The sequence below is a fragment of the Neovison vison genome, chromosome 7, assembly GCF_020171115.1.
Source record: "Neovison vison isolate M4711 chromosome 7, ASM_NN_V1, whole genome shotgun sequence".
Classification (NCBI taxonomy): Eukaryota; Metazoa; Chordata; class Mammalia; order Carnivora; family Mustelidae; genus Neogale; species Neogale vison.
Window position 1 is genome coordinate 7,020,767 of NC_058097.1, and position 288,358 is coordinate 7,309,124.

At 43.0% G+C, this 288,358-nt stretch overlaps 2 protein-coding genes across 2 annotated transcripts; one reads left to right on the forward strand and one right to left on the reverse strand.

Annotated features, from left to right (window-relative positions):
- The first annotated feature begins 41,852 nt into the window (after positions 1-41,852).
- Positions 41,853-204,662, forward strand: CDYL2 (chromodomain Y like 2). The gene is made up of 7 exons (XM_044255678.1): positions 41,853-42,050; positions 153,434-154,022; positions 181,271-181,488; positions 189,619-189,791; positions 196,387-196,597; positions 201,106-201,249; positions 203,873-204,662. Exons 1-7 carry the CDS (start codon positions 42,027-42,029, stop codon positions 204,029-204,031), a joined length of 1,518 nt encoding a protein of 505 aa, XP_044111613.1. The 5' UTR covers positions 41,853-42,026; the 3' UTR covers positions 204,032-204,662.
- A 39,001-nt stretch (positions 204,663-243,663) lies between these two features.
- On the reverse strand, positions 243,664-252,901 carry DYNLRB2 (dynein light chain roadblock-type 2). The gene is made up of 4 exons (XM_044260374.1): positions 252,825-252,901; positions 250,588-250,663; positions 244,765-244,932; positions 243,664-243,907 (listed from the first exon to the last, which is right to left on the reverse strand). The coding sequence occupies exons 1-4, from the start codon at positions 252,825-252,827 to the stop codon at positions 243,864-243,866; spliced, it is 291 nt and encodes a 96-aa protein (XP_044116309.1). The 5' UTR covers positions 252,828-252,901; the 3' UTR covers positions 243,664-243,863.
- Between the last annotated feature and the right edge of the window lie 35,457 nt (positions 252,902-288,358).

A 288,358-nucleotide genomic window follows, 5' to 3' on the forward strand; every position in this document is an offset into this window, starting at 1 on the left:
ACTTTAAGGATGGATAAAAGGTAGAATCAGAAAAGGAGAATGAGTAAAAATACTTCAGAATGATGGGGAAGGAAACTTCAAAAGCTTGATACCTTTAAAACCAAGGAAAAAGATTTTTCTCAAAAAGAGTAGATGGTGTCCAATGTTGCAGACAAGTCGAACAAGATGAGAGTTGTAAAGTGTCCTTTGGATTTAGTTACCAAAAAGCATCAATTTTTCTTGGTGAGAGCAGTTTCTTGGTGACAAAGTGGAGCAGGTGGAAGTCAGAATAAGTTGGTTCAGGACTGTGTTGGAGATAAGGTCATGAGAATAGACTGCTCTTTCGGGAAGTTTGACTATTACCCTGATTTCTGGATTGCCTAATCCAAAGTCTACTTCCAGTTCTTTATTTTTCTTTGAAAACTTGACCATTATGTGTCCTGGGAAGGCTGTTTATTTGTCAATTTTGTCTGAAATATAGTTGGTTATCTCATTCTCTAAAGTTAAATTTTCTCTTAACCATACTTCTGAATATTTCTTTGATCTACTTGCTCCTTCTCTGCCCAAAGGTCCACTCATTAGTTGACTCTTTGTAATCTATCCACTTTATCTGCCAAGTTTGCTAATATTTTCATTTTCATTCAATGTTGCCTTCATGGTTGATTTTTTTTAAAATGCTGTGTTTCTCAAATTTATCTTCTGCATGATTTAATCAAGCTTTGAAAGCACTGAGTTTTGTTTTTCATATTTTAATCACAGTCTTTTAAATTGATTGTTGGTTTATGTCAGATGGTTCTTAGCTCATAGAAAATGTATCCCTTGTATCTTACCAAAATAAGAGATGGGGCTTCTTTGAACTATTATTTCATGAAGTTTACTATAAGATCATTTGTCCAGGAGTATAAACATAAGACTGTATGATGAAATTATTTTATGCTTGCTCTATCTTTATCTATTTTTTAAAATTTCTTTTCAGTGTAACAGAATTCATTGTTTATGCACCACACCCAGTGCCCCATGCAATACGTGCCCTCCGTAACACCCACCACCAGGCTCACCCAACCTCCTACCCTCTGCCCCTCCAAAACCCTCAGATTGTTTTTCAGGGTCCACAGTCTCTCATGGTTCATCTTCCCCACCAATATCCTTGTATTTTCAAAAGAAAAACCATTGCCTGCTTTTAAAAATCATTTATTATAATAACTGAAGAATGATTTTCTGATGATGGCGAGCTCCACTGAGCTGGGTCTGTGATGGTAAGAGTAGTATTGGACGGATGAAGAATACCTTTATCTGATGCTATTTTATGCTGTGAAAAGCTCATAAATTTCATGGGACCAGTGTCGTTTATTACTGAGCAGGAAATGGCTCACATGTAGAGGCTGAAAGAGAAACCCAAAAAAGAAAAGCAGAGGAAGTGAAAGCAGATGATGGATCTTTTCATCAATGCTGTACCACTGTTCCATTCTTCAGCTTCTGTGCTGCTGCTGTGACATCAAATCCTGCTGAGAAGGGACACTCGTACATCCCGCTCTTCAGATTAACAAGGATTTCCTGGAAAATGAAAACGTCATTAAAAAAAGAAATTAATGATTTTTACATATGTGTCAGTTTTTTAAGGAAATGAGTGCAAAGCAAATTCCGTATATGACAATTGATCAGTAAAATGTATTTGTTGTTTCCATCATTAGATATTTAGATCTATGTTTTTTTTTTTCCATCTTCCTGGCACAGAAGTTAATCCAGCTACTTCTCATGGGTGCAAAATGGTAACTTGGTTCAACACATTCTTCAATTACTTTGCATGAAGCATTCATATTAGATAAGACTGTTCCCGGATACACATCTCTTTAAAACTAATTTATTTTTTCTATGCCTTAGGTCCCACATAATATTCTAAAGTGCCTTTAAAAAAAACCCCTGTGCTTGCTTGAAGCTAAGATATCTAAATCTGGAAATACCACTTTATTCTGTAACAGGTCAAATCATGGACATGCTGGCCCAATGATCTTCTTTTATAAAACCATTTTACAGAAAAATCTTCTTTGAACCTTTCTTGAACTTTACTACTTTCTGTTGAGCTTCAGAACATTTTATGATCCCCCTTGACTTGTATCCTCTCCAGGTGGACTATGCTATTTTTGGTGTGGCAAGGGACAGGAAGAGCAACTGATTGCGGCCACAAAAGCTAGCATCACCAGTCAACATTCAAAAATTGTCAGACAAGTAATTTAATCATATTATTATCCTTTTTTTTTTTTGCTCCCAGCACAGCTTTTAAGCCAGAGAGGTGAGTCAGTGTAGCTGGTTTCATGCTTGCAGTGTTGCAAGCATAAAGATGGAGAAGGATGGCAGGATGATACCATACTAAGATGCTCTCAAGCATATAGGTTCAATATATCTGTTTTACTCAACCAAAAAGTTCATTTTCTGTCAGCTGCAAACATGCTTCTCCAAGTACATCCTACTTCTCTCCACCTCTGTCTATCATTTACACTGATATTCTTCATCAGGTGCACAGGGTCAGGGCTTCTTGGAGGCATGATTTTTTTTTTTAAAACTGAGATGTTTGTTTAATTATGATCAGTAAATCCTGTTCAGTTATTACAACATTACATTCTAAGTAATCCCCGCATTTACCATGCACATACCATGACCACTCTCTAGATGTGATGTTTAATCAGATTCAAATGTCTTCATATTTAACGTACTGCTTCTTCTGTCTTGATCCTTATGACCCATCAGACTCTACATTGATTTCTATTTTCTGTCTGTTCCTTGAAGGTGTGGTAACAGTTCAATAATCAGTATTGGAGAATAATTAGTATCGTTCTCAATCCTCTCAACCATAAGGGATATGGATGTTGATTGATACTCTCTCCCATACCTGAGGTTGACAGTTGTTTTCTGTGTTACTTGTGCATAGTAGAAGTTTAATAAAATTTTCCAAACATCTGAACAATCTAGGTGAGATTAAAGACCTTTGTAAGAAATGGAATGTGTTTCAGGAAAAGGAAGAACTGTGAGACCAGTGGATTTTGAAGATCTGATTGTGAGATTATGGAGGCCCTAGATCAAAGAGGGTGGAAGGAAATAACAGATGAGAGAATTCTCCCCCTTTGCTTGTTTTAGTGCCAACTAAGACATGGCCATGGATATTATTGCTGCCATCAAAGATGGTGGAATGACTAGAGTCATTATTTTGCAGGCATGACAGATTGTCTATAATGTGCTAGTTCCTGTACACAGCAGGAGTGACCCCACATGCACACTGCCCATGGGAATTTTACTCCTTGGTGAGTGAGTGGGGGATGGGGCAAAGAACAGACATGCCAACAAGTGATTATGGTGCAGAGTAATAAAATCTGTCCTCTAGGTTTTTATAAAATGCTATGAGATATACAGATGTTCCTACTAGCATTATTTATGACAGTCAAAAAGTGGAAACAACCCAAATGTCCATCAACTGATGAGTGGAACAAAACAGAGATTATTTGGTGACGAAAAACAACTAGTAGTTACTAGTTGTTACTTAGAGTTACTAATTCATGCTACAACATGGATGAACCTTGAAAACATTATGCCAAGTGAAAGAAGTCAGACACAAAGGACCACATAGTGTATGGCTCCATTTATATGAAATGTTTAGAGTTGACAAATTTATAGAGGCAGAAAGCAAATTAGTGGTTGTCTTGTGCTGGGATGGGGAAGGATGGAGGAATGATGGCTAAGGGGAGAAGATTTCTTTTTTTCTTTTTTAAGCTTTTATTTGTTTATTTATCAGAGAGAGTAGACAGCAAGCACAAACAGGGGAAGCAGCAGGCAGGGGAAGAAGGCTCCTCCCGAGCAAGGAGCCCAATGTGAGACTCAGTCCTAGGACCCTGGGATCATGACCCAAGCCAAAGGCAGATGCTTAACCAACTGAGCTACCCAGGTGTCCCAGGAAGCAGGTTTCTTTTTGGAGTTAAAAAGTGTTCTTATGTCAACTGTGGTGATGGGTGCACAACTCTCAGTATGCCAAAAGTCATTGAGTTATACACCTTAAATAGGTGAATTATATGGTACATCAATGATGTCTCAATAAAGATGTTAGAAAATGGTGTAAGAGGAGCACCTGGGTGGTTCAGTCATTAAGTGTCTGACTTTAGCTCAGGTCATGATCCTGAGGTCCTGGGATGGAGCCCTGCATTGGGCTCCTCAGTCAGTGAGGAGCCTGCTTCTCCCTCTCCCTCTAACTGCTCCCCCTACTTTTGCTCTCTCTATGTCAAATAAATAAATAAAATCTTAAAAAAAAAAAAAGAAAATGGCATAGGAGCAGGAGTGCCTTGGTGGCTCAGTTGGTTAAGCATCTGACTTTTGGTTTTGGTTTAGGGTCCTGAGATTGAGCCCCAAGTTGGGCTTCCTACTCAGTGGGGAGACTGCTTGAGATTCTCTCTTTTCCTCTTCCTCTGGCCCTACCCGTATGCTCTGTCTCTCAAACAAATAAGTAAGTTAAAAAAAGAAAATGGTATAGAGCAAAGAAAATACATGGATTGCTGCCAATGTCATGAGGATGGGAACTAGCATTTATAGGGTGCATAATCCTCATGATAGCCTGGAGGGGGGTGAGCACCATCATCTCCATTTACATCAGAGATGGATGTAACTTGTCCTTGGTTACAGAGCAGAGCCAGGACTTGGTCCCCAGTCTGTAGGTCTCTAGTCAGCACTGTTTCTTATTTACTTCAGAGATGATACCTACTTTCCTCCAAAAAGTACCAGCAGGAGCCCATGAGGCAGAGACAACCTGAGAGGGGCATTCAGGTGGAGAGAAGTATTTGGTCAGGGTCCTGGGAGGAAACAGATGGCACATGCAATGTGGATAATTTGAAGCAAGATCAGTATAGTGACTACTTCGGGTATGGGCAGAGTTTAAGAGAATCAAACTGTGGATAGTGATAGCCCAAAGCATTACGATCCCAGGCCTGAAGAGGCAAGGGAGGGAAGCCATGATGAGAACACAGTTGGGTAGGTGTGTACATGGGGCTGCCTTCTGTAGGGAAGCACAACAGAGCAACCTGGCATGGGAGGAGCCCAGGGACTAACTTCCCCATTCTCCTTCCCTCTGATCTCTTCTGGTCTTTATCACTGGCTGCACCTAAAAAAAAGCCAGATGGCGAGAGAACCCATTGATGTAATCCACACAGGCCTTCCTTGTGGTGACAGAGAAAGGCATGCAAGGTAAACCTGAAGGATAACGCAGGTATGGAGAGTAACATTAATGGCATGTTGTAGGAATGGTAATTACTTCAAAATTATTTATTTTAATCGTTTAATCATTAATTCCTTATAATTCCCTTTATTTTGGCTGATTCCATCAGATTGTTAATCGTTCTATTTTTTTTTCATTCTGTTTTCTTCTCCTTGTGAATTTGAATGTTCTATTGAACTTTTCAGTTTCATTCTGTTTCCTTTTCTTGAGTTCATAAGACATCTACTTTTAGATTCCAACTATTTTCTCAGGAAAGGCATACCCTTTTCCCAATATGGTGTTCTGCTTCCTGCACATCCCAATCCTGAAGGATATGAAACCTCTAGAATGTTCCCTTTTCCCCTCTCCTTCTCATCACCGCTTCCCACTCCCTGAGGTGAGATCTTTGGGACATCTCACCTCCTTTCTCCTTCTCCATTTCTAACTCCTAAGTTTGCTTGAGATTATCTTGGACTTTAGTACTGGTTATTATGAGAATCTCCTTTGTCATATGTCCCTTCTGTTTCCAAAGGACTGAAGTAGCATTTACATTGTACAGTGCCCAATAGTCCATTAATATCCACTTACCTTTACCTGTCTATATTGGGTTCTCTGTTCATCACTGTTTTCTCTCTTCTCCATCTTCCTGTATTTTAAAGTCTCTAATAAATTCTTTCCTTTTTTTTCCTTTAAAGATTTTATTTGTTTTTTGAGAGAGAGAGAGAGAACAAGTGGTGTGGAGGGGCAGAGGGAGAGGGACAAGCAGACTCCCCCATTGGCAGGGAGGGCACTGCAGGGCTCAATTCTAGGACCCTGGGATCATGATCTGAGTGGAAGGAAGACACTTAATTGACTGAGCCACCCTGGCAGCCCTCAAAGTCTTTCCTTTTGAAGCCTTAGATTACTTTCCTCAGATGGGAGTTATAGGTGGTGTAATCTCCAAATTCTTACATGTCCGCAAGTCTCCGTTCACCTTAGCTGGTGAATGCCGTCTTGACTGGGCAAAGGATTCCCCCAGTTGATTTTAGTTGGTCATTGGCAACTGTTATTCCATCGTCTTCTAGCCTCCAGTGTTAGTGGTAATAAGTCAGAGAAAAATTGCATGCTTTCCCATTCACAGGTAATTTGTTCTTCCTATCCAGGAGCTTGTCAGATTTTTGCTTTTTAATTTCATTCAGGAATTTTACCAAGACATACCCACATGGATGTTTTTCTTCATCAGTCAAGTTTAGAACTCCGGGAGTCCTTTCAGTCTCCAGAATCTGGAGTCTCTTCAGCCTAGTAAGGATTTTCTTCTATTACGTACTTTTATTTATTATTTTTTAAATTTTTTATTCAAGTATAATTAACACACAGTGTTATATTACTTTCAGGTCTACAGTGTAATGATTCAACAATTCTATGCATTACTTAGTGTTCATCATGATAAGTGTACTCTTAATCCTCCCATCCCCCCACTACCTTCCCTCTGGTAACCACCACTTTGTTCTCTGTATTTAAGAGTCTGGGTTTTTTTGTTTGTCTCTTTTTAAAATTTTCTTTTCTTTTTTTTTATTATTTTATTTCAACTCCCAGATAGTTAACATACAGTGTTATATTAGTTTCAGGTTTACAATCTAGTGATTCAACAATTCCATACATCACCCATCGCTCATCACAAGGGCCCTACTTAATTCTCCTCTTCTTTTTTTTTAATTTTAAAAAGATTTTATTTATTTATTTGTCAGAGAGAGAGAAAGAGAGAGAGAGAGAGCCCTGGCAGATGGAGGCAGAGGGAGAAGCAGGCTCCCTGCAGAGCAAGGAGCCTGATGTGGGACTCGATCCCAGGATGCTGGGATCATGACCTGAGCCGAAGGCAGCTGCTTAACCAACTGAGCCACCCAAGCATTCCAATCCTCATCTATTTTACCCATCCCTCCACCTCTCCTCTAGTAACCACAGTTTGTTCTCTATAGTTAAGAATCTTTTTCTTGATTTGTATCTCTCTCACTTTTTTTTCACCTTTGCTCATTTGTTTTGCTTCTTAAATTCCACATTTGAGTAAAATCATATGGTATTTATCTTTCTCTGACTGACTTGTTTCACTTAGCGTAATATTCTCTATCTCTATCCATGTTGTTGCAAATGGCAAGATTTCATTCTTTGTAGGATGAATAATATTCCATTGCATAAATATATCACATTTTCTTTAACCATTCATCTACTGATAGACATTTGAGCTGCTTCTTTATGTTGGCTATTGTAAATAATGTTGCAACAAACTTAGGGGCATATATATCTTTTATCACACACTTTAAAATTACTGCCTTTTGTTCTTGGAATTCATATTATTACTTATAGTATGTCTGCTAGACCCAGCTCAAGGTCTCACCCTTTCTTTCATTTGCCCACCTCTTTGCTTTCTCTGTGCAGTGCAAGTTTTTTCCATGTGTTTTTTAGTCATCAGTTCATGTCACTTCAATGACTAACCTCTCTTCAATTCAGCCACTGAGTTGTTCAATGATAGCACTGCCAGATAAAATACAGAATATATAGTTAAATTTGATTTCAGAATGAATTTTTTTTAGTGTAGCATGGGAAGAATATACTAAAATTATTTATTGTTTATGTGAAATTCTGATTTAATGGAGTATCCTGAAGTTCTTCTTATATATGCAAAATCTAGAAGCCCCATTCAGTGGAGAAGTCATTTTTTTCTGAGGCCTGGGCATTCTTTTTGTGCACTGCATTTGAATCTCCTAACTGCTCTTGTTATTTGTTTGTCCAGGTTTCCCTCTGTTGTTTCTAAAAGCTTCATTTCACTGGCTAAATGTTTTGTTTGCTCAGATTGGTCTTCCTTTCTATAGCTGCTGAGTTTCCTTTAATGCATTATTTTAAAAACAGTCACAGATCTGTATGTTACAGCTCTCCAGATAGAGGCTGTTCTCTGACTGGTGGAAGATAAAGGGATTTCTATTCCAGTGTGGGTATGCTGTGTGTGGTCAAAAGAAGGGGCAGTAGTCCCTTGCTGGGGTCCTGGGAAGGAGCATCTCAGTGACAAGGTGTTTGTACTCTTCTAGCTTCAAAAATGCAGAGGATTAAGACCACCTGTTCAGTATCCCTATGGCTTTTCAAGGGCCATGGATACCAGATATAATCATATAGGATTAATGCTGTCTCTCACCTCAGAAGTCATTGTATCCCCATGCACCATACTCTTTCTGGGATCTGCCATTTATAATCCCTGCCTCAGGGTTCTCAGATGCTGGCTTCATGGCTCTTGCTCTGTTCAGAATGAGGAAACTCTATGGAACCTCTGCCCACTAGAACCCATTCCTTCTCCCCCCCATTCCGAACACACAAGAAGCTGACCATCTCAAGAGCGGAACCAAATGGGAGTGGAAAGAGGAGATGGGCGTTGAACGCATCAAAAGACTTAAAAGATGCAAATTGCTAGAGAAAATAACTATTAGACTGGGAATGAGTAAAAGACTTTAATTTTTTTAAAATATTAACATTTAAAAGGATTCTCTTCTCAGGATGTGTCACAATTGTCTTTAAGTTTTCAGTCCATTGGAAAGAAACCCAGACTGAAAATCAGAGAGGAAGCCTAGGGGTGTGGTTTATGCAGGAAAGATAATAGAGGACTCTTACCCCGTGCTGTCAAGCATGGCCACATCTGTAGCTGGACCCACCGGTGGCTAGTGATGACTGCACTAGAAAGGCATAGAGCATTTCTGTCATCTCTGAGTGTTCTCATTCTGCACACTGGCATATCCTTAGTACCTAGAACATAACAGGACATCAGTAAATTTTACTTGAATGGAAGATTAAAGCAACAAAAAGTTAAGAGCCTGATATCACAGGTGGGCATTGAATGGGTTTTATTCCTTCAAGGAAGGAGAGATTATCCCCTAGGGACAAGAGCATATTTCATGCACATGTATGCATTTGACCCCAAAAATGTCACCAGATTTTACAACTCATTTACAATGGTGTTTGGGAAAGACGACAGACTCATAAATAACCAGCCATGTTACGGATAAAGAAGAGGAACAGTCGAAGAATCTGTTGCTTGTTTTAAAAACTCATTTCATGATGCATTTTTTTCTTTTTTTTTAAATTTATTTTTTATTTATTTTCAGCATAATAGTATTCATTATTTTTGCACCACACCCAGTGCTCCATGCATTTCTTTTTCTTATCAAAGAGGAGTAAATCTCAATAGTTATAAATCTTTAAGGTAAGTATCCCTCTCCCAAATGAGGACAAGTTCTTAAACCTCTCTGTTAACCAATCTCTTCTTGAAACTTTATGATATATTGGGAATAGTGTGTGCTAATTTAAGTGGGATGCACAGGGAAGGAAGAGCACTGTGGAAAGGAAAAAAAAAACCTCAATTTTACTTTATCTCAAAAACTAACCAATAATTACACAAGAAATGTTAAGGATCTTCAAAAATATAAGTGGTCTTTTACATTTCCATTTAAGCTTAAATGTGTCCCCTAGCAATCAGAAAAAGGTATAAAGTTCATTTTCAAGGACTTGGGGAAAAAAAGGCAAATTGCAAAGCATATGCCAAGACAGGCAGCTGTGAATAACATTTTATCCCAGATTTCTCAATGCCTTTGTGAAATAAATATCAATAAGGAAACGTTTTCTTACATAAAGAAACTGAAGGAAATATCTTGATTTGTAGAACTGATAGGATTTCAAAATAGGAAAGACCCCCCAAAGCAGATGCAATTAAAAAAAAAACACAAAATATTTCTTCCTAAGGCAGCATTCATTCTCTAGAAATAAGTGGGCAATGTCTTTGTTGACCTTTCCCCTTGTTCTGAAGGCTTTAATGGTGACTTAGGTGCCACTTTTTTTTCCCCATCCTGTTCTTGAGTGAAATGTCAGTCCCTAAATAAAACTATATTCTTTACAAATTGTCCATCTTGAGAATGGAATGTGCATCTAAATTACAAGAAGAAATGGCCATGACAGCTTTGCATTTTTCTAATTTATGGAGATGAAGGAATCTTTATGACACCAACTATAGGTTTCCTCTGCAAAACCCTTGTAATTCCTCTGCTATATACTATCTCCTTTCCAGAATCTTCGGGCCTCTGAAAGACTCAAAGCAATGTAAATGCTACATACTAGTTGTTGGAAACAGAGTGGATCCTTGCCTTCTTTCCCTTATCTTCTCACTGTTGGGTTGAGAGTATTTGTAAACTTGGCCATCTTAAAACAGATGTGGAGTGGAAACAATTACAGTGCAGCAGTGAAGCCAGCTTTGCACAGGACCACATTCTCCTGGACCCACTTTTCTTGACCTTCTTGGCTTTGGCTTATTTCCTTTGACACAGCTGAGGGGCACCTTAATCCCTCTTCCTGATGGAGAAAAGCCTGTACAAGAGTGTTGGAGGTGCTTTCAGTGGTCATCCTTTTGGGTCCTCAAGTAGGATTCCTTTGAGATCCTGGTGCAGGGGCAAAATTCCTGAGGGGAGGAGTGGTTGATTATACAGTAATCTCCGAGAAGCAGAGTGCTTTGTCTAGGAAGGCTTCCTTCTTCTTCCTCTCTTGTAGTAGGGTTAACCATTCTCTTTTGTGTGGCGTCACTGTACTCCATGAGAGTTCTGCACCAGCACCCACTACTTGGCTGCAGTTAACTGTTTTCCTGATCTCCCCTCCCCTGACACATACTTAGTTGATTTTGAGCTTCCTGAGAATAGTGGTAAGAAATATTATCAGCATCAGCATGTCTAATATTTACAGATCTTTGACTATGATCTGTACATAGGCCAAAGCCTGTGATAAGTGTATTATATCATTCTCTCGTTTAAATTTTTTTTTTAAAGATTTTATTTATATAATACTTTTACAGAAGAGTAAACTGAGGCCCAGGAAAGATGAATGACTTCTGCGTGTGGGTGAGTGGTAGAGCACAGAGATATTCGATTCTATGACCTGAGTTCAGCGCGATGTTATGCTTTGTCAAGGCTTATTCACACTGAGATCTCTAGTCACTGATAAAGATCATAGCCTGAAGCAGTCCTTGGCCAATGTTTATTGAATGGATGAGTGAATGAGAGTGTGGCAAATTAGAAGAAGCAGTGCAGGCAACAGAATAAACAGAAACAGGGCTGCTTTTGGCCAACCAGGGAAGGAGGCCAAAGTTTTCCTTGCCACTCCCCTCCCCACTCCCGCCCTCTGCCTTAAAGGAGGTCTCCTCTTATTCTAGTGGGCTACCATAGTCTTTCCCTTTTCCCTTCTAGCCAAGCTAGAGGATATACATTTTTCAGTATGGTCAAGATCCAGGAGTAGTGGCATTGAAATGGAATATCAAATTTAAAGGAGACCTGAGAATAAAAACCTAGCTTGTGCAACCCTGTTAGACTCATCTCTAGGGAAGGTCATGGGGTTTTATGACCTGCAAAGCTACTCAATATAGATAGTAAACAGTGTAGTTTCTCCTAATTGTGCTTCTTTTCAACTGTTTCCTCTTGGTACTACTGGTTTGCCAGTGAATGGGCTAGGTGAAAGCACCCAAATATGAGTGAAAGATGAAAAATTGATCTAATTATGGGGACTTGTTAGCAAACTAAAATTGGCTAAATTAATGTTCTACCAGATGTTTTGGCTTTGGCCAGCCAGACAAAGCCAAATGCTGTATTTGAACCATTTAGGAATCTTCTTCATGAGGTCCTGAGGAAGGCCTTCATCATAGAAGGCCAAAGATACAGCCAACAGCCTATCCCTTCTGGTTCCTCTTGGAGGTCTGAAGCTGTTGTGAGGTGGTGTTTCATGGCACCCAGGAGCTAATGGGACCAAATGGCAAGTGAAAATCATGTTCAGTAGATCAGTGGTTGCTAAGTGAGGGCCATTTGGCCTCAGGGGATATTTGCAATGTTGGAGGGTAATTTTGGTTGTTACAACCCGGGAGAGGTCCTACTGGCATCTAGTGGGAGCAGTTAAGTTCCAGTAATATGATGGGAGGAAGCATCATAGCATCTTAGGTAAAATAGTGGGAAGAAGCCAGGGAAGCTCCTAAGCATCCTACAGTGCCCAGGACAGCCCCTCATAACAAATAATTATCTACACCCAGGATCAATAGGGCTAAGATGGAGGAGCCATGCAGTAGTGAAGTCTCAACCAGGAAGCAAAAATCTGCTAATGATGAAAAGGGATGAGTAAGGGGGATTAGAGTAAGAAGCAAAGTTAGAAAGAATACAGGAGGTTCTGAAGTATTGGAAGTGAGAGTCAAAAAATAGGAGCAAAGTGAGAGAAGACAAGACAATTGTAATGAGCTATTTTGCAGTCCCCAAAGTTCCTTGAATTTGTACTGGGGGACTGACTGGGCTTGCCTGAATTCTAGGCATGGGGATGGAGCTCCTGCATCAGTGATAGCGGATGAGCACTGCTCCCAGAATGCCGTTGACCCCTGGATGGGCTCTAGCTAGCCTAGTGGTCTGGAAGGATTTGTGTGAGGCATGAGCCACAACAGTTGTTAATTTGTGATAGAACTGAGTGTAGGACATCACCATATGTTGACACCACACGGTTTCACCAATTCACCAATTCAAAGCATTTGAATGGCCTGATTTAATTTCTGTTTTCTTTTCTTCTTCTTTAAAACATCATTCCAACGGACTATAAAGTGAATTCATTGATGGTGTTTGTTTCCATATATTTTGATAGGATCATGATGCAGTATGTCAGAAAGAAAAAAAATTCTGTCAAAAAGTTATAGGGCGCCTGGGTGGCTCAGTTAGTTAAATGTCTGACTTCAGCTCCAGTCAGGATCTCAGGGGTCTGGGATCGAGGCCCACATCAGCCTCTCTGTTCAGTGAGGAGTCTGCTTCTCCCTCTCATTTCCCCTTTGTGCTTTCTCTCTTTCAAATAAATAAAACCATTAAAAAAATAAAAAATATATACATATCAGGTTTCTGCCATTGGGGGGAAGAACGGTATGCATATCAGAGGTGACTGGCTCTCTGATGGAGCAAAAAACTTTGTTGGGACTGTGTGGTTCAGAAAGATAAGCCTCTGTCTTGGTCTTTGGCCAACCAAGTTCCATGCAAAGCCTAGACTTGTGAGGGGGAGTTGAAGGAACTTAACTGCTCCCACTAAGAAAGTAAGGATTCTGGTGTTGGCGGGTAACACATGAAAGAGGGCTTTAGGGGCCCAGCCTTTGAGGAAAGGGCCCCAGTAATATAAGGGGAGGAAGCATCTTAGGTAAAATGGTGGCAGGGCGAAACTGCCTGTAGAGGAAGAACTATGGGGAACAAAACAAAAATGATGCAGTTTTCGCTTAGGTGCTGTTGTGAAGTGGTTTTCAAGAGGCCGCTTCTGTCATCCCTAAAAGCCCCAGTCGAAGTTAACCACACACAATAACCTTGGATAATGTTGTTTGGAGGAAAGAGGAGGGAAGAAGGGTGTTGTCAGAGGAAGCGAGATGACCAGTGGAAATGTACGCCTTACTCCATTTTCTCCTCCTCCACATTCCTTCTCTCTCAGACACAAGAAGAGTCCTAGGACTTCTGTTAGTTATGACATGGTGACTTGAGGCATGTTATTTGGGTAATACAAGAAAATGTGCCCTCAGCAAGCCAGAGTGCCGGGAACATCTGGTTTACAGAGCTGAGTCAATGACAACTGTCAGGCAGTGATGACGAAGTGAGTCCGGCCTTTGCATGAGTCTCCTCTGGCAACTGTTTACTGCATGAATCTCTAGAAACTTTCTCGTGGCTTTCTCAAGGTCTTTTGGTGACATGTGCAGCCTGAAGCTTTTCCCAGGAGATGGAGTGTAATCCTTTCTTGTCTAATCTGGCTGCATGAAGTAGAGGAAGGGAGATGTGGTAGGATAGGACTCTGAGACGGGATGGCCTGGGGTTGCATGGGTTGGGGCCCAGACTCTCTGCTGGTGTTGCTTTCTCTAGAAGATGGGATGAATTCCATGTCATCTTCCTGTCCCCTGGAGATCTCCTGGTTTTGCTGCATTGCAAGGATCATATCACTGCTGTGTGTCTTCATTTTTCTGGGAGTGCCCAGCTGCCAAACCCAGTGCAAGGGACTGTTGGAGAGGCTGTTTGCCAAAGATGAAGAGTTGGAGATGCCAAGGCTTTGCTGCAGTCACTTTTCTTGCCCAATCTTTGTCATCTTCCATTAGTCAGGACTGCTAATGAACTGTCACAGAGTGTCCAAATGGTAGTGATTCACCTTTCCCCAGTCCTACCAAGGCTGTTTAAATGTAGCTGTGGAAATCATAATGTTTGTGCAGGATTGCTGTGCTCTAGTTCCCATAAACTTCTCTTTCTCCTGGGTTTTTACTCCTTCAATTAAATCTAACACTTTCATCTCCTCTCTCTCCCTGCCTTCTACCTACTGTTTTGTCTTTCCACTGGACCTTGCTCCTAGATCTTCACTCATTTGATACCTCCTTATTGCTCAGGTCTTCATTCAAATGTTACCTCTTTGGAGATACCTTCACTGACTTCCTAGTCTAGAGCATTGCTCCCCCGTCTCCCTGCCATTCTGTAGTCATTTGCATTGACTTGTTTAATCCCTTGTTAGTTATTTTATTTCTCCTTCTACTGGAATATAAGCTTAGTGAAGACCAGGATCTCATCTAACACATTCACCCTTATATCCCCCACTGTCTTCCACTGTGCCCTACATATCATAGATTTTCAATAAATATCCATTTTGCAAATGAACAAATGAGTGAATGAGTGAAACTACTCAATGTAATGAGTAACTTTATAGTCTTTTCTTAGTTCTCATGCTTTTCAGTGTTCCTGGTGGTTTCCCACCACATTCAGAGTTACTGTTTATATTTTCATGCATACAAAGCATGGTCTACTCTTACGTCTCCAGCCCCTCTACCTTGCTCCAATTGCACAGCTATTCCTGTTAGTTGAGCAGGAAAATTCTTGAAGGTCAAGAGCACAGATTCTGGACTTGGCTAAATCTGGGTTTGACCACAGCTCTGTTTACTGCTAGCCTGGTGGTACTGAGAAAATTCTCTACCTTGTTTAACCCTCATTTCCCTCAACTATAAAATGGAAGTAATGATTGCCCCTACTTCATAGGTGGTAAGCACATGGGGCCACATACTTGGAGAATTAAGGAAGTCTTTGTGGATGTTAACTCTTATGAACATAGCATGGTTGGGTTGGGATTGCAGATAGCATTTGCAAGTCTTTTTTATGGAAATAAAAGGTTAGTCATGGCTGTGGCTGAGCTCTCTAGTAGGACAAGCACAGAGCAAGGATGTGAAGGGTCACAGATCAAGCTGTGTGTTGTGTCCATCACAAGATGGAAGAGCCTTTGAGAGAAGGCATCCGAGAGGATAGGGAGCAGACCAGTGCAGTGGTGTGAGATGCTGGGAGCAGCCTGGGTAGCTGGAGTGCCGCTGAAGAAGATGAGGTCAGAGGAATGGGATGGTGGCAGAGTCTTAAGGCCCTGGAATGTCATCGAGGACATCCTGCAGTGTCTACTCCGAAGCTTGTGATGCCATTTTTTCCTTAACCACTTAGGGTCATGGATTCCCTAGGAGGTTGAATAGTGCCATCCAAAATTAGTGTTCACTCCAAACCTCTGTGACTTTGTATAGAATAGGGTCTTTGCAGATACAATTAAGGTCAGGATCAAGATGAGACCATGCTGGATTGGGGAGGACCCTAAATCCAGTAAATGTCTCTCTATAAGAGACAGAAAAGGACACAGAGTCACAGGGAAGAAGGCTTTGTGAAGACAGGTGTGAATGATGTGGCCACCAGGAAAGGAGTACCAGGAGCCCCACTAGGGGCTGGAAAAGATAAGGAGGGATCCTCCCCTAGAGCCTTTGGAGAGAATGTGGTTCTGTGAACTTCTTGATATCAGACTTCTGGCCTCCAGAACTGTGTGGGAATGAATTTCTCTTGTTTTAAGCCACCAAGTTTTAAGAAATTTGTTATGGCTGCTTTAGGAAACTAATCCAATCTCTTAGGGAATTTGATGAAATCTATGGATCCTCTCTCCAGAAAAAGACATGCATGTATGCACAGACACGTACAATTTTGCTTTCAATTTAATGGATGTTCTGAAGCTCATCCTTGGGGCCCAAGGGTAAGCACTCTTCCTCTAGATAATGGGGCATCATTAAGCCGATTGGGTCTGAATTTCAGAACAGTAATCATGGAAGCCACATAGTGATGAATAGGAACTAGGAGATTTTAAATACTGAGGATTAGTGCAATCACTTTCCTTTTCACACTTTTGCAAAACACTGCATTATTTTTTTTCTGGAAACATTTAAATACAAAAGAAAATTAATAAGGTTGTTTATCATGTGTCCCAAGGCAGGATTTTTAATAAAACAAAAAGGAACAATGATTTTAATTTCTGCAGTGTGCTTGAAAATGATGGTACTGCTGCAAGGAGGAGAAACACCCAGGAGTAAGTACTGTCTTGTCTTGATTCTCTGGAATTAGGTGGAGAGGTCAAGGAAACATAGGGGTGGGAATGTTGAATTTTGTGACTTCTGGGGCCAGAGATGAGGCTGGTACTGAAATTCCAATATCTGGGGCAAGGCAGGTGCCTGATGATGTTGGTGGCCATGACCGAGGAGCTCTGATGGAGGCAGGAAGAGCCTTGCTAGCCCTGATCTCTGGAGAAGGGACAGTGCATTGAATGGGGCTTTCACCTCTTGGGATCCCACCCTCCCTCCCAGCTCTGTGGCAGTGGCCACTTCGCCTTTACAAATTGAGACAAAGGTAAAGATACTGCTTCTTGGAAAATTCCTATATGTTTAGGAAGTAGCTATACTGGGATGCTGGAATATATTTTCTTAGCATGAGTGGTATATTTTTACTACCACTGCATGGTCATGGAGAGAGGAAGAGCAATAAGTTCACATCCAAATTTAGCCTTGTGTGCATTTGGATAAGTCATGTGTGAGCCTCAGTTTCCCTATTAGAGTAAATAAAAGTTGTTGTTAGTGTAAAATGAAGAAATGTCTTTCTGGTGGACATTGTCTGTCACTGACTTTTACCCCTCCCATACTTTCCCCCCTTCTTTTTCTAACAGAATCCCAGTTTATTCAAGATAATAGAATCTATCTCATCCTGGTGGCCTATGTCCTAGATCTGGATGAGGAGATAAAAGGGGAAGTTTGCCAAAGAAGGCCAATATTCCAAATAAAAAGACAAAGTCTCCCAGGAATATAACATTTGCCTCTTCTTCATTCTGCTTTGAATGTTTGATGTGATGTCTGGGGCTGCAGCAGCCATCTTGTAACCACAAGGATGTAGACAGTTTGCAGATGAAGGCAGTAAGAGAAAGAGCCCAGGTTCTGACAGTATCATTGAGAAGTTGAACCAAAGGCAGCAATCACTAACTTCTGGGATTTTTGTTACATAGTTAAATAAACTTCTGTTTTCTGTTGCAGACAAATGCAGTCCTAACTGTGAATCCTAAATGTGAAACCATATGTACTCATCCCAGTACTTGGCAATAGTGAGAGTCAAAGAATGTCAAGGACTTTCCCTTCCTTCCTTTCTTCTGGTTTGGTTTACATTTTGCTTTTTCTGTGTTATTTCCCAAGGACCCTGTTTCTTTGTTTTGTGCATACCTTCATTACACATTTAATTTTATTCAATAGCATCTTATTTGACCAACTGTCACTTACGAACCAAATTTACCTTTCTTCAACATAGCGGAGAATCTTGGAAAAGAAAAAAAAATTAGGGACAATTGTGCAGAAAATGAGATGCAAAAACCTTCGTACTCTACAAGTACTATGAATCTAAAAGTAGCTAGAACCTAAGCAGAGAACCTCAGTTCTTACCCATAGCTTATGTATTCTTACTTTAGATACATTTTTTTATCAGAACTTGGCTAAATGACTGGAAGGATGCTCAAAGCGTGCAAGTTATGACAACACAGAAAGGAACTAAGAGACCTATAAAAAGCAAAAATGTGAAGTGAGCATTATAGTAGCTCTAAGTCATTTAGTGTAGCTGCAGGCACCTTCTACACTTGAAAATTCCCGAGGGGATCCCTATATTACAACACAGTTGAAAGTTGACATTCCTAATTATCTGGAGATATACAGAAATGGTTAATCTATGCTCCTTATATTCTGCCTAAGGCAGGGAAAGGTTTTTGCTTCTTTTGAATCATTTCTATGTTTTTTAAAGCTTTTGGTTGAAAACAGGAAGCTTCTGATATCTGCAACATTGCACTTCAAATATTTGGATAAACATTTTATCTTGGTTGCCTGGCTATCTCTCATGTTTAGAGATTATCATCCTCAATTCTTAACTTGTATCTCTGCTAGTATCTGCTGTGGAGCTAAGCCATTATGGACCTATTGATTTGACTTTCCTTTACTTATACAGGGTGTTGGGCATTATAACGTTATTCATTTAATCTTTCTGCTTTTACTTTCATGAGTTTGTGTCACATGTAGATTTCAAGGGGCAGAAGTGGTTCTGGTTGGGTGGGTGGTCTCAGGCTCTCAGGAGCCTTTGGAATGCTGTGTCTATAAGGGAAATATGTATATTTTCAGAGCCCTGTGTTAACAAAATGTTAACTGGCTAGATAATGATCCGTGGGGTTAATGCTGCTTCCCCTCCAGCATGGGAGGAGGTAAATGGTTCTTTAGTCTGGACCTCAGCCAGCAGAGCCCTTCAAATGGGGGAGGAACACAGACCCTCCTTCACTCCATCTTATTAGAAAATAAGATGCTAAGAGACCAGAACAGGCAAAGTAGACATAGATGCAGGACAAAATTCTGGTGAGTTAACAAACTTGGGAATAAGGTCAGACCAGACCAGAGCAGAACACATTTCTCCATTTCTCTTGGCTGTAATGCATTCCTTCAGAGGGACAACCAGTCGGATCAGAGACCCTATGTATATACTTCCTGGTATATTAGTGTTTCTAATGATGGAGGACAAATGATAAAATCCTCATGACAGACCTTGGAATCATTCATTCTCAAAACATGCTTTGTCAACTTAATAAAACACTAACTTAAACAACCTCCAGTCTTGTTCATTATAGATATTTGGACTGAGTGAATCCAAGGTTATGACATCTAGAGTAGACGAATCAGGTGTACAATACTTCTGTGTCAAGGACTCTTTATTTAGATGTCCATGGATTTATATTCAAGAGGAGTAAGTCACTGGAAATCCATACAAAATTCTCTGTCTAGCTGTACATGTGCATTTCCAAGGCCAGTCAATCAATATGGCTTTCCATATATTCTTAGAGCTCTGTGACCCTAATTAGATTGAGGAAACATAGCCCTTTAAGAAACTCTTAAAAAATGTATTATTTTTTAAATACATAGATAACACCTTGTAGTTTAAAAAATGTGTATGAGCAAAAAGGAAAGAATACACCAAAGACTATTTACTATGTCTCCAATCTTAGACATTAAAAAAATTCTGTGTATATATAAATATGCACAGAATACACATATGTATGTATTATTTATGAAGTATGTATTAAGAATAAAGTAGATATAACCAAATACTTGTAAATTGTTTTTTTCTTTTTAAATCATGAATGTCTTTCCTTGAAAATATACACTTACATAATCATCTATAATGGCTTCATAATATTCCATTGTATAACTGTATCATAAATTACTTAACCATTTAAAACTTTTGATGATATTTCCCTATCATAAATGAACACTGGGTTATATATACATTTTTGCCCATTTGTCCACTTATTTTTAAGGATAAGTTCCAGAATGGAGACTTTCTGAGTCACTTTTTAAGTGTTTGTAACTTTGCCAAATTGCTTTCCAAAAAAAAAACAAATTACACTCTTAAAAGAAGTATAGGAGAGTGCCACTTTCCCTATTCCTTTGTCAACACCAGACAAGATCATGCTTTTTATCTCTGCTAATAAGATACTCAAAAAAGAAATCTCAGTATTTATTGACATTTATTTGGTGATTATTGAAGTTAAGTGTATTTTAACAATTTCTGTGGTTAGTCTTACCCTTTCTTTTGAGAATTAACTTTTATTAATGTCCTTGGCCCCTTAGAAGACTATTTTTTTCCATGAACTTTTTACTTATAAATCCAATGGCATATATGTTGCATATAAAATTTCTGTTTGTTGACTGAATATTTTGTAGAAAAGAAATTTTAACCCTTGATGTAGCCAAAGCTCTTGTTTCATTTAAATGTTGTCTTCCTGCATTATATTTAAATAGATATAAGATTATATAAATGTTTATCAATAGCTTCTTCTAGAGTCTTCATAGATTTTTTTTTACTTCATCTTTCTATTTCTTTCTTTCATGGTTAGAGATTTACTCATTTTAGAAAGAGAGAAAGAACATGTGAACGGGAGATGGTTGGGGAGAGATAGAGAGACAGGGAGAGAGAGAAACCCAAGTGGACTCCTCACTGATCATGGAGCATGAGGCAGGGATCCATCTCATGACCTTGAGATCATGACCTGAGCTGAAATGAAGAGTGGGATTCTTAAGCAACTGAGTCACCCAGGCACCCCTCCTCTTTTTCTCCTATCACTTAACTTTTCTTGAGGCTGTTCATGGTAACAAATGATCCCCAAATTTCAATGACTCGTAATAATATGTATTTATTTCTCACTCATTTTATATATTGGCTGGCAGACAACTTTGGTGCTTTTCCAGGTGTGCCTTTTTATGGGACCCACTGTAAAGTAGCAGCCTCCATCCATTTCTCCTGCCCATGAGACAAAGGGTGATGGTGGAACCAGTGAGTGGCACCATGAACTTGTACTAGAATGTACCATGTCTCTTCTGTTCACATTTTATTGGCAAAATCAAGTCACATGGCTAAGTCTATGTCAGTAGGAGATGGAAGTATATATAGTCTCACAAGAGGGAGAGTAGACAGTTTTAGAACTAAGTACAATCTATCATATGCGTATTTGGAGTCAGGTTTATCTTTTTATTTTTCCAAGTGTTCAGCCAATTGTTCAAATACAATTTATTAATAATCTTATCTTCCACACTGCTCTGTGATGCTATTTTTATAGATCCTTTCTTACAAATCATTCTCTTAGTTCCTGGACATTGGTTTGGGTTTTATTGATTTTTCTAGTCCTGCACCAAGACTAGTAGTACTTTTAAAATCATCCCAGAAAGGACTCACTTACTTTTTTTCCCTTCATTAAAAAAAAGTCTTAAATATTCTCTGTGTTGATTAGTCTTGCTGAATTTTTGAAAAGCCTGTATTCATTTCCAAAAAGAAGTCCTATTGTGATATTGGTTCGATTGTATCTTATGTTTGGATTAGTTTAGAGAACTGAAGTCTTCTCATTCATGGACATAGTATGGTCACACTTTTAATTTTTTTTAGAGTTTTGTAGATTTAAAGAGCATGTCTTAAACTTAAAATTTATTTCATGAAATTCCATAGCTTTTGATACTTTTGTGAAATAATTTTCTCCCATGATATTTTTAAAGAATTATAATAGTATGTGGGAAATCTATTGTCTTGTTTCACAAATATTTAGAAAATAAATTAGAACTCTGAACTCCTTTATTAAAATTATTAAAGTTTTTAAATTAAATTCAGTAGAGTTAATACAGTGATATATTAGTTTCAGGTATACAATATGGCGATTCAACAATTCCGTACATTACTCAGTGGTCATCAGGACAAGTGTAGTCCTTAATCCCCATCACCCATTTCATTAATCCCCTAATCCACCTCCCCCTTGGTAACCAGTAGGTTGCTCTCCATAGTTAAGAAAGAGTCTATTTCTTGCTTTGTCTCTCTCTCTTTTTCCCCTTTGTTTATTTACTTGTTTTTAGTTGATTCTTTTGGTTCCTTGAAAACAAATAATTATATATACATTGTAATTTACATTTTATTTCTTTTTCTGACTGATTGTGGTGGCCAAAAATTCCAAGACAATATTGAATAACAGTGGTTATTTTGGGCATTGTTTTCTTACTCTTGATTTTAGGAGAGGAAATCTTATTGATACTTATGAAGTATTCTTCTCACCTAATGCAGTAGCATTGTTTAACCAGGCATGCATTGGATGTTATCAAAGTGTTTTCTTTTTATCCTTCAGGATGTTCACAAGTCTTTTTTGTTTGGATCTATTACCATGGTGAATCAGATTGATGATTTCATAATATTGAACTATCCTTGCACATCTGGAATTAATGCTCCCTGGACACATTGTATTATTCTTTGAATATATGGTTTTAGTTAACTTGCTATAATATTTTATATTACTTTTGCTTCCATATTTGATATTGTAATTTGTCTTCAAATTTTCTTTTTTGAGGGTATTTTTGTCAGATTTTTTAAATGGTATCAGAATTATACTGATTTTTATGAAATTAAGTAGAGGACCTCCCTCTTTTTCCATGTTTTGGAACAGTTTCAGGAGTATAGAATTAATTCTTTTCTTAAAAGTACTCACCTGTCTGGTTCTAACAAAAATCGTTTTGACTTCTTACATTAGCATTTGTGTTTCTGAATTTTCTACCTCCTCTTAAGTCAATTTTGACTATTTATGATCTCCAGCACATTTTCAATTTCATCAAGATTCTAAAATCAACATAGCATCTAAAGTATCTTGTACCATTTAAAATATTCATAAAACCATTTTGAAATTTCCATTTACAAGATTCTTAGATGTGAACAAAGCCATAGCAAAGGTGTCAACCCTGTCTTCCACCAACAGATGGCGATAACAGTCACTATAGATTGTTAATTTTAATTTCAGAACAAATGGGCTTTGAGTCTTCCCAAACCTGATCACCATGCTTAGCATTATATAATTGTGCTCTGTGCATTCCCTTACCTCCCTGCTTAGTTCATTTCTTTCTTTTTTTTCCTCATTTCTTTCGTCCCCCCCCCCTCTTTTTTCCCCCTCTGTCCCTCCTTTCTCTTGCTTAGTCTTGGAATGTGTTGATCTTTTCAAAGAATCAAAACTTAGATTTATTCCTCAACTTCCATTTGTATTCTTGTTAATCCTTTGTTTTTAAAATTTCGTATCTTTTTCCAGTCTTTTAAAAAAATTAAGGGTTTGGTTTATTAATTTTCAATGTTATTTAATAATGAAAGCATTTAACTCCATAAATTTCCCCCCTAGTAACACCTTGACTGTATTCTAGCAGTTTTGATATCACCTGTTTTTGTTGTGATTAACTTCTAAATAACCTGTCAGTGCAATTTTGGTATCTTCTTCTACATAATTAAGTAGGACAGAAGGAGAGACTTCAGTATCTAAGTCCCTACAATTATGAAGTTGTAGAGGAGAGCAAAACTGTCATAAAGGTGAAATGTTCACGCACGAATTAATCACTTATGAAACTGATCTCATCACTAGTGAGACCAGAGTCTACCTTTCTGACTGGTGGGATCTCTTTGCCTGGTCACCTCTACCTGATTTGATTTTTGGATGTTTTCCTGACAAAACAAAGCAAGCACATTATCTTTGATTAAAAACAGAGCCTGTAGAATTTTGTTTTGAAGATTTTATTTATTTATTTGACAGAGATGCAGCAAGAGAGGAAACACAAGTATTTGCTTTTTTAAATTCCTGAATAAGCAGGGGGAGTGGGAGAGGGAGAAGCAGTCTCCCCTCAGAGCAGGGAGCCTGATGTGGGGCTCCATCCCAGGACCATAACCTGAGCTGAAGGCAGACGCTTAAAGACTGAGCCACCCAGGCGCCCCAAGATGGCAGAATTTTGTAAGGTTGAAGGTGATGTTGGAGAGCTGCTGGAATTACCCATAGTTCTTTGACAACTAAGCATGGGGTTGAAGGCAAGAAACGGAAGAGGAAACTCTTCAAGGTGATGACATGATAGCTTCAGAGGAGAAACATCTAAATAGAAAAGCACTGAATGGACCCTTGGAAGACTGATAAAGCTTGGATCTTTCTTTTCAGAAAAGCCATTCTTTTTATTGTTCAACCATGAAGGATGTTATATCATGAGATCCCAAATTTTGTCTGAACAAATATGTCTAAATCAATATTTTTGTTCTTTAATTTCATTAAATACACAATAAAATAAACTTACCTTGGCAATTTTATTTCATTTTTCAAGATTAGGTTCCACTCCAACTTTTCTTCAGTGCTCCTTGTGAAATTTTGAACTTCCTTTTAAAGGGATTTACTGTAAAAGGATTATTCTCAGGATGAATTATCCTCAGGAGTATTGAATTTTGCATTTAGTTTTTTTGTGTTCTATGTTTATCAGTTTTATAATTGCCAAGAAAATGTACTCTCTCCTCGCCCCATTAAAAAAATTGAACTTACTAATTTTATGATTTAGATTCTTTATATCTTTATTTTTTGTCTGATTTATCTTCTGGTAACAATAATGGTAGGTTGACATTTCACAAAGTAACAGTATTTATGTCAGTTTTTCTTTGTATTTCTAAAAAGTTTTTCTTTATATATTTAAATGGAATATTGTAAGGCACAGAACAACTCAAAAAGTGATATATGTTATTTTAAATTTAAGTAGTATTGGGCATTCAGTGTTTCACATGCATTTTTTCAAAATTCCTGAACAGCTGTGGGAATTGATAAGTACTTGCTAACTATTTCAGCATATCTTCTTCATTTGGAATGATGTCCATCACTATGATAAAGGGTCCCACCCACTAAATTGTCCCATTTAGTTTTCTTGCCTAGATTTATTTCCCCTCTAGTATTCATTTTTCATTTTTCTATCTTCTTGTATTCCCTTATTTTAAAAACCTGTGATACCACTTTTGTATACACACACACATTTTATGAAAAAGATGGTTTTTTTGGCTTAACATGTTTTGAGGGCCTGATTTAAGAGTCTTAGCTACTCTTATAGCATTAATCCCCTTTTCTTTGGCCATTATAATAAATGTTACTACTGTAACCTTAACTCATATGTTTTGTCTTTTGCCCTTCCTTGGTATCTCTTTTATTTTCTGTCTTATGTTGTATGGATTATATTGAGTTTGCTTTTGTGTTGTCTGTGTTTTAGAAGCTAATAGATCATGTGAGCTCTATTGTGGTTATCTTCAGTGTTTCAAATTTCTCATATAATTGCAGGGTCAGAACCAAAGCAGTATCTTTGGGCTTCCCAACCTCCAGCTCCCATTTGAGACAAAGTATTTAGTACTATTTACTTCCCCTTTCTTCACAGGTTTTAGTACAAGATATTATTACATTGTGACTTTTACATTCACTTTCAGTTTTAAACCTACATTTAAAACAGCTACTTAGACTTAACTATGTTGAACAATTTCAGTTTTTATTGCTGGTCTCTTTATGGTTGTTTTACTCCTGAGGCTTTCACTTTATTTTGTATATAATTAGGTACTTTTTTTCAACAAAAGTATGTTTTCTGAGTTCTTGTTTATATGAGAATGTTATTGCATTACCTTTCCATGTAAATGACTACTTTTTTTCTGTAAAATGGTTAACATGTTAGATGTCTGTAAAGTGGTAAGTCTTAAGATCACTGTTTTCTTCTATCATATCTCTAGATTTCCTTCTCTTCTAGTTTTTCAGTTCTTCGCTTGCACTTTTTAAACATCATCTTTGTTCTCCATTCTCCCTTGATTATCATATTTTCTCTTTTCATCTTAATCCTTTGTCTTTTTCTTTTAGATTCTGAGAAATATCTTAAGTTTACTGTATTGTCTCTATTTTTTTTGTTGGTCCTTTATTGTCCATCGTTTTCTCAATCTGATAAATTTTAAGTTTCCTTCAAATCTTCTGTATCATTCATCTTCCTTTTTCTCTTTTCCCTTTGCCTGTTCATCTTGATCTTTTCTTATGATATGCTGAATATTCATAGACCCTTTTTTTTTTTTTTGGTCCTTTTTTTGAGAGTCCCAAGCAGGTTCTTAATCATTTCTTCTGGATTTTGGAGTAGCTTATCTTCAGAGGCAGGTTCTTCTCTAGCTTCTTCCTCTTAAAATGTTTCTTGTTGTTTAGTTATGCCTTTCCCTAAGATAAATTCAGTCTTCCCTGGTGATAAAGAAGAGTGAAATCATTGCCTTATGGACATCGATATGTTCAGGAAAATGTAATATTTCACTCTTCCTTAATGAAGAGAAAAATATTCCTCTTCTTAGTGTATATTTTTAACTATGTGTTAATTGAAATTATTACAATATTTTCTACATAAAAAACTTGGCTTTAATGGCCTCCTACCTATCTTGCAGAAATAATTCTTAAAAATGCTTTTGTTGTATTTTGTGACAGAACCATGCTTTAAAAAAACAAAAACCTTGCTTTATTTCTTAGGATAGTTTACATTAACAGAAAACTTATAAAGATAGTACAGAGGGTTTCCATGTACTTCTCACCCAGATCCCCCTATTATTAACACCTTACATTAGTATGGTGCACTTATCACAATTAGTGATCAACACTGATACATTCTTATTAACTAAAGGCCATATTTTATTTACATTACCTTAATTTATACCTAATATTATTTCTACCATTCCAAGGTCCCTTCCAATATACCACATTACACTTAGTCATCAAGTCTTCTTAGATTCCTTTTGGCTGTGACATTTTTTCAGACTTTTAAAATTTTTGATGAGTTTTTGAGGAGTTTTTGAGAGGGATATTTTGTAGAATGTCCCTCAGGTGGGATTTGTCTTATGCTATTCTCTTGAGTAGACTGGCGTCATGAGATTTTGACAAGTCACAAGGCTAACATACTATTTTCATCCCATCATATCCAAGGGTGCATACTGTCAGAATAACTTTTCACTGTTGATCTTGGTCTTGATTACCTGGATGAGGTTGTGTTTGTCAGGTTTCTCCACTGTAAAATTACTCTCCCCTCCTGCTTTTTACACTGTGCTCTTTAGAAGGAACTCACTACGTGTAGCCCCATAGCTAAGGAGTGGGGAGTAATGCTTCACCTCTTTGAGTGTAGCATATCTACATAAATTATTTGGAACACTTCTGCAATGGAGATTTGTCTCTTCTCCCCCATTTATATATCCAATAATTAATTTATACCAGTACTGACTCAAGAATATTTACTTTATACTTTGGATATAATCCAATGCCATTTCATTCATTGCTCAGATTGTCCAGCCTCATCACTGGGAACTTTTTTGATTGGCTTCTTTGACATGTCCTCATTACCATGGGCTTATTTACTCATTTTGAGCACTTCCTTATTTACTGGTACTATAAGATATTCCAGGCTCATTTTATATATTTCCTGCCTTAGTTCTAGATCAGCAATTCCTCTAAAGAGCCCTGTTCTTTTTATTGGGGAATGGTATTAGAAACCAAGATCTGGAAATTAGGTGAGCTCAGTGCTACTGAGGTGTCATTACTTCTAGGCCCTCTCAGCTGACAAAGCAAGGAGATATATGTCTGTATACTAACCTGCGTATATACACACATCTGTAAATATCTCTTTATGTAGCTAATTGTATCTATACCAAGCTAAACATGAGGTTTCACTGATGTTTCACACTTCAACTCATTACTAGATGAATCATTCTAGTCTCTCCCCCCCCTTGCTGCTTTGTAAACTCCCACTCCAGAACCTTGATTTACTCTTAAAATAACATTTTCTTTTTAAAAAGTCCCAGTTCTATAAATATGCCTGTTTGTGTGTGTGTACATTTTAAATACTCATTGTCAAATATTTAGAAAATTCAACAATGTCTATGAAAGAAAGCCAAAATCTCTTCTAGTCAATAGCTGTTAACATTTTACCCCTCCCCCCAATTTTATGAACAAAATCTTAATCACACTAGATACACTATTTTGTGATCTGCCTTTTCCACTCAACCATATATAAGGAGCTTTTCTTCCATGTCATAACTATTCTCAAAAGTCATAATTTTAGTTACCTATAGAATATTAGGCTTTTAGACATTTACATTTTAATAATTTTTGGTGTTATAAATAATGGTAATAAATACTCCAAAAGATAAGGAGTCATTATGCACATACCTGATTTTTATTTAGAATATTTTATGGAAGTGAGCCTTAGAGTCTGACCATTTTAAGGAGAATGATGAACAATGAAAAATTTTCTTCCAGGAATGACAGCAGCAATTTAGCTTCCTGTTATCATTGTATATGAGTCATTTTATCTATATCCTTAGGAATATGGGGTATTGGAATAATTTTTAAAAATCATCATTCAATTAATTAAAATGGCATTTTGCTGGTGTTTTTTGTTTTTTGTTTTTTGTTGGTTTTTTTTTTTTTACATTGAACGTCGTTTATCACGAGTGTTTTGGGGTAATCTTTTCCTAAGTTAGTTGGCCATTATATTTATTTGTTTCTCTATTGCCTATTAATACCCTTGCTTATTTTTTTTGTTAGGTATTTTTATTGTTTTATTGTTTCAAAATAATATTATAATTTCAAAGCAAGTGTATATTCAATATAAAAAACTTTATTTATTTATCTATTTTATTTTTTTAAAGATTTTATTTACCAATTTTCTAGAGAAAGAGAGAGCACAAGCAGGGGGAGCAGCAGGCAGAGGCAGAGGGAGAAGCACGCTCCCTGCTAAGCAAGGAGACCAATGCAGGTCTTGTTCCCAGGACCCTGGTACCATGACCTGAGCCAAAGGCAGCTGCCCACCCAACTGAACCACCCAGGCATCCCCAATATAGAAAACTTAAAAACAAAGAAAAATACAAAGAAAAAAATTATCCATGATCTCATCACTAATTCTGGTTTCATTGCTATTATTTTCATTTTGGTTTATTTATTTACATACCAGAAATCAATATTTTACATTTTATATATAGCTAATTAGAAAAATGGTACACTGAGTCCTTCTTTTGTAGTCTGATTATTAATCACTTAGTGTTATATCATTACTATTTCCTCATCCAACACACAATGTCCTTTTCTACCTAAAAGCAAAGACCTCTTGGGAATGAGTGTCCATGCATCTATATTTCCTTCCTTCTTTCTTTCCTTCCTCCCTTCCTCCCTTCCTTTGTGAGAGAGAGAGAGAGAGAGAGAGAACGAGAGAGAGAACAAGAGTGCACAAGTAGGGGGAGCGGCAGGCAGAGGGAGAAGGAGAAGCAGGGAGCTGGATGTGGGGCTCCATCCCAGGACCTTGGGATAAGGACCTGAGCCCAAGGCAGACGCTGAACTGACTGAGCCACCAGGTGGTCCTAATTATCTTTTCTGTAGTCTTTCTTCATCAAGAAGTCTGACTCCATTCAACAGATTGATATATATCCAAATCTGGACCATCTCCTATTTCCATGGCTCTATTCTCCATGCCACAGGATTTCTACAGGATTAGTACTCACCTTACTTCCTGGAATTGTGAGTCACTGTATTCCCTTGCAATGCCTCTGCCGCTGCCGCCACTCTTTTAGCCTTGGGGCAAAGAATAGGAAGTATGGCTACCTTCTGCATTATCACTGCATTCCAATCATGTATTACAGGTTTGTCTCTGAATTTTCCATAGCACAACTAAGATATTGTTATAACATTTCACAAAGCCTGGGTAAAGACCTTACAATCAAAGAAGATAAACTGAACAAAGAGAAAGTTAAAATCAATTAATGGATTATTCCCTGAGACCACATATCCAGGTTCCTTCATCTGAGTCCCCAGCTGGCACTACCAGGGCCACTTCCTAGACTGGGCAATTCTGGTAGTGGGTCACCTCATTTGCCTCCATTCTCAATGGCTTCCTGTAATGCCTTTCTCTTTCATGGAGCCTCAAGTTCCCACCCCACTGAAAGTACTCATTTATCATCTGTAGATTGGTTCCCTGCCATGATGATTGACAGTTGCAGCAGCCACTCTTCTCAGAAATAGAAATAAACCTAGTGTTCTGCCTATAGGGGTGGAGCTTGTTTTTGGACACCCTCTCTCCCAACATAATCTCTACTCATAATGATTAGTACCTTTTTTGAAGTCAGATTATTAAGTATAAAATTGAAGTCTCCTTATAGGCTAGCAGAAAATTGAAAATATACAGGCATAAAGCTAAGCATTATAGTATAATTAATAACTGCAAAAGGCTGTCCATCAACAGGATGAACAACTAAGGTACTGACATATCATGAAGTATTACGCAACTATAAAAAGAATAATTCCAAATAATGCTAAAGAATGATATTCAAGATGTAATGTTTAGTGAGAAGACCAAGGTAGAGAAAAATGTGCATAGTATACTGATATACTATGTATAGGAAATGAGGGTATATGAATATATGTGCATATTTGTTTATATTAAAAATTCAACAATAATCCATGAAATAATAAAAATTCAACAATAATCCATGAAATAATATTGTTATCTACAAGGGGAGAGAGGGAACAGAGTGGAGTAAAAATGGCAGAAGCTAGACGTCCCTAAATATACCTTGTTTGTAGATTTAATTTTGGAGCCATGCAAATATTTGCATAATTAAAAATGAAGTAAAAATAAAAACATTATCCCTAAAAATTAAAATCAAAATAGAGACAAATTAATTTAAATGTGTAGTGAGTTGGTGACTTAACCAAGCATGGAGAAGTTATTTGAAGGTACTCTAAACCAAAGTAAGGTGTCTGGACACCCCTTGTGGCATATAGCCTAAGGGCTTAAAGATCTACAAAAAATTGTCTAGTTTTGTCCATTGAAAAATCCTAAAAACAATGACTAGTCTATAGCCACAAGCTGGTGTTCACTTTATGGTATCTTAATGCCATTCCTTAGTAAAATGAACCAGGGATCATTGGTGAAATGGTGGATTCCAGGTCTGGTACAAGAAGTGGTTAAGATATCTGAGCGTCTTTTCAAACCAGAAAGCAAGGATGTGTTTAAAGTCTCAAGAACCAGCTGAAAGTGGCTCCTCTTGACCAAAACAGGAGCAATTTGAACAATAAGAAGAGGAACAATGGTTATGGGGTAAAACATATTAAACATGTTAAAATTCATGGATTCATAATGGCACTTAATTAAATACATCATGATCCTTTGGAGATGTTAGAGAACTGATAAATAAAAGGAAAGAATGAAACATTTAGCCAGCTTTTCCTGTACAAATGCATCTTAGGACAAAGAGTTGATCAGGAAAGATTTCATAGAACTATCCAGCTGATAAAGAAGAAATGATAGATAATCACCATTTTGCATGCTAATGAAATGGATCTAGTCAACTAAAGATCTAGATCTAGATCTTTAGTAGCTGCTATAATCACAAAAGGAAAGATAAGCAGACTATGTGCCTTATGGTGGGAGTGCATACCACCAGCTATGAAGCACTGGAGACAAATCCAAACTAGATGTAGCTAATGTGCAGAAAATACTGGGGACAGAAGCACATGCTAAATGACACTACTGGCAAATGATCTAGTTTCTCTAACAACAACAACAACAACAACAAAAAGACAAAGAGGAAAAAAGGAAGGAGATACCTAAAGGTTAAAAATTTAAGAGTCATAACAAACAAATGTACATATGAATGTTTGGATCCTGATTTATACAAACTAATTGTCAAAAAGTATTTATGAGGTGATTGGGGGAAATTTGGACATCAACTGACTATTTGATGATATCAAGGAATTAGTGTTAATTTAGGTGTGGTGGTGGTATTGTGGTTACATTTAAGAGAACAACCCTTATGTTTTAGAGATACATATTGACACATTTTCAGAAGAAATTTATGATTGCTTTAAAATCTAACATGTGGGGTGAGGAAATTGGGCAATAGAGATGAAAGAAGAATGGACTTGGACTGTTTTCTTCCCCCCAAGATTTATGTATTTACTTGAGAGACAGAGAGATGGCACAGGGGGAAGGGGCATAGGGAGAAGGAGAGAGCGAATCTCAAACAGACTTCCCACAGAGCACAGAGCCTTATGGGGGGCTCAATCCCATAACCCTGAGATCATGATCCTAAGATCATGACCTGAGCCCAAACCAAGAGTCAGTTGTTCAACTGACTGACTCACCCAGGTGCCCCTTGGACTGTTGATTTTGTACCTGGATAAGAGGTACATGTGGGATCACATTATTGTTCTCTCTCTCGTGTATATTTAGAATTTTCATGTTATAAAAAAGGTTAAAAAAAAAGAAGAAGAAAAAGGAGAAGGAGGAGAAAGGAAGGAAGGGGAGGAGAAAACTTAATGTAGGATTTTACGAGTACATTTAGTAGTGTTTTCTTGGGGTTCCATCAGAAGCTTGTGGTGAAGAAAGGCATACTCAGATCCTGTGCAGGGGCCTTGGGGCCTCTATTCTGATCTTCTTTGGTGGAACTTTGTGAATGAGAACATGTACACTCACCTCCCAAAATACAAGAACAATGCAGCCTAAGTTTATTTTAGTGAAAAAAAAAATTCCATATAACCTTCAAAGATGTAACTTTACATATAAAAAAGATAATTTTTTATAGGATTCTGCAAAACTAGAATTCTCAAAGTGTGATCAAGACCACCCCAGGGCCCCTGAAGTCATTTTAGGAATCCATAAGGTCAAACTATTTTTATAATAACATTGAGGTATGTTTGCCTTTCTCACTCAATCTTTCACAGGGTAGTGGAGGCTTTTCTAGAAGGTACATGATTCTAGATAACTTGATTGCTCTGGCAGCTAACAGAGTGTGAGCTTGTGTGTTATTTTTATGTGGTTGAGTTCCTGCATTTAAAAATTTTTTCAGTATAACAGGTCCAAATTCCTTCTTTTTTTTCCAATTTATTTATTTTCAGAAAAACAGTATTCACCATTTTTTCACCACACCCAGTGCTCCATGCAAGCCGTGCCCTCTACAATACCCACCACCTGGTACCCCAACCTCCCACCCCCCCGCCACTTCAAACCCCCCAGACTGTTTTTCAGAGTCCATAGTCTCTTATGGTTCACCTCCCCTTCCAATTTACCCAAATTCCCTACTCCTCTCTAACGCCCCTTGTCCTCCGTGCTATTGGTTATGCTCCACAAATAAGTGAAACCATATGATAGTTGACTCTCTCCGCCTGACTTATTTCACTCTTTTTACAAAACACAGACACACAGATGCACACAAATTGATATTATTTGCTTTCCAGAATCCACTTACCTCCTACCCCAAGATTTCAGTCATAGGATAAATTCTTAATTAAAGCTCAAGGTCAAACACTTGGGTGTTCTTTTTCCCCTGATGGTCTCTGCAAAAAATAACTTCTCCACAAATACATAGACCACAAGGTGTCTGGACAACTTTAGGCCACAGAAGCTCTATCTGCCCCTTCCAGGACATGTTCCTGGGTCATGGACCTTTCTTTTTGCATCTGTAAAATAGAGGACAATTGTTTTTACCTTGTTGAATTGAAGAAATGATACAACATGCATGTAATAACTGGGTTCTGCCTATAGTGACTAGAAGGAATGGCTGGTTCACTCCATTATCCAAAATCACTGGAGATCATGAATGGCTCAAAACATTACTTTTCCCTTCCTTAAGGTCATTCAAAGAATACCTTGTTTGGGTTTCTGGAAGGTTCCCCTCCCCCCACTTCCTTCATTCTTCAGCCCCTCTCCCAATCCCAATTTCTGTGGTCTTTTTCACCCTTCAGCCCTCACCCCAGATTCATCCACTATTCTTAATGTCTTCAAGGTTCTGAACATTGATCCTGTTGCCATCCTGTTGGGACAACAGCAAGTCCTTACAGTGTGAGTAGGAGAAGCAAGAAAGAGGTGAAGAAAACAGCATGGTCATGTAGCCCAAGTTGTTGCTCATGAGGTTAGCTTTCCTTATTGACTGCCCCATTAGAGTCCTTGCTCCATCAATTTTCCAATCCAATGAGCAACACCTTTGTTTTTATCACCTTAACCTAGCCCTTCTGTTATCACACCCACCATTCTGTTATTATGATCTCTTCCTTATGTATATAGTCTTAACTCTCTTTCCACTCTCTCCTTCCATTCAACACACATGGCTAACCCCACTAATTCCACCCTTGGTTAAACCCAACACTCAGCTTGCCCTGAACAACAGAATGTGACTGGATAAATCAACTCCATGCTTACTGGTCTGATCAACTTACAAATATAAATATCCAGTGAGCCTCAGTACCTCCCAGCAATGCCACTCTATTTTCCCAGTCACTCCACTCTTCTAACTTGACTTCTCATATTTTAAAATCTGTCCTCAAACATCAAACACTAAAAAAACCATACATTTGTGGTCTAAATCTGGGTGTTCTTGGGAGTAAAATGTGGTGCTATTAATAGATTTGGGAGACAATAGACCAAAGCAGTGTTGTTCCAGGCAAATCACATTCCCCTGATAGTTTCCTTTCTCCTCACTTTCATCTGGGGATTCCATGGCTTATCTATCTCATGGAGAATAGAGAAATAAAGAAGTGAGTTTCAGACCTGCCAACAACTTCATCTGCCGCTGTGTGCTTGGCCTTCCTTGTTCTTCCAGGGGACGGTGTATTAGTTTCCTGTGGCTTCCATAATAACTTATTATAAACCTGGTGGCTAAAAATGACAAAAATGTATTCTCTCACAGTTCTGGACGCTAGAAGTCTGAAATCAAGGTGTTGGCAAGACCACACTCCCTCTAACAGCTCTGAGGAAGAATTCTTTCTTCCCGTTTTCTGATGGTTGCTGGCAGTCCTTGGCATTCCTTAGCTATAGACACATTGCTCCAATCTCTGTTCTCATCATCACGTGGCATTCTCCTGATGTGTCCTTGTCTCTATTTTCTCTTCTTATAAGGATACCAGTTATTGGATTAGGGACAAGCTTTATCCTGTATGATCTCATCTTAACTGACTACATCTACAAGTAAGGTCACATTCATGGGTTCCAGGTAGATATGAATTTTAGGGGGACACTATTCAACCCCATATAGATGGACTCCCAAGTCCAACCCCTCTACTTTGGCTGTCTGCATCCCTTCCCCATGGGCCTTTTCAAAAACTCTGTTCCTGCAGTTCTCTCTTCTCTCTGTTGCATGACCATTTCCTCCTCTTCAGTGTGTCATTCCTATCATGGCACAGACATGCTTTCATATTGTCTATATTAAAAATCCTTCCCACATGCAGGGCTCCCCTCCATCTACTGACCCACTTTATAGCAAAAGGCCTTGAATGAGTCACCTGTGCTTACCATCTGCACTTTCTCTCTGCCCAAATTCTCTTTCATTCACTTTGGTCTAGGTTTTAACTTTACTGCTTCTCTGCAACGAATCCTATCAGGATAACCAGAGATTTCCACGTTGCAGATTCCACGATCAGTCCTCTTCTTGCCCAACCTCTCAGTGATATTTAATGATCAGTCTTGTCTCTCACTTGGATTTGGAACACAACGCTTTCTTGGTTACCTCCTATTTCAACCCTCCATTCTCAGACTCCTTTGCTGGCTCCCCATCTTTTTTTTTTATTTTTTTATTTTTTATTTATTTATTTTTTTTTTTAAAGATTTTATTTATTTATTTGAGAGAGAGAGACAGTGAGAGAGAGCATGAGCGAGGAGAAGGTCAGAGAGCGAAGCAGACTCCCCATGGAGCTGGGAGCCTGATGTGGGACTCGATCCCGGGACTCCAGGATCACGCCCTGTGGCTCCCCATCTTCTTCATGACCTCTAAATGCCAAATGGCTCTAGGCTCTCTTCTCTTTTGGGTCTGTGCCCACTCTACCAGTGACCACCACTAGTCCTTTGTTGCCATTGGTGTGCTGATCACTCTGACCACATGTCCAGTCTGAGTTCCTGACCACATATTGAATACCCCTTCATTTTCACTTGCACATCTAATACACATCTTAAAATTAGCATGTCCTAGAACTGAACCATCAATTTCCCCCCACCCAGCATTTATGCCACCTACAAAATGTACCATCCCCCATTTGCCCCACCTCAGTATGTGGAACCTCCATTATTCTAGACTCTCAGACCAAAAATTAAGGGTTCTACTGCTTCTACACATATCTTCCAGTGTTCCTTCAGTCCCAACCACTCGCCTTCATCTTGATGCCATCCTTCTTAGGCCTCATCACTAGGATCTTCTACCTGGGTTTCTGTAATGGTGGCCAGCATCCCTCTTGTCCCTCCCCATTCCATTCTCTACCCAGCAGCCAATTCAATCGTGTCATTCTCTTGTTCAAAGCTTCCCCACTGACCTCTTATCTCATATCACTTAGAGTGGAATCCAAATTCTTTGCCTTTCTACAAGTCCCAACATACACCTGGACCTTGGTTAGCTCTATGACTTCCCTCTTCCTATGTTCCCTCAGCTTTACCTGTACTAGCTTAATTGTGGGACCTTGATCATACCAAGTTCTTCAGCCTCAGGGCTTTGCCTTTGCTGTTTTCTCCTGCTGACATACTCTGCCCTCTGATTTGGTTTGTGTTCTTTCTCATTTTGTTCAGGTTTTAGCTCAGATGTCACCACCTTAGTGAGGTCTTGCCTAACCACCATATCTAAACCAATTCCCCCTCCTGGCCCCTGTGTACCCACTTCCTGTCTTCTTACCTAGCTTCACTTTTCTTCGTACTCTTTGTCAATACCTGAAATAATACTATATATACATTTTGTTTTCTTGTCCCTTTCCTCCACTGTACTGTAAACTTGGTGAGGTCGAGGCATTATTTGTTGTGTTCAGTGAGAATAATACTTAGCATGTTGTACTGAATAGGTACATTATTAATATTGTTACTGAAATAAAGTATTTTTAAGTTAATACTGAAAGTTTAATTACTAACAAGTTTCTGTATAGCTTGAGAAAAATATTCATTTTGTAGATTTAATTTGATTTACTGGCTTTCTATGGGAATCTTGAACATTCAAGGATATTAGTGATACATATCAAGTTTGAAGCTGGTTTTAGTAGTTTTAATAGTAATTTTAACAAATACCATTATTTAGCCCTTATTACAGTGACAGGTGCTTTGTTTGGATTATCTTATCTAATTCTTAAAACAATTCTATGGGGGTATTTATCACCTCAATTCACAACTGTGGTGTGGTAGTTTAAAATATGACCACAAATTCTTTGATATCCCTCCTTTAAAAGGTGGGAGCTGGAGCACCTGGGTGACTCAGATGGTTAAGGGTCTGCCTTCAGCTCAGGTCATGATCTCCAGGTCCTGGGATCGAGCCCCATTTCTTGGGATTGAACCCCATTGTCGGGCTCCCAACCCTGCAAGGAGTCTGCTTCTCTGTCTCCCTTAACCTCTCCCATTTGTGCTCTCTCTGACTCTCTCTCTCTCTCTCTCTCTCAAATGAGTAAATAAGAGGAGGCTAATTTGCCTCCTCTTGAGTGGGGGCTAGGCTTAGTGGCTCAATTCTAAAGAATAGAAGATAGAAGTGGCAGTGCTTGGTTTCTAAGATTAGATGGTCAAAGCCATTGTGACTTCCTCCTTATTCTTTCTCTTGGATCACCCAACCTAGGTCTTAGTTTTCTCATCCTCAACATGAAGGGCATGGACCTGACATCCCTAGTCACCCAGTCCGATATGTTGTAAATTGCCTCTGTATCAAATAGCTTTAGCATGGACCAACACATCAGAATAATTAGGGACTCTATGCTGGAAAGAGCTGAAGCTTTGATGGTTTTGCTCTATTTTGTTGGATTTGGGGAACTATATGAGAAAAAGCATGAAGTCACTCAGGCAAACCTAAGAAGAGATCTGCATGGCTAAGAGATGAAGCCTCCTGCCAGTCAGCCATGTGTCGGCACCGTCTTGGAGGTAGAACCTCCAGACTTGGTGAAACCTTCAAATAACTGCTGTCCTAGGCAACATTTTGACTGCCACCCCATAAGAGACTCTAAGTCAGAACCACTAAGATGCTCCTGGATCTCCAATACAGAGATACTATGAGTTAAGAAATATCTTTTGTTTTAAGCCACTAAGTTTTGGGGATAGTTGATTGTGTGGCAAAAAATAAATACATTTGTAAATGGAAGGACAGCATGGTTAAGTCAAGGACCTCACAGCATATAGCTAGTAGTGATGATCCAAGTATTGGAACCCAGGCGTTCTGATTCTATAGTCCACATGTTCAACCACCATGCTATAAAGGAGGTCAAGATCCTGTCTCAAGTAATTGCCACATTCTAATTCACTGTCAGCATAGTGAGTACAATCTGTCCTTGGCTATTAAACGGGCTGGTCTTGCTCCATCACAAGGTCATGTTCTAGGCAGCCACTGACCTTGTTTTTAAGTCCTTATTCTGCCCCAGGTTTGTTCCACCATAGAGTGGATATCTATCTTACCAGTATGTCTTTTCCCATTCCTTTGGGCTTCTGCTCATTCCCATTTCCAATCATGTAATTCTGATAAAGTTGCCAATTATTGTACTCTTCTTGCCCCATAGGTCGGTATGTAAATTAACCTGGCCAATCATAGAGTACTATCACTGACTGACTACTGTAATTGGGCCAAAATTAGAGCATATGATCTACAATCAGCCAAGCAGAGCCTTTCCCTGTGATTTATATTATATTATGTTATAATATAATATATTATATTGTATTTTATATGTCCTTTGAGAGCTTGGATCTAGCCAACCCTGAGAGCAATTCCATCCTTTTCTAATCTATGTGAGTGAATAAATTTTTTGTTTTAAATCAGTTTGAGTTGAGTTTTATCACTCGCCCTTAAGTTATGACTAGTATGAAGAGTCTGTTCTAGCTTTTGGAATATGGTAGATCTCTCCCATTCTCCATAAGCAACAGTGGTTCTATGTCATTTGGAGAATCTGGAACAGAACTGTCCATTGGTTGGGTCAACCTTCCCACAGAGGATGAAGAACCTTCCCTTCATCCTTCAGGAAGCATCTGGCTTTTCTGAAAGCCAGTGATGGTCTGGAGGCAAGCTCAAAATAGAACAATGTTATGACGGATGGGTAGCTCAGTCACTCAGTTTAAAACCTTAGTCATGTCTGTATCCTTTCTTTCCTTAGTTGCTCACCCTCCCCCAACTCTTAACACACACACACACACACACACACACACACACACACACATATCCTGTTAGTCATCAAGTCCTGTTGATTTGGATCAAATGCTTAATGGAACTAAGTGGAGTGACCATAAAGAAAGTTGGTGGCTGGCGGGGTTCTTCCTTGCAAATCCAGTTTTTCTTCTTCATTTCTACTGCCACCTCGATGGACTATAGCAGTTCGTCTCCCTACCTCTAACCTCAACCCCTAAAGTCCATTTCTCCTATCTCTTCTAGAATTTGTTTTCTAAAGCACACTTTTGATTGGTACGTGCTTTTGATGGATTTAAAAGTCTTCTCCAGTTTTTCACTACTGGCTTGTTAAATTGCAAACCATTCCAGACTCTCCATAAATTGACCCACATTTGCTATCCAATGCCCTATGATCTTGATGGATAAGTCTTCTAGTCTTCCAATACCCCTCCAATTGCAGCAGCACCTACCACCTACTCTTACCTCTTTCTCTAAATAAAATACTATCCTTCCTTTCCAATAAGTCTTCAAGATCCATTTCAGTTCTATCTCCTTCATAAAATAATCCCTGAGCATGTCACTCCACAGTGAATACCCTCTTCTGTGAACTCTGGAACAATTGTTGTCTAGACAAGTTTTTTTTTCCCCCTAAGTGTGCTCACATTCCCAAGGAGAATTTGGCCAGTACAAGTCAAATTTTTGGTGTTTTTATAAAACTACTGATTATATATTCAAATTTGTCTGAGCAGATTATTTCCAAACCCAGTTTCTTTCTTGTCTTCTACTTCCAAATTACATCCTCATGCTTTGGTGGCGCGTTTGTTCCAAAGTACAAATTAAGGATCATTAAGATTTGTTTTGTGACCTACAGATTAAGAACTGTTTATTATTAATGTTATTATTTAAAACTATAACCATTGGGAAAGTAGTATGAAAAGGGGAGAGGACTGCTATAACAATTTCTACAGTTTTTAAATGAACTATATTTTGTTATTTCTACACACTCACTCTTCCCCTTCCCCTCATTATTTTAATATGGGATTTTAACTAGAAATTGTATAAAATCTGTTGTATTGGCATAGCCTGACAAACATTCATTGTGTACTCACTCTCTGCCAGGAATAGTGATAGATGCTTGCGATACAAAGATAAACAAGCCCCTGCAGGAAGCAGAAGAGTTTTCCAGATGGAGTCCATGTGGAAGGACATTCTAGGCAGAGGGAACAGCATATGCAAACTCATGTGTCCTAGGAGACAGACATGAAAACTCTGTGGTTCAGATTCTGAGCAATTTTTTTTTTTTGAAAAATTTGGTGACTTTTAAAAGTCTGATAGCCACTAGATTAAACCCTCCCTGTCATACACTCTTCTCCACCGTCTTTCTCTCCACAAGGGCAGTTCAGGGTCCAGATTCAGACACTATCTTTATTGGGTTCCACTGCTATAGGCCACTTCATATATACATCTGTTTAATTCTTATTTCACTTTAGGTGGTTGTCACTATCCTCAATTTAGAGATGAGTAAAGTGACTTGTCTAAAGTCTCACAATTAGGAAAAGGAGGAAGGATGTGAATTATGTCCACTTCTCATCTGGAGAAAGTGACCAACTGGGCATTTTTCGTGCTGGGATGAGAAAGAACTTACTTCCAAGTTCAGAACAGCCTGTCTCCCCAGATTCTGAATTAACCGTATCACTTGTAGAGAGAAGCCTTTAAAAGGAAGGGTGACCATTTATCCAGGGTGTTGGTAGGAAGAGATTTTGAGGAGTTTGTACTTGAGAATGCTTCTCCAGTTCTGTGAGCTCTGGAGCTTGGTGCATAGTAGGAACTCCTATTTGTTGAATGACTGAAGCCTGTTCACATGCCTGTGGCTAGTTTCTCCTCTTGGATTCAAAGCCCTTCGTGGGCAGGGTCTCGGTTGTGCCTGTCTAGGGACACTGTGTAGTTGAGTAGGCTTTGGAAAATGTTTTGAGTACTGGGTGAGTGAATGAATGGAGTACGGGGTGGGGGGCGGCTGTTGATGGGAGGCCACGGCTGGCTCTGAAGACTTCCCAGGGTTTAATAGGGTGCCGCGATGGGGCCTCTGTATGGGCCATGTCTTTCCTCCTCCCCCGGGCCTCCACGTCTTACAAACCAGACTGGAGGGAGGGGCTATGCAGACAGGGAGGGGCTGCGCAGCCCCGAGGGGCCAGGTCTTCTAGTGCGGCGCCCACTCCCTCCACGGGTTGGGTGGGGTGGGGGGGAACTGGAAGAGGTGAGGCCCCGGGCCGGCTGAGCCCAGCTGGGGCCCCTTCCCCGAGACCTGCCACCGCAGCTTCTACCTGCCTCCCCAGCCGCCCCTTCGCTGCCCCGGACCGGGTGCGCCCGGCGGGCACCTGGTCTGCCACCCCGGGGGGCCCCCGCCGCCGCCTCCGGAGCCGGCCCGGGGCGGCGGGGCGGGCCCGAGCGCTCCGCGGCTCCGGGACCGGTCCCCCGGGGCGCGGCCGGGCAGCCGCCCCCGCCCCCCCTCCCCGGGGGCCGGGCCGGGCTCCCGGGGGGCGGGGACTCGCCCAGTGGCAGCAGCGTCCGGGCCGGCGGCGGGCGCGGGGCGGCTTCCTGCAGGCGGCGCCGGGGCGAGCCGTTGCCCGCTGCAGCCACCGCCGCCGGGTCGCCGGGTCGCGGGGGCCGCGGCGCTCGGGCCGCGTCTGTGCCTCCCGGGCGCGCTGCGCGGCCGTCGCTGCTGCCCGCGCTCGTGCCGCCGCCGCCGCCGCCGCCGCTGCCGGTTACGCCAGCCCCGCCGCCGCCCGCTCTGATTCTGCGCATAGGCAGCCCCCAAGCCTGTCATTCTGCAAAAACACAGTTTACTCAACACACCACACACACACTCACACACACACGCGCGCACACACACACGCGCACACTGGCCCCCTCGCGCACACGCACGGAGGGCGCGAGCGAGCAGACGCGCACACCCGGCGAGCCAAGTTCCGCAGCCTGGCATGGCTTCTGGGGACCTTTACGAGGTACGGGGACGCGGGGGCGCGGCCGGCCCCGGCCCGCGGGCGGCGGGCGGCGGCGGGCGGCGGGCGGCGGGGACCGGGCCGGGGCCGGGGCCGGGCGCGAGCCGGAGTTGCCGAGCCCGCGGCGGCGGCGGCGGCGGCGGCGGCCGGAGGGTGGCGGGGGCCGGGCGCGCCTCCCGCCCGCCGCCCGCCCGCCCTCCCGCGGCGCCCGCGCCCGCTCCCTCTTTCTCTTTCTCTCGCACACACACTCTCTTACTCCATCTACTTTGCGGCCTTGGAGGGGAAGGAGGAAGCCGGGCGGAGCCGGGGCGGGGGAGGTAGCGGTCCCGGGGAGGTGTTTCTCGCCCGACGAGCCGCCTCGAGTGCAGAAAGTACAGGTAAAAGTCGGCGCCGGACGTGCCGGGAATGCGGGGGGCCGCGCGGCGGCCGGCGGGGGTGCGGGGCAGGGGGTGCGCGGCCCGGGCTGGGCCGGGGGGCGCAGGAGAAGAGGGGGGCGGGCGTGGGAGCCGAGCCCAGCCCCGGCGAGGCGGGGTCCGGGGCGGTGGAGGGAGTCTGCGAGGGGGGCATCCGGGTTGGGGTTAGGGAGACACCCGCCACGCCGATCCCCAGGGCCACCGGGCCGCCGGGCCGCCGCCTCCCTCCCCCCACCTGCTGCCCCCGCCACCGGCTCGGAAGCCCTCCAGGCCGGGGCGTGGGGGCGGTCCTTGCGGGTGTCGTGCTCTCTGGGGGCGAGAGGGGGCGCTGCAGAGGGCCCTGTGTGGAAGGAAGGAGAACATGGAAGTCGGAGGTGGGTGGTAACATGTTGCTGGAGGACCTGGGATGTGAGCCCTGCTCCCGACACTCTGCGTCACCCTCAGTGGATACCTGTCTCCAGGTCCACCCAGGTAGTGGCCAGCCTCGGAGACTTTGAGAGCGTCTTAAAAGTGGTCAAGGAAGATGTTAGTCTGGCATCTGTGAAACAATGGAGGAATAGCTGTGGCCTCCGGGAGCTGGGTTGTAGCTAGCTCTGGACACATCTGTTCCAGCTTTTGGGTTCCCAACAAGTGGACAAAATGAGAAACAAGCCCCACTCCCTGGGGAGAATGCCTCCAAAACGGTGGTAGTCCCAAGATGAGGTTCAGAGTAAGGAAGCTAAGAGACCGGCCATCTTCAACCAGAAGGCCCACTGATCCTCCAAGAAACCAGCATCAGCGCTCGGCCTGGACCTGTACTCCCTAAATAAATAAGACTGTGAACACTAGCCCTGCTTCCCAAGGCTCCTGACTAAATTGAGATGAGCACCCCCAAAGGGTGAAATTAACCTAATGGGTAAGAAAATGTAGGGGTGATTCACCCGCAGGAGACTATAGGGGTGATTCACCTACCATGAGCTTTTCCCTGTGGGCCTATGGGCGGCTGAAACTTTTCAGATGGTAGATTTGCTGGCTGTTGTGAGAGGAGAATGGAGAAAGGCAAATTAGCCTCTTGGCGTCTGGGGTCTTTTGGATGATGCTGGACTTGGGGAGACCCAGTCATGGACTGCTACCAACCAGTGGGCTCAGATGGGACAGATGGGTGTTCTCAGCACTCCCTGAAAGAATGCTGCAAACCGACCTCTTCTGCCTTCCTCATCCTTATGCTAATAAAGAAGGTGAAGTTTGGTAGGAATCTGGTGAAGAACTTTGACAGATCATGGCCAATGCGTCATGCAGGCACTTTGGTCTGTCTCAAGATGGCGGAGCAATGTCTGAAACCCAAAGTTGAAGCACAGTAAATTGTGAGGTCTGATTGAGCTTTTACAAGTAGAACCAGCACTATTAGGATATTGGTCAAGAGTAGATACTCTTCAGGGGCAAATTTCATTTCCTGAGAGGTGTGGATTTTTCTACCCATTGATACTGAGTCAAGCTAGAGCTGCCAGCATTGTCTAGGTGCATTGTGAAGGCGTTAAGAGGCTGTATCAGGAGGCACTTGAAGTTTGGAACTTTTGAACCTTCTGGGGCTAATTTCTTGTTTAATGTTCACCTGAAACTATCCTCCTTAACATTGGTAATTATAATCTGTTAAGGGGAATTTTCACACTGGCCTTGAAACTATCTTAGCACCTCAAGAGTTTTTACTGGAGTTCGATGAACAGGACAATAATAATAGTTACTTATGTAATAGTAGGTAATTGTACTAGGTGTAAAATAGTTTTCCCATAGCTGATTATTTGCATCATCATTACTAAAAGGGCTAACTTGCGTTATGAGAATGTAACCAATGTTAACATTTTTATGGCCTGTGTCTACATTATATAACATACACTGAAGAATTTAATTTGTTGTTCAAGTTCAGCTTTAAAAACAATTATGTGCTGAGAACTGTACATTAGCATATATATTTCTCACTTTAAAATTGTTGTGTGAGTAAAAAAATAGGATGTTGATTTAAGGAAAGATCTTGGAATATCTAGTTATGTTGACCTTGAAAGACCAAAAGAAAAAAAAAACTGATCATATTCTTAATTATGGTATTACACTACTTAACTATCATATTCAAGTTTATATAAGATGACTTCTTATAACCTCTAATCAAGAAACCATACCTTGATTGGGTTAAGATCAATTATATTTGTAACTGATCTATTTTGTGTCTGTGTGTCTACTGACATTATCCTTGACCCTTTATAGCGAAGATACGATTTGAATTATAGAGATTCTTCATATTCTCTTTGGTGCTTCAGATAATTAAATTGTAGAGCACAAACCTCTGTCAGATAGTATTTTCTTTTTAAGGAATAGGTTCTGATTTTAAAAATGTCAGAAAATAAAAACTTTATGTAATGGCACTCCTCAATCATAATGAGAAATAAGGAATCAAGCTCCCTTTCCAAAATTTTGGATCTTGATAGGTGATTCTACTTTGTTCCCCTGTAGAAGAGTTCTTCTCATCATCTTCTGGTGTATTATAGTTGTCACCTATAGAAGGGTGATCTTAAATATTGGCTGATTGTGTCCAGGTATCTGGATACAATATGAAATTCTTATCCAGATGCTCTGGTCTACATTCTGCTAGACATAAGGGTCATGAAGTGGCCGTCTGTGAGCGGGTCTGGGCTGTCTATTTATTTTGCTTTGTCTCCATGCTAGATAAGAAAAGTGGACTTGAGTATCTTTTAGATGGTACATGAGATCTCTGGTTTGTGCTTGTTCTAGTGCTCCCTATTACCATGTGCCCATTCTTAACATTACTTATCTGGCTTCAGCAAGCGTTAGAGTTTGCAACCCCAGGAATAGAGTTGATCATTCACTAAGATGTTTGGGTTTCAGAAAGACAGAATCAGGGAATAAGGAGCCCCATCCTCTTGTCTCGTCCCTCTGTGTCCCTACCTCCTTGCACATTCAAATACTTGTTGACAGAATCAGTGAACAGAAGACTGAATTAGGCATATATGAAGTGCCATGGCTGACCTTTGTTATCCTGGTACTGAGTGTTACCTCCTGTTCTCTTTTCCTCCTCAGCTTGTGATCACTCAGTGGTGGTAACACCATGTGTATGGGTGGCTCTCATTTCTCTTCTGAAAGGAAGTGTGGCCGAGTGCCTTTCCAGAGAGCCAGACTGTTACTCATTAGAACCACTGAATGCAACTAAGCTCCAACCATGTGGCTTTCCATGTGGCTGTTGCGTTGTATTGTACACCCCCTCCCTTGTGATTAGCTGACAGTTGTGGAGGAGGTCTCTCTCTCTCTCTCCTTTGGCAGAATTGTTCAAAGAGAATGCTGTATGTCTGTAGACAAAGTCAGTATTAGTCGAGATGGACTTGACAGTAGTAGTTCCTTGTGTGTTTCTCAACAGTTTTTATGTACACCCCAGAGTTCTTTCTTACAAGGATGAAATGTGCCAATGTGTCTTTTTTGGGGAAGGGGGTTGATAAGCTTGCATACATCCATATCTAATATATATGTGTTTGTGATTATGTGTATGTGTGTGTGTACTTCTGAAAATATTGCCTTCCTTTCATTCCCAGTAAGATAAGTAACAATAATAATAGGATAATTTTAGTTTTGTTGAAAGAAATTTATTTTCGTTAAAAATCGACTCTGCTACAATGGTAAACATAGGCATTTCCACCCTTGTATTCTGCAAAATCATTCACTAAAAATATTGGAAAATATGGACTTATGGGAAAAATGGGATTGAGGCAGAATGTTGAAAACTTACAGAATTTTGTGAGGGTGAATTTTGGGCTTATGCGCCCTCTCTGTAGATTGAAGGGGGGCATTTGTTTCTAATAGACATGATTTTCATCAAAATTACATCTGGTCTGGGGCATAGGCATCTTCGTTCATCTTTATTGGGAGAAATGTTTTCATAGTTCTTCATCTGCAACTTGTAGGTTCGCCAGGCAGGTTAGCCTAGTAGAGAGTGTAGTGATTCTCGAAGGTACAGCCTGCCACTCCTTTTGTTAAAGGAAGGCACTGGAGTGCATTTCCAGCTTTGTTCAAGGTCCTCATGCATCACTAAACCTTTCTGTTCCTTTGTGGGGATGCATTGCTAGATTGCTTCAGAATATTAACAAGCTAGGAAAAATAACATAAGAATCAACATAACTTACTTCTTATACTAACATCATTTCCCTATTTACCAGTAACACCTGAGGTTAATTCCCATCCAACATGTAGTAGCCGAGTAGATGGTCAGTGATAGAACTTTTCCGTACCAGTATTTGAAGAAATAGAGATCTTCAAAGAGAATATATCGGTTGAGTTGAATTGACTCTTTGGTACATAGTAGGCACCTGGTGAATATTGAATGGGAACTATGATTCTCCTGTCTTTTGAAAGTTATTTTAAATTATCCCCTGGGAGTAGATATCAGCTTATTTTTGGATAGACTTTTATGCTAAGTCACACTCTTCATTGGATAAGATCATTTCTTCAGGGGTTTCAACTGTCCTTGAAAGAAGTTTATACAGCTCCTTGTAATCTGGCCAATTGCTAAGGCATGGTTCAGGCATGGTGATTATCCAAGATCTTAAGTATTGGAGACACACATTTTGATTCCAAAGTTATAGGTCTTTCTGTGTCTCTTGGATGGTGAGGAAGGGTATAGATGTGGCTGCATTCACAGCACCATCTTTGATTTGTTCATTGTATCTTACTAGAACACCAAACATATGCCAGTCATTCAGGAAATGATTGTTTTCTGTAAGTCCATAGTCTAGTGGAGATATAGTTAAGAAAATATGCAGTTTACAGTGCAACGGGAAAAGTTTCAATACAGGGGAAGATGGGGCTCTCTTGGGAGGATGGGAGGAATCCAGCCTTGGGGAAGTAGAAGGCTTCTTAGGAGAGGTGGTGGCCACTGAGGAGCGTAAGGAGATGATCTGTACCCGCCCCTCATCCCCTCGAATTGAGAGAAAGGCAGGGGATAGCTCTTTGGTTTTTGTTTTGGTCCATTAGGTAAATAGTGGAGCTAGTCATGGAGAGAGGGAGCCTAGGAAGAAGCATTAATTGAAAGCAGTGGGGTGGTGGCAAGGACAGTGAGTTCAGAGTGTTTCTGGAACATCTGGGTATAGAGGTCCACAGCAGTAGTCAGGGGAGCCTGAAACTCAGAAGGAGCACCTCCCGTGGGATTTTGGGAGTTATTAGTGTGTAGACCATCATTAAAGCCAAAGGACGCTGTGTAAACACGAGGTGGGTCCAGTGATGGAATACTGGAGAAAACAGACATTTAAGGGACAGAGGAGGAGAAAGAAGTGATACCAGATTTACAAGGAATAGCAAGAGAGGTAGAAGGCAAAACAAGAGGCTTTGCTTTTATGGAAGGCAGTGGGAAACTGTATTTCAAGGAAGAAGGTATGGTTTGCAGTGTCCTTTGGATTTAATAAGCAGAAAGTCATTGGTAACCTTAGGGAGCACCTTAGGGAGCACCCCCATAGATGTGTTGGCGGGTGAGGGAGGGCCTGGTTCAAGTGTGATGATGAGCAAGGGGGTGTGGGGAGTGTGGGTTCAGAGCCATCATGTGTAGGCGACACTTTTTTTTTTTTTAAAGCTTTTATTTATTTATGTGTCAGAGAGAGAGAGCAAGCGAGCACAAGCAGGGGGAGCAGGCAGAGGGAGAAGCGGCTTCCCACTGAGCAAGGAGCTCGATGCAGGACTTGACCCCAGGTCCTTGAGATCATCACCTGAGCTGAAGGCAACCACTTAACCAACTGAGCCACCTGCGCGTCCCTGTAGGCAACACTTTTAAGAATCTTGGGTGTGATTGTGTGGAGAGAGTGAATGTGATATCCGGGGGCGAAGTGGGAGAATGGGTCAGCCGTCTCCATTCCACTGGTTCCCACAGGGCTCTGCTACTTTGGATGACTTGGATATCAACTGTCATGTAGACAGTGGGTTATCGGACTTGCATTCATGGAAGAAGGGATTTTCCATAAACCCTACAAGCACCTCTCCCGCTTACCTATGGCAGTGGGGTCTGGCATCTTCAGTAATTTTAGCTGGAGAAAAAAGTAGAACTTATATAACGTAGTGATACCGAGCCTTTCAACAGATCATGGTCAAGGAAAAGATCTTGCTAAATTGAGGACAAAGAGATAAAGTTCTTCATTAAGTGTTTGTCATAATAGCATTTTTCTGAGAGGAGAGGGATGGTAGATCACCAAGGTGCTAGAGGTCAATGGGCGTGTAGAGTTTTAGGGGTCAGCCCACCTGGCTCCAGACCCCAGTTATTCTGTCAAATGCCAATGTAGCTCTTGCCGTGAGGCTATTTTGTAAATGTGATTGAAGTCCCTAATCAGTTGAATTTAAGGGAGATTATTCTAGATCATCTTGGTGGGCCTGATTCAACCAGAACTGAAGCCTACCTGAAGAAGAAAAAGTCCCACCCCTGGATAGCAGCTGCAGTTGGGAAGAGTTCCAGCTTGCCCTCCCTAATGGCCTGTGCTGTGGACTTCGGATGGGCCTGGCCCCCTGTACCCTCCACCCTCACTGCCACCACATAAGCCAGTTCCTTGCCATCTATCTCTTAATGTATAAACCCTAGTGGTTCTGCTTTCTTGACTGAATCCTGATCGATACAGCCAGGTTTCTGGTCCACACGCTGCCACCAGGTAACAGGGTGCTCCTAGATGTGCCCTTCAGGTTTTTTCAAACTGGATGGTTTCTGCTCTACAGGGAGGTCTCCTCTGTTTTGGAAATCTCCTCCTGATTGTGCCTGTTACTTCACATAAACCACACTTACTAAGGAGTGTCATCATCTTACTTGTCTCCATGTGGAAAGAGCTACAGGAACCCTGCCAGGCCTTGGTGTTTGGGCCCGTGGGGGTTGTTCCTGAGCATGGCACACACTGCCATGCCAGGAATTCCCCAACCAAGGGGCCACCATCCTATTCACAGTTTCTTGACCAGGGAATTTTCCTCTCTGATTTTCATTTCCTGGTCTTCTAGTCCAGAGTTTTAAAAATTACGTTTCAACGGGTCTTGCTAACAGGCCATGGAGCTTATACAAGTTCTGGATTTGAAATTTATTTAAAAATAGTCCTTTGTTTAATAATCCACCAATCAAGTATTTATTATTTGTCAACAGTGTGCCTAGAAACATGCCAGGTGTTGGAGCTGCAGCCACAAGTGTCTTTTAAGCTGTTGTTCAGAGTGTGATAAAGGCCTCACACTCACATATGGTTATATACCACACTTTTAACACATTGGAGTGTTCAGTACATTAAAACGAGCAGCCAGGTCAACTATTTTTGTGTGAGTAGACCTCAGAATACAGCTTTTCCTGCGGTCTCTGGACATGTATTTGAACTTCTGGTAAATGCACTGTTTTAGGAATGTTGTAGGTCAGCAATGTTCTTGAAAAAAAATTCGGGCCTGTTCATATCTCCTCACATACAATTACACAGGCAAATACGCTTTACAGCACAGTGTACCCCACTCACTTAAAAACCACTTAAGGTTCAAATAATTGTGGTTGGTGAATGTTCTAGTCATGGTGTAATAATCATTGTATGATAACTGACCATCTAATGCTCTACCCCATTATATTATGTAAAAGAGAGTGTTGGGGACTTAAAGAGTTCTACGTCATTCTGCCCTGACTTTTTAATTTGAGAGAAGGAACGTGAGTAATTGTTATGTGTTAGAGGGTCAGCCACAAAGCAAACATTTCCTTTGTTTCTTCTTTCAGGCTTCAGGATCTGTTAGAATGCAGAATACCCTGAGATTAAAATATAAGATCATAAAAACAAAGCAAGACAAACCTGATACCACTTACAACCACTTTTCTTAGCAAGTCAAAGATTGTTTTCCTATTTACAAGCAAACCAAGTGCAGAAGTTGTTGGGGCTGTAACAGGAAAATAGCAAACAGTCTTCGACCTCATTGAAAAGTTGCATTATTAATCAAAATAGGCATTTTTGTTCTCATGGGTTAGTTCAGCAATAAGAAAGTGGTGTAAGTCAAATTTACAAAAGATATCTACACTAAGAAATTTTTGCACCTATCTGATTTTATGTGTTAGGTTTCCTGGAACTGTCTTTGTTCAGGAAAGGGTTCCCTAGCGGAGTTCTAGTGTTTTCCGCAAGGCACTAAGCTCTGTGAGGGCTAGACCATGTCTGTATTGGTCATGATGGCATTCCCAGCCTGTGGCCCTTTACTGGTTACATGGTAGTTCCTCAGTAAATATTTGGTGAATGAATGATTGGGAATGTTGGAAACCTATGCTCTTTGGCCCCTTGCCTTTCTCTTGAGTGAGCTTTCTTAACTGCTTGCTGTAGGATTTTCCTCTAAGATGATTCCTACAGATTGCCCTTGACATTCAAGATTCCATTTTTGCCTTCCACCACATCTTGTGTAGATTTATTAGGTAACAAAAGTCCCTTAAAGGACACTGGAACATTCAAGGCATTGTCCCTCATGATGAGTGATGACTGGATTGTGAGTGGCCATTCTCTGATGGGGCGTGTGACAGAGCCACTTTCACACCGACACACACAAAACTGTGGTTCGCAGCTGCCTCTGCTCCTTGCAGTGCTGCCTCCTGGCCCTGCTCCAGCCTCGTGGCTTGGCCTACTTTGATATACACCGTCCGTTTGAGGTTGAGCCGCCTGGCCCCAAACTCAGAAACAGAGACTTGTATCCAGAGGGTGTCCTGAAGAAGGCTCTCAGGAGAAACACATGGAAGGAAGTGTGGAAGGGAAGATGGGACAGCTGGACAAGCTGACCTGCAGTGAGGTCACAACCGAGGTCTCACCTGATACTGTGGAAGGCTCTTCTTCAGAAATGTCCTACATGGGGGGCAGGGAACTGGGCCCTCATCATCCAGTCGCTGCTAGCCAGCTGTCCCACGGTGGGGTGGGGACGGGTGGGGAGTGTTTTCTTGCGCTGGGCAGTTCCCTGTGGCAGAGGGCAGTTCCCTTCTAGGGACACATCTGTGAACCTTCTGCAGCAGAGATATCTAGATGAGCATCCCACGTGTTTCCCCAATCTGGAAGCTGTGGGGATGGGCACCGAGACCCTGACAAGGGGACCTGGGTGTAGTGGACGTGATCCCCTGCACCCTCAATTATCGCCATCCAGTGACTGGTGAGTCCTGCTCAGAGTACTCCAGAATACACATTAGTCACCTTGCTTGTCTTTTAGGTTTTTGGTGCCTTGCTTGAAGACCTCATTTGTCATTTGCCAGCTTCTTGGGGCAGCCCAGGTCTTGAGTACCAACAGACTGGCTATGTATTGCAATCGTCCTAGTGATTCCTTTGTTTTTCCATTGGGCATGTACCAGAGGGTCGCATGCGGGGAAGCACTTCAGATGCCATCCTTTCTGTTGGCTCTCCATCCCTTTCTCCTGGAACATTTTCCTTGACTGATTCTCCCATTCCTGAGTTTCCTCTGTGTCCTCATCTTCTGCTGCCTGTTTCTTCAACTTTGGAGATTCTTAGAGTTTTGATCCGAGGTTCTTCTCTCCTTGTGATGCAGTGACTGAATGGATGATTTCTAAGTCTCTGACACTTGCCTGGGTTTTCCCTCTCAACTCCAGAGCTACCCGTCTTACTCCATGGGGACTCTTTACACTCAAAATATCCAAACTTGAGCTAACATCTTCCTATGTAAATCTTGCTTCACCTTCTAGGTTCCTAGCCTCAGTAGAACCTCTGTCCATCATCTGTCCATCAGTCAGTGGGATAGAAAGATGGCCTCCCTTGTGCTGCCCAGACATCCTGTATGTTCTTTTGGATCAGCATCCTGTGTGTTTCCCAAATCTAACCTTTTCCCTTCATATTCTCTGTCTTCCTTGAATTCAGGAGGCAACTCCCACAACTCAGATCACTCCCAAACCTCTTAGCTCTTATTGGTGCCTCTAGCCAAATTTTTCTCCATACTGTACCTATCAGGAACTTTCTTAAATACCAGTGTTGTCATGTCTCACCTTCTGCTGGTTCTCCTCATACAGCTGTACTCTGTCCATAGATTTGTTCTTGGTTCCTGGAATGTTCCATGGGCTCTCCTTTATTTGTACCATTTCAAATGACTGGGGTGCTCTCTTAATACCAACCGTGCCACCTTTTTGCTTGCTTAAATCCTGCTAATCCTTTATGTCTCAGTTAGATCTTAACTCTTGGCAACCCTTCCATAGCTCATCAGGGGTTTTCTTTGGGCTCCTGTAGGATCTCGTTCTTCCCTCATTATAGCACTTACTTCACTGTGTTATAATTTATCATTTTATTTTCTAAGTCTCCTACCAGGTTGTAAGTTTTGTGGGGGGTGGGCAGGGATTCTCTCTGTTTTGTTCTAGCTTTAGCACTCAGCCCAGTACAGGATGCAAAAAGCTATCTGTGTAATCACGGAATGACTATATTCAGAACTTTCATTTACATGAAAGTTGACACTGCACTTGACAGTCTGTTTTGTATGAAGTTTGAAGGACTGACAGTCTGTCGGTTTTCCTAAGGGCATAAAACTCTCAAGTCTGTTTTCTATGTCTTTCATTGATCAATTGATCAGTGGACATTGGTTTCTTATAAGCAAAACTCATGGACAGTGTTTGGCTTTGTATTATTAGCAAAGCTAATGCAGTTTTGTAGTCGAGGGGTTGCTGAATTTTGGGATTTGGTGGAAGTTTTTAAGTCATCTGCTTAGTCTTTCCCCAACATCTCTGAGAACAAATCAAAAGTGAGGGTCTCTTTTACTCTATTGAAGGAGACGAGTCCTTGAAAGGCTAAAACTGGCTATTTGCCTTCACTGAAATCAGAGTGTATCATACATGAGGATAGAGAGTGTCTTGCTGGACTCTTCTGGAGAGCTGCCTTGAAAATCTCAACGTCATTTTTTCTTTCTTATGCAAGGATTCCTAAAGGAGGCCAGTGAGGCTCAACACAGCCTTGAGTCTCGTTTCATTCTCTTGTTGATGAAGAATGGGGTTAGGACCCACTTCACCAGCTGATATCACAGGCATTGACATTATGGGAAACACTTGATATCTAAACTTTGCCTGGAAACCCAAATTTATTTGTGAACTTCTACTGGTTGAAAGGTGAGTGGGTAAGATTTTAGTTCTTGATGTTTACATTGCTGTATTTGCTTGTCTGTGTTGCTACCTAAAACCACATTCACTTTGAAGACTATGGTACATGGAGATCTGTGAAACAGACTTTTGTAAGGGTCCTATAGTTAATAGGAAGAGGAAAGGAACCACGCAGTGGATTTCTCAGGGATGCAAACACATATGGATCTTCTTCAAATGATAGAGCTAATTTTCTCTCTGAATTGATGCGTATTTTGGTACTATGTAGAAAGTCATAGATTGTTTTCTTACCTTGGTCATCACATGTGGAAGAGATGGCAAAGTCTTAGATATCATGAGGCCTTTCTGTTTTATTACCCCCGAGCCTCCCACTCTTGTGTGGCTATGTCTGTGGTATTATGGAATTTCAGGGAACCTGGTGCAAATCCCATTTGCTTTTGATGTCATGAATTGGTATGTCTTTTGAAGAAATACTAATCTCTGATCCTAGCTGAAGCATAAAAAAGTTATTGAAGTGTACCTTCCTATGATGCTTGTATAAAATAATCTTAAGCGTGAAAACAGTAATAATAGCCATCAGTGAATGTTTACTATATGTCAGACACTGTCTAAATTCTTGGCATTATCTCCTTCAGTTCTTCTTATGGGATGGGTATTAGCCCCGTTATTATCCCTGTTAGTGATTCGGAAACGGAGGCTCACAGCTACCAGATGGTAGAACCAAGATTTAAACTAGGTCCTCTGGAGGACCAGTACTTATCTCTTGTTAAATTATAAAATGCCCGTGGTTTCCCTTCCATCTTCTCTCCTTTTCTTACTCAGTGGTACTCCTGCCCTAGCTTCTCAGGTACGGTGCTTGGCACAGAACCCCAGGCATGGGTGGGTTCTCAGTGCCTTGAGAAAAACACAAGGAACCAGAAAATAATCCTGCTTGTAGTGGTTCCATGCTGGTGTTGCTAGATCATTGCTGTACTTAAATGTAGACCTATCAACTGACCTTGAAAAAACCAATTTTAGAATTTTTACCAAGAATTCACAGAAAGCATCTAGGTTAGAAGTTTGTAGAACAGGAAAATCAGGGTCATGTTTCTTTTCTGCATGCAATTCTTATTTTTCAGGATTAGAAAAAATTGCCAATCATACTTCTAACAGCCTTCCTTAGAGGATTTTCAGGTCCTTAGATTATAATAAGTTTCTGCCTGGAGGTTTGAAGTCAGCTACAGTAATAGGTCCTCATATGTCTTCTTCTCAACTTTTTTTTTTTTTAAGATTTTTCTTTATTTATTTGACAGACAGAGATCACAAGTAGGCAGAGAGTCAGGCAGAGAGAGAGAGAGGGAAGCAGGCTCCCCGTTGTGCAGAGAGCCCGATGCGGGACTCGATCCCAGGACCCTGAGATCATGACCTGAGCCGAAGGCAGTGGCTTAACCCACTGAGCCACCCAGGAACCCCTTCTTCTCAACTCTCTTAATGCTGTTCCTCCTCCCCGTTACATGTTTTCTTAATACATTTAAAAATAAGATTATAATACCCACCACCTGGTATTTCTGAGAGAGGCATGTTAAGATCTCCAACGATTAGTGTATTCATATCAATATGACTCTATCTTGATAAACAGTTTTCTTATGTAATTGGCTGCTCCCATATTGGGTGGGTATTATAGAGGGCATGGATTGCATGGAGCACTGGGTGTGGTGAAAAAATAATGACACTGTTATGCTGAAAATAAATAAATGAAAAAAAAAAGATTATAAAGCAAATACATACTCACTGTCCAAAAGTTTTAAAAAATAGAAAAAGCGGAAAAGAAAGAATAACTCACAATTCTTTTATTTAGCAGCGCAATATTAACACTTGTATATCCTTCTGATCTTTTTCTGCTTACATAAGGAATATCCAAGTTCCTTATGATATATCCAATATATGAGAACTACAAAATATAAAATTGTGGCCATACTATACAAAGCATTATGCAGCTCTTTTAGACAATAGTAGTATTTCTTTTATTTAGTAGTGTCCTATAACATAATGTCAATATGCTATACCATGTAATTGATCACCTTGTAGTCTGTTTGATTCTATACATAGCTTGTTTTAAAATTTTCAGTATTTTTTTTTCTTTTTCCCAATAGCTTTACTGAGGTATATTTTACACATCACAAAATTCACCCACTTCAAGTGTGCAATTCAATGACTTTTAGTAGATTTCCTGAGTGATACAACAATCACCATAAATCAGTTTTAGAACATTTTCATCCCCACAGTAAGATCCCCCATGCCCATTTTAAAATTTTCAGTATTTTAAGTCAAAATCTTTGTATATGGTGCTGATACTTCCTTATGATAAATTTCTAGATACTTCCTTATGATAAATTTCTAAATATATTTCAATGAGCATGCTTTCTATAAAGACTGTTGCTAATACTGCCCACTGCTCTCCAGAAAGGATACGCTTGCCATCCAGAAAAGATATTTCCAGCAATAACTGTCATGTTTATTTTGCTGGGCTCTTAGCGTGACTGGCATTATTGTTAAAAAATGCAATTTGAGAGGTGTTTTTAATTTCTTCTTGATATATAAAGATTTAAAAAATAATCTAATCATTGTCTATAACATATATTAAAAATATTTTTTCCTTTCTGGTTAGTTGTTATTTTGCCTGTTACCATTTTTTATAAGGAGAGTAACTTGAACATTCATACTAGATTAAATACACGTGTATTTAAGATTCCTTCTTGTCTCTATCCTTCTAACATCCCTCCTTCCTTCTTTACTTCCTCCTTTCCTTCCTTGAAATAGGGAGGTCTTCCTTGTGCCAAAGCATATAACCACTGATCTGTAATCTCTTATGTTTCTTTTATGGCATAATTATTGTCCATTTTATATAACTAATTTATTTTGCTGTGTGGCGTGAAGTAGGGATATGTTCACTACCATGACTAATCTGTTGTTTCAACACTATTTATGGAACAATTCATTATTCTCCCTCTGATTTGAAATGACACGTTTATCTTTGATGAAATTATTGCAGATAGTAAGTAATATGAACTTATTTATGGCCATTCTCTTGCATACAGTTTTAGTTATTGTGCTTTTAGGAAACATTTTATTGTTTAGTAATTTGAGTCTACTTTCATAATTCTTTTCTCAAAATATTTTTATGATCATAGTTGATAAATTCTCAATCAAAATCCAGATCAGCTTCTTCCTTTAATTGCACTAGATGTACGGGTTGCTTTGCGGAGAATTGACATCTTTGTGAGTTTGAGTCTTCTCATTCAAGAACTTACTTCTCTCCATTTATTAAACCTCTTCTCGTTTTCTTGATACCAATCCTAAGTTTATTATTAGGTCGTTTAAATTGCTATTGCTTTTACGAATAGGGTTTTATATATAATTTATTGTTGTTTATGTATTAGAAGCCCAATTTTTTAGGGTATTTTTTTAACTATAAACATTCTGAATTCTTATTGATCTAATAACATATTTTGTTCAGTTCTTTCTGGAATTCTGGTCACATCATTCTCAAATTATCTTACTTTTTTTTTTAAGGTTTTATTTTATTTGAGAGAGCGAGCAAGCATGAGCGAGTGTGCCAGAGAAAAGGAGAGAGAGAAGCAGACTCCCCGTTGAGCAAGGAGCCTGACAGGGGGCTCCATCCCTTGACCCCCAGATCACAACCTGAGTGGAAGGCAGATGCTTAAACAACTCAGCCACCCAAATGCCCCTCTTACCTGTTCTTACTGTTAGTCAGACACTGAGGTATTTTTCTGCTCTCACTTTGTTGCCAGAATTTTCAGAAAGCACTATATAGTGGTGCAGTAGTTAGGATTTGTGTCTTGTTTCTTCCTTCTGGTTTAGTAAAACTGCCCTTCATTTCACCATTAATTAAGGCAGTGCCTGTTGATAAAAGGGGGATAGTGTGTTTGCTGTTAATTAAAGTTCCTATACCTTGTTCACTGTTTTCTTTTCTTTTAACAAGGAATGGTTGTTTTACCTTATTAGGTGCTTTTTTCATACTTGCTGAGGGCACCATATAATCTTTCTCTTTAGCATAAACTTGCTGTAATCTAGTTAACTGTAGTTTCCTAAGGCTAACTTTCCATATTTTGAGAGAAACACACTTGGCACCAATGCATTTTTAAATTTTAATATTTTGAGAAGTTGGGCCAGCTGCTATGTGTGTTTAGAATTTTGGTATTGATATTCAGAAACGTGGTGGTCTTTGGTTTCCTTTTGTGTGTGTACCAATTTCGTCTAATTTTAATGTCAAGATAATGCTGGTTTCAGGAAAGTCATTGATTAACATTTTATTTTTTCCTCTGTTTTCAAGAATAGTTTATACAACATGCCAATTAATCTTTCTCTTAAGTGTTTTTTGAAAGAAATAAGTTGGTTATGGTATTTTCTGTGTCTGGAATTTTTTGGAGACAATTTTTGATAGCATTTTCCATTGTTGATTTTTTTTCTTATGTGCTCTTATTGAGTAATTTTTGGTAATTTATATTTAGTAAGGATACCAGTCCTTATTGTCTCTATTTTAACATTTATTTGAAGAGGTGTACATAGTTTTAACTTTTCAAAATATCTCTTTCATATACTTGGTGATGGTCTTCTCTTCCTAAGGTTGTAATTTCATGTTTTCCCACTTTTTCCTATTTTTGAGGTTGCCAGCAATTTGTCTCTTCTATTGAAATTTTTCCATAAAGTCAACCATTAATTAAGCTTTATTTTTCCCATTTCACTATTTTCTGCTTTATATTAGTCAGCTTCTGGTTTGTCATTATTCATTCCTCCATCTATTTACCTTTTCTACTTTTATTTATGAATTACAGTATGCAAACAAAATGTACATAGTGTATATGTATAATTTAATAATGGATAGTAATGAGTGTACTAACCACATACTTTTAAAAATAGAATATATTCTCAGCCCTTTTGGTGCTCCTTTCCCAGTGTATGCCCATCCCTTTCTCCAAGAAGCAACTCTTCTTCTGAATTTGTGATTATTTCCTTTATTTCCTCTATGTTGCTTGAATTTCCCTGGTTTTGAATTTTATAGAGCTGGAATAAAATTGTATGAATTCTTATGCCTCTTGATTTTTGCTCAGTATTACGCTTTTGAGATTTATCCATGTTAATGCATTCCATTTTTTATTGGAATATATTTCTCTGTATAAGAATTGATGAATATATATGTTTACATATGTAAATCCAGAAATATATTAAAATATAATACATAGTATGTAATATATAAATATAAGATATGCAAATGTATGACTTCATTTATTCTTTTATGGGTGGACATTTGAGCTTACTTCAATTTCTTATTTTATTTTCATGCTTTGCTATTACAACAGTGTTGTGGTAAGTATATTTGGTAGTTGTCTCTTGGTCCACCCATACCAGAATTATCCATGGCAAATACTTTGATGCAGAATTCTTGAGTCCTATTGTACTCAAATGTTCAGCTTTACTAGATCATACTAAATCATTTCCAAAATATTTATGTTTTCTTTAGGCTTCATTTGTTCCTAATTTTCTAGCCTTGAGTTGAATATTTAACTTTTATTTTCACATTTGATATTAAAAAATAAGAAACAAAAGCATTTATAGCTATGAATTTTTTTTCCAGAGTCTGGTCTTAACTACAGAAGGCTTATTATGTCTTCTAACTGATATATTTTTTTCTAAATACAATGTATTTTCAGTTGCTGTTTGCTCTTTTACAAAGAGTTATTTAGGAGAGTGTTTTACAATTTCCGTATAGTCAAATTAATATTATCCTTTTGATTCCCTTTTTGTTGTTTTTAACTTCAACTTTGTATGCATTATGGTTGGAGGTTAAGATAAATATTTCACTTCTTTTTGCAGTGAAATTGAATTTTTTGTGACTTAATATGTTGATCAATATTTTATTGATATTGGAAAAATGTGTAGTTTTTGGAGAGCACAAAATTTGATATCTATATTACACAAATACATATGTATCGATAGTTAAGATATATACATAGTAAATAAAGCTGATTAATTATAACAAGTAGATTGCTTAGAACCTTACTGATTTTGTCATGAGATATACCTTGAACTCTCAAAAAAATATTTTATATTTTCTGTTTATCATGATTTTTTGTTTTCTTTTTCTTGGGATTGATTAATTGATTATTTTGTGACACTTCTTTCTTTTTTCTTTTTTCAAGACTTAGTTTTTATTTATTTTAGAGAGAGAGAGAGTGTACAAGTGCAAGTAGGGACAGGTACAGAGGGAGAGGACGTTGAGCAAACTTCCATGCTGAGGGCAGACTCTGTCTCAGGGCTTGTTCTTTGGACCTTGAAGTCATGATTTGAGCTGAAATAAAACACTGGTTCCTTAACTTAACTGAGCCACCAAAATGCCCCATCTTTTTTTTTTCTTTTAGTGTTCTGGTAGTCATATATATGCTTCTTAACTTTGTAGTAATAGTTGTCTTTAAACATATTTGAAACTACTTTTTCTAGTAGTGTCTAGGAGTAAACAATTGTTATAACCTTCCTCTTGAGTGAGGTAAGCAACTTAGCCACTCTTTCTTATCTCTCTACTTGACCCCTCTTCTATCTTTTAATTTATTTTAATTTTATATACAGACTATTGTTACTGTTGTGTTTATTATACTGCACCTACTTTCTTAGCATTGCATCTTTAACATTTCCTTAAGTATAAAGTTAAATTATCAACAACTATTTAGATTTAAATATAAATTTACTTATCTTATCACTTATCACCTTTTTATATAGTTCATAATTTTCTTTTTTCTTGGACTTGTGTTTCATGATGTTGGAGTATTTTCTCAGGTATCTCTTTCAGATGGGAAGAATGCATGGAAAAGTCTTTTGAATCCTTGACCATATTATAATTTTCTAATGTAGCAAGGTTTCCTTTCTATTTAACTAAATCTTTCTCTTTTGAGCACTTGATATAATTTACAACAAATATCTTTTTTTAAAAAAAAAAGATTTTATTTATTAGAGAGAGAGAGAGCATGCACATGGGCAGGGAGGGGAGGGAGAAGCAGGCTCCCTGCTTATGAGGGAACCCAATATGGGGCTGGATTCCAGGACCCTGAGATCATGACCAGAGCCATTCTAACAGGTATAAGGTATTATCTTATTGTAGTTTTGATTTGCATTTCCCTGATGAGTGAGCATCTTTTCATTTATCTATTGGCCATTTGTATGTCTCCCTGGGACAAATGTCTGTTCTGCCCATTTTTAATAGGATTATTTGTGTTTTGGGGTGTTGAGTTGTTTAAGTTTTTTTTTTTTTAAGATTTTATTTATTTATTTATTTGACAGACAGAGATCACAAGTAGACAGAGAGGCAGACATAGAGAGAGAGGGGGAAGCAGGCTCCCCGCTGAGTAGAGAACCCAATGTGGGGCTTGATCCCAGGACCCTGAGATCATGACCTGAGCTGAAGGCAGAGGCTTAACCCATTGGGCCACTCAGGTACCCCTTGAGTTGTATAGGTTCTTTATATGTTTTGGATACTAACACTTTATCAGATATGTCATTTGCAATTAATCCTCTCCCATTCGGTAGGTTGTCTTTTAGTTTTGTAGATTTTTTCCAATTGAATGATGTTTTCATATTTTAATGTTGACACTTGCCTTATTCATCTAGTATGTGGCTACTCTTTCTGGTTTGTGTGCGTGAAAGCAGTTATATTCTGCGGTTTTGGGGGTACAGCATTCTATTTATGTCCTTTGTGTCAATATTATTAATTGTATATTCAAATATTTAGCCTTGTTGAATTTTTGGTCTGCTTGTTCTATCAGTTATTGAGAGGAGTATATGAAAATTTCTGTTCTGATTGTAGATATGTCTATTTCTCCTTGTAATTTTGTTGCATTTATATTTTGATACAGATTTGTCAATTTTTACATTATATATTTCTAATTTACAAGACTAGGTGCATACGGATTTATAATATTTATATAGTCCTGGGAAATTATCTTTTTTACCATTAAAAAAGAATCCCCCCTTAACTCTAGCAAAGCTTTCTGTTTTAAAGAATACCTTGTCTGATATTAGTAGGAATAAAGTATGTTCTTTCAATAATGGTGGCATCTTTTCCCATCATTTTACTTGTAGCTTTTCTGTATTCAGATGTTTTAGATACATCTTTGTATATGGGATGTAGTTAGGATTAAGACAAGATTAAGAAAAAACCCAACTAGATAACCTTTAATGGGAATATTTAAACCATTTATATTTAATATAATTATGCATATATCTGGGTTTAAGACTACCATTTACTGGGCTTGCTCTTTGTCCTATTTATTCTACATTCCTTTTTATTTTCCTTCTTGTCTTTTTGTTGATTAAGAAAATTTTATTATTCCATTTCCCTCTATTATTTTTCCTTTTCTTTAAGTAGTTACTTTAGAAATTACAACATACATGTTTGACATAAATTCTAATGTTAATTGGAAGTTACTTAGAAATCTTTATGTTTCAATATGTACTCTTATGTCTTAGATGCTGTTGTGTTCCCAACCTGACTTGTTTAGGGAAGGGTTTTAACCAATCTGAAGAAAACTTGTAGGCCTTAAGAGAGATTAGTTCAGTTTTTTTTTTTTTAAAGAAATGGAACAAAAGGAAGTCCTTGTACTACTGTCTGGCAGTTTAAAGTCATCTTCATCATACCTGATGCCTGTCTTCCATCTCTGGTCTAGAGAAAGTAAAATCATTCCAGGCCTCAGTTTAGTTCTGCAAACATTTTTTTCCCCAAATACAATTCCAAGAACATAATCAAAGATAAACAGACACAAGAGGAGAGAAGACAACAGTGATGAGAACTGACAGGAATACTAGACAGTACAAGCCGAATTACAGGAGCTGAAGATGTTGAAATGTCAGACAAACACTTTAAAATAACTGCACTTAGTATGTTCAAGGAGCTAAAAGACATCACTGAAAATTTCAACAAATAAATGGAAACTAAAAAACAGCATCTCTCTAGAATTTAAAAATATAGTACCCAAAATTAAGGCTTTGATGGAGGAATTTTAAGACAAATTAGACACAGATGATTAAATAATTAGTGGATTTGAAGGTGATTTGGAATATAACAAAAAAGAAACAGAAAAAAAGGATTAAGAGACAAAAAAGTAAGTACCATGAAGAGGTTTAACATGAATTCAGATGGAATGCCAGAAGGAAGAGGAGAGCAGCGAGTGAGAGAGATGGATTGGGCATTCCCCTAGAAAGATGAAAAAATATCAACTTCATAAGTTCAGGTATCCCAATAAGCACTGTGCCAGCCAGAAGACAATGGAATGGCATCTTTAATCTGCTGAAGGACTCACTGCAACCTGAGAATTCTCCACTCGATAGAAAAAAATCCTGCAAGAATCAATTGGAAATAAAGATTTTTCAGATGATCAAAAAGAAGGATAATTTGTTATTATCAGCTTCTCCCTAAAGGAAATAATAAAGAGTATTCTTTAGGAAATAATTTCAGATGAAATGTTGGAGATGCCCAGATTCTTGGACTTCCTTCTAAATATTTTTTGTGCATTTATTTATTTATTTATTTGAAAACTGTATTCTTTTTGTTTAGGTAAAACATGCTTATGGTACAAAATTCAAAAGGAGCAAAATTACAAATACAGAAAGCAGTTTTAAATTATTTGTTTCCTCTGTTTTGTCAAGAATGAAAGAGTTTAAAAATTTTTAAGAAGATTTTATTTGTTTATTCATTGATTAGTTGATTTATTGATTTATTTTTATTTAAAGAGGGTATGAGCATGGGAAGGAGTGGTGGGAGAGGGAGAGAGAGAATATTAAGCAGGTTCCATGCCAAACACAGAGTCTGGTGCGACTTGATTCCCTGACCCAGAGATCATGACCTGAGCCAAAAATCAAGAGTTGACTGCTTAACTGACTAAGCCACCCAGGTACCCCATGAAACATAATTTATATTGGTTGTCTTATCTGTAAACTTTCAACCACTTTTTGTTGGAGTAACAAAGGGCTTTATATCTGTTCTTATAGATTTTTAAATATTGTATCTTATTTAAGGAGCTATTAGCTTTTATTGATAATTAATAAGAATTAGATAGACATCAGTAGACATTTTATCTTTTTGCCCATCTTAAATTATTTGATGGCATCTCAGTCTCACTTTTAAATTTGTTTTGATTCACTTTTTGGTCAACATACATACATACATATATTTTCCTCAGGAAGAACAGGGGTATGGGTAGCATACTTTCTGTGTGCTTGCAGATCTAAAAATAGAAAATGTGAATGATATTTATCTTGGCTGCTTTTGAAGATTCTTTTGCACATTTGTTTCTTTGAAAACCATGGTGTGGAGGAGAAGTCTGATGCCAACATGATTAAAAAATTAATAAACTTTCTTTCTGGTTCTTCTAAGACTTGTTCTTTTGCCTTTAAATTAATTAATTTGAGGAGTATAAGTATATTCTATGCAGTTTATATCTATGTGCAGTTTTCATTAGTATAGGTTATTACTTAGTCTTTAGATCTGTAGTGAAGTCCTTCAGAATTATGTCATTGGATATTACTTTCTTCCTTAAAACATATTATACTTATTAATATACTATAGTTTTCCTGGATATACCCTCAATATTTTAATCATTTTGCTCATCATTTTTTTCCTCCTTAAATCTCAGAGAATTTTTTAGCTGGTCTTTTAATTCTCTCATTAGATTTTTGCAGTGACCATTGTTAACTGGCTCCATTTGTTTTGTAAAATAGTTTATTTTGATAAAACCTGGTACTTTGTAATACAAGCAATACAGAAACATCCACTTTATTTAGTACTTCTGTAGTTACTTTATTCTCAAGCCTTTCTTTCAGGGTATTGCATTTTCAGTATCATTGAGAATGCACAATGTGTAATGAATTTTCTTTTTTTTTTCCAATTTATTTATTTTCAGAAAAACAGTATTCATTATTTTTTCACCACACCCAGTGCTCCATGCAAGCCGTGTCCTCTATAATACCCACCACCTGGTACCCCAACCTCCCACCCCCCCGCCACTTCAAACCCCTCAGACTGTTTTTCAGAGTCCATATCTCATTACTCTTGGATTGGGAAATGAACAACCTGATTCCTCAGTCGTCTTCCTAATTTGATCTATGCAAATATGTTTGAATTTTTTTTCAGTGTCCTTATCTGTTTATTTGTCCAGTGTTAGGAATTTAGCTAAGGTTCTACCAGTAAAAGCAGTGGTCTGTGTTCAGTTTTCAGGCTGAGATGAAGGGACCCAGGAGAAGTTAATATTTCCTGCAAGAAGGAAATGTAGCCAGAGTGTTGATGTGACCAGAAGCTTCCTGTCCCTGCTGAAGGATTCCTTCTTAGGTTCATGGTGACAGCTTCATATCAGCAGGCACAGGGTCCCTTCTCTAACCAATGAGGCTGTTCTCATTAGCTGCCAGCCACAGAGTGACTCTTCTTTTACTTAGCATGCCAAAACTAAGGGATAATTATGGCATCTACTTTTTAGAGTAAAAGAGACAATGAGGTAATGCTTGTTAAGCTTCAGTACAGTTACATGCACGTAGTTAATGCCCAATAGATGCTGACCTCCCCCATCACCTCCCTCAGCGTGTGCTTGGGCTAATGTTCTTCTAGTCCTACAGCTTTTGACCCATCATCTCAATCACATGATGACTTAATATATTGCAACTGATGAGAATGTGACCATATACCCAAATACACACGACCTTTAGCACCTGAAACACTTCCATTTCTTCCATTTACTCATGAAGTGTGGAGCCATTGGCTCTGGGTGTGGCTGAAGCACATGCGTTGAAGTTGTGGGAGGTGATACTGGTGTTTGGTGCCTGCTTCATGTAGGCTTTCAGATGTCATGCTAAGAAGTTAGGACTTTAATCATAGGTATTATGGAGCTCTTGAAGGTTTTTTAAGTAGGGGACTGGTGGTTAGAACTGTTCTTTGGATGGTGCAGATTTTATGAGTCATAGAACCACATTAGTAACAACCGCTGGCATGTATGAGTACTTTTACACCATTTGCTTATCTGAAGTGCTTTATCATTATGTTGTTTAATCCTCAAGTGCTTTTTTTTTTCCTTTTAAATATACATGCAAACTGAGGTACCAGGGGGATGTAATACTCAGTTATGAAGCTAGTAGATGGAGGCAGCAGGGTTTGAACCTGAGCTATTGTGCTGCCTCTCAAGCAGGAGCCCTGGAGGTGTGGACTGCATTCACTGCAGGCGAGAGATGCTTGAGGCATTGACCTTGAGGTTAATAACAAGGACAGGGAGCAAAGGACTGACCTTTCCACAAAGAACGTGGTACCATTTCGTGACAACTTTAACTGTAGCTCTTTTCCTGCATATTAAGAAAGCTGGAGATCCTATAGTGCCTGACATTAGAGTAGGCACTAAGTAAATACTGGTAGACTGAATTCTTTGGCACCAGCCAGCATCTCCCTCCAGCGTCCTGTGACTCTGTAGATGTGAGCTTTGGCATCTCATATCTCATGCCTCAACTACCATGTTTATTATTTGCAGTCTTTGGGGATGTCTTGGGCAAGAAAGAAATGATTAGAAACCAAATTATTTCCCATGAGATGTTCAACTCTTATGACCTTCTGATGGTTTTTCATTTAGATGGTTCATTTTCTGTAAGCGCAGTTGAATAGTGGAATCTGAGCACAGTGGAAACCCCATGCCAGAATAAAGGGTCATAGGTTTTCCCCTTTGTATTAAACACCCGTCAAAAGTAAAAAATGAAGTTCTCCTTCCCTGAGAAATGCACCATGGTATATTTAGTCTCTCCAAAGCAGAATATGCTCAGAGAGTTCTTTGAAAAATGCAGTGCAAATAAGTACTTGGGGCTATTTCTTGATATAGTTTGGCAATTGGGGAACAAAAGAAAAGATCCATTTATGTAGTTGTTATATAGTTGAGTAAAAGTTCTTTCATTTTGAAGACTCATTGTCTTCTATTTCTCTGCTTTTGGGGAGAGTGCAAGAGTTGGGGGTATGTATGGGTGCAGGGGCCACATAGGTAGACTCAGAACCCAGCCTTGCCACTAAGTAGCAGAGTATCCACTGGAAAATTTTCTAAGCCACTTTGTGCCTTAGTTTACTCATCTGCAAAATAGGAGTAATAATAGGCTTCATAGGATGGCTGTGAGGTGTTGAATGAGCTCATATATTTATAAAGAACAATGCCCGTGTATAGTAAGCCCTTAGTAAATGTTTTACTGTGATTTTCACCTGCAGCGGTTGTGTGACCGTTACTTCTTCTTTTTTTCCCCACTGAGGTTTTAAATGTGGATCTCTGTTTTGTGGTGTTGCTTTTTATACTTCTGTTTGGAAAGGCTGTTTTGCCTCGTGTTCTAGAGCTCAGAATCTGTAGTCAGTTATGTGATGTACAAGGAGTCTACTCCATGAGTTACTAGTTGTGTCATCTTGGACAATTTCTGCACCTCTTCGAACCCCCAATTTTCCCATCTGTAAAAGAGGTTAAATAAGAGTAGTACCTACCTTGCCGGGTTGTTTTAAGATTGGGTTATTTTTTTAAAGCTTTGATACTTACTACTATCCTTTTTTTTTTTTTCTAGAAAATTTATACTGGTTTTAACTTTCTTACCAGTTAGAGAATGCTATATTCATTAAACACTGGCTAACACTATTACTATTAAAAAGCCATCAGTAAATTTATAGTTGAAAAATGGATTTTTGCTTCATAGTCATTCTTCTTTGATAATAAGAGGTTATACTTTCCCCTCTGTGTTTTGTTGGCCATTTGGATGTCCTCCTTTGCGAATTTCCTCTCCTTGTCATTTGCCAGTAACAGTTATGTTAGGAGATGATTCACATGATGTACAATTCACTCCTTTAAAATATGCCATTCCATGGTTTTTAATGTATTTACAGAGTTGTGCAACCATCACCCCTCCAAAAAAAAAAAACCCGCACCTGTTAGTTGTCACTCTCTATATGACCCCCCTCCCCCAACCTTCAGCAGTGGTTTTATCAACCACGGTGTATCTGCCTAATCTGGCCATTTCCTGAACTCGAATTGAACACTTTGTGGTCCTTGTGTTTGGTTTTTTCCCTTTAGCAGTGTTTCCAAGGTTTATCTTGCAGAATTGTGAGTCCTTCGTTCCTCTTTGTTGCTGATTACTGTTCCACTGTGCATGCCACGTTTGGCATATCCATTCACCCAGTGATAGACATCTGGATGGTTTCCACTTTTTGCCTAGCATCCATGTACAAGTCTTTATGTGCAGGTAGGGTTTCATTTCCCTTGGGTATTAGTGAGTCATATCATAAGTCCATGTTCAACTTTTTCAGGAATTGCCAAACTGTTTTCCACAGCATCCCTACTATTTTTTCTTTAAGTTATTATTTAAATTCCATTTAGTTAACATACAGTGTAATATTAGTTTCAGGGGTACAATATAGGGATTCAACCCTTTCATACATCACCCGGTGCTCATCACGGGTGTGTTCCTTAGTCCCCATCCCCTCTTTCGCCCATCCCCCCACCCATCTCCCCCTCTACTAACCATCAGTTTGTTCTCTAGAGTTAAGAGTCTGTTTCTTGGTTGGCCTCTCCACTCTCTCTCTTTTCTTCCTGTTGCTCATGTATTTCGTTTCTTAAATTCCACATGAGTGAAATCATATGGTATTTGTCTTTCTCTGACTTATTTTGCTTAGCATGATACTCTCTAGCTCCATCCCTGTTGTTGAAAATAGTAAGATTTTATTCTTTTCGATGGCTGAGTAATATTCCATTGTATGTATATATACCACATCCTTTTCATCAGTTGGTAGCATTTGGGCCTTTTCCATAATTTGGCTATTGTAGGTAATGCTGCTTTAAACACCCAGGTGCAGGTACCCCCTTGAATTAGTATTTTTGTATTCTGTGGGTAAATACTTAGTAGTGTGATTACTGGATTTTTGGGTAGTTCTGTTTTTAACTTTTTGTGGCATCTCTATACTGTTTTCCACAGTGTCTGCACTGGTTTGCATTCCCACCAGCCATGCATGAGGCTTCCCTTTTCTCTACAGCCTCACCAGCTCCTGTTGTTTCTTATGTTGTTGATTTTAGCCATTCTGAGTTAATGTGTGTGAGGTCATATGTCATTGTAGTTTTGATTTGCATTTCCCTCACCTATTATTATTTTTTATTGGGGTAGAAGTATTTTTCTTATAAGGCATTTTTGTTTGTTTGTTTGTTTTTGTTTTCTGTTTGTTTATTTATTTATTTATTTTGGTTCTTTTATGTTCAGGATTTCAGATCTTTGTCAGATTTGTTAAAAGCATTTAATCTGTTTTTAAGTAAAAAAAATTTTTTTTACCATTTTTCTGTCATTAAATCTGTTATTTGCATCTTTTATAATTTCTTCCATCACTTTAAAACTTAGAAACCTTCTTCCACTAGGGATTAGACACACGTTAGATGGGCATCTTGGTTCTTTCCATAGTTTGGCGACTGTGGCCATTGCTGCTATAAACATTGGGGTACAGATGGCCCTTCTTTTCACGACATCTGTATCTTTGGGGTAAATACCCAGGAGTGCAATTGCAGGGTCGTAGGGAAGCTCTATTTTTTTTTTTTTTTTTTTTTTTTTTCCCAATTTATTTATTTTCAGAAAAACAGTATTCATTATTTTTTCACCACACCCAGTGCTCCATGCAAGCTGTGCCCTCTATAATACCCACCACCTGGTACCCCAACCTCCCACCCCCCCGCCACTTCAAACCCCTCAGACTGTTTTTCAGAGTCCATAGTCTCTCATGGTTCACCTCCCCTTCCAATTTACCCAAATTCCCTACTACTCTCTAACGCCCCTTGTCCTCCATGCTATTGGTTATGCTCCACAAATGAGTGAAACCATATGATAATTGACTCTCTCTGCTTGACTGATTTCACTCAGCATAATCTCTTCCAGTCCCGTCCATGTTGCTACAAAAGTTGGATATTCGTCCTTTCTGATGGAGGCATAATACTCCATAGTGTATATGGACCACATCTTCCTTATCCACTCATCCGTTGAAGGGCATCTTGGTTCTTTCCATAGTTTGGCGACTGTGGCCATTGCTGCTATAAACATTGGGGTACAGATGGCCCTTCTTTTCACGACATCTGTATCTTTGGGGTAAATACCCACGAGTGCAATTGCAGGGTCGTAGGGAAGCTCTATTTTTAATTTCTTGAGGAATCGCCACACTGTTCTCCAAAGAGGCTGCACCAACTTGCATTCCCACCAACAGTGTAAGAGGGTTCCCCTTTCTCCACATCCTCTCCAACACATGTTGTTTCCTGTTTTGTTAATTTTGGCCATTCTAACTGGTGTAAGGTGATATCTCAATGTGGTTTTAATTTGAATCTCCCTGAGGGCTAATGATGATGAGCATTTTTTCATGTGTCTGATAGCCATTTGTATTTCTTGATTAGAGAAGTGTCTGTTCATATCTTCTGCCCATTTTTTGATGTGTTTGTCTGTTTCGTGTGGGTTGAGTTTGAGGAGTTCAGGAAGCTCTATTTTTAATTTCTTGAGGAATCTCCACACTGTTCTCCAAAGAGGCTGCACCAACTTGCATTCCCACCAACAGTGTAAGAGGGTTCCCCTTTCTCCACATCCTCTCCAACACATGTTGTTTCCTGTTTTGTTAATTTTGGCCATTCTAACTGGTACACACGTTAGATGAATGAGTAGTAGGATCTGGGCCAGCTGTCTAGACTTCACCCACCCCACCTTGCAGGGGGCTTTTGTGCTGAGGATCCTTGACACCAGACTTGCAAAAAGGCACAAAGACCTATTTACTGGGCTGTATAAAAAAATGTAAAGGTAGAGGTGGCACCCCCTGTCCATTCCCCACCCCATTCCCCCACTGAGTACCAAGCCAGTGTCTTCCAGGCCACATGCTCTCAGGACGGAAGTGGCTGGGGAAGGGCCTTTCCGCTGGGTCCCCTTTCCAGTTGCTTGTTTTGTTTTCATGGGGGATGTCATCAGAGTTAAGTTGGTTCCCAGAGCACCCTTGAAATAACTAAGTGGGTGCTAAGACCACCTCAGTTCTTGTCAGGGCCTCTATTTTCTTAAGAGTCTCCCCCGCCCCCCAACTGCTGTCCCCAGCAGCAGGTGACTTACCACCAGAAAGCAGCTGGCATCTGCCCAGTCTTTTCTCTCTGATTCCGTCTGGCTCCTCATCGCCTCACTTCTCAAAACCTCCCGTAGACAGCCGAGGTCTATGTGTGATGTTGGTCCCCCTACTTCATTTTCCTCGGGGGGATCAAAATAGTCTGACCGTGACAAAATTATCCCTGCGTTATTGCACATTTAAGCGAATGTCCTGTCAGACTATAAAAGTAGACAGCATGCTTCATTTTTGTTTGTTTGTTTTTATTTTAATTCTTCTGTTTCCAAAGGGAAACCATAATAACAGTAGTTCGTGCACCGTTCTCTGTTGCCAGACTGACACTGCCTTTTTGCTTATCCTTTACAGTGAGATAAAAACCAAGGGAACTTTAAGAACTCATTTATGCAATATTAATTTAGCTTTTCTTGGCATATAATCAGTATAGAATTAATTCAGGCATTTTCTGTGAGGAGTGGAATTCATCCATTCTGTGTTCCTGACCAGCGGACACAGCTTCATTTATTTGCCACGCGTCTTTCTCCACCGACGGTGATGACTCCCATGGTGTGTATCAAAGGCCACATAAGCTGGTATCTTAATACAGCACATAAATGTACACCAGCGAGTTTTTAATCTCTCACTTCTCTTCCATAGATCTGTTTTTGTCCCAGAAACATACCCTTTTACTCATTATAAATATTTTAGCATTGATACTGCTTGTCTCTTTTAATTACTCACAGTAAAAGGTTTTATTTCCTGTTCCTCCCCCTGGGATAGGAATTGGAATTGAGCCAGCCTTAAAATTTAATTTGGGGAGATTTCGATACGTTACTCTCTTCAGTCTTCCTCTCCGGAATAAGACACCTAGCTCCATTGTTCCCAATCTCTTTTTATATCTCTCAGAACACTTTTTTGCAGTTGTCTTTATATAGGTCATGTATATTTCTTAAGGCCGTTCTTAGGAATTATGTAGCTTTTGAGGCTGCCACGTAAAGAGTGTTTAAAATCATGTTTTATAATAGCCATTGCTGGAATCTAGGACAGTAAGTGATTTTTGTTCGTTCATCCTATACATACCAACTTTATTAAATGCTTATTTTTATCAAATGTCTGTATTTTCACATTGTTCTTTTTTTTTTTTTTTTTTTAAGATTTTGTTTATTTATTTATTTATTTAGAGAACAAGAGCCCGTAAGTTAGGGGAGGGCAAGAGAGAAAATCTCAAGCTGCTGAGCACCAAGTGTGGCACAGGGTTCGATCTCACAACCCTGAGATCATGACTTGAGCCACCAAAATCAGGCGCTCAACCAACTGAGCCACCTGGTCTCCCCCACATTATTGTTTTTCAAAACATATTAAATCATACCATATTTAAAGACTTTTTTTTTTTTTTTTGGTCTCGTCCTTTTCAATATTTGTAACTCCTCATTTCTTTTATGGTCCCTCATTTCTCCACTGCTTTTCTTGACTACCCTATTCTCTTTTTAGTACCCTTCTCTCTCACCTTGTATCCCCTTCCCCATTTTGTCTTTTCCCCAGTTCTGAACACTCTAGAGTATACTGTATATTTCCATTAAAAAAAAATCACATATTTATGGTCTCCTAGGGGAGTGTAAGCTCCCTGAGGGTAACGTTTTTTGCTCACCTTTACTACCACATCTCTCTTTTTTTAATTTATTTTTTATTTATTTTCTGCATAACAGTATTCATTATTTTTTTCCAATTTATTTATTTTCAGAAAAACATTATTCATTATTTTTTCACCACACCCAGTGCTCCATGCAAGCCGTGCCCTCTATAATACCCAACACCTGGTACCCCAACCTCCCACCCCCCGCCACTTCAAACCCCTCAGATTGTTTTTCAGAGTCCATAGTCTCTCATGGTTCACCTCCCCTTCCAATTTACCCAAATTCCCTACTCCTCTCTAACACCCCTTACCATATCTCTTAAGACATGGTAGCCAGTACATACCTGTTGAGTGAATGAATCTGCATTATTTTGAAACTCCAGATTATACACAGTCTGAATTCAAAGGTCTGAACCTTTAAAGTCACTTGGTGTTCCCTTGTCTCTTACCCTTTGTTTTACCCTTTCTGATCAGAAGGTCCTGTTCTCTGTTGGATGAGGTAAAAGCAAACCAGGTTTTGAGGAGCTACAGTTGGTTCTCACTGTTTCTTGCAGTGCTTGCTAGTTCCAGCACTTATGTTCTTGATGGGGTCACCCTGAACGTGGCGTCAGCCAATGCTGAACCATTCCCTTAGAGGAAGTAGAGGGTTTCCAGCCTCTGCTTACATTTCTGTCAACTTGTCAGTATATATCCTCGTTTTACATATGTTTCTGTTCAGAGATCCTTATTTAAAACACACTGTTGATTCATTATGTACGTTGAACCCGTCATGGCTAGCAGCACTATAACTCACGCCTGAAGCTTATCGAACGCATGTGTCTTCTCCGTAGGGCCCATCCCAGCCTTCTTGCGCTTACGGACACCAGACAGAATTTCAGCACTGTTTTTGGGGCTATTTTAAACAGAAAATCAGAGAAAAGCACAAAAATGCAAAATGTGACACAAATAGACCTCCCTAAAGGACACCTGTCTACAGTATCAGCTGAAACAAAACAGCAGGGCATCGCCCTGTCCCATCTCAGCTGGGAATGCCCTAGTCAGATGACTTCCGTTTCCCCACTCTGTGCATGTCCTGGAATGACCCCTAAAGCCCCCTGATTTGGGGGGTTGGACATATAGTATAGTTAGTAGGCAAATTTGCAAATGGGGAATCTGTGAATAATGAGGATTGAACATAATTTCATCTGGTATGATTGGAACATCTTTTCCCAGGGGTGGATTGGCCTTCCTTGCATGGCCTTTCTGTCTGAAATGACTTGATTCTGAGAGCTTGGCAGCCATGAGTTTCGTCTGGGTCTCAGCGTTGTGCATTGCTCTGTTCCCTTCCCCCCCCCCCAACCCTTCCCACCATTGATTCATGTCCCTTTGCTGCCAAGCTCACCTCGCATTCTCTCTCTTAAATGCTAGTTTTTTTTTCTCTTTCTTGGGATTGTCCCCCTGCATGGTCAGAATTTCCTCGGAGGGACTTGTTTGGAGTTCATTTAAACCTTCTTTTTCTTAGCATCCCTGGAAAATAGACCATAGCCTTTGAATCTCAAACTGTTTTGAGTTGGCTTTTCTGAGTTCTGTTTCTTACACTGAGGTGCACATCTAAACCACTATGAACTTCTGTTGTCCTGGCCTCGCCCCAGAGCTCCTGAGTCAGCAGTGGCAAAGGGTGTGGCCTGTGTATAGATGTGTTGGGAAAGTTCCACGGGTGATTCTGGAATGAAGCTTGAGAGTCAGTTCTCTTGAGAGCTAGGATGAAGACGACAAGAATTAGAAACTGTCAAAACCACCACCACCAACATTTACATTGATAGCTTTAGTAGGTGTCAAGCTCTTCGAGTGTTTCAGTCTTTATTTTAAATTTTTTTTTTATTTTTTTGTTTATTTATTTATTTGGCAGACAGAGATCACAAGTAGGCAGAGAGGCAGGCAGAGAGAGAGGAGGAAGCAGGCTCCCTGCTGAGCAGAGAGCCTGATGTGGGGCTCGATCCCAGAACTCTGGGATCATGACCTGAGCCGAAGGCAGAGGCTTTAACCAACTGAGCCACCCAGGCGCCCCGAGTGTTTCAGTCTTAAAAACGTTTGTCGCAGATCCCCAGATTTACAGATGAGGATACAGACATTCACAGTGCATTAGTACCTTTCCTAGAGCCACTTTGCTTCTACACAAAGGATTGGAACCCAGATGGCTTCTCAACTGCCAGTGGTTCAACCTGAGCTTCCACCAGTCAGAAGCCCCTGGAGGGCTTGTTAAAGCAGATTCCTGGCCCTGCTCCCTGGGCATCTGATTCAGTAGGTCTGGATTGGGGCCTGAGAGTTTGCATTTCTAACAGCCTCCTTGGCTGAAGTCCCTTACTGTCTTTCCTTTTCCTTTTGCTGGAGTGAGTTTGTAGCTTTTCATTACTAGGCCTCTCCATTCTAAAGTTGACGTGGTGTGGTCCACAGGGTCTGAAATCGACACAGGGTGTGGTTCCTGTCACTTCCACTGTCCCAGTTAATTTACGTTGTCACCTTTGTGCATTAAACCCACAAGAAGCACTTGTCCTCAGAGATTCTTTCAACTTTTGGAGAGAGAACTCGTTATCAGGGTGAATCCAATCCTAAGTTTCTGTGATTTTGAGAATAAAAAGCCATGGGTAACTGGTCACTCTGAATCTTCTTGCTCTCATTTCATTCCTCCTGCGTTCTAGATGAACTACCCAGTGTTGTAGTTAGCGACCTACTCAGCTTACAAGATTTCTGTCCTCCCACCAATAATAGAAGTCTAGGTGAAACCATGCTTGCAAGGAATACAGTCATTAATGGCTCTTTCCTTTTCTTATCTTTTCTTTTTCCTTTCTTCTCTCCTCCCTTCCTTCCTCTCTCCCTCCCTCCCTTCCTTCCCATACCAGAAGCAATGCACGTTCTCAGGAATACAGCAGGATGCTTCCTTAGGGCCAATTTCTACTGATGTTAAGTTCTTGCCTAGCTTAGGTGCGCCTTGCGAGTATAGTAGGTGGGTGCATTCCCACATTGGATAATTGTAATCGCATGAGGGCAACCTGCTATTTTTATTTTCACTTTTCTTTCTTTATTTTTTTATTTATTTCCAAAGATTTATTTATTTATTTATTTGACAGACAGAGATCACAAGTAGGCAGAGAGGCAGGCAGAGGGAGGGGGGTAAGCAGGTTCCCTGCTGAGCAGAGAGCCGGATGCGGGGCTCGATCCCCTGGGATCATGACCTGTGCCAAGGCAGAAGCTTTAACCCACGGAGCCACCCAGGCACCCCCAACCTGCTATTTTTAAAGGAGTCCCATAGCAAACCATCCTTGTAAAGTGCACGGTGACACCCAATTTAAAAATTTTCACCTTTTCCATAAAATGAAAGAGGCCTTACAGGTTGGAGCACTGACCTGCGAACAGAGTCTGTGTTTCTGCAGTTAATTTACCCAAAGACAGTAATTTCTAGGAATCCCAGTAACTCTAGTAATTTCAAAATAGTCTGAGTCAATCCTCATAGAATTTAGGACAGGACCTCAAAGAAAAAAAAATACACTTCAAGATTTTTCCACATATTTCAGGGAATCTTAGAATTCCCCTGATAGTTTCCTGGTCTTAGGGAAACTTTTGCAAGTGTGTTTGGTTATGCTTGATGTGGTTCGTGCAATCCCTGAATTGGTTATTATTATAAGTGTTTGTGTTTATTTTTCTCAGTGCGGTTCCTTCGATGCAACTGCATCTTTAGGGTTACGCGTTTGCTTCCAGGTACCATCTTATGCCCCTGAGTGAGGTCTTAAAAACAAGCGGCAAATACTATCCACAACAAAAAGAATCAATTGATTGCTGGGCTCATAGCCATCAGCACGAAAGAGCTCCAATATTTATAGTGATTACGATTTACTATTTTTTCCTGTCCATTCTTTCAGCATGTCACTTTAAAACGAAGTAGTATTCAATTGGCATATGGGTCACAACCCTAATCAATAGTTAAAATCATTCAGTTACCCGAGGGTACACATGTGAGGTTGGTTCATGTAGAAGGGCTTGCTAAAACACCCACACTATTTAGGGCTAAACTTTGTTGCATTTAACAATTGTCAATACCTATTACATAATTATGTCTTACTGTATTACATAATACCTTTATTTTTATATTTGAAACTTTTATTGACGACACTAGCCCAGTTATCTTCCATATCAATTTATGGAATCAATTTTCAGGTAAAAAAAATAAAATATTAGTAGCTGGGGATCAGTATGGTACTTTATTTGTTTTTAAGATCTTATTTATTTATTTGACAGACAGAGATCACAAGTGGGCAGAGAGGCAGGCAGAGAGAGAGAGGGGGAAACAGGCTCCCCGCAGAGCAGAGAGCCCGATGTGGGGCTCGATTCCTTGACCTTAGGACCATGACCTGAGTGGAAGGCAGAGGCTTTAACCCACTGAGCCACCCAGGCGCCCCAGTACTTAATTTATTAAACTTGGAAAAAACTGACTCATTTATACCAGTTGGCTTATCCCAGGGCTCATTTTTACCCCTTAGTGATTTTTGTTTGCTTTCTTCATGTGAATTTTACATATTTTTGGTTATACTTTTTCGTATGTATTCTGATTTGTTTTTTTTTTGTTATTGAGAAATACATATTTTTCTATTATATTTCCTGTTTACTAATTTTATAGAGTAAATTATTGGTTCTTGAATACTTAATTTATAACATGCCTTGTTTTTGACTCTCTTGTTAGTTACTGTGTTCTTCTGCTTATTTTTTGTACATTTTTAAAGTTCAGTTTTATCTTAAGAAAATCATGGGCAATTTCTCTGTCCTTCCTGTTAATGAAAGCTCTAATTTCTTTTACTTGCTTTGTTTATCAGTGTTGAATTACTAGTTGTGATGCACACCTTACCCAGGAATTTAATGGCAATGTCTGTGTCATGTCACCTGAAGTCTGATGTTGGTTGGTGGTTTAAGACTAAGAATGTTCTTCTGGTTCTCCTTTCTTCTTTTTTTAAAAATAAGGAACAACTTGCCAAATGCCTTTGAAAAATTGTTGAGATTCTGTGGGTTTTTGTTTTTGTTTTTGCTAATTAGTTGATGATTCTGTTTATTAATGTTTTTTTCTGGGACAGATCCTTGTCTGTATCAAATACAACTCGATAGAGCTGTATTTTCTTTTATTGTTCTGGTGGATTTTGAAAATATTTTATTTAAAATTGTTTTTTATGTATTTCTAAAGTACACCAGGCTGTAGTGTGTTTATGTGTGTGTGTGTGTGTGTATGTATGTGTGTGTATGAGTGTTTTTCTTCTTTTTTTTTTTTTAAATTTTTAATAAACATATAATTTTTTTTAGCCCCAGGGGTACAGGTCTGTAAATTGCCAAGTTTACACACTTCATAGCACTATGAGCTTTTTTCTGTCAAGGTCACTAAATGTCATAAAATGAGAGGGGAACTGTTCCTTTTTTTAACTGGTTCTGGAATATTTTATAAAGCTTCAGAGATCATTTTTTTTAGCAACCATTTCATATTCATCTATAGCATTTGCTTATTTTTCTTCATTCTTATTAAGTCGTTTGTGTTCATTGGTATTTATTCAGAAAATTCTCTCTTTCATTGAGAATTTTCAAATCTATTAAGTTTTAAATAATTTTCCCTCATTTTTGAATCCCAGCCACATTTTTTGCTAAATATCCTTTTTTGTTCTTTATTGTGCCTGTGCTTTCTCATTTTCTTTGATTAGAATAAATAGAGGTTGGTTGTAGTTTTTGTTTCAGAGAACCAGCTCTTGAATTCTACCATTGGTTTTCAATGAATTCATTTCTGTTTTTAACTTTATTAATGCCTTAATTCTGGTTTTCTTTTGCTGTTTTTCTATCTTCTTGCATTGGATTGTTGGCACATTATACTTTCATATTCAATAATAAAACCATTTAATAATTTCCTTATGATTATAGCTTTGGCCATATCTTTATTTGGGAATATTCTACATGGCCTGATCATTATAGCTATTTTCTGAGTAATTTGTGATTTCATTTCCTTCCCTGTTTTGACCTAATAATCATTTAGGAGAATCTTTCCTAAATGACTGAGGGTTTTGTTATGTATTTGTAATTTTTTTTCAACCTCCTAACGAATAATTTGGACCTTTTGTATCTAAAATTATTCTTTTTAGGATAGGTTTCTAGAAGCAGGATTAGCGGGTTAGAGGGAAGAGTAATTCTAGGTTTTTGATGATACGGGAAGATTCTTGGTTGTAGGTATTATGAGAGTCATTGCCCACAGCTGCCAGGTCTCTGCAGACAGTGACATGCCAAGTGTGGGCTCTGCTTCCCCGCTGTTTTCTTCTCTTTCCAGCAAGGACTCTGGGGTGAGGGATGAGAAAACCTTCCTATTCACCCCAACATACACCAAGATGCCCAGACTCCTTGGTAGAGTAAGGGGTAAAGATTCCGTTTTCTCCACTCTGCAAAGGCAAGCAGCCTCCCAGCCCCCCAGCCTCCCTGCCTCCCTGCTGACACACGGAAGTGTGCCGACACTTGCTGAGCAACCAGGAAATGGACAGCATTTTCCATGTTTTGCTGTCCTAAAATACCTCTACACATTGAAGAGAATGTGGGTGAGGAACCCCACAGTCCGAGGAGGGGAAGTGAGAGCTGATGCCTGAAGTCGGTCAGAGCCCCTTACCAGCCTCTGCTCCTTCCACTGCCTGGAAGGGTGTTGTGTGGGTGGGCCGTTGCCCAGGTTCGGGAGTGCAGTTCTGAGGATACTCCTGGGAAATCAGGTGAGTGTCTCATCCAGCCAGCAGTGTCCCCCTTCCCATCTCAGACCCTGCTTTTTTCCCTGCTGCACAAGGATCCCCTGGTAGCCCATTCCTTCCCTAGTTCTTTAATATTTGGGAGGGAAGAGAGCCAAATCCCATCATGCTCCCAAATGAACTCTAAAACCTTAACATGGAAATATATTGAGTTCGTAGTCTATGCCGGGTTTCCCCATGGATTCCCCTGCCGAGTCCTTCCTGAGGGAGGGGTGTTACCACGTCCATTGTACAGAGAAGGGAAGTAAGGTTTAGAATGGCTAACTGACTTGTGTTAGAGCCACACCACTGGCAAGCTGTGGGGAGCCTCCTGGGCTGACACTGGGCTGCCCTTCTTCACGCTGTCACTCCTGGCCACCCGAGGCCACGCTTTATGGATCGTGATAGATGTGACAGCTCTCAGATTCTGGCTTATTTTCCAAACTATGTAAAGTTTCTCGGCAAAACACCTCTTCTCTAATAGCAGTGTCCCATAGCTTCTGATGTTGGGGAGGACTTGGCTCTTGGCTTAATCTCTATTTTTCCTGAATCCCAAACTCTTGCCCAGGTAGCCCTCAGAAAGCCATGCAATCTACATATTTCACTTTGGGCTTGGACCCTGTGTTAGCTGATCCCAAGTAGACCTGTGGAACAGTCGCCCCTTGCTAATGCACCGCAGATGAGTGATGATTGATTACAGCTTGTGTCGAACCAAATAGCTCAGTCCCTTTATCCATGCACTGTGATGGCACTTGGGTTGTGTTGGAGATTAGGATTGTGCCAAACCTGTAAAATGGGGATTAAAATTGCAGTTTGTCTCAAAGGATTATTGAAGAGATTAAATAAGATCGTGTGTAATGCTGGTGTCTACTTCATCTGTTCTCCCTAGCAACCTAGGTATTTACCCTGGCTTTTGACAAGATGGATTTATATTTTGGAAACAAATCCTTTGCCAAGAAGGTGTATTTTTCATATCTTCTCACCATCTAGTTACCTTTTTATTCTCTTGTGTCTTTTGATAAGCAGAAGTTATTAATTTTATTTTATTTTATATTTAAGATTTTATTTATTTATTTGTCAGAGAGGGTGAGCACAGGCAGACAGAGTGGCAGGCAGAGGTAGAGAGAGAAGCAGGCTCCCTGCTGAGCAAGGAGCCCGATGTGGGACTCGATCCCAGGACGCTGGGATCATGACCTGAGCCGAAGGCAGCCGCTTAACCAACTGAGCCACCCAGGCGTCCCAGAAGTTATTAATTTTAAATGAAGTCCAGTTTATCAGTCTTTTGTTGGTCTTTCATGCTTTTTGGGTCCTAGTTTAAGAAAACGATCATGAAGATAGTCTCCTGTGTTAGGTTCTAGAAGAGTCGTTGGTTTACCTGTTTTGTTTAGATAGGTGGGAGATGGGGAATTGAATTTGTGTGTATGATGTGAGGTAGGGGTCAATACTCTCTCTCTCTCTCTTTTTTTTCTTTTTCAATGTTGGGAATCCATTGTTTACTGAAAAAGCCGTTCTTCCCCTATTGCAGTGTTGCCTTTATAACAAACTCACTGGCCATATATGTACAGTTCTGTTTCTTTGACTTATTAAAGACTAATGTAAATGAGGTCTTAGAAAACATCGACTCCAAGTGCATGGTTGGCTGAGTCAGTTAAATGTCTGCCTTCAGCTCTGGTCATGATCCCAGGGTCCTGGGATCCAGCCCCATGTCCGGCTCCCTGCTCAGTGGGAACCTGCTTCTCCCTCATCTCACCGCTTGTGCTCGCTCTTGCTATCTCTGTCACTGTCTCTCTTTCAAATGAATAAGTAAAATATTAGGAAAAAGAAAGAAAACATTGACTCAGTTTCTTCACTTCTTGTTTTGTTAATCTTCTCTTATTTTAATTCTGTTTTTAATACCACATGCCACTGTTGTTTTCATTTCCATGAATGTTCACTTATATTTTTGCACATATTTATTCTTTCTGTTGATTTCCACTCTTTCTTACATTTCCCAATTTCAGTGTGGGGGAAGTTTTCTTCTTTCTTTTTTTTTTTAAAGATTTATTTATTCATTTATTTGATAGGCCGAGATCACAAGTAGGCAGAGAGGCAGGCAGGGACAGAGGAGGAAGCAGGCTCCCCCCAAGCAGAGAGCCCAATGCGGGGCTCGATCCCAGGACGCTGGGATCATGACCCGAGCTGAAGGCAGAGGCTTTAAACCACTGAGTTACCCAGGTGCCCCAGTTTTCTTCTTTCTAAAGAGGTCTCTCTCTCTTTTTTTTTTTTTTCATTTTTTTCATTCTGTTGGTGACAGTGGTGTCTTCCTGAGGAGCTGATTGGGTATATGTCACTTTCTAACTCTCCATTCAGGGATACCACATTGGTAGCTTAAACTCTGCTCTGGTGACAATATTTACGTCACAGAAATCGGAAACTACAAATCAGTGCCTTTTTTTTTTTTTTTAAAAGCCAGTTGTTAAATGTTTACTAGCTCATCACTGATTGGTGGCAAATTCTCTCAATTGTTGTGCATCTTAAAGTTGTCTTTATTTTACTTCACTTTAGAAGGGTATTTCCATAGAATAAAACATTCCAAGTGTCATTTATTTTCTCTCAGGTATTCTGTTGTTTTTATTGAGAACTCAGCTGTTGGTTTTCTTGTTGCCTTTTCTTTTTTTAAAGATAATATAACTTTTTTCCCTTCATCTGGCTGCCTTTGATAATTTCTCTTTGTCTTTGGTTTTCTGAAGTTTTTTTTTAAAGATTTTATTTTATTTTTAAAATTTATTTTTATTCACTTATTTTTTAAAATTTATTTTTATTTATTTGTTTATTATTGTTATTTTTAAGGATTTTATTTGTGAAAGAGAGTGAGTGAGAGAGAGTATGAGTAGAGGGAGGGGCAAAGGAAGAGGTAGAAGCAGATTCCCTGCTGGGCAGGGAGCCTCATGCAGGGTTCAATCCCATGACCCTGGGATCATGACCTGACCTGAAGGCAGACACTTAACCAACCAAGCCACCCTAATTCATTTTTAAAGATTTTATTTGCTTACTTATTTAGAAGATAGTGCACACAAGCAGGGGAAGGGCAGAGGGAGAGGGAGAGAATCCCAAGGAGCCTCTGTGCCGAGTGCAAGGCTCGATCCCACCACCCTGAGCTCATGACCTGAGCCAAAATCAAGAGTTGGATGGTCACCAACTGAGCCAGTCAGGTGTCCCTAAGATATCATTTTTTAAAGTAATGTCTACACCCGGTGTTGGGGCTGGAACTTACAACCCTGAGATCAAGTATCACATGCTGTACCCACTGAGCCAGCCAGGTACTCCTGGTTTTCTGAAATTTAACTATGATGTTCCTAGGTATCTTTTTCTTTTTATACATTCTGCTTGGGATCTTTGTGATTTGATGTTCTCTTTATTTTTAGAAGATCCTTGGTAATTATCTTTTCACATAATGCTTCTACACTATTCTTTCTCTTTTCCTTTTCTTGGATTCCTGTCACACCTATTTAGACTTTGTCTCCATATTCCCCAGGCCTACTTTTTAAAAAATTTCTGTTTCTGCTCTCCATTTCCACCTGGGTTTTATCTTCTAATCTGTCTTTCACGTTACTGATTCTTTCTGTGTTTCATATGCTGTTAAACTCACGTATTGAATTCTTGATTTCAGCTACTCTGTTTTTCAGTTTTAGATGAATTCTGCTTGGTTAAATTCTCCGTATGGTTATATTTGTCTCAGTTATTTTGAAGGCTCAGTTTGATAACTCCAGTATTTCTGTTGCCTGTGGGTCTAATGTTTAATTTGATCATGTCCCTGGTAATTTTTGATTGAATGCTGGACATTGAGTCATGCCATGGTTGGTGCTCCTTTCTTGCACAGAAGACCCACCCAGCCAGTCTCCTTGGAGGATTTATCTTGTGTTCCATCAGGCAGAGGTAGGTCATCTTGGTGTGATCAGACACTGAGGCTGGTTTGCTGACTTTGTAAGGCTTGGTTACTTCTAAGAGCCTTGTGTATTTATTTTTGCTTTGGTCAATCCTGACCTCAAAAAATCATTTCCCAGAACCATGAATGTCCTCAAAACTGAGCTCAGATAGCCTCTATCTGCTCAGCACTTTGGTCATTCACCCTTTGGTGATAAGAATCATCAAATTCTTTGAAGAGAAATCATGTGCAGAGTGCAAGCATATATTTCTCTGCCCACCTTCTCACCCAGCTTTTGGACCTCAAGTCTTGGTTGGACCCTCAAGCCCCTGCCAGGTGTTAGCCTCAATATTTGTCTTCCCAGCCCTTAAAGACTGTGTAAAGCTCTCCTTAGCTTCCTTGTACTTCTTTGCTTTCTGTGTTTGTATTTCTGCCAACCCTTTCAGCATCTAACCCTGCACCATTTACGTGCTGGTGAGTAACCCAAGGGGAAGACCAGCGTGCAGAATGTCAGGCACACCTCCGTGAATTCCTTTCTCGGGGATTTTGGTGCTTCAGATCCTGGCTGCCTAGACAGTTCTCAAGTGTCTCAGAGCAGGTAATGTATCTTAGCAGCTTCCCTAGTTGTTCTTGGCAGGAATATTGGTTTCCTAAAAGTTGCTCAGTCTTGGCTGGAATAGAAATCTAAAGTTTCTTGTTTTTGTTTTTCCCGCATTATTGGTGTTGGTTTTGGAACGAGTAAAGTTATGCCAGCTATAAAACAGACTGGGACATTCCCTATTTTTCTGTAATCTAAAGTCTATTGATTAGCTTTTACATTATCCTTTGAAAGTTTGAAAGAGCTTATTAATGAAACCATTTGGGCATGGCGCATCCTTCCCCCACCCCCTGGGTTGTTTGTTGGCAGCTTTTCCTAATTTCTTTCCTGGTTATTAGTTTTGTCAGGTCTTCTGATAATTGATTTTTGGGGATTGTTTTAATACAATCATTAATTTCTTCTGGATTTTCCAGTTTATTGGTTGCAGAGGAAATATAATAATTTAAGATCTCTGTGTTTATAGCCTTTTTCTCATACGTTTCAGGTTTTATGTGTTCTCTTCCTCACTCTGGTTTGGTTTGCTTGAGGTTTGTCTTTTTTTTTTTTTAAACCAGTCTTTTTATAAAGAACCAATTATTAGTTTTTTTCTGACTCAATCTGCCCTTTCTGCTTTTTATTTTTCTTAATTACTTTGTTCTTAAAAATTGATCCCTTTCTCTTGCTTTGATTAGGATCATTTTGTGTTTCTTTTTTCAGCGTTTTATACTAAGTACTTAATATATTTTCATTCTTTCTTATTTTAGAAGTTTCACATAAGGTTAAATATTTTTTTTTCATTCTGATCTCAGGTTTAGGATTCAAAATGTATGTGTTGGAGCTGTTACCGTTATTTTACTTTGTATCCCATAATTTATTTGGGTTGCCTTTCCTAGCCAAGGCTTAACTCTTGATAGGAGTGTTCTTAGGTTTTGTTTTTTACTGATTGATTTTGCTTTTTATTGTTTTGCAGACAAAAGAATAGTTGGTCATTTTCTGGGTTTTGATATTTATTGAGCATTTCTGGTGGATGAATACTTGCTCAATTTTTTGGTAAATGTTACAGGGACATTTTAGAAGACTGTGTTTTGCATTTATTATTGGGAAGAGGCAAAGACTATTGTAAGCAAATCACCGGTTGCTTTATATATTTTCAAGATTTTTTTTTTTTACTTTTTAAGCAATCATTTAATTATTTACACTAAATAAGACACTACTAGGCACACAATAGTGTTTTAATTTTTAAATAATAAAATAAAATCTTACCACAGAAAATTTGGAAAATTCAAGTGTGAGTAATAAACATGAGTGACCCATAATCACTATCTTAACATTTTTGGTCAGTTCTTTAAGTCTATTTTGTTATATACATTTTATTTAGACACAGAATAGAATCGCATTGTACATACAGTTTTACATCCTCTTGATATTTCAAGTCTTACTCTTACATCTTGACTATGTTTTTCTATTTTAAATGTTTTTTATGGCAATATTCAAACATGTACATAGAAGCACATAATTCACTTAATTTTTTAATATAGCATTATTAGTTTCAGGTGTACAACATGATTAAACAGTTCTATAATTACTCAGTGCTCATCATGATAAATGTATTCTTTTTTTAACATGATCAACAGAATTTTAATAATTGTATATGTATAATGATTACATGTATATGAATATGGTGGTTTAGGCCCAAATATCCCTTACTAGAGATGGGTGTTTTTTATTTTTGTTTTTAAGTTTTTATTTTAATTCCTGTTAGTTAATATACAGTGTTCTATTAGTTCCAGGCATATAATATAGTGATTCAACAACAAGACGTGTACCTTAATCCCTTTTATTTCCTCCATTCCCCACCCACTCCCCTTTGGTAACCACTAGCTTGTTCTCTGTCTCTTTTTTCTTTGTTTGTATTTTATTTTATTTTTATTTGAGAGAGAGAGATTGAGGGCGTAGGGTAGGGGGGTGCAGAGGAAGAGAGAGTCCTATGCAAGCTCCAAGCCCAGAGCAGTGCCCCATGCAGGGCTCGATCTCACAACCCTGAGATCATGACCAGAGCCAAAATCAAGAGATGGATGCTCAACCATCTGAGCCACTCAGGCTCCCCTGTTTGTTTTTTCAATTCCGCGTATGAGTGAGATCATATCTTATTTGTTCTTCTCTGTCTGACTTATTTCATTTAGCATTATAATCTCTAGGTTGCATATTATTGCAAATGGCATAATTTCATTTTTGTGACTGAGTAATATTCCACTGTGAGTGTGTGCGTGCGTGTGTGCATGCGTGTGTGTGTGTTTACATGTACCACATCTTTATCCATTCACCTACTGATCAATGGCTATTATAAATGATGCTGCTGTGAGCATAGGGTGTCTCCATCTTTTTGAATTATTATTTTCATTTTCTTTGGGTAAATACCCAGTAATAGAATTACTGGATTACATGGCAATTCTATTTTTACATTTTTTGGGGGGGGTTTCTTTTTTTATTTAAGGACTCTCCATGCTATTTTCTACAGTGGCTTTGCCGATTTGCATATCCCACCAACAGTGCACAGAGGAATCCTTTTTCTCCACAGCCTTGCCAATAGTCGTTATTTCTTATCTTTTTTTTTCTTCTTCTTCTTCTCCTCTGCCCCCTCTCATGCTCTTCTTATTTCTTTTTAAATTATTATTAATTTATTTATTTTCAGAAAAACAGTATTCATTATTTTTTCACCACACCCAGTGCTCCATGCAAGACGTGCCCTCTATAATACCCACCACCTGGTACCCCAACCTCCCACCCCCCCGCCACTTCAAACCCCTCAGACTGTTTTTCAGAGTCCATAGTCTCTCATGGTTCACCTCCCCTTCCAATTTACCCAAATTCCCTACTCCTCCCTAACACCCCTTGTCCTCCATGCTATTTGTTATGCTCCACAAATAAGTGAAACCATATGATAATTGACTCTCTCTGCTTGACTTATTTCACTCAGCATAATCTCTTCCAGTAGGATCCACACTCAGCATAGAGCCCAAAGCAGGGCTTGAATTCCCAGTCAGATCAGGACCTGAGCTGAGATCAAGAGTCAGATGTTTTAATTGACTGAGCCACCCAGGCGCCCTTATCTTTTTGATTCTTGCCATTCTCATAAGTATAAGGGGGGTATCTATGGTTTTGATTTGCATTTCCCTGATGGTTAGTGATGTTGAACATCTTTTCATGTGTCTGTTGGCCATCCATATGTCTTCTTTGAAAGAATGCATTTTCCAATTACTTTCCTCCTTTGACATTCCCCTCTGACGGATTTCTTTGTGTGGGTGGGCTGATTTGGAGCCTGTGGCCACACTGGATCCCTTAGAGCTCTCGGGGTAGAGTTGGAAGTCAGGAGAGTGAGAGATAGGGCACAGTTCAATTTAGGTCTCCCAAGTTAAGTTGGAGACAGGAAAGGGGTAGTTGTTTTGGTGGTAGTGTGGGGTTGGGTCCGATGATGGTTATGGGGTGCCAGTAAGAATTCAGTGTGTTGATCTGCTGGTACTATTTATTCTTCACAAAGATACTCTGTGGTGTGTTTTGTTAACTCAGTCTTCCATTTGCACAGACCCAGGCCCTGAGGGTTAAGAGAACTAACTCAGGATTTCCCAGCTGAGTTTTAAATGGCAAAGCGGGATACAAACCTGTGCTCTTCCCTTTATGTACCTGGTTGGTCTTGTGTGCTCTCGTTTTGAAGGGCTCCCCCTCTAGCGGGGAAGACGAAATGTAGAACAGGACTCAGGGTCTAGGAATCTCACCCAAGAATCCAGGAAAGGCTTCTTGGTGCCCATGTCAGATCAGAATCCTCAAATGCGAGTAAGCACCTGCTCGGGAGACAGAGATGGGGAAGGGTGCTCTGTTCAGAGGGAAGGGCAGAGGCCAGATAAATAAGCTTGTGTGCAGGACGCAGAGAGGAGACTTGGCAGGGCTGTATGAGGCTGCAAGGCAAAGAAACTAGGGTGCCTCTTTGGTTCTAGAGGAGTCTGTACAGACAGCTTTTGGGTGTGGCCACACCTCTTTTGAGTGTCTCATGCTTCTCTGGGCTCAGAAGTCGGGAGGGCTCAGAAGTCAGGAGGGAAGCAAAGTACATTCTTGATTCCAGGAGAGGCTCCAGATGGCAGACTCCCATCTTGTTCCCACCAGCTGTCTCTGCCTCCGCCACCACTGCTGCCACCTGACAGCATGGGTAACGGTGGCTGCTGGCCTTTACTGAGTGCTTATTGGGTCCCAGGCCCTGCGCCTGGTGCTTTGGATACAGTATCTTTATAAGTCAGTTCCCGAGCCCTGTGAAGCCTGACCCTCTAATGATGAGGACTTTGAGGCCCTGAGAGGTTAAGGACGTACCTGTGGTCTCATAAGCTAAGATGTTGCCAAGCTGGGACAGGAAGGCGGATGCCTCTGATCCCAGATGCTGTGCTGTTCGCCTGGCATCCAGGCTGGTGCTGCAGATGAGGAAACTGGTATGTGTTGGACCTTTTCCTATTTTTCTGGAAACACTGGCCTTTTGTGTCTACCTTTTGTTTTACTTATGTTTTTTTGATGCTTTTGAATACAAAGAGATATTTTCATGCCCTAAGAAAATTGACGGCACGCATAGGGTGGTGAATGGGGGCTGGCCCTGAACTTCGGGGACACCGTGCGGAATAGTGGGGATTGTGGCAAATCCAGGAAGGGTAATTGGTTTTTAAAATCCAGCTAGTGGTTGGAATGTAGACCCAGGGCTGCCAGTTCTTCCCTTGTTTTAATCTTTTTTTTTCCCCCCAAGAGGAGCTGGGAATCTGGATTTTAAGTCTATCCGTTTTTAAGTCAGCTCAGTTTTTAAATGACCCTGAGCCAAGAATAACAGGGGTGGAGGAGAGCACAGTCTCCAGTGAGTGGCCTGTATGGTGTGCCATCCGGCCCCAGGCCCTCCTGCAACCTCATGGGCTCCCTCCTACCCTGGGAAGGGACCTTGCTGTCCTACATGGTATAGTTCTCTCCTGGCATGGCTGGTGGCCAAGCAGAGATCCTCCCTGAGCTGTCTGAGCCGGGAATTGTTCTCAGTGTGTCTTGGGCACTTGACTTCCTGTGCCTTACATTCTTGGGGTTACTTTTTTTGTCTTCAACTCCCAATTCATAATAGGAAGAACACTTTAGAGGATTCAAGGAAAATTGCTCAGAATCTGCACTTTAAAAGTCTGGCCTCAAGAAGAAAATAAGAGGTGACTACGAGGGTCAGGGCCAAAGGGAATATTTTGCGCACGTTTAAAAAAGCCCTTTTGTTCCCTGTGGCACAATTCCCCCCTTGGATTCCTAGCACTGGGGATTAGGGAATCACATCTTCCCCAGCCACTAGGGTAGGATATTTTGTGTCAGTTTATTATACACTCAGCCCACACTTCTGCTCAGCTTCCTGCCATGTGCAGATCTTAATGGGGTTGGGAAGGTCATTGCCCTTACTTTCACCCTGACATGGGACCCGGTAGAGATGCGCCTCATCCCAGAGCCAAGGGGCAAAGGAAGGTCTTGAGATCAGGAGTAGTCTTGTTCCCTTCCCTTTCCATGTCACTCTTAAGATTCCAAAGAATCAGGTGTGGGTCATGTTGAGTTCGCCCAGTGGCTGACTTGGTGATGGACGGTAGGAAGCGGGATCCTACCGGCCACAGCGCTGCTTCCTCAGGGCGTGGCAATGTGCTGCCTGTTCTGGGTAAACCAGCAGTGGCCTCGTCCTCTGGGGCAAGAGGGTCAGCATGAAGGGCAGGCGAGCAGAGAAGCCTTTCCAAGCAAAGAAGGACACTTTGGTGTTTGGTATGGAAGCCGCACTCATGGGTAGAGTTGATCTCACAGTCCCCACAGGGGTCAGGGAGTGATGTTACAGTTTTTTTGGTCATTTTGCTGCTGAAAGCCAAGTCTAGGGGCCAGATCACCCCGTTCCCCGTCGCTGACCTGTGTACTGTCTGTCTCTGTAGCCACAGTCATACCGGTAATGCTCGTGAACATGGTGGGTGCTTAGAGCGACAGGCGGCGTCTGCAGTTTGTTGTAGGTGTCAGCTCACTTGATCTTCTTACCAGCCCTGATTGGTCGGTGCTCTTATCATCTTTCATGGCTCAGAAGTGTAAAGGTCAGGTGGCTTTCCAAAGGTCACACAGCCGGTAGGTGTTTGGGCTGGGTTTATGTACCTAGATGCTCTTGATCCTGAGCAAGGATCTGCTGACTGCCTTTTGCCTTGGAGTTCTTGACAGTATTTGTCGACAAGGTTTCATTGGTCTCTCCTGGCTTCAGGGTTACTAATGTCATAAAGAGTGGACATCTGGCTTTCCAGATGCTCAGTGCATGGAAAAGAGATTGACTGCTATCACTCACAGAACGTGGGATTTGGAATTAGAGGGTTTTAGTGAAAAATCTCACACCCTGGGGGTGCCTGGGTGAGTTAGTTGGTTAAACTTCCGGCTCTTGATTTCAGGTCAGGTTATGATGTCAAGGTCATGAGATTAGGTGCAGCATTGGGCTCCGTGCTCAGTGCAGAGTCTGCTTGCGATTCTCGGCTTCTCCCTCTGCCCCTCCCCCTGCTCTCTCTCACACACAAATATTAAAAAAACAATCCCACACCCCTGCATTCTGCCTGCAGGACCCCCAGGCGGGTTGCTGGAACGTCTTGTGTTGATTGTTTTATTTAATGGGCAGGATGCTGCCCCTTGGGGTGGCTTGTGCCGCTGAGGGAGACCAGTGTTCTAGAAGTACCTGCTCAGCAGGGGAGCCTCTAGCAATGGCAGACATCTGTCCCTCACCCCTATGTCATGGGTTTTGCAAATTTGTGGCACAAGAGGGGCCCTAGGGTGCCAATCTGCAGAGCTCTCCTGAGGGGAGAGGAGACAGGTGGCCCGGGGATGCAGGCCCCTTTTGCTGGGCTTGTACAACTCATAATGGGGGGGATGGTGTTCCAAGATTGTCACCTGCCGAGGAGTAAGTGTGCTGCCTCTTGTCACAGGGACAATGTTCCAGCCGTGCTACCTTGTCAGCTGGGAAGGGAGCCTGTCAGAGCTCACTCACCTAGAGAGTCCTTTTGCTCTGTAGACACATGTGGTCAAAATCTTTGTCTGGGTCAGGCCCCCATGTGGCCTTTTCTCTGTGGGTCTCGGTGAGCTGGTGTGACAGCTGTTGCTTCAGCAGGTGGCTTAACCTCCCAGAGACTCCGTTTCTTCACCTGTAAGTTGGGGACAGGGACGTTTGCTAGGAAGGTTGAAATAAAATGCCAGGAATTACCTGGTGTGGGGGTTCCCACCGGTCGATTGCATTTCGTTTTCGGCTCGCCCCCTTGTTGTCTTCTGAGGTCAGGACTCCACAGAGTCAGGCTTCTTGCAGGAGGGAGATCTTCATGGTGTCTGGTGTGAAGTGGGTGTTAAAGGATTCAGTGTGTGTGAGAGGGAAGAATCCCCAGCAGCTTTCCAGAGCTCTCCCGTGGCTTCTAGAGTTGCTCCGGGGACGGGGATGTAGAGGAGATCAAGGCTGGAAAGGAAAAGCATGGGGACCCGGGTAGCATCTGCCACATGTGCTCGTCCCTTCCCAGAGTTGAGTTCCTAGGGACGCCTGCCTGTTCTGCTTCTCGAGACCGAGGATCACTCTGATCGGATTTGGCTTGCATCTCTTGCTGCTTTCAGTGCGTGACTTTGACGAGTTGCTCTAAGTCCTCTGTGTCTCCGTTTCTTTATTTTTAAAATGGGAATGATGATACCTAACCCGCAGGGGTTGGCAGGTGTTAAGTGAGTGAATAAATGCAGCAGTGCATGGAAGTTTCCCGGGGACACGCTCAACGAGCAGAACATTCCCTTCCCATTAGGGGTTCCGGCAGAGCCAGCAGGAGCAGTGCAGTCCTACTGCCGCCAACCACTGCGACCTCTCCAGACCGACGGCATGCCAGTTCTGTGGTAGAGCACTTCATTTTTCTTTTGGTTTTCTGGTCACCAGGATGTTGCCTTTAGTGGTTAGATGTCTCTAACCCTAATCGTATTTCAGGGGGTTCAATGGTTTAAAAAATAAATAGAAGAAATTAAAGTAGTGTCATGTTTATCATAGAAAACAGTCTTACTTGGGCGAACACAACAGATAGCCAACAGAGAGCTCACAATGTCCTGTGGTTCTAGGGGTTAATGCCAGTCCCTCCTTGCCTAGCAAGCAGGGGAGATCCACTCCCTACACCAGGACGTAGGGAGCATCTCTCCTGGCTCCTTCTGAATCCTCTTATCTTGTTCTCGTTTTTATCCCCTCATTGGTGATCTTCTGTATCCTGTATATTCCAGTCCACACCGGCACGTTGCTTCTTTCTGTATCCATGCGGACAGTTATCAGGCTTGTGGTTTGCTGGTCTTTGAGGCCTAGACTTTAAAGGTTTCCCGTTTTGTGACTTCTTTTGAACTCTGTCTTTATGTACAAAGAAGTTTTAAGAGTTTTGGAAAGAGAACACCTTCTGATTTGAGGGCTGCCCCACGATGTCTGTGCTCACCATTTCTCCCTGGGAGCAGAAGCCTTGGGTTTTCCTGTTTAATTTTTTCCCAACTGTTTTGGCTAAGGGCTAAATGGTACCTGAAAATTTGCCTGCCCTGAAGTTAATGTTTAATGCATGCGAATGGAAAGAAAAATGAGGACAGTAGCACAAATGAATGTTTTGTGAATTGAACCATCAGTCCCCCGACCCATTCCCCATCCATCCTCTACCCGTCCACCATTTATTTACCCATCCATTCACCCATCCCCCAACTCATCCATCCATCCATCCATCCATCCGTCCATCTGTCCATCCTCCAACCCAGCCATCCACTAACCTGTCCATTCATCCGTCCCTTCATCCATCCACCCATCCATCCATCCATTATTTATTCATGCATCTACCCATCTGTCCCTCTGTCTGTCCATCCATCAGTCCAGCTGTTAATTATCTTTTGTGTATATGCCAGGGTGTATTTAATCAGTCCCTTGTTGTTGGACAGTATGTAGGGTTAAAATTTTGCTGTTGATGCTTCTTGTTGGCAATTTAGTGTTAAGAGCCTGGGCCGAGGCAGTTGCCCCTGACCGCCACCAACTATGAATTTCTGGCTCCACCACACATTAGTAGTGGGAACTTGGATGATTTTCTTCATTTCTCTGTACATTAGTTTCCTCATATGTAGAAATGGAGATCATATCAGGATTTAGATATTATTTTTTAAGGATTAAGTTACACAATCAATTGAAAGCATAGAATTGTGCCTAATGAGTAAATGCACATGGTGCCCCTAACATGTGATGATGATGTTGAAACTTTGCACATAGTTCTGGTTATTTCCTTAGGCTATTTTCTAAAAGTGGAACTACTGATCAAAAGATGTGACTATTTCAAAAGGTTTTTCATGGGCATTGCCAAATTGCCCTTCAGGAATGTTGTAAATTAGTCCAGCATTTACAACTCCCCAGAAGTATATTTACCTGAACATCTGCCAACACTGGTCAATTATTCTAACTTTTGCCAATTTTGTGAAAAATGCTCATTCTTTATTTTGTTTTTTAAACTTTTATTACTGGTGAGTTTAAATATCTTTTATTTGTTTACCTGTCATTTCATGTTTCTTCTTTTCCTCCCCACTTCTTTTCCTGATCTTTTTCACTGACGTGTTCATCTATTTCCTAATGAATCATAAGATTCATTTCAATATTGAAAATGTTTATCTACCATTTGTGAGTCTTTCCCTCGTGATTTTTTTCAAATTTAGATTATGACATTCTTTGATATACAGAAATTTAAAATATTTCTGTAATTAAAACTTAAAAATTATAGAGGGCACCGATTGCATGGAGCACTGGGTGTGGTGTAAAAATAATGAATACTGTTATGCTGAAAATAAAAAATAAATTAAAAAAATTTTTTTCCTATAAGCTTAGAAAGAACTCTAACCCTCAATTACAAATGTTAATTTGTTTATTTTACTTTGGGTTTTTTTTTTTTTTAAGATTTTATTTATTTATTTGACAGACAGAGATCACAAGTAGGCAGAGAGGCAGGAAGAGAGAGAGGAGGAAGCAGGCTCCCTGCCAAGCAGAGAGCCCGATGAGGGGCTCGATCTCAGGGTCCTGGGATCATGACCTGAGCTGAAGGCAGAGGCTTTAACCCACTGAGCCACCCAGGTGCCCCTGGGTTCTTGAATTAAGCTGTATTCACATTGATTTTTGGTATGATGTAGGCATCTCACAACTTTCCTTTATATAGTTAACACCAGTTATTTAGACCAACTTTCTTTACTGAATCCAGAATCTAACCTGCCGCTTTTATTATATACAAAATTATACACACACATACAAATATGTAATGTATACATAGATCTGTTTCTGCACTTTTTATACAATTTCATCTTTGTGCTTATACCAGTTACACTTTATTGTAGTTTTGTGTTTGGATAAATGGTAGTATAAGTCCTGAATTTATTTTTCCCTCTCTTTTCTAGAGATTTTATATATTTATTTGAGAGGGAGGGAAAGAGCTCAAGTGGGAGGAGAGGCAGAGGGAGAGAGAGAAGCAGACTCCCATGGAGCGTGGATCCTGATGTGTGGCTCAGTCCCAGGACCCTGGGATCATGACCTGAGCCAAAGGCGGGAACTTCACCGACCGAGCCACCCAGGCGCCCCATATTTTTGTCTTTGTTTAAAAAACTTCTAGGATATTCCTGCTTTTTATTTGCCTAAAATAGTCAGTTCAAAAAAAAACACCCCATGAGATTTTGATTGAAATTGCTTTAAATTAAAAGTCAATTTTGAGAAAATTAACATGTTTATAGTAATAGAAGTGTTTCCATTTGGTACAATTATTTTTTTAATGTATCACAGTTGTTTTGTGGATTTCTTCATTTAATCCTGCACATTTTTTTTGTTAAGTTTCTTTCTAGGTATTGTATATTTTTGTTGCTTCCATTAATAGGACTATTTTCCTATTGTATTTTTTGACCAGTTGTTGCTGAATGTTGATTAGATCTTTATTTTGAAACCAGACATCTTTTGAATTTTCTTAGTCATTTTAAATTCTTTCAGTTACTTCTCTTGAGCTAGTTATTTATTTACTTAGATATATGATGATTTTTGCAAATAATATATATTTTTTTTTCCCAATTTATTTATTTTCAGAAAAACAGTATTCATTATTTTTTCACCACACCCAGTGCTCCATGCAAGCTGTGCCCTCTATAATACCCACCACCTGGTACCCCAACCTCCCACCCCCCCGCCACTTCAAACCCCTCAGACTGTTTTTCAGAGTCCATAGTCTCTCATGGTTCACCTCCCCTTCCAATTTACCCAAATTCCCTACTACTCTCTAACGCCCCTTGTCCTCCATGCTATTGGTTATGCTCCACAAATGAGTGAAACCATATGATAATTGACTCTCTCTGCTTGACTGATTTCACTCAGCATAATCTCTTCCAGTCCCGTCCATGTTGCTACAAAAGTTGGATATTCGTCCTTTCTGATGGAGGCAAATAATATTTTTTAAGATTCTTTCCCATAGATTACCTCCACACTTTTGTTTCCTGCCTTATTGCATTGGCTAGATGTTCTAAAACAATATTTAAAATAATGGTTTCAGACATCAGGGCTGCATTTTTAATGGTGGAATTCTATGCATTATAGAACTGGAGAGAGTGGGTGTCAGAGGTGTACCTCTGGATTAGGCCTTCCAAGTACTTCCCAGATTTGTATGTCTATGCTTATGTCTGGCATATGTTTCTTATGTTTCTGTACTTTCTCCATCCCTCTCCCAACCTGTTTTGCTCTAGAAGTAAATAAAGAATGAGAATATATCGGTAGGATCTTGCACCTTTAAATGATGGGGGCCGCAATACGGGACAGGCAGCAGATTTCAGGCCTCCTGGTTTTTGCTGCATTTTCGGGGATATGCTTCTTCCACGTGCTGCTCTCACGTTTGAGGGACACTGAAAGGACGAACACCCTGTAGGTGTTAACCATACATAATTTAGTCACTTTTTTTCTGAGTTAGAGACCTACAAGCAGTTCTCTTGTCCTCTGTAATTTCTCCTTAGCCCCCTGTCCCATCTCCTGCACTAACCCCCTGCACAGCACACAGGGGGAAACCCAACAAACAAAGGGGAACTATGAGATCACCCCAAAGTCTGATGTTCCTGCACATCCGTGTGATTCAGCTTCCCTGTCGACCCACTTGGGCCGTTCCTTTGGGCATTTTGGGGGGATGGGGTTGTAAGGCCGGTGCGTGGATGGGAGGTCCCAGGTGTGAGGCTTCTGTTCTGGGGAGTTCCCTCCGCTGGCAGGGACCGAGTCTGTCTGAAAGCAGAGCTCCCATGACTCACTCTTGATCCCACACCCCCGAGCTCCGAGCTGGCACATTGTGCTCTGTGGGCCGGTGCTGGGTGGCGGAGCGGATGGCAGAGCGGGAGGAAGCCAGAGAACTTCTGGAAGGCAGTGCCGGGGTCTGTCCCGGGGCTGCTGGCATGGAGATGCCCCATCTGTCTGCACTGCCAAGGCTTTAGCTCCAGGCCTTTTGTCCCGTGAGGCCTTCCCCAGATTTCTCCCTCCTTCCCACAGCATTTCTTTCTCCAGTTCTTCTATCTTAAGTATTTTTTTTTTCTGTTGTTGTAAAAATCCACATAACATATAATGTGTGTCTTAACCGTAGGTAAGCGTGCAGGTCTGTGGCAGGAAGTACATCCTCGTGGTCACACCACCATGCCCACTGTCCATCTCCAGAGCTCTTTGGCGTGCAAAATGGAGTTGTGTGCTCCTTGCACGCTGGCTGCCCCTCCCCACCCCCGTCCCTGGCAACCGTGTTCTCCTCTCTCTCTCTCTGGATTTGACTGCTTGAAGCACCTGTTAGGAGAGGACTCCTACAGAATGTGTCTTTTGGTGACTGGCCTGCTTTCCTCAGCTTAATGTCCTCCAGGTTCATCCATGTTGCCTCATACAACGGGATTTGCTTCCTTGTTAAGCCTGAATAACATGCCACTGTGTGTGTGCCTCATTTTGTTTTCCACTCTCCCCTCAGTGGGCACTTGGCTTGCCTCTTGTGAGGGACCCCCCTCTTTTAAAGCTGTTAACAATAGTGGGAAGAGCAACGAGCTCTTTTTACACAGAGTTATCCCTCTGATTTTCCAGTCATTTTATTTCATTTATTTCTTTTTTTAGAGAGAGAGAGAAAGAGTGTGTATGTGCATGAGAGCGGGTGGGAGGGGCCGAGGAAGAGGGGGAGAGAGAAAATCCCCAGTGGGGCTTTCGATCTCACAACCCTGAGATCATGACCTGAGCCAGAGTCAAGAGTGGGACGAGCAACCGAGTGAGCCACCAGGTGTCCCATCCTCCATCGTTTTAAATTTGCCACCGTCATCATCTTCATTTTATAGATGAAGAAACTGAGGCTTGGAGAAGTCAATAATTTTCCCAGAGTTACTTTATTTTAAAGCAGCATTCCTGATAAAATTCACCCACTTAAAGGATGACAGTTCAGTAGTTTTTAGTGTGTTCACAGATGTGTGCAACTACGACCATGTCAATTTTGGAACATTTTTATCACCTCAAAAAGCAACCGAGACCCATTGGTAGTCCCTGTCCCCCTTCCCCTCTCCTTTCTAGCTCCTGGCAACCACAAACCTACTTTTGGTCTCTATAGATTTGCCTCTTCTGGACCTTTCCTATAGATGAACTCATACACAATGTGGCCTTTTGTGACTGGCTTCTGTTATCTGGCGTGGTGTCTTTGAGGTTCATTCCATTATAGTATGTATTAGTACTTTATTCCTTTGGGGGGTCCCAGAGGTACTTTCTGAGCCCAGAGTCCCAGACTTCAGCTACACTGCTGTCCTGCCTTCCCTTCACTCAAGGTCATGTTTAATGGCTGTATCTTCCCAGCTCTTCCTCAGATCACGGGACAGGGATTCAGCTTGGTACCTCTGTTGCCCACTGCTTTTGTGGCCCTAGTAAGGGCTTGGTAATTCAAAAATTAGTGAATGAAAATTAAATGCTTCATTTGTCAGCTGCTGTGTGTTGAACTGTTTTGTAAACTAAACACAACGCGAGAGGTCATTCGCATTAGTATTCTGTGCATGGTGGTTATATGTCATGCTTTGCCATTCGAAATGAGAACAGACAGATGAGAAAATGTTCATTAAAACCTCGGAAACAATGTGAATCATAAATGTATTGATGGTGGGGATGTGTGACTGTTTGCAATTAGATTCAGGAGCAGACAAATGCCTGCAAGAAGGTTTGTACCCGTTGCCCCTGGGCCTGTGGCCAGTGTGACAGCTGGGTGTTCCACAGTCTCAAGGTCGCTGGCCTGTGCTGTGAAGGGCTGGTTACTGAGGGCAAGCTGGGCAGGTGACCCTTAGTCCTGAGGTCAGAGATGACCAAGTTTGGAGGTGGTTGTTGAGCTGTTCTAGGCCCCTGAGCTAATAAGTGCAGCCCTGGGGCCTGGGTACTTCCAGAGTCCCTCCTCTTTTACTGCTCTCTGTAGCCTTTGTCATGGACCTGCCCTGTTGGAGGCTGGGGAGACACGGATCTCTTGTCCAAAAGTAGGAGCTGATTAAAGCTCCTGACTGACTTCGGTTTCTTTTGGTGACACTGTGCTAATGGAAGGTGTGGGCTGAAGGCAGTGCTGTGGCTTGCAGAGCACTCTCTAGGGAGTCCAGGTATTATTTCTGTGAGGTCCCTTGAGGAAAAAAAGTCTATGAGCAGAACTTCCAGGGTGCTTTTCTTGGCCAAACCACTGGAGTTCTAGTTGGAATTTGGAGGCAGTCCTCTGGGGGATGGTGTCCATGCTGCCTCCAAGAATTCCCTTCCCATGCCCAGATGGGCCCCTGGAGCCTCATAACACCAGGCGTGGTGATGATGGGAATCACTCCCATTCAGCAAGTGCTGACGTGGCACCGGTCTCGGAGTGAAGTGCTTCTAGGAATTATGTCATTTATTTCTGACAACGAGATGGTCATTACTAATCCTGTTTTACAGATGAGGAAATGGAGGCGTGAAGTGGGGGGAAGCTTACTAAGGTTTGTACAGATGTCTTGGGACTACATTTCATTTCGTACTGCTCTGTGCAGCACCATTTTGTCTCATACATTTATGATCTATGAATGGACCCATTATAATACGGGAGAGTACAACTAATGTAAATTTTCTTTGTGGCTTACTGTCAAGTTTGGTAGCTTGGACACCATTTGTCTTCTTGGCTGTTGGGTTCTGGCAGATCCCTTGCTTTCGAGTTATATCACAGTCCATTTACTTCACTGGGGCCTGGCTTTCTGCTGTCATTTCATGCTCTTTCAAAGAGTTCTTAACCTTGATGGTGGAGAGAAGGTGAGCAAGTGACATGGCTAGAAGAACCAACCAGGTGCCAAGAAAGAGGATTGAGCCGGGCTTTCAATGGAGTTTGTGCTGACTTGAGGCAGGTACACCTTTGTGGGGTGGATGAAGGAGAGAGGATGAAGTTCACCATTCAGTGATCTCTGGAAGTCTTTGCCTGGAGGGGCGTCAGCAATATCACTATAGCCCAGGGTGTCCAGTGATTGTTGGAAGTTAGAACATACTGTCATGAGAGATCCATCATGACCTCCTGTGCCTTACGTTAAATGGTAGTGACACATTACAAAATTGGGGACCAGCTCTTGAGGGAATGTGCACATGCAGGAAGTTATCCAATGTTTCCATTTCCTGGGACACATCCTAAACCTAAAGGGAGAACGCCTATAAACCCCAAGACTCAATAGAGTGTCTTTCACATCGTAGGTGTGAATGCAGTAAGCCTTGTTGAATGAATGAGTCCAAAACCTCTTGTCGCTAATTGCTGGATAGATTGACCTTCTATGGGAAGAGTTTCCTCTTACCTCTTTTCTCAAATCTCTTTCCCTTTGCTGAGTTTTTGTCCAGTTGCTTTTTATCCAGACGTCTTCTCTGCCCAGCTACTCCAGGATCACAGTGTATCTGGTTCCCAGCTCTACCTTCACCCTTGTGTACCCCAAGCACTCCCTTGTCCCCATGGCCCAGGTAAAATGCCCCTCAAAAACTCCATAATACTGACACATAGGTGGTCATGAGCTCAACATTCTACTCCATGTTGCTTTGACTACCATGGTTTTAACTTGAAAGCTTTATTTTTCCCCAGTAGATTCAACAAGGCTTATACATTGGCCAAATAAATCTCAAAGTAACACTACTGAAATACCAAACTTTGGGTGGTAGCAATTTTAATAGAGTCTATGAGAATATAACCACTGTGAAATGTCCACCCAAGTAACAAATTGAAGTATGGGAGTTTGGTATCATTAGGTTCACTGAAAAGCTTTTTTTTTTTTTTTTGTATATACTTATTTATCTGTTACCTCTCCTTGGAAGTAAGTAGTTAGCAAAGCCAGTTTCTCGTTTGGAATAAATCTGGGAGACATGGTATGTCTTGCCACCAGGAAGGACTTAATCCCATTGGTGAATTATTGCAGAGTTTTAAGAGGGGGATAAGACACTAAGATTTATATTTTAGAAAGCTCAGACTAGCTTCTGAGCACACAAGATTGGTGGAAGGAGATGGAGGGTAGAAAGTCAGTTAGGAGTCACTGCAATAGTTCTGTATGATGAAGACAATAATCATTGTATATGTGACTCACTAGGAGAGCATCTCAAACCCTCGACAATCTCAGTCCTGCATTACTTATCCTCAGAGCACCTAGGGTAGTTTCCTTTTTGGCAATGATTGCTTTGCTTGAATTTATGGACACAGCATTGGTGAAGAGGCACATCCAAGAAATTCTACTTCCTCTTGCTCAGACGGCATTTCTCCATCTTGGCATAGTGGCCATATCCCCAGGGGGACAGGGGTTTGGAAACTGCCATGCACTACTGGATATCAAGAGAGGCCACAGATCCCTTCCAGGAACCTTCCACAAACCTGTCCAGGGAGCCTTGGAAAATGTCCAGAATTTTCAAAATTTCTGGAAAGTTGGATAGGCTAGGCCATCATATAGCTGAAGTGGCTTTGTGAAATTATTCCAAATGCTTTCAGCAGATACAGAAATTGGTTCCATTCCTGCCCACTCTCCAACCAAGCCTGTAGTATGGCCTTCTCGAGGGCTTCAGGGTGTCTTAAAATATGTGTAGCCAGGATTATGGAATAATAGTAGATAGAAGTTTTTTTGTATTGTTTTGTTTTGACAGTTGTTTTTATAAATCTGTTTTCTCCTGACTTCATACTCCTACTAGTAAACTATCTTGGTCCTGTCCACCAGGGACACAGAGTATGTGGGTTGGTGGAAGTAGTTGTGGGAAGAACACCTAAAGATACATCAGCTTCTTGCTACAACCTCTACCCTTTTCTGTGGGTGTCTTTGGGTCCGTTTTAGTCAATGGCCTTTTCATGTCTTTTGATAGACTGAATAGTTTATGGCAGCCTGAGGCAGGCAACAAAATTAAAAGGGGTGTGTGTGTATGTGTGTGTTTTCTCCATTCTTTGGTGTTCCAACTTGACTCTTGTTTAAGGAGGGTTGTCACCAATCCAAAGAATGTTAAGAGAGGTTAGTTTACTTTTTTGAGAACAAATGGAGCAAAAGGAAGTCCTTATACCACTGTCTGGCAATTCAAAGTCATCTTCAATACAGCTGATTGTCCGGATTCTTAGACTTCTTCTAAATACTTTGTATGTATACATTTACTTAGGTATTTAAAAATCTCACTCATTTTTACAATAGGCACAAAGCATGCTCACAATACAAAATTCAAAAGCAGCCAAATGGTGAATAGGGAAACCAGTTTTCCTCAGACATCTCCCAGGTGAGACTAGGATGAGTTACAAGCTTTTTTTTTTTTTTTTAAAGATTTTATTTATTTATTTGACAGAGAGAAATCACAAGTAGATGGAGAGGCAGGCAGAGAGAGAGAGAGGGAAGCAGGCTCCCTGATGAGCAGAGAGCCCGATGCAGGACTCAATCCCAGGATCCTGAGATCACGACCCGAGCCGAAGGCAGCTGCTTAACCCACTGAGCCACCCAGGCGCCCCGAGTTACAAGCTTTGTATAAGGAATTCTGTGCTTATTTAAGTACGTTTAGAGAGGGCTGTGGATTGGGCAGATTGTCGTTTTGCTTTATACTAGATGAAACAGCAGAAAGTTCTTGCCAAGATCTTGATTAGATGAGCCTCCATACTTGAATGTTGCTAGTCATGTGGGGAACATACCCTATTTCACTGAATCTAAAATACTATCAATGGTTAAGATATGCCATGAAGACAGTACCCAATAGGCAGCCAGCCAACTCAACTGTGATACTCCCTCAGTTGTAATCTATATCCTGATTTTGGAGATGTTGAAATGTGAAAAAAGAGACCTCACCATCAGTGAATGTAGTGTTCTATCTCCTTGTCATCTAGTCCCCTCCATACCCTGCCATCATCATAGAGGTCATCAACAGAAGTGATGAGTCCAGTGACTTACATTATGTCCCTTTATTCTGGAGAGAAAAAAAAAGTCTCACCTACTCTAGTCTGGACTGTATTTCCTTAAGGTCTAGTGCAGAGCCATCCCCTGGAGTTCCTTCACTACCAGCATGGGGAGTCCCTGCTTTTTCAACTGCGCTGCATCAGTAATGTATTCTTTTTCTTGATTTACATTCATCCTGATGGTGGAGCACAATATCAAGTAGATTCTTGAGAAAGGTTGATGGGAAGTTAAGTTTTTTGAGATTGTACATTTCTAAAAATGACTTCATTCTGTTCCTCCACTTGGGTGCTGACTTGGCTAAGTATAGAATTCTAGAATCCTAAATTCTTTAGGATTTGGAAGGTACTGCTCTCCTGCCTCTAGTGTTCAGTGTTGCTCTTTGAGAAATCAGCAGCCATTCTGATTCCTGCTTCTTTGGATATAAGACTTTCTTTTTCCTTTCTGACAGATTTTAGAATCTTAACTTTGAAATCCAGGTCTAAATTTCAATAGGGGTGTGTTTTTGATAAGTCCATTTTTGGTTACTGTATGAGATACCTGGTGGGGCTCTGTGAATCTAGAGGCCCATATTATTTGTCGTGGGAATTTTCCAGAATTAAAAAAAAAATCGGTTTCTTCCCTTTTAAATTCATCTGTTTTCACCTCCTGGAATTCCTGTTATTCAGATGTTGGGTTTAGGTTTTTTGTGTTAACTTGCCTGTGTTCTTTCTCATTGTCTTATTGTCTTATATTCCGTATCTCCTCATCTTCATCTTCTAACCCTCCTGTTGCTGTCTTCATGTTTTTACTTTTCAAAAGCTTTATTTTTTGAGTCTTTGAACATTCCATTTTAATAGACTCCTGTTCTTATTTTGCATATGAATGATCTTATCTTTTCTTTTTTTCTTGGAGGGTATTTATCTAACAGCTTTACAGAGATACAACTGACACAATCAATCATACATATTTAAAGTATAAAATTTAATGTTTTGACATATATATATCTATAAAACCATCACCTCAGTCAATCTAATGAACATATCCATTACTTCCAGATGTTTCTGTTCGTCTCGCTGTGATCCCTCCTGCCCCTCCCACTGCTTTCTCCCACCCCAGTCAACTACTGATCTATTTTTTGTTAGTTTGCATTTTCATAGTTTTATATAAATAGAATCATACAGTTTGTGCTCCCTTTCATCTGGAATCTCTCAGTATAATTATTTTGAGATTTATCCATGTTCTTATGTGTGTTAATAGTTCATTCATTTTTTATTTCTTAGTGATAGCCCATTGCATAGATAAACTGCAATTTATTTATCCACTCATATGGTATTGGGCATGGGAGCTGATTCCAGTTTTTGGTTATTACAAATAAAACCACTGTGACCATTCATGTATAGATCTTTATAAGAATGTATGCTTTTGCCATATACAAAGACTCACAGTTAATATAATCCTCATTGGGGAAAAGCTGAGAGCTTTTCCTCTATGGTCAGGAACAAGACAGGAACATCTTTTTATTCTCACTGTTGTTATTTAACATAGTACTGGAAGTTCTAGCTTCAGTACTCACACAACAAAAAGAAATAAAAGTAATCCAAATAGGCAAGGAAGAAGTCAAACTTTAACTATTCGCAGACAACATGATGCTATATGTAGAAAACTAGAAAGACTCCACCACAAGCTAGAACTGATACACAAATGAAGTAAAGTAGAGGGATACAAAATCAATGTACAGAAATCTGTTGCATTTCTGTACACCAGTAATGAAGTGGCAGAAAGAGAAATCAAGGAATCAATCACATTTACAAATGCACCAAAAACTATAAGATACTTCAGGAATAAACCTAACCAAAGAGGTAAAAATATCTGTACTCTGAAAATTATAGAACTCTTATGAATATAATTGAAGATGACATAAAAAATGGAAAAACATTCCATGCTCATGGATTAGAAGAATAAATATTGGTAAAATGTCTATACACCCAAAGCAGTCTACACATTTAATACAATCCCTATCAAAATACCACCTGCATTTTTAACAAAGCTAGAGCAAACAATCCTAAAATTTGTGTGGAACCACAAAAGACCCTGAATAGCCAAAGCAGTCTTGAAAAAGAAAAGTAGGGCTAGAGGCATTACAATTCTGGACTTTAAGCTATGTTACAAATCTGTAGTCATCAAGATTATGTGGTACTAGTACAAAAACAGATTTGTAGATCATTGGAACAGAATAGAAAACCCAGAAATTGACTGACAACTATATAGTCAACTAACCTTCAACAAAGCAGGAAAAAAGAGTCTCTTCAACAAATAGTGTTGGGGAAACTGAACAGCAACACGCAAAAGAATGAAACTGGACCACTTTCTTATACCAGACACAAAAATAAATTCAATGTGGTTGAAAGACCTAAATGTGAGACAGAAAACCATCAAAATCTTAGAGGAGAATATGGGCAGCAACCTCTTTGACATCAACTGTAGCAGCTTCTTTATAGACATGTCTCAGGAGGCAAGAGAAGCAAAAGTGAACATGAATTATTGCGACATCAGCAAGGTAAAAAGCTTCTGCATGGCGAAGGAAATAGCCTACAAAAAGGAAGCCTTTGAAATGGGAGAAGACAGTGGCAAATGACATATCTGATAAAGGGTTAGTATCCAAAATAGATAAAGAACTGAACATTCCTAACCCAAATAATCCAACTAAAAGTGGGCAAAAGACAAGAATAGACACAAAGATGACACACAGATGACCAACAGACACATGAAAAGATGCTCAACATAGCTCATCATCAGGGAAATGCAAATCAAAGCTACAATGAGATATCACCTCACACATGTCAGAATGTCTAAAATTAACAATACAGAAAACAACAGATTTTGGCAAGGATGGAGAGAAAGGGGAACCCTCTTACACTGTTGGTGGGAATCTGCAGCCACTGTGGAAAAAACTATGGAGGTTCCTCAAAAAAGTTAAAAATAGAACTTCTCTATGATCTAGCAATTATATTATCAGGTATTTACCCCAAAGATACAAAAACACTAATTCAAAGGGATACATGCACCCAGATGTTTATAAGCAGTATTATCAACAATAGCCAAATTATGGAAAGAGCCCAAATGCCATTGACTGATGAATGGATAAAGAAGTTGTGACACACACACACACACGCGCGCGCGCGCGCGCACGCAGGAATATTTTTCAGCCAACAAAAACAATGAAATCTTGGCATTTGCAATGACATGGATTGAGCTAGGGTGTATTATGCTAAGTGAAGTTAAGTCAGTTAAAGAAAGACAAATAGCAACATGGATGGGACTGGAAGAGATTATGCTGAGTGACATAAGTCAAGCAGAGAGAGTCAATTATCATATGGTTTCACTTATTTGTGGAGCATAACAAATAGCATGGAGGACAAGGGGTGTTAGAGAGGAGTAGGGAATTTGGGTAAATTGGAAGGGGAGGTGAACCATGAGAGTCTATGGACTCTGAAAAACAATCTGAGGGGTTGGAAGTGGTGGGGGGGTGGGAGGTTGGGGTACCAGGTGGTGGGTATTATAGAGGGCACGGCTTGCATGGAGCACTGGGTGTGGTGAAAAAATAATGAATACTGTTTTTCTGAAAATAAATAAATTGAAAAAAAAAAGAAAGACAAATACTACATTATTTCACTCATATGTGGAATTTAAGAAAACAGATGGAAATAGGGGAAGTGGAAAAAAAGAGGAAAGCAAACCATAAGAAATTCTTAACTATAAAGAGCAACCTGAAGATTGATGAGGAGGAAGAGGGTAGGAGATGGGCTAAATGGGTGATGGGTATTAAGGAGGGCACTTGTGATGAGCACTGGGTATTATATGTAAGTGATGAATCACTAAATTCTACTCCTGAAACCAATATTACACTAAATGTTAACTAACTAGAATTTAATAAAAAATTGAAAATAAAGTAAATACATAGGAGTGGATGCAGGAATTGTACGATAGATGTGTGTTTTACATTTTTAAGACACTGCCAAATTGTTTTTCAAAGTGGTTGTATTATTTTGCATTCTTACCAGCAGCATGGGAGAGTGCTGTTTTTTTCCACATGTAACATTTGATATGGCCAGTATTAATAATTTCAGCCATTTTTATAGATGGTTAGTGGTATCTCACTGAGATTTAAATTTGCATTTCCTTGATGACTAATGATGTTGAGATTGTTTTCATGTGCTTATTTTGCCATCTTTATGCTGCCTTTGATGAAGTGCTCTGCTCAAATCCTTTGCTCATTTAAGATTTTTTTTTTAATTATTGAGTTTTATGAGTTCTTTATTCTGGATAAATCTTTTATCAAATACATGTTTGAAATATTTTCTTTCAGTCATGGTTTGCCTTTTAATTCTCTTAATGGGTTCTTTCAAAGAGCAGAAGTTTTAACTTTGTTGAAGGACAATTTCCCAATTATTTTCTTTTATCCATTGTGCTTTTTTTTTTTTTAAAGATTTTATTTATTTATTTGACAGAGAGAAATCACAAGTAGACAGAGAGGCAGGCAGAGAGAGAGAGAGGGAAGCAGGCTCCCTGCTGAGCAGAGAGCGCGATGCGGGACTCGATCCCAGGACTCTGAGATCATGACCTGAGCCGAAGGCAGCGGCTTAACCCACTGAGCCACCCAGGCGCCCTATCCATTGTGCTTTTGATGTCATATCTAAGATATCTTTGGCTAACCCAAGATCACAAAGATATTCTCCTGTATTTACTTTCTGAAGTTCCATGTTTTTAGGTTTTACATTTAGGTCTATGATCCATTTTGGAATAATTTCTTTATATAGTGTGAGGTATGGATTAAAGTTCTTTTTTTGCATATGGATATTTAACTGTTCCAGCACCACTGGTTGAAAAGACTATTTTTTCTCTACTCAGTGGCTTCTGCTCCTTTATCAACTGTCAGTTGTCTATATATGTGTTTAGGTTGACTTCAGGGATCCTATTCTATCCCACTTGTCTGTTTAGCTTTACACCAATGTCACATGGTTTTGAATATGTTATCTTTGTTATAAGTCCAGAAATTAGGTAGTGTTAGCAATTCAACTTTGTTCTTTTTCAAAGTTGTTTTGGTGACTTAAGTTCTTTTCCAATACAGATTTTAAAGTCAGCTTTTCATTTTTACAAAAAGAGCCTATTGGATTTTTTATTGTAATTATGTCAATTCCTATAGACCAATTTGGAGAATTGACATTAGGGCATATTGAGTTTTTGACCTATGAATGTGATGTTCTTATTTATTTATTTAGGTCTTTTAAAATATTTCTTGACAATACTTTGTGGTTTTCAGTCTGTAAATCTTTAACATCTCTTTATTGTTTATAAACATATTGTTAACATGGTGAATTGCTTTTTTGGAATGTTAAGCCAATATTGCATTCTAGGGATGAAATTCCACCTGATTATATTGTATAATTTTTTTTATGTATTGTTGGATTGTATTTGAGAAAAGTATAGAAGTTTTGAATTTATGTGCACGATAAATACTGGTTTATAGTTAGTTTTCTTTTCTTGTAATATCTTTATGTGGTTTTGGTGGCAAGATAATGTTGCCCTGATAGAATGATTTGGGAAGTATGATCTTCTCTTTAGTTACCTGGAAGAGTTTGTATTGAATTAATATTATTATTATTGCTAACAGGAGTAGTAGTGGTAGTAGCATTAAATGTTTGGTAGAAGTGGAGTTTTATTGTAAAAAGATTTTAAACTACAAACTAATTTTAATAGATATAGGGCTATTCAGGTTATCTAATTCTTCTTAAATTCAGTAGAATTGTCTTTGTATCCCTTCAGGAATTTGTTCATTTCACATAAGTTGTCAAATTTATTGGAATAAAGTTAAAAAGATAATACTTCCTGATGATTGTTTCAATATTTGTAATATCTATAAGGATTTTACCTCCCTCTTCTCTGGTATTATTAATCTGTACCTTTTCCCTTTTTTCCTCATCAGTCTTGGTAGAGGCTTATAATTTTATTGATTTTTCTCATTGAATTAACTTTTGGTTTCATTGATTTATCTCTCATTTTTCTGCTTTCCATTTTATTATTTATGCTCTGATATTACTTATTTCCTTTCATTTGCTTCTTTAGGTTTAATTTGTTTCTCCTTTTTTTTTTTTTGGTTTATAAAGGTAGAATCTGTAACATATTACAAGCCTTACTTCTTCGCTAATACAGGCTCTTGTGGCTTACCACAAATTTAATATGTTGTGTTTTCATTTTCATTCAGTTTAAAATACTTTCTAATTTCTTTTTATTTTTTCTTTGACCTGTGGATTATTAGAAGTATTATCCTTAATTTCAAAATAGAGATTTCCCAGAGGTCCTTTTGTTATTTATTTCTAATTTAATTCCACTTTGGTCAGATAACATACTTTGTATAACTTCAGTTCTCTTAACTTTATTGAGACTTGTTTTATAGCCCAGTCTGTGGGCTATATTGATAGATATTTTCTATGTATTTGGCAAGAATGTTAATATTTCTGTTATTGGGCGTATGTTCTAGTCAACTAAGAGTCACTAGTAGTGGTGGATTGCTAACTTGGTCAAGTTGGCTGATAGTAGTGTTCAGATTTTTCTGTATTGTGCTTTTATGTATGTGGTGATTTTTTGTGTACTTGTTTTATTGATTTTTTGAGAGCAATATATTTAAGCCTTTGACAATAATTGTGGATCGTTGTGCTTCCATTTTTATCAGTTTTTGCTTTTTCATATTTTGAAGTTCTAAGGTGCATAAATGTTAAATTTATGTCCTCTTGATGAACTGACCTTTTCAATATTAGGAAATGACTTTCCTTTTCCCTGGTGATATACCTTGCTCGGTAATCTACTTTGGCATTAAAGTGGCCAGTCCAGCTTTCTTTTGAATGGTAGCTTGACATATATTTTCCTATCCGTTTATATTTAACTAATTTGTGTCTCTATTTTTAAAGTATGTTTCCAAAAAAAATAAAGTATATTTCATGTAGCCATTATTTTGGCTTTTGCTTTATAAATCCTATTTGGCAATCCCTTTTAATTTGGGTGTTAGGCCATTTTAATACAATGTTGTTATTGATATGTCTAGGCTTCATTCTGTCATCATAATGTTTGTTTTCTGTTTATCCTATCTGCACATTGTTTCTTTCCCCCACTTTTCTACCTTCTTGTGTAGCAATTGAATAACTAAAAAATTTTTAATCTCCTTTGTTGGAATATTAGTTTTATATTGTTGTTTTGTCATTTAAATTGTCGCTTTACAAAAATAATCTGTTTTTGTTTATCTTGAGGTATCTTTATCCTCCTTTCATTACTAAAAGTTATTTTTGCTCGGGTCATGATCCCAGCATCCTGGGATTGAGCGCCACACTGGGCTTTCTGCTCATTGGGGAGCCTGCTTCCCCCCTCCTCTCTCTGCCTGCCTCTCTGACTAGTTGTGATCTCTGTCAACTAAATAAATAAATAAAATATTTAAAAAATAAAAAGTTATCTTTGCTAGATATTGGATTCTTGGTTGACAGTTTTTCTTTCAACACTTCGAATATGTTACTCCACTGCCCTCTGGTTTCATTGTTTCTGATCAGAAGTCAGTTATTAATCTTTCTGTAGCTCCTTTGTATGTGATGAGTCACTTTTATCTTACTCTTTTAAAGATTTTCTCCTTATTTTTGGCTTTCATCATTTAACTGTGATATGTCTATGTGTGATATCATTGTGTTTATCTACTTAGGGTTTGTTGATTGTCTTGGACTGATAGATTATTGTTTCTCATCAAATTTGAGATGGATTCAGCCATTTTTTAAAAATTTTTTTATTTCTTTCCAGCGTAACAGTATTCATTGTTTTTGCACCACACCCAGTGCTCCATGCAATCTGTGCCCTCTCTAATACCACCTGGTTCCCCAACCTCCCACCCCCCCATCCCTCAAAACCCTAAGATTGTTTTTCAGAGTTCATAGTCTTTCATGGTTCACCTCCCCTTCCAATTTCCCTCAACTCCCTTGTCCTCTCCATCTCCCCTTGTCCTCCATGTTATTTGTTATGCTCCACAAATAAGTGAAACCATATGATAATTGACTCTCTCTGCTTGACTTATTTCACTCAGCATAATCTCTTCCAGTCCCGTCCATGTTGCTACAAAAGTTGGGTATTATTCATCCTTTCTGATGGAGGCATAATACTCCATAGTGTATATGGACCACATCTTCCTTATCCATTCGTCCGTTGAAGGGCATCTTGGTTCTTTCCACAGTTGGCGACCGTGGCCATTGCTGCTATGAACATTGGGGTACAGATGGCCCTTCTTTTCACGACATCTGTATCTTTGGGGTAAATACCCAGTAGTGCAATTGCAGGGTCATAGGGAAGTTCTATTTTTAATTTCTTTTTTTTTTTTTAAAGATTTTATTTATTTATTTATTTGATAGACAGAGATCACAGGTAGGCAGAGAGGCAGGCAGAGAGGAGGAAGCAGGCTCCCCGTAGAGCGGAGAGCCCGATGCGGGGCTCGATCCCAAGACCCTGAGATCATGACCTGAGCCGAAGGCAGCGGCTTAACCCACTGAGCCACCCAGGCGCCCCCTATTTTTAATTTCTTGAGGAATCTCCACACTGTTCTCCACAGTGGCTGTACCAACTTGCATTCCCACCAACAGTGTAAGAGGGTTCCCCTTCCTCCACATCCTCTCCAACACATCTTGTTTCCTGTCTTGCTAATTTTGGCCATTCTAACTGGTGTAAGGTGGTATCTCAATGTGGGTTTAATTTGAATCTCCCTAATGGCTAGTGATGATGAACATTTTTTCATGTGTCTGATAGCCATTTGTGTGTCTTCATTGGAGAAGTGTCTGTTCATATCTTCTGCCCATTTTTTTATATGATTGTCTGTTTTTTGTGTGTTGAGTTTGAGGAGTTCTTTATAGATCCTGGATATCAACCTTTTGTCTGTACTGTCATTTGAAAATATCTTCTCCCATTCCATGGGTTGCCTCTTTGTTTTGTTGACTGTTTCCTTTCAGCCATTATTTATTTATTTTTTTAACATTTTCTCTTCTCCTTTCTCATCTTTTGTTCTGTTATTTCCATTATGTATATATTAGTGTGCTTAACAGTGTTCTACATTTCTCAAAGGTTCAGTTCATTTGTCTTCATTATTTTTTTCTTTCTGTTCAGACTGAATAATGTCTACTGATTTAAGTTTGCTGATTCTTTCTTCACTAAGTCAAATCTGCTGTTGAGCCTTGCTAATAACCATTGTGATTATTGTACTTTTCAACTCCAAGATTTCCACGTGGTTCTCTCTTTAAAAACACAATTTCTGTCTCTTTATTGATATTTTCTATTTGATATGTCATAATCATCATACTGTAATTCTTTAAACATGTTTTCCTTTAGTTCTGTGAACATAACACAAGACTTCAAAACCTTGTATATCCAACATTGGGGCCCCCTCAAGGGTATTTTTCTATTGCCTGTCTTTCCCCCCTGTATTCATTACACCTTCTTGGTTTTTTGCATGTCTCATAATTTTGAGTTGAAAAGTGGACATTTTAGATAATATATTGTAACAAATCTGGGTACTGATTCTCCTTATTCAGTCCCCACCAGGGCTTGTTGTTATTTTTCTTCAACCATTTATTTATGTGTTTATTAGCTATGCTGAACTAATTCTGTAAAGTCTATTTTCCCTGCAGTGTGCATCTTCTAATGTCTCTACTCAGCTTTTTTTTTCTTATTTTGATCTTTTATCCTGATTCCTTGAGGATTCCTCCTGGGTCAATATGTGATACTTACTGGCCAAAAGTGGTGCTTATGCTGTTTCAGCCATTCTTTACCATTAGATTTGTGTGTGGCTTAGACTAGTTACAGTGTTTAGAAGGTTTAGATTTTGCTCTGTGCTGGGGACTGGTATCTGGGATGTTCCCTCTATGGTCACTTCTGAAAGGTACAGCTTGGGCATAATCATGGTCTTCCAGACCATCAGAGATGAGTGTGGTTCTAAACCCAAGTTCCTAGTTGAAGTTCCAAGTTGAAACCTGGAACTAGTTCCAAGTTGAAGTTTGTTGTTCAGTCAGTGTTTAATCAGAGGTTATACTTAAAGCCCCTTGAATCAGGAAGGCTCCTTCCTCTTGTTATTGGATCCAGATAGGGGAATGCTTTCAAGTTTAATCCATATACAGCTTTGATTGCTGCTGATTGGGTCTAGTACCCTGGCTCTTCTGGATTTCCAGTAATGAGTATAATGCCAGAAGTTCCCTTCTTGATTGTCTCTTTCTCTGCTTCTTTCTTTTAAACTTAACACTTGTCTGCCATTTTGATTCTTGTTACTAGTTTCATGGAACTACTGGTCCCTTAATTGCTTGTCAGGAAAGTCTCCATTGTTTTCCACAATGTCCTTAGGCTGATCTTTTTCATGCTCTGTTTCAAATAATGTTAGTTTCCCCAGGCCAGTCCTGATGGCCTTTTACCACTTGGGCAGAACCTCTATACGACTGCACCAAGACTAGGGCTAGGGAAAAAAACTCATGTCTCCAGGAATGACACTCAATGCTTGGACTCTAGAGAAAGAATGAGAGCCCCTGGTCTTTTCATTTGTCACAACTGAGGTTCTGGTATTGGCATATAACTATAATTAAACTTTACGTTCTATTTGGACGTCATCGGATTTTCTCTAACATCTTTTTCTTTTAGTTTTTTTGTTTGTTTGTTTTTTGGTTCCCTAATCAAGGGAATTGGAGGCTGGTCAAAGAAAAAGATATGACAGCGAGGTGGCAGCAACATACACAACATTTATTTGGGTGATGCTTTGACAGTTTTGCATGTGACTGGACAACATGAGACTGTCCAGAGGCTACGGTACACAGAGGCTACGGTACTCACTACTCAGAATGGGGAGGACAGAGAACTCCCAGGAGAGAAAGGGCAGGTGAGGGGGCTCTGTGTTGAGGTGGTATTGCTCCCAGCCCAATGGAGCGTCTCTGGGTCAGAGAGCTCCAAAAGGCAACAGGATCTTATAGTTATAGTTATAGTTAGACTTTATATATAGTTTATATATAAATAGTTTAGAACTATTTATATATAGTTAGACTATAGTTATAGTTAGACTTTATAGTTACGGTTTATCTTACCTATCACTAGCAAATAATGGGCACAATTTTGCAGAGTATGCAAAACAAGCAGGCTGTAAATGGCTAAAAACTGCTCATTTGGGCTATATTTATAACAATTAGATGTATAAAAGTTTGGGCTTTGCACCAGTAGTCTTCACAAGCTGCTGTGAAATAGTAAACAACCTAGAGGTCAGTTGAGAGAGGCTATCTCTGACTCATTTATAGAACATAGGATCCTGTCCAGGATACCACATTATTATTTAGTTGTCATGTCTTCTAGGCCTTTTCTCACCTGTGAGTTTTTCAGACTCTCCTCATTTCAGGTGTCCTTGACAGTTTTGAGGAATACCAGACAGGTATTTTGCAGAATGTCCCTCAGTATGGGTTGGTCTGATGTTTTTTTTCCATTGGGTTATGAGGTTTTGCAAGAAAGACCCCAGAGGGAAAGTGCCCTTCTCATCACATCCTATCAAGGGTGCATGCTGTCAACATGACTCATCTTTATTAGTGTTGACCTTGATCATTTGGCTGAGGTTGTATCTGTCTGGTTTCTCCACTGTGATGGTTCTCTTTTCATATGACACTCAGCCCACTCAAGGATGGGGAGCTAAGCACCCCCTTCTTAGGGGGGAATAGCTACATAAATTATTTGGAATTCTTCTCTTGGGGAGATTTGTCTCTTCTCCCTAATTTATCTAATTTTTAATCAATAATTTATATGATTAGACATGTGGATATTTTATAATTTGGGTTATAAGCCACCACTACATTATGTTTTTTGTTTGCTCACATTGTTCCAGTTTTGGCCACTGGATGCTCTTTCAGGTATGGTTCCCATGTCCTTTTGATATGCTACTATCCTCGCTGCTCCCCCCCCACCGCTATCCGCCCCCGCTGCCCCTAAGTTTGTGTTCACTTTTTAACTTTGGCACAATAAGATGCTCCAGGTTTATTTTGTATATTCCCTGTCTCAGCCCTAGAATCAGCCATTTCACCAAGGAGTTCCTTTTATGGGAGAGTGATATCAGAACTAAGATCTGAACCCTAGGCACTATTAATCTGCGTTTTCATTTTGGTTAAGCTAAAAATAGTTTCACTTTTTTTTAGATGCCTCAGCTGGTCTTCATTCAATAAATATGTATTGAATGCCAAGCTCTGTAGTTGGGGTTGTGTTTTTAGTTATTTAAAACTTGCCCTAAATAGAGTTTCACTTTTTCACATAGAGTAATTAGAAATTCATTCGTAGTTTAATGTTACTTTAGTAAAGGATTATAATTAAATTAGAGATAGGGTTGTACAATTATGGCTTGTTGTACTAAAATCAATCTCTATTTTACACACTCCTTCATTTCATTGCTCATTTTAAAGGCAAATTATTATTGGGAGCAAACATATGGATGAATATTGATTAGAGTCACTAAATGCTCATCAAATAATTTTTCAGTGTTCATGTGGAAAATGTCAGATATGCCCCAAAATAAAATATTATACTGAACTTCTAAGGACTTATTAGCCAGCGTCCACAGTTTGAACTCATGGCCAGTCTTAATTCTTCTGAACTTAACATTTTTTTCTGGATTAGCAAATCATCAAACTTGAAATAGATGTCACTGTCACTGCCTTTTTTTTTTTTTTGTGACTCAGATGCACATAATGGAAGAAGCTTAAATATGTGCTAAGGAACATTGCACAGTTGCCCTTTTTAAGAGCCAATCAGTGACTAATTGTCATCAAAAGCTTGATGGCCCAGCACATTAGAGTCTTGTGCATGGAGAGGCACCAAGGATGTTTGGGGCAAGTAAAAAAAATGGGGGTTTGCTCACCTGGACCATAGAACTTTGATCTTCACTTCTTTTGAGTAGCAGGGCATGTGCTCGTCACAAAAGCGTCCCACTCCCATGGGGCTGGCAGGCTTTCAGGAGACTTTGCCAAGTATTTTCCAATTCTGCCTGGGTTCAGGTCTCTGGGGTCAGCAGGACGCACCCAATCCTTGAATTTCTCGTGCGCTGAGGGAACTTTGGATATAGTTCTGAGCACAGTAAATGCAAAGATGAGAATTTGACATTTGTGGGCCAAGATTTGTAGAGAGTAGGATGAGATTTGTTAACTTTGTCATTCAATATGTGTTTCTTGGGCATCTTTTGTGGGCTAGGGATTATTCTGGGGACATGGTGATAAACAGGACACACTTACACCCTGCCACATGGGACGTGCTGATCCAGGACTGAAAGGGGACAGTCACCACAAATCATCGATAGCCAGTGACAATCATGATAAGTGTTATAAGGGATAGAATAGCATGATAAAAATACAACGTCCCCCATATAAGGTGTCAGGCAAGATATGAGGAGGAAGTGACAAAGTAGGAACAGAAGGATGGCTAGGACTTGGTGAGGCATGTGTGCATGTATGTGTGGGGGGGGGGACTGGAAATAGTCAAGCCCTTATATTCCCGACATAGTAAGTTAGTGTATTTCCCTAACTTACTTAAGCCCAGTTCAACCCATATCCAAAGGGAGAATACCACCCCTAGAGGCTCTATAGTGGCTGAACATGTCCGAGGAATTGCTAGAAGGCAGCATAGCTGGAGTTGTGGGGCAGAGTGGGACAGGCAGGATGATGCTCTGATGCTTTGGGCCATGCTTAGAAACCTGTATTTAATTCCCAAGGCAGTGGCAAATCACCCAGGCATTTTTAGGGCAGGCCGTTCAGAGATTGCCACTGTGTGCCAAAGGCACTGGGTGGGGGTCAAGGCTGGAAGCAGGGAGACCACATGGGAGGCTGCAGCAAAGATCTAGGTGAGAGGTTTTGTGACTCGGTGATGCAGAGAAGTGGGTATATTTGAGATCTAATTTATGAGGGGTTTTTTTTTGTTTTTTTTTTTTTTTTTTAGTGTAGTGGCTTTCAGACTTTTTGACTGTGACCTACCAAAAGCAGTCTGCATTATGAGCTCAGTGCACACGTGTGTGTGTGTGTGTGTGTGTGTGTGTGTGTAACAAAATCTTCATGAAACAATGGCCTTTACTCCAGGCAGGGCACACGTACATTTCATGCCGTGTTTGTGTCGTGTGCCTGAGGTGGACAGGAGGTCTTGTGGGATTTTATGAACCTTACTAATGAATCAGGATCTTTGCCCAAATAAAGAGGGCTATCTCCAGAGGTTGAAGACAGATGAGTTCTCTGAGAGAAGGAACCCTAATAGCATGGATAAAAGAGCCCTGTGACAGGAATACCAAGACACAGGAATTTCTCTGAGTCCCCTCATCCTCCTTTTCTTTGTTTCTGGCAGGGGTCAACACTCTTGTTATGTAAAAACAAGAGAGAAAATATTTTTAACTTTACAAGTCGTTCATTCTTTGTCTACTGCTCAGATCTGCCCTTGTGATGGCAAAGTAGTTGCATATAGACGGTATGTAAAAAAAAAAAAATGGCATGACCGTGTTATGAATAAAACTTTATTTACACGAACAGGCACTGGGCCAGATTTGCAGGCTGTAGTTTGCCAGCACCTGTCCTGAGGAACAGAGGGGAATAACTTAGAGGTTCAACAAGAAAAGAGGAGTACTTGTGTCGATAAAACCAGGTGCCCGTGGAGGAGGGCTGTTGGTCCCACCAATCCTCTGAGGGGATCACAGTGTCTAGAGTGTGGTGGTTCCTCCCAAGGGAGGCCCAGTGGGGCCCGGTGCATTCTGATATTCGAGGTTAGCAACCCCATTGAGTCTGGGGTTCAGGAGCAGTCAGACTTAAGGTACTTCCTCAGAGATGTCCCATCTCCCGCCCTTAGATTCAGCCACAGACAGGACACAAACTGTAAATTGGACGTTTGGCTCAGTTCCTGAGGGCCGTGAGGCCAAAGCTGGGCTTGATACCAGCCAGGGATTAATTAATACAACCCTTCTGGGCAAAGCTCCCTACTATTGGGACCACGCACCAGGAATGTAGCCTTTGTGCTGGGAGAAGCAGCTCTTAAGAGGAGATGGCTTGAGGTGGCTCGTGGGGCTGCTTTTCTCCTCTCCAGGAATTCCCAGACCTACACTGTGTACCTAAGTGCACCCAGACGCAAACGACGAGCCTTAGCAGGTGCTAGAAACAGGTTCCATGATCAGGGGGCTGTGGAGGGTGGGTATACAGCCCGCTTACTGGCCTTGACAAGGGAGAGGGCTTTGTCCTGCAGCAGGACGGGATCATGCACCTGGGCCCCTCCATGCTTTTGCCCCCTCCCTCTGCTGTGTTTGTAGAAGCCCTCCTGTCCTCCCAAGGGCCAAGTCCAGAGTGCTCCTCTCTATGGAAACGGACTCTTCTGGTCAAGAATAAATTTTCCTCTGTGGACTTCCTTAGCCCTTAGTATGCTGGGAAGCTCTAGGTGGCCTGGATGATGATGCTAGGGAACGAGTCTGCTTCCTGGAGTGGGTTATAAACCCTTGGAGTGCCTGGTCTGTGGTCCATCTGTCCTTGTATTCTGTCTCCTAGCCCTGTATGTAGAAGGAGCATGATGTAGTAGAGCAGTATGGCATTTCGGAAAGAGCATAGGTTTTGGGGCGGGAGTGGGGTGGGGTCTGCCGGTGACTTCCTCTATGTCCTTGAGCTCTTTATCCTTGGACTTCTTCTATTTTCAGTTTCCTAACATACAAAATGGGTCTCATGAGATCAGTATTCGGTATGTTCTGAGGATGACAGATTTATATATGAGAGCTGCATACACATTCCATTGTTGACAGCTTTGCTAGTTTTGATCCAATACTGTCTCTCAGCAAAAGGAGCTGGAGTGTTTGGGGGATCTGGCTGAGCTCCTTGGGTAAAGTCTGAGCTTACTCTAAACTGTTTCACTTTCATTGACTCTGAGACACCGCCGATCAGAAGGTGCTCTGTTATTTTACGTACCTCTAAATGTTAGGGTCACTTGGGGAGCTTTCATCTCTCGATGTGCAGGCCATATCCCAGACCCGTTACAGCAGTGCTTTGGGGTTTGGGCGTTGGTTTTCACTCATTCATCCATTTATTCATTCATGTTCTCCCTTCTTTGTTAATATTTTATTGGTATTTTTAAAAACTCCCCAGGCGAGGCCAGTGCGCAGCAAGAACCTCTACGCTAAAATGAATGCCGCTGTCAGCCGTATGAGGACTCGCTGCTTCCTTACCCCTGGGCACGTTTGTTTTAATTTGTTTCTAGAGCTGTTGTAGAAGTTCCCTCCACTCCTGAGGTGTCCCCTAACCACCTTTTCATCAAGGAGGGTCTCTATAGGGACGTTGGCACAGCTGGCAGATACCAGAACTGGGCAGTGACCGGAATCTCTCCCTTGCCTGTTCTGGTTCCTGGTCCCCAAGGGGTGCAGTGGCCTGGAGGAGGGTGTTCTTGGACTCGGGTTCCTGCACGTGAAGGCTTTCCCAGGACCCAGCCTGGGGATGGCCAGTGAACCAAGGGTTTGCTTTCCTTGGGGTTCTTGTCCCGCAGGCGCCGTTCTCATCATGATCTCTTGTACTCCTTGCTTTGGCCGGGCACCAGGGACACTGCGGAGGATGCCTCTCAGTGCCTGGGAGCAGGTGACATTTTTCTGGGGTCTCGTCGGGAGCGTGTTTACTGTGTTTAGAGTCTCTCCGGTATGAGGACATCAGCTTCTCTCTGAAGAGAAGCCACTTCCTGATGACGATATGGTGTGGGCTCTCTCTGGTTATTTTCGTCTATTCTCTTATTTAACAGAAGTTACCCCAGTGATGACTCCAAAGCAAGGCTTTAAGCAACCACACATGCTCAGTTTCTGAAGTGGTGGGCTTCTCAGGGTTCAGTCGTAAACCAGAAACAGCACCGCGGCCATGGCAAGCCCCAGCGACGGGGTCACTCACTCACGCGTGTGTGTAGCTGCAGCCGACCCTCCCTTGTGCATCGCTCCCGGAGGAACGGGCATCCTGGGCCCCTGGTGGAGTTGCTAGGGACAGGCATGGCGGGCCGCAGCCACTCCTTCAGAAGCCATACTGAGGGCACGAGGGTAGTTCCTGGCGCAGTGCCCTCGACGCTGAGAGACTGTCAGTAGAGCACCGCGTTCCTTGCTCTTTAGAAGGCCGCACACTCATCGCCGGAGTATTTCCTGTTGGGATCAAATGAAAATGACAACAAGGTTCGTCGGAGGCATTTCTGTGTGGGGGATGTTTTTGCCCGGCCTGGTCCCTGGGCCCTGCGTGGTGACTGCACAGTCAACACCATGGCAGGAATCAGCATCAAATCTGCACAGGCAAGCTGGTCCCTTTTCTGGGTCTCCTTGCTTCTTGGGTTTCCTGGCGTTCAGGGCTCTGGTGACAGTCCGTGGTTTCTGGGATCCAGTGTGGATCCGGGGTCCACAGAGAGGGAAGCGGTAGGGGGAGGTAGAGGCATGTTCCCCGAACCAGCTGACTGGGTTCATCTCCTTAATCTGAGTGCACATCTAGTCTAGTCCCAGGGCCCCGAGAAGCCCGAATTCTCTCTCTTCCCGCTCTCCTTCCTGACCTGCCTGTTTCTGCCTGAGTGTTGTTCTGCTCTGTAGTTCCAAAGCTGGTAGCTTTGGAATATTGAGGCATGGGAGAAGGGGACACTGGTGGGAAATGATCCAGCCCAGGGAGCACTGATGGTGCTTTTGAAGCTCCCCTGAGTTAATGGGACTTCAGATGCAGAAATGGCAGAGGAAGGCCAGGGTGGAGACAAGGCAAGCAAGGCAGACCTCGGTTTCCCTCTGCCTGATTCTGTTGTCATAATCTCTGCCCAGACAGACAGAAGCTGTGAGCAAGGTGCTTCCTGTCCTCTATGGCTACGCAGTGGGAAGCTTGTTGGGGACGTCCTCCTTGTTTCCTGTGACTGTGTCTAGCCTCCTAGGAGAGACAGCAGCATGTAGAGGTTCAGAATTTGGATCCAGGTGACCTTGTTTTCTGCCAGGCAGCTTGGGGGTTACAGATACTTGTTTGTCTCAATTTTGAGCTGCTGCTGGCTGGTCCCCATGTTGGAAAAGCAGGCACTACCCATGGAGTTAAAAACAATGCAGTGGTTCTCAGAATGGACTGCACAGCAGTGACTAGTGAGTGGTCTGGTTAAAATGAAGACTCATAGACCCTATTCCTAGATGATGGTGCAGCAAATTAAAATGATGATCCTGATGATCTTGTGTTGAGTCCTTGTTATGTGTGGAGTGTAATCATTTCATACAGCAGCCCATGAGCCAGTCCTGTTCCTGGTCCCATTTATAGATGGAGAGACTGAGGCTCTGAGAGGTTAGATGACTTGCTCACGGCCACACAGGCTCCCACTCCTAACCTCCTTCAGCCGGTCTGGGACAAGGCCTGGAAATCTGCATTTTTAAATAGTCACCTGGCCCCCCCGCCCCACCCCCTGCAATGGGTCCCTAGACTCTGGCTTGAGAGACATTGCCCTGAACTTCAAGCTCACAGGGTTGCAAGGACTGTGTCTGTCTGATTTGAGGCTCTCTCTCCAGGGCCTAGCCTGGGCTGGGTACGTAACAGGTGCTCCGTCACTACTTGCCAAAGGAATTCAGGAGTGTTCTTTCCTTCCGAGGAGTTGCCTGGGAATCTCATGAGCTCTCGCTCAGTTCTCTAGGAACATTTAAGTTGTCAAGCTCAGAACTTCGGTCTTGTTGGCAAGAGCCATTCTGCCTGACTTCCTGATTCTGTTCCTGGATCTCTGTGTTGTTCCCTGACCCCGACTCCTTGCGTCCTTTGTACCTTCCCTATGTCTCCTGATACCAAGCCCTGCCTTACTCTGGTCAGTACCTTTCTTTGAGACTGGTGTTCTGTCTCTGCAGAGGCCTGGCTGCTGGGACCATCTTACCTTGGCAGGTTTCCCCATGCCACCTGCTGGCCCACTGTTCTGGGTTCTCCATCCCATGACCCATCACCTACCATCTGCTGCTGGAGTCTTGGGAGTCAGGCTAGTCACGACTAGATTGGACTTCCAGCTCTTTCAGCTGCGTTTTTCTTTGTAGTGGCCAGTTCTACCCCTAAGCCTGGCCAATTCTACTCCAGCCTGCCTTGCCTCAGAGTATAAGCTCTGTTTATGATGGTCAGGTGATACGCATCTTAGGCACTGGGGTGGGTAGGTTTGGGTTCAACTTGCTGGTCCATAAGCAAGCACCTGAACGCTCAAAGCCTGCATTTCTGTATCTATAACTCAGGTATGGTGGTCTGGACCTCTTCACCAGTGAATCGATGTGATGAGTAAATGGAATTGTGCATGTCAGGTACTTAGTGTCATGGTAGCCACAGGTTAATTGTTTTATCTGTTATGTGACAGTTTCTTTCCATCCATCTTTAAACAAATTGTGAGTTTTACTTGCAGATTATTTTGACAATTATTGTACATGAACATTTTATTTTAAATTCAGTCTCTCAATTTTGTACAGAGAGAGAACAAAAACAGGCACGTGCCACTCCTGGTGCACTGGTAGAGCACTAAGAGCATGGGCTTGGCGGGGGGCGCTCTTGGGTTTCATTACTGGCTCAGCCCTGTGACCACCTCACTTACTCCCATCTGAGGCTCAGGTGCTACATCCGTAAAGGGGGGATAATCACCTTGCCTGGGTTTGTCAGGGCGATTTGGTGACGGTGCTTGGGAAAGCACCCAACCTGCACCAGACAACAGAGGCACGTGTATGTGTAGGCAGAGCTGGGCACCTTTTGCACCTCATAGCATTGCTTGGCCTTTCCAATGACAAACTTAATAGGAAAAGAGGCGCCTCGGTGGCTCAGGCATTAAGTGCCTGCCTTCAGCTCAGGTCATGATCCCAGGGTCCTTGGATTGAGCCCCACATCAGGCTCCCTGCTCAGCGGGAAGCTTGCTTCTATCTTTATCAAATAAATAAACAAAATCTTAAAAAAAAGAAAAAGAAAAAGAAAAAGACCTGCTCAATGCTCCCTTCTTGCCTTCACAAACCACATGCGTTCTCCCATATCACATTTTTGCAGGCCAGGGAATTTCTGGTATACGACTAAAACTGCCCCCCACCCCTCGCAGGCCCTGTTCTTTGTACTTTTGCAATTAATTAGTCATTTATCATAATTATCAATTTCCCATCTGTCTTCTACTTATCCTGGCTAAACCCCAGGTTCAGGGGTCTCATCTGTCCACTTAACCTGCTCCATGTCGCCAGCAGGTCTCCTGAATACTTGTTGCCTCCTGATGGTGGGGGAGACCTAAGAAGGGTTCTGGGTCAATCTCCAGTTTGCCATGGGGGTTTTCTCTCTATGGCTCCAAGGAGGGCAAATAGCCTTCTTAGATGCTACCCTGGTAGAATCTTGGAAGGAGGGCTGGAGACTCTTCACCCAGCTCAGGCTACCTCTGTCTGCATTGACCTTCCTTTGAGGCTGTGGCTATGTTGAATGATTTGTCATTAGGGTATCTTAATGTAGTGCCACTAGGACATCCAGTCGTCCCTGGATTGTAAGATGGAGCCCACCAAAAATAGTGAGGTGGGAAAGAGAACTGGTCATGTTCAAGATCATCACAGATGATGCACAAAGTAGTCTAGGACTCTGGGTAACTCATGAAAGTGAGGCTGTTGGGTGTAAGGTTGGGTAGTAAGAATGGCTAGCCCCCACACTCTTTGTCATTGGGACTAGCTCCATCCATCCATCCATCCATCTATCCATTTACCCATTCATCTCTCTTTCTTCCACCTTCCCATCTTCTCATCTGTGCATCCGTCTATGCATCCATCTATCTGATTGTCCACTCATTTACTCTTTTATCCATCCATCCATCCATCCACCCACCCACCCATCCATCTATCTGTCCTTCATAGGATTTTGAGTATCTACTGTATATCAGGAGCCATGCTAAGTACTGGCATATTAGGTGAGCAAAAACAGACATATCCCCCACCCTTGTGACCAGTGTGTGGGACATACAATAATCAAATAGTCCCACTAAAGGGTACATAATTATGAAGCAGTAAGTGCTTGAGGCAAAGAACATTCAAGAAGGAATCTTAGCGTAGGGAGCCACAGAGGAAGCTTCTCTCTATGGAAGTGATATTTGAGCTGAGATAAGAATAAGGAGCTAGAAGTTACTGAGTGCTTTTTGTATCCTATGCCCTGTGGCAATTATTTTTACCTAATTTACACATGTTAACTCTTTTATTCTCATAATGACTCCATGAAACAGTAGTGATTATCATCCCCATGAGGAACTGAGACACAAAGATGCTTAGACCTCTGCCCATAGGGCGTAACTACAAGACTGGCAGGGCTGGACTTTGAACCTGGGGAGGCTGGCTGAGGAACCCACTTCCCCCTGGATCTAAGGAGTGGGTAGGAGTTAATTAAGAGAGATGTATAGGAGATTAAAAACACTCTCCAGGGCATTAGGGCTAGCACTTGAGGTGAGGGTTGGGGGCAGGAATGATTCCAGAAAGTGGCTGGGAAGTAGAGTGTGAGGATGAAGTGGGAGCGTGAAGGGGCAGGAGATGTAGGTAGATGTAGATACCAAACTGGGCAATGGCTTGTAGACCATATGAAGGATTTTGCACTTGTTCCTTTGAACACTGGGAAGTCACTGAAGTTTTAAGTGGGAATGGGGAGTGAGTGACATGATTAGATTTTTATTATGAAAAATGATCTCTCTTGAAGCAGTGTGGAGAATGTGGAGAAGGCAGCTGAGTTGGAATAGGGATTACCGTTTCGAGACTGCTCTGAGAGGCTGTGGCCTGCCCTCGCCTGATGCCAGTGGAGAGCTGTAAATGTCTTAGAAGGAAATTTAGAAGGTAAAATAGCAGGTCTTCAATAGGACAGGTAGGGATGAAAACCCTCTGATTGTCAAGATAACTACTGTCCGTGGGTGGCTGGCTTAGGTGCATCATGGTAACGCTTATGGCCTTCCAAAGCCATGGGTCACTGTTGACTGTGAAGGGGTTAATGTCTTGGGGCCCGTAAGGATTCTTGTATCCACAGCCAGTGCTGAGATAGGGAAATGTGGGGTGTGCTGTCAAGTCCCTCCTTCTTTGGGGCCTGAGCCAGACTCAGCATTTCTTCCTAGCTTTGCTACTCTTGTCCTTGCGGCCATGGTTAGCTTCCTGGCGTGGACCAGGGGCCCGCTTATGTGTGTGCATCAAGCTTTAGTTACACTCTCTTGGGTCTCCTGTCAGTTGCTTCTTCAGGTGCGTAACATGTGTCCACTCATATGCAGGAGCTTAACCATCCCCTCAGTGCCTACTGATATTCCTAACTGGGGATTATGTCCGATCCTGTGTGCCGTCAGGGGCCTCGAGTGTGTTCTGAGGCTCAGGCTACCAATCCCTTTGGGATGGTGGGCCCATGTTGGTGTTGCTCTGTGGAATCTGCCTGTCCATCCAAGGAGCTTTATAAATGCTACCCTTTCATTTGATCTCTGAAAGTGGAGCTTTTGATTAAATGTGACGACAGTCTATTTTGGGACCCACTTACCTTTCACTGAGCAGTCTCAAGTGAGCCTTAGAGTTAGTTGGATTGAGTATGAAGAACAGAGATGGTATTTCTTCTCCGGGTCCCCAAGTTAGCATCTGTGTGAGGTAGGTTGTGATTTTATGGACCACAACAGCTGGGGGGAGAGAAAGCTGGTGTAGAGTGTAGGGTAAATGACTTTATTTAAGTGGCTGGAACTTGTGGCCAAGCCTAAGCTAATGCACAAGACACAGAACAGATGCATGGATGGTGGGCGACAAACCAGGTGGGCAGCAGCCTCTTGATTTATCCATTTTATTGGTATTGAATAGTAAGATCCTAAAAAAGTATCTAAGGCTGTAGGAGGAAAAGGCTACCCCTGCACTTTAGGGATAAATAGGATAGAGGCTCAGCATCAAGGCTCAAGCTAAGTGCTCTAGGTTTAGGGACAGTGTGTCAGGTCCAGTGTTCCAGTCAACACTGCTTGAAAACAAACTGGTCTGTCAATTAATTGGAAACCACTTATATTTTGATGCTTCTGGATTCTGTGGGTCAGGGATCCCGACAGGGAATGTAGGAACAGCTTGTCTCTCTTCCACAGTATCTGGGTCTTCTACTGGGAAGACCTGAAGCCTGGGCTGGCTTAATGGTTGGGGACTGGAATCATCTGGAAGCATTTTTACTTGTATGTCTGGTGGCTGATGCTAGCTATTGGCTAGGACCTCAGTTATGAAGGTAGCTGGAGATCCCATGTGGCTTCCCCTCCTGGGCTTGTTTGGATTTCCTCACATCATGGCTTCTGGGTTTTAAGAATGAGTGTCCCATGAACACTTTATGATCTAGCCACAGAAGTTACACAGGGTCCTTTCCACAGACCCTTTGGATAGAGGCTGGATAGTGGAGCAAATGTCAAGGTCTTGATCATCTCTAGATGACTCTTGACTCTGACTAAAGCTAGTCAAAAGTTCACAGGGATATCTTGAGCTCTGGGCTAAGCCTCAGTATCCAAACAGAACATCTTGAACAGTAACCTCTGGCATCTGCTACCAGGCATCTTAGTAGCCATTTGCCATTTGATTTAACTTTAAAAAGGTTGCCAGTCTTCTGTGCGATTGTCTACAAATACCAGTCTGTTTGAGTCATCTGAACTATTTCAGACTTTCCTCCACAGGGCACTGTACTCACAGCCTCTCTTAGCTTGTCTCAAGATGTTATCCAGCTACTTACCCATCCGTGTGTTCATCCGTGTGTTCACCCCCCTCTTGCATGCGTTCACCACCCTCTTACACGCGTTCCCCCCTTGCATGCATTCACCCCCCTCTTGCACGTGCTGCCCCCTCTTGCATGCGTTCACTCCCCTCTTGCACACATTCACCCCCCTCTTGCACACATTCCCCCCCTTGCATACATTTGCCCCCCTCTTGCACGCATTCCCCCCTCTTGCACGCGTTCGCCCCCTCTTACACACATTCCCCTCCTCTTGCACGCGTTGCCCCCTCTTGCACGTGTTCACCCCCCTCTTACACACATTTGCCCCCTCTTGCACGCGTCGCCCCCTCTTGCATGTGTTTACCCCCCTCTCGCACACGTTCACCCCCTCTTACATGTTTCCCCTCTTGCACGTGTTCACCCCCTCTTGCATGTGTTCACCCCCCTCTTGCACACCTTCATCCCCCTTGCACTGTTCACCCCCTTCTTGCACGCATTCACCCCTCTCTTGCACATGTGCACCTCCTCTTGCACACATCCACCTAGTGCTTAGTAAGTGCTTACTCTGTGCCAGACACCCCATGGGGTATTACAAGCAGGAGGAGGAAGAGGAGAAGACCGAGCTCACTAGAACGTGGGCCATAACCTCCAGGCCACACCTGCACTGCCTTAGAGAGATATTCTTGTTCAAGTTGGTTGGGCTGCGGGGGGCCCTAGAGAGGATCTTGTGTGCAGCTAAATGCTTTATGAATGAAGCCGCATCCCCGGGACTCAGGTGTTGTTGTCTTCCAATATCTGCGTGGTCTCCTCCTCTTGGGTCTCTGTTAGGCAATTGCAGAAAGTCCACCTGTGCCACCAAGGAGGTCAGGGCCCTGTTAGTCTGGACATTATTGAGCTAGCGACACCCAGTGGGTATTAGAATGATGAGCCAGCTGTATGTCCTACATAAAATCAGATGGGGGCGGGGAATCGATGTGTGTGTCTGGTGACAATTGCATTTTCTTTTAACCACTTATTTTCTTTTCCTCTCAGAGCTGTGCCCTGAAGCTCAGGGCTGCATTACTATATGCACCTTTCAGGGTGGGGGCATTGAGATTTTCCTCCCCACGCACCCTGCTCAGGCCTCCAGAGTACTTCCTGCCTCCTTCTGGCCACCTACCTTCTCCCATGTGGAGGGAGGTGCCCCTGGCCCTGTGCAGCTCCCTGGAGTGGGATCCTGCAGGTGTTCAGTTTCTTGCTGCTGTGGTGAGGTGACAGGGAGACATGAGGGCTCGCTGGTGTGCAGAGGAGCCAGCAACCAGCGTGAATCAGGGGGAAGTACAAGGGCAAACGAAGGACACCAGGCAGCAATAATTTACACCAGCAATTTCATGCACAGACTCCAGGTGACCGAGGGGTTATTTTCGAGGGACTTTTTAGACATTGCTTTAAAACAGATACAAACTTAATTGCATTCAGTTGAATCACAATGAGCATGGTTGGATTTTTCTTTTCTTTTCTTTTTAAGTGAGAAAAACATTTCTTAACCCTCTCCCTTTTGCCTCCCAGTCTCAACATCTCCCACACACAGGGGTGAAGTTGGTTGGCCTAATCTGGTGTTGGTTGGGTAATGGATGACTCAGGATCCTTTCGGGGTCTCTAGCCCTCAGTGCTGTCCAATTGGGATTAGCCTAGGGCATTGTGTTCCTTCTGCGGACATCAGGCATGGGGTAAAGTTTAGGAGTAGGGGCAGTATGAGTGTCTCTTGAAAAATTAAACTTCAGATTTAATGAGTATTTATTAAGCCTCTCTTAGGGCCAGGCATGTTGCTTCTAAAAACATCTGTGCCACGGAACAACCACGTGAGAGGTACTGTGACACCTGCATTTCTAAAGAAGATAGGGAGTGTCAGAGAGGTAAAGTAACTTGCTGAGGGCACACAGCATTAAATCTTACATTAAATCCCGTGGTTGTTAGGATCCAAAGTGTGAGGGCTCTGTTCTACAATACATCCCAGTGTTCAGAGGAGGAGAGAAATTTTGGTTATGGGCAGGGTGACTCATGAAACGTTAATAAACACAGGACTTTCTGTTAAACATTCAAAGCAGACCCACGTTTGCCCCCTCCCAGGTGTGCACACAGGCCTGTCTGCCCACCCCCAGTCCCCAGATGCACTGTCAATGTCTGGTTCCCTGCGTGAGCCTTGGGGCGGATAAAGAGATTTTGACCCCAGTGGCTCAAGATACGGGTTTCATATTTTTCCATTGGGTGATTCCTCCTGTGCTAAACACGAAAATGCCCCACTTCCTGTTGGCCGTCTGTTTTGTCCAGAAAGTTGTCTTCCCGGTAATAATAGCCCTGCTTGCAGCACACCTTCCCACCCATTTCTCTCCCATTAACACAGTCAACGTGCAAGCGTTGTGCAATTTGCCCAGGCTTTCAACAAAACCCTTCCTTTCTGTTGGTATGTTTTGCGCCGTGTGTTTGCGTGTTGCAAAGGGGCTATTGTTTCCATATTTACAGCAAGCAGCAGGGCTGCAAATTGGTTTTAGTGACATGCTGAAGATAACCAGCTGTAGTTCAGGATTCAGATTTGTACTGTTACAAAAATATGTATTCACGAAACTAAAATTTCAAATCACTTCCTTCACATCTTGAAATAAATAGTGCGTTGGGTATGTGATATGCAGCAAAGAACTATTTCTGATTTTTAGCAAAACTGGAAATTAGCATATTCAAAATGCTTCTTGGTGACTTAGCTTTCTAAAAATTTAAAACACAACTCTGCTTGCATGCGTGTGCGCGCGCATGTGACCAAAATCATCGTCTCCCCAGTCTTTGTTTTCATACTATTAATCAGCTTACACACTTCTTTTCCCTTTTCGCTTAACAAACAACGTATTATGATTGTTTACTATTTGGTCATGTTGCCTCTGTGATAACAGTGTTTGGTGGCTTCATGCACACCCATGCACACACCTACACACTCAGACACACACGAGTGGCACAATGAATGTCTGTAATGCACACGTCTCCTTTCTTTTCTCCTGTTGAATTATTGAGTTATGCCTGTCATCCCCACTGAATTATATTTTACCTGATCAAAAGATACGGGATTTTTTGGTCAAGGGACACGGATGCCACTTTGTCCATGTTGCCAGATGACTGTACCAATTTATAATGCTGTGGATTTCCTTTGGAAATCAGATCAACCATGGAAGAACATTCTTCCACGTACAGTAAATTGTGCTGTCCCGTGACTTAAGTGTTCCTGGAAATCACAGTGCTCTCCAGAGTCAGACAGTGGAAGCCCACAGGGCTCGTGGGAAGCGTGGAGGTTAGGGCCCAGAGCTCAAAACCTTTGTCCGGGACACAGTACAAAAAAAGAAGGGGGGGGGGCAGCGTTGTGCACGTGTGAACTGCACATGTGTGGGAAGGCCAGCAGCTTGCGCGTGACCGTGAGGAGGGGCGAGGAGGACCGTGTGATGTGCGGCCGGAGTGGACGGCGCACACGGTGGGTGTGCAAGTGTGTGTGCCTTTGGAGCACCCTGGGGGCTCTGTTCAGCTGGCCGTGGGTTTCTGTGTCACCCTAGTGCTTCTCGTGGATGAGAATCTGCCCAGGCACGCGTAGGATTCACATTATGCTCAGGTTGTCCCCTCATATGAATTGCGTCGGAACAGATTTGTGTTTTCAAAGCAAGCTATAGCAGAACTCCCTGTACCTTTTCTATTTGTTTTTCCTCTTGTTTGGCGACTTACGCCGCTATTCAATTTGCAAACAGGAGCCGTGTTGCCAGAAGAGCATTTTTATCTTCATATTTAACACCAAGAATGTAGGAAGGTAATTGCCTCATTTTGCTTTATAATAAATAAAGATTGCATCAATTTTACTTCATAATAAAGAATCCATCATTACCTGGTGCCTGTTTGTTCTGCCTCCGTTCTTTGGAACGGAGAACAATTTGAACTACAAAATGAGCTTCTAGTACTTTCCATTTATACATTAAAAAAAAGCCTTTTATTTATTCATTTATGTCCTTTATTTATTCATTTATTCACTCATTCATTTATTGATCGGCTGATTGGCGTTCCAAGGGAAGTCTGACCTCCAGCTCATATTTATCGATTGCCACTGGGGTACAGTGACACCCTGTACAGTCAAGGCACAGGTTGAGTTCTCTCCTGGATGGAGATCCTCTGTGAGCCTCATCCTCATTTTCAAAATGGGCTGATGTTGTCACCCTCAGTGGGGAGTGGTGAGGCTGTGCCCTGACAAGGATGTGACTTTCTCAGTTCCTCTCCAGTGAGTGAGAGTTCCCTTTTCTCTGTCCCTCCCATTCTGGTTCTTCCATTGACCTAACATCCTCCTCAGCCTCCCCATGGGGTACAGAGGAGGGAAGGGCACTGCCTTTGCCTCAGCCTTGGGGGCTTGGTCCTCTGAACCTTTCTCTGGAAGAGGTACCATCTGTCATGCTTTCTGGGAACTGTAAGGTCATGTAGCCTCCCTCAGGATCCCGACAGCTTCCTGGAGAGAAAACACTTATGGCCCAAGAGACAGAACAGTCTTACTTGAATGTTCCCAGTGAAAAATGAGGAAACAATGTACCTTATATTATAACCCTCTACAAGTACCAGTACCGGACCTGTGCCAGGGCTCCCATAAACTGCATTCCTCCAACTTCATGGGGCTACCTCTGTGGAGCGCTGGACTTAGTTATTCTGTTACAAAGAAGGATTTTTTTTTTTTTTATAAAACGTGAATTCTTTTAAAAATTAGTAAAGGATTATGACTTCCATGTTGGGTCTTGACATCAGAATGATGCCACTACAGTGTCTGGAGTTTGGAGAAGCCAACCTGAGGAAGCTTTGGGTTCTGGCCTCTTTGAAGCTGCCTCCCTACTAGGGACATTAAAATCACAGAAGTAGAGAGAGTAGACCTGGCCTAATGCGTGTTCTGCGTGTTCTACGGAAATAAATAATTTTCCGAGTGCTTTTGTGTACTACCTTCCGTGCCAAGCATCTTGGGTTGGTCTGGGTGATGGGGTGGGGGACCGTGATTGATTAGCAATGTCTGGCATGGGTGAGGAGAGGGTGGGAAAGGAGAGAAGGGAGTTAGCTGGTGAGTAGCCAGAGAGCACTGCCTGGTGTATTTGACTGGTAGGAAGCAAACATTTTGCTCACCTCAGATATCTGAGATTTTACCAGTCACCTTCCTGTCCGGTCCCTCCAACCACATGCACACACCTGCTGCCTTGTGCCCCTCAAAGGGTTGCCGTGTGTGAGCTTTGGGAGAGAGGAGGAGGGCCCCTGCGCTTACCGGCTGCAAGGTTTGACTCCAAGACGTTGGCACCACAGGGTGAGGCTGTTCTCCAAGGGTGGGCAAGTGTAGGTGTGGTTCTGGAAACAGAGGTCTGGGAGGGGAGGGGGGTCCCCTGTCAGGGAGGCAGGACTCCAGGGAGCCCGTACCAGGAGTCAGGCATGGAGCAGACTCCGGCTCCCCGGTCCAGTTCTAGAAGAAGGACTGGTCATTCTTCTTTCCCCTTGAGTCTGAGGATGATGCGGGGTAACCAGAATGGTCCCTAGAGGGCACCTCAGGCAGGCCCTACTCCATGAGCCTGCACATGCTGACCAGGAGGCCTGCTGTAGGGCAGCTTGGGTGGGCGACTATTGACCCATGGGCACCGGTCTGCACCAGTGAGCATTGAAGGCAATCCGGGGAACCCTGAGGACTCTAGTAGCTGCCGCCCAGTTCTGCCTCTGAGAAGGTAACATGTTCTTTCACTTTCTAGGAAGCATTTATTGGTCACCTACTCTGTGACAAGCCTTAGGGTTCACAGTGGAGAGACATAGCCTCTGCCACCAAGGAGTTCATCGTGTAGTTGGGGAGGTAAATTCATTTTTAAAGCCTAACACCATACACATACATTTTCTATGAATAAAAGGATTCTTTATAAATATGAAAGACTATAAAGAAGATCATTAACTTCTCTTTTCGCCCAGGTATGTGTGTTTGTGGGTCCTGTATTCTCTGTGTTTGAGATAATTCTATAAAAAAGGTTTTATATTCCTGTTCACATTTTCTTCTTTTTGTCGAGGGTTATGTGTGTGATGTGCTACCTGACCGAACTAACTCTTCCATGAAATTTTGTATCCTGGTGTATCAGCAGTAGACTTGGTGGCTGAGAATCATCAGGTCTCCTGATTCAGCGGGTGGGCTGGGCAGTGCCTATGCTGTGCCCCCTGGGCTCTCTTGCACAGCTGGGTTGGAGGGTCCCAGGGGGCCGCACCCACCCTTCTGGTGTGCAGTGATGGCAGGTGCCTGGGCACCTCGTGTCCTCTCATTGTGCACTAGGACTCAGCCAGCTTCTCCGTGTGGTGGTCTCAGAACAGTGAGCCATGGGGGCAAATGTAGAAGCCACACAAGTCACAAGGCAAGTCCAGATTCAAGGGCTGGAAAATGGGTTCCAGCCTTGATGGGACGAGAGGCAAAGTCGCATTGCAAAGAGGGCACGGACACAGATTGATTTCATTGAGAGCGAGTGATTCCTGGAATGACCTAGAATTCCCTGCAATGATGAAAAATCTTTGTTTTTCATTGCATGTTGCGTCACTTTCCTACATCATTGAAACCTGTTTGTAGAACTCATTCTCAGGGCTTGCATGTTTCCTTTTGACATGTGCATTAGAGAGTTCGGTTTTCGTGCATTTCCGTGTAATGCGGCCGTAAGTATGCACCATACTTTGCCAAAGTTTTGAAGTCCTTGAGGAGACCTTGCTAGGTCAAAGCATAGGGACCATTTAAGGCTCTTACTACATACCAGAAAATTCCCTTCTGAAAGTTGTCCGCTTCACAACATGAAGTGTATCAGGGTGTATCGGGGGCACCCAGGTTTCAGAAAAATCATTATTAATTTGATGGCTTTCAACACCAGAACCTCATTCTTGTTTTTGTTTCTATTTCTTTGTTCTCTTATGAGATAAAATGCTTTTACATATTTACTAGCCATTTGTGTGCTTTGTGAGTGGTTTCCTCCTGTCCTTTGCCCATGTATGTACTTCTCTTAAGGATCTTCCTGAGATCCTCATACGGAGATTAATTAAGCTTTTCTGACATTTGTCCTGGTTTTTTCCATTTCACTGTGTGCCATTTGATTTTGTTTCTTTTTATACACTTTTTTTTCCCTGAGTGATGTAGGTTATCTTTCAACTAAAAATCAGATTGACTATTTACCTGTTCTCTTTATCTCCCCCACTCCCCGGCTTGGGTTTCATGATCTTGTGTTGGGTGGTGTGTATGTGTGCTTTCAACTTGCTGACTCTTGAAACCACCCAGAGTTAATTTTTAAACAAACCCCACACTCTCATCCCTCTATTGTGAAGTAAAGATGCATGTTCTACCCCATCCCTATTTAACTGTTCCAGGGCCACTAACTCAAGAATTCTTCCATTTGGCACTAATTTTTGATGCTTTAAAAAAAAACAATATCTCAATGTGGTTTTAATTTGAATCTCCCTGAGGGCTAATGACGATGAGCATTTTTTCATGTGTCACCTTACACCAGTTAGAATGGCCAAAATTAACAAAACAGGAAACAACATGTGTTGGAGAGGATGTGGAGAAAGGGGAACCCTCTTACACTGTTGGTGGGAATGCAAGTTGGTGCAGCCTCTTTGGAGAACAGTGTGGAGATTCCTCAAGAAATTAAAAATAGAGCTTCCCTACGACCCTGCAATTGCACTCCTGGGTATTTACCCCAAAGATACAGATGTCGTGAAAAGAAGGGCCATCTGTACCCCAATGTTTATAGCAGCAATGGCCACAGTCGCCAAACTATGGAAAGAACCAAGATGCCCTTCAACGGATGAATGGATAAGGAAGATGTGGTCTATATACACTATGGAGTATTATGCCTCCATCAGAAAGGATGAATACCCAACTTTTGTAGCAACATGGACGGGGCTGGAAGAGATTATGCTGAGTGAAATAAGTCAAGCAGAGAGAGTCAATTATCATATGGTTTCACTTATTTGTGGAGCATAACCAATAGCATGGAGGACAAGGGGCGTTAGAGAGGAGTAGGGAATTTGGGTAAATTGGAAGGGGAGGTGAACCATGAGAGACTATGGACTCTGAAAAACAGTCTGAGGGGTTTGAAGTGGCGGGGGGGTGGGAGGTTAGGGTACCAGGTGGTGGGTATTATAGAGGGCACGGCTTGCATGGAGCACTGGGTGCGGTGAAAAAAATAATGAATACTGTTTTTCTGAAAATAAATAAATTGGAAAAAAAAAAGATATTTCTCAATTCACAAAGGAACTCCTGTACATGTTGCTAACTGAATTTGATACTATTGATACTTGATTGAAAAAAAGTAAATCACTTTATGAATCAACTTGAGCACTATGAACGTGAAAAACTGTTTTTCCATTGGTAACCATTTTTCTTGATTCAACCGGCTCATCCCTACAGTACTATCCCCTACTTCACTACAAACTGGTACAGAAAAACCATCCACTTTTGATAAATATTGTGCTTTTATGGGTTCTGTGATAAAGTTTCATGAATTTGCCATATCTCCATTGTGTATCTTCATAATGTTCATAACTGATTTTGTTGTCAATATACTGAACCTTGAAGGGATGCCTGGGTGGCTCAGTCGGTTAAGCGTCTGCCTTCAGCTCATGTCATCATCCCAGATTCCTGAGATAGAGCCCCACGGTGGGCTCTCTGCTCAACAGGGCAGTCTGCATCTCCCTCTCTGTCACAGGAATAAATAAAATCTTTAGAAAAAAAAAACAAAAAAAAAACACAAAATAACAATATCTACTAAGGGCTCTCTTCAGGGCTTTCTCTCTTGTTCAGCTGATTCTTGTCCCCCTGCCCCAGTACAATGCTGACAGTGTCATGGCTTTATACTGTGTTTTGTTATGTGGCATTGCCTTCTCATTATCTTTCTTTTCCAAAACTAGTCGACTATTTTTCTTTAATTCTCCCAAAGGTACTTGAGAATCATTTTGTGCAGTTCTGAAAATGGGACCCATTGGGATTTTGATTGTAACTGCATTATATTTATCGATCGGCTTGTTGCAATCTGACACCTTTAATATGTGACGACTTTCCATTCAGACGCATTGTACGTACCGCTCCATTCATTTGAGCCTTTTAAAATCTCTCTGCTGGATTTTGTGGCTTTTCTTCTTCTGGCTTCTCAATATTTCTTGTTCAAGTTAGACTTCGCTATTTTAATCTTTTTGGTTGCTTTTTTTGGAATGTGTTCACGCCTCCCCTCATGTCTTCTCACTGGTCATTTAAGTTGTACGAGAAATGCATTCATTTAAGAAAATATTCTTATTGATTTAAATATGGCCCCGATGCTTTAGAAATTGCCTGCAATTGAGAAAAGTTAAACAATACAGAAGAATATTGAATAAAAATGAAAAGCTCTATCCCCCTTAGCGCCCCTTCCCCTGCCTGTTAGACAATTTACAGTGGTTTATTCTAGATCTTTATCATTTGCCTGTGTATATTTTGACATGAGTGGAATCCTACTACTAGGTCAAAGCATATAGCTCTATTTTAATTTCTTTAACCATTCTTCTTTGATAGACAGTTACCTATAGTTCACATCTCTTTCTTTTCCCAGAATTAGATACCCAGAATGCAAATTGCTGGGTCAAGGGTTTGTGCAGGTTTTTTATTCCCAGTGGCTTAATACAACAAAGGGTTGTTTCTCATTCCTGCTGTAGACGCCGGGAAGGTTGGTGGGGTGTTTGGCTCCACCCAGTCCCTCAGGGGCCCAGGCCTCTCTTGGAGGCTGAACTACCCCTTGGCTGCAGCCAAAAGTAATTCACGATTTCCTTGGTTACTAGCATGGAAAGGAGAGAGCAGGAAGTGGGTTATTTCTGTTCAGAGGAGACCCACATTTCTTCTTCCAGGGTCCTTTGGCCTGAACTAGTGTGACATGACTGTATGCCGTGTGTGTGGTGGGGGGTGAGGGGCATTTAAAATTTCTTAAGATTTAAGAATTTTAAGAAGTGGGCATTTAAGTTAAGTGGGCATTTAAAATTTTTCATATATTTATTAAATGACCCTCCCTAAAGGGGGTACCAGTTTATACTCTGACCAAGGGCACCTGTGGCTGTCCTTTCCCCCACACCCTTCCCAACATATATTATCAACCTTATTTCTGCCCTTTTCATTGTTTTGTTTTCACTTTCCCTGATTAGGAATGAGATTGACCCTGCCTTTAAATAAGTTGTGTCTGTTTTTAATTCTTTGGATGTTTTTATCTGCCCCCCCCATTTTTATTGGTTTTTCTTTTTTTTTTTTAATTGATTTAAATGGTATTTTTTGTTGTGATGGGCATTGGGTGTTATATGCAACTAATGAATCAAAAACTTATGTTAGCTCTTGGATCGGAAGAATAAACATTGTTAAAATGTCGATACTGCCTAGAGCAATCTATACTTTTAATGGGAATGCACGTTGGTGCAGCCTCTTTGGAGAACAGTATAGAGATTCCTCAAGAAATTAAAAATAGAACTTCCCTATGACCCTGCAATTGCACTCCTGGGTATTTACCCCAAAGATACAGATGTCGTGAAAAGAAGGGCCATCTGTACCCCAGTGTTCATAGCAGCAATGGCCACGGTCGCCAAACTGTGGAAAGAACCAAGATGCCCTTCAACAGACGAATGGATAAGGAAGATGTGGTCCATATACACTATGGAGTATGATGCCTCCATCAGAAAGGATGAATACCCAACTTTTGTAGCAACATGGACAGGACTGGAAGAGATTATGCTGAGTGAAATAAGTCAAGCAGAGAGAATCAATTATCATATGGTTTCACTTATTTGTGGAGCATAACAAATAGCATGGAGGACAAGGGGAGATGGAGAGGAGAAGGGAGTTGGGGGAAATTGGAAGGGGAGGTGAACCATGAGAGACTATGGACTCTGAAAAACAATCTGAGGGTTTTGAAGGGGCAGGGGGTGGGAGGTCAGGGTACAAGGTGGTGGGTATTATGGAGGGCACGGATTGCATGGAGCACTGGGTGTGGTGCAAAAATAGTAAATACTGTTATGCTGAAAATAAATAAAAAATAAATTTTAAAAAAACCCAAAAAACTTATGTTAGCTAATTGAACATAATAATGAAAAAAATAAAAAAAAATAAAAGGTGCTTTTTTTAAACAGCATAGACAACAGCCCTTTCTTATAAATGTCAATATTTCATTGATCTGTCATTTGTCTTTTTTTTTTTTTTAAATCGATGAGCCCATTATCACTCAAAGTCAGTAATTTACATTAGGGCCACTCATGGCATTGTACCAGCTATGGGTGTGAACAGATGTGTAATGACATGTGTCCATCACTGTAGTAGAGTACTTTCACTGCTCTAAACGTCCTCTGTGCTCTACCTATGTACCTCTCTCTCTCCCAACCCCGTGGGAACCATGGATCATAGACCTACATGTATATCTGTGGCTGTCCCTTCAATCTTTCATTCCCATTATAGGTATTTTTTTTTTCAGTTTGTCCTAAGTCTGGCGAGAAGTTTAACAATTTTGAAATGCTTTCAAAGGACCAGCTTTTTATTTCATTGATATTCCCTATAATTTTATTGTTTTTAATTTCTTCCTATCTTTATTATTTTCTTCTTTTTGCTAGCTTTGAGTTTAATTGCTCTTCCTTGTCATTTTTTTTAAGATGTAAGCTTAGACCTTCCTTCTTTTCTTAGATAAGCACAGAATGCTATAAATTTCCCTCTGAACACTGTTTTATCTGCCTCCTGCAACTTTGATATGATGCATTCATTTCACTGTCAGTTAGTTTAAAATATTTTCAAAATTTCCTGGGAACTTCTTTGGCTCATGGGTTAATTTAGAAGTGTGGGGTTTAATTTCCAAGTATCAAGGGAGAGATTTCCAGATATATTTGTGTATATTTTTATTACACAATTTTGTTACAGTCAATGAACACAGTTTTGATGATTTCTATTTGCTTCAACTTTTTATGGTTTGTTTTATGGCCCTGAGTATAGTAAGTGTTCTGTGTGCCCTTGCAAGCAACATGTAACTCTGTGTGAGGTATTTTTAAAATGTCCATTTTGTCAAACTGCCTCATCATGTTTTTGAGGTATTTTGTATTGTTATTGATTTTATATATTCCTGTTCTGTTCATTACTGAGAGCAATGTTGAAGCCTCCAACCATAATTGTGTATTTTATCTAATTCTCCCTTCAGTTTTTGCTTTATATACCTGTAATTTGGTTAACTGCATAAACATTTTGGACTGTTGTATATTCTTAGAGAACTTACTCTTATTGTTATGTTATGCTCCTGTTTTTCTTTAGTAGTATTCTTTGTTTTGAACTCTACTTTGTCTGATATTAATATAATTATTCAAGCTTTCTTTTCATTATTGGTTATGTCTTTAGACTGAAAGTAGATTACTTAAAACAACATATAGTTGTCTTCCTTTTTCATCCAGTTTGACTGTATGAGTCTTTTAATTTGATGTTTATGCCATTTGCAAGAATATACAATTACATAAATAATTGTATTATATTTTTGCATCTTGCCAGCTGTTTTTTTATTTGCCCCATCAGTTCTTTGTTTCAATATTTTTTGCACTATTGTGAGTTAAAATTTTTTTTAAAGCTTAGCATTTCTCATGATGCTTTTCAATCTTCACAGTTATTTATACCTCCTGTTTATTTTTTAAGGTAATTGCCCTAAAGCTTACATGATATATCTTCACCCAGTTTACCTACATGTAACTTACCCTGCTTCGCATGTAGTTTGATGATCTTGTGATACTGTATTCCCATTTCCCTTCCCCTTCTGTCTTACTCTTATCTAACATGTTACTTTAACATTTGCCAGGAACACACAGTACATTCCTACTCTTTTTACTTAAGACACTCATTTAACTTTAGAGCAATTCAAGGTAATGAAAAATTTTTATTTTTACCTTAATTTATCTCACTCTCTGTGTTATTTCTTTGTGTAGATCCAAGTTTCTGTTTGGTGTCCTATTTCTTTATCTGAAGAACTTCGTCAACATTCTATATAGAGTGGGTGTGCTGGTGATGAAGTCTCTTAGTTTCTATCTGAGATCTTTCTTTTTCTTATGAAAGATATTTTTGCTGGATGCCAAGTTGTTGATTGACAATTTTTAAAAAATCACTTTGAAGATACTATTTCTCCGTGTTCTGTCACACATGGTTTTTGGTAAGAAGTCTGATATAATTTTTATTTTTGTTTTTTTGCTATGAAATGTCTCCTTTTTCTCTGACGGCAAGATTTTCTCTCTGCTATTTCGTTTTCTGTGGTTTCAAATCACATGACTTGGTATATTGTGTTATATTGTGTTCTTTTGTGGGATGAGCATTTATCCTGCTCTGTATTTTCTGAACTCTGCATTAGTGGTTTGGTACTATCATTAATTTTGAACTTTTTTGGCTACTCATATTTCAAGTTTTCTTCTGCCCATTTTCCCTTTCTTCTCCCTCTGAGATTCCAATGATATGCATATTGGAGTATTTGGTTTCATTCTACAGATCTTACATACCCTTTTTTCTCCCGACTTTTTAAATTTGTCTTTCAATTTGGCTAATCCTACAGATCTACTTTCACATTTTCTGATTTTTTTTTCCATTAGGTATGTTGAGTCTGCCAGTTACTCTGTCAACTGTAATCTTCATCTCTTTTATTATAATCTTGATTTCTTGCATTTTTATTTGATTTTTTTATGATTTCTTTAACTCCACTGAATTTTCTCATCTGATCTTGCATTTTTCACCTTCTCCATTAGAGCTGGTGTCCAGAAGCACCCACTCAAGGTACCATCTTCAATATCTCTCTACTAGAATCTGAGACTTTGAGCTAGTTGGTTTTTTTTTTGTTGTTGTTGTTAAAGGTTTTATTTATTTGACAGAGAGATATCACAAGTAGGCAGAGAGGCAGGCAGAGAGAGAGGGAAGCGGGCTCCCTGCTGAGCAGAGAGCCCAATGTGGGGCTTGATCCCAGGACGTTGAGATCGTGACCTGAGTTGAAGGCAGAGGCTTAACCCACTAAGCCACCTAGGCACCCCAAGCATTTTCTAACATCTGGTTACTATTTAGTTGTTTATTTGGCATTTTTAAACAGTCACCTGATGGGAGCTTTTATTGGGGTTTTTGATTCATATTTCCTACTCAGGGGTCACATGATCATCTTTAATCCACTAGTAAGTATACTGAGACAATCTTTAAGTGAACAGGTTAATGAAAATATAAATATAAATGATTCAGGGTTTCCAGGAAGGAGCTGATTATTTGCCAGGAAGGATAAAATTGGCCACCTTTAGCTAGTTGTTTTTTTACTCAGTATCCGCTCTCTGATGAGTTCTAGACCAGTCAGGAACGTAGGTTTGTCTGGATCTTTGTTGTTGTTGTGAAGTGGGGAGTGGTGCTTTTTTCCAGTTCCACATTTGGAGTAGAAATTATAAGCCAGACCATAGATTATTCTTCTGTCATTTTTTTTGTTGTTGATTCAGAATTTTATTAGAACAAATTAGAAATTATGGACTGTGTGATTTCTGTTCTGTTTTTCTAGTATATTGAGATTTGCCTCGCAGGATAATACATACTTGTTTTGTGAGTAATTAATGCATATTTGAAGAGAATGTGTAGTTTCCTTCTGGAACAAAGTTGATAGTGAATTATTAATACTTATTTTATACTTAATCATTTGCTAAACTTTTTCAGTTCTGGTCAAGTCAAATTTTTTCTACTATCTCACATTTTCTAGAGATAGAAGATGTGTAATCATATTATCTACAGATCATAATTTGACCCTTTTTTCTGTATTCATGTCTCCTTTTCCTATTTAATATTTTATTGTGCTGTTCTTTTCACCCAAAATAGCTTAATAATGAAAACATTGTATATATCTTTGTTTTGATTTTGACTTCATTGGGAGTACCAATTAGATTTTACTATTAATATTGAGGCAAACTACTAATTTAATATAGCTCTCCTTTGACATATCTATTTTAAGTCCTTTTTTGTAGGGGGAGATGGTCTGGAATGAATTTATAATTTGGGAAATTGAGTTAATACATTTATTGAGAGTGTGTCATTTTTCCTTCTTTTACCAATTAACATGAAACTTATCTTAGCATTTTTAAAATTCTACCATCTGTAACTTCAAGATATTTTATTCTTTAAACATTTTATTTCTTTCTGTTTTCTAGTTCCATTTAAGAAATTTGTATTCTATTGATCAGCGGGACTGTTATGTAGATTTTTATTGTTAATGCTATCATTTTCAAGACTTTTCACAAAGGCAAGAGTAAATTTGTTCAGTAGATTTTAAAAGCGTTCCATTTTTTCTCAATGCAGTAAAATAATATCTGTTACTATTGGAACTACTGATGTCTTAAATATCTGAAAGTTTCTTGGGTAGACTAATTTAAGTTAGAACCTTTTCTTAGGAATTTGTTTAGTAACTACTCATTTTTTTTCCTGTAGTTATTGTTCGGTTTAGATATTTAATTTTAGTAACTGTATCTGTTTCTTTCCAATGTCAGTTTCTTCTGAGTCATTTTTGCTAATGCACAAACTGGTATAATATGCATTTCACTTCATATTCCAAACTTTTCAGCATGCTAGAATACATAGTATTGCATGAATTTAATTTACATTTGTTATATTGTTGTTTCATTTCTGTTTCATTCACTTTATTTGTATTTACTCTATTTCTTCTTCAGTGAGATTAATCAGTAATTCATCTATTTTATTCCCTTGTCTCAAGGATCAGTTGTTGTAATATACCGTTTTGATTTCTTTGTCATTTCCTTTACTGTACATTTTTAAAGATATTTTCTTAGTGGTACTATGGGATTTACCATTAACATCCTCAGTTTCAATATCAGTGTAGTTTCAATATCATAGAAAAACTCTGCTTATATACAGCTCCCTCCCACTGTTTTTATTATCACTAATTATATCTTTATATAGTATACCCATTAACATACATATATAATTATTGCTAAGTGCATTTATCTTAAGTCATATAGGAACAGTTAGTTGCAAGTGAAAAATACAGTAATTCTGGATTTTATATCTACTTATTGGTTTTCTGCAGTTTGCTATTTCTTCATATGGCTTCAATTTATTGTCTGTTATCTTTTAATTTTAGCCTAAAGGACTCCTGTTAGCATATCTTTTAGGGCAAGTCTACTAGTGATATTATTACCTTAGTTTTTGTTTATCTGGGGATATCATAATTTTCCTTTCATTTTTGGAGGGTAGTTTTGTCAAATGTAAAATTCTTGGTTGACAGCTTTTTCTTTCAGCATTTTAATGTGATTCTACTGTCCTCTGGCCTCTATCATTCCTGATGAGAAACTGACTCTTAATCTCATTGAGGATTTCTTGGACATGAGGTGCTTCCCTCTTGCTGCCTTTAAGTTTCTCTCTTTGGATTTGTCTTTGAACTATCTAATTATAATGTGTCTCTTGTAGATCTCTTTGAGATTATCCTACTTGGGATTTGTTGAACTTGAATGTATACATTTACATATCTCATAAAATTTGGAGTTTTTGCTCTTATTTCTTCAAATATTCTTTCTGCCCCCTTTCCTCCTCCCTTTCTAGAACACCCATTGTTTATATGTTGTTAACCTTGATGGAGTTTTACAGATCTCTTGGGTTATGTTTATTTTATTTTTTCTTCATTTTTTCCTTTCTGCTCAGACTGGATAATTTCAGTTGAGCTGTCTTCAAGTTTACTGATTCTTCCTTCTGCCTGCTTAAATCATCTACTAAAACTCTCTGGTGACATTTTCATTTACGTTATTATACTTTTCAGATCTCAAATTTCTGTTTGGTTCCTTTTTATGATTCTTAAATCTCTGTTGATGTTTTCTATTTGCTGAGACATTGTTACCCTGGCTTCACCTCTTTGTCCTTGTTTTCCTCTACTTCCTTGAGCATATTTAAGGAAGTTGATTTGAAGCCTTTGTCTACCAAGTCCCATGTCTGTCCTTCCTTAGTGATAGTCTGTTAATTTCTTCTGTTAATTGGTCACATTTCCTGCTCTATTTTTGTTTTTATTTTTTTAAAATATTTTATTTGTTTGAAAGAGCAAAGCAAGTAAGAGAGAGAGAGAGAGACCACACAGTGGGGAAGGGGCGAGGGAGAGGGAGAAGCAAATTACCTGCTGATAAGGGAGCATAATTTGTGGCTTGATTCCAGGACCCTGGGATCATGTACATGAGCCAAAGGCAGACATTTAACTAACTGAGCCACCCAGGTGCCCCTTTCCTGTTTATTTTAATGTTTCATATAGATTTTTGTTGGAAATTGGGCAATTAGAATGTAGGTAACTCTGGAAATCAGATTCCTCCCCGTTCTCAGAGTTTCTTTTTGTTTCTTCTTGTGATTTGTTACTATTTGTTTAGAGACCTCTCTAAGCTCGTTTTGTAAAGCCTGTATTCATAGTCATGTGTGGTTTATGAAGTTTCTGTTCCTTTAGATTATATTAAGCTAGTTGTGACAGATTTCCTTGTATTCCAGGAGAAATAAAAATAGAAATAAAGAGAAAGAGAGAAAGGATGAAAGAAAGAAGAAAGAGAGAAAGAGAAAGAATGAAGGACAGAAAGACTGATTCTCCTAGACTGACTTTGTTGGGACATTCCTTCACTGCTCAGCGAGGCCATTCACTTGTCCTTGCACTAAGCCTAGAGATCAGCCAGAAGTGAAAAGAGTAGGGCTATCGCAAGTCTTTCCCCAGAATGCAGTCTGCCCTGGGCAAGTGCTTAGATTTTAAATTTCCAGTATACACGGGCATTTTTGAATTATTTAATTTTCTGAAGAAGCTTTCTCACCTTTCCTCCCAGGCTTTCTGTGCATCTATTGTTTTTCTCAGTGACACCCTTTTGCCCCAGTTGGCAGCAGATCGTTCATTTGCCTTACATTGTTTTGAAAGAATGACTCTCCATAGCCATTTTTCCATCCCAAGTTTCAGGAATAACAAAACAAAAGTAACTGCTTGTGTCCATCTTTCAGGTAATCCATAGACCAGTTGGAACAAACACAGTTCTTTGAGGATAAGGTCTGTTCTGCCCTCTCAAGAACCAAGGACCATGTTTCTACACTGGGAATATGGGCTGCCATATTACCATATTCAAGACTGCTGATGAGCTGGGGAATGGGATGGTCAAGGGCAAGCAAAAGTGTTGCAAAGCTTTCCAACTATTTTTTTTTTTAAATTTATTTGACAGAGAGAGATCGGAAGTAGGCAGAGAGGCAGGCAGAGAGAGAGAGAGAGCGCACAGGAAGCAGGCTCCCTGCTGAGCAGAGATCCTGATGTGGGACTTGATCCTAGGACCCCAAGATCATGACCTGAGCCAAAGGCAGAAGCTCAACCCACTGAGCCACCCAAGCGCTCCCTGCTTTCCTACTATTTTTAAGTTGTGTTTTTCTTGATTCAGTGTTTGTGTGGTTGCTATAAACTTTGTTTTCCAGAATTCTTAAAGGGTTGATTCTGACTTTTTTGAATCAGTTTTTCAGTGTTTCTTTGGAGACACAGGTTTTTGGAGCTGCCTACTCTGCCATTTTGCCCTTTATTTTAGTTTTTTGAATGTTAGTAGTTTCAGCTTTTGTATGTTTTCTAGTTTGTTAATTTCTACTTTGATATTTATTCTTTCCTCTTACTTCCCAAGCAGATCCCCAGCCATGTGGACTCTGTTGCAGTTCTCTATTGCATGACCTCAAGATTGTGACCTGAGCTGAAATCAAGAGTTGGTTGCCCAACCAACTGAGCCATCCATCCATGTGCCCTTATCTTTGCTTATTATTTTAATTTCTTTCTTCTTTTTTTTTAAGATTTTATTTATTTGACAGAGAAAGATCACAAGTAGGCAGAGAGGCAGGCAGAGAGAGAGAGGAAAGCAGGCTCCCCACTGAGCAGAGAGCCCGATGCGGGACTCGATCCCAGGACCCCAAGATCATGACCTGAGCCGAAGGCAGAGGCTTAACCAACCAAGCCACCCAGGCGCCCCTATTATTTTAAGTTCTATCACTAAACAAATAAATAAATGATGAGTGCTTAAAATTATTAGGTTTTATGATTGTTGTTAATATTCAGAAGATTTTTTTTTTTTAGATTTAGTACAATTGTGTATACTAAATACTACACTTGTACTTTAAAACTTAAAAAAAAAAAAAAAACATCTGGAGGGGTACCTGGGTGACTCAGTCAGTTGAGTGTCTGCTTTCAGCTCAGGTTGTGATCTCAGAGTCCTGGGGATCGAGCCCCGAGGTGGGCTCCCTGCTCAACAGGGAGTCTGCTTGTCCCTGTCCCATGCCCTCTCCTCCCGGGTTGTGTGCTCGCTCTCTCTCTCTCTCTCTGTCAAATAAATAAATAAAATCTAAAAACAGCCATTTGGAATAGTATTAGATTTTTAGAATTATGGAGATAGTACACAGAGTTCCCATATTCCCCTTAACCAGTTTTCACCGTTAATGTACATTTTACATCATATACATCTATCAAAACTAAGAAAATAACATTGATGCTGCATTATGAACTAAACTGTGGACTTCACCAGGATTTCACCAGTATTTTGTGAATGTCCTTTGCAGGATTTGGTCCAGCATCTGGTCATGACCTTCTCAGCACCCCTCTAATCCCAGACAGTATCCCCATCTTTGCTTTCAATACATGACCTCGACACTTCTAAATGACTGGTCAGGTGTTTTTGCTGTGTAGATTGTTTCTCAGTCTGAGTTTGTCTGATGTTTCCTCAAGAGGTAATGGGTTTGAGGCATTATACCACAGAGGAAATTGCCCTTCTAAGTGAAGTGTGTTGGAGTATGCATGGCACTGACATGTTTTATCATGGGTGAGATAACCTTGAGCACTGGTTTGCCAGGTCTCTCCACTGTACAGCTACTGTCTCCCTTCATATACTCTACTCATTAGAAAGAAGTTCTTGAGTCCTGTCACTCAAGGGGAGAGGAATTAAGCTCCATCCCCTAAAGGAGGGGTATCAATTCATGGGCATCTGTTAAAACTACCATGGTAGTTAATAAGTATATTAGGGGGATATTTTGATGCTATACAAGTACCCATTTCTTTTTAAAGTTTTATCCACTAATTTTAGATCTTGGATCTGTGGATCTTGACTGTAGCAGTTTTTTCTGTGGTATTCCAGTAGGGATTTTCCTGTTTGCCTTATTCTTTATACATTGATTATTTGGAATTCTTCTGCAAGAAATATTGGTCTTTTCTACCCCATTTGTTTATTTATTCCAGAGTCAGCAGACTTTTTCTCTAATAAGCCAGATAGCTTTTTAGACCTGATGGGTCTGTAACATTTTAGACCTTACAGGTCTTGCAGTCTCTGTTACACTTTAGTGGTTTGGAACACCCATAGATAATACATAAATGAATGGGCATGGGTATGTTCCGAGATATCTTTATTTTTAAAAACAGGCCTTGGGCCGGATTTGGCCTACAGGCAACTTCTGATAAGTAATTCATTTATTTATAACAGATGAGCTCATGGATATTTATTTTACTCTTTGGGTTATAAATGTAGTACTATAACTATTTATTTTCTTATTCAAATTGTTCTAGCTTTGGCCATTGGGAACTCTTTCGGTTGGTTCCTTTTGGCATTTTCCCATCATTCGAAGCTTATTTATTTAATTTTTAAATACTTTCTTATTTTCTGGCACTGCAGGATCCTTAAGGTCATTTTTTAAATGGGCGGTTATATGTATTTTGTTCCTTAGCATATGAGATATCTTCCCCCTTCCTTTTCATCTGAAGGTCCACTTCACTGGTTTTAGAATTCCTAAATTTATAGTATTTATTTATTTTTTGATTTTTATTCTGTATTTTAATGTTCTCTGAAGTAAACCTGATTTTTTTTTTTCCCAACCATTTTGGTTAGGGGAGAGTTGGGGTATGAGAGTGGGGAGTTCAACTTTTTGAAATTAAGAAGTTTTGTAGGGTACCTGGGTGGTTCACTTGGTTAAGTGTCTGCCTTCAGATCAGTTCACGATCTCAGGGTTCTGGGATTGAGCCCCGCATTGGGCTCTAGCTCAGTGAGGGTCTGCTTCTCCCTCTGCCCTTCCCCTCAACTCATGATGTCTCACAAACAAACAAACAAACAAACAAATAAATAAAATCTTTTTAAAAAAGTTTTTTAAGAATAGGAATAAAGGAATTAAGTCAATTTATTCTCAACCTCTGCCTCCCCCATCATTGAGCTCTTTCCTTGACATACAGACTTCAGATACAGAGATTTCTCCTGATAGGCCTTATTCATGTTCTTGCCCCATTTTGGTTTTTTTCCCCCCACCAGACTTACCTTGGTTAGATCTCTTATGACTGTCCTGGATGTCTGTTTCTCATGTTCCATAAGGTTTTCTTTAAGAACCACTGTGTCCTTGGAAAGCTTTTCAAGTGCCTTGTCTCCCGCAGGGATTTGATTTTCTGCATGTTGGTGTTGATTCTGTCCTTTCCTGGTTCCGATGGGAATTTTATTTATTTGCTTGTGTTTTTCTTTTCGTTTCCTTACATCCTTTCTTATGTAAATGAACCTTTCATTTCCATCTCCTACTCAGCCTATTGCTTTCATTTCATCATTTACCTTTCCTTCTGTCTCTTCTAAAAACAGAGCTCATATTTTCTGCCACCTTTGAAAACACGACACAAACCCTATGTAAAAATGCAGTAGTGGGGGCGCCTGGGTGGCTCAGTGGGTTAAGCTGCTGCCTTCGGCTCAGGTCATGATCTCAGGGTCCTGGGATCGAGTCCCGCATCGGGCTCTCTGCTCAGCAGGGAGCCTGCTTCTCTCTCTCTCTCTCTCTCTCTCTGCCTGCCTCTCTGTCTACTTGTGATTTCTCTCTCTGTCAAATAAATAAATAAAATCTTTAAAAAAAAAATAAAAAAAATAAAAATGCAGTAGTGCTTTTCCTCGTTAAAATGATTTTACCGAGAACCTTTAGTGATGATCAAGTTCTGATACGATTTAGAAATTCTCATGAATGTGTCTGTGACTAATGTTGTTGTTGCCAGGTTTTGCCTGCATGTTCTTGATCAAAGAGTTCTGTCTGGTTCAGTGTTTTCCAGTTGAGGGGTGTGGGAATTTCTCTTGGTCCCTCATCACTTGGATGTTACTGAGTCCCCCTAGACTCACCTGGAGGCTAGTTAAATTACATGACTCTGAGCCGAATTTCTTGGTCCAGCAGCTATTTCTCTAGTGTAGTTTTGCTGGACTGAGTGAGAAATGCTGCCTGTTTATACTGCCTTCTCGGATGAGATACTCTGAAACAATCAGTCTTCCTGATCTAAAACAGCCCATACCTAGTTGCTTCCTGGTCTTGTCCGATCTTTATCCTTGCCGGGGACCTTATACCCTGAGTTGTAATAATGGGGTTCCTTTGCCTTTCTATGCCCACGGAAGTTGTCCCAGGTTGTTGGAAGGATGCAGAAAGAGAGGTCCTTGCAGGTGTGGGGCTTGAGGTCCAGAATCTGGGGATGTCTATGGATGGCTGCTCTGACGTATGTGTGGGCACACAGCAGGCCTGGGCCTTTTTCTTTATTCTCTCTTGCTCTTGCTCTTGGCATCCAGAGGAAAGTCATGTCTTAGTAACACTAAGTTTATCATTCCAGTCCCATATGGCGTGGGAGGCATTCCTTCAAGAGTCTGGAAAACCTTTGGTAACCCTGGGTTTCTGAGCTACTGTAATTTCATATACTATTCTTGTTTGGTGGGAAGCTGGAGTAGGAATATTATTGATGGTTAATCTGTTTCCATTTGAACCAACAGAGAATTGGAGCAGAAGGGGAGGGAGGCCCCCATGGCAAGCTAGGAGAGTCAGGCCTAAGAGGCTACTCCTAAGCCATGTGTCGCTGCTTTAGGTCTTCTGTGACCTTGGCAGCGCTGAGGGCAAGTGTCTGAAACTGTAGATACACTGTCAGGGTGAGTCCTCAGCCAGGTTGGGCCTACTGGGCACGAGTGGATAGTGGGTGTAATGCACTCACTGAAAGCATGGGGTTTGGAGCCAAGATGCTTTGGGCCAAGTCTTCGCTCTCCACTGATTGTCGAAGGTAGGGTCTTAGCCAAGGGCCTTAACCTCCGGGTGCCTCAGTTTTATCCTCTGTTAGAAAAGGGAGAGAATAAAATGACCTGCCTCATTGGGTTATTTTGAAGATTGAATGAGTCTGTGTACATAATATATAGTCAATTTGTAGGTATCACATACATTCGACCCGCCTGCTAGTGGAAGGCTGAAGAGGAAGGTGGGGAGTGACCTCTCTCTATTTGGAAAGGCCTGTCCCGGGTTTTTTCCACCTCTGAAGGCCCTATTTGGTGTTAGCTTAACTTGTTCTTTCTCACAGGAGCCTTTCCTGCCCGTCTGACCTGGAGTAGCCCTGTTCCCTCCATCACTGTTTCCTGTCTTACATTCTTTTCACTGTCATTTGTTTCCACACATTACCTCCTGCTGGCTCATTTAAGGAGTGTGCCCCGCCCCCCCAGCCCGAAGGCTTCCTCCTGCTGAGGTGTGGCCCAGGGGCTGAGGACTCAGGCTGGGGACTCTCACGAGTGAGGGGTCCCATCTTGACTCACCACCTACTGACTCTGTGATCCAGAGTCACCTACCTTCTCTGAGCCTCAACTTTCTCCCATGTCCAAGGGTGAGGGGCGTGCCCAGCTGCCAGCCTGGGTATGAAGGTGAAGCCTCGAAACTCACGAGTGCTCAGCACAGTTCCTGGGACAGCAGGTACCAGTAAAGGTGATTATCATCATTACTGTTCCTAATGAGACAGCCATCCGCTCGTCATGGCGGTGCTGGTAATAATTGCATTGGAAGCTCCCTGTCCCCGCCTGCCGTAGGAGAGTGTCTCATGCTGGCTGGGATCACAGGGAGTGAATGTTAATTAATGATTTGGCTGAACTCTGAGAAGCAGTTCAAGGTCTCAGACTGCTTATCTTTGAAAGAAAGGACCTGGTGGGTGTGTGTGAGCCCACGAGTTTTTACTATCACTCGTGTGTTTGTCAGTAATTACAAGGGGAGGGGATTGAGGACGGTCTCCATTGGGAGGGACTGGGTTTCAGGTGGTGCAGGAGGCCTTGTGCCGGTGAGGGGGGAGAGGGCACAGGAGCTGGAGGCCCGGGTCTGTGTTTTCAGGAGGTGTGAGGTGTTAGGGGACAGCTGAGGAGGCTGGGGAGCCTTAGCAAGACCACGTCCTAAATAACGTGGGCTTTTGATATCACCAGTACAAATTAGAATTCTAGTTCTGTTTGAGAGTCTCCTGAGAAGAAGAGGAAAAGAGGGTCAGAAAACCTATATAGGGATGTAAAGAACGAAATTAGGTCCCAGGAGATTGCAGGTTCCAAGTATGATGGGAAATTCAGAGCCAACTTTCTTCTGAGCTCCTTGTGAGCATTTTGGTCTTTCAATAAAAGCAGTTCATTTTGTGAACCTGAAAGAAATAGTCTTTGTGAACCTATTTTACAGATGGGGAGACTGAGGCCCAGAGAAATGGGGCAACTTGCCCAGGGTCATGTGGCTAGAAAGTGGCAGAACCAATAGTTTCCCCCTACACATCAGGCTATTAAGGATGGTCCTGTTAATACTATTTGTTGTGGGGGGCACCTGGGTGGCTCAGTAGGTTAGGCACCCAACTCTTGGTTTCAGCTCAAGTCACGATCCCAGGGTGGTAAGATTGAGCCCTGCACTGGGCTCCATGCCCAATACGGAGTCTGCTTGAGATTCTCTCCTTCTCCCTCTGCCTTTCCCCCTGCTCATGTGCACACACACACTCTCTCTAGATAAATAAAGAAAATATTTTTTAAAAATACTATTTGTTGTTGGTATTGGGTTAATTTAAGTAGAAATGGCTGTCAGACTACCCAGTGGCTTTATGCATGGGACCAGAAGTGGTGGCAGTGGCCCTTCTGTTTCCCATTTGTGACTCATTCCTCCTGTAACTAGGAGGGAAGAAACCAAGCCCCCCACCCACAGTGTGGCCCTCAGTAGCTGTGTGGACACTGTGCCCTTGCCGACTCCCCAGGCTTCTTGAGTAAGGCTGCTCAGCATAGCGATCTCCCATAATTAGAAGGACTTACGTAAGTAGGTTGACTCTCCTTCCCAGGGAGGAGTTGATTATCCTTAGCAGGTCATATTCTGCAGGGTGGAGAAACATTGTATATCTGGATACCACCGAAGTTTGTATTCACAGGAGGATAGGCAGGATTAAGTGACCTTTATTATGGAATGAAAAACTACTTATTTGTATATTCTCCACAACCACCCTGTGAAGTAGGTGCTGTCATCTCCTCCTTGCTTGATGAATCATATGAGGCCTAAAGAAGTTTAACTTGCTTAAGAACACGTAATAAAAGGCTTACCAGGAGATTTAAACCAGATAGGCTTGTTCCATAGCCTTATACTAGGTCTGTTTTGATAAGTGAGTGCTATCCATCCGTCCACGTAAACATTTCTGAACTCACGTCTTTACGCTCCCTTGCACCCATGAATCCAGTCATCTGTCCATTTATCCATCCTTGCATTCCCCCCACAATCCCACTCTCCACCCATGTGTCCATCCGTCCCTCAGCCGTGCATTTTTCCATCCATCCATCCATCCATCCATCCATACATCCATACATCCATCCACCTGCCCACCTACCCATTGTGTTGACTGTTTGGCTAACATGGATTTCTGCTTCATCCTGGGGAAGAAGTTTCTCCATATGCTTTCTGAAGCTGGAGACCTCCATGCCAACACAAATCCCTTAGCTCCTTAGAAATATCTGGGCTTCCTTCTGGTACTCCTAGGTTGGTGTTCTTGAGAATGCTGCTATTTCGGGCAGGGCCAGGGTACTGTTCACCTTCCTCACTCTATAAACCTGCAGAGTGTTTTTCCCTTCAAAGACCTCCAAATGTGCAAGGCTGCAGGCTCTTCCAGAAAGAGGAGACTCTGGACTTTCTGAAACCTCATTACAAGTAACAACTCAGCTAGCCCCGTCCCTTGATCCAGAGATTGGGAAGCTGCATTAGTTTGGCATGGTTTTACTTTTTTAAACTGTTATAGAGTTTGTGTGATACATCTAAAAATTATGTAATAAATCTAAAACAGATGTTCACAGAGCATTTTGTAAGGAAAGGAATTTTAATAGAAATAGGCCAATTTGATTGTAGATAAATCAATTAAGGAAACCATTTAAATCGTCTCTGAAGAAGCCGTATTATGAAGAGGCAGTATGGCCTAGCCATTTGCATATTTATTTAAGTGCAAAGCAGTGAAAATCATTTAATTATTTTCCATAGCCTCTGCTGTACATCAACCATTGGGAAACAATCTCACTTTTCAACTTTTTTTTTTTTTTTACTTTTTATTGTGGAAAATTTTAATCATAAAAATTCAGACATGTACATATAACAGTCCTATAATGAACCCCCATGCACTTGGTACTCGTCTTGAAAAATGATCAGTTAAACCTGTATTCATTTCTTCTTTCTCACCTTGTTTTCCTACTCATGAGTTTCAAGGGCATATTCCTCGTTCATTAATTTCTTTGGGTCAGAATTCCATTGTGTTGATATAGAAATGTAATGAACTTTTGAATGTAGGTGTTTTACTTTTTCATCGAAATTTAGCTTTTTGGGGGGTAGAGCATTGGGAATTTTCTTTTTTTTTTAAATTTAAAAAATTTCACATCTAGTGCAAAGTTGAAATCTTCCCCTTTACTGACCAGTTATTAGCATTAGGACTGGCATTTTTCTATGTGTGCTCTCCCATGAGAATCCTTGGAAACTGGGCAGATTTTTGTACCTTTGACACTGTAGACAGTGGCGCACATGGCTTTAGACCCCAACAAATAGAGATTTAGGTCTCAACTCTTGCCCTGCATTGGAGGCTGAGGGAGCTTACTGTGGGTGGGGGCAGGGAGGGATAATGGGCTTTGTCGATTCAAATCAGTTTGGGGCAGTAAGGAAGATTTTTGTAGTTGAGAAAGTTGGCGTGGCCTTGTGATTAAGAAAATAAGTTGGGGGTAAGAGTGTTTCAGATCCCAGCTCTGCCCTTATCAGCTTGGAAGTTGGTTGGGTGACCTAATCTCCCCGAAGCTTCATTTCCTCTGTGTACACTGGGGATAGAAGGAACACCTGTTTCCCTGGATTGTCGTCAGGGGAAAATGAAATGGGACCATCCGTTCCCGGTGTTTAGTACCTGGCCAATGAGTGTGACTAAGTGTTCATATTTTACAAATAAGGGTACATTTAGCATAGTGCCTACCATGTAAGTGCTCCATAAATGTTATTTACCGTAAGTAAGGGTGAAAAAGTCACACCAAATTGGTCTTTAAATGTCTGATTTTACTTTGGTGCAATGAAATGAATAAAGAACTTTAGTGAAAGCTCGCCCTGTGATTTCAAGCAAGAGTCAACCTTGGATGGACAGACAGATGCCACCAGCGGGCATGGCATCACACAGATGTCATGGGAAACCGCCGAGTGCCTCTGGTTCCACTCAGTGGTGTCCTAAAATAAGCCAGCCTTCCTGAGAACCCCTGGGAAGTGTCAGCTTCCAGTGTTGCACGGCTCGCCCCCGGGGTTGGGCAGGTGCTTCTGTCGTGAGTGTGGGCTTTGTCCTCTTGTTCCCCGGGACTAATTTCTCTCCTCTCTGCTTTCTTTCCTCTCTTTGCTCACTTTCTTATCTTGTGTCCCAGGTCGAAAGGATTGTAGACAAGAGGAAGAACAAGAAAGGGAAATGGGAGTATCTTATCCGATGGAAAGGCTACGGAAGCACGGAAGACACGTGGGAGCCAGAGCACCACCTGTTGCACTGTGAGGAGTTTATCGACGAATTCAACGGGCTGCACGTTTCCAAGGACAAACGGATCAAGTCAGGGAAGCAGGCCAGCGCCTCCAAGCTCCTGCGTGACGGCCGGGGCCCGTCGGTGGAGAAACTCTCCCACAGACCTTCAGAATCTGGGAAGAGCAAAGGGACTTCCCATAAACGGAAGCGAATCAACCCTTCCCTGTCCAAGCCAAAAAAAGGCTATTCAGCCAAGCCCCCCGCAGGAGGCGACAGGGCCACCAAGACAGTGTCTTACAGGACTACCCCCAGCGGTTTGCAGATAATGCCGCTGAAAAAGGCTCAGAATGGCATGGAGAATGGGGATGCCGGCTCTGAGAAGGACGAGAGGCACTTTGGAAATGGGTCCCACCAGCCTGGCTTGGATTTGAATGACGTGGGAGAGCAGGAGCTGGCGGAATGTGGCGTCAACCACGCGGCACTGGCAGAGAACGGCCTCGGTACGTGGCTTGCCTTTCCTTCCTCTGTTTGGGGCTTTTCATGCAGCCCAGGGAGCTATGTAAGACCATCCTCCCCCACCATCTACCTCCACCCCAACAGCCCCGACCCTTAGCTAGGTAGTGATTCCCCTTCCATCTCTCTCACTGAGGGTCAGGTGGCCTTGGCCGTAGGCCCACACTGGTTACTGACACCTGTGCCCCAGGGCGGGGGCGGCGAGCCCAAGCCACTGAGGTTCCAGCCAAGGCCTGTAATGGGCTGAAAATTCCTGACTGCTGCAACACACCAGGGCCATGGGAACCCCTCCGGAGCCCCTGTTGTGAGGGCAGCTCTAAGTCTCAGGTCAACCTTCGGGACCCTAGACTCCTGTCCCCAGAGGACATGCTTTCTGCCCCGGGCAGAGCGTGCTTTCTCATTGAGCCCTCGCAGTATAGCCCAGAAAGGCAGGGTCTTCCCTCTTCTCAGACCCAGTCTGGACTCGAAATTCTCCAAACCCGTTCTTAAACTGGAGCCTCTTGAGCCTCCTCTGTTGCTGGCCTGGGAGGATCTGGCCCCTTGTGTGCAGAGGTCCTGGATGGTGCCCTGACCCACCCTCTGCCTGTTCTTTGGGTTTGCACCTTCTTCTTCTACCATGAAGCAATCCAGCAAAGGTTACAGAATTCCTCCCTTTTACCAAGTGCCCACAGGTAAGGTTAAGGAAAGGGGGGGGCAATGGCCCAAGTAACTAAAACCCCCAAACCTGACATTTCCTTAGTAGTGAAATTACTCCTTGCCGGGGCCTTAGCAGCCCGGATCTTCCGGGTCAGCCGTCTGTAGGGGTTGTGGGCGCACCCCCGTTTCTCAGATACCCCGTGGTCTGGCTGGTGGCGTTTACCTCTTTAGCTGCCAGAACCCCAAGCCTCGGGATGAGCGTGGACGACCCGTGCCCAACAGAGAAGGGACATCTGACACCCGGGTGGAACCGGAGTGTGTGTGGGCGTGGGGGCGTGGGGCGCAGGTGGGACAGGCTGGCGGAGCTCCCAGGAGGGGGCGTGACGGAGGCAAACGCACAGGAACACGGTGGCGATGGCGGAGTGCGCGGTGCTCAGGGCCTGCCCCCCCCGCGGCGAGCGGGGGTGTCTTCAGGGAGTCTTGCTGGGGAATCTGAGCGATCTGCTTTGAGGTTCCTCTTTCTCCAGAGAGAGGAATTTCACCCAAACAGGATTTATTTAGCAGTGTCTGCCCCAGATTGACTCACGTTCCCGTCTGGGGATCCCTGATGCTCACATGACTCCGCCTGCTAACATATGTAAAAGCTGTTTGTTTTAAAAATTCATCTCTCGGGGAGGAGTGGGCTTGTGTAAATGAGGCCTGGCATAAACATCCGTGTTTGACGTTCCCCTGACAGCTGCCCGGGGCGGAGGAATTCCCTGTCTTGGGGAGGACGGCTGCTGGGGGGAGATTCGGAGGCTCCTTGGGTGTGGACGCAAGGAGTGTGGCCCTGATGCCCTGCACCCCAGCTGGTGGCCGTCCTCTGCCCTGCTCAGAGCGTGGCTGCCCCGGGAGTGGCAGAAGCACGAGGGGGGACGGTTTGCTGACTGTAGCCGCCAGCCTGGGGGGCGCAACAGAGAAGCACACCGGTAGAGAAGTGTAGGTGCGCCTCTCATTCCATGTGACTTTCCAAAGTGGGGCAAGCTCCTAGCCATGTGCTCTCCATCTTTGGGCCTCGTGGATGCCCCCTGGTTCATGATCTGCCATTGGGACACGGTGCCCCACAGCCAAGTGGGGGAAGGTGAGGATGAGCCTGCTGGCCTTGTTAAATCCCAGTCTTCACTCCGGAATGCTTCTCTAGACTTTTCTCATCTCTGGTCTCTTATTGGCCTCATTTTCCCCCCCGACGTTAAATGTTCTCTACTTGGGCGTGTACTCGGATAGCGAGCAGCAAGCTACCTACCTCTATTTTGTTCTGTTCTGGGTGTTCTCAGAGGGCTCTTTGGCTTAATTACATTGCATAGTATTGGTGTCCTTGACGTTCCCCTGTAACGTTAAGGCTGAGGTTCTCAGATTTTATGTGTGTACGATTATTTGGTGCCTTGTTAACAATGATGGTTCCAAAGAATCTGACTTATACAAAGTCTGGGGCAGAGCCCAGAAGGTGGGTTTTTAATAAGCACCCCAGGTGACTCTAATGCGTTTGAAACGTGCTCTGTGGCAAAATGGGGGTGGCGTTAAGGCTCACATCAGATGTCAGTTTAAGTCAGTTCATTGCTTTTTAAAATTAAAAAAAATTTTTTTTTTTATCTTTAGCACTTCCTAAGGGCTAGTCACCCACCACACTAGGTACTTGGAGCAATAAAAAGATAGGTAGGGACTTCTCCCAGTAAGATGAGAGTAGCTGGCTCCAGGTCAGCGTTGAGAGGTTCCTGAGGCCAGCTCAGTGGAGGAAGTAACATGTATATTACACGCATGGCACAGCTTTGCCAGGCCACATTCACATCCTCTGTGATCACTGGGCTGATAAATTCTCCAGGCACTGTCAGCCTTTAACACTCTAGTTAGAACTAGCTTACTATCATAGGTCTTAGAATAGTGAGGAAAAGATTGGGAATCCGTACCGAAGACAGAAAGTGGTTTGGGGTTCTTTGATCAGACTCAAGACGGAGGGGTTCTGTGGTTCCAGAACTTGTCAGCAGGGGGTCGGAGGTGTAGTCAAGTAAAACCTGGCTCTGCTTATGATTTCAACCAGAGAAAAGCCTCGTTGAAGCCGATGTCTGTGCCCATACAGAGATCTGAATGTTGTCTTCCTCCCCACCTTTCCCCACCTCCTCCGAGGATCCAGTTCCTTGTGGCTCGAGGTGAGCCGGTGGGGTCTGTAGCACAGAGGCAGGATTATCTTCGGCTGCCAGAAGGGGCTGGGGAGATCCTGGCTTCGCTTTCCCAGCATTTGTTTTGGGGGTGGGCCGTTGCTTTTTATATGATTTTAACTTCTCGTTGGTGAATTAAGGTTCTGCATACAGAAAAGCAACTTATGTAACACGTTACTCATTTACTGCTGACTTCCCTGATCTGTGCTGTGGGAACAAATGCTAAATCGGGGCTCTGGCGGGTGGTGTTTTGGTTTCAGCCTGCATTTTCCCCAGCAATGTTTGTGAAATGTGCGCAACGACTGCGTACCGCTCTTGGTTCGGACTCCTCTGGTAATGACAAATGACTCTGTGGTCCGGAACCATCTGCCTCAGTATCCCTTGGGGAGCTTATTAGAAATGGGCTCCACCCCAGTTGAATGAATCCAGATCTCAGGGGCAGGGTGTGGGTTATGCATTTCCAATGCGGAATTTTAACTATACGGTCATCGCAGAGGAAGTATTTGGTTTCTCCGCAGTGGTTCAGGGATCCGTTTGCTGGTAGAGCCTGTCACACGTTAGATGTTAAGCTGTGTAAGTGTGAATGGGATTTGGTCCCCCAAAGGTTTATAACCCCATCACTTCTCCTTGCTGACGCACTTTTCAACCAGGCATCTCTCTCTCTCTCTCTTTCTCTCTCCTTCTTTCTATTTCTCTAAAATAGACCAGTTTCATATGTATGGAAAAGCTGTTGAGTTAGCTGCCTTCTCTCATGGCCTGGTCCAGGAGAACCGGTTGGCATGCTCTTGTCTGAGCGCGCCGAAGCACCAGTACTTTCCAGATTCAGTGAGCCCCCAACCTGTGGAAGCATCCCTCACTCCGAGCCAGCGTTCCGCCCTGAGCACGAGCACTGCCCGCGGGCGCCCAGCGTTCTCTGTTCTCTGAATGTCCCTGAATCTGGTGAGCTTCGAGCGCTGATGCTGAGCCCGTGGCCTCGCGTGCGCGTATCTTGGAATTCTGAGAAGCCGTTCCCTTGCGTCCCGGCAACTGTTGCCTGTGGTGTGGGCCCTGCAGCTCAGATGCTGCTTGGTTCAGTGTTTTCAGAATGGTTCCTATCATTGAATGAGTCACCCCACACAAACAGGCAGCATTTGCCATTTCTCTCTATTGATCTTTTAAAATGATCTCAGCTTTCACTTCTATGATGTTTGTTTATCTCTTCCCACGTCTCTTCCTGCACGATTTATTGTTTTGCCCTTCATTGATCATCGGGGAGTAAGCGTATTTTAAAAGCACCTCAGGACTCAGCAGGAGCGTGGGTAGGGCCCTGTGGCTTCTAAGAACTTAGGGCTCTACACATGGAGCTGGCGTCAGAGGTCCCGAAGGGTGTGTCAAAACACAAGGCTGTTATGCCAACCCTCCAGGGGTCTCATTTAGTGGAGGTGGAGTAGAGCCCGGGAGTCTGCCTTTCTAGAAGTTTCCCAGATGCTGCCGCTAGTCTGGGGACCCCACTTGCAGATCCACTGCTCTAGGCTAATGAGCACCAAGAGGGTTGAGATGAAAATGGCAGTTGTTGGTCCTTGACTGAGTGGAAGCCCTTCTGCTCTGGACCCTGAGTTGTCATCCATGAGCATCCTAATGGGGAAAGTTTGTGAAATGAGTTAAGTTCAAAGTTTTATAGGATAAGAACTCCTCTTTGATGAGGCCTTGGGGTTTACAGAGCACTTTTTTTGATTCTCATTTGGTCCTGAGAGCTAGTTGTGGCTGTTCTACCCATTTTACAGAGGAGGAGACCGAGGATACATGTGCCCAGATTGGAACAAGGAGAGAAATCTAGGCGCTTCGACTCCAGAGCTGGCCTCTGCACCACTGCCCCTCTGGCTTGCGGGCAGTACAGGGCAGTTCCTAAAGCCCTGATCCCTGACAAACACATGCCCTGATTGCGGAGGGTGGGAGAGCTGGGGCCGGGCGTGCTGATGGGGCACTTGAACTTGCCCTTCTTCCTTATTACTGGAAGGATAGACTCTTTCTAAGCCTGAGATAGTGGGACTAACTCTGTGCCATTCAGTTTGAAACCTTGGATAAGATGGTCAATTCCCTAAAAAACAAAACAAAACAAAACAAAAACAAATCAGAAAAACAACTTAAGGAACTCAAGGACGGTGAACTCAAGGATGACCAGAAAACCTGAATAGGCTCTATAACTATTAAAGAAATCATTAACTGAATCATCACAAAGCTCTCATAAAAATAGCAGCAAGAAGGCCCACAAGGCCCAGATGGTTTTATAGGCAAGTCTACCGAATACTTCAGAACAGATTAATCCCTGTCTTATCCAAAGGATTACAGAGAACAGGAGGAAAAGGAGAAACACTCCCAACCCCTTTGAGGAGGCAAGTGTAACCTGGATTTCCAAGCCAGACAAGGAGGGGAAACGCAAGAAAATCACAGGTCAGTTCTACTTAAGGATATAGTGCTGAATGTCCCGGATACTTCCTCAAAACTAGAAGTTGCTAGAGAAACTTCTCACTCCGTGCCCTGAACATGACCCCAGTTCATGACCTTTAGAGTCACCACTGCTTCTTGAGGTGCCCAGACTGCCTCCGGAAGAGGCTGAGGGGAAAGTTGGCTCTGAGTGCCATGGTCCGCGGCCACCAGCCACGGAGTGAACCACGTCAGCGGCCTCTGGTCCACGCAGGTGTCTGTCCGCCCTGCCCCAGCTGTTCTGCCAGCGCACTGAGACACCCGCCCCCAGGCCCACAGACGCTGACCAACCTCTGTGTTATTCAGAAGTGGGTCGTTTTCCAAACCAGTATCAGCAACAACAGCAGCCTGGGGGGGGTTGTCTGGTTTGTCTTTCCAAGTGTGGCCAGTAAGTGACCAGGGGCTAAGGAATGAAGTTAAACCTCTCTTACGGGGTAACGTGAAGACCTTTCAGCTTGGCCACTGCCTCGGCGCGAAAGCGCCAGACGGGGATGGAAAACCTGACTGTCCCCTGACCCATGGCAAGTCCAAGGGGGAAATCAACATCGTGGTTGGTCGGTTCCCCGCTCCTGGATTAGGTTTTTGGCATCCAGGGAAGCTGATGTCAAGATTCGGAGATCGACTCATCACTTTCCTTGTCAGCTCAGATACTCTTTTCCCCTCTCAACTACCTCAAAACAAGTTTTAGGAACTGTTTCCAAGTGGCCATTCATTAGCGGTGAACCCAAGCAAGTGGGGGAGCAGTAAAGCCCCCCCCACCCCATCCCCCCAGAGGGTAGAAGCAGTAAGAGGGAGCCTTGTCTGCAGAGTAGCAGAAATCGGCTTGCCAACTCCTCCTCCGCGTCGGCGTGGACCCCCAGGCCCGTGGCTTACCCCCACCTCCCGGCACTCAGACAAAAGCCCCGTCCTCTTTGATGATTAGGGTGGCGGCGGTGCTGAGCCCCTCCTGGGTCCCGCACGTGGGATAGCTTTCAGTCCCCGAGTTAGTGACGGGACAGCGTAGCCACACAACAAGGTCTGCCGTGATTGGCCTTGCCTCTGAACGGGAACACGGAGGCTCAGTCGAAGAGGTTGAGACACGGAGATCAGAGGGGAGGGCTTGGATGTGGTGCCAGGACCGGCCATGCTAAAGCTCTCAGAGGACTGTGAACAGTTTTAGGTTTTAGGAAGGAAAAAAACGCACTGCAGCGATTTAAGTTCAAACCAGCACACGTTTCCCTGTGTCCTGGGGCATGATTCTGGCCAGGACCCCTGGGGCCTGCCTCTGAGACATCTTTAGTGGTTCCAAAGATGCTGACGTGGCATTCTGAGGAAGGGGAATGACTAGCAGTGAGCGATTTCCCTCTGGGCCTCAGATTAGAAGGAACACACACCACACACACAGAACTAGAATCTGAGGCCTCACTGAGAAGGGGACATCCAAGTAAAGCCTGGAAATGGTGAGAACATCTTGTTTTAACTTTAAAAACCCATTTGTATCAGGCTTGTGGCTCTGCTTCCCGTTGAGGTGCCCGGAGTTTTCTAGCATCCAGACTGTCCTCTCCCTGATGGACATGTGTGCTGCCTCCAAAGACACCCTCCGGCCAACCCTAGCGATTGCCAACTCTGTCCTGCTTTTCCAAGCTCTGTCGTTGTGATTTCAGTTTACAAATGAGCACGAGGGTCTTCTCGTGTTCCTGCCGGGGTGTTCCTCTCCCCGGGAGTGGCCCGAACATAGTCTCGCCACCAACACTCAGTGTGGTGGGTAGATGAAGGCGTTCGTCCACGTCCTCTCTGGGCCAAGTTCTTCATTCCTAAAGTATGGATACTTGTGGGGTTGGGGTACAAAAGACATGAACTTCTTCCCAGAAAGCTCTAAGAATTTTACCTGCCATAGGGTGGACATTTGGTGAATATCAGCTTTTATTATTTCACACCCCTCCCAGTTTTCTAACTGGATCTTTGTGTTTTCCTACTTGTGTTTTAGAGCACTTAACATATTGTGTGTATCAGGGCACCTGGGTGGCTCAGTTAGTTGAGCGACTGCCTTCGGCCGAGGTCATGATCCCAGAGTCCTGGGATTCAAGTCCCTCATCAGACTCCCAGCTCCGCAGGGAGTCTGCTTCTCCCTCCGAGCTCCCCTCATGCTCTCTCTCTCACTCTCTCTCTCCCAAATTAAAAAAAAAAATACTATGTGTATCAGTCTTTTCTTATAGATGTTTACTCATCTGGTCCTCTTTGAGTGACTACAATATACCAGACACTGTTTAGACAAGTAATTGCAGTGCCTTGTACCACAGAGAGTTGAGAAGATGATCTTGAAGTAGCTGTGGCCAGGGATGCCCAAGCCAGCTTGGGGGAGAGAGTTAGAGAGGGCTTCTTGGAGGAGGTGATGCACAAACTGATAGAAGGAGCCGGAAGGAGCCAGGGAGAAGGCAGGGATGGTGGGGGTGTTGATGGCAGGCTCAGGACCACAGCCAAGGATCCACATGTGGGGCTTGGAGCTCTATCACAAGAAATGTGGCAGCCCAGCCAGTTGTAATCTAGCCCACAGGGGAGCCTGAGGCTCTGGGGGGTTCCATCAGGGTCAGCTAGAGGATCAGACAGGGGGAGCCTGCAGTAGGAGGGTGTTTTTGGATTCCTTCTGGAAGAGGCTGAGGAAGTCCTTCCCACAGCCCACACTCTCCAGGGCCTGTGGAGCCTGCCCATCCCGGCGTGCCTGGCACCGGGTGCACACCTGTCTCCCTGTGCTCTAAGTGTGTGTGGGCGGCCCGTCTCTCCTCTTCCATCACGGCTCACCCAACAGCGATTCCCCGTGTCGGTTGGAGTCCAGTTTTGCTTGCACGTGTAGAGCAGTATTTCTTCAATGACAGCACGGACCTCGGTGTGTAAGGGTCACAACCTGATCACCCAGGTGATCTCTGCTTGCTTCGCTCCCTGAGAGCCTCCTGAGCCCCATGAGGGCAGGCGTGGTCTCTCTTTTGCCCATGATAGGTGCTTAAGAAAAACCTGCCGAGTGAGGGAGTGGATGAATGAACGGACAAAAGCGAGAAAGTGAGAGTCCCTTGCTGCTCTGTGGTGTGGGTCCTGTGCCAGGTCCACGCCCCCCCACTATGTCAGCATCACCCCCACTGGGGGCTGTCCCGTGTTCTCACATTATGCTCCCTGCTTCTGGGGACATGACACGCAGAGCTAATGTTTTGTCAGGTTCTTTGCAGCAGCAACGGGAGGATCCACTTTCCCTTGCGTGTCTGACAGTTGTTTTTACCATCTGCCGTGAGGGCCCTACTTGCTACGCTTCTTCTCCCTTAATATTCACGTTGTCTCGCAGGCTCTGAATTACACGCCCGGGCTCCCCCCACACTGCCCCTGGCCCTGCCCCCCATCAAGGGTACTGCAGGTCCATTTCTCAGAGTGCATTTCCTTTGGGTCGCACTTCCGTGTTTTGCCTAGTCCTTGGCCGCGGAAGAGAATATGCAGTAGACTCCTTAGTAGAAATCCCAGTGCAGGAAGTGATTAGATTTTCCTTTAAACTTGCTGTGAACTCTGGAGGTAGTAGGGCAAGGACGGCCTTGGAGACAGAGGGTCTGTGAGTCAAAGACACAGTCTGCTCTTGTGGAGGCGCCACCCCTCCCAGTAATTCTAAGTAACGCGGGAACCTCAGCTTCCCTGAAATTCAGGACATGTCCGGAGGCATCATTACAAAATGCCAGATGATGGCTAATGTGACGAAGGATGATTTTCAAAAATTCGTCCATTTGGGCTTTGCTGGTGAATTCAGGGATTCTGGACTCGGGGACAGTGAGGGTCTGGGACAGCGACCAGCCGTGAAATAAGTCCACGCATATGGAGTTCGGGTGCATGTTGGGTACTTTGAACTCTTTGTGACACTAGTGGGTACAGTGACGGGGGGTGTTTTCAACTTCAGTCCCCGCTGAAGATCCCGACCGCCCAGCCATACTTCTGTTGAAAGACACTGCTGAATCTGGTTCCTCCCGATGCGCGGGACATGTAAACCTTGCACCCACTACCCTCACCTTCCCTTCTCAGGGTGCTTTCACAACCGTCCACAAGGCATTAGGGATTTGGGCTGAGTCAACCACAGACCAGGAAATGGCTCTCATGCACGAGAACTATCACTTTCTCTTCTAAGAACTGCAGCTGGGAAACCCTAACCCTGCCGTCGACAAAGCGATGGTTTCGCTCAACTGTGGAGCTGATGAGTCTTCGCTTTTATTTATTTCAAGCCTTCTTACTGCCCCTCTCTGCCATAGTTTGCAGCTGAAGGAGCTCCAGTGTGAATTGCCCTGCAGGGGGTCCAGTTCTTCCTCCTCTCTGTGAATCTGTCTGCTTCCCAAGGCGCTGACCTCGACTGGAATAGTAGAGAGGATAGATAGGACGGGTGGTGCCTGGGCACCAATGGGGGCATCGAGCAGAAGCAGGTGATGATAACACTGCAAAATGGGCTCGGCTTGGTAATAGCATCACCTGACATTGGTCCAGGCAAATGTCCAAATTTTCCTTCCTTCCCTTTGCAGCGAAGACTGGGCTCTTAGTTGGAGGGCCCAGTACTGGTGTTAGATTTGAGCCTTGGTGGTTGAATTAAGCACCAGTTTGAAATCAAGATGCTGGAGGGTAAACCCTATTCTGGCACTTTCTGATGGCATGATGGCCTTGGCTTTTTGGTTTATTCTTCTGTAAAATGGGCATAAAATTGGGTCTTACAGGGTTGTTGTTAGAGTTGGATGAGGTAAACTACATGAATCGCATAGCAAATACCCAACAAAATATAGGTATTGCCTCTGGTGAGGCATTGAGAGAAAAGACTTTGAAGATGAGGCTGTATTGACCCTGAAATCTCCATTTTGGATGGTTCTGGGCAGGCGTATAAAATCTCCTAGCCCTACTGCCTGTGATAAACCAAGAGTTGCCCGAGTTCCTGAGAGAGACCATGTCAGCGTGAAAGAAGCATGGATAGTGCTGTCCCTCAGTTGGGGACAGTGTCCTCTGGTAATCTCTCTGAACTTTCCCTTCCTTCCTCCCTGTGCCCTTCTGTGCCTGAGGTTTGACACGGTCTTGGTGGGGAAAATGGGCAGAGACCCCGCTCCCTGCCTGGACTGGACGTGTTTCTTGAAAGATGATACTGTGTGGTGGAAGTCTCCTGTGGTCTGCGTCTCATCAGTGCTGTCCTCTGTGGCCTCTCTAGCCCTTTACCTCTCCCCGCTCCAAACCCAGGGAAGCTTCCCTTGTTTTTCTATTTCTTCTTATGCGTCTTACATACTGCAATGCGCTTCCTGGAACACCTTTCCTTCCTGCACACTGACAGCTGCATGCCATTTCCTGATAGTTTTGGAGCCATCCCTCCATTTCTCAGTGGATTGGCCTGGTTTCCTCCTCCTTGTAGCTCAGCTCAGATGACTTTTTCTGTCTCTAAGGGTCTTTCCTTAGGGAATCCTTCACCTACCTGGATTCTTTCATCTTTTGTTCAAACTGATCATCTCTGTCTTTTAATATATTAATCTAATATTCTTGCAGATTAATGTGATTATTAATATATTTGGATTCTTTCTTTTATTTTGCATTATGTGTCTCTCTGTTCCTTCTCCCCATCACCATTCAGTAATATTTTGAAGCTTTTTATTGAACTGTACATTTTATAGGTTCCCTTGCCCTGGGCTGACTTGGAAGCCAGCTACATATTGTATTTGTATTCTTCAATTTTAGCATTCATATTCAACTATGAATTTTTTCAAACAAACAGGGTGTTCTCCTATTGAATATAGCAAGGAGGATACTACTTGGCTTTTAGTTCACATTAGACATTGTTTTTGTTTTATACACCCAATGTTGTTAAACACCAAAGATTGTGTTTATTTCTGTAGCGAGTAATTACATTTATGAAAAATTTTTTCACCTACTGACAATTTTTAAGACCAGCTTTGTTTCTTGAGTCCTAGGTCTTCCTTGGAATTAACTGTTTTATATGGTGAAGTTTCTCTTTGTGATTCCTTAAGACTCTGATAGATAAATACTATTGGCTTTGGGGGGTCTGAAAAATGCCTGTTTACTCAGGCCTTTAAATGCCGCTTTAACTGGGTATAAAAGTCTTGGTTGATGCTTGTTTTCTCAATACTCCAATGGCAGAATTTCCTTTCTTCCCAGGCCAGTGCTGTTGCTGTTGCTATCAGTCTGTCTTCCCTTTGTGATGATCTGATTTTTTTCCCTCCAGGCTACATTTTAAGATCTTCTCTTTACTCCTGACATGTTGCCGTTCATCATTTGTTTCTTCGTCTTGCTTACCAGAGTGCTCTTTAAAACTAAGAACTTGCCCTTTTTTTAAGTTCTAGAAAATACTCAGCTCTTACCTCTTCAAATATTCTTTTCTTAGAGTTACCCCATGAATAGGACTTTAGTTTGATTCTTATTTGCAGAATATTTGTTTTTAAAAGTGTGTTTGATTTTTTTTATATTAACATATAATGTATTATTTTCCCCAGGGGTACAGGTCTGTGAATCATCAAGCGTACACATTTCCCAGCACTCACCATAGCACATACCCTCCCCAGTGTCTACAACCCAGCCACCCTAACCCTACCTGCCCCACCAGCAACCCTCAATTTGTTTCATGAGATTAAGAGTCTCTTATGGTTTGTCTCCTTCCTTATCCCTTCATGTTTCATTTTTTCTCTCCCTAACCCCTACAACCCACTGCCCTGCCTCAAATTCCTCATATCAGAGAGATCAAATGATAATTGTCTTTCTCCGACTGACTTATTTCGTTTAGCATAATACCCTCTAGTTCCATCCTTGTCATTGCAAATAGCAAGATTTCATTGTTGCTGGCTGCATAGTAGTCCATTGTGTGTGTGTGTGTGTGTGTGTGTGTGTGACATCTTCTTTATCCATTCATCTGTTGATGGACATCTAGATTCTCTCCGTAGTTGCTGCTATAAACATTTGGGTGCATGTGCCCCTTTGGATAACTACATTTGTATCCTTAGGGTAAATACCCAGCAGTGAGATTGCTGGGTCATAGGGTAGATCTATTTTCAACTTTTTGAGGAGCCTCCATACTGTTTTCCAGAGTGGCTGCACCAGCTTGCATTCCCACCAAGAGTGTAGGAGGATTCCCCTTTCTCCACATCCTCACCAACATCTGGCATTTCCTGACTTGTTAATTTTAGCCTTTCTGACTGGTGTGAGGTGGTATCTCACTGTGGTTTTGATTTGTGATTCCCTGATGGCAAGTGTTGTTGAGCACTTTTTCATGTGTCTGTTGGCCATTTGGATGTCTTCTTTGTAGAAATGTCTTTTGATGACTTCTGCCCATTTCTTGATTGGATTATTTGTTCTTTGGGTGTTGAGTTTGTTAAGTTCTTATAGATTTTAGATTCTAGCCCATTATCTGATATGCCATTTGCAAATATCTTCTCCCATTCTGTCAGTTGTCTTTTGGTTTTGTTGACTGTTTCCTTTGCTCTATAAAAGCTTTTGATCTTGATGAAGTCATAATAGTTCATTTTTGCCCTTGCTTCTCTTGCCTTTGGTGATGTTTCTAGGAAGAAGTTGCTATGGCTTAGGTTGAAGAGGTTGCTGCCTGTGTTCTCCTCAAGGATTTTGATGGATTCCTGTCTCACATTGAGTTCTTTCATCCATTTGAGTCTGTTTTTGTGTGTGATGTAAGGAAATGGTGTGCCCCAAGGATTTTAAACAGTTGTGTTTTAATTTTCATTTGTTCCCATTAATTTTTAAATTCTTGGATCATTCTTCTGCATGCGGCTGTCCAATTTTCCCAACACCATTTGTTGAAGAGACTGTCTTTTTCCATTGGAAGCAGTAATGCTTCATCAAAGATTTGTTGACCATGGAATTGAGGATCCATTTCTGGGCTCTCTATTCTATTCCATTGATCTGTGTGTCTGTTTTTGTGCCAGTTCCATACTGTCTTGATGATTACAGCTTTGTAATAGAGCTTGATGTCTGAAATTGTGATGCCGCCAACTTTCATTTTCTTTTTCAACATTCCTCTGGCTATTCAGGGTCTTTTCTTTTCCATGTAAATTTTATGATTATTTGTTCAATTTCTTTGAAAAACATTAATGGTATTTTGATAGGGATGGCATTAAATGTATAGATTGGTTTAGGTAGCATAGACATTTTCAAAATATTTGTTCTTCCAATCCATGAGCATGGAATGTGTTTCCATTTCTTGGTGTCTTCCTCAATTTCTTTCATGAGTTCTTTATAGTTTTCTGAGTACAGATTCTTTGCCTCTTTGGTTAGGTTTATTCCTAGGTATCTCATAGTTTGGGGTGCAATTGTAAATGGATCGACTCTTTAATTTCTCTTTCTTCTCTTGCTGTTGGTGTGTAGAAGTGTAACTGATTTCTGTGCACTGATTTTATATCCTGACACTTTACTGAATTCCTATATGAGTTCTAGCATTTTTGGTGTGGAGTCTTTTGGGTTTTCTACATAAAGTATCATATCATCTGCAAAGAGTGAGAGTGTGACTTCTTTGCCTATTTGGATGCCTTTTATTTCTTTTTGTTGTCTGATTGCTGAGACTAGGACCTCTAGTACTCTGTTGAATAGCAGTGGTGATAGTGGACATCCCTTCTGTGTTCCTGACCTAAGGGAAAAAGCTCCCAATTTTTCCCCATTGAGAATGATATTCACTGTGGGTTTTTCATAGATGGCTTTGATGTTATAGAGGTATATACCCTCTATTCCTACACTTTGAAGAGTTTTGATCAAGAAAGGATGCTGTACTTTGTCAAATGCTTTTTCAGCATCTGTTGAGAGTATCATATGGTTCTTGTTCTTTCTTTTATTAATATATTGCATTACATTGATTGATTTGCAGATGTTGAACCAACCTTGCAGCCCAGGAACAAATACCATTCAGTTGTGGTGAATAATCCTTTAACTTTTTCTTAAATATTTTATTTATTTATTTGAGATAGAGGGAGATCATGAGAGGGGGAAGGTCAGAGGGGGAAGCAGACCCCCTGCTGAGCAGGGAGCCTGATGCAGAGCTCGATCCCGAGACTTCAGGATCATGATCTGAACTGAAGGCAGTTGCTCAAGCAACTGAGCCACCCAGGTGTCCAGTGAATAATCCTTTTAATGTACTGTTGGATCCTACTGGCTAGTATTTTGATGAGAATTTTTACAGCTGTGTTCATCAAGGATATTGGTCTGTAATTCTCCTTTTTGATGGGGTCTTTTTCTTGTTTTGATGGAGTCTTTGTCTGGTAATGCTTGCCTCATAAAATGAGTTTGGAAGTTTTTTTTCCATTTCCATTTCTGGGAACAGTTTCAGGAGAATAGGTATTGGTTCTTCTTTAAATGTTTGGTAGAATTCCTCTGGGAAGCCATCTGGCCCTGGGCTCTTGTTTGTTGGGAGATTTTTGATGACTGCTTCAATCTCCTTACTGATTATGGGTCTGTTCAGGTTTTCTATTTCTTCCTGGTTCGGGTTTGGTAGTTATATGTCCTAGGAATGCATCCATTTCTTCTAGATTGTCAAATTTGCTGGTTTATATTTGCTCATAATTCATTCTTATAATTGTTTGTATTTCTTTGGTGTTGGTTGTGATCTCTCCTTTTTCATTCATTATTTTATTTATTTGGGTCCTTTCTCTTTTCTTTTTGATAAGTCTGGACAGGGGTTTATCAATCCTATTAATTCTTTCAAAGAACCAGCCCCTAGTTTTGTTGATTTGTTCTACTGTGGTTTTTTTTGTTTGTTTGTTTCTATTTCATTGATTTCTGCTCTGATCTTTATTATTTCTCTTCTCATGCTGGATTTAGGCTTCATTTGCTGTTCTTTCTCCAGCTCCTTTAGGTATAGGGTCAGGTTGTATACTTGAGATCTTTCTTGTTTCTTGAGAAAGGCTTGTGTTGCTGTATACTTTCCTCTGAGGACCGCCTTTGCTGCGTCCCAAAGATTTTGAACAGTTGTGTTTTCATTTTCATTTGTTTCCATGAATTTTTTCAATTCTTCTTTAATTTCCTGGTTGACCTATTCATTCTTCAGGAGGATGCTCTTTAGCCTCCATGTATTTGAGCTCTTTCCAACTTTCTTCTTGTGATTGAGTTCTAGTTTCAAAGCATTGTGGTCTGAAAATATGCAGGGAATGGTCCCAATCTTCTGGTACTGGCTGAGACCTGATTTGTGACCCAGGATGTGATCTATTCTGGAGAATGTACCATGTGCACTAGAGCAGAATGTGTATTCTGTTGCTTTGGGATGGAATGCTCTGAATATATCTGTGATGTCCATCTGGTCCACTGTGTCATTTAAAGCCTTTATTTCCTTGTTGATATTTTGCTTGGATGATCTGCTCATTTCAGTGAGGAGGGTGGGTGTTAAAGTACCCTGCTATTATTGTATTACTGTTGATGTGTTTCTTTGATTTTGTTATTAATTGGTTTATATAATTGGCTGCTCCCATGTTAAGGGCATAAATATTAGAAATTATTAGATCTTCTTGTTGGACAGACCCTTTGAGTATGATATAGTGTTCTTCCTTATCTCTTATTATAGTCTTTGGCTTAAAATATAATTTATCTGATATAAGGATTGCCACCCCTACTTTCTTTTGATGTCCATTAGCATGGTAAATTATTTTCCACCCCCTCACTTTAAATCTGAAGGGGTCTTTGGGTCTAAAATGAGTTTCCTGTGGACAGCGTATCAATGGGTCTTGTTTTTTTTTAATCCATTCTGAAACCCTGTGTCTTTTGATTGGGGCCTTTAGCCCATTTACATTCTGGGTAACTATTGAAAGATATGAATTTAGTGCCATCGTATTGCCTGTTACTGTATATTGTCTGTTCCTTTCTGGTCTACTACTTTTGGGGTCTCTCTTTGCTTAGAAGACTCCTTTCAGTATTTCTTGTAGAGCTGGTTTGGTGTTTGCAAATTCTTTTAGTTTTTGTTTGTCCTGGATGCACTTTATTTCTTCTTCTATTTTCAATGACAACCTATCTATATAGTATTCTTGGCAGCATATTTTTCTCATTTAGTGCTCTGAATATATCATGCCAGTCCTTTCTGGCCTGCCAGGTCTCTGTGGATAGGTCTGCTGCCAATCTAATATTTCTACCACTGTATGTTACAGGCTTCTTGTCCCGAGCTGCTTTCAGGATTTTGTCTTTGTCACTGAGATTTGTACATTTTACTATTAGATGATGGGGTATGGACCTATTTTAATTGATTTTGAGGGGATTCTCTGTGCCTCCTGTATTTTGATGCTTGTTCCCTTTGGCATTCTCTGCTATAATTTTCTCCAATATACCTTTTTTACCCTCTCTCTCTTTCTTCTTCTTCTGGGTTCCCAATTATTCTAATATTGTTTCATCTTATGATATCACTTATCTCTCAAATTCTGCCCTTGTGGTCCGGTAGTTGTTTATCTCCATATTTCTCTGCTTCTTTATTCTCCATCATTTGGTCTTCTATATCACTAATTCTGTCTTCTGCCTCATTTGTCCTAGCAGTAAGAGCCTCCATTTTTTTTTGAGCCTCCATTTTTTAATTGCACCTCATTAATAGCTTTTCTGATTTCAACTTCATTAGATTTTTGTTCTTTTATTTCTCCAGAAAGGGATTCTCTAATACATTCCTTGCTTTATATAAGCCCAGCTAGCACCTTGATAATCATCATTTTGTACTCTTGTTCTGACATATTACTAGTGTCCGTATTGATTAGGTTCCTAGCCGTTGGTACTGCCTCTTGTTCTTTTCTTTTGTGGTGACTTTTTCCTGCCTTGTCATTTTATCTAGGTAAGAATAGATGAATGAGAGGACAAAATATTAACTGGGTAGCAATGACCCCAGAAAAAATATATACTAATCAAATTAGAAGAGATCCTATACCAGTGGGAGAAGAAAGGGGAAAAAAAGAAAAAAGAAAAAATATGTATCCATTAGACTTGTGAATAGAATAGAGCCACATGCTTGATTTTGGGTGTATTTTGGTCTGTTAGAAGAAACTACTTCCCAAAATTTTAAAGAAAGAAAAACATATATATACAATAATAAGGGTAAACATGATGAATGGATGGAATATGACTGTGAGGATGAAAAGTAAGAAAATTTTAAAAAAGGAATTGATAATCTCAGAAGTTGGTTGAGGGGAAAAAAGGGGAATGAATGTGATCTGGATGGAGACTAGAAGAACTATGAGCTAGATTTAGGGTATATTTTGATTTAGGAGAAGAAATTGTATCCCAGAATTTTAAAGGAAAAAAACCTACATGTATGGAAGAAATAAGGTTAAATACAATGATGGTATAAAATATGACTATAACAATGAAAATTTAAAAAGATTTTTTAAAAAGTATTGATAAGATAAAATAGTTGAAAAAATTGGGAAAGAGGAAAAATTTAAAAACAAAATAAGGAAAAAAAGTTTAAAAATTTAATTTTGAAAGACCAAAGGATCATGGGAAAAAAAGACTGTGAATTCTATGTGTTGCTTTTCCCTAGCTCTGGAGTTCTGTTGTTCTCATTGTCTGGTGAACTTGGGCTTGGCTGGATGTTCTTATTAATTTGGGGAAGAGGCCCGTTGCCATGATTCTCAAATGTCTTTGAGGCGGAATTATACCACCCTTGCCAGGGGCCAGGCTAAGTAATCTGCTGGGGTTTGCTCTCGGGAGCTTTTGTTCCCCTAATGCTTTCCGTAGAGCTCTGGAGGACAGAATGAAAATGACGGCCTCACAATCTCCAGTCCCATAGGAACTGAGAGCTCAGGGCTCCACTCCTCAGTGTGCCCTGGGAGAAAAGCAGTCAGTCTCTCCTGTTTCTGGATCTCTTACTGCACTCTGAGCTCACCTGGCCTGTGACCGAGAATTTCTGTCTCTGGTGCATGGCCCCTATTTGGAGTGTCCAAACCCAGCAGATTCTGCTCCGCACTCCTGCACCACTCTTCCCAGAGGAGGGTGAGTCTTCCTAGATCTACATCTTGTGGGGTCCCTGCCCGACGAGCAGTGGTCCAACTCTGCCTTGGATCCTGGTCTAAGGTAAGCCTGAGCTGAGAGCCCCATCCTTAGCTCTGACTCTGAGGCAGGCTTCCCTGCTCTGATACCTGGGAGCTCTGCCACACTCGGACACCCCTGGTCTTTTTGTGACCCCGTGGGTCCTGAGACCACACTGTCCCCATGAGTGCTCCATCCCGCTTAGCCTTTGGATTGATGTCCCTCAGTGACGCAGACTTCTCAAAGTCCCGATTTTGTGCTTCACTGCTCTACCACTTGCTGGGATCCGGCCCGTCCCCCTGCAATCTATCTTCCTGTTTGTTGCCTCAGATTCATATCTCCACACATCCTACCTTCTGGAAACTGGTTGATTTTCTGTTCCTAGAATTGCCGCTCCTCTCTTTGATTTCCTGTTGAGTTTTTAGCTGTTCAGAAGGGTTTGATAAGTATCCAGCTGATCTCCTGGGACCTGATGATATTTAGGTCTCCTACTCCTCTGCCATCCTGCTCCTCTTTGACTTTTTTTTTTCCAATTTATTTATTTTCAGAAAAACAGTATTCATTATTTTTTCACCACACCCAGTGCTCCATGCAAGCCGTGCCCTCTATAATACCCACCACCTGGTACCCCAACCTCCCACCCCCCCCGCCACTTCAAACCCCTCAGATTGTTTTTCAGAGTCCATAGTCTCTCATGGTTCACCTCCCCTTCCAATTTACCCAAATTCCCTACTCCTCTCTAATGCCCCTTGTCCTCCATGCTATTTGTTATGCTCCACAAGTAAGTGAAACCATATGATAATTGACTCTCTCTGCTTGACTTATTTCACTCAGCATAATCTCTTCCAGTCCCGTCCATGTTGCTACAAAAGTTGGGTATTCATCCTTTCTGATGGAGGCATAATACTCCATAGTGTATATGGACCACATCTTCCTTATCCATTCATCTGTTGAAGGGCATCTTGGTTCTTTCCATAGTTTGGCGACCGTGGCCATTGCTGCTATAAACATTGGGGTATGAATGGCCCTTCTTTTCACGACATCTGTGTCTTTGGGGTAAATACCCAGGAGTGCAATTGCAGGGTCGTAGGGAAGCTCTATTTTTAATTTCTTGAGGAATCTCCACACTGTTCTCCAAAGAGGCTGCACCAACTTGCATTCCCACCAACAGTGTAAGAGGGTTCCCCTTTCTCCACATCTCTTTGACTTTTTGTTTTAAAGTATTTTAAAACTTACAGAAAACCTCATGAAGAGGTTTTTTTCACATCAGTTTTTAAAAATATTTTACCCTGTTTTCCCTCTCTTTATATTTATGTTTATGTATATGTACACATATGTTTATATACACACTCATAATTTATGTAGAAATGATTATACAAATTATATACATATTATTATTCTTTTTCTGAACCATTTAAGTATGGATTACATACATCATGCCTCTTTACCCCTTAATATTCAGAATTGGTATTTTCTAAGAAAAAGGATACTCTTTTAAGCCAACACAGTACATTTATAAATTTCAGAAACTTAACATTGGTATAGTAATTTAATCTATGATCCATATTCCAATTTTTTCTATTATGGTCCAAATTTCTTCCATCCCATTCCCACGCATTTCTTCCTTGCCTTCCCATTTCCATATTTATTTTGACCTTTCTTCCATCGAGAGAACCCTGTCTGTCCACAACATCACACTTTTACTCATCGGCTCAACCCTGTACTGCCTATAAAATAATTCTGGAATTGCTCTACTGTATGAAAACAAACCCACTAGGGAGAGTTCAAGGTTTGTTTGAGGGTGTGTAAGTCATAATTTTGCACTCAAAAGTTACTCATATTGGTTCTCTACCCTCCCCCAGTGTCCTTATGTTATTCATTTGAGATAAGATTAGTTCCTCTCTTCCTGTTCGCATTCAGTTTATTTTTCTTCATCCTCCCTGATTGTATTTTCTTGACATACTTTAATATGATTCCAGGACTTAAAATAGAAAGATGTACTCAGAACAGTGTCCTCTGTCCCCCCACCTCCTTCTGCTCTATTCTCCCTGCCAACCACTTGTGCGCACTTGTTTTTGCAGAACCAGTTTCATCATCTTTTGGTTTATTCATCCTGTGTTTCTTTTTGAAAAATAAAAATCAGATTTATCTCTTTCCCTTTTTTCCTTACACTAAATGTAAAGCACTTTTGCACCTTGTCTGTCTCCACATGAAGATATATTTTGGAAACCACTCCCTATTAGCTCATAGAGACAGTAACCATTCTTTTTTATGGCTTCATAGTATTCCATCATTCAGATGCACCCTAGTTTATGTCCCCAACCCACTCTTGGATATTTAGATAGCTTCCAATATTTTGCAGTTGCAAAGAGTGCTGTAGGGTGTCATCGTAGGCGCATGTATTTTTTGTACTGTTAGAAGTTTATGTTGATGTCACATTTCTAGGATTGGCTTGAGAGTAAGCACATAAACAGCTTTGTCACATGTTGCCAAATTCCCTTCCATTGCTATTATGCCATTTTACCTTCCACCCACAATTAAGAGAATGCCCGACTCCCCACATCCTCTCTGGCAGAGTGTACTGTCAGGATTTTGAACTTTTGCCAAGCAAGTGGGTGAGAAATGGTATCTCAGTCTAATTTTATTTTTATTATTTTTTTTAAAGATTTTATTTATTTATTTGATAGACAGAGATCACAAGTAGGCAGAGAGGCAGGCAGAGAGAGAGAGAGGAGGAAGCAGACTCCCCGCTGAGCAGAGAGTCCGATGTGGGCCTCGAACCCAGCACCCTGGGATCATGTCCTGAGCCGAAGGCAGAGGCTTAACCTACTGAGCCACCCAGGCGCCCATCTCAGTATAATTTTAATTCTTACTCCATAATTTTGAGTTTTAATTTACATTATTGAAGAAAGTTGGGGTTTTATGTTTAAGGGCTATTTTCATGTAATATTTGTGGGTTCCTGCCTATATCTTCTGTCCACTCTTTGTTAAAGGAGGAATCTGGGGCATTTTGACTAATCTTTAAAACTTCTTACAATTTAGCCATCTTGGTCTTTTATCTGTGATATGCAAATATTTTTCTCCTATTTGCCATTTTTCTTCTCATTTAGTCTTTACCTTACCCTCACCCTTGTTTTTTTTTCTTCCTTCTGTTTTTGTTTGAGAATTTCTTATTTATTTTCAATAAATTTGGTTTTTTTTCCTTGCTTCTGTCACTTTGAGCATTGAAACATTCCTGTTTTAAAGTCCATGTCAGATTATTCCACGATATTCATTTTATCTTCTTTGGAGTAATTCATGTCACAAGTGTTGATTTTGTTGGCTAGGTTTCTAAGTGTTAGATGTCTTCAGGTTTTGGAATTTTGATTTTGGGGTCATATTAAGAGGTAAATTTGTGTTTTGATTTTCTTTGCTTCCACCCCCCTATGCCAACGATAGTTTGTGTTTGCCTCCACCTGGCCTGGAGCACCCCAAAATCTATGGCCATGGGCAGCTGGTGGTTTTCTTATTGTTGGCATGCCTTCACAGAGGGGGCCTTGGGCCACCCCCTGGGGTCCAGCCTTGGGCTGGGGTCCCCTTTCTCAAGTTGCATGAGACATTGGTCTTTCCGCCGTTGTGTGTGTGCCTCCTGCCCAGCACTCCCATCCCCCATCCCGAAGTAGTGCTTTGTGTCGACATTCTGCCTCTAACGCACAGAGATGATTATCTTGTTTGTGAGCCCGGTATTTACCGGCCACTTCCGCATGTTTGGAGCAAAGGAGCTATGTCAGAGCGTGATTTTATGGAACTTTCTTAACGTCAGAAACTCCTTTGTACTTACTCCGAAGGAAGGAATGTGGGAAGGTTTGAAGGGGAAAAAAGGAAGGAAACTATCCTGTGCCCCAGGAATGCAGCTGCCATCACTTCCTTTACTTGGCAACAATCGTGTGAGGCAGGAATGTTTTTTCCCAGGCTGCACGTGGGTAATGGGGCCACAGAGTATGGGTGAGTGAGCCGCTCAGCCTTGTAGCTCATGGGAGGGAGTGTGGGGGGCTAAAGGCTGGCCCGTTGTTGGGTTTCCCCCTGATTTATGGACTCACGGGTGGTCTGTCCCCTCTGTGCCTGGAATACCACATTCTGGTCGGGGTCTGTGCCTCAGGCTTAGAGACTCATCAGTTAATTCCTTTTTTTTTTTTTTTTTTGGAATGACTTGGGGTCCTTCAGCTAACATTTGTGAAGTGCCTGAGATGAGCCAGGTGCTTGCTGATCTCCTACTGGTTCTTTAACTGAACTCAAAACAACCCTGAAAAGCAGATCCTGTTAGTCTCATCTTCTCATCAAGGAGATAAATGCTCAGGAGCTCATGTGGGTTCCCAGCTTCTCCCAGTTAGCAAACACAGGGCTGGGACTTCCACACTGTCTGGCGGCAAAGACTTCAGCTTCCATGCTTCCAGCATGTTCTGTTTCCCGTGGTATCTTCCCAGTCAACCTGCCACAGTTTCACGAAACATGATGCCACAGCAGGGGAGAGGCCTCGAGGGCAGCTCGGTGTGAGGCCAGCACCTGAGGGTTTCTGCGGCTTTGCTGAGGGGCGGCTTTGCTCGGCATCTCCTGAGGTACAGGGCCCATGTTAACCACGTAGGTTCAGTTGTGAATCTGGGCCCTCAGGACGGCTCTCCTCTTTTGGGCCCAAAGATGGTGCTTCCAAGTCACCATCAGAGATGCCAACCCCGTCTCCTAACAGAGAACAAGCGGGTCTGTTTCCCTCAGGTAGTTTTGTGGTTTATTTGGCCAGATGGTTCTGTGGGGGCTGCTTTATCCTGTGCTCTTGAAGAAAGACCGCCGGCTTTGAATTCAGAGACCCTTGTCCCCATTACTCTCTATCACGTCACTGAGTATTTTCTCATCTGTCCCAATCTTAGGTAATAGTTCACTCATTGACTTTTCATCTCCCCAACCTGAGTCCCCAAAGTCTGAGTGCAGGGACCTCAGTTCTCTCATTTTTTGTTGCATCTCTGTCATCTAGCCTCCGGCCGGCCTATAGGAGGTGAAAAACAATCAGATTTTAGATGAATAAATAAAATGAGGGAGAGCCGACTCCAGCCCTGGCTCCACCATTTGAAATCTCTGTGACTTCCAGCCATTTATTCCCTTTTCCTTACCTGCAAAATAGACACAGACCGGCAGTTTTGTAGGACTGTTGAGAAATTTGTAGACGAGCCATAGAACTCACAAAAGGTAAGCCTCCCGTCCTTCTCTCTCATATAATTGTTAATTAGTGCCTTGACCTGGTTGGAGGGGTTGGGGAGGGAGGATTTTGGTCAGAACTTTCCCACACCTGGAAGGCGCTGACGTGCCCGAGCCCCGAGCTTCTGTCTTTTCCCAGGCGGGAGTCAGTGGCCTCTGGGAGCAGCTGCTGGGATGCGCTAACCTCTGCCAGCAAGGCCATGGCACGGATCTGCCCGGGCTGCTGCAGAAACCGTGGCCAGCTCCAATTAGGAAGCTCTTCCGTGGAGCCGAAGGTTTTGAGGTTAACCCTGAAGAAACAGCTCCCTCTACACCAGCCTTTTAATTAAATGCTCGCGTTTACTTTCCGGAGTTCATTGAATCATTTTACCCGCATCGTGGGGCTTGACAAAGCCCAGTTGCTTTGAGTAATGGAAAAGTACAAAATGAGGAGACTTCAGGGAAGCCATTCAGTGACACGAACCCTGCTGCTCCTGTGCCACTCTGTGGCTGGGCGCCCACCTGGGTGGGGACCCCGCGTGCAGGAGGAGGGGGCTGTCAGGGAATCATTTCCTGATCCCTGCCTTGGACTTGGTTCTTGATACCCTGAGACCCACGAGGCGAAGTAAGGATCTCAGTCTACCCACAGGGTGACTCAAGGCTCTGGGGGCCACAGAATGATTCCTCGGAACTTCTTGGTGCCCAGGTACTATGCTGGGCTGTATTGTGTGTGACAGTGGTGCTCCCCTTAAGATACTGACGGTATTGTTGGGAGACAGGGTTCATACAGAAAATACCGCCGGAATACCTTTGTGCTGATCTAGGCAATAATGATTATAAAGCAAGTAGATGCCATTATTCATTCATTGCTTACTCTGTCCTGGGTCCTTTAAATACATTCTCTTTCTTCATACTCCTAACCTGCTCTCAGAGGATCAGCTAACACAGTCATTTCCCTAAGCAGGGGGCAGGTTGGGCTTCAGGGGACCAGCTTCTGGTTGGGTTCCAGCATCCCCACCAAAAACTAAAGGAGAGGCTCTAACAGGTAGGAAGTCCCTCTCTGGGTTTCCTTGTACCCCCACCTCCTACCTCCCGGCAGCTCCTTCCTGCATGGGGCGGTCACCTACCATCCCCAGCAGCAATGGGACCCTCAACAACATCTTCAGACCTTCACCAGCTTTCAAGCAGAGGGCACACCTGGGCATCAGGGAGGCGCCTGGTGATGGATGACCCCCGATTTGTCTGAACCCTGGGTCTTAGAGCCTGGTTGCTGAAGCAGTAGCAGCAGTTTGGAGTGGGGCCCAGCAGGTGGATTTTTAACAGTCTGCCGGTGATCCTGATGCACGTTCAAGTGTAAGAACCACTGGCCCGTGTTCTCAAACCTGCTTGCATGTCGGAATGGTCTGAGGACTGTTTTGTGGGGTTTTAAAAAATTATGATGATTAACTTAATTTTAAAGTAAAATAAGCTTCACTTTTGGAAACCATTTTAGACTTACAGCAATATTGGGGAGATAATGCAGAGAATTTCTCTGTGGGCCCCACTCAGCTCCCTCCCATTATTAACATCTTACATAAGAGCGGTGTGTTTGCTACAGTTGATGACGAGTCCTGATACACTGTCGTTAACCAAAGTCCTTACTTTCTTCAGGTTTCCTTAGTTTTTGCTTAATGTCTGTTCCAGAATCCCATCTAGGATCTCACATTACAGTGAGTTGTTGTGTCTCCTTAGGCTCCTCTGAGCTGTGCTGTTTCTCTGACTTTCCTGGTTTTTGATGACCTTAACCATTTTGAAATGTACTCATGAAGTATTTTGTAGAGTGCCCCTCGATTTGGATTTGTTTCATCTTTTTTGTATGCCTAGAAACAGGGTTGTAGGTTTTTGGAAGACCACGTGTTGTGTTGAGGACATATGCCATCACCGTGACTCATTACTGTGGATGTTGGTCTCCGTCACCAGGTTGAGGGGACTTTGCCTTCTCCATCTACCCCAGTCAGCTTTCTCCGCCGGCTGGTTACAACCCCTGCCCCCAGCCTTCCATGCTGTGCTGTGCGGAAGGAAGTCACCAGCTCAGGCCACACTTAACGACTGAGGCTCTGCCTCCCTGTGGGCAGGGAATCTACAGAAACTGTTTGGAATTCTTCTACGTGGGAGATCTGTGTCTTCTCGCCCATTTATTTATGAATTTGATCACTTACTGACATCGGTATGGACTCAGGGTACTGATTTTATGCTTCAGTTATAATGCACTTCCAGTCTGTAGTGTTATCCACGTTGGTCAACCTTTGACCATTGGGAGCTCTTTCAGTTGGCTCCTCTGTCCTTTTGACATGTGTCTTCCCCGCAGAGATTTTTTTTTAACTACTTCCTTCCTTTCCACCACCACTAGCTTATCTTGTTTGTTTCCTGCCTCAGGCTTGGAATCTGCTGTTTCTTCAGGGAATCCTGGTTCCTTTTCCTGAGAGTGGTATCAGAAACCAACACCTGGGCCCTCGGTGTGCTCGCTGCTATTGGGGTGTCAGTGGTTCTGGGTCCTCTCAGCTGACAGGTGGAGGAAATACACGTGTGTATAGTGCCCTGTGTACACACACGTACCTGTAATTGTGTCCAAATGTAACTGCCTCTATCTGTGTTACAGATTCATGAGGTCATCCTGGTATCTTCCAGTGTGGACCCACTGCCACATGGATCTTTCTGGCCGCCTCCCCTTGCTTATCTGTAAAGCCCCGCCCCAGTGGTAAGAAGCATTGCTCCTGCCATCTGCTTCCATTCCTTTAACCGTTCAGTTCCGGCACACGTGGATAATGGTGTCCGAATCTGAGCTCTCACCCCTGTCATGGGAATTGGATCCACCAGCTGGAGCACAGGGTTTCTCCACGGACTATCTTGCCTTTAGTTTTACAAACTCCTCCAGTCCTTCCTGGAGTTTCTGAGGTGCCGAGGGCGTCCCACCCTCTTTGGTGAGGATGTTTCACACATGGGCCCTATAGTTCGATTCTTTGATCACATGCTGCGTGTCATCCTTGGACTCCCCCAGTCTCGTCAATGTGCTTATTTTAATTTGCATTTTTTACGCTTCACTGTCTGGCGGCAAAGCTCTTTGGATTTTGACAAATACTTAAATGTCCCACATTCACCATCATGGTATCCTATAGAGTCGGTTCATTGCCCTCAGAATCCCGTGTTTCCCCTGTTCCACCTCCTCTTCTTCCTGATCCCTGGAAACTGCTGATCTTTTGACCGATTCTGTGTAACGGGAATTGGGCTGGCCTCTTTCACTTAGCAATATGCATCCAAGATTCATCTGTGTACGTTCATGGCTTGACGATGAATTCTTGTTATGGCTGAATAATACTCCACGTTACAAACATACCAGCTTGTTTATTCATTCGCCGAGGAAAAGACATACTGGTTGCTTCCAGTTTGGGGTGATTATGAATAAAGCTGCAGTGTTTTCATTGGTCTATTTGGTTTTGTGGCCATCAGTTTTCGAAGCTGTGGGTTCCTTCCTGCTGAATGCGCATGAGCACAGGTAGAGGCTCTCAGGTAGGTGTGCGGGAGGGGCATCGAGGGTTATAGGGGGCCCTCCACAGAGAGCGCTCTCCATCCTATTTCAGATTTGGAGATGAGGCAGTTAAGCCCCGGGTCCTCCTGCACCCGAGATCAGAGGGTGCATGGAGGTCCCACCACATTTGATCTGAACGTGCTGTGATCGCCCTCTCGTGCGGCTGTTCCTATGTCAGTTTCTCACTTTGGTTATCTGATTTTGGAAGGCTCTGCTATGACCAACGGGGGATTAAACCTGCACAGCCCCGTGAAGAGGAAGCTGGAAGCAGAGAAGGACTATGTCTTTGACAAGAGGCTCAGGTACAGCGTCCGCCAGAATGAAAGCAACTGTAGGTTTCGGGACATTGTCGTGCGGAAGGAAGAGGGGTTCACACACATCCTGCTGTCCAGCCAGACCTCGGACAACAACGCGCTGACCCCCGAGGTGAGAGGCAGGGGACCCCAGGGGAGGGTCAGGCTGGAGAGGGCTTCTCATTCAGGACGGGGCACTGGCTCTCTCGCTGTTCCATCAGGAGCCTACGATGGTAGCCAGCACACACGCAAACTTGACTCTGGGACACCATTTGGTGATGACCTTACATACATTATCCATTTGATCGTTATGACCAGGTAGTCATACTATCCCATTTGACAGATGAAGACCCCAGTGAATGGAGAGATTCGGAAAACCTATCCAGGTCCCAGAATTAGTCACAGGGAAGCTCCGTGTATCTTGGGCTTTTCTAAGCATGTCAAATTTCCTTGCTTTGGAAGGAATCCTAGTCACTCAGCTCGATTACTTTTTTTCAATTGAGAGACAATTCACATACCATAGATTTTACCCTTTTAACATGTACATTTTTAAGTATATTCACAACGATCTAGTTCTAGCACATTTCCATCACCCCCAAAGGAAACCCCATGCCCATTGCCATCCTTTCCCCATTTTCCCTCACTAAGTCCCCGGTGACTACGAATCTACTTTTTGTATCTACCTGTTTGCCTGTTCTGAACATTTCGTGTGAATGGAAGCATATTGTATGTGGTCTGTGACCAGCTTCCTCCACTAAACACCATGTTTTCAAGGTTCATCCATGGAGTGGCACACGCCCGTGCTTCCTTCCATTCCCTCATATGGATGTGCCATGTTTGGTCCATCATTCGTTCAGTGATGGACATTTGTCTTGGTTCCATCTTTGACTACTGTGTTGTGACGAATATCACTGCAGATGTTTGTGTATAAGTTCCCATGTGAACGTGTTTTCAGTGCTCTTGGCTGTTTCCCTCCTTGTGGAACTGCTGGGTCGTATGGTAACTCTGCATTTAACTCTTTGAGGAACTGCCAACCTGTTTTCACAGTGGCTGTGCCATTTTCCACTCCCACTGGCCATATACAAGGGCTCTAGTGTCTCTGCATCCTTGTCAACACTTGTTACTATCTGTTCTTGTTGTTGTAGCTTTGGAGTGGGCATGAGGTGGCATCTCACCGAGGTTTTGGTGTGCATTTTCCAGATGACTAATGATGTTGGGTGTCTTTTCATGGGCTTATTGCCTGCCTGTCTCTTTTCTTTGGAGAAATGTCTGTTGACATCTTTTGCCCCTTCCTAAAATTGTTTTTTAACTCTTGAGTTTTAAGACTTATTCGTCAGACTTTTGATTGGAAAATATGCTTTCATTCTGTGACATGTTACTTACTTTCTTTTTTTTTTTAAATTTCTTTTCAGTGTTCCAGAATTCATTGTTTATGTACCACACCCAGTGCTCCATGCAATCCGTGCCCTCCGTAATACCCACCACCAGGCTCACCCAACTTCCCACCCCATACCCCTCCAAAACCTTCAGATTGTTTTTCAGAGTCCACAGTCTGTCATGGTTCATCTCTCCCTCCAATTTCCCCCAACTCACTTCTCCTCTCCATCTCCCAATGTCATCCGTGTTATTCCTTATGTTTCACAAAGAAGTGAAACCATATGATAATTGACCCTCTCTGCTTGACTTATTTCACTCAGCATAATCTCTTCCAGTCCCATCCATGTTGGTACAAAAGTTGTGTGTTCATCCTTTCTGATGGAAGCATAATTCTCCATAGTATATATGGACCACCGCTTCCTTATCTATTCGTCCATTGAAGGGCATCTTGGCTCTTTCCACAGTTTGGCGACTGTGGCCATTGCTGCTATGAACACTGGGGTACAAATGGCCCTTCTTCTCACTACATCTGTATCTTTGAAGTAGATACCCAGTAGTGAAATTACAGCATCATGGGGAAGTTCTATTTTTAATTTCTTGAGGAATCTCCACACTGTTTTCCAAAGTGGCTGCACCAACTTGCATTCCCACCAACAGTGTGAGAGGGTTCCCCTTTTTCCACATCCTCTCCAACACATGTTGTTTATTATCTTGTTAATTTGGCTATTCTGACTGGTGTAAGGTGGTATCTCGATGTGGTTTTGATTTGAATCTCCCTGATGGTTAGTGACAATGAATACTTTTTCATGTGTCTGTTGGCCATTTGTATGTCTTCATTGGAGAAGTGTCTGTTCATATCTTCTGCCCATTTTTTGACGTGATTATCTGTTTTGTGTGTGTTGAGTTTGAGGAATTCTTTTAGAGCCTGGATATCAGCCCTTTGTCTGTAGTGTCATTTGCAAATATTTTCTCCCATTCTGTGGGTTTCCTCTTTGTTTTTTTGACTGTTTCCTTTGCTGTGCAGAAGCTTTTGATCTTGACTTTGTCACTTTCTTGATGGCATCCTTGGATGTACAGTGCTTAAAATTTTGGTGAAGTCCATTTTACCTGTTGTTTCCACCTTACCTTTTTAGCACTAATCATGCTTATATTTTAAGTGAACACAATGGGGAGACAGTGAATACTTAATGCCATTGCATAGACAGCACCATTTAAGATCTGGGGTACTGAGGGGGAGTAGTGAAGAAATGATGAATATTTTAAAGAGATTCTTGATGGTGCCAATGTGGGAAAAGACTCATCCAAGAAGACTTCTCCAGCTAGATCGACCTGCCACTGGGTGGTGGAATAGTAACTGATGAACACCATGACTGTGCCAGCTACCAGCAGCCCTTTTTGTTTTGTATTTGCCATTCACCCATTTCCTTCCCCCAGGGCCCTCCCAATGTAGGGTTCTTATGATCTTCTTACAGATGAGACCATGCAGGTTTAGAGAACTAGGCCTAGGGTCCCGTCAGCTTCAGGGGGCAGGAATTTTGCCACTTGTGCTCACCATATTGTTTCTCACACTCAGCCTAGTGCCTGGCCTGGAATGATGGCCATAGGACAAGAGATGTAGCTAAATCCTTTGCAGTTTGTGTGGCTGCTGGTCACCTGCTGTTCCTCCTCCAAGCATGGTGTTTTGAGGTCTCTCTCTTGCACGGTCAGAAACCACTTTAGAGCTCTCTGCTGTGCAGACCTTGGTGGTTTACCCCAGGGTCTGCCCTTCGCATGTCTGTACACCTGAAAGCCTTGTTATTTTAAGCTCATCGTGAAACATCTGCACGAGACCGACTCCTCTTAGATTTTTTTCCTACTTCACTGCTTTCTGAAAGCATGCTTTTAAAAGGCACAGCATTTTCCTTCAATAAATCGAATAAATGTGGAGTCTCCCAGTTCATCCTGTCTCTTTGGAGTAGCTTTATGTGTTAACCGTTGCCTATTCAGCACGGAAGAGGCGGGATCTCCAGCTGATATCAGGTGCACAGGTTCTCAACTCCAGAGATGAGGGCTTGGTGAATTAGGGGTTCCATTCCTAATTGGTGTCTGTCAGAAACAGAATGGGAGGAATGGAAAAAGAAAATATTGGTTTGGTGTTTTCAGCTGTCTGGACGACGGGAATGGACTAACTCTATAGTGAAGATGGCCAGCTGGGCAGAGCAGCCCTGAAAGAAAGATCCCAAAGAAAAGAAGAGGTGGTGTTAGCAGAGGAGTATAAATTTGGGGGTCTAGTGGACTAGGTTCATATCGTGCCTCCACCAGCTCACCTTGGGAGGTGACCTTGCCTCTTTGAGCATCCTCATCCCTACAAGTTATAGTATATCTTGCTTGTAGGATGAGAGATAATGTCTGCCTGGAGGCTTGCAGAATGCCTGGCACGAGGAAAGTGTTCAGTAGGTGTTCCCATCATTGTGAAGATGAAGCAGAGATGATGTCACAGCGTCCAGCAGACTCAGCCTTCCTTACTCAAGGAGCAACTGGGACAAGGCCACCCTGCGTGTTATAATTGACTTTCTTTTTCTAGTTGTATCTGGGACATTGGTTGGATTGGCCTCATGGGCAGAAATTCATACATTACTGGGTGTGTTAACTAGATTCTGAGGCTAGCGGGTGTGTTGTAATATTGCTCCTGTCTGGAATATAGCAAAGAATCAGGAAAATAATGAAAATGCCCCTTTAGGAAAGAAGAAGCAAAATAGATTGCTCAAAATGTTGGTGATGAAAAGCCCATCCACTTCCCCATTAGGAGCAGAGCCCAAGGCCTCTCTCCCGGTTTTGTGCAGTGCTCCCAGCCTCTGTGAACTGTCCCACCACTATCCGAGGGAGCACGCCAGACATGTGGGAGTCACCTCATACCCTCTTGATCATACCCACTATATGCACACCACCCCCAAGGCGTATTAACTTTCATCCTTGAAGAGCCCACTCATAGGTTTTCTTCTCTCTGTTTCCATCAGGACCATTATATTCTGTCTGGATTGGTGTAACAACTTGCTAACAAGCCTGCTCTTTCAGCTTTTCTACCTGTAATCTGTTGTCTTCAGCGGGGGGCAGAGTGACCTGCCAGGAATACAAATCTGATCAAGCCACCCCTTCTATGCACGCGTGCGCGCACACACACACACGTTTGCACACACTTCACATATGTTGGTGATTCTTAGTTGCTCTGATTAAGAATCAAAACTGTTCATGTGGCTGGCGAGACTGGTATATTCTGACCTGCCCACCTCTGCAAGCCTCCTTGCCTTGTACCACATGTCCACCTTCTCTTCTCCTGTCCTCTATCAGCCTGACTTTCTTTCATGCTCACACCTGCCCCCGGCCTTTGCATACACCATATACCTGTACTTCTGACTGAAACATCCTTGCCTAGTGGCCTTGCACTTCATTCAGGTCTCAGCTCAACCACCACTTCCACGAGATCCCTCACCACCCCTCAGCTCCCTGCCCAGGTTACTTCCGCCTCTCAGAGGAGCTTTCCTAGCACTACTCACCCCTCCGTTCTGGAACTTGCTACAGTTGTTAATGTACATGTATTTGTGTGATAATCCGTCTGGTCCCTCCCACTACACTGTAAACTTGTTGAGGAGGTAAATACTGTCATTCTAATCAACAAACATTTATTAAATTTTTTTATGTGTGAGGTTCTGGACTAGGTGTTAGAAGGGTTATACAGATAGGTAGAAGACTCATCTGTTTTAGTCTTTAAAGAATTGTATTCATTTTCTATTCCTGCATAATAAATTTCCCTAAACTTAGCATCTTAAACAATGAATGTTATCTCACAGTTTCAGTGGGTCAGGAATCCTGGCACGATTTAGTTGGATGCGTCTGGCTCGGGGTCTCTCACAGTCAAGGCAGGTTGCCTGGGGCCGCAGTGTCAGCTGAAGGCTCAATGGGAGAGGATGAACTTCCAGGCTCACCCAAGTGGCTGCTGGTCATCCTCACTGGCCAGACACATCAGTGCCCTGCCTTCTGTCTTCTCTGTACGGGCTCCTCACAACATGGTGTGCTTCCCCAGACTGAGAGCTCCAAGGAAGAGAGAGAACAAAAGCGGACAGCCGAGACAAGCCGTGTCTTTTTGTATCCCAGTCTTCTCTTGAACGGGACATCCTGTCCGTCTTGCCTTACCTTGTGATTAGGCATGAGTCATGAAGTCTGTTCTACACTCACCGGGAGGGGATGCCACAGGGGTATGACTCCCAGGGAGGGGATCATTGTCAAGCAGGAGGTAAGGTGAGGCAAGAATGCTCACATTCTACAAGGGGGCTTGTCACAAGTGTCATAGCAGGGACACGTGGGGTGTTGGGAGAGGCAAGAGTTGGCATTTAGTCAGAGATATTTGGGAGAGCATTCGGGAAGGTAGTCACAGGTGAGATGGGCCCTGAGTTGCTGATTTCAGCAAGTAAAGATGCAATAGAGAGAGGGACTCTGGTCTACTCCCCCTTTCAACCCACTTCTAATGAATTTGGTCTCGCTGGTTCCAACCCATGGCAAATCAGAAGATAGAAGTTGTGGGACTGGGTGGGGAGGGGGAGAGCGTGCTTTCTCTAGCAGATGCTGACATCTGGAGCAAGTGGCAGCTAGCACGTGTCTGACAAGGGCAGTAAATCTCAAGAACATATTTAGGGCTTCAGAATGCGTAGCAGTCTTGGACCATTTGTTACAGAGGCATTCCCCAGGAGCCTCTGAGGGCACCGGTCTGTTACAGCCCAACACGTGACCATGGAGAGGTGGTTCCGTGGGTGCAGCTGAGGAGTTTAAGGAAGCAAGAGAGTAATCATTTTAGAACGTTTTACTTTAAACAAACCAAGTACATAATGCAATTTGGAGTCCTTCAAGGAGGCAGAACCTCAGCCAGGAGTTCAAATTGGATCATCGACACGAGAAAAGCAAAGGAAAGCTATACTAACTAGAAACGACTTTCTTTGCATTAAAAAATATATAAATATATAGTTTATACTTTCCTCGCATGAATGAAACACAGATTTACTTTCCATTTAATTCATAAAGGAGGTGGCTGTTTTGTTTGATTTTGTCTTTACTAATTGACAAGTCAGTTGACCTCAGAGAGAGAGAGGCCACTCTCTGCGTCGCATGTGGAATGGCAGCTCATGTCTTAACAGCGTGCTTTTCTTTTATTTGCCTCTCAGAGAAATAGAGTCGCAGATTGTTCAGAGTGTGTCTATTTCTGGAGGCAGATGGATTAAAGGACCCACACGATAGTGGCCTCTTGGCTCTTTTGTTGTTCAAAATGAATCTGTGGCTTATGCCCTGGTAGAATGGAAGGTGCTTCTGCCATGCTCACAAAGCACAGGCTGGGAGATTCTCCATTCAAAGTGACATCCAGCCCTGTTTTTTCCCCCCACTAAAATTCACCCATTTATTTAAGTCATCCTACAATACGGAGTGGCAGAAAGAGAAGGGATTTGGGGGTGAGATGCATATCATGGCTCTGCCTCTTGCTGCTGACCTCAGGCAGCTCCATGCCACTTCCCTGAGTCTCCCTTACATTACCTGCGAGATTGGGATACCACATTCCCTCTTATATGGGATTTTTGTTTGGAGTAAAATATGTGGAAGTTTCCTGCTGCAAGCCCTGGCACCTCCAAGTGCTTAATAAATGGGTTCTTTAAAAAGTATAATTTTAAAAACATGGCTCCCATAATAATTTCCCATTGTATCCTATGATAATGTCTATTGAAAAATTAATAATGATCCCTTAAAAGCCTGTTCACTTATTGTCTCCCCAGTTGGACTCTCAGCTCCACACAGGCAAGTGCATGCCTTATTTTCTCTTACCATGCCATTTCTGCTCTTATTCACTTATTTTTCCCTCCTCCCCTCACTTCTGTTAGACTGGGTGATTGAGCTTTCTTTGTTTTAATCCCCTCCCCATTCATTGTAATCCATGTACATTTAAGAAGCTATCCTTAAGTTCTGTACACAGAGTGAAGCCTAAACGTCATCTTGTCACCTCTTCACCACGCCCAGACCTAGAACCTCGGCATGTGGTCATCATTCCTTCTCTCATCTGACGCGCTATTACCGCCTGGACCCCAGTTCTACACTTGTGCAAACCTTCAGCCTTGGTCGGTCATTATCAGTCTGATGATTTTATAGCCATTCTTATATTGATTTGTCAGCACATTCGCCATGTTTCTTTGTTGGCTGTTACTCCATGCATGTCCCCTTTTTCTTTCTGAATATAGTTTTCTTCTTTCTGAAGTGTATCCTTTTTAAATTCTCTCAGCGAGGGTCTAAGAGTGGTAAAGATTCTTTTGCTGAAAACCCCTACATCTTACCCTTGCTTTTGGATGATAGTTGAGCTGGGTACAAAACCTGTGTCTGATGGTTGTCTTTCTTGGCACCTGGAAAATTTTAGGAGTTCTGATGCCAAAGCCCCCTTTCCACATACTGCCCACAAGCCATGCAAAAGTCTTAGTTGAATTAGGATGAGCAAGAGTATAATTGAACCTGGCCTTCTAGGAAGGCTAACATACCTCACCTGGGCTGTGTGCAGGAATTTTTCCCCCACGTCTTGAAAAGGCCTAAACATGCAAATGCTGGAAGAAGATTTGCAGAGATTTACCCAGGATTACATGGCTCCAGGCCACGCTTCCCAAGTCCAAGGCCAGTGACCTCACTGCCACCTTCTTAGCACTCTGCCTGCTTTGGGGATGCTGCAGGGGAGCTCTGGTTTTGGTGTTTCTTTGCTTATTCTGGATATGGCTTGAATCCAGGAGGGTCTTCCTGCAGAGGAAGAGAAGATGCAGGCTCGAGGTCCGAAAGCCCCTGGCCTATAGGTAGATAGTTAACATCCCTGCCAATCCATCTCTGCCCACAGATCATGAAGGAGGTCCGGCGAGCACTGTGCAATGCAGCCACGGATGACAGCAAACTTCTGCTTCTCAGTGCAGTGGGCAGCGTATTCTGCAGTGGCCTAGATTACTCCTACCTAATTGGCCGGTTGTCCAGTGACCGGAGAAAGGAGAGTACCCGGATTTCAGAAGCCATAAGGTAAGCTCTGCTCGTGTTTGGACACTTTGGGACCTGCTTCCTTCTGTGAAATGTAGCACATAAAAATATAGCCTGCTCAGTTAAATTTGAATTTCAAACAACAAAGAAATTTTGTTATCATAAGTCTATCCCATGCAATATTTGGGATATACTTATACTAAAAATTATTTGTTTTTCATCTGGAATTGGGATTTTAATTGGGCATCCTGTATTTTTCTGCCAAAACTAGGGTGCCTTTGTCCTCTAGGTTAGATCCCACTTTATTGTCTTGATCAAAAAGAGATTTTATTTCTTTATATTAAGCCCAGCATCTGGTAACACCAGGTGTTATCCATGATACTCCTGCCCTCTGCCTGATGGTAAAATTGTTGATTTTTTGGGTGTTCCTGTGTCTTGAGGCTGACATGGCTCCACACTGGGAAGAGGATGGAGGGTTACCCTGGGCATCTGTGCATTTGCAGACCCAGCAGGGTAGGGAGTGTTTCCTCCTCTCTTGCTGCCTTTGGGACAAAAGTTGGGATCCTGGGGCTGATATCTGATCCTGGGGCTGATATCTGTTGCTGATATCAAACAATCGGTATCTCTTTTGGGACCCTGAAGGGTAGTTATTTCCCAGTATTTACAGATTTATTTTATCTTTTTAAATTTATTTTGATCAATTTGTTAATTAATTTTTTATTTTTTATTATGTTATGTTAGTCACCATACGGTCCCTCGTTAGTCTTTGACGTAGTGTTCCATGATTCATTGCTTGTATATGACACCCAGTGCTCCGTGCCATCCATCCGTGCCCTCCTTAATACCCGTTACTGGGCTCACCCATTCCTCCTCCCCACTCCCCTCTCCTCTAAAACCCTCAGTTTGTCTCTCAGAGTCCATAGTCTCTCATGGTACGTCTCCCCTGTGATTTTCCCCTTCAGTTTTCCCTTCTTTCTCCTAATTTCCTCCATGCTATTCCTTATGTTCCGCAAATAAGTAAAACCATATGATAATTGTCTTTCTCTGCTTGATTTACTTCACTCAGCATAATCTCCAGTCCCGTCCATGTCGATGCAAATGGTGGGTATTCATCCTTTCTGAGGGCTGAGGAATATTCTTCCATTATATATATTTATGGAAAGCAAGTGCGTGTTATTTCCAGCAGGGGCTGTCGCTCAGCCTCCTCCCTGGGAAGGGCTCAGGCTTGTTGCTGCCCCTTGCTCCAAGCTCCAAGAGTCCCGGTGTGGTAACGCCACCCGGTCTCTCGGAAAGGAACACTTCTCCATGTGGTGTCATGAAGCCTCACGCCTCATGTGAGGGCTTCTCTGGGCCTCCCGTCTCACTGTGCCTGGCAGTGTCACGTGGGTGCTGATTGTCATGTGGCCGTGGGAGCCTCCCACGGGGTGCAGTCTCCAAGAGATGACGTGAGGTTGCTCTAACAGGTGGAGTTCCAAGTCCCCTCTTCAAGGTGAAGCATCCAGGGAAGTGGGCTCCAAAACACGGGTGTGCTTCCCAGTGCAGAATTCTTGCCCTGCAGAGACACAAAAAGGCTGAGCACTGTTGCTAGAAAAGGCCTCGTGGCTGTGTGCTGCTCTCAAGCTTCCTGGCCACAGACAGCCCTGGCCACGTCCACAGCGGTTTATCCTCTGTTTGGACTCAGCTGTGCTTTTTAACAGCTGCCTCATCACAGGGTTGGTGGGGGGGAGCAACAGGGTCCCCAGTAAGCTTCCTTCATTTGGAGGACCATCAGGGATGGGGCGCCCATCTCTGTGGCCTAAGAAAAGCCTTGGCTGTAGCCGTCATGTGGTTAACGGGTTTCAGCGGAGGCATTAGCTGGATTTCCAGAAGCCCCAGATTTGAGGAGATGCTGAATGCATTAGCTAACGTCTTGAGAAACACAGCCAGTGGGATTTGAGACATTTGCTATCTCATAGGAAGGTGAGTTTCTCTTAGGCAGAATAGAGGGGGTGGCAGCAGAGGGAATTCTTTCCAGTGTTCAAAAGGAGTGGAAGTTTCTAATTCATGAGCCTGCAACAACATCGGGGGAGAGACGGGGGGTGCCCCCTAGACCAGCGGTTCACAGCCCCAACAGCACAGAGAATCCACAGGTCACTTTTCTAAAACCCAGCTGCTTGACAGCCCTGGAAATCTCTGAATCAGGAAGTGTGGGGGTGCTGCCAGCTTGTCTTTGCTCTTGAAGTTCCCTCAGTAGTTCTCCCATGCTAGAAGGAACAAAGATGGATGAGCAGATTCACGGGCCAGATGGGGGCGCATACAGCACGCCCCTCTAGCGAAGAGTGCCCACGGGGTCAGAAAATGCACCGTGCCCATCATCACCAAGTCCTAGGGGAGGCTCCAACTTCACCAGATTCGGAGTGCTTCCCCCGGCGGCCACACTCCAGAGTTTGGGACACAAGGTGGCAGAGAAGCATTTTCCAGAGAGTGTTGTGCAGATTTCCAGAGAAGCATCCTGAGTGAAGGGCGCTGTCCCTAAATTACTCTGGGCCACGCTGCAAGTTCCGTCCCTGCTTCTGCAGATTTTCCAGGCATAGGAACCTATTTGCAGCCTGAGAAGTGTCTTGTGAAAGAACTTTGTTCAAAGTCTAGCGTGGCTGAAACATACTTTGGCCCAGAACCTTGTAACCCACAGACAGCCCTTGCGGTTCCCTGGGGACATGCGTGCTCTCATCTGGGCTGACCTCCAGGCTCAGGGCACGCTGCAGGGCCTGCCGCAGCGCCCCCAGCCCCGCTCCCTCCCCATCTGCATCGTTTCCTCGAGAAAACATGCACACACATGACCCAGTACACCGTGTTCGCTCTGCAGATGTTTGTTGAATGAACTAGCAGATGTGAGAAGAGCTCAGATGATTCACTCAGCACAGGCTTCTGTCCAGGACCCAAACAAAGCTGTCAGCCCCATCCTGCAAGAGAGGCTGCCCTCCCCTGAACTCACAGGGGATGGGATGGTCTGGTGAGGAAGATGAATCAGCTAACCCGTACGAAAAACTTGGCCATACCCAGCACACAGTCAGCACCTGGGACCGGTGTAAGGAATTATTTTCATTGCCAGTTCTCTTACGTCCAGCCACAGGTTCTAGCTAAGCCTGCTCTGACTGTGGAGTGGGCTTCAGGAGCACCCCTCTGATGGCCCCAAGATGACCACCAGCGTGTGTATCTGGAGCTCAGAGGTCTCGTACTGGCTGACTCGGCTGTGGACTTCGGCGGTGGGAGAGCTGTACCCTGGTGCTCTGGGTAGAGGAAATAGGTAGCCTGTGGCTCCAGGTGGAATCCAGACATCCCCGTATGCAGATTATTGCTTCATAATGCCCCTCTGGGCCTGGAGGGTGGATCACCAACCACTGAGAATGGACTGAGAGCAGCATTTGCCCTCCCCAGCAGGTGCACTGACTATAATAATACAAGCAATCATGACTGAGGGCTCCTGCATGCCAAGCACTGTCTCCTTGAATTCCCATATGGCCCCATGAGGACAAATCATTGGCTTTCCCATTTGATAGGGAGGAAAATGGGATTCCAGAGAGTGAGTAACTTGTCCAAGGTCTCACTACTAGTTAGGGCAGAGTGGAGCCTTGACTCCAGAGTTCTTGCTCCTTCTGCCGCATCGGAGCTGCCCAACACTCAGGCAGGCAGAGAGCACAGGGCTCGGGCTATGTAGAGGAAGCTGCAGGGACCAGAGTCAGCATGATGGACTTTGATGCTAAAGAAGATGACAAGCCGTCTGCCCCCCGCCCCCCACTGTCCCACCACCCCAGTCAGGATCAGATATCTGAGCGGCAGTGTCTGTAATGCAATATCCTGTTTGCTTCTGTGTCCACTGGGCTCTTGTGATAGAGATCTTCTGCTTGAGTGAGAGGAGAGGATGGGGAGAGTGGTCTGTGCATTGCATTTTCATATCCAGGACATGAGCCCACAAGGCAGCTTGGACCAAAACACGATGGTGTTGGGGTGCAGGGGTGGAGCTGGACACACTTGGTCTCCTTAGCCCTCCTCGGGATGTGTGATTGCTCTGCACAGCGCTCAGGTTGGAGACCACAGAGGGAAGGTTCTGGGCTCTGGAACTGTCTGCTCCCATAACACTGTATGGGCAGAGGTGAATTCCTAGAGGCCTGCTCTGTGGAGATTGGCACAGAGTGGGAGTCAGAGAGGTCCTCATGCGGTCCACAGCAGGGAGGCGTCCTGACAGGAAGGACTGTCTTTACTGGAAGTATTCCTCAATGGCTGGAGGATGGCGTGGCCTCAAATGCTGGGAGTCCTGCACTGAGTGGAAGATTTGGCTTGACCACCCCTGAAGTCCTTTCCAGCTCAGAGATGCAACATCCCGGAACTGTATGAAGGGTTTAGAGGTGGAGTGTTGGCCCCAAGTCACTCAGACCATGTGGTTCCAAGGACCCTGCCAAGAAGCACGATGTGTGGTACGGGCTCCAAATTGCATTTGGTGGTAAAAAGTACATGATAAGGCCCGTGACTGAGGCCATGAAGTTAGAAAGTCAGGCCAGGAAATGGGCCCCTGGAAAACTGGGAATCAAAGGGTCATGGTGCCAGAGTCCAGCATTGTCCTTTTGTGGGTCAGCTGTGACGGGGCCGGCAGTGCTGAGAGAGCTCTGCCTTTTGCTCACAAACCGCCCCATAGGAGTCAGGAGACAGGCTGCCTCACGCCTGGGGAAGGGTGCATACTTGCATGACAATGCGCAGGTCGTGAAACACCCCCCACCCCAGGCTTCTCCCAGGGGAATCTGACCCCAGTGTATCACCGTGATGCCCACATGTTTGCGTAAGGCTTGCAAGGGAATGGCAACAGCTGAGAAGGGATAAATCAGTGGGACATTTGTATGAGTGAAGTACCAGCTGCTGTAACAAATGACCCCTGAGTACACGTAATGGCTCAGTTGTGATAGAAATTTATTTCTTACGTTTGGGAACCTAAAATGGATACCACTGATTAGCCCATGGCTGTCCTCCAAGTGTGACTCAAGAACCCAGACTCCCTCCGTCTTGTGGCTCAGCACAGGCCCTCCGAGATGGCCAGGCCCATCAAGGTGAAAGCGTTTGCAGGCTGCACGGTGGGAGGTTTCCTGCTCAGGCGTAGAAGTGAGCACAGGTTTCACTCACATTCCATCGGTCAGTGCTCAGTTCCTTGGCCAACAGCCAACTGTGAGGGAGGTGGGAAACTGTGCTCCAGCAGTAGATTCAGGAAGAGGAGGGAAAGGAAAGTGGCAAGTGGCAAGTGAATCTGCGTTATACGTCTGCAGTCTTCACTCTCATTCTGGAAGACTCCTTTAACCAGCACTTACTTACTGAGGGTGAGCTCCAGTAGGCATGGACACCAAGCCACACACAAGGCAGACCTGAGTGTTTCCGCAAGGAGCTGAAGAGGGAGGAAAATCCAAAAAAAAAGTAAGCAAGCAAATAATTAGGATAATTGCTAATTGTAATAGTGGTGTTTTCTAAGAACTCTCAGAAGGCCTGTGCAGCTCATGCATTGTGAGCAGGCTTAAGGGAGTCAAGAGATGAGCTTGGGGATGTAAGAAGCAACAGACCAAGGTCACAGCTGGGAGTATGGATTTTATTCTTGTGAGTTCTTGGTAGTTTCCAATCTTCCACCCGAGAATAATGAAGAATGTGGGCTTTACTAGACATCTTGGATCTTTTCTCCATGTCCAGATGAGTATTAACATTTTATGAATCTTAGATAGCAGCTATGGGAGAAGTGAAAAGCATTCCAGGGCAAAGAAAGTAGAGTTGGCCCTGGTTAATGCGTACAGATGCACACTGGAATTTTGTTCGATGAGGAAGGGAAGGGGGATAAAATGTCTCCTAATCCCAGAGCCATGATCCCAGATGCCTCACACCTCCAAGGGAGGTCTGTGTCCTTCCCCAGTTTTGGTCGAAGCCACCACAACTGATGGATCCCTGACAGTGTTCTAGAACCACCTTTGATAAGTCTGGCGACCCTTTGGGAGATTCAGCATCAAAGAATCCTAGGATTAAAAGAAAGGTTAAATATCACCTGTGCCCATCACCTGAATCTTGAATTCTCTCTACAACATCACCCAAAGTGGTCATCCAGCCGAAATTAAAATACCTCCCACAATGAGGCCTTCACACCTCCCAACGTCAGCCATTCCACCTTCAGCCAGTGCTGTTAGAACATTCTTTCTCTCCTTGTGTCCAAATATGCCTCCTTATAACGCCTTCCTTTTTGGTTCTCCTTCTGGCTCTGAACCTTGATGTTCAGGTTGCCGTCCTTAGGATATTTACAACTTGTTGGTATCCAGAGAGTGGTAACTGGGTGGAGTAGTGGGGAATGGGCATGACCTGGGCCCATCTGGACAAAGTGGGACATGACGTGGTCACCCCACAGATCTGTTTCAGAAAACGTGCCGCTGACTACCGGCTGTGCCATGCCTGCGGCTGCGGCTCATTGGCTCGGTGTTCAGGAGAAGGAGGCGCTTGCCTGGTACGCACTGACCTTCAATGACCTGAGGGTGCTCCAAAACCCCGGGGAAACTTATGTCAGCCTCGGCAGATTAAAGCATGTCAAATAGGTCTCAGCAGGCCTGCCCACCTGTTAAAGAGGTCTTCTCTTTTCTCCCAGGGACTTTGTGAAGGCCTTTATCCAGTTTAAGAAGCCTATCGTTGTTGCGATCAATGGGCCTGCGCTGGGCCTGGGTGCCTCCATCTTGCCCCTCTGCGACATCGTGTGGGCCAGTGAGAAGGCCTGGTTTCAGACCCCCTATGCCACCATCCGCCTCACGCCTGCTGGCTGCTCCTCATACACCTTCCCCCAGATCCTGGGCGTCGCACTGGTAAGCCCCTTCGTTCCTCAGGCAAGATCCCTCTCTGGGAGAAGTGGCTTTGGGTCCCAACATGACCCCTTCTCTGTCCTGGATTTGGGATATGGCTCTTCATATGAATAGGGAGCCCTGGGGTGCACCCGCCCTGTGGAAGGAAGCTGCTGAGTGTCTCTACTTCCTCTGCCCTTCCCAGGGGACCTGGGATGAGGTCAGGCTAATCTTAGAGCCTTCAACCATGGGTACCAGATGCCCGTGGCAGGTGTGGCCAAGGGTCGAGAGCATGATGGGATGTTCACTATCAAACGTGTACTTTGTTCCCCTAAGTTAACATAATTCAGTTAGTTTACTTAATTAAGCACTGAACTAGTTAAAGCACATAATAGTTTAAGCTAACTAAACTAAGTTCGGTTCGTTTACTTAAGCAAACTTTGCCTTCGTTATCTCATTTATTCTTCACAACAACCTGATACTAAGAGGACCCGTCTGCTATAGCAAACAATCCTGCAATCCTAGGGTCCAAACAGCAAAAATTTCTTTCTCATTCTGCTGCAGTACAGTGTAGATGTAGTAGCTGTCCACACTGCCTGGGGTCAGGGGCGGGTGGCCCAGGCATCTTCCATCTGGTAGACCTGCCTTTGCTTCCAGCGAGTGGACACGAAGAGAGAGCCTGGAGGTTTTCCTGGGCCAGGCCTGCGAGGGGCATCTTCACCCCCGCTCCCATTTCACTGGCCAAGATTCAGTGGTGTAGCCACACCCACCTGCAAGGGAGGCTGGGAAGTGTAGTCTTGCTGAGTGTCCCAGAAGCAGGAAGGGCTTTGGTAATCACAGGCAGTCCCACCTAGAGAACCTATGTTATGGTCTCCATGACACAGATGGCAAGCTGAACTGGAGAAGTTAAGGAACTTGCTGTGTCATGTGTCAGTGAGCCGTCAGAGTGGTATTTGAGCAAATGGTAGAGTCCACTGTAGGCTGCAGTCAGATTCTGGACCAGCAGCCAGGGGCGAGTGGTCAGGGGCCACTTGTAAAGCACACATCATGGCCAGTGCCTGAGAGCCGTTAACTCAGGGCGTCCTCCTACAACCCAGGAAGGTAGGATAGTTGTTATCCCCACTTGACAGATTGGAGACTGAGGCTCAGAGGGGGTGAGTTGTCCAGGGTCACACAGTGGGAAGGCAGTCATGGGATCAGAACACCGATTATCTAGTTTTGGAGTCTGTGCTCTTAACCAGTAGGTTGTAAAGTAGGACCTACATCCGAGGAGTGAGTCTGAAATTGGGGGTCTCTGAAAGACAGTATTGTCTGAAATCAATTTGCATTTTATTGTAACAGCCTGTCCCTCTAAGGGTGCCTCCTGCAGACCAGTTCTAGAGAGTTCCAGCACCCACGTGTAGGTGTTGCTGCTATAGTATTGAAGAAGAAACCTGTCACCTTCCGTTGCGAGGGACAGCTGTGACCTCCTGTTTGCTGAACCTGGTGGGCCCGTGCTTAGCTCTCACACTGTTTGCTTGCTCCGCTGTGACAGATGCTCCTGGAAACTCTTTCCTCCATCCTTACCATTCCTTACTTCTCCTTGGCCCTCCAGTAATTTATGTTTGTTTCTTGCAAAGCCTTAGATGGGTCTTGTGGTTTGAATTTGGGCTCTTTGGAACAACTCGAGTGTGTTTTAATGACCCAGCCCTTCTTGTTCCGTTTCCTCTTTGGTCTCTGGCCTTGACATTCACAACCCCCAACTCCAAAAGGTAACTCCCAGGGGATCCTGAAGGCCCGTGGGGTCAGCACAGTCGCCACCTGCTCTCCTGACACAGCAGACTGAGTTCAGTGCCTCTTCTGCCCTTAAGATTCCCAAGATTCTCCCTCTCTGCACCCCAGGCTGAGGTCAGTGAGTGAAACCCTCAGGTGCCAGGTGCACCGGGACTTAGGGAGTCCTCACTAAAGTGTGGCTGGTTCTGAGAGTCTGCACAGGGATGCCCAATCATTTTGATGCTCCCTGATGTCTCTTTGAGATACCCGTTCTGAAAAATGTGTCCCCTGTGTTGCATTACGCACTAAAGCCGCATGGGCACTCTGATGACCAAGGATTGAGCGGGATATCCCAGCAAGCTTCTCTAAGCTTGTACTGATCACCTCCTACCGGCTGGCCATTTTACTGGGCACTTTCCACAGGATGGTCTCATCACTCTTCTGAGCATCTGCAAGGGTAGGTCCTCTTGCTCTCCATTTTACAGATAAACTGAGGCATGGAGAATTGAGATGAAATTCTGGAAGATGTCACTCCTTCTTTGAGCCCACAGACCTAAGTGAGATTCCAGTAGGCAACAGGCATTACCTTACCTGCTTGGAAGTAACAGGGAAGATGAGTAACAGGGAAGCTCCATCCTTCACAGTCCCGCGCCCGTGGGCACTGATGCGTGGCTGGTGTCGTGTTTCCCTGCTCTTTTGTTATCTCATTGGATCCTCCCAGGTGGTAACTTGTGCCCACTTTAGAGATGAATAAACAGACTCAGAGAGGCAAGAGATTTGCATAGGGTCTCAGGCCAAAGCAGAAGGCAGAGCAAGGGTGTCTGATCTGTGCTTTTCTCTACCCTCATCCTGTAAACCTTGGCCTTCCCCCCAGGGGAGGGGGGTTCCTCTGCCAGCAGCCCTACCGATGGACTGGGATAAGATTCAGGGGTGGTTAGAGAAGGCTCCCAGCAGGGGTGCCTCCTGAGTGAGTCTGGAAGAATGGGAATCCCCATTCCACCCCTTCCGTGTGGGCTTTGTCACTCTGAGGGTAGCATGAAACAGGAAGAGAAACCATGTGATCTGTGGAGGCCCCCGGCAGCCTCACACCCACCAGCACCACCTCGTCTCTGCAGCACAGCCCGCAGCCAGGATTGGGGGGGGGCCATTCGGATTCCGGGACTTGGGGTTGGGGCTGCTCGAGGCTGCTCACAGTCTCACCAATGGCAGAACAATGAGGCAGGCAGGGAGCCCAGGAAGCAAACACTTTCCCTTTTGATCTCGGCCACCGTGCTCTGCCCAAAGTCAGTGCCACTCCCGTTCCTCCCTGTCCTTTGTGGTGGCAAAAATGTGTCTAGTGTCCAGTCTTATCTTTTTCTGTCTCTCTATTATTTCAGTCATTTCTGAAACTCCAAGAATGTTGCTGACGGAGACATGTTCTTGCCAAGTGTGTCCTGTTCGGCTCCTTGTGTTGTGCTCCTTCCTTTCGTTTCTCCTTCCCGAGACAGAGGTGTTTCTAAATAAGTATAATGACAGAGATTTGTCTTCAAACCTCCAACCAAATGCATGCTGTAGGCTCATTACCAGCCTGATAAATTTCTCTGCTCTGGCATGAAGGATTGTCCTTTGGGTCATCATGACCCATCAGTGACAGTGAGAACAAAGGGGAAAACAGACACAGAGATCCAGCAGCCGAGAGAGCCTGGCGTGTCCACATTGATCCAGGAGTGGCCCAGCACATAGGGGCAGGCAGATGGATGACAGGTCGGGGAAGGGATTGGCTGCTGTGTGAAGGAGGTAGGGATTTATCCTGAAGGAGATAGGGACTCCATCCCACGGTGGTGACCATTATACCCTAATTATCAGCAGGAGAGTCACTTGGCAAGTTTTAGTGGTGACTGCACTGGTCTGTCTTTGCCTCGGACCTTATCCGTCAGGCTCACCCCAGGGTACGCATGACAACTGTGAAGTACAAAGCAAACGGAAATTCTCTGGGGAGTGGGGTGTGGAGGAAACCGCAGAAGTTGGGGCGGGAGGTGGTCCGGTGGGGGGGATGTTTTCACCCTTCACACCTAGGCAGAGATGTGCGCAGCCCTGGGCCACCAGCAGAGATACGGCTCTCTGCATTGGTGTGTGGTAGTCGTGAGGACCTTTCTGGCTTCCAGGGATGGAGACACTTTTAACAGGCTTCATGTGGGAAGAAAGGAATTCAGTGGTTGCCATAACTTGCCCTTGCAGAAGTGGAACCTTCTTTGGGGATGCTGGGGTCCCACATCCCAGCTCAGTCGGGAAACCTGTTCTCCATCCCTCCTCTCTTTACGGACCCCCCTCTCCAAAGAGTGGGGACACAGCCGTGGGGGAGCACGGACTCCCTGACTTCCGCATGCAGCCAGCCAGAGAGTGCGTCTTGGCCATCGCCTCTAGCTGGGAAGCCTCGCGGAGAGCTTTATCACCCAGGGCACATATTTGTTCCTCTGTGCACCCGTTGTCATGGCTGGGGTATCAGCACAGAAGTGTACGTCTTGTGGGTCTGCTGCCAGACGTGGGGAGGGTTGTTGGGCAGACGAACCCAGTCAATATGCGGCTTCCTTTGGGAATTTGAGGACAGCTGTGGGCCCTCTGCTCAGGAAGACGCACCTGGACACAGATGTTTGTAGGTAGTTCCCAAAGCTTACCTGACCCCCCAGTTGAGAGCTGAAATTAGGGGAGCAGGACAGTGACCCACGGCGAGCCCAGGCCTTGCTACCAGACTTGTGAGGCACTCTGGGCGCTCAGCCTTCCCCTGCCTTTGCTTTTTTCAGGCCAACGAGATGCTGTTCTGTGGGCGGAAGCTCACCGCCCAGGAGGCGTGCAGCCGGGGGCTTGTGTCCCAGGTCTTCTGGCCAACCACGTTCAGCCAGGAGGTCATGCTGCGGGTCAAGGAGATGGCCTCCTGCAGCGCGGTGGTGAGTTCCTGTGTCTTTGTGTGCTTGTCCCTGCAACAGACCCATTTTACAGATGAGGGTAATGAGGCTGAGAGGGACCGACTGACTTGCCAAAGGTCATGCAGGGTGTGTGTGTAAGACCGTAAATGCCTCCTCTCAGGGTGGAGAGCTTACATCCAGGGACGAACAGTCGGCATTCATAGAGATCCCCCCGACATGGCCAGCCTGAAAACCTCACAGAAGAGATTTATACCCTGGGGTAGAGCGCGTCGCCTTAAAAGCAAGTCCCAGACAGACACACACAGAAGCACAAAACATCTGTAGTTTTCAAAGAATATGAGAAACAAAGGCACATGAGGACAGAGGGTGTTAAGCCATCCTGCAGATGAGAGAAACCAGGGCACGCCGACCTCACATTTCCTTTCTACCCACTGAGTGTGCAGCCCATGTGAGCATCGCCGTTTGACTCCGAAGACACATCGGAACATGGATAAATACAAACGCCGCTGCCGAGGGGCCAGATTTTAATCAAGGGTCGATTTTATCTCAGAAAGTCACTCTGGGCGCGGTGTGGGAAATCCTGTCGGAAGGTGGAGCAAAGGCCGCTCCTGGAGCCGCAGGGCTGGTCTAGGAAATGAGAAAGGTGACTTGGGAGAATAGTGTTGGGGTGTTGGGGGCGTGTCTCTGTCTGTGCTTTGAAGTCAGGGACGTGCTGGGCTGGATTTATGGGGTCTGACCCGTGAGTGTCCCTTCTCTCCGTCTGCGCTAAACCCCCACCCGCGATGTCCCAGCTTCCGTGTCTCTGCCCCTCCCCGCCACCTCCACCTGCCATGCCTCTCCCAGTCTGCCTCATCAGCCTGGACTGGGCATCTACTGTGTGGAAGCTCCACCCCCAGGAAACCTGACCGTGCCAGTGATGGTGATGGTGACGGAGAGGTGACGGGCCTGTCGTCGGTGATCACGTATTATGAGCCACGAGCTCTGCCGATCTCTGTACGAGGACTGTCTTTTCATCTTCCTGCTAACTGCCGTGACCCACTCGTCCCACTTTGCTTGGGACTCTCCTGCTTTTAGCACTGGGAATCCCGTGTCTGGGACTCCCCCTGGCCCTGGGCAAACAGGGACGGTTGGTGAGCCTAGGATCAGCCGCACAGAGAAGCCCGCAGACGTGCTAAGCTGAGGGCACGTGAGCGCGAAAACTCTGGGGAGTTCCGGCCGCGGCCCGTGGTGGTGGGAGGGACGTTTACGTTGAAAAGGAAGGCAGGAGAAAGGCCTCAAAGCTCCACCGAGGAGTCCGGTGTTTGGGCATTGCGGGTGCTCAGGCGAGCCAGCTGTAGAGGAAGCACTGCAAGGCGGTCTCTGCTGTCCACAGTGGTGACTTCAGGAGCTTTGGGGTGAGTCGCTCGGGAAAGGACTCTGCCACCTGGGAGCCGGTGTTCTTCGGGGCACCTCTTGTGAGGCGGGAGGTGGCGTTGGTCTGCCGGCCCATTCTCACTCCCCTTGGCTGCCAGCCCAGGCCGAGGAGGAAGAGCCCAGCTTCGTTCTGGCGTGCGGGAGCCAGGGGGCCCTTGTCCTGCGTTTTCCGCTTGAGAGCACCTTGGGAGAGCGTGAAGCGAAGCCTTGACGTCGGCAGAGGGGCTGGAGGCCAGTGGGAGGATGGAGGGTGCTCGGGTGCCTCAGTGCCCCCCACCCAGCATCCGGGGCAGAGCAGGGCAGCGCCCCCCTCCCCAGCCAGGTCAGCCACACGTGCCGAGCAGCACGGACGCCTTTCTCCTCGGAGCTCAGGCCCTTGGCCGTAGCATGCGGATAAAAACACCGCCTCCGTGTGGGGCTCCCGTGAGGACGGAAGGAAAGAGCGCAGGGAAAGCGCTTCTCATTCCTGCTTCTGCAGCTTTGCTGCCGCCGAGGCGATCAGTACCTTGCTGTTACTCGTGCGTGGGATGATTTTTACTGTGGCTACGTTATTACTGCCGTGCCCCTAATATCACTGCTCTTGTTGCTACCGTAATACTCTAGTATCATCCCCACCACGTTACTGACATTCCCAGCGTTACTGCTGCTGTGATGCCGCAGCATTATTACTGCTGTCGCCGCCGCAATTACTGTAATTTTTCATCTTCCCGACTGCAGTGATGGGCAGCGTTCTTGCTGCTGCTCTTACTGCCAAAGCCCAAGCAAGAGGCACTCTTGGTGGGGTAAGTCCTCTGGCTACTCTGACAGCCATCACTCCGTTATCTTCCTCTGTGATGCCACCCATCCTAAGTCAGGCCTCATTGTCACCGTGGCGCAGGTCATCAGAGTGAAGCGTGGGAGGTGAAAGCGTTGTTTCCCAAACTTTTGCATGACGCCCATAGAAAATGATTCTGAGTTTATGTCACCCTTCAGTCCAGGACAAAACTCTTGTGGTCAGGGGTAACACGGGCCCCACTCCGCCATGCCGGGGACCGAGGCCTCAACCCCTTGGCATGCCTGGAGCCCATTCCTGGCATTGCTGGGGACACGGGCCTGGCAAGTTCTAGAAGACGCAGGCAGTCTCCTGTGGCTTTGGACGTTGGAAGGTGAGCTGGTGCCTCCTAGGCCAAGTCCGTTCTTCTGGAGCAGAGCTCCTAGGGCCGGCTAACAAGGCTTATGCGTTTCCCTTCAGGTGTTGGAAGAGTCGAAATGTCTTGTTCGGAGCTTCCTGAAGTCTGTGCTGGAAGGTGTGAACGAGAAAGAATGCCTCATGCTCAAGCAGCTATGGAGCTCTTCCAAGGGCCTGGACTCCCTGTTCAGCTACCTGCAGGACAAGATCTACGAAGTCTGAAGAGCCCCACCCACCCACCCCAGCGCTCGGGGGCACCGGACTTCCAGCCTGGCACTGTGCTTCCGAAATCCCAGCGCGGTGTGCGCCGGCTAGGAAGTTCGTCAAGGTGTCTCTCTTGTGTCCATTTCCTCCTGTCCTTTGGTTGCTCCGCATTGGTTTGATTTTGTATAACAGATGGGAAACGCAGCATACTCGGCCTCCCCCATGTCCCCCCACCCCACCCCCGTTCCTGCACTGGCCAGAGAGCTATCGAGGGCTATATCTTCCCAGGCCTCTGCCAGACGCTGTTGTCCTCGCCCCACTCGCTGAAATGCACCATCCCAGTCCAGGAAGGGGAAGGTCAGTTTTCCCCATCCTTCTGACTCAGGCTGTGTCTACACAGTGCCTCTGCTTTGGAGACTTGGCTATAAGGCTCTCTCTGGTTAAGTGCAGATCTGGTGATAGGGGACGATCACCTTAGGGAATTTCCAGACCGCTGAGCAAAACGGTTGTATAGAGCGAGCCTCAGTCTTCTCTCTGATGCAAATCTGTGTGACTTTTAGGGCTTGGTCTTAAAACCCAATTGAGTGATTTGCAAACCCAGATATTGTACGTTTAGGAATGTTTTGTTAAATATATATTTTTAAAACAATGTAAGTGGAAATTCTGATAATTTATGTGTATTATATGTAAAGCTAGTTTTACAAAAATATGAAATACTAGGAAATTTTTTTCTTTAATCAAACTTATTTAATTTATTTATTTTTGTTTATATATTATGATATCTGTCATTGGCACAGATATTATTTTCATACTGCCCTGGACCAAATCCCATATAAGGTTCATGCTGTTTGGTGCATTCTAGCAATGAACCATGCAGAAATAAAATCCAGAGAGATGTAAATGAAAGGATCCCTGTGGATAAAAGGAATAACTCTGCACCAGATCCTCCTCAAGTAAAAGGGTTCTCAGACATTTTATTATTCAATAATAATTGAATACCCATTCTTAGGAGAAATTATGGGAGAGTTTTCCCTTCACCTCTGCCTCCTTGAAGGAAATAAAGGGGCCTCCAACCTGAATGGTACTGAGATATACCCAGTCCCAAATTCATGACGTCAGGAAGAGCTAACAGGTCCTGCCTAGGGATTGCATATTGTCTAGAGTGAGCCTTTTGTCTTTGGGGCAAATGTCTGAACTTGGATTTCAGGATCCATTTCTTCCATGTGGACCACTTTGTCTGGTTTTGGCCTCCCATGTGAGGTCAAGGAAGAGCTCCCACTCTGCTGAGCCGTCAGTAGGTCTCAATCATTACGTGTCTAGAGGCACAGACGATCTTTTTTCTAGTCATTTACTTACATCAGGGAGAAATAACCAGGGATGAGGTCTCCTGTCCCAGGGCCCCTGGGCTGCATGGGGGACCCCAGTATCTGAATTTAGACCATCATCCCAAAGTCCATGAATCAGCTGCAGAGAAGGGGTGGGGGTTGGTTTGATGGTTTGAGTTGATGAAGAGAGAGGTAGACCTCAGGTTTGGAGCAGAGGAATGACAGGAGCGTGTTCTGCATGAGGCTCGACCCTCCTGGGGGTCAGCAGATCCTAAGAGTGGTGGGATCATTCCATGTCCATCGCAGCCCCTGAGTATTCTCAGAGGCCTCTTTGCCTCCCTCTTCTCCTTCCCTGTGTGGTCGCCAGCCTGTCTTGGCCCTTGTTGGAGACAGTGAGTGGAGCATTCCCTGTTTGGCATGGCTGGGGGGAGGCTGTTGCCATAGTTTTCCATCTGCCCTGTGTTAGAAGAGCAGGTTGAGTGTCTACAGTAAGGCTGGACACATGGTCCTGTAGACAGTGAAATGTGACATTCATCTGGGTACGATCCCTAAGACGGCCTTGGCTCTCTCTCTAGAAAGCCCCTCTCCTTATGATCCTTCCCCATTGGAAGGATCTCCAACGATAGGGTAAGAATGTGAAACCGTTACTACGGTAGAATTCCTGCTGTTAATTTGTAGGTTCTGGTTATAACAGGAGGTGTTTTGAAAGACGGTCTATGTTTTGGTTGTTTCTACACAGTCAGTTCAAGGAGGATGTTCCACAAATTGGACAAAAGTAGGTTAAATCTGCTTGCTGCCGGATAGATTGCATCACTGAATTCTCTACTTTCTGGATAGTTGCTTGATAGTTTGGTGATGAAATCCAGGTAACTTTTAGCAAACCAACCCGGGATGGAAAATGCCAGACCTGTGGATGTGTCTGGTTTTACCCTAAGAGCTTTCTCAAAACAGGGGGCTCAGGCTTTCACTTTTTGTCTTTGGTCACAGCGCCTTCTCTCTACCCATAGGATCCCTTCTCCCTTCTCTTCACTCTGCCTTGTCTCCAGCCCACCCTATGTCTGTCCCTTCGCAGAGCCCGGGCAGGGCTTTGAGGAACTGCCTGGTCTTGACAGCCCAAGCCCAGAATTCACCTTGGGGTTGGAAGAACTTCTGTGGATGGGAATGAGGGTACTTCCTCAGTGGAGGAACCTTGTAGGTAACCCGCTCTTTGCTGTCCTGCATACCCCGCATTAGACTCCCCACCACCACCCCGCTCTAGCCCTGGGTGATTAGCACCCAGCGTCCTGTAATGGGGCCAGTGGAGTTAGCAGCCCCGTTCCAAGAGGACCCTGCAAACTTTGCCAAGGTGGTCAGAGCTGCCCCCCATTCGGAAACCACACACACAAACGATGATGTACCCACATGTTCCTTCCTGCTTTTAAATAATGTCTGTGGGCAAAGACCATCAAGAATTACTCTCTGAGAATGAAATCGGACAGCTCTGAGAAGGTGGTAGAGAACTGATTTAAAATGTTCTACTTGTTCATTATAGGTTAAACTAGGAAATGTTCTCTCTGAAGCATGATGTTTCTTCCATATGAAGTTTAGTATCAGGATGGAAAAATAATGATCAAAATGGACTCTGATCAATGTAACTGCAGCTCTGAATACCCACATTGAAAAAAGCCTTGACTGAATGCTGAATTGCATTTCCCATTAACTGTTGGTTCAAAAGATTTTGTAAACTTTTTTTAATTTGAAATTGAGTCCCTTTCATGCAATTTTCCAATCTAGTTTCTGTGGAAATTTTTTTAAGAGAAACAAATAGAAACATCTTCAAATCTTCCTAAGTGAATATTTAAAATGCAGAATTGCTTCTCTTCTGTGTTTCTGTATTCAGACACTTAGATCTGTTGTACATATTAGTTTAGATGCTCCTACTAATACACACAGTATTTAAGACTCTAAATGAGATTTCTTAAGTATTTTATTTTATTCTCTGTAAATGGTTTTGTATAATCTTTAAAAATCTACACTTTGCCTTTGTAGATATTTAAGGGAAACCATTTGGGGGTTGTCTTGCATGTATATTTTTGTTGTAGACAAGTGTTGCTCAGTTATTTCTGCAAATTTTGGTTGAAATGCTTACAGACTTTAATACAGTATATATTTTCAGAATATAAACTTTTATATTTCTGTGGTAAGTTAGGATATGCGTTTTGGGCAATCTTTTCCATTAACATCACTTGTTCTTTCAAAAAATAGCATACTGGTTTGGTGCCAATGGGATTTATTTTATTTTTTCATTAGAATCTACTGATCTTACGTGGTTGGAGAACAGGTTAATTTTCTTTTTGTCAGAGTAATTGAGTTTGAAGTATAATTTGAAAATGTATTGAATTTGTGGATAAGCCTTACCATTAGGATCAGTAAAATTTCCAACCTTTGCAACTACGTATGTAGTTGAGGACCTCCCCCATGAAGTCTCACTGTGTGGCAGTTGATAGAGTCTGTGAACAGAGCCTTAAGCTTGTTGCAAAAAAAAAAAAAAGAAAAAAAAGAAAAAAAAAGGGTAATACGGGTTGTTGTTTCTTCCAAGCAACATAAGCCATGTTGACGGACTCAACGCAGTCTGTGAGTCATGGCTGATGGGAAGAGTTTGGTTGAGCTGATGGCAGCAGGAGCCAGGTAGGCAGCTTGGTGATTGTCTTTGGCCATATGAATGGACCAAGGGCAGGTTTTCTGGAGCCCTCTTTGTACTATTCGCATGGTTTAGACATGGTCACAGGGAGGGCTGCTGGTCCGCCATTTGTTCTGAACAAATGGCATTTCCTGCTCCTGACCTTGGCGGTTGACCCCGGGTCCCTCGTGGATGACCTGGAACCAGCCCGCCTGGCTGAGGTCAGCACTCCTTGAGAGGTGTTAACAAAGTTTACGTGTGAGTCTTGCTGTGTAGACAATCTGAAGTCAATTTCAGTTACGTAATCAGCATTCCCATGTGTCCTGAGTGTCTTATCAATGAGCTATGTGTGTGAAGCCATACTTAAACCTGAGTTTAGCAGGGCAAAGGCAGACTAGATGAAGAACATCACGTCAGCTGAGACCGTTCACCCGGGGCTGTTGTAGTGAGTCTAAGTCATGGGGCTTGTTGGTGGTGCATCCGCTGTGTCTGGAATCTAATAAAACCAGCTAGGGTTTGGACTTAGATTTAAAAAAAAAAAATTATGATTCCTTTCAGTTGGCCACACTTCCCTAGCTACCAGCTGATTCTCCTTCCTATTGCTTTCAAGATGACTGGAGACCAGGGCTGTCGTGTGGCTAATGTCAAGTTATCTGAGTGCATCTCTAGTAAGTAAAGTCTACTGCCAGGGTGGAGATTGGCTTCCCAGGTCTACAGTGTGTGCGCAGCCCAAAGAACTGAGGTCTGGTCTGAAGCCTCAGCTACTGTCTGTCCGGCCCAGCACCTGAACTGATGCTGGCGCTCGCTCTTTCAGGGGACCCCGGGAAGTTGGGAGGGTACAGAGTGTTCCATCTGGTATTAAGTTTGTCCCTGTGCCATTAGTCCCAGCTGGAAGTCATTCGCTGATGTCCACGTTGACAGGATTGTGAAAATATTGCCTTTCATAAAACCAAGGACCAAAGAATTCCATTAATCCAACAAAGTGCATGTTTCATAGACGGTGGGCTCATCCAGCCCGAGGTGTGCATTGCTTTAAGGCCCACAGAAGCTGCTCACTTCCACCAGCCTGGCTGGCCACGCAGACAGATTTGTTACCACCTTGAGAAGGCTCTGAAAGATGAGTTTCTCCCACTGAAAGTTGCTCTGTCAGGTGGGGCTTTCTGCTGTGCACTCCCAGCCTTTAACCATATCAGAAAAGGTGGAGGTCTGGCCACCTTCCAGATGATCTGGGGTCTGGCCACCTTCCAGATGATCTGACCCGTGTAGATTGTTCCATCTGAGTAGGACCTGTGTGAGTTTTTAATGTGTCTACACGGAGCAGCACCCCCCAGTTGCTAAATTCCCACCTCCTTTTGTTCTTCATGGACCCATTCCAATTCCTGTTTGGCATGAGAAGAATTTCCCTCAGTTCTCACACCAAGGGATGCTCTATTTTTCATTCATGATGAAACCACCCATCTGTTAACTGGTTGAGAAATGATTGATGCTGAAGCAGTGGTGTTCTAGTGGTAAGGCTTATTACCAAACTTCTGATAATGAAGCAGGCTACCAAAAACTTACCCAGCCCACCCTGGGAGTGTGTGGATTTGATCGTGGGTGTTGCACACACACCAAAATCCAAGGAGACCTTTGCAAATTAGGCTACTTTTTCTTTTGCCAGGTTATCATGGGAGAGTCTTTAACTAGTTCTGAATATTTGTAAGTATGAATACTTCATAGAATCATAAAAGCAGGTACAGCTGACCCTTTCTCACCACGTTGTAAATATTTCCCGAGACTGGGTGCAGTACTGAGGGATAATAATCTTCTGACTTATCAAATGCTGACTGTCTAGAGCAAATCGTACACTCTCTTTGTGAATGGTCCTGTAACGTGTATGAACACATTCTGGGTGCCTTAGAAGTTGTATTTTTCATGTGTGCTAATATGCAGTATTTATACATTGTGAGAAGCTGCTTTGAATAAAAAGGTTGAAACTTCATCTGCATTTGCTTGTGTCCATAAAAGTCACAAACCTGTGGTTTCTGAACAGAGAAGCTTCTGGGCCCCCAGGGGGTTGAAGCGTCTAGGTGGTGTCTGCGTTCGTGACTTGAGGCTTCAGGGATTTGGGCTGGTCGCCACTGTGCGACAAGAGCCTGACCCCAGAGGACTGTAGAATGGGGGCACCCAGGGAATTCTTTTTCAGGGGGGTTGGTATAAGCATTCATCCCTTCCCTGGTACAGGTGGAAGGTTACTTGCACAGGGCTGCCTTCTCACCAAAGATAACCCCCCGTAGAGCTTGACCTTGCACGACCCTGGCTGCCATACTTGGCTAGCCACAATATTTGTCACTGTGGAATTGTGTAAAAGCCTTTCACACACAGGATCTTGTTGCTTCGATCATCACAACATGGCTCTTAGGAGAGACACACGGAGGGGGTGCCTCTGGCTTCCAAGGCCTGGCTCCAGCGACATTGGAAGGAAGAAGTTTTTTGTGAGTTCATGGCAACAGGATTCTGGGAAAGGGATTTGCACAAGGTCAACATCTGTCTGTCTATCCAGCAGCAGTATTGAGCCTCCTGTTCTGTCTCAGAGCCTGCTCAGGTGCTAACAGGCAGAGGTTACTCAGATAGTCCCTCTCTCAAAGGGGCTCTGGGTCTAGGAATGTGGGAAAGGCGGGTAATTCTGCAGTGATTCTCAGATCGTCCCCAGTGCAGTACCAGAGGGAACACCTTCCTACCCGACTGTGAACGCCTCAGAGTGGAGAAGGGGGTGCACTAGGAATCACTCATTTTCCCTTGGGTCACCTTTCGGTCCCTGTGGGCCAGCCAGCCTCGGCTGGAGACCAGGATCTTCCCTCTGCCGGCCTTCCCGCCCTTTCTCTTTCTGTTTCTGGTGTCATCATTGTCCCCATTGTTGCTATGTGCACCTCTTTGCCCTTTCTGAAAGGTCCTGACTCCCTCCTAAGTGGTCAAGGTCACACCTGGAGAGTCCTTTACTTCTAACTGCCTCTAGTCCTTCCAGCAGCCCGATCGAGGCCTTTCGGATGTTCCTAGTTTGACACGTTAAAGACAAACCTTGTTCCTTGGACCGCCCTTCACGGGCAGACTTTGAGGGGACATTCTGCTCAAGAGCCCCTTCACAACAGTGAGAGGAAGTAAAGAACAGAGATGGGGCTGGGACTCACATCTGGTCTGACATCAATAGCAACCATTAAATGATTCACCAGGGTAGTGAGTAAGCAGGAACAGAGTGTAATCCCAAAAGGAACTTTATTTTTTTTCTTACTGTCCCCTAAGTCTGGTTAATGGGCTAGTCCTAATCCGAGATGAAAATACAAGTAGGAACTTTCTGGTAAATAATTGTTCCTGAAAGTCACACACACAGTTTCAACTCAGTAATTACGGGGGTGGGGGGATGGGTAAAAATAGGGGAAGGAGATTAAGAGGTAAAAACTTATAATTATAAAATAAATAAATCGGGGCACCTGAGTGGCTCTGTTGGTGAAGCATTTGACTCTGGATTTGGGCTCAATTCATGATCTCAGGGTCATGAGTTCGAGCCCCACATCAGGCTCTGTGTCGGGTGTGGAGCCTGCTTGGGATTTTCTATCTCCCTCTCCCTCTGCCTGCCTCCCATGCTCATGCGCATTCTCTGTCTAAAAAAACTAAAAAAAAAAAAAAAATCACAGGGAGGAACGTTCTAGCACAGGGTGTGTCATCCACGGTATTGTAATGACTTGTGGTGGCAGATGGTAACTGGTCTTGTCATGGTGAGCATTGTGTAAGGAACGTAACTATGGAATCATTATGTTTCACACCCGAAACAAATACAGTATTCTATGTCAACCATACTTGAATGTAAAAAAGATAATTTAAAAAATGGCCATATCCCAGCTGGCCAATGTTTTTTACTTCATTCAAGGTTAAGGTTCCCCTTATTCTTGGTGAGCCTCACTGTCTCTTCTGGCTGTATTGGTGGGGAGCAGGAAAGGTTGTACGAGGACCAAGTGGTGCCAGTCCACTGCGTCCCCTAAGCTTTAGGAGTTCATATAAACCTCCCACTGATGCCCCATTTCATTTCATATGAAAGGGGAGCCCTCTTCATTTATTTTCCTGGTGTGTGTGTGTGTGTGTCTGTGCGTATCATGGTGGGTAGAATTCCTTACAAACCCTTCTTGATAGATGTTAGATGTATCACACCTAGAAACTATTCAGGGTCTTGTAAGCGATTTCAACATGTTGGGGGAGTCTTTGTGTGGGAAGCACATACCATAGGGCCTTATGAGTTGTGATAAGGCCCAAGCTTTCCCTGTAAGTGAGGTGGGAGCCCCAGGAGGATCTGGAAAGGTGTGACCTGGACTGACTTGTGTGTTAACAGATTTGTTCTAGGACAGTAGGCAAAAGTGGGCTGAGGACAAGGAGGCCAGTAGGAGACTTGCAATTGTCCAGCTTCTTTCAATGAAGGCTTGCACTGGTTGGGGCAGTGGAGGTAGTGAAGGTGTCCTGAGCTGCTTTCAAAGGCAGACCACGATTTGCTGCTGGTTGGTTATGGAGTTAGAGGGCAGAGTCAAGGGCAAGTCTGGGATTGTGGGGCATGAACCGCTGAAAGCTGGAATTGCCCCTGACTGAGGCAGGTAGAGCTTTGGGAGAGCGGGTCTGAGTGGGGGTCCCAGGAGCTCTGCTAAGACGTGGTATCATATGCACAGGTGTTTGACCTTGATCAGTCTTTGAGGATTACTGTTGTGCCTGTCTCATAGGGTTTTTTTTTTTTAATGATTAAATGCCATTCACACACACACACATATTTGTGTTATATATGAGATTTTATATCTATGAGATTTATTTAAATATATAAATGACATTAATATATAAAATTACATTGTATATATAATATTTAAAACAGTTGTTGGCACATATCCTTTTTAATGATTACACGAGATTTGCATAATGAGATTTATATATAAATGAAATTATATATATAGTATTTACAACACTTGCTAACATATAGTCACTAACGATTAAATGAGATTCTTATATAGAGGCAAGATTTTTATATATATAAGATTTATATAAGTGAAATATCATTATATATAATTTTTAGGACAGTTGTTGGCAGATAGACACAAATGATTTAATGTGATCTATATATACATATGACTAATATATGTAAAAGATTTATACAAATATATGAAAAATATAAATGAGATTATGTACCTACATAAATGAGATTTTGTCTAAATATAAAATGTTCTGAAAAGCTGTTGGTACATAGTCACTCTGTAGTGAGGAAATGAACTTGACGTGTATGCGTGAGATTATATGTGTGTTCAATTTATTTAAAATATGAGATTAGGTGAGTAGGGTGAGTAGACCCCTACATACGTACTCCCCCCATTCACACCTGTCCTTAGGGCCACTGCTGGCACATCACTGCCAAATCAGTAGTAGCCAGATTAGTACTGATTTTGTGCACTGCCGTGCCATGAGGCTGGGGACACCGGTCAGGGGACTCAGTGCAGGTGTGTGTGGTGTGAGCATCTGCTGGCCCTGGCCCTGGCCCAGGAGAAAGCCGGGCAGGATGGGTCAAGTCCTGTTCTCTCTGATGAGAACGTGTCTCTGCTGGTAGCCAAACGGAGTTCTTTCCCCAGAGAAACTAAACTCCCTGGTAGTGACACCTGGCACGTCCTCCTCTGGCTGGCCCCCGTGTCCTTGTCTCCATGTGGGACTTGCATTGCCTCTCTCAGGGTCGTGAGGATGAAATGCGAGCCCGTGTAAGACCCAGGACACCTTCCCTCCAGGATTCCGCAGAGCGACCCATCAAAAGCTCTTGGATTCTGAGGTTTCCAGGGAGGCCTGCACTTCTCCGTCCTGCAGATTCCATCCTGGAAAGGCGGATGTGGTGGCGTTGGACCAGAGAGGGACTGGGAGCCTTCCTAAGCTGGGGTGGAATGAGAGTCCTTCAGGCATGGAGCCAAGTGGAGAAGTCAGCATCTGGGAGGGGACAAGCCTGAATGGGGCACCAGGCTGGAGTGGCTGGCCTAGAGCCAGCACCCAGGGACAGAGCCACTGTGGGAGATCCAGGAGGGAGGGCAGGTGGCAGACTCTGGGCACTTTCACAGGACAACTGCCATCTTGCCCAAGGATGGGGAGTGGGCCATCCAGGGTACCAGGTGGGTGGGAAGCAGCCGTGTGTGTGTGAATCTGTAATTTCTCCTCTAGCACTGTCAGTTTGTAAGAAATGTGGGGAGATTTTGCTGAGAAGCAACTGCAGAGATCAAAGGCAAGAATGGTAGAGACTCTCCGGCCGTGGTAGAAAGTGTGATTTGAAGTCAGACAACCTTGAGATTGAAATGTCTCATGTGGTTTCAATGAATGCCAAGTCTTGATGACCGAATCTGTACAGTGGACACAGTAACCCCCACCACAGGTTATCCTGAGGCCTATGTGGGCTAAAGGCAGAAGGCGTCTGGAAGAAGGGAGCAGGTGCCTGCCCTAAACGTTGATTCCCTGACATCCCCTTTCCCATAAAAGCAATGAAAACCTGGTTAAGAATGGGGGAAGGGGGAAGGGCCAACTGGGAGGCAGAGACGGTCCCTAGGACTCATCAGAGACTGACATCCAAGCTGTGTCATTTGAGAAGTGCCAGGAGACCCCACTCACATGGGAAATCCACAAGCCAGATGGTGACTTGGGGTTGTAACTTAATAACCTCCTGGATTAAGGGCCTTAGAAATGATCTAAGGCTATAGGATGGTCAGGGTCCGCAGGTTCAGCCCCCGTGTGCGGAGGAACACACACACGAGATCTACCGGCAGTTGGGGCCATGCCCGTTGGGTGAGGGTGAGGAAGGCTGGTCCTTGCAATTTTCCACTTACTGTCAGACACAGAGCCCTAGGCTTTGCCAGGACAGATGGCAAGTGATCTGTCTCCAGATGACAGGGGACCTAGTGGGTCCTAGCCTCGTGGCACACTTGGTGTCCCAGGGTGCCACCTGCTCACATACACACTCACGTTCAAAGAGTGGCATGTGAACTGCTCTCCTAGCCCCTTGGATAGTAGCAAGCAGCGACTGAGAAAGGGGAGAAAATTCAGATGTTGTGGGCGAGTTTCTAGAGGAATAGATCTGTGCTTGGTTTCCCGCCCCACCCCCCGAAGGCCTGCGGTTGTGTCTTTTAGATGGTGTCTACCCTTGGCCATATTTCCTGTTTGATGGCAGAGGCTCTCTCCTCCTTCTCCTCCTCCCAGAGCCATAAACTGTCCATTGTTCATCCCAGAAACAGGTCCAGGTGGCAGGAAGAGCATACCATTTGGAACCCCACAGAGCCAGGTTCAAATTCTCCCTCCGTCACCATGTGACATTGGGTGATGACATGACACAGCTCCTCTTGGCTTCAGGTACTTATAGATTTTGTTTGGTTTGGTTAAGGATTCAGAAATAGCATCCTGACCTGCTGTTGAATAGTGTGCACTTAGGTTAGGCTAGTTCCTTATTTATAAGGTATTTTCATGTCCTATCTCTTTTAATGCCTCCGTGTAATAGGAGAGAAAACTGGGGCTCAGAGGGGCAAAGTGACTTGCCCAAGGACACACAGTGGTAAGTGGTGAGCAGGAATTCCAACTTACTTGTTTGTCTGTTTGTCTTTTCATTCTGAAATAATTCCAGACTTAACACAAAGGTTGAAAAAAATGGTACCCTCCAATATCTCACCTACCCTTCACCTAGGTCCGCCAAAGGATAACATCTTACATAAGCATGGCACAAGCATAAAAATCAGGATATTAACATTAATAGCAATAACATGATCCAATGATTTAGAATTTACCTGTTGTCCCATGAATGTCCTTTTTCTAGTCCAGAATCCAGTCCAGGATCACACGTTGTATTTACTTTCCCTTTGTCTCCTTTAAATCTGGAACCATTCCTTCTCCTTTCTGAGATTTTCTTGACCTTGACACTTTGAAGAGAGTATAATAGGCTTGTTATATTTTGTAGGACGCCCCTAGATTTGGGTTTGTCTCATATTTCCCCATTATTAAATCCAGGCTATGCAATTTTGGCAAGAACAATCACAGAAGCGGGGTTCTGGCTTTCCCAGTGCGTCCTATCCAGAGGCACATTGTGTCCACCTGTTCCCTCGCTGGGGACATTAACACATCCTTTTGGGGTTAGATTTCAAGGTTTTTGTTCTTTCTTTTGTACCACGCTACCCACGTTCTGCTGTTTGTGTACTGTACTCCAACTGTCAGACTTGATTCCGGTATTGGAAAATAATATTAAAGGATATTACGACTCCAAATGTTGTTTTTACACTGGGAGTTTACTTGCGGGCAGACACCAGTTTGGGATTTCCAGTTCTTTTGTGCCTCACACAAATAAAAAGCCAAGATAGTGTTCATTGAATGAATAAAAGAATGAAATAACAGGTACATGAATGAATGAGATTCTCCATTTAGTTTCCTCCTTGAGGGCAGGAAAATATACCTTTCTGATACATTTATGTTCTGCAAACAGTAGGTACTCATTAAATTTGAGTAAATAAAACTAAATCTTCCTGGTGCATATTTCCTTACTTATAGGAGGAAGAAAGAAATACTTGTTTTATCTAAAAAAATTTTTTTTTGTAGCTCTTTCTTTTTTCTAAATAAAGGCATTTCTACTTTGATCCTCAGTATATAAAAATAAATAATTTTCTCATCTTTGGTTGTTCTTGGTATCTTGGACAGATGGAGACCAAAGCTATTTAGTTTAAGGAGGCTGCCTAATGATTTGAGGTCATGGTTTCAGAGATGGCCTCAAAGTTCCCACTCCCTGATGGCCACGCCCTGCCCTTCAGTGTGGGTGGGCCTGCCCCAATCAGGTGAACCTTTATGGGACTAGAGGTCAGAGATGGAGCAAGTGAGAGATTCAAAGCACATTTTCTCCTGTAGGAGGACCAAATGGAGAGAGTTCCAAGTCAGGAAGTGGCAGAAAGTTACTAGGAACTGGTACCAGCCACCAGCCAGTGGCTCTCAGTGGGAAAACAGGAACCTTGGTCTTATTGGCACAAGGCACCAAGTTCTGCCAACACACTGATTGAGAATGAAAGAGGACTCAGATGAGACCTGAGCCCCAGTGGAGACCTTGATATCAGCCTTGTGAGACCTTGAGCTAATAGCACAGTTCTGCTGGGCCCAAACTCTTGACCCATGGCAACGTAACATGATCAATTTGGGTCACTGGGTTTGTGGTAGTTTACTACATAGCATTATCTGTGCCTTTTCTGGAGTATCATGGACTTGGAACCCTACAGTCTGTAGCCTTTTCAAATGGCCTTGTTTCACTCAGCAGCACTCATTTCTTTGTGACTTGGTAGCTCATTTCTTTTTATTGCTGAGTAATATTTACTTGTCTGGATGTACCACAGGTTATGCCTTCGCCTACTGAAGGACATCTGGGTTGCCTCCAAGTCTTGGCAGTTACAATAAAGCTGCCATAGATATAAACATGCACACACAGGTTTTTGTATAGACACAAGTTTTCAACTCACTTGAGGAAAAGTAGGAGTACAGTTGCTGAATGGTTGAGTAGGACCATGGTTTCATAAGAAACTGCCAAAGGGTCTTCCAAAGCAGCGGTATCATTTTGCATTCCCACAGCTATGAAGGAGAATTTCCATTCCTCCTACGTGCTTGCCAGCATTTGACGTTGTCATTTTGGGGCCTTTTAGCCACAGAAGGCACTTTCAGATTTTTATTCCCTAGGGGAAGCCCTCTGTCCCCCTTCCCATATTCCCACTTCTGCCTGTAATATAGGAAATCCCACCAGTGGCTCCGAGGTGCTGTGGCGACAGTGCCCACTGCTTTCTACCCCTTGTTCAAATGTCTCCATGGGCAAGGAAGGTGTCCCCCTGATCAGTGAGAGCCCAACATCCACTGGGCCTTGTTTTCCAAGGAGAGACTGGGTTTCAGAGGCTAAATATGCTTCTGTCTCCTGGGGTTGGGTACTCGCCTTTGGGCAGAGAGCTGCCGTTCTTTGAGGTGAGAACGAGTTGGTTTACTCGGGGTGGCAGGTAGATGGGATGGGGGGTCCTGTGGCGGCTTCTAGTCATCTTTTATCAGGGAGTTCAACTCCGAGAGTCCTGTCCCATTAATCAATCCTGACGTGCCATTTTTTCTCACCCTTTGTGTTTCTCAGTTAAGAAACTGAGACATGGTAGGCTTCCCCAAATTCTCAGGAATATGCACACCACCACCAACAATGGCAACAATTATTCCTCATATAGTGATGGTTCACAGTGTGTAAACAGTCACCACCATTGCTGACCGTCTGAAGTATGTCAGGCCTTCCGTATGTCGTATGTCAGATGTTGCAACATTGGATTCCTTTACCAAGTGAATTTCGAAGAAGAACATATCAATGAGAAGGAAACCATGAAGGCATTATCTACCAATCGCCATGAATAGACTACTTCAGATCCTGATTCAAACAAAAAGCAGTGTGTATCTGTGTGTGTTTGTGTGTGTTTGTGTGTGTATGTGTGAGAGAGAGAGAGAGATTATGAGTATTATGAAATTACTGGTAGTTTTTTGGAGGGAAAATGATACTGTACTTATACTTTTTAAAAATGTCCTTACATTTTAGAAATATGTAATTAAGCATTTAATTAGATTTCTGTGTGCTTTACTTCTCATACAATTTCCCCCATTTTTTAAGATGAAGTGAGAAAAACCCAGAAAAGTGATTTGCCAAGTTCACACCTGGTACATGGCAGAGTTGGGTCTGAAGACAGGGGTGTTGGAAGGAAATTGCTCTGCCTAGTTACAGCCTGGTACCCTACCTTGATCATCTCTGGTCAGTCTTCAGCAGCTGCAACAAAACCTGAGCCTCGACCCATGAGACAAATGAGCAGATCATGGGATTTTAAGCTGGGCCATTAGCAGGACTCAGTTTAGGGGTTTTACTATGGAATTCCCTATATACAAGTTTGAGAAATACCCAGAAACAGCTCAGTGCCAGGAAAGGAAATACCAGAAGCGGCCTGATTAAGACTGAAACTCCAGATGTCACCAAATTTCTGGACACGTGCAATTTCATGGTTAGTAACAAGCAGTAGCCAGGGCTTCTGACTCACAGGCTGGGAGCCAAGTGGCCTGGGTCGTTTTCTGCAAGAACAGTTCATCGGCCAGTTGTCATCTTGGTGTGGCTGTGCCGGCTGGTGTCAGAGGTCAGCTGTTTTCCCAGGTTCGGATGACTGGTTCACACCAAGAGACGTTTCTTCATTCTTGACATGTGCAGAACTCTAGCCCTTCTTGGTTTGGCATTCCTGGCTGATATTTGAGAACCTCACCTTCCCTCCAGTTATCCCCCGGGATTGGGACATGGATCCGAAAAGGTGAAGGCGTGAGTGTGACCTCACAGGAACCTTTTGCCTTCCTGAGGGAGGCATGAGTGCGTGAAGGAAATGCGGTCTCAATCACCGAGCCCTTATCAAACAATCATCATGAGTGCAGAAGCATTTCTAATGCTAACCAGTTGCCTCAACAATGCCCAGTTTCTGACAATAGCAGAGAGAAGCTGTGGATGAGTCATTGTGAAACCAATGAAGTACTAAGAAGATAACCGAAAGATCTGAGCTTCTGTGTGGTCGGCTGAGAGCTCTATCTTCCGCGACGAAGTCCTAGCCGGGAAGGATGAACTGTTGTCAGGAGTCAAATATCTGAGCAAGGCAAGGGGATGAAGGGGTGGCTTCTTGGGCTGATTTTCCAGAAGCCTCTGAGAAAGAGCCGTTCTGAGGGAACACTGAATCTAGATCAAGGAACCTGGTCTGAGAACAGAGGTCAGTGTGTAAGGAACTCTTTCCTGCTGGACTCCCAAAGGCAAGGCAGCTATGATAAAACCCGAGCGCAAAATTAGGGAGTTGCTGCACGTCAAAACTTGGTGAGACACTGAGAACCCACGGCTGCAGTATCTTGTAACCAGGGAAACAGGATGTGGATGGATGGGGACAGGTACTTTCCCAGTGAAGGTGGCAGTTGAAGCACAGAATGACATGACCCTAGAGGGCATGCTGCAGGCAGTGGGATTGGGGCACAGCAGTGACCCTCCCATAGAGAGATGAGGCTAGAGCTGGCCAGGAAGGATGATCTATGGTGGACTCCACGGAGTATCCAAGTGGGACAGGTTCTGGAGTTCACGCGCCATGCCCCCGGCGGGCTCGGCTGCGACGTTGAGTAGCTTATCAGAGGGCTGATGTGAGGACTAAAGCAGGAAATAAGATCTCTGGTACTAGTATTGCTGTTCTGTATCTTTTATTGTTGCCTCAAATGAATCTTGGTTCTGAGATAGATAGATAGATAGATAGAGTATATATATACTAGCTGTTAATAATTGAAAGAAATTATGTAAGATAATTTATGTAAAGCCCTCAACCCAATGTTTATACATGGTAAGTGCTCAATAGCTGTTAGCTATTACTATTATGATTATTGTTACAATGATTAATGAAGATAGCGGTACTAGAATAGCGGTAGTCATTTAAAAATAGACCGGATACTACTCAGTTGTAGAAGAGGTCCAGGATAGGGAAATCCCTTTTGGTTATAATTACCATTACCCCTCTTTTTATCCTGAGACTAAAAATAGAGCCTGGAACACACAGGTCATATATGAATAAATGTGTTGTTGAACTCAGGAAAGGGGACTTTCAGGTTCCACTTTCCTAGCTTGGTTTAGCCACATGCCCCATGTTTAAGTACTCTCTCCTTCCCATTGACTTAATCCTGGCAGGATTCTTCTGAGGGGTGTTTCTCCCTGTGAAAGATGGAGAATCTGAAGGTTAGGGACCGGGAGATTCCCCAGGGAGTCCTATCGCGCCCTCAGAAGGGATGGTGACATGAAGGCTCGCGCGGGCAAACTCGCTTGCCCAAGGGTCTGCACACACAGGGATGCAGTGATGGAGACAGGGGAGGGCCCGGAGACTTGCTGAAGATTGCAGGCTGGTCAGAGTCAGCAACGAGGGCCAGCATCTGAACTCTCGCCTCTGCCTTCAAATCCCTTCCTGTCACACGGTGCTGTCTCAGGTGTGAGAAAGGCCCCAGAAGTCCTGGCACACAGCGTGATGGGACCTAAAATGGAGACAAAGCGGGCTGGGATCTGGGCTTCCATCTGTGTCCCTGGCTTTCAGAAGAAAGTCCTGGTCCAGCCAAAGGGAGAGATGCTGGGTGAGCCGGAGAACTGGTTTGGCCGAATGTTCTAAATTTAGAAGGGGACTTGGATGTGCCCTCCGCAGCTTTTGACTGGAGCCCAAACTCAGAGCGTGTTGGTGTTTTTCCTCTTTGGTTTCCCTGTGGGGCGGGGAAGCTGTTCCCCTCTCAGGTTCCCGAGGGTATTTATAAATACCCTCTCCGTTCCCTGGCACTTCCGACCCCAGCCGTTGTCAGTAATTTCAGGGTTTCTCATGGAAGCTCTGCACTCTGACTTCCTGGGGCGATAGTTGAGGGGGATGGGTCACCCCCAACCTCAGGGAGGCCCTGCAGCAGGGGCATGAAGTGGCCAGACAGGGCATAGCTTCCAGGAGCTGCTTTCCTCCTCGCCCTGGCCTCGCCAGGCAGGCAGAAGTCATACGGGGAAGTAACACTTTCCTGGGTCTCGCTCAGAGGAAGGGGTTTGGAGGTTAGTGCTGTTGGTCATGAGAGGGCCTGGGGGCATGGAGTAAAGGTCCTGGGAGGAGCATCCATATGGAGTGTTTGTGCCAGGCTTGTGCTAAATGATTTAATGCTGGTTGATCATGGGAGCTGATAGTGTCACATGTGTCCCAGCTTCATGCCACGCTTGTTACATGGACTTTCTTCCGCACCCGTGCAGTTCCATATAATCTGCACAAGATCCAGGGACTGAAATTGTCCTGTTCCACAGGGGAAGCACCTGAGGGTCTGAGAAATGACCAGTCCAGCTTGCACAGCTGGTGCACCAAAATGCTTCCTCTTTCTGCATGCGTGTTTAGAGCTGCTAGCATCTCTCCTTTGTAGCAATTAAGCAACTTTAGAAGATTTGAAGTCATGCAAACTGGGGCTCAAATCACAGCACTGCCACTTGCCCAAAGTATCTGGACAAATCCTCTAAACTTATCTGAGCCTCAGTTTTCTTATCTGTCAAATGGGAACGAGAATAGAGTTCATGGGAAGACTGCGATTGTGTAAGACATTTAACTTGGGAAACGGTGCACCCCGAATAAATGGCAGTGAATAATCATAAGAACTAACATTTATTCCGTTCTTCCTGTTGTCAGAATATGCTATGCACAGTACCTATTTTACTTAATGCTCTCCGCCACTTTACAGACACATACCTTTATTGACTTTATTTTTCAAAAGAGAGAGCTGAGGGTAAAAGGAGGGAAATGACCTGCCCATGGTCTCGTAAATGGTGGAATGTCGGTTTGAACCCAGTGAGTGACTCCCAGTCTGTATTCTCCCCTCATCTGTATTGCTTTTGTCATCATCATCCTCATTATCACCTTTGTCACCATCTCCTTCGTCCTGACCTTAGTCGTCATCACCATCACTGTCAACATCACCACCATCGTGATCACCACCATCATCCTCACCACCACCATCATCATCAGCATCGTCACCACCATCGTCACCACCACCATCACCACCATCGTCACTACCATCATCACCACCATCGTCACCTCTGACATCACCACCATCGTCACCATCATCACCACCATCGTCACCACCACCGTCATCACCACCATCATCACCACCATCATCACCACCATCATCACCTCTGACATCACCACCATCGTCACCACCATCATCACCACCATCGTCACCTCTGACATCACCACCATCGTCACCATCATCACCACCATCGTCACCACCACCGTCATCACCACCATCATCACCACCATCATCACCACCATCATCACCTCTGACATCACCACCATCATCACCACCATCGTCACCACCATCGTCACCACCATCGTCACCACCATCGTCACCACCATCGTCACCACCATCGTCACCTCTGACATCACCACCATCGTCACCATCATCACCACCATCGTCACCACCACCGTCATCACCACCATCATCACCACCATCATCACCACCATCGTCACCACCATCATCACCACCATCGTCACCACCATCGTCACCACCATCGTCACCACCATCGTCACCACCATCGTCACCTCTGACATCATCGCCGTCATCACCCCCATGATCATCCCCTTTGTCATGATTACTACCCTCACCATCACCACATTCTATCACGGTTATTATCCTGTAACTGCTCCTGGTAGCCCTGGGCTCCTCCAGGTTAGATCCAACGCAGGCCTGGAACACAGGAGGGTCTCGGGCTGTGTATGCGAATTGGCTGAATGACCTATGACTGACTGGAAACACACATGCGGCAGTCCTCTGTGAACTCACCTCCTGCAGGAGGCTTTCTTACCCCTACACCCAGAGAGGCTGAGGGCTGTGGATCTTAAACTTGAAATGTCTATAGATGGGAACTCGGAGAAGCACATGGTTAGCAAAAAGCCCAGAGACTGAGTCCTACATTTTCTCTGCACTGTCCAATATGGAAGCCGCTGCTGCCGTGACTATTTAAATCTAAAAATTCAATTGTTTAAAATGAAATAAAATGGAAAACTCAGTTCCACAGTGACACTAGCCACATTTCAAATGTGCCATCCCCTGTGGCTACCATATTGGATAGTGTCGATACAAAGCATTAGTATCATCGCAGGAAGTTTTTTTTTTTTTTCTGCTGTTCTAGAAGGTCCTGATTTTCAGTCCCCTCTGGGTACACTAATATTTCCAGGACAGGAGGCTGATCTGGGGCTTGGGAAATGTGCTTGTTGTGCCCAGCATACCAGTGGGACGTAGAGAGGAACCAGAGAGAAGATTCTGGGGCACCCATCAGTCTTACTGGCATCTCCTATAAGCACACTGGGCTTGAGGTGAAGTGGTTAAAGTCACCGGCATTAGATGTGAGGGTTCACATCTCCACTTCCTGGCTGTGCAACTGTGGACAAATTGATAAACCACCCCAGGCTTCAGTTTCCCTAGTTGTGAAATGGGTATGCTATACCTCTGCCAACTTCACAGGAACTTCTGGGAAAACTGCGTGAGCTGTGTCAAAAGCACCTGCACAGAGCAGGTTGTGAAGAAGTGTTAGTTCTCTCGCTCTCCACCAGAGAGAAGGCTGGGATGGGGGAGGGGATCAGAGCCAGGTGGCCCAGGAAGCTACGCAGATGCTCCCCCACAGCACACACACCTCAGCCTGCCTCTCCAGACCTGGTTACTCCTGTTCATATTGTTAGAACTTTATTTTTATAGGTTTGGACATTTGGCGAGTCAGAGAATCAATGGTATCTTCACCAGTAGACAAAATAAACACTTTCGTCAAAGGAAGGAGAGCAGAGGAAAGTTAGGGGTAAGAGTCCTGGGAGTCATAGCAATGGGCTCCCACCACCCCCTGAGTCTTCTTCCTTTCTACCCTCTACTGGCAGCTCACTCTGCTTACCGCCCCTTCTCTAATGAAAATCAGCACTTCTGTGGCTCTGAAATCCAAAGTCGTTAGTGGCAATTGTAATTGCAGCTCCTGTTTATTGAGATCCCTGCCAAACTAGGCACTGCTCGAAGGTGATTACATGCAGTATTGTAAAAACCCTCTGGTGAACCACATCATCAGGCCATTTTACAGATGAGGAAACTGAGGCCCTGAGAGATGAATGAACATGCGCAAGGTTGCATGGCGGGTGAAACGGCAGAGCAGGGAACTGAATTCAGGTGTATAGGAAGCCAAAGTTCCTGCTTTCCTGTGGGGCTCAGAGGATGCTTATGTGAGAGACTAGTACAGGGTAGGGGTTATTCGACTGTGTTGATGGTCCAGCGTGGAGGCAAAAGCTCCGGCTTTGTGGTATCAGTTCACCTTTGAGGTCTGGGTCTGTGCTGGCCAGCAAGGAGATCTCGGGCGAGTTGCTTAAAAACTTAGGAAAACCACTTGAAGTTTCAATTTCCCTATCTGTGAAATGAGGGCGGTAATCAAACCTCGTAATGATGTTCTTAGAGCTCAGTGATTGGGGTCTATGTTCGACAAAGCGCTTTGACAAAGCGCCCTGCAGTGGGTGTCTAGGGCCCTTCAGACGCTTCTGCCCTTGCAGGTTTGCCCTCGCCCCAGCCCAGAGTCTGTCTGGCTTGACACTGTGGACATTCCGAGCTGACAGTTGTTGGTGGCAGGGGCTGTCCTGTGCCTCGCAGGATTTTTGGCGCATCCTTGGCCTATCCTAAACACAGGTTAGAACAACCCAAGGTGTCTCCAGACTTTGTTAACTTTCCTGGAGGGTAAAATATGCACCCCCCACCCCCTGCCCCACCATATACCCTCTAGCCGAGAACCCCTGCCCAAGTCATACTCATCCCGATTCAATGAAAATGGCACAGGTGCCGTTCAGGCTGGAACGCTGGGTGTGTCCCTTGCCTGGGATGCAGACCGAGGTAGGGAGCTCAGCGTGGGGCCGGGCAGGGGGCCACCATCAGCCTGGGGTGGCCCCTGCTGGCGCCTTTTGAGGATTGGCACCCGGCTCAGTGTTTCAGCTGGCAATTATCTGAACAGAAGTGCTCTAATTGCCTGCGGATCGGGTTTCCTCTGGGGGTCATTTCTTTCAAGGCTCCTGTTGCTGTTTATTTATACTCCTCCCAATAAAAAGCATGTGCTCAGCTGCATGGGGTATTAATGATAGGAGGGTCGCTCCAGACGGCGCCCGGGGAGGAGCCCGCAGATCCACCCTGCAGAGGTTTCTCATTTGCTGGATCTGCCTGGCAGGGCCCTGGTGGGGCTGAATGTGTGTGTGTGTGTCTGCGCGTCCGTGTCCCCACATGCTGAGACTGGGCGTTTGTCACCGCTCTGACTTAGCACTTGCAAGAACGCATCTCCCCCGAGGACGTTGCTGCCCTCACATCTGGCCACCAGACGGGGTCCCTACTGGCCCAGACTTTCTGCGCCCCATCCCAGGCCCCTGCGGCTTCCACCTGGACTCTTGGGGGTTGCTGAAACTCAAAGCCGTCCCAGCTAGCTCTCCCCCTAGAGGGGGCTAATGAAGGTAATGAGGGTGCCACCCATGTGTGCAGGGCTCCCTTATTAGCAACAAGCTTTCTGCTGGTGATCATCACGATAAGGATAATGTTAAATAAACCTGTACTGAGCACCGCCTCCATGCCAAGCATGGCGCTGTTCGTCCGTCATTCGTTCATTCAGACATTAGACCAGACAGATGTTGAGTACTGGTCACCCAGGCCGATGTTAGAGTGCCAGAGCAGGGAGAAACAGTTAGACAATTAACAGCTCCCAGGGAGCTGACAATTTGGGGGATGTAGAGGGGAGGCCAAAACACAAGTCCCCTCCTGTGACCACAGAATTGTAGACAAGGAAGGAAGGAAGGAATTGAATAAACAAGAAGATTTCCTGATAAATGCTGGGAGGAAAACAAAATGGGGGAATATGCGGAGATTTGCTAAGGTGAGAAGGCCTTCTCCAACATGAAGGTGTCGTCAGAGAAGACCTCAGGGTAAGCCGTCAATGGCAAAATGACAGCTATTCTTGGAGAAGAAACAGCAGAGCAAATGCCTTGAGGTGGCGACGAGTTTGAATGACTCAAGGAACGGAAAGGTGTCCAGGGCAAAGCAGAGCCTGGAGGAGTGGGGCGCCGGGGGTCCCGGGAAGGAGGAGGAGCCTAGGGAGACCAGCAGGGGCTAGGAATTGAAGGGCTTCTTGGCCCACAATAAAGAGGTGAAATTCTGTTCTGAGTATAGTGGATGCCCCTGGGGCTGTGATGTCCCAGATGGTGTGATGTGCTACACGCATGTTACAGCCCCGGCTGGCCGCCCCACGGAGAGCAGACAGAAGGGAGCAGAGGGCACCTGGGACACCTGTTAGCCGGGAGCAGTGAGGAGGTGAGTTAGGGGTCTCTTGCCACTGTAAAAACACCACAAATGTATCATCCCATGGTCTGGAGGCCAGAAGTTCCAAATGTGTCTCGCTGCGTAAAGGACAAGGCGTGTCACGTGAAGGACTCTCATGCTCTCCGCCCAGCACCCCTTGCTGAGAGACTGGCTCTGCCCCTATCCAGCGTTCCCCTGCCCTGCCAGCCACACAGGAGTGGGGCAGGACCTGACACAGAGTCGGGTCAGAGGGAGACAGAGGCAAAATCCCGTCCACTCCTCCAGCGACTCCAAGCTCTGTGCCCCCCCCAGCCCTCAACCTGCACTGTCCAGCCCCCTGTAGGGGCACCCTCTCTGCTTTGGAATGGTCTGCAAGGCCAGCGAACTGGGATGTCAAGAGCACAGGTCCTCAAGGTGTCAGCCCGCTCCGTTCCTCTGCAGCCTCCTGGAATCTTCCAGGGGCTGGTATTGAGAAGAGCAAAGCCACAGCTTCTTTGTGTTGGAACTTGCACCCCCCTTAAGAAAGCGGCCTGTTCTTCCTTCTCCCTTTTCTTTCCCTTCCTCCTCCTTCCTTCCCCTCTTCTCATCCTCTCCCTCCCTCCCTCCCACAAGCACAGAAGCAGAGCTAGGCACTGGGGCTGACAATGGGTTGGAAAGCTGGCCTCGTCCCTGCCATCACGGAGCTGAAGGTCGAGCCCAGTGGTTCTCTTTCCATGGTACAAAGTGCAGATGTGCAGTCATGACCCAGAGAGACTGAGATGGAATGGGATGGGAGTTGGTGTTATGGTAGAGTTGGGGGAGGCAGGCTTCTGCACTGTTTGAATTGGCTATAGTTGATTCTAATGACCAGCAGTTTAGAGAAGGGGTCTAGGGGTCCAATGGGAGTCTAATGGATTAATCCATTGACTCTCTAGATAGTGTAAAACTGCAACCCTGATAACCACTATGGGGGTGGGGAATGGCATCCAGAAGGGATATCTGGGGGGTTTGATTTAGCTTAGGAAGTCAGGGAAGGCTTCTAAGAGGAAGTGACTTTGAGTTGAGATATGAAGGACCCATAGTTAAGAGTGAACCAGGTAAAGAGGAGGAAGCAGCACATGCAAATGCCCTGTGGCAAGGGGCAGCATAGTGAGGACATTGACAAGGCCCTCAGGAGGAATCCCTGTGGCTGGAGCTGGAGAATGGGTTGGAAGAAGATGTGAGGATGGGGGAGGGAGCAGAGGGGAGGGGTGGGATTTAGGTAGGGAGTGGTGGGAAAGGTAGGGGATGGAACAGGTCGGTGGTCAGGAGCCAAATGCTCAGGCTTTGTTGGCTTGTCAGCCAAGGTAGGAGCTTTGTTTTTACTGAGCGATCAAAGGGAAAGCATGATGGTGTTGAGCAAGGGCTAGCATGCCCACATGTACAAGTACGCTGCAGGCTACCCATGGAATGTGTGAGGAGGGGGTTCCAGGAAGCAGTATAGGGAGACCCATCGGGAGGCCATGCTGTGGTCCAGAAGGAAGGCCAGGAACTTGGATCCTGGTGTTAGCGGTTAAGAAAAGTGGCCGGATGCCAGAGGCTAAGTCACTTGGCTAGGTTCACACGCCAGCAAGTTCAAACCCAGTTCAGTTGTCTTGCGAAGCCCATGTACTAATGCGCTGAAATTCTAACTGCAGGTTTCCCCCTCTTGGATTCTTGACATCATTTCTGTGGGTCAGAACCAACATTTGCAAAAAGGAAAAAAAAAAGAGGGGGATGAAAGAACGAACAAACGAACCAGGATAAAATAAAATAGAGCACAGGGTATTGCGTGTAGTAAAGGTAAGGATGCTTCGTGCAGATTTGTGTCCATTCTGTGTGCATGTCCAGAGGTGGGCGTGTGCCAGGCTGCGACGTTCTGATGGTTGGTCACACACAGCCCAGGCAAGGCTGGAAAGGCTGCTCTTGACTTCACCCTCCACCCCCTCTCCTGCTGATGCCGGGTCTGGGAATGAGTCACAGGAGAGGCAGTCCCCCACTCTCTGGGTGCCGTCCGCTTTCTCATAAAGCAGTATTGTGAACCAGGGGAAGGCTGGCAGAGATACTAGGTCCATGCCCGAGCCACCACGGCAGGGGTGAGGGGGAGGCCCTGAAGAGTCCTCCCTACCTCGGGCTCTGGACCCGTCCTGCCCCCGCTCCCTGAGAGCACAGGCTGCCCCCTGGAATCTGCAGCAGGACTTGGTGCTGGCAGCCCTCGGGGATGAGTCCGAGTCCCGGAGTCCCCAGCAGCATCCCCACCATCTCTGGCTGCGAGGCATGAGGAGGGTGCAGAGCTGAGAGGTCTTGAATTTGTTTGATGTAAGACTTCTCCGCCAGACGGTGCATGGTGCCAGCAAGGCCTGGCCTGGCGGGGCCCCTAAGAAAGCACACGCACAGATCTCACAGGACAGAGCCTGGAGGACAGGCGAACAAGGGTTTGAGGGCCTGCCTATGTCTCCCTCCCAGGCCACCCTCTCCCTGGGCCCTGAGAATCCCATGGCCCTGGCCCGGGGAGGGGACAGAAAGACAGAGAGGTTCTAAGTGCCCTGGAGTCTGTGTTGAGCCCCAGCTATGTATCTTGAAGCAAGTTCATCTGTCCAGGCCCAAATCTCTCTGTGCGCAGGCCTCTGCCCTTCTCTTTCATAGCAGTTATCACTCTCAGAGTCAGGGGAACAATACTCCAGTTCCAAGTAGATTCCCAGTTTGGTTGAAAAGACCGAGAAGGGAGACACCTCGCCCGAGCCCCTGCTGAAGCTGTATCTGGCTTTCATCATCTATTTATTTAACTCTCTTCTCTTCTGTTTAAATTCCCAGCACCTCTTGTAGGCAGTTCTGGCAAGTGAAACGCAGACAGAAGTTCCTAGGAAAGGCTTCCCTTCTCAACTAAAGCCTGGCTCAGCCAAAACTGCTGGTCACTCCCCTCTTCTTCCTCTAGACGAGGGCATGATGTCCGGAGGCACAGCAGCTATCTTGTGACCATGAGGACATATGATAAAGATGCTAGAGTGGAACACATTTGTGGCATTGTGGCATTGTGGCATTGTGACATTAGACTGAATCTGCTCACCTTCAGACTTCTTACCCATTTAAACACTGAAGTCAACCTTTTTTGCTTGTAGGCATATATAGTTTCTGACTTAGATAGTGATCTCTTCATGTGGGCCTTATCCCTGATCATATTCATTCCATAGACTTTTTTTTTTAATTTTAAGATTTTGTTTATTTATTTGACAGAGATCACAAGCAGACAGAGAGGCAGGCAGAGAGGAGGGGCAAGAAGGCTCCCCACTGAGCAGAGAGCCCGATGCAAGGCTTGATCCCAGGACCCTGAGATCATGACCTGAGTCGAAGGCAGAGCCTTAACCCACTGAGCCACCCTGGCACCCCATTCCGTAGAATTTTATTGAGTCCCTACCATGTGCTAGACAGCGGCACTACAAAGGTCAATTCAGAATTTGATCCTAACTTGAAAGCACTCAGAGTCTAATAAGAGAGTTAAGAAGTGAAATCTTCATAACAAATGGGGCTCCCTGTCCCCTAAGATCTAGTTATAGTTGGCTGAATGCCTGTTAGTTCCAGGGCAGTTTTACAACCTCAAGTTCAAATTTCAATCAGATTTCTGGCTTCTGTTGGGAAGTCCCCATCTCTAAATCTTATCTCTGTTGCTTTATCTCTGCCAGCATGGGTCCAAATGGAAAACATCTTCTTTTATCAACCAGTCAACTAGTCAACCAACAACCAATCCTTGGGGAAAAAAAGTCCCTACTCACCCAGGACCTTTGTACAGCAGACTTGACTAAAGGTTGGAGGAGGTGCAGCCACAAAGTTAAACATTGAAAATTAAACACTCTGGTTCTTAAAAGTCATTTGTTATCTCCTGTAGCTACTCCTTTGCTCCCTTTTCTTGGTGCCTTGGCTGCCCCCAACCTCAGCTACCCTCATGAAAGTTTTCATCCTTGTCTAAATACACTCGAGAAAGCCGTGCTAGTGAAGGAAGCAAGGCTTTAAACTGAGATGCCAAATATCTAGCTTGTCCGTGGCTCACTTTTTTTGCATCTGCAAAAAGGAGATCCTAAACTCCCCACCCCTTGCAAAATTGGGGAGAGGATTCAGTGGGGGTGACCCCGGCACAGGGTCTAGGCCATTTATGGTATAATCTGTATTCCAGCTCTGGATGATCTACCCTTGGCTGCCACCTTAGGAGTTCATTAGAAAAAATTTCTATCTCAAATAGAAAACTGTCACCACTGGACTTTATATTTCTGTAATCCTGAGCAGAAATAGTAGGAATGTGTGTCTTCATGGGTGATCCAATGAGCAGAGAGGCAGAGTATTTTCCAAGAAGAAAATGGGATGTTCGGGACCACTGACATATTTGACCCACTTTGCTCCGTTCCCCCAGTCCAACACTTGTCTATCAAATTGTGTTATTATCATGGGAAAATTTGAGGGGATGTACCTCTCCCCATGCACACATGCCCCAATGTCCTTCCCATTATTTTTCTATAACCAGAAGATTTCCCCTTCCTGCAAATTTAAAGGGCCTGGGTCCTTTTCTGAGACTTCTCTCTCTCTCTTTTTTTAAAATTGTGATATAATTCACATTAACATAAAATACACCTTATTAAAGTATATAATTCTGTTGTGTGATGATCACCACTAATTCCAGAACATTTCCTCACTGGAAAAAGAAACCCTGTGCCCATGAGCAGCCACTGCCCTTCCCTTGTCTGCAGCCCATGGCAGTCTTGACTCTACTTTCTTTGTCTACGGCCCCTCAAACTTCTGGCACCAGTATCTCAAGTCTGTGAGCCACGAGCTCCATTTCTAATTCTGCCATTTGACCCTGCCATCCCCACCTGTCCTTTGCTTCTCAAGAAGTAGATTTAATCTTACCTAAGAGCTACTTTTCATTGTTTGCCCGCCCTTTGAACCTCCTTCTCCTATTTGTGGCATTCCTTGGTATTTGGCTGGTCGCGGGAGGGAGAGGCCATCTCTCTCTTTCAAAGCTAAATTTAAAAAAGCAAAAAAGCTAGAAAGGTGCTTTCCCAGAGTCTCTTGCAGCTAGACCTCAGATGTGTGAGCTAGCGCAACCAATGACTTGAAATTTGTAGCTAGTGGCCCACCCCCCAAAGCAAGGACAGTGGAGAATCTTTGCTGGTGGCTTGTGGTGGCCTCAGCAGTGATGTCCCAGGCCTTTGGCAGTGGGCCCATGGCGGCGGAGCCATGTTTGGTGGCACCAGTGACCTCCCTGGGCTGGCTCTGATTTTGAACGCAGTCCTGGCTACCACTGAGACTCCCTCATTCCTGACCATTGTTTCTGCCGGGTCCTCCATCCTTCCCAGCTCAATCCTGTCATTAAAATGGATTCGCTTTGGGCTAAGATCATTCAGAGTTTGTTTCTACACTGGCAGTTGAGAAGTCTCGTTTTGGTTTAATGCAAAGTGTTTCATAAGAGTAGAGTCTGAGCCAGAGCAGCTTCACCGAGGTTTCGCCTGAGAGACAGTGCTGCATTTCAGAGATCCACCCTCCCTCCCCCATGCTCTTACTCATTCCTGCTGCAGTGCAGCGGGGAGCTGGTCTTTTCCTCTGGGGCCATCTCCTTAGTAGCAGGTGGACTGAATGGAGATGCTGGCTCGAGATCAGAGGCACTGAGTGTCCATCCTGGAGTCCGTGAGTGCAGGAGGAGCTGTGTCAGGAACCCCTTGTTCCAGAAACTGAGTTTCTGCCTGCTTGTCTTCTGCTGTCAGTTGAATTGTGTTCCCCCAAAAGACACAATGGAGCACTCACCCCAGTACCGAGGAATATGACCTTATTTGGACAAAGGGTCATTGCAGATGTAATTAGTTAGGAGGAGGGCATGCTGGGGCAGCGTGCGCCCTTCATCTAGCATGACAGATGTCCTTTAAAGAAGAGAAGAAGGCAGGGACAGCGTCACACACAGGGAAGAAGGCCGCATGATGGCTGAGGCAGAGATTGGAGTGACGCAGCTCCAGGAATGCCCAAGATGGCCAGCCACCAGCAGAAGCTAGGAGGAGACAGAGCCTTGAGCCTCCAGAGCTACAAGAGAATAATTTCTGTGGTCTTATGCCAGCCAGTTTGTGGTACTGAGTGACAATAGCCATAGGAAACGAAAGCCTCCTTTGTGCCTAAGTCCCTGCCAATAGCTTTGCTTGAGAACCCCGCCAGATGCTCCTCAGCTCTGCCACCACCGCTCTGGGGAGCGGGATAGGTCGTTTCCCTAATGGGGGTCTCCGTTGCCTCATCTGCAAATGCAAGGTGAACACACCTCGTTCAAAGTCAGTTCTACATTTAAAGGAACGTCTGGCCGGGAAACGGCCACGGTGGACATGAAACACCTACCCCTCGTCAGTTTCTGGCTCCCATGATCGCATCCCGTTGGGGGTGGGGGGGTGGTGACTATAAAGTGCTCCCCGAATAGAGATCAATACCACAGAATATTCAAAAGCAATGGATTTTCTTTTCTAAAGAGAGGATAATTGTATGCACGCCATGTTCTCTCTCTCTCTTTTTAATATCCTTTTGCACGTCTTAGCTTATGGTACAGGAAGGCCCCCTTCTCCGGAGGAGTGAACGCGAGCACACAGGGCCGTCCCCGCCACTGGGCAAGGACAGAGCAGTCCTCCCTGCCAGCCCGCGTAGGGCCACGGGGGTGCAGACACTGTCGAGCAGTTGGTGGGGAATCTGGCCTCCGATCTGGGAAGCTCCGCTGCCGGGGGCTTTAATATCCGCTCTGTACAGCTTTATCTCCACTCGAGATGGCCATTGCTGATTGTAGCACAATAAAGCTGGCGTTGTGGAGGGGGGTGGTTCTGCCATCCCTGGTTATTGCATTTAGAGGCTACTGTAATACTTTTCAGGGAGAGATGGCAGTGATTCAAGGTAATTCAGGACTCTAGGAGTCCTGGATGTGTATGGTTCCTTCTAACCCCAGGGATTTTAGGATTCAAGGTGTGCGACCTCACAGCCAGGCCAGCCGGCGTCTGACATGAGGAAGAGATTTAACAGGTGCCGGCAACTCTCGAGTTCCAGATGGTCCATACACAGTTATCCATGTGGACCTCACAACATCCCTTAGCGTGTCTGAAGGAAGGTTCCCTAGCAGTGGGCCCTCTGCCAGAATTCCTGTGCATGGGATCAGTTCAGGAGGAGCTCACCGGGGACCCGCTCGGAGTAAGGGAGCTGAGTGGGAAGGGGAAGTTGCCCAGCAAAGGTGGGATTGCAGGGGCCTTTGGAGGGTGAAGTGCACACAGGGGAGGTGGGTGCCCACAGGAGCTGGGCTTGCACACCCCCGCACCCAGCACTCACCGGCTGAGGGGCTCCAGGGTCAGCACGAGCAAATGCCCAGGCACCGGGGGCTCTCTCTGTGTGCTCGCAGAGTGGCTTTGGTAACCCCCAGGACAGGCAGAAGCAAACCGCACCTCACAGGCCAGCAGAAGAGTACATAGACATGATAATAAAGTATTCAAGGGGATCTGGGTGGGAGCCAACGGTGTCTGCTTCAGGGAACAATTAAGATCTCCCATTGTACAGATGACAAAACTGAGGCTCAAGGAGTGAACCGGTTCTCCCTAGATAGGTTGTTGCTTGGGTCAGGATTTTAATGTAGGCTTGCAACGCGGATGTTCTCTCTATGGCACGGTGATGGTGGATCTCTTGGCGCCTGGGAACCCAGGACTGAAAGCACTGAGCTTTCTTGCTTCTTTCTACCATCTCCCTGAGATACACCAGCCCTGGTTTCACAGACCTACTTCCTGCAAGGAGGAGAGAACAGGCTCTACCCTTTTGACTCCCTCCTGCCACCAAAGGGGAAAAAAAAGTATTTAAGTAATTTTTTCTATGCTTGAGAAAAGCAACAAGCAATGATAAGAATGAAAGGTTTATCAGTTACACGTGGCACAGATGAGTCTCACCAGGGGTGGTCCAGAGAAGCAGAGAAAGAGTCCGATCCCATACATGGAAAGTACACAAAGAGAAGAAACTAATCTCTGTGACAGGAGCCAGGCTTTTAGTGCCTCTTGGGGCGGGTTAGAGACCTGAAGGAAGGGATGGTTGCATTTAGGGGTTTTTTGATGGTGTGTGTGTCGGGGGTGGAGGGGCTTCAGGTTCAATGGGTGTGTTCAGTCCGTGAAAGTTCATCGGACTAGGTCCTTATGATATGTGTGCTTTTTATATGCACATCATATATGATTCCATAAAAATTGAAGTTGCAGAAAAAAGTGAAAGAAACAGAAGATAAAAAAGGACAAAAGGGAGAAAATAGAATAAAGCCTTAATCCCGCCCATTGAGAATTCACTCTTGCTAATGCCTGGTGTGTTGTCTCAAGATCTTTCTACATGTGTGTGTAATACATACACAAACACACACGACAGAATTTCTGGCTGTGCTGGAGACGACTGTCCTCATCTTGAGAGTAGAATAGCCTGTTTTCGGTACTGACAGCAACAGAAATAATAATTGCAACCCCAAATCGGGAACCAGTGTTCTGGGAAGGAGGAGGTCTGAGAGAGGCTGGATATGTTCCATGCATCTGGAAGGTGGAGAATCCAATCTGCCCTTATGGATGTGAAGTGTGCGCCCCGTGTGCCCCTCCGGACGGGCTGCGTGTATTACACCGCCCGCTGTCCGTGTATTCTCCATCCGGGCGTTCGATGCCGTATATATACTAAATGCTGACTCTGACTCGTGCCTGGGGCTTGTGGTGATAAATAACCTTGGGTTCTGACCTCACGGGGCTTTAAGCTGAGTAGTGGGACTCTGGGAGAGATACTGCCTTCATGGGAACCTCATTTTTCTCATCAGGAAAATAGGGATAATAAAATCTGCCAGGGGAGACTTCCTTCTCTGTGTGGAAGAACCATCTGATTATTGAATGGGATCTGGACCCAGGTAAGGTCTTAAACAGAGAGGGTGACTTCATGCAGAGCCCAAGCAGAAGGACTCCAGAAAGGGGAGCGAGGTGTTTCCTTCCACTACTGCTGAGTGGACCCCACGGGTGGGGCAGTGTGCCTGGCCTGGCAGGAGATGGTGACGGCAGGCGAGGGAGTAGTGCCCACCAGCGTGGTAGTTCCCGGACGTATCTGTGATGTTCAGAACACAGCGGTTTCCGTGGGAGCCCCATCGTCCTGTGGACATGGCAGTGTCAAGGCAAGAGGGTCGGAGCAGGTGAAAGTGAAGGTCATGGAGATGTCATGTGGAAACTAGTTAGACTAGTTGGAAATTAGTTGGGATCCCCAAAGGCTTGGGGGTGGGAAACTGGCTGGGGAGTCAGCTTTGGTCAGATTTTACAAAGCGTCTCCTGTTTCTTTCTTTTACTCAGGACTGGGGTGACACCTTTTAATTCTTCCCCTAGTTGTTCTTAGCAGTGACTTGGGTGGCTCGGGCTTGGCAATGGAGGAGGATTTCAAGAAGAGAAAGGCAGGAGAGTGGGAGTGTTTCAAAGCCCACCCAGTCATAGCCCCTCTCCCCAGCTCGCTTGTTTAAGGGAACAGATTTCTGTCCCGTGCGGCAGGCACTTCTCAGACTTTAATGAGAACAGAAGTCCGCTGGGAATCTTCCTAAATGCAGACCCTTATTCAGCAGGTTGGGGCTCCGTCCCCTAAGGGGCACTATGTATATGTGTGGGGTGGTGGAGAGCAGGAGAAGAGGCAGAATGGAAGAGGAGCCCGCCGTGCTCTATGGAGAGGGAACAGCTTTGCTCGCCTCTGATTCAGGAAGTGTGGGAACGATGGTCACTATTCCTGAAGCAAGGTTTGAAAACCACTGGCCTAGAATCCGCCTCGCTCTGCAGTTCCTTCTGCTCAGATCGCGCCTACCCTCTTGATAACATTGTAAACTCCTACCCAGCCTTTAACATCCAGTCCAGGTATGTCTGCCTGAACGCAGCCTTCCTTAGACACCAAGCCCTTATCAGCCCCTTATCTGTACTGCATTATCACCGTCCTTCACCCGGGCTATGCCGATTCCTATTATCTCACTGCATTGAAAATGTATTCTGCACACATATCTCCATTATATACCAGGAGCTTTTGGGGAGCAGGATGACATCCTCCATGTCTGCTCCCGGGCACAGAGTGTGCTCAGCATAACGTCATTCCCCGTTCAGTGCTTGCAGAATGGGTACTGGTTAATGCTTCCCTGACTATGAAGCACACCTTCTTGAAATTCTCAGACGGAACCTGGATTTTTATTAATTTGAGATTTCATAAATGGTTATTAATCTCTGCTTGCATCTCCCGGAAATTGCTGGGCTTGGCAAGAGCCGGTAAACAGGCTCAGATAATATCCTCTTTCCCGTCCTCCTGACATCACTGACGGTGTTGTGCTTTTTTTTTTCTCTTTTTCTGGGAGACACTAGACATTCACTTTCTCCCCACATCACTGAGATGTGATCAAATGCCCACTGAAAGGTTCAGAGTTTGTGAACAACTTAAAGGTCATGTCGGATGAAGGAGCTGGCTGACAGCGCCCTTCGGGCCATTGTAACATGGTGATGCGGGTACTAGCCCATTCCCCAGAGGTGTGGGACTTGCCCAGACAGGCCTCCCATCCCTGCCCCACAGAGGGTGCAGCTGTGAGTGCTGGAACATATTCCGAGGAGCCAGGGCTTCTGCTCCCCTGGCATTGTTGGGGAGGCCCGAGAGAGCTCCTCGGAGCTAGTCAGAAAGCAGGAGGTTGTCCAGCAGCAGATGCAGAAGGAGGCCCACGAGAGTCAAGGACCTGCCTCAATTCATTTTGCAGTCTGAATTGAGACGTTCTAAAGCTTCTAATTGGTCAGAATTCCATCTTGAGTATTCTTGGGGGATGTAGCTAATTATGTCCCTTCAAAGGTGCTCATTAACTTGGTGAACCCCATTGTAACCAACCCCGCGATCCAGGGAGCAGTGTTTCTAAGATAAGGCTGGGCAGGGATAGAGATATTGACTGTTTACCCCTCAGACCCTGTGTCCGATTTTCTGCCAGGCACGGAGGTCAGGGGCTGGGGGAGTGTAAGAATGAGACAGAGTTCGTGTTCTTAAGCCCTACAGACTGTCAGATGCACAGCTTCTCCTGAGTGGATTGTTGAGGAAGTGCAGCCCATGAATACAGACCAGAAGAATACAGGCCAGCCTTATGTATTGAATTGACTTATCAATCCAGGCTAAAGAGAAAAGCCGGTTGAATGTGTGGGCCGAGTGGGGAGGGGGAGGGAAGGAATGGTTTAAACTGGTTACAAGTGTAGACAGAATGATGGGCGTTGGGGGATAAAGCACAGGCTTGGTGAACAGACACAAGAGATGCACTGTGGACGGGAAGATGAGTCCCCTGAGCTGTTTGCATATGATGACATTCCATGACGGGCGTGGTGGTCTGACATCCTCTAGACCCAGACGGATGGTTGATTGCTGGGAATTTGAGGGGGTTGATGAAAGGATTAGGAGCAGCTACTCTATCCGATGACCTCCACGGATCGGTCAGACGTCCACACGGTGGCACCAATCAGAGCAGCGGTGGTGGGCAGCTCCCGGCACTCACTGCTTCTCCAGGTAGTACCGATGAGGGTGATGACGATGGGGTATTGAACAGGGTGACGGCGATAACTGCCTCGACCCTTGTGGAACATCTACTTGATGTCAGGTGCTTTTCCAGTATGTTTTCTTTATGAGCCATTCTATACACGTAAGGCTCAGCGATTTTAATTTCCTTGTCACCGGTCTGGTGAGTCAGCGATGGAAGGGAGTGGTTGGGAGTGTGGGCCCGGGTCAAGATTTGGGTTTACAGTGCCTCCTCTGACGCTGGAAGTCTCGGCGGACCTGGGGCCGGCTGTGAGCCCTCTCTCGGCCTTGCTGTTCGTGTGCGAAATGAGACTTGCGGAAATCCATCACGCCTGTTTTGTAATTACTGAGGACACAATGGGAGCCGCTGCTGCTCCTGTCCTTTTCCTTCTAGGTCTTCTTTCCCTCCTCCTCCCCTTCCTTCTCCTCTTCCTCTTTTCCAAAAATAACAATACCATAACTTCTTACTATTATTATTGATGCAGGGCTGGGCCTGTCTGGCTACGAAGCAATGCCCTTTCCTCGACTCCACGCTGAGTTCTGGGCCCAAGGGCAGAGCTGGCTGTCAGGTGAGTCTGTGCTGTATTTCTTTATTCCTTCCGTCTCTCGTCTGGCTCTCTGCCACTGCAGATGCCTGGGGCCACCTGGAGCGGTGCTCGGAGAATGCATCTGTCCAGAATCCAGGGGGGCCACTTCTCTTCCCAGCGTCAGAGGCAGAGGCCACTCGCGAGGTGAGAATGAATTAGAGGCACCTCAGTGAGAAGGACGTCTCAGACCTCTCTCCCACCACAGCTCTGCCTCCTGAACAGTCCAGCAAAGGCTTCTCCTCCTGTCTAGCCAAAGCCACGGGTGTGTTTTGAAGCAAGGGACTGGGTGACCACAACCCACCCGTTCAGGGCCTCTGATGAATATGTACTTCCTAGGGAGTCACTGGGCTCCTGGACTGGTGAAAGCAGCCAGCGGTGACCCAGATACAGTTTAGTGGCTAGGTAAGGGCGTTTTGATTTCAGGCAACAGATGAAGCCCCCTCTGGTAGTGTATACAAAAGAGGGGAATTGACTAGCAGGCTTTGGAGGGGCTCCATAAACTCCAAGGTGAAACTGTAGTTGAGCCCCAGAACATTCGCAGGGAATCTGGATTACAAAGCATGGCACTGCATTCCTCTCTGCTGAGAACTGGTGCGCTCTGTTACTCCCCAGTGGAAATTGGGGCGCCCCAACATCTGTGCATCAGTCTAGCCTTATGGGGACTTCTTCTCTCTCTTCCAAATCAAAATACCAAGGAAGAGTCTCTCATTGGCCTCCTCTGGGCCAAGTCACCACTGACAAACTTGATAGAATTGCATAGAGGTATTAAGAGAAACCCCTATGTAGGAATATGGAAATCCTTATTCATTGGTAAAGGAATTAGACAGAACTGTGTCCTTAACAGCATTACAGCTCTTTAAATCTATTTATGCATGTGGTTACATATTGGAAGAGGCCACAGTGAGATGGATTAAATGGTTTGTATTCTGGAAAACTTGGTTTATTTTGCTGGTATTGCTATTATTCATAATAATAACTGGCATCCATACTGTGTTCTAGTTTGGAGCACTGGGCCACAGTGAGTGGGCACATTCGTGGGCCAGCAAACTGAGGTCCCAGAGAGGTGTGGATCCTGCTAACCAGTAAGTAGTCAAGTCAGACTCTAGGCCTCATGCTGTTTCAACTGCACCGTATTGTACCTCGTGTTGTAGGGCTGACCAAAGGAGGAGAATTTTAAGATCATTTCTGCATGCAGCAGGAGTGTTTAAGGTTGGCAGCATCTAGCCAGCCAGTCCTGAGATCATCTGGTGAAGGGAAACGAGGCATGGAGGTTTCCCAGAGAAAGAACCCAGGACGAAGGAAGGGGTTAAGTCTTCTTTTCTCTATGTTCAAGCAATGGCTGAGTACACTGGCTAACTCAACCTTCTCATCCCAGATTTTCATGAGAAATAAACATTAACTTGTTACTAACCTTAAATGTTTGAGATGTTAAGAATATTCCGAATTGCCATGCAGATGCCCGAGTTTCCAATACTAGAGAAGACTTCCGTAATGGGAGCACTTTTAGCCCCATCATACCCAGAATTTCAGATACCAGTTTATCGTTTGTAAGGCTCCTGATGGGAGATGTTAGCACCACTCCGAAAGCACAGTTTTGCCCCCAAACATGATCTCCTTTTTTATTTTTATTTATTTTTTATTTTTTTAAAGATTTCATTTATTTATTTGACAGAGAGAAATCACAAGTAGGCAGAGAGGCAGGCGGGGGGGGGGAAGCAGGCTCCCTGCTGAGCAGAGAGCCCTATGCGGGACTCGATCCCAGGACTCTGAGATCATGACCTGAGCCGAAGGCAGCGGCTTAACCCACTGAGCCACCCAGGCGCCCCATGATCTCCTTTTTTAAAAAAAATAAATAAATGGAATGGAAGACCAAATATTGGTTGACTGAATGACTATCTTTGGCCATTTCACCTAAATATGCTGTAGTGTCCTATATAAAGGCCGTGCATTCTTTTCCAATGTCAGAAAAGTCAGGATATTTTGATCCATGTCAAAGACATAGCAGGAATAATTGTTAATTTGTCAAAAACTAAGAAAGGGGAAAGAATCCAAGTCTTAGTCTATGGTAATTTTTGCTTTTGAAGATGATGGGCGATCTAGCTCAAAAGCCAGAATGTACCCCACGAAAGGGACCGTGAGAGGCAGTACCTGCTGGAGCTTTGGACAGGCTCCCCCACCCATTATCTATGGGGATGGGTCCTGCTCTGCAGTGATGAAGATTTGGGAGCTTGTAAAGCTAATGATGTGTAAATGCATTTTCAGCTATTTTATTAAGATGGCCTTTCCAGGTTCATTATCATTAATATTTATGGTTAGGATATGTTCCTCCAGAGAGTCTGCAAATAGCTCTCCCATTGTTCGGGTAAAATTTATAGCAAGTTGGACTAAGGGGAGGCACCAATGTGTCCAGGCTTGTACTTCTCATAGGAAACGAAAGCTTTGGCAACGGCTTTGCATGGCTGTGGATCTTTAGTCTATGGGTTCAGGCATCTTTTAAATAGGGCCAATTAACTACGCTGTTATGAATCCAGGGAGGGAATGTGAACGTCCATGTGCTGGAAGGCAGAGAGGGGTGGTACAGATTCCCCAAGATCATATCCTCCTCTGTTGCAACTGGTGTTGGCAAGTTCTATTTTTTGTTGCCGTGGCCTCTGTCTCCAACAAAGAGTAACAGTGTCCTTTGGAAGCAGAAGTGCAGCCAGAGTTCCCTGCCCAATAGGATGGAAGGGTCTTCTTCCCAGGAAGAGCCCACACAGAGCCCTGGCACGTGCAGTGGTGCTGTCTGCACCTGCCAGAGATTTCCCACGGCTGCATCTCAAATGGGGCTTGAAATTTCTGGCTGGGGCAGAAGGAAGGAAGTGGCTTTACCACTCAGCCATGCATCTGTTGATGAGCTTTTGGGGAGGGGGTGGCTGGGAAGCTATGGGGAGATGACAGATTTAGGTATTGGAATCAAATGTTACCCCTGGTACATTTTATAACAGTGAGCTAATTTTTACTTCCTAAAAACAATTTTTGGGGCAGAGGTGTGGAGCAGGTCTCACCAGAGCATAAGCACTCCGAAAGACACCTGACCCATGTTTCAGGTGAAGTCCTCACCTGTAAAATCGAGCGGTGGAATAGATCACCTCTGTGGTCCCCTCCCTCAATAGTGCATTTTGTTGCCATCTGGATTATAACAAGGCCATGGTTATGTTTGGAACTGCCAGCAGATGCTGAAGCTGTCCCTGGGTGAGTGAGTTATGGTACCCACACCCCACTGGGCTGAAGGATGAGTTTGGGTCCATGGGGGTGTATCTGGTCTCCACGTCATGGTGTGGAAGGAAGGGAAAACCTGTGACTGAGACCTGCTCTTGAGCAGAATTTCCTCTACTTACAGGCTGTATCTGGGTCCAGTTGGGAGGGGTTGGGGGTTGGGAAGCAGGTGGCACTGGAGACTCTGTGGAGAGGAAATACAAATACGATACCACCTAGAGGTGGAAAATAGAGAACAGGCGGTTCTAAAAACATCTAAAAATTTAAGAGACTCAGCAACCAAATGAAACACGTGACCCTTGATAGAATCCTGGATTTAAGAGAAAGAGCTGTAAAGGACATTATTGGGACCGTTTGGGAAATTTGAATATGACTGTGTATTAGGTGATACTCTATCAATATTAAATGTCTTAAATATGAAACTAGGGATTCTGGTTATGTATAGATCTGATACAGACCCATGTAAATCTAGAGAGAGAGATGAAACAAATGTAAAATATTAGGAGTTGGTGAATGTGAGTGAAGCTTATGTGGGAGTTGACTGTGCTATTCTTTCCACTCTTCTGCAACTTTGAAGTCTTTTAAAATAAAAAGTGTGGGAAAATGACTTGAAAGTCAGATATGTGCTATAGTTTAGGGAACCGGGTGAAGGGTACACGGGATCTCTGTGTTATTTCTTACAATTTCATGTGAATCCCTATTTATCTCAAAATATAAGGTTTGACTGAGAAAAGAGAGGATAGAAGGCAAATATGGCAAAATATTAACACCTGTTCTAATGGAGCTTGGAAATCTGTTGTATTTATTCTATTATTATTAGTTTCATTATTTTCTGAATGTTTGAAATGCCTAGTAAAAATACACCCTCTGGAGTTCTGTGGTCAGCTCTCTAAGCATGCACCTGGCCCGGGACATGCTGCTGGTTCTGCAGGCTGTTTTTTTGTTTTTTTTTTAAATTTAAAAAAAAAAATTTTATTATGTTATGTTAGTCACCGTTCAGTACATCATTAGTTTTTGATGTAGTGTCCCATGTGTTCTGAGGAGTCTGGAGCAGGTAGGAGGAGGCGCTCACCTGTGGGGCTGACCCTGCCCAGACCCATGCCTCTGACTTTTTTACTTCCTTTGTTTAACCTGGGAAAGCATCTTGCACCCCGGGAGGGTCAGGACTTCCTGCTTCCCTGGTCGCTCCTGCTGTGTTCCCTGGGATCTCCCCGACAGGCTAAGGAAATGCACAAAAGGATGCATCCCCGCTGCTTTTTGGTGTATCTCTAGACTTCAAAGACTGCCGCAAGGAAGCCTGTCTTCTCACGAGCATATTCTTCAGTTTTGTGTCATAGAAAGAAAAAGAGACCCACATACCAGAATTCATTTATTACATAGCTAAATCACAACTTTATAATACATTTGAAAGGGACTAAATGAGACGTGCACAGTAGCTTAAATGTAAAAATAGAAAACAATGTCCAAAAGGTCAGTTAGATTGGAATATAATCTTAGTAATAAAGAGTAAAGCATTTTTAGTCTGGGGTCACAGGACAGGCTGGGCCACAGCAGGGTTATTCGCACGGATTCTGAATGACAATCAAAAGATATTCCTTATCTGTGGAGAGAGGCGGACAAAATTAATCCCCCCCCCAAAAATTAAATTTAATAAATGAATAATTCAGCTCATCTGCTTTTCTCTTCAAAACATCACTTGGACTTTCTGGTTTCCCATCCTCGTTGCACATCGAAATCACCTGTCCAGCTTTCAAAAGCTATGGTGACCTGGGGCCTGGTTCCATATGTCCTGATTTCACTGACCTGGGTTGAGGCCTCAGGTATCACGAATTTTTGTAAAGATCCCCAACTGCTTTTAATGTGCAGCCAGGGTGAGAACACAGGTGGAGGAAAAGCTTCAGTTTGTGGGTCATTCTGATTTTATAGATGTTCTATAGAGAAGTTTGTTCTAGACTAGATTTTGGAGCATGAGTCCTGTTTTACACAGACATTGGCTAATACTGTGCATGTAATTCCTTTGGGGAAGGAAAATTTCTATGGCTGCCATCTGTCTATAGGCCAGGTGAGTGAGTTCTCTCCCAGGGAAGGTTTGAGACCCTACAGGCCTTTCTTGGATCCACTCCCTACTTTACTTCCTGGACAGGAGACATTTCTCCACTCTCCAGAAAATCTCGGTGTCCTACGTTGACCTAATGTAGGACCTACATCTCCTAGATATTGTGATTATTGATAATAAATGCAAATGGGCAAAATGTCTTCTTCCAAGACTAAATTTGTCACTAATTGCACAAAATTTCCAGGTTGGATTTTTCAGATTCAAACATCTTCATTTGGTAATTGAAGAACATTATGGGCCAATACTGCATGTTAAAATCTATACTTCCAGTTCTTTGAAACAAAGCTTCTATCCAGTAAAGCAGAAAGATGTTTCAAATGTGAAACAAAGTGCCACATTACCTGGGGCTACCATGATTTCGTGTTTCTTTGATCTGATCCTAAGAAAAGTGAGGTCATTCTGGGGATCAATGTCACGGACGGTACTCCTGGCTTTCATCGTCAGCTGGTGAAGAAGACCTGCATATTGAACCGTCGTCGAGTTGTCCAACGTTGTTCGGATAGGAATACCTGTTACGGGATTCACTTTTGGGTTAACATTTTTTTTTTTTTAAAGATTTTATTTATTTATTTGACAGAGAGAAATCACAAGTAGGCAGAGAGGCAGGCAGAGAGAGAGAGGGGGAAGCAGGCTCCCTGCTGAGCAGAGAGCCCGATGCGGGACTCGATCCCAGGACTCTGAGATCATGACCTGAGCCGAAGGCAGCGGCTTAACCCACTGAGCCACCCAGGCGCCCCTAACATTTTTTTATTATAAAAGGAAGACGTGCACAGTGGAAACACTGGAAAATACTGGTGATTCTAAAGTGGAAGAAAGAGTTATGGCTGATACTATTCACTGGTAACAATTCTAGCTTACTCCCTGCCAATCTTTTTTGTCTTTACATGGGTTTTAAGATACAGTTGGTAATGATCAGAAATTTGACTATTTCTTTTTTTCTTCATTTAAATGATAGCATTATCCCTGATAAGCTCTTCTTATCAGGGATAATGTCATCAAATTATTTTTAGTGGCTGTACACTATTTTGTAAACATAATATAACCAATCCCCCATTGTTAGATTGTTGGGAACTGTTTTTGTTGTGATGGTTGTTGTTGTAGCTAATGGTGTGATGAGATTTTTTGTGCGTGAACGTTTTTGGAAGCTGTGAATTATTTCAGAACCATACATAACATATTACTCTACAAAATGCCCCTCCAAGCAGCTGATCTACAGTCATTTTGCTTCGAAATGCTTGGCCTATGACCTGCTGCTTGTTTCCTTCCCTAGGGCCAGAAATAGAAAGGGATACTGCAGCCCATGTTGAAGAGTGTATCAAAAAGGGATTTTAAACTTTCCTTTGTACCTCCTCATACAATACTTTTTACACCTTAAAGCTTATCGTAGAGGCCACAGCAGCAAAGGGACTGTGGTTTTGCTGGGCACTCTTGGTTTGCGCTCATTCTTGGTTTAAGCATTATTAGATTTAGCTGCTTGTGTGCTCTATTGTTCCATTATGCGCATTTAAATCCGGACCTATTAATTTAACTGGGAAAATCTAGCCAGACAAATATGCAAGTATAATTCAATTCCGTTCAAATCAATCTAGCTCAATTCAGGTCTCTTGGTGCTCAGGGCTTATTTTTTAACCGGCGGTGTACTAGGGACTTTGCATATGTTGTGTCTAATCTCAGAGGGTCTTCAGATGATTTTGAGAACTACCGGACAGCCAGGAAACCTCAAGGATTTGTTTTGCCAACGTGCCTCTAATTTAGGGGGCCATAGAAGGTGAGTTTGGGGTTGCTCAGATTCCACAAGTAACTGAATTAAGGCCAAGCAATGAAAGAGGCGAACATAGCTCTGGGATTTCCCTCAGAGAATGCAATTCCAGAAAATGTTACACAAGAGGGGACTTCAGGTGTGCAACAGTATTACAAACTAAGGATTTTACCAGTTTTTCATATTCTTGGAGAACCTCCATTCTGACCATGAAACAGACTACTTGCTTTTTTCTCTTTTAAGAAAACCATTACCTTTGGAATGGCGTATTCCCAAACAAGATGAGGACAGTATTTACAGGAGAAACTTTTCAATAAATAAAGCTTTTATCAAAGTTGTTCACTTCTGTATAATTATTTGTCAGCCACTGTACCCCAAAGTCAGTTCTATCTTTCCCAGCTGGTGAAACATCGCAAGGCCTGTGTCTTCAACAAGCGGCAGGCTGAAATGTAGCAAGCCCTCCAGCTTTTGAGAGCCCCTCCTGTGGACTAGTTTTATTTTGCTTCCTGAAGAGTGACTACCTACAAAGTCTGCATTGCTCAATGTCAAAACAAGAAATACAACCAGAATAAATTATTTAAAATGTAGATGACAAGATTATGCATCCAGACCTCAGGCTTATTTAGTTAGTCTATTCATGATCCAAGTCAATAAATAAAACAGCTAGCCTTTCTGAATAATAAGTGCACGCTGTGGAAACTCTTGGAGTTGTTCATCTCCACTACTGACCACTTGAAAAAAATCAATCAACAAATATTTATTAAGTTCTTGTTTGGTACCATGTGAGGTAATTAAAAAATAATTTGTTAAGAACCAGTTTTAGCCCATGGTAGGAAATTCACCTACATCTCCTTCTGAGAAGTAGCCACTGCTCCCAGTTTCTTTGGTAACCTTGCAGAGACATTCTAAGTATGTTCAACTACGTTGGTGTTTGTATTCTTCCTTCCATAATTGTATTGTTCTCTATTCTGTACTTTTTTTTTTTTCATTTTTAAGACTTGGAAAATTATTCCATTCAGTATACATAAGGCTGGGCCACTCAGGTTAGCGACTGCAGAACATGATTGTTGAATGGCTGCCTTGTGAACACGTAACTAATAAATCCTCCTGACAGGCATTTGGGCTGCTCCCAGTCTTTGACTTTTATAAGCAAGGCTATAGGAAATGTCTGTGTGCATGCCATTTCACATGTGTCTATGGGTAGGATAAATCCCTATGATGGAACTTCCAGAACAAAGAATATGAATTTGATATTGCTGTATTTATGGCAGTACTTTAAACTAGGACTCTCTCTGATCCCAGTAAGCGGGTAGTCTTTGTATTTTGGTTGATTGTATTTCAAAAATATAAGGAATTGGCTGGATGGCTGATAAAATCTAGTGAAATTCAAATGATGGATTGTTAGAAATGTCAAGAACATTTAAAATTAAGAACCTACAGAGATCAGGCTTATCTATACATAAGAATATATAATAGTTGTGTCTGAGAAACAAATATATATATTCACCAGTATCTAATTCAATGATCAGTGCTGCAATATTGTAAACAATGAATAGTTTTAGAAATGAGAAACCAACGTTAACAAAGAATCTATTCTAATAAAAACCTGTACCACTCAGCAGTGGGTGAAACTGATAATTCTACTTTATTGTCACGGATAGGAAGCCTGTGTTTCAGTAGTGGTGAAACCAAAGGACTCTGGTTAACACATCATATGAGGCTATCCAGATGGATAAGCCTGGTAGAAGGCCTACCGAGTCATGAATAAAACCTGAAAATATGTTAAAATGATTTGCTGCAAATGACACTAAAACCACAAGCAGTAAACAAGAACACATGAACTTAGTGAAATATTTTCAGTATTAAGGTTCATGGGTGTCCTGGAAGCAGCAAAGCTGCACAGTAATAAATGGTACTTCCATCTAACGTTGAGTAGGCTGCTGAAATGGAGTATTTCATTAATTCTGGTCACACTACTTACACTGTATGCTATTAATAAACATGCTTGTCGTACGCTGTGGTTATTAATAATCTGACCATAAAAATAAATCTCTCGTTCATATTTTTGGGAGAAAAAGTTAATTTGGCTTTCAGAAAAGTGCCATGAATCCTAACATAATCTTATCCTAGTAGGGGTTAATTAGATGAAGTTAAAGGTCTTAAAAATAATATTTTGTTGCCTTTGTACATGAAAAATATTGAGAAACTTCAGGAAAGTAAAGCCAAAATCAATCGTAATTCCAACATTCAGAGATAATCACTGTAACACATCCCTGCCTTTTCTTCCATATGTATTTTTAATGTGTATGTGTGACTGGCTGTATTTATGATTAGAAAGTGTTTGGCTTACCACTTTGTTCCCTGCTTTTTTTCCACCTAATATTTAGTTTCCCATGACTTTAAATATTCCTCAACGTTTTAAACAGAGTAATGGTTCATCAAGTAAATATTACATAATCAATTTAAAATTTTCCCTGCTGCTTAGATTTATTTATTTGTCTATTTACTGCTATTGTATACGATGCCTCAGTGAGTATCCTTTGTATCTTTTCTTCCTCACTCCTTAGGATAAATTCCTAGGAGTAACATTACAAATCACAAGGTATGGATATTTTCAGACACATGATGCATATTGTCAGGATTATGCACTTTTGACCAAGATCATCCAATGTAACTTGTTGGATGAGTTGTCCTGGGTTGAATGGTTTCTCCATCCCCAAATTCAAGTCTACCTTAGAATGTGAAATAGGGCTTCTGCAGATGTAATAAGATGAGGTCATACTAGATCAGGGTGGGCCCAAATCCAAAGGCTGGGGTCCTTCTATGGAGAGAAAACAGACACAGAGAGGTAGACACCATGTGGGGATGGGGGCAGAGACTGGACTGATGCATCTACAAGCCAAGGTATGCCAAGAACCAGAAACCGGAAACCACAAGCTGAGAGAGCAGCGAGGAAGGATTCTGTAGAGACTTCGAACAGCCTATTGACACCCTTGTTTCGACTCCTAGCCTCCAGAACAGTGATTACTTTCTGAGGTTGTAAGCCACCAAGTGTGTGGTACCTTGTTACGACAGCTGAGGGAAATGAGTCCATCACCTTTCTGAAGCCACACAGATGGCCTTTCTCAGGGGGTGTGCAGAGTTTCTGAACATGCCAGGAATTAAAATCATTTCAACCAGAACAATGTACCAAGGGTGGACCACTTCCTGGAAATATTAGGCATAACTCTTTCTTACCTATGAGGCTTGATCTTAAATCCTTTCCCTCCTGATCACTCAAGCTGGGTAAGTTTATTATATTCCTTTGGTGGTGTTTTAAATTTTATTTTATCATTTGCAAAACACAGTCAATGTTTTATCTATATATGCATTGAATGTTTTATCTGTCCAAATCAATGAAAAACTTCCACATTCTCAGAACTACTTGATTATAATACCATAAAGTGTTGGGTATTGTGCCAGGCCCCTGAGTAGTATTATTTCATTTAATAATCACAACTATCAATAAAGTAGGTTATATTCTATTTTTAGTTGATGAGGGATCAAAGTCTGAATTTGACTGTGGTTTGCAGTTGCTCAATAAACATTTGATAGATTTGTGCCAAAATAATCATGAGCTGTGAGATTCTGTTGCAAGCACTGTGCTATGGCAATGTGTCAATTTCATGGTTGCACCATGAATTAGGTGAAGTGGCTACTCTTATTTCAAAAAATGCTCTGGGAAATTGTGGTACTTCTTGCCCTCACAAGAGCCTGAATTAGCAATGAAACTAGCAGGAGCCTCTGAGAGGTTGCCATTGTAGCTGAGCAGGTAGCAAAGTGCCAGAGAAAATGCTCTGTGGATTGTTAACAGTGACTGTGGAATGAGAGCAAGTTTCTGGTGGAAGTCTACAGATTTTGTAGGTGGAAATGCATTGGTCCTTTTTATGCTATATCCACACAGATTCTACCATACATGAGAGTAAAACTGATTCTCAAAGATTTTATTAAGTATGGTAAAGCAACAATTTCATTTTAAGTGAAGACTGAAACTCCATATACTTTATACTGTTAAAATAAAAACTGCCAGCAACGATATTCTCCCTATCTGCAATACAACAGTTTTATTGGTACTTCTGAAATATTAGGAGAGTTACCAAAGCTTTAAAAATTAGACAATGTGTAGTGTTTCTTAGGAATATATAGATATTTTTAGACATGTCCTATTCATATTCGTATCTTTAATGCTCAGCAGAGTGTTTGGTATGTAATAGATAATAGATGTTTGAGAAGTAAATGGTATAACTAAAACACAGAAAATATACTTTTTGTTTCAAATTCTAAGATGTCTGTCCTAGGCTTGGTACAATAAACAGATCCTTAGTTGGCCTGTGCGTGTCAAAAAGGCATCCTGTGATGTATTTACCTTCTGCATTTACGACCATAGTTCCAATAACCCCTTTATGGCTCTGGATCCTCTTTAGGGTTTCCTCCACCTCCGCCTGAAGAGATCGGGAAGGCAATTAACCAAAGGGGGTCTTTGTGGTAACCCCAATCCTAACATGACTAATGTTTAGAGAGACATCTACCCTTCCCTCCACCCACCCACCCCAGTCTCCTTAACCTAAGGTACTGGATACTATAATCTCAGACCTCTGGAAGAGAGCTTTGAAATGTTCAAGTTCTATATCCAAGCCTATATAAGACTCCTACATACAACCCTGACACATCTCTTGGCCCAAACTCTTCTAGGGATGGAGAGCTTACTGCCTCACAAGAGTTCACTCAACTTTTAATGTCTCTATTTTCTGGAAAAGAATTCTTTAAATTGGACAGAAATATTCTCCCACTCATGCTTTGCTCATTGATCTTTTTGTATTCATATGAGAAATTCCTTTTCTGTATTATAGTCCTTTAAATAGCTACAGAGCTATATGGTTACCTCCCTCTGGCTAAAAGTATCTCTTCATGAGAAATCTGATTCTTATGTCCTAAATGTTACCTCCTTGGGAGTTCAGATAATTAAATTCAGGATATTCTGTAAACCCGGATTCCAGGATTCTCTTGGTAACAACAGTCTGGGTCTCAGTGTAAGCTGAATATTCAGCCATGAATGATTGTGTTGGAACCCCTTTAATTAACTCAGCTTTCTGAATTAATCTTATGCACAGACTATATTGTACCAGTTTTATTCCCCTCTACCAATGCTAAAATCTCAAATAATCCTTTTCAAACTTGTATATTATTCCTGAGTGATCACTGGATTTTCTGAATTCAAACAGTATCCTGCAGTTTCTTGATGAGGGTTTGTGATTTATTTTTTCCTTCCAACATCACACAGAGATGAACATTGTGCTACTTTAGTCCAAAGACAATTTTCTTTTGCACCTGATGTGGGCAGGGACACTTATGTCCTCTTTTCCACCACTACAGCAGGCACTTTCTAAATTTCATGTGCTGGACTCTCACTTTTTGCCATTATGAATACCATCTCTATTGCTGACCTAGAATGCTCTTTATCTCACTACTCAGAACTTAAACACATTTTACAAGGAAACGACACATCACTACCACTACTAAATGGAAATCTGCTACTCTTTGTCATAAACAGAAATAACCATAAAGGCAAACAAAATGAAGAGAGAACGTATTATTGAATTCCACCCCAGGGCAAGGCCTGAGCCTGAACTCGGATATTCAGATGAAAAATGGAAATTACCAAATGACAGTGGTATTAAGGGGTTAACCGTGTTGGGGCTTTCTCCTGGATATAGTCTATCGGATGCAGATGGGGAAAGAGAAATAACCTCCTCAGATGGGATTCGCTGTGCTGGTACCTCTGAGCTGTCTTACGTAGCAAGCAGATTTTGCACATCACTTTGGGAAACACTGCACTAAAGTGAAGTAGTTATACAGGGGATCAAAATATATTTTTGCTGCCCTCAGGACAACGTTCGCAGCTCCTTACAACCACTGACCCTCCCCCCTTATTTATTTATTTATTTTACTTCGCTCCCAAAAGCCTCTTAGCTGTCAGCCTTACCCTCTCCTCTTCCAGTTGTTTTTTTTTTTTCGTGATTTCTGTACCCCCGTAATACAATCTCTTAATCCCCATCTCCAATCCCCTTTCATTCGTCTTAAAACGCTTTCTTTCTTTTCTCTCTCTTTCCTCTCTCCTCCTCTTCCTTTTTATCTTCCTTTCTTTCTCAGTGTCGCCGCCCTCCCCCCATTCTGCTGCTCTCCCTGTCTCCTCTTTCTTCCTTCCCGGGATCCGACTTCTCTGCTCCCCACCTCGCCTTTTCCTTTGGAAACTTTCTCGCTGTCGAGGTCTCTCACCCCCTTCACATCTCTCATCCCCCTCAGTCTCTCTCTTCTCTTTCTCGACATCCACACCCCGCAAATTCCAGCCCCCGGAATCAACTCGGTAGGTATCTATCCCTCAAGGTAGTTCCCTCGCATCTACGTGTCTTCTCCCCTCCAAGGTCGCCCTCTCCTTCCTCCGGGGTCTCCCCGCCCCCCCCTCCAAGAAGCTTCTGGAGCTCCCAGCCCTCGCCGCGGCCCCGGGACCGACAGGCCAGGGTCGGCCTCGGGGGCCGGGCGAGGGAGGCCCCCGACGTCGGCGCCCCTGGGGCGGCTGGTCGCAGGCGGAGTCTCCGGATTTACCATCGTGCGGACGGCGAGACTCCACTCAGTCCTGCACCACGGCTGCCCGGGAAGTCAGCAACGCTTCTAGCCGTTGCTAGGAGACGGGGGGAGGATGTGACCTCTCGGAAGTGTCGGGGCCCGCGCCTGCGCGTACGCAGGTCCGGCGGCAGCAGGGGGCGGCTCTTCCGCCCTGAAGTGGTCTTGCCGCCTTCCGGCCGCCGTAGGCAGAGCTTGAGGCCGGAGGTTCTCGGGCGCTCACCTGCGCGCACCTAGGCCCGCGGGGCGGTGGGCCCGAGGAGCGGCGCGGCCATAGGCCTGGTCATTCCTTCGACCATTCAGTCATTCATTTCCTGAGGTACGCCTTCATGTAACAGTCACTTCCCCGTGCAAGAACGTTTTCTTGACCCCGCCACGTGCCGGGCGCTCCGGGCCTGAGTACACACTAGCTGAGGAGACAGACCAGAGGCGACACACGAAGCAACCCTGTCCTAGTGCGACGCGTGCTCTGGAGCCAATAAGCAGGGGTGGGTCCGTCCGACTCCGGGCTTGGGCCGCCTTCGAGCTTTGGTGACCCTGTCAGCGGCCTCGCGACGCTCAGTGGTCTCGCGACGCACAGCGTCCTTCCTGTCGCCCTGTCCTCTGTTTCCCGCCCCACACCGACAGGCTCCCCTCACCCCTTAAAATATATCGCAGTATTGGATCGTGCAACCATATATATACGTGTCCAGGTGTTTGTCGGTTTGTATGTCCTTAACCCCCGCCCCCAAACTGTAGGGTAAGCGACATCAAGTGGTGTGTCATCAGGTGGTCATGTCCCCTTACTGCTCTTCCCTCGAAGAGTTTCAGCTCACCAGTATGTTTACTCCATTAGGGTTTGTTTGTTGTTTGGTTTTTTTTTGTTTTTTGGGTGTTTTTTTTTTTTTTTGGTGGTCGGGTGGGGGTCATTATGTGTCAGCAGTTCTGAGTTGCTGAGGAGCCGTAGGTGGTAGCGCTACAGGTGGCCGCAGAAGAGCCTGTCACCGGGTGTTTGAGGAACTGATGGAGGAAACACAGAGGTCCGCTGGGGACGGTCAGCAGTCACTTGACCTTTTGAAGGGCGTTGATAATGTCTCTGTGGCCTGGGAGGTGGAGACTAAACCCTTGCGAGAAGCACAGCAGGAACACGCGGTGGCTGGAGTCAAAGCCCTGGGGTGTGAAGAGGGCAAACCCCGGTGGCTAGACGCAAGGTAAAGGCCGGGGATTCATCCCCTTGAGACCACGCCGGGAGGACTTCCTGCGCGGCTGATGCTGTTTGCGCTTCCGCTTCCGGCAAGCAGCCTCCAGCCGGCCAAGGCGTGCCTAGTGCTAAGGATGTCGGCTAGGATCTGGCTGGGCCCTCGTCAGGGATGCTCCCTGTTGGTTTTGAAGTCGGTCCATTTCAGCTTAGAGTCTGTCACTTTGTGACATCATGACAATACTGTGAGAAGCTCTAGTTCTGCTTGCTTGCTTTCTTCTACTTCTTCTTCTTCTTCTTTTTTTTTTTTTTTTTTTTGGGTGTTGGGGGAGGAGATTCTGGTCACTGTCATTCTGTCCTTTTTCCTCCAAGAAACTTTATGCCTCCCCAAAATCCTGATCACAAGAGCTAAATAATCCTCCTTTTGACCAACACCTGGAACTCCAGCCAGCATTATATGGAGTGGACAGCTAAGGTTGTAGGGGAGGAGTCTGGTGTGTGTGCACGGATCTGGCTCTTGACTGATTGCCTATATCTAGCATTTTAAGTAGTAAAAATATAGGTAGTTTTGGTAATAAAAATGGCTGAATTTTATAAAGACTGATGCTAGGGCTCTCAGGGTGTTTCTGATCGAGGATATTCTTACTTGATTGTGTAGTCATTTGTTTTGCTTATAAAAATCAGTGGCCATGCACCCTCTCTGTTATGTCAATCAGCTTTAATGAAGGAAGGAACTGCATATGCATGGAGTGTGAATCCCCTCGTTTCTGGAGTCAGGGTGTCAAACTCGTTCAATAGCTGACAGCTGTGATTAGAGCAAAGAAAGACTCCAGCATGAAAGGCCCTGACAGGAGTACGCAACTGCTGAAAAAGTAATAAGAAGTAGCCAAACTGACTTCTAACCAACAGTCAAGTTTGACTCACTGTGCACAGAAAATCAATGAGGAGAATATGAGCCATTTTCTCCTTATTGATTTTCACTTCTAATTATTCCTTGGAGGTAGCTTGGTTTAATTTTTATGCCTTTTTGTGAATTATCCCTTTCCCTTCTCCTCCTTCTGCCATCCCCTTACCCCTCCTTTTAACCTACAGTAAGTGCTAAATAACTTTGAACTTCAGTGAAAGAATTAACGCATTTTTTCAAGTACTCTGAAGTTACCCCCAAATTTGTGGTACATACAGAGTCAGAGTCCACTATTCTTCACATAATTTTGTCAAATAGTTTTGTCAAAATGAGGTGATCTTTTTTTCCTGAGGTCTCTCTTTCCCACTGGTAGTTTGCTAGTGCTCTCTACTTAGCTTGAAGAAATCCAGGTATTTGATAATCTTGTGTCTTCTCTCGGGATTTTTTTCATACCACCCTATACATCTATCTATCTTTGGCATTCGTGTTTAGTTGGCAAATACTATAACCTGGGCCACGGAATATACTTTTTGCCCATTTTCTCATAGATGAGACATTCTTTGTTAACTTAAACAGAACTTCTAGTACTTACTTCACTCCAGAAAGTGAAATGTTAGATTCTTTTATTAGATTCTTTGAAAATGCCCCTTACTATTAAGGCAGAATTAGAGAATGTTAATGATCTCAATAAGTATTGCACATAATACAACCTGATGCCATAGATTTGCAGAATTATAGGTTTAAGGTTTCAGAAGATCAACTATTTTCTACTTATTTGGAAAAGGGCACCCCCTAGGGCAATTCTTTCCAGGAGTCAAGTGTCATATAAGCATTTGCTTGCCGTAAAGGAATTCTCCCTGTTGGAATTAAACGATTTCCTTGAGTGCAGAATTTGGAGTTGCATGCATCCATGGGTGATGTTCCTAGGTGTGTTTCCTTGAGTAAAATAAATTCTCAAAGTTTTCGTTTCCTCATTTATAAAAGAGGAAATATAGTATCTACCTTAGGGAGTTGATGTGAGATTTAAATCATACAGGTAAGTGCCTGGTTGGTACCAAATGCCCCATATGGATCATATTGCCATGTTTCTTTCTTGATCTTTTCCTTTCTTTATTCATTTTTTCTTCTCTCTCCCTCCATCTCATCTCTTTCTCTAGCCTCTTCCTCCCTCCTTCCCTTTCCTGTTTCTTTCCTCTCTTCTTAACCACCTTCTCTTCAACTTCCTTTTCCTTCAAGCCTTCCCTAGGAAAAATATCCAGAATTCATCTTGTTAACTTTCTTACTAAAGGACATCTTACCCTTTCTTCTCCCTTTCCCCTGCTATTTATTTATTTATTAAGATTTTATTTTTTTTTAATTTATTTAACAGACAGATCACAAGTAGGCAGAGAGGCAGGCAGAGACAGAGAGAGAGAGAGAGGAGGAGGAAGCAGGTTCCCTGCTAAGCAGAGAGCTCAATGTGGGGCTTGATCCCAGGACCCTTGGATCATGATGTGAGCCAAAGGCAGAGGCTTTAACCCACTGAGCCACCCAGGTGCCCCTCTCCTGCTATTTAAATAGAATATTCTTCTCATGTCCTTCATTGACCTCTAATCTCATTTTCCCACAAGCTCCATTTTTACTTTTATCTTTTTATTTTTTTAAAGTAATCTGTTTACTCAGCATGGGACTTGAACTCACAACCCCAAGATCAAGAGTTGCATGCTGTACCAACTGAGCCAGCCAAGTGCCCCTCAGGTCCTATTTTTCAACTTCTAGCTCCAGTAAGCAGGTCCCATCTCAGTGAATTGCACTTAGTGGAAATTCTCAGTATCTCAGAGTTGGGGGTAAACTAAATATTTCCTCATCTGTTAATTTTATTCAAAGAAGGAAGGACTGAAGGGAGCAATAAATCGCACATACTTTATGTACCTCTTCTTTTTTTCTGATAATCTATTCTCAAAGTCCTTAACCTGTGTTTTTTTTTTTTTCCCCAAACTCTCTGATCTATTTAGTTTCAAAATTCGGTAAAATTTGGTAAGTATGACACAAGAAAAGTTAGATGCACAAAACAAAAGTTAGGGTGGTGATTTACTACAAAGTGAACTCATCCAGTTGGAAGAAATAGAACACTGTCTATATTCCAGAAGCATCCACATGGCCTATTCCAATCATTACTTCCACAGTGTATGGCCTCAAAAGCCTGAAATATTTATCTGGCCCTTTAATGAAAAATTTGCCAGTCTCTGTTATAGCTGGTTCCTTTTCCCTTTAGTTTTCAAAATATGTTTGATGGTTGAAAACAAAAAGTATAACATTATTCAGAGTTTTAAAAGTATATAAAAATAGTATGTAAAATAATTAGAGTAGAAAGTTGGGGGAGGGTAAAGAGATTTACCAAAGAGTAAGGATGTTACATTCCACTTGAAGTATTTAAGTATTGATTCTAAGTAGACTGAAAAATGATGTATATAACCCCTAGATCAACCAATACGAAAAGCATACAGATATAGCAAAACATCATAATAGACAAATTAAAGTGAAATACTAAAAATTGTTCAAATAATCTAAAAGGGGGAAAGGGCAAACTGGAATAGGAAACAAGTGTAGCAATTAGAAAACAATATAATTGTAAAATTAAATCCTGATATATCAATGATTGCATTAAATGTAAATAGTGTAAGCACATCAATTAAAAGACAGATTATTAGAATTAATTTTAAAAAATCAGTGATTTCTGTTTCTGAAAATTTGGAGTAGATGTGCTTTTCCCTATTCCTCCTACTAAATATAACTAAAATGCCTAGAAATTATACCAACACAAGAAGACTCTGGAATATGGAAAGAATTAAATTGATAAGGGAATTTGGGACCCAAGGAATGACATGATCATAAGTTACCTGGGTTTTCTTTTTGCCGCATATATCCTGGACTTGGAGCTGAAGAGCTGGTAACCCAAAGATCTGAAAGACTTTGAAATTGAACATGCTTTTAAAATTAATTTTAAATTTTAAATTAAAAAATTAAAAAAAAAAAGCTTATCCTCTAGCCAAGGGACCAGGAAAGGTCCAGCCAGCAAGATGGAATCTCATAGAAAATAACAATTCTTGGGGCGCCTGGGTGGCTCAGTGGGTTAAGCCGCTGCCTTCGGCTCAGGTCATGATCTCAGGGTCCTGGGATCGAGTCCCGCATCGGGCTCTCTGCTCAGCAGGGAGCCTGCTTCCTCCTCTCTCTCTGCCTGCCTTTCTGCCTACTTGTGATCTCTATCTGTCAAATAAATAAATAAAATCTTTAAAAAAAAATAACAATTCTTCTCTAGCCAAACACCACAGGAAAGGATGAGAAAGATCAGGTAGAGAGTATAGACTCCCAATCCCAATTTGCCATAACTCCCTTCATTTCGTACCAGATAATGTCAGAGAAGGCAGAGTAAGAAGTGAGTTCTTTCATCCTGCTTAGTATTAACTAATTAGCACCTCTCCACCTTGCAGCAGCTTCAGTAGAGTCCATTTGGAGAGCCTGGACTGCTACCTCCCTTGTAGCATATGAATAATCACATTAAACATAAACAACCAAAATATACCAATAAAAAGGTATAGATCATCAGAGTAGATTAAAAAACATGGCCTAACTATATGCTGTCCATGAGTAACTTTCTTCAAATATAATAATACAGGCATATAGAAAATAAAAGGGTGGAAAAGGGTGTATTATGTAAACAATCCAAAGAAAGAATGAGTAGTTATAATAATATTGGATAAATAGACTTTAGACCAAAGAAATTTATAGGTACAGAGAGGACCAATAATGATAACATGATCACTTCACTAAGAAGACAGCAAATCTAAAAATGTAAGCACCGAACAACAGACTGTAAACTGTATAAAGCAAAAGGTGACAGAATTGAAAGAAGTAGGCATATCTGCAGTGATATTTGAAGATTTCAACACCTCTTTCTCAACAATTGATATAAGAAGCAGAAAATCACCAGGGATACAAAAGTCAACATCATCAACCAATAAGATCTAGTTGACATTTATAGAACAATCAACATCAGCAGAATCCATGTTCTTTTCAAGTGCCCACAGAACATATACCAAGATAGACCACATCCTGGTCTATAAGACACCCAAACAAATGTAAAAAAATTGAGATCATATAGAGGATGTTCTCCAGCTATGGTGGAGTCAGGCTAGAAATCAATAACAAAGATAATAAGAAAATATCCAAACACTTGGTAAATAATCAACACTTTCTAAATAATCCATGAGTCACAGAGGAGATCTTAATAAAATACAAACAAACAATGAACTAGATGAAAATGAGAATACAGCATATCAAAATTGTGGGATACAACTAAAGCAATGTTGAGAGTGAAGGTTATAGCAGTAAATGCTTATATTAAGAAAGATGCAACATCTTAATAATGTGAGCTCTCACGTGAAGGGCTTGGAAAAGAAGAGCAAAATCAAAGTAAGCAGAAGAGTGTAAATCATAAAGATAAGAGCAGAGATAAATGAAATTTAAAACAAAAACAATAGAGAAAAACACTTTTTAAAAGATTTTATTTATTTATTTGACAGACGAAGATCACAAGTAGGTAGAGAGGCAGGCAGAGAGAGAGGAGGAAGCAGGCTCCCTGCTGAGCAGAGAGCCTGATGTGGGGCTCGATCCCAGGACCCTGGGATCATGACCTGAGCCGAAGGCAGAGGCTTAACCCACTGAGCCACCCAGGTGCCCCGAGAAAAACATTTTTTTAAAGATCAATAAAATTGACAAACCTCTAACAAGATGATCAAAGATAAAAATGGGAGAAGGCACAGATTAGCAGGAATGAAACATGGGATGCCACTACATACTCTCCAGATATAAAAAAGTTAAAGAATGCTGTAAACAGCTCCACATGCATATAGTTGATGACTTAGATGTAGTAGACCAGTTTCTTAAAACCACCTACTGCAAAAATTCACCCAGAATAGAATAGGTATTTGAGTAGCCCCATACTATTAAAGACATTGAATTCATATTTGAAAATTCCCCAAAAGAAATCTTCACTGGAGATTCACTAGACAATTCTCTGAAATGTTTGACGTGATATATACATAATATCTTTCAGAAAACAGAAGGGGGAAAACTTCCCAGCTCCTTTTATGAGGTTTGCATTACCCTTTTTCTAAAACAAGACAGTATCAGTATACAAAAAATAATAAATAAATGGAAAGCAAAGAAGACTATGCAATAGTACCCTCTATGAATGTTCACGCAAAATCCTTCAGAAAATATTAGCTAATAACATTAGCAATGTATAAAAAGTTGTACACCATTACCAACTGGAGTTTATCCTGGGAATGCAAGGTGAACTCATCATTCATAACTCAGTCACCCTAATCCGCTATACTAACAGACTAAAGAAGAAAAAAAATCACATGATTTTGTCAGTTAAAAATTTGACAAAAACTAACACTCAAGATTTTTAGAAAACACTCAGCAGACTAGGAATAAAAGGGAGCATCTATAAATTTATATAAAGGGCATCCATAAAAAAGCTAGAGATGGCATACTTAATGTTGAAGGACTGAGTACTTCCCTTCTAAAATCAGGAACAAATCTTCTCTTGCTACTCTTGTTTAACACAGGGCTGAAACTTTTAGCCAGTTCAATAAGGCAAGAAAAGGAAATAAAAGGCAAACAGATGGAAATGAAGAAATAAAACTGTCCCCATTTAGAGATGACATGAATCGACTATGTAGAAAATGCTGAGGAACTTATGAAAACAACTAGAAATGACACTTTCATGTATAAAGCTAACTAAACATGAGTAAGACTTGCATGCTGAAAACTACAAATTTCTGATTAAAGAAAACGAAGGTCAAAATAAATGGGGGAGGGGGCACCTGGGTGGCTCAGTGGCTTAAGCCTCTGCCTTCAGCTCGGGTCATGATCTCAGGGTCCTGGGATCGAGCCCCGCATCGGGCTCTCTGCTCAGCGAGGAGCCTGCTACCCCCCTCTCTCTCTGCCTGCCTCTCTGCCTACTTGTGATCTCTCTCTCCCTGTCAAATAAATAAATAAAATCTTTAAAAAAAATAGATGGGGGAGTGCATCTGTTCTCTCCAAATTGATATACAGGTTTAACACCATTTCTGCCAAAATCTCAGCAAGATATTTTATAGATATAGAGAAAATCATTCTAATATTTATATTCAAAAGCAAAGGAAATATAATGGAGAAACAGTTTTTGAAAAAAAAAAGTTGGAGGAATCCTGGTACCCAATTTCAAGACCCATTATGTAGTTGCAATGATCAAGAGCATGTGGCATTGGTGGAGGGATAAACACACATGTCAACACAATAGGATAGGGAGCTCTGAAACAGTCCCACACAAATGCACCCAACTGATTTTTTGACAAGGGTACAAAAGCATTCAGTGGAGGAAGGATAGATTTTTCAATAAATGGGGCTGGAGAAATTGAACATTCATAAACAAAACGAGCAACCAAACTAAACCAAAACAAACTCCTTGACATAAGGCTTGTGCCTTACATACAGATTAACTCAAAATGGATCACAGACTTAAATGTAAAACTGTAAAACTTTCAGAAAAAAAAACCCAGGAAATCTTAATACTTCAGAATTAGGTGAAGAGCTTGTGGACTTAGCACCAAAAGTGCAATATATAAAAGGAAAAACTGATGGATTTAATCAAAGTTAGTAACTATGGGAAGACCCTGCTAAGGGAATGAAAGACCATCCACAGACTGGGAGCAAATGTTTGTACACCACGTATCTGATAATTAGTGTCTACAATAATTAATGAAAAATGAAGAATTAATGAACTCTCAAAACCCAACAGTAAAAAAAGCAGATGATCCAGTTAGAAAATGGCCAAAAGACATTTCAGTGAAGAGGATATAAAGATGACAACCAAGCACAAAAGAAGATGTTCAACATCATTGGCCATTAGGAAAATGCAAATTAAAACCACAGTGAGATAGCACTATACATCTATCAAAATGACTTAAATACAAAATAAAGACAACACCAAATGTCAGTGATGATGTTGAGAAATTGGATCACTCATACACTGAAGTTTCATTTTGTGTGGTTTTCTTTGTATTTATCCCACTAGGGTTTCATTTTGAGTCTTGAAACTGGCTTAAAAACTTTTGTCTATTTTGGACAATTCTCATTCTATGTTTTGCTAGTTTCCAGTTATTTTTTTTTTAAAGATTTTATTTATTTATTTGACAGAGAGAGACCACAAGTAGGCAGAGAGGCAGGCAGAGAGAGAGAGGAGGAAGCAGGCTCCCTGCCGAGCAGAGAGCCCGATGTGGGACTCGATCCCAGGACCCTGAGATCATGACCTGAGCCGAAGGCAGCGGCTTAACCCACTGAGCCACCCAGGCGCCCCTAGTTTCCAGTTATTTAAAAAACTTTTTTTTTAACTGACTAGAAACTATGAACTTTATCTAAGGGAACTGGCTGAAAAATATTTACTTCTGGTACTTAGCATGTATATATATTCCTGTCTACACAATTATAAGTAAAGAGGTAAAACAACACAACTATATATACTTCTTTTCCTTTATTGAACCCTAAATGATCTCTACGTGGTTCCTACTCTCAGGATCCACTGATTTATCATTTCATATATGTTGGGCTAATTTGGCAGTAAGTTTTATTTTCCAATTAAGCCTAAGTCAAGATGTTAGCAGTGAAATACTCTCTGAGACTTTTAAAATCTGAGGATAATGGCTGTGGGCTGATGGGGCAGTCTATGGTCTTTCTGTTAACATTAATAATCTCTCCCTTTTTGTTGGCTGGTCATAGTTTTCCAAGCACATGGATATGCCCTGTCTTAGTCGCTCTCACAGTTACTCCTTGAGCTTGGCAGGTTTACTTCCTGAGAAGACTCTGAGACAAAAGTCAACTGACAGAATAAGGATCCAGAATGGTGAATCTTATTTCATACCAGTATGGAACTTCCCCAGATGGCTCTGACTCTGTATTTGGGTACCTATTCAGTACTCTTCAAGTTACCTAGGTGGCTCTATGCTCTTCTAGTTCTAAAATATCATAGTCCTTCTATGGGCACAATAAGTAGCTGAGCCAGAAACGAAGTTGAACTCCCCTGTTTTCCTTCTCTGCTATTACGTCAACTGCATACAAGAGAGAATAGGACTTTGTTAGCTGCTTGTAAAGAAGAGGGGGTCTCATCTCCCTCCAAATTAATGCACTCCAGAAAGATCCCTACTATAAATATTTTGGTCGACTGCTTCTCTTGCAGCTGACTCAGAAATTGAGATGGGTTGTCTGTGGATCATAGAAAAAGTTCTGGAGATGGTGAAGAGATGTCCAAGCAGAATTGCCACAACCTTTGATAGCAAGAAGCAGCTTAACTTGTAGAATCTTGGGCCTTTCTTCTGACCACTGTAAGCATCAAGAGAACAAGGTAAGTGAGGAAGCAAAACAGTGGGCATTGAGGCATATGTTTGGGAGGCTAGGAAATGGAGGTTGTGTGCAGAACATCAGAGTCCTCCCCAACATAAGTCATACTTACTTAGGGCTAACATTCCTTCAATAATATTGATGGAGGGTTTGAGCCAGAACTGTTGGGATGCAGGGACTATAGCTTGGAATAAGATCAGAGATATACTCAGCTTTGGTGGCACTTATAGTCTAATGGGAGACATAATTAATTAGGTCAAACTTCCTCATGGGGGAAGCAGGGGTTGCAAATGAGACACATTGGAGGGGATCTTGACCCAACGTAAGGGAGTCCTGGAAGGGTTCCTGGAGGTAGTGATATCTAAGCTCGTAAAGGAGAATCAGACACTTGCAAGGTGAATAGGTGTGGAGGTAGAATAGAGCGAAAAGTATGCAAGAAAATGAAGACATTTGAAAGAACTAAAATTATTGCAGGTTAGTACGACTTTTAGCAATGGCTTTAGCATACAGAAGGGGGAAAAGATTTCTCTAGGCAAAACCTCGTATTCCTTTGGTAAATTGGGCCCAGGAGCATGTACCTGAAATTCAGAGAATCACTATGAACGAGCCACTGCCCCCTCTGCCCTTTAATAGTGTGCTCATTTCAGAACCCTGACTTCAGAGTGCAGGTTAACTCTGATTTCTGTCTACTGTGCCTGGCAAACTCCTTGAATCAGTCCCCTCTGACTGAGGTGGACAGTGCCCTCCAGTGGAAATGAAGGTGAATGCTCCTCCTTTGCCTCCCAGACCCCAGCCACGCTACTTGTGCATTTTTACTCTTCTGTGAGGCTGCGGTCAGCTGAGGGTCCGCACAGTTGGCTGAGATTCAGAAACCAAATAACGTAAGAAGAGTGTTAGTTCCTATGAAAAGCAGACATGTTTTATTATCTCAGTTGTAGGCCTTTTAACAGGACTCCAAAGTAGCTCCCTTGTTCAGAAAAATTACAAATATAACAGGAGAATGAAAACTGTATATAGAAAAAGGAGATATTTCATTATTTTTCTTTCAATCCACCCCAGGACATTGGTTCACCTTTGGCCAGTGGAAGGAAATCAGTAACTGAGTATGCTACTGTAAACAGTTTTAACAATATAAAGTTAATTTTTTCTTACCTCCTCTAAATAAACACTGGCCAGTAGCTCAGGAATATGATTTTGAAATGTTACCAAATGTCCAGTCCTTGGTACGAATATGTCTGGGATCAAGACAGAATATTGAGGAGGTGTGTATGTGTGTTGGAGGGAGGAGAGAGCCATGGCTCAGGTCACAGCATTCCTGACCCTGGGGGCGCCAGCACACACCCAGTACCGCTTCCCCAGGAGGACAGTTGGGATCATTTGTCCAATTGCATTGTAATTTTGAGAACATTCAATTTCATTTAGCTATTCCATAAAAATTTCAAGATTTAAGAAGATGCTAAATGATGTGGATAGAATTGAAATGCTTTAAGTGACATAAGATGGCAAAAGTCAGTAGTTACCTTTCTTTTCACTTAAATAGGAAGAATGGCAAGTGGGGGGACTGACCCTGTGCTACTTTTCAGAATCCTCTAGGTGGTGCTGCTGTGATGCTATTGGCCAGATATTTTCCTTTAGCACTAAACTATCAAACCAAATATTTAACTTATTAAATGTCTTACACCGATGGTTAATTGCTAATATGATACTATTGATAATTTATGCCGTCACATTTTCATTATATTCTCTTAAGAATGAGTCTATACACATAAATCACACAGCAGAGTAATTTTAAGAATTGAAATACACATACTTCTCTGGTTATCATTCAATAAAATTGAAGACTTGTGTGTGTTGATGGATTTTTCCACACACATTAAAACAGGCTGTTTGATTAGCTCTTCGTTACCTCTACTTGTCTTGGACAGTGTAGGACAGTGGCTTGTACCTAGCAGTTGCTAAATTAATGTTTTTCAGAGGAATTGGCTCTAGTTTGTTTTTTCCCTTCCACTACCAATTGGAGATGAGACGACTATCTGGATTCAGCTTTGTAGAACCCTAGTCAGATATGGCTGCTTATCTTTGCTAATGAAAAGAGTGGGAGGCCATTTTTCCTTTATTTCTGAAAATGGCGTGAGGGCTGTGTGTGTGTGTATATATATGTATATGAAGTCACTTCTTTATTTTAAAAGCAAATTGGTTTTCAGGTTGGTTCCATTGAAATGCAGGAATGGTATGAGAACTGTGTTTGATAATTGCTCGAGTCTTAATCAAGATTTTATTAAAATCAATATTTGATATACTGCTCAATTTAATTAAATTAAACCATAGAGAAACGAGTAATAAATGAGTATGAAAATCAATCATGGATAAGGTATGTTTCTGTTAATTAGTTTAACACAGAAAATGTTGGGTTAAGCAATTGCTGACCACAGAAGGAACAACAACAACAAAATCACCACTTTGTTTTGTACAATATGAACAACTAATATTAATGAGCATGTTTTCTATGCCAGGCACAGTGCTAAACACTGTCTCTTAAGTTTCTTCATTTATTTTGGGACAAGATTCTGTGCCACCTGTCTCCTCAGTGATGATCCAGACTTGGATTTGAGTCAGCATGAGTATCTTGGGCCATTTGGCCAGGGAACGGCAGAGGTAGATTTTAACACAATGACCAAGCTTTTCGCACTACTTGGAGTCACTCAGAAATAGGAAGAAAAAGCATACTTTTATTATGATGAATTTTAGAGAAGTGCATTGGTAATAGTTTTCTCCGTAAAAGAAGTGTGGCTTTTATAGATGAATGATGGATGAGAAGCGGGGCGAAATCCCAAATCAAAAAGCATGAATGTTGTCTTAGCAGCTCAGTCTCATGACCTGCCAAAAAAAGGCAGGGGTATTTTTCTGGAGAGACACAGAATGCAGTTATTTACCATATAATTTATGCTTATTGGGAACGGCAGAGATTTATGGCTTTAGTAAAAATGCTCTGTAATTGGGATTAGCTAATGAAAAAATGGTAGAACTGGAGAGGGAGAAAGGGGGAAAATATGATTTCAATTGAGGTGTTTCTTCTCTCCTGGGATCCTAACCAAAGGGCTCTCGTTACACACCGGAGCAAGAATCACACTTTTAATTAGGCCTTCGGAGTTGTGCCTGTGTTTTTGGTTCTCGGATTCTTAGTCATCCAAGGAATCAGCTCTCAGAAACTAATGGTATTCTTGTTAAGTACCCTCGGCAATGAGAACAAAACTACGGCTTCCTGAACAATCTCCCGCATTTTTATTCAGCGCTTGCTCAGTAGGATCAACAACAAATCACAACCATACAACTACACAGCTTCTCTGCCATAGACCGGGAAGGATTTTTCTCTCGGGGCACTGCTTGCTCAACTTCTGTCATTCCTGTCGCACATTGACGAATTTTGCCATCTCCCTGCACCTCTTGTGTTACTTAATGTGTTCCTTTAAAATGGCTCATTTTATTTTATTTTAAGATTTTATTTATTTATTTGACACAGAGGGAGAGACTGTGAGCAAGGAAACACAAGCAGGGGAAGCGGGAGAGGGAGAAGCAGGCTTCCTGCCAAGCAGGGAGCCCCATGTAGGGCTCAGTCCCAGGGTGCTGGGATCATGACCTGAGCCGAAGGCAGACGCTTAACGGCTGAGCCACCCAGGTGCCCCTAAAGTGGCTCATTTTAAAACATCAAAATTAAATGTGCTTATTTTAACAGGAGGCTTTGTTTCAAAGTCATAAATGGGAAACTAGAGTTACTTTCTCTTAGAAGGATATGAGTGAAAAGAAATATAGTCAAATCCAAACACATTATCAAATTTTAACTTGAAGAACGTGTCCAGGGGTCATAAAGGCGTAGTTGTACCAAACTCAGACTTCCTCTTTGATTATATCTGAGCAATAAAAAAAGATTGGAAAAGGGAATAATTTTCTCATTATGTGAATCAATTTTCTCCAACAGAGTCTATTTATTACCTAAGATCCTGTTTCCCAGCCCAGCTGCATCCTTTAGCTTTTGTGATCAATGGCCCATGTCTGTTTCTTATGTGAAGTTTTATCCTCTTTCTTTACTCTTATGATTACCCCCCATCACATTTGAACCTTAGTCTCTATCTGTCTAATTGTTCTGACCTTATTTCTAAACATTTAGAGAATTCTGTTAAGCTAACACATGGAATGGAAGGCAGATTATAAAATGAATTGTTTCTATTGTTGGTTAACACTTCCTTTCTCCATATACTGTTTGAGATCATTTTTCTCTAACCAGATGTGGCAAATTTCCAGTAATAGTAAAGTAGATGTAATGAGTGACTTGTCTTTTCAGCCCTTCTGACCTTTATACACCCACTTCCCCTCCAGAGATGACCACCGCCATCATGTTTTCTGTACTCTTCTGGAGATAGTTTGTGTATGTGGAAATTTACTTGAACCTGTGTGTCTCTCCTTAAATTTCACATGGATGAAAGTACACTCGACATGTTGTTCTACATTTTGCCTTTTTTTTTTTTTTTTAACCCAACAATATTTTCTGGATGTAGTTTCCAATTGCTGTATGTGGCTGTCATCCATTCTTTTAAATACTACATAGAGTGCTCCGTGTACGTAACTCATCCCCTTTTGATGGGTACTTAGATTATTACTTTTTCTTCTACAAACAGTGCTGTAATGTCCCTGCATAGTTCTCCTTGGGTCCATGATGACCAGCAAAAAATAAACCTGCTTCTGGACAGTGCTCACTCAAATGGCTGGCGTTCTACTTACAGGAATTAGAGAGGGTAAAGGTGGTCATATCTCTTTCATGAGGATGCCATGCTCTTCCTTTTTCCTCACCCATAACATAACATTTATATTTGTCACGGTGCCCTGCACAGCATGTAGTATCCTGATTTGCACATGAAGTTATGGGTTGTAAGTTACATTTGTCACATGTGTCCGATCCTACTTAATCCTCCCTTGTTTCGATCACACTTTTTGGGAAAGATTTTATTTATTTATTTGACAGACAGAGATCACAAGTAGGCAGAGAGGCAGGCAGAGAGTGAGAGGGGGAAGCAGGCTCCCCGCTGAGCAGAGAGCCCGATGTGGGGCTCCATCCCTGGATGCTGGGATCATGACCTGAGCCGAAGGCAGAGGCTTTAACCCACTGAGCCACCCAGGAGCCCCTCGATCACATTTGAAATTAGTTGTGTGGCTTTGTGCCTGTCTCTGAGTGGATGACGAGCTCCATGAGGCCAGGGAGGGACTCGATGTTATGGAAAAATCTTAAACTTCTTTAGCCTTAGGGAAAATGACTGCCGTACTATTTTAATAGCAAATGGATGCACATTCCTCATGGAGCTTGAGTAGGGAATACGAGGGGAAAAAAAAGAGAAAAGGAAAACAACCCATGGGAGCTGGGGTTGCTATTTTTGACCACATTAGAATTGGGAAATACCAGGAGTCTCATAGGAAATATTATCTCACTGGAAGACGATCCTGTTCTGTTGGCCAAAGAACAGGTCTGTAGTTAGTTTTGTGCATATAAAACTTGCAGACCCAGACAGAGGGCCAGTATACCTTCTGGCTTAGCCTGCCATTTATTATCATTCACAAGGTGGTGTTAGATGCTCAGCTTTTAAAAGAACTGGCTTTTCAGCAGTATTTTTACCCTTGAGAGTATATATAGAGAGCTCTGTGTTGTATATTAATCAGAGCTTTCACGACTCGCTTTGAATGGTATTCGAAATGTGTCTGGGAGTGTGGTGAATGAACTATGCCCAAAGTGTGCTCTATTATTTATTACTCAGGAGTCTTTCCATCTGAGACATAGACTGAAATTAAAGGAACCTAATACCTACCTTTAATAACTCAATGTTCTTCCCAGTTTCTGCTCCTTATACACTCCTGCCCCCAAAAGGTTTCTAGGATTTGATAACCTCATAAGAGTCAGTTTGTATCTAAAATTGTACTAAAATTTGTATTTTTAAATTCCCCACTCTTTCTGTGGATGTGTAGCCCTCAGAGCATACCGTGCTATGCAAACAGTCAGCAAACATGCCTGGAAGCTGTTCCTTCTAGAATCACTTCCCTCCCTTTTCCCAGATGGCAAATCTTACTCATCCTGCAAAACCTGGTTCAAATGTCATTTACTCTTCTGCCCTCCCTGACTGTCCCAGGCAGTGAGTCACACCCTTCTCTGTGCTCCAGTCATCCTCTCTGTATACCTTGATCGTATGCATTCCCAGTGGGTGGGTGGGTGGGGCAGTATTGTCCCCAAGGGAGCAAAGTTTCTTTCTTGGGGGACAAAAAATAGTATTCTGTGTATGCATAGAACACAGATATACATACAGCATACAAACATATATCCAGTTTATAAATTTCCCTGTTGGTGCAGAGATTAGGGAAAAAGATATCTAAATATGCTTATAAAAAACACAAAACTTCCATATGTGCACAGCCCAGATATCAACCAGCTGCCTCAGGTCACCAGTATGGTGAGCTATACTCATCCACAGCTGGTGGACACCTTTCCCTCTGATTCAAACAGCCCTGCTTCCCCTATCTCACAGCAACCCACAAGGCACAGCTGTTCCATTGCTCATACTTCTACAAGCAAACGTCAGGTCTTTTTCAAGGTCGGGTGTCACTTTTTAGGTAGTACTTGTGTATTTCTTAACCGTATAACATGCAACCACTTTTACTACGTTCTTTCTTTATGTCACTCTCAAAGTTTCTGAGTGTTGTGCCCCCTTGTTCCACCTTCTCCATAGACCCTGTGGTTTTGGTTGTGTGATTCTGTGGAGTGGGCTGGCATTTTAGGAATGCATATAGTATGTTATATCAGAACTGACCGTACTTAGATGCTTGCCTCTGATCTAACGAATTAGTTGGGATTTAAGAGAATTTTCAATTTTCAATTCAATTTTCAACTGAATAGGATTGATTTTTTTTTCCTTCTATGGGGCATTTTGAAATAAGAGTGAAAGAAAGAAGTACGTTAATCCATATGCATAGAATTGCCATACTGTAGTAGCTCAGAAGTGGACCCATGCAGATGAGCCATGCTGGTGACTCAGACACCATTAATGGCATTATTATAAATGATGTGATTTTCTAAAATGGTGAATAACTTCCAAAGTTCTGAACAAAACAAAGTAGACCTCTGTCTTGATTTACACAGCTGTTGCTTTCCTAGAAAATTCATTTAAATTAACCCCATGCAAACTACCTTCTCCCCATATTTATAACTAAAATGGAATTTGTTTCTGGCCAGTAATATGTAAACACATTTTTCATCATGGCATGGGGAAAGTGGACAGTTGTCTTATCTGCTAAGAGACATGCAGGCCCCTGCCCACTAAATAACCGTAACACCCTTCCCCATCATGTGACAATCCAAACTGGCCACCACAAATTTCCATCGTGCCCCCTGGTGAACTACTGGGCTATTGCAGTGCACTTCAGATAAGCTAGAAGTAGGATCAATGGGAGTTCCTTACTTGGGCCAAGAAAATAACTGTACAGAGGAAAGGATGGAGAAAAATGATTTAGCACAAGGAAGGGTAGGAAAAGTTCAGACATTTTTGCTGACAGTAGGTGAAATATGAGTAAATAGTGTTGTATGACCTAATATCCTTAGGCTGATTGCAGGAAGTACAACTGCATCAGCGTTGTCTGATGGAAATACAACATGAGTACAGATGTAATATCACATTTTCTGGTAGCCACATTTAAAAAAAGGCAAAAAGAAACATATAAAATAAACTTTATGATTAAAACTATTCAACCCAACCTACCCAAACTAGTGTTTTTTCAAAATGTAAACAATATGAAGTCTGTTAATCAGATACGTGACACATATTTTTTGTACTAAGTCTTTCTAATTTTGTACTTAGAGCACATCTCACTTTTCAAGTGTCCAAGGGTTCTGCATTGCTCCCAGCCAAGGAGCTCCCAATCCTGTTGGGTTATCATGGTACTTACAAGTTAAAATATTAGTTCTGTATTTTCTAGGACACTATTAAGGGCAAATTGAGAAACCTCAACTCACACCACCTTAAACAGTAGGAACATTTATTCTCTTACTTAAGTCAAGAGGTAGGCTGTGCTCTAGAGTCGGTTGTTCAGCAATTAATGCCTTCACCAGGGATGCAGGTTCTTTCCATCCTTCCATCCTGACTTTTTCCCTTGTGGGCCGCTCCTCTCACGGTTGTAAGATGTGGTCCAGGAGCAAGATGGCTCAGGTTTCCTTGTCTGTGGCTCATGTTTCCTTGTCTGCGTCTGGAAGAGGGATGAAGACACCTGTCCCACAAACTTGAAATATCCCTTCTTTCTTTCAGTTTTATTGGGCCCAAATGCCAAGTCCCAGTTGGCTTACACAAATCACCTGGGTCAGAATATTGGCTATTCTTGTGATGGATGCTGGAATGCCTCTGGCTGGGCATTTCCTCTTCACCTGCTCACAGAAGAGACGCCATTTCTTATCCTAGTCTTGCTTTCTTCAGTCATTTACTCTATCTCACTGCCTCTGAAGGTGTTTGCTTTTGTGATCTCCTTATAAAACCTGGACTCCAGCAATTTTTGTTTGAGCCACTTGCATTTAACTTTGATTTAAGGCAGTATAAAAAATGGAGTAAGTTTAAAAGAGAGCTAAGGTGACGAAGAGAACTGAAATCATATGGTATGGAAGATATTGAAGGGAAGGGAGGTGCAGACCCATGAGAAGCAGAGGATGGGGATAGGGATGGAGCATCTGAGGTGTCTTCAGACGGTTTGCCAGCCTGTAGCAGTTCTCTACTCCCATTGATGTAGCTGCCTTGAATCGGTTCTGGAACTGGAAGCCAGGTCATTAAGGCTGTTGGAATAACACATACAATAAGAACCGATTAGCCGTGACTGAGGTCGAGGTGCTTGTCTGAGAATAAAGCATTTAAGCATCAGTGCCTGAACCTGGTTTCCCTCTTCCATCTCTCACCTCATTCCTCTGTGTGTGGTTTGAGGCTCTGTGCTTGGTTCTGGGCATGTAGTATGGTTTTTATCACTTTTGAGATATGATAAATTTATGAGTGATCATGTATAAATGATATTTGTATGAATTACTACTAATATTTATGGATGCTCTGAACTAAGTACTGTTTTGTCTGTTGTCTTCTTAAATTTTCACTAAACCCTGTGAAGCAGGTGCTATTTGTATCTCTGTCGTACAGAGGAGCAACAGAGGCTTGTGGAGATAAGTGAACTTGCCTAAGGAGCTGAGATCCATGCCAGGACTGACCAGCCTCAGAGCCTAGGAAGCCTCAGAGCCTAGGATCTTAAATAGCCCAAGGGATGCTAGGGGACTGTGTGTCCCCTTGATGCACATGACATTAGAAAGAGCAAGTTCTTTTACCAATTCCCCGTGATACCACTGGAGCATGTGGCTGAAATGGAGGGGTCATGACTGGGATGTGATGTGGCTTTTCTTTTTCACTTTCTGAGTGGCCTGCTCTTCTCAGGGGTGTGTGGGATTTTTATACCAGGGATGAGCTTTTCAGTTCATTTTGTGGGCTCACAACTGTCTCCACTCTAGCCTGATTCTGCTTCTTTGAGCATTGTGTGCCCTCACAGAATAATGTATGCCATGGAAGCTAGTCTGTATTTATGAAATCAGGCTTTTTCTGAGGGCAGTGGGATGCCGTTAATGCATTTTTGAAGAAGGAGGAGCACTTTACAATATGTAAGCATTGTTCTGACCTGTTTTGGGGAGATGAGTGGTAAGGAGGACCAAGACTGATAGAGTTCAAGAGAACCTCTTCCCTGGGGAATAGCTCTCCATCATCTCTGAATTTTAGCCCTGTTCCGTACAACACTGAAGTCCCCTGCATCATAATGGGAGGGAGTTGCAGAGAATGTGTTGAGAAAAGAGGGAATGAATCAGCCTACGTAAGCTCACTCTTTGACCTGGGAGATGTGTGTTCGTTGTCATAAGGCTCTCTTCACCTCTCGTGTCTCTGCCCATGAGCCCTGAAGAACCCAGATTTAATAGTTGTTTTGGCAATTCATTACCAACTGAATGCCCAGTGAATAACTAGGGGGAAATCCGAACTTAGAAATCTTCTAGGAATTAGAAATCCTTCCATGAACAAAGAGAGAGTAGGCCATTACTGTTGGCCTATGGAAGGAAATTCAAGATAGAAGGATGAAATATTGCTCAACTCCCAAGAAGGTATAGCAGCTGATGTTGACTGTGTACTTACTGTAGGCTATGCATTACTTCCTTAATTCTCTACCCAAACATCTGAGGGAGTATCTTATTCCCATTCTACAGGTGAGTACATTGAGGCCTTGAGAGGTTGAGTGATGCCCTCAAGGTTACATGAATGCCCTCAAGGTTACAGTAAATGGCAGAGTGTAATTCAAACCCAAGCTCTCTGAGTTCAGAGCCAACACTTTACACCCTGATGACTCTGGATTCCCTGACTTTCAATTCATGAAACCCGAGTTTGTCCCTCTCCACAAAACAATTGATGCCATGCTATGAAACGTTTAACGAGGTTGAGACTCCTGAAAACTAGCGCTGGCCAAGTGTCACACAATCCAAATCACATACAGTATTGACATACAGGTAAAAACATGATCTCAACATTCCAGCGTGAGGTGTGGTATTGGGCAGTACACAATCAATTGTCAAGCAAATGGCTTAGCAATTGAGTGTTAAAGCATCTCTACAAGGTATAAATAAATAATAACGTGGAAAGAAAGACATTTGCTAGATGCAAGATGCCAGCTGTAATTTCAAGAAAATGTTGATTGCGTGCTTTAGGAACTACTTCACAAAGCCTTGCTCCAGTACAGATTTTCCTTGTAAGGTAGCATGAAAAAAAGAGAGATTTTTATTTTTACATGGAGCTTATTGTTTCTTCGTCAGCAGCTGTGCCGATGTGGTGTTGATTATGCAGAGAAGAATTATTTTGATTATTGACAGTTGGCATTCTTCTCATAATTTGGAGTTCTTCATCTCCGAATTGTTTCCTCACCTCCTCTCCTGTCTGCACATGAATAAAAATCTAAAAGCACTTGCCAGGATCCTTACTACCCAAGGCAGCTGTTAGGAGGGATGTAGTTGAAAGTTCAGATGCAATTTGACGTGAAACTCTCCCTGCTGGTTGTTCCTTTCTCTGAGCCTCACTGCAGAGAGAGGGAGCTTGTGAGGTTCATCATGAGAGTCTGAAAGGCTTCTCTGTGAGGAAGCCCTGCTGTCTTTTGGAGCACCTTTCCCCTGTGTCTTTGTCTGCTGCGTGGGCGCCTCATCTCCCCTAGCCATGTCCATTCAGAACTGTGTGCCAGCCGGTCAGGGTTGGCTCCGATGAATAGTCTGTGCTCCTTCCTGTATTCTTCCTTAGGAAAAAGCAACAGAAAATGATCTAAACAAAACAAAAAGATCCCCTTTGAGGTAATTTTCTTCTTCTTTTTTTTTTAAATTGGACTTTTTTTTTTTTTAAAGATTTTATTTATTTATTTGACAGACAGAGATCACAAGTAGACAGAGAGGCAGACAGAGGAGGAAGGGGAAGCAGGCTCCCTGCTGAGCAGAGAGCCCGATGTGGGGCTTGATCCCAGGACCCTGAGATCATGACCTGAGCCGAAGGCAGAGGCTTAACCCACTGAGCCACCCAGGTGCCCTTAATTTTCACATGTGCCTGTAACTGATTCCTTTGGTATGCTATTCCTGTCCCATTGCCTGCCTGTATGTCAGCCTTAGGTGAGACACGCCTCAAGTGGCAGATCCCACCTCAAGCTTGCTCTCCAGGCCCGGAGGTAACACCCCTGGGGACCACCCTCCATGAAGGGGGGCAGAAGCCTGTGGAAAATGGCCCAGCTTCTCCTCTTTCAGGTGGGCAGTTCTGAGACGTGCTTTATCTGCTTCTCAGAGATCCCGGCAGAACTGAACTGTGTTGTCTGCAATAGTGACCCCCAACATACTTCCTTTTCTTGGCTTTTCCTATTTCCCCAGATCACCTCACAAACAAACGGTGTGTACCCAAGTCCTTGTCTCAGGTTCTGCTTTTTGAGGAAATACAAACTAAAATAGTAAAAAGAAAGTACTGTTCCTCACTGAATTGATTCTCTTTTCCTTCCTCAGATTCTTACTCATTTTTATTGTTTTGGAGTAAATACTAAAATCTATTCTTTAAAAAATGTAGGAGGAATATAGGTACGCTGAAAAAATATTTTCTGTATCTATGCACATAGGTATATGTATGTTTTTAATTTTATGTATATGTATATATACATGTATATATTATATACACATGTATGTGTTTTATACATACATGCATAACTGTTTAGATACGTGTATAGGTGTGTGTATATATATATTATTTACATTAAAATCATCTCTTTGTGGAGAAAGTACATCGTGGACAAAACACAGTTTTGGATCAGAGAGACGTGAGATTGAATCGTAGCTCTGTAGCATTCAAGTCTTACATATTTGGGATAGTTATTTACCCTCCCAAGGCCTTGGTTTGAGCTCCTGCAAAATAGAGTGAGCATACATGCAGGGTTGTTATGCATTAATTGACATTGTATATGTAGCACACGAGCATGTTTCTGAGCATTTAGCAAGCATTCAGTGTGTTTCAGTGATAATATAAAAAGCAAAACAAAGCAAACTTCTCCACTAAACTGTAATACTCCCCCTACTCCCTGAGGGGTTAGGGAAGGGAGGGGGAGGAAACCACTGTATCTGCTGTGTATCTTTCCAGAATTTTTCCTATGTTTATACAAACTTTCTAAAAATATGCATATACACATACATACACATATATTAATTAATAGGTTGAACATTAATATATATTATATAATAATATATATTAATAGAGGGAAGGCCAAAGCAATGGTATATTAGTCAAGCTTCTCCAGAGAAACAGAAATGATAATACACATCTATATGAGGGGAACTGGTGAGATGTCTGTGGTCCAGTCATGGAGACTCTTTGACTCTCTTAATTCACCAGAGACTTCCTATTCCCACCAGCACCTTTAAATAGATTTGCCTTCTTGGGCTCAGTCTTCCTTCTTGATATCCAGGCTCACAGCCTACCGTTTAAGGACATGCTCTCCAAAGATAACTTGGTGATGCAGGATAGAGCCCTCCTTGGGAGAGTAACAGTCTTGGCACCAAAGCTGACCCAGGGTCGCTGTTAGAGCAATGCTCTTTGTAAGTGCTTGTGCCTTCTCTGAGGGCATTAGACAACTAAGACACATTTACATAACCTCTTAGCAAATATAGAAGTCCTTCCAAATAGGATTTCTGAAGGCTATAGACAGACTACCCAAAGCCAAAACTCTTTCCATGTGATTTTCCCTCAAAATCTGTTTGTTCTGGATGTGTCTCGTGCCCAGCCTCAGGAAGGACCCTTCACCTCCAAGGAAGGCAGAAAAAAAGAGAACTAGGTGCGATTTAGGATTTCCCAGCTTCTCTCCTTCCTGGAAGTAAAAGAAGATTCCTGCTGTTGGATGATATGAACAGAGGCTCTGAGAAGGAGGGGAGACTCCGCCACTTTGAGTAGTCCGGTTTTGATCTACAGCCCAGCATGAGCTGCGGTGGTTTTCAGGGGCTAGCTCTTGAGTCAAGCCCTCCCTGTGGATTCCACAAGTATACAGAGATGATAATATACTCAAACGATCCGATGTCAGGCATCAGTTTCTTCCCTTCACCTCTCCTCCTTTCTCTTCTAGTCTAGTCTAAGTTCTTGTATTTAATTACTAGACATTCTAGCCTATGCTATTTCATTCTATTTAAACTGATGACTTTTTTTTCTATATTATTCTGCTCTATTACTTCCTATCTCATTCCATTCTGTTCTACAGCCATGTGTTGAGTCTTGTTTGATGCAAGGGTTTTTGCTAAATGTTACCAAAAAAATTCTTGCGCGCGTGTGTGTGTTGGGGGGCAATTGCACACACGTGTCTTTTGAGGAGTAGTTTTCAAAATACCATTACGCTTGACATAAATTCCATATTTCCTGCACCCTTCTCTAGGAATACTCAGGAGGAAATCTCAGATTAATCTGAAATATTACAGAATAAAAATATACCTGGGAAGTATTGGTACTAACAATGAGTTAAGGAGAATTCAAGGTTTTAAGCCCTTTGTGTTTCTCTGCTAGTGATTTTTCAGAGACTGTATTTACTAACAGTGCAAATCCTGTATTAAATTAAGATAAATTGACGTCTTTTTGCAAGTTGGGAGCTATCATATAACAAGAAAAGACTGTAAGGTAAATACAATATCTGCTTTCAGATTTATTTCTCAACCATCCTCTTTCAGTGTTGCTGTGAAGAGTACCTTGACATCTTTTTGTTTGTTTTTCTCCTGAAAGTCAGTTACTCTGGGAATAATGTGTTCTTGAGAGCCAATTTAGTGTCATGGTTAAGGTCATGGGCTTTTTAAAGAGCTGAGTTAGAATGTCACTTCTACCAACTCCAGCTCTATGAACTTGATCATGTTCCTTAAGCACTTGGATTGTAGTGGTATCTCCTTCATGATGTTCTCGAAAGAATTAAATGAGATAATCATGTAAAGTGCTTAGGATCATATTTGCCAATATTAAGTGGCCAACAAATATTAGTTGTTAGTTGGGAAATAGGGAAAATATAATAACTCTTAGGGGGATTTTGAGTATTAACTGAGATGCTTGTAAAGCATTTAGGTCACTATGTAGCATAGTAAACACTCAATAAATGTTCATCATTGACATCATTGTTTTTGTTATTACATGTTATTTGTAAAATGTGGATAATGTAATTAACTTAGTATGGTTATAAATACTAACTGAGATAACATGAGTGAAGTATTTAGCACTGTGTCTGGCACAGAATGAGAGCCAATGAATGATTAAAGTCCTAAAGGACAGGAACTGTGTTATTTACTCTATTTTACCCCCAGCACCCTCAATGCTTAGCACATCCAAGGTATCCAGCAAATATTTTGTAAATAAATAAGTGAATAATTGTATTATTAATTATGTTCTACTTTATCCCAAATATAAAAGGAAATTTTGGAAAAAAGTTCTGGTCTCCTTTAGAATGTGATGACCCCTGAAAAATGGGGAATAAAATAAACCCGAGGAGACAGGATGTTCCCAAACTCTGAGATCATCGTCATAATCCCCTACATTAGAAAGGTCTTTATGGTTCACAAAGAACTTCCACATCCATTATGTCATTCAGCATAAAAAAAAATAAAAAATAAAAAAAACAGGCAAGAAATGTCCTCAGGGTCGGTGTGGACAAGGAACTCAATCTCTTACAAATGATTTAAAACCCATTTTGTCTTGCTACAGATATTGCTTACAGAAAACTTAAGGCACAGCAATGCTACCCAGCTTGATTTAGCTTAAAGAAACCTTTCATGACCTTATAAACAAACATAGCCCAGTGGGAACCCAAGTGGAATTTCAGAATTTTGAAGATGAGCTGAGAGAATTTGCTCAGAAATGGGACATATTAAAACAATCTCTACCAAAGGAGTGAAACAATAAAGAGATTGACTCAGAAGAGAACAAAAAGGCCAGTGCCACTTATTGGTGAGCAGTGAGCTCCTGACTCATTATAACTGTTGACTGCGTAGCAATAATGTTTGGGAACATTGCAATCTCGAGAGCGGGTTTATAATGATGTTCATCTGCTCATATGGATGGACGGCCTTACATAAACTCTGATTGCTCATAGAAAGAGCTGCTTCTCCTTAAAGTAAACTACCAGAATTGGAGTGAGCAAGGCTGATTAAAAGTTATTTTTATGAATATAAATATCGGGCTTTAAATGCCTCTCCTCTGATATAATGTTGTGTGTTCATGCATGTGTTGGGTGAATGTGTTTTGACCTTATGTCCTGAGTGGGTTAGGCTAGTTGATGAACTGAGTTATTGAAATATAGAAAAGGGGTATATTGGTCAGGGTCCCAGAAAGATACATGATTCAAATGGAGTTCAGAAGTTTCAAAGATGGGACTTTATTGACCAAGATATGGGCAAGGTTGCTTCCAGATGATTCAAATGGAGGAACAAAAAGGACTGAGATATGGGCAAGGTTGCAAAAATGGATGAGGGATAGTGAGCGGGTTCCCTACTGACTAGCAATACTAAGAAGATCTCTTAGCCTCTAGGATGTACATAAAATTATGGGAACCTGATGAAAACTGACAATGTAGCAATATATTGGGGAAGCCATCTTGAAGAAACTGTGTTCATGGAAAGGCACAGATACCATTGTAGATTTGGCAGAGCAGGGAAGAAATACTCTGGCCTCTCGCTCCTCTACTCCCTGATTTCCTGCAGTTACTTGCCGTTGATCAAACCCACCCAATGCTAACAGGCAAGGGACTCTGGGAGATGTGGTCTTCTGGGGCTCCTAGGCACAAAGTGGGGCAGAAAAAATGGATCTGGTCATGGGACGTATCATCTTTGTTGCAAGTACTCACCTCTACCATTGTAGGGTAAAAGCATCCATAGATAATAAGTAAATGAGTAGGTGTGGCTGTGTGCCAATAAAGCTTTATTTACAAAACAGGGAATGGGACATATATATAGTCAGTTCACTGATCCTTGGTCTCCGAAAATCATTTGTATGTTGAGTCCTGCGTAAACACAGTCATTTGGTTTTTGGGTAGCAGCAGGCAACAGCAGCATTGTCCTTACATGTTTTTGGTAAGGGCCTGCCTTCGCTTGTTTTCTGCCCTCAGTATCACATAAACTGAAGCAAATGCCCAAATATAGGCTTTGCACACACCAGGGTAAATTTGGGTGGAAGCCTTCAACATGCTTGAAATGAGGACATAAATAATTCAATTGAATACATAAATGATTTAAGCCAATTCCAGTAGTGTGTGTGTGCACATGCACAAGTGTTTGTGTTATACGGTATGTCATGAGTGAAAGGACAACCTAAAAATTATGTGTGGATAGATTACCAAAGGCAAGTAATCTATCTCCTACTTAAACCAGTGGACTTTGAGATGGATGTGGCCCCTTGTCAAAATTTTAGGCCGTTTCAGGTGGCTGTTGAAATAAAACAATGACCATCCAAACGAGAACAAACAGAAACCCAAACTGATGATAGGCAGAGGCTCCCAAGCAGGCACAGGAGAAGGATGGTTGTACAGTGAAAATGAGAGAGGGTTTCAAGTATGCCTTTACTAGAGGGTGTTCCCCTGGGGAAGCTGGAGGTGAGCTAAAAGCAGGGCAGCCTATATGACTGGTTTCCGGAGCATATTTGGCTTTCTCTGGTTGGTCCTGAGTCAACGAGTAGACAAAAATTAGGAAAGCTGGATGTTATTGACCAAGCCCTGTATGTTTTGGATTGAAAGCTGCAGTTTGTGGTTTGGCTTCCTGGGCTGACTGCTGCAGACCTTGTGGGTGGGAGTTCTGTAGTGCTGTATAGCCCGGCTATTGGTCACTTGGGTATTTAGTCTCCATAGGTTACTGTTGACTGTCTGTCCTAGCTCAGCCACGTCCTGGATGATGCTCTACTTCGCTCCGCAGCACCACACACAGGCTACCATGACAGAGAGCATTTCGCTTTCTATGTGTGCAGCCATGCTGTGGCTCAGAATGGACCCACAGGACCTGATTATCACAACACTGACTTTATCACTGTAGCCGGGAGAAGCCACAGCCCAGGTCTCTGCATTCCTCATAAAATTTAGCCTTAAGTCAATGCTTCTGCATAAATCTCAAGTTCTCCTCTTAATGACCTCATTCTTGGCAGCATAATTTCCTGTTCTTCCTTCCCAGATCTCCCCATGAGGTAGACCCAACCAGGTCACGTGTGGATTCTTCTCCCGTGATTCCTTACCTCATTTGCATGTGGTTTCTCTCATTATACTTTCATCACCATAAGAGGCATCCTTGAGCTGGGATGACCCAGAGTGGAGAGTACCTGGGGAAATCTCTATTCAGGTCCAAACAGATGTGCTCAGGCTCCTCCGAGCCCCAGGCTTCTCTCTTCTGTGTGGTTAAAAATTGCAAAGCCTTTTACAGGCCTACTTTTTCTCTGTACTTTAGTTCTTCCTTCCTAAGGGTTTATCTTTCTCTCCTCAACATTCAGCCAAACTGTACAGTTTGTCATGAATTTGCTAAACTACTAGAAGCCCTTCTCTCCTCCTAAAATAAAATTTATGACCTTCTGAATTCGGTTTCTGATCAGTGCTTCTCTCTTGACAGAAACTACCCTCTCTGCTTCGAAGAAACAAGCCCTGTAGGCAGCTCATTTTTGTGCATGTTCATTTGCTCACCTGAGTCAAGTGATAAAATTCTTTTCCATAGACTTGCAAATCCTCGGAGCAAGAAGAGATCTCAGAGGTCAGGGAGGCTAATATTCTCCAGATGTGATGCATAATCCCCTGGGCTGTGTAGGACCATGTTAGCTAAACATTGTAAGTAATTTTAGTTGTTATAGGTTTACTTTAATTCTGTTGAAAAAAAATGCAGAAATGGTGCACAAAACTGCATGAGTTCATAAATATTACTGTTCAGGATGAGGCTGAAGCAGATGGTACCTTGGAAACCTATTGTACTCAGTATACATGAATTGCAGGTGTTAACAGGCAAAACCTGGATGTGACAAAGATCATGAAAGTAGTATCTCTGAAAACACCAATCTGCTCTGCTCTGCTCTAGCAAGAGGAAGTGGAGGCTCTGGAAAGGGAGGAAGTTTGTCTAAGGTAACTCAGCTCTTAGAAATAGAACTAGGGGGACACCTGGGTGGCTCAGTTGGTTAAGCTGCTGCCTTCAGCTCAGGTCATGATCTCAGGGTCCTGGGCTCCTTGCTCAGCAGGGAGCCCGCTTCTCTCTCTGTCTCTACCTGCTGCTCTACCTGCTTGTGTTCTCCCTCTCTCTCTCCCTGACAAATAAATAAATAAATAAATAAATAAATAAAATCTTAAAAAAAAAAAAAGAAATAGGACTAGGGTCAGGTCACGATTGCCTGGGTTCCCCATGTTCTTTCATTCAGTTTCCAGGAACCCCTTCTTGGCCACTATAAGTTCACCTCAAGATGGGATACCTTGATCAGGTCCTCAGAAGGTTCCTTGGGGGTGAATTTTCAAAAGCACAAGAAGCCAGACAAAATCCTGTTTGAACCACATAGTGAATTACCTGGATGAATCGAAGATCCTCATTTTCAAAGACAAAAATTGGTCGTTTATTGGATCTAGAACAACTGAAACTTTGCTGGATAACAAGGTAAATGAATGCATTGCACCATTCACCAAAGTGGAGGCCCTCAAGCTGCTGGTTGTTCTGCGTAATGGGAGATTCGGAATGCAGTTAATGGGTTAGTGTAGTTTTTATTGTAAAAGCAAACTAAATTAAACTGATAGTTTTAATTAAATTTGAATTGGCTGTGATTTTGCTCAGTTTTACAGGCCACTTGAGACACTAGTGTTGCACTTAAAATCTAGTGTTGTAATTAGTGACATCTACATTTATTATAATGGTTACTGCACTTTATTGAATTTATTCAGGAGTAAACAAAAGCTCAGCATCTAAAGAGCTTGGATTCCAGGCTACGTTGGCTGGGGGAGCCTGTTTTGTTTCTGTTAGAATGTCAGGTGATGGTGCTGACCTTGAGAAGGGAAGTTCGTGATTTAGCTGTCCAGCCACAAAGTGAGGACCTTGGGTCCCCTAGAGTTAGAACTGTCTCAGAACATCATACTTATGCTTTCTCTACACTCTTCATCTGGAAAATATAAATTGGGTGCATGTTTGAGCATCCCTCATTCCTCCAATAGAGTTAGAGTTCAAGGTTTGCAATTCTAGATTTGGTGATACTGCCAAGCAACCATTAATTTGTTCGGTGCATCAGAACTTCCACCTAAAGATCCAACAGATGTTGACCAGGGAGGCTGCTGTCTTCCTGAGGAGAGCAGTGCCTTGTTGGCACAGTATTGGCAATTGTCTCAGATGGAGCTGAGCTCTGACGCAGTGGTTCGCATAACTTTGCTGCACAGAGTCCCCTGAGAGGCTTGTTAAAATGCAGTCTCCAGGGCCTCGGTTGAGCATCTGCCTTCAGCCCAGTTCATGGTCTCAGGGTTCTGGGATCTGGCCCTGCCCCTGGCTCCCTCCTCAACAGGGAGTCTCCTTCTCCCTCTCCTTCTCCCCCACTCTGGCTCTCTCTCTTTTTCTCTTTCTCAAAGAAATAAATAAAATCTGTAAAATAACAACAAGCCTATTTTGAGAAGCTCTTATCTGACACACTTATTCAGTCTAATAAAGTTCTTAGACCAACCGATAAACAGAAATAGGAGTCTCTTCTATGAGGTTACCGTATTCTATGCTTTGTTGAGAGGTCTGTGTGGCAATGGTTTCTTAAAAATTGTTTGATGAGAGATTAATGCAAGGATTTTATATATGTATATATATATATTTTTTTTTTTTTAAGATTTTATTTATTTATTTGACAGACAGAGATCACAAGTAGGCAGAGAGGCAGGCAGAGAGAGAGAAAGAGGAGGAAGCAGGCTCCCTGCTGAGCAGAGAGCCCGATGTGGGACTCGATCCCAGGACCCCGAGATCATGACCTGAGCCGAAGGCAGCAGCTTAACCCACTGAGCCACCCAGTCGCCCCTTTAATTAAAAAAAAAATATATATGTATATATATATTTTTTTAATTAAAAAAAATTTTTTTGGGGGGGGTGCCTGGGTGGCTCAGTGGGTTAAGCCTCTGCCTTCAGCTCTGGTTATGATCCTAGGGTCCTGGGATCGAGCCCCGCATGGCGCTTTCTGCTCAGTGGGGAGCCTGCTTCCCCCTCTCTCTCTACCTGCCTCTCTGCCTACTTGTGATCTCTCTCTCTCACTCTCTTAAGTGAATAAATAAAACCTTTTAAAAATTTATTTTTATTTTTATTATTTTTAAAAAGATTTTTTTTATTTATTTGACAAAGACAGGGAGTGAGCACAAGCAGAGGGAGGCAGAGGGAGGGGGAGAAGTAGGCTCCCCGTTGAACAGAGCCTGATGTGGGACTCAATCCCAGGATCCCAGGATCATGACCTGAGCTGAAGGTAGACGCTTAACGGTCTGAGCCACCCAGGTGCCGCAAGGATTTTATTTTTAATTCAGGTTAATAGCTGCTTATAAGAATAGCACAGAAATGTATAACAAAAGATGAAGTACTCTTATGTGAAACTAATGTAACACTGTGTGTCAACTATACTTAAAATTTTTATTTTTTATTTTTTATTTCTCTTCAGCGTAACAGTATTCATTGTTTTTGCACCACACCCAGTGCTCCATGCAATCCGTGCCCTCCCTAATACCCACTACCTAGTTCCCCCAACCTCCCACCCCCCGCCCCTTCAAAACCCTCAGATTGTTTTTTAGAGTCCATAGTCTCTCATGGTTCACCTCCCCTTCCAATTTCCCTCAACTCCCTTCTCCTAACTCCCCTTGTCCTCCATGTTATTTGTTATGCTCCACAAATCAGTGAAACCATATGATAATTGACTCTCTCTGCTTGACTTATTTCACTCAGCATAATCTCTTCCAGTCCCATCCATGCTGCTACAAAAGTTGGGTATTCATCCTTTCTGATGGAGGCATAATACTCCATAGTGTATATGGACCACATCTTCTTTATCCATTCGTCCGTTGAAGGGCATCTTGGTTCTTTCTACAGTTTGGCGACCGTGGCCATTGCTGCTATGAACATTGGGGTATGAATGGCCCTTCTTTTCACGACATCTGTATCTTTGGGGTAAATATCCGGGAGTGCAATTTCAGGGTCATTAAGGAAGTTCTATTTTTAATTTCTTGAGGAATCTCCACACTGTTCTCCAAAGTGGCTGCACCAACTTGCATTCCCACCAACAGTGTAAGAGGGTTCCCCTTTCTCCACATGCCCTCCAACACATGTTGTTTCCTGTCTTGTTAATTTTGGCCATTCTAACTGGTGTTAAGGTGGTATCTCAATGTGGTTTTAATTTGAATCTCCCTGATGGCTAGTGATGATGAACATTTTTTCATGTGTCTGATAGCCATTCGTATGCCTTCATTGGAGAAGTGTCTGTTCAGATCTTCTGCCCATTTTTTTATATGATTGTCTGTTTTGTTTGTGTTGAGTTTGAGGAGTTCTTTATAGATCCTGGCTATCAACCTTTTGTCTGTAATGTCATTTGCAAATATCTTCTCCCATTCCGTGGGTTGCCTCTTTGTTTTGTTGACTGTTTCCTTTGCTGTGCAGAAGCTTTTGATCTTGATGAAGTCCCAAAAGTTCATTTTCGCTTTTGTTTCCTTTGCCTTTGGAGACATATCTTGAAAGAGGTTGCTGTGGCTGGTATTGAAGAGGTTACTGCCTATGTTCTCCTCTAGGATTCTGATGGATTCCTGTCTCACGCTGAGGTCTTTTATCCATTTTGAGTTTATCTTTGTGTACGGTGTAAGAGAATGGTCGAGTTTAATTCTTCTACATATAGCTGTCCAGTTTTCCCAGCACCATTTATTGAAGAGACTGTCTTTTTCCCACTGTATATTTTTTTCTGTTTTGAAAATTTTTTAATGGAGCCAACTCTGTTTGACACGTTTCAGTCCCTCATTTGCTTCTTAACTGAGAAAATCCTAGTTAACCTAGGCTCAACCCCTGCTTTGCATGGAGAACTTAAGTGAGAACCGCTCTAATGATGTCTCACTGTCATCACTCTGCTTATTCTTTGTCTCCCTTGGAAGACAGTTCAGTTTTCTTCCAGAATCTGTGTCTCCCAATTGGAATTGCCCAAATAAATGCCTGTTTGCTTGAAAAAAAAAATGATGAAGTAGGTAATTCATTCAGTCCCTCTCTCCACAGGTACATAATTCACTCTCAGATGGGTTATCTTTCAAGATATTTGCCTCTTTACTTGTAGGCATAGATACCAGTAGATGCTTCCCTACTAGATTTTCTCTACTTGTTACTTTGTTCTGAGTGGTTCCCTCTACTCTGTATTTTTTTGTTCTTGGGATATCTCTTTTGTGGAACATCCCATTCCTGTTTTATGGATATAAATATTTTCCCAATGTCTTTGAAAATAGTGTTCAGGGTTTTTCTTTGTGGGGGGAGGGGGCACTATCTCTATTTTCTCTGTTACCACATTTCTTTTATTTATCTTAATCTTTTTCAGGCAACGTATAGGCATAGTGGTTCTCATCCTTTCATACGTAAGAATGAGGCTCCAGGAGTGCTGAGTGGGAACTCTGGGATGGGCAGGATGATTGACTGTCAGGTTTTTCTTTCGAGACAGTAGGCAAAAATCTGGACATCCTGCTTTGGACCTCCTAATGCTTACTTTTAGAGTGCTGTCCACAACCACACTCCTCCTAGCTGCCCTGGTTTTTTCTCTGTTTATGCAGTAATTTTAGAGAAAGAGTACTTGGGGCTGTTATTGCTCTCTCTCTCTCTCTCTCTCTGTGTGTATGGCTGTTTTCATTGCAGGTAAACCCTCACCTTTGGTATGTTCTGAACATGAGGGACGGAAGTCAACTACTGCATGTGTAGAACTTCAATTAATCCTACTTTCTTCCTTCCTATCCTCATTTATGGCCTGATGTTTATGAGTTCTAAAACTCACTGGAGTTCTCTCCTTTTGAAGTAGAGTGGTCAAAACTCAGAATATTTCTAAGAGATACTCACATGCTAACTAAATAATCTGAAATTCGAACAAGCAGATTAACACAACACATACTAGACAACAAATGTGGGTACTTTAATAATAACCAAGAGTTGGGGCACCCTTACTTCATTCACATGAATTTTAGGTTTGAATCTGTAGAAACTGTCTATAGAGAATAGTGAATTTTGATCAAAGATGAGACAAATATGAATCATTTGCATCTGATTCCTTCAATTCAAACTTACTGCCTTGGAATCTATAGAACATAAGAGTGCTTAATAATCATCAATTAAATAACCAAAAAAACAGCAAAGAAAACTCCCAAGCTCAGTGAACATGGATGTGTTGGGGAAAAAAATGATGTGTAATTTCTTTTTAGCCAATATAAATCTAATTACTCTTATACTTATTGTCAGTATAAACCTCTGACACATGGCATACCAATTTCAGAATTTCAGATTTTTTCAGAAAAGTTATAATATTCAACAAAATATTTTAGGCCTTGATAAGGCCTTATAGATCCATTGAAACAAACTCCTAATTATCTAGATAAGGAAATGAAGGGAACTGTAGTGGAAAAAAGTTAAAAATTTGGGCTTTGAATTTACATAGGTGTGGCTTCTCCTCTGCCTTGGTCTGGAAGTAGTACTGTTACCTCTACTCATGGTCTGCTGGGTGGAAATAATTACATGGCTGTATCCTAACTGAAGGAGAGTTTGGGAAATATGCCCCCCCCCAGTGGTAAACATAGTTCTCTTTGCCAATATCATCATCATCAAATCCGAAGAGGTGAATACCTTTTGTTTAGGTTTACAGAATGAGCTATTGACAGAATTAAGACTAAAAGCAAGACAGGATTTTTGTGAAACAATGGAGGATTCTGTCCACAAAAGTCTATTATTTTACATATAGCTCACCTTAGGTTCCCAGAGTCTGTGTGAACTTCCTCAGATGGATGAATTAGGAGCAGAACTGAATTTTGTCTTTTCTACTTAACCATGCTGCTTCTCTTCTGGAGTCTTCAGTAGTACCTTTACCCAATTATTTCTGTGATGTTTTTCCTCCAAATTACTGAATTGTTTATTATCACCTAGAAAGAATAAGTCTTTCAATGAAATGTATGAGCATGTAAATTTTATGATAATGAGAAACATTTCCTTCTAAAACTAGGATAGAGCATCTGGAAACATAAAACACACATTAAAATGACTGAAAAGACCCTCCCTCTTCTCAATCAAAGTAATTAAAGTTTGGTTGCAAGGATTTGTGTTAAGATCAGAAAATGCTTCTTTAGATTCTGTATTGGTGAAGTCTTATCACAAAACATTGTTCTAACATGTGGATACCACGGATGCTTCATTGTTGAAGGGCATTCTTGTAACACTTTGAT

Coding starts and splice junctions, on each gene's coding strand:
- CDYL2 (XM_044255678.1), top strand. CDS start 42,027: ATGGCTTCTGGGGACCTTTACGAG. Junction 189,792..196,386: donor CGGATTTCAGAAGCCATAAG/GTAAGCTCTGCT, acceptor CTTTTCTCCCAG/GGACTTTGTGAAGGCCTTTA. Junction 201,250..203,872: donor TGGCCTCCTGCAGCGCGGTG/GTGAGTTCCTGT, acceptor GTTTCCCTTCAG/GTGTTGGAAGAGTCGAAATG.
- DYNLRB2 (XM_044260374.1), bottom strand. Junction 244,933..250,587: donor TATGGTCGTAAATGCAGAAG/GTAAATACATCA, acceptor ATCCCGTAACAG/GTATTCCTATCCGAACAACG. Junction 243,908..244,764: donor CGAAATCATGGTAGCCCCAG/GTAATGTGGCAC, acceptor CTCTCTCCACAG/ATAAGGAATATCTTTTGATT.